Source organism: Rhamphochromis sp. 'chilingali' (genome assembly GCF_963969265.1).
Source record: "Rhamphochromis sp. 'chilingali' genome assembly, chromosome: 14".
Classification (NCBI taxonomy): domain Eukaryota; kingdom Metazoa; phylum Chordata; class Actinopteri; order Cichliformes; family Cichlidae; genus Rhamphochromis; species Rhamphochromis sp. 'chilingali'.
In genome coordinates, this window is record NC_137941.1 from 22,028,115 (window position 1) to 22,309,989 (window position 281,875).

The window sequence follows — 281,875 nt, forward strand, 5'->3', positions numbered from 1 at the left end:
ACCGTCCCGCTAACACACATTTAGAACTCATAGAATAATTGAAAACTGCAAACGAACCATAACCAAATATTTACCTCTTTTCTAAAATAACCCCGGTCCTGAGAACTACCTGCATTTTGTACAGAATGTTTATGATATTGTAAATGAAGGGTAAATAGCATATTCATCTCGGCTTTTTTTGGAATAGCCACCAGTGGAATTATATAACAAATATGATGCTGAGATATTGGTTATTGTGCTATCATTTATTTATTTTTTTTGTCCTTTATTTCACAGTCTTAGCTGAGGGTTACGCCAGGTTTTCACATTGGGGAGATTTGCTTCAATTGTCTCATCATTTTTGGGGGTCGGGATTGGGGAGGGGGGAGTTTATTGTAAGTTATTTGAAAATGAGATAAGTGTCATAATCATAAGAAAGTGCTTTAAAAGATATGGGAAAATCAGCTTCTTTAAACATTTGTGTTCATTTGCAGAAGCCTGTGTCATAATTCTTGAAAATCATCTCTTTTTATTGTAACACTCTAATTCTTGTAAATTGTGAATAATTTTAATATTTGAAAGGATGACGGGCAACCGCTGTTGTAATTTAAGTGCTTTTCCGCGAGCGAAAAGCTCTGATATTGCAATGAAGAATAATTGAATAAATTTCACAAGATGTTGCTTTGATTCTTAAGAGAACGTCTTAGATTGATTATTTTTCACAGTGGTCTTACAGAAGTGTTTTGTTTTGTTTTAGGTAACAAGAATCAGAAGTCTTCACGAAAAACAAAAAACAAAATCTTCTATTTAAATTTTGACGCTGGTGGACAGATCCCTCGAGCTTTTAAATGGTCCAATTGTTTGTGCGTAATTACGCGTAAAAGCTACAGCCTGTAGGGCTGTGAGGGAACCATTTCACTAACAGGATGCTGTTTTAGAAGCTGAAGTTTCATGTTTAGAAACGTGTCCATAAATTGTTTTTAAAAAGTTTGCTTTTCTCTATTTCAATAGCACGCAGGCTCCAATACTATGAAAACATTTTTTTAAATATTCAATGCAGGCCCAGATTGTGGCCCGCGTTCTCCTTTAATATAAATATAAAAGGACAAGCTTGATTTTGAATATTTTGAAAACTTATGATGACATAACGCACAAGAAGAACATTTAGCATGACAGCCACCTGTTAGTGTTATGAACGAAGCCTTCTCGTTTATGAATAGAAATTTGATTATATTTGTAATAAGCACATGTCATTTTCCCCTTTCAAAATCGTATGAGATGTGAATCCTTTAATCCTTTATTAGCAAGAGCAGCTTAAATCTTTTTAATATATATATATATATTTCTAAATGAAACTAGTTCATTATCTATTCTACTATTATATTAATCAGTGTGTCTAATTGCAATTTTTTTTACGGAAACTTGCGCCAGAATTTCATTTCTTTTCCGATGAAAGCAGATTTTTTTTTTAGTATAAACTGCTCTTAAAAACTGAACAACTTCTCCACTGTGTATTTCATTTTTTTAAAGGAAAATATTAAGCTATTTCTTTTTTTATTTAATCACTTTTAACATGTGTTTGATCTCCTGAGATGCATTTTTTTAAAATTCCAATTTTACAGCTTCTGTTCTGAACACACTATAAAAAAAGAATAAGGCAGGGATAGCAAAGAACAGCTATCTAAAAATTTCTTAAAGAAAGAAAAAGATTTTAAAGATAAAATTATTTGTTTCTTTATATAAGGGGATAAAAATCGAAGTCTGGGTTGTCAGTAATCTTTCACCCGAACTGCACCATCAGTTCATCTTGCATTCACTTCTCTTATTAGCTTTATTTTTATGGTGATGTCAGATAATATATGTGAATTATTAGATTATATATATTGATTTCTACGTTATAAGCTAGAATGCGACAGAGGGTAAAAAGAAAAAAAGGGTGGGATTCACAAGAATCCTAATTTCTTTAGCTGCATTTTCATCAGCTTGCTAATCAAAGAACCGGCACTTAAAGAGGCTTGATCACTCGTCTAACAAATAAATGCAATCTATGTTACTTGGCTTTTATTCTAATTATTTACTCCCATAATGTGAGAAGCAGCAAGGTGGTGGGGGACTTGTTTGCTCCTTTTACTCTCGAGCAAAATAGCAGGAAAGTGAAAGGGGGTGTGGGCAAAGTGCGTGAGGCACAAACTGGGATTCGAACAATAATTTCATGTTCGATAAAAACCACTGAAACTTGAGAGTGAACCAACGACCCGTGATTGTAATTAAAGGAGAAAAATCTCTGTTTAGATGAAAAACAGACGCACAAACCTGACAGTGTCCAAACTGTTGCTCGGACTGAATTTTGACTTCCACTCGTCACAGCTCTACAGACAAGTAGCTTGTTGAGTTGGTGATGACTCATCAGAATTTCACAGATGTAGTGTTTTGATTTTGGACCGGTTTTGGTACCTTTGACAAAAACACCTGCATTTTGAATAAGATGCCCGAGTCATTTTTATAATTATCATTAATCTAAAAGAAATATATGTATATATTAGGCTGAAGACAGGCCACAGATGTTTTTGAGATTTTCCGTTTTTATCGCCTGTAGGCCTCATATGATACCCTAATAGTCATACACATGCAAATGAGGGGAATTTATGCCTGCTTAGGCATAAAAAAAAATCAATTAATCTCAAATACATAGTTAAAGGGCCTATTTCACACTGATGAAGACTTGCATGGTATGTCAATTAAACCTGTTAGGCCTCATAGTAAAGCATGTAACGTCTGGCTGCGCATTAATCTTTTAGGGGGCAAAAAATCAGAGGAACAATGTCTGGAAATTAGTTGAAATTCCAAAACCCGAAAGCAATTGCATCTATGGAGACATCTCCGCAATACAGCGTGCACCGTATGGCAGGGGATGGCCTCCTCGTGTGTTTTTGCATCTGTTTCTATCTTATCTGTTGATGTGAAGAGATGCGGATTAACACTGAAAGCCCGGAGAGGCGGAGCGCGTCACGGCGCATCGCCAGGCTAAAAAGAGGAGCGTTCTGGCAAATTTAACCCGAATAAATTACACCTTGAGGTGGAAGAGGGGGTAAGTGTAGGGTGCAAAGTATACAGGCTATGTGGCGCTTGCTGCTGCTACTGCTGCGTGCGCTCGCGCGCGCGCGTGTGGGAGAAAGAGTATATGTGTGTTTGTGTGAGTGCGCGCACGTACAGCTGGCTGGCCAATAAATCTCTCCACCGTGCGATACCCTTATCTTGTAGCCACCGATATATTCCGTGCTAGGAGGCCATCAGCTCCAGCGCACACTCGGTTGTTCGTAAAGCCCCGATCCCTTGCACTCCCTGTCCTAAATGGGGATAATTAGCGTCACTTTATCACGCCTCTGCATATTTTCTCTGCGTCTCCCCCCTTCCCTAAAAAAAATTACCAAGCAGCCTGCTCTCGTCGCCCGCTCTGTCACAGAAGATTATGGAGACAGATTGCACAGAGCGAATGTGCCGGGCGAGATTAGCGCGGAATAGAGAAAGCAACTGGGCCAATGAATTCCTCGGAAGGGCCTTATCGTGCAATTACACGTTGACATGTTTAACAATCTTGCTGCCTCTTAATCCTGCAGTGCTGCTCTATCTACCCACAGCTACCACGCTATATGCCGGCACACAAACCTAATGCACCGAAACGCGGCACAAATGTACTAAAAGTTATGAGAAATTGCTTTATTTTGAAACTTTGTTCACAACATCCACCAAACGCATTTTTTTTATTTGCTTTTTTTTTCCAGATTTCACCGTTGCTGGAATAGCATCTGCACTGGAACTTTTTTTTTAAGAGGTGAGATATTAAAATACATCTTCTTCATTTATTGTTACCCCAAATCATTGCTTTACTGTAACAGCTTCACAAAGTGACAATAATGATGATGATGATAATAATAATAATAATAATTACAATAACAATAACAAAAAAAAAAAGGGGGGGGGGGGGGCGCCATGTGCATCCGGAGTGGCGACGCAGAAAGTGTCCGTCTTGTCTGGAGCTAAATGTAGACTTTTCCATGTGTCTATCCAACACACACAATCACCACCACCACATCCCGACCCCTCCCCGTCCCTCCTGCCTGGCGGTATATCGGGGCCTGTGTGGGAGTGATTGTGGAGCGCCACTGTAGGAATTTGGCAGGGTCCGCGGTTTGGAGAGCCGCCCCACGCTGTGTCCCATTCAGCGGCCAGCGCGCTGTGAGGTTGGGAAGTTTCAGTCAGCCGTACAACTCAATGGCCCCCACAAAGGCGATTACAAGCCCCAGCGCATTCCTGTAGGGACCTGGGAGCGGCGCAGGTGCGAGGGGGACCGGGGTAACCCGTCAGAGGACAGATAAAAACGGGACAGTGCTGGGGACCACACAAAACCTGCCACTCCACAGGAACCGGGGATTTTGGGGGGGAGGAAGGAGGAGAAAGGGAAGAATAAGTCTGTAGAAGATGCAAGTTAAGGGGGTGGGGTGCAGCATACTGAGTGGTCTCACTGTCCATCACTGAATGAAAGTGTTTAAGGATTCCTAGTCAAGATGGTAGCCTGGATTTTTACAAAAGTCACAAGTCTGCAGTCTCCCTTTACCAATCTGGACTTATCCCTTCTCTTTTAATAAAAATAGTCTAACACGGAGTGACATTTATGAAACTACTGCAAATTTTAAGTTAAAATCTTTAAAGCTTATTCGACCCTCCCATCTGGGCTACACCGTTACCTCTTCTGCGTATTCTTTTTTTTTTTTTTTTTTTAATTTTACATCTTCACCAATGCCATCTGAAAAAAGTTTCATGAATCCAACTTTGAAAGAATGTTACAAAATGTTACAAAAGACACAATCTCAGCCTCCTCCAGCCTTGCCTGTGGAAAAAAAACTCTTGAAATGTCTTGTGTTAAAAATTTCTTTAATCACACCAATACATTTGATCACTTTCTACAAAAAATAATGTCTTAATGACTTACATTTTTGTCAACAGTTTCTGTCACCACGACAGCAGCAGACCAAACTGTCAACCAGTGAATTTCATTTTCCTATTGTTCACCATATCAACATTTCAATATTGATATTGTGTTTCCATCATGTTCCACTGTGGCCACAGTATAGGTGGCTAGCATGATTTAGTCAAGACTGGCAAAGATTCATAGCAATGGGTAAAAGATACCAACATATACAATTAGTAGGAGATGTGTAATTAACAACAGTTTCCCATAATAGAGTTAAATGATTTATAGATTCTGTGTGTCAAAGGCTTTTATATTAAAGACCAAACCAGCCACCCCATCATCCTACCTGAGACTTATCTGCCATGTAGAAATTTGATACTTCGCGCACTGGAAAAAAAATCCTAATGGCAGAAATTCAGGAGCAAACTGTATTAAAGTTGTTAGGAATAAGTTTAAATCCAAGGACACAGGCAGTTGCTGTATTTAATTTAGGTTGCACAGGTACTGGCACTTTATTTTAGCAGCAGAACTAACATAACACCTGCTTTTTCCATCTGTTTCTGTTAAATTCAGAGTTGGTACATGGCATGCAGGTGGGAGACTTGCAAACAAGTGGGCATTACATCTAAATGAAGCGAAGCTATTCACTGATATTTTTGGTAGAAACCGGGTTTCTCAGCAGGTTCTTTAAACAGGGGCAAGCAAAATAGGAAGTCCAAAATAAGAAATGCAAGACACATAAAAAAACATTCCTACTGTGTAAAATTTAAATATGCATTGCAGAAGTACGGTAGAGCAGTCAGTACTTGTGAAAAACCACCTTGGGTTACTTAAATAATATAATAAACGACCTGTCCTGTTGCCCTCTGATGGCAGCAGGGAATTATCATCAATGATAAACATACAGCTTCTGGTTTGAGAACTGTCATCATTCACAATGATCTACTGTGTTTACCTTTAATTAAACAAACTTGGAAATGAGACCAGACTGAAGCTTCAAACACATCATACTGTTGGATTAATATTCAGTAACCTGCCAGTTTGTGAAGGGGGACTCAGAGATCATTAATCCTGTGCATCATAACCCTTTTTTCAACTTTTCTGGCAAAAGCAGTGTTTCATGCTTTATTATTAAATACAATTTTAATCACGCTAAAATATGATGCAGAATTATTTCTAGAAATATTGGATTGATGTCATGTTACTAATACCTGCAACAAATTCAAAACTACATACAGTATACTGACTGTTCTGTATATTTTTGGATTACTGTGTTGCAAAGAATAAGTGTCAACATACTTAAATAACATGACATGACTGAGCTTTCACCTTTTCCACAAACACTTTGACTGTAGATTTGTTGTGCCATGCTTTCTGGGCTCGAAGTTCTCCACTGTGCACACAGCACTTAAAAGGAATCTTTTAATGTGGCGAGCCACTCTGACTGGCACAACTTTTTTAGTGGTAGGAGTGAAGTAATGTGATTGGTTTAGAGTTTAAAAATTAATTATCCTATCTTTTATGTTAGATTTCAGCGTTGGGGTAAAGGCCTAGTTCACAAGCACCTGTGCATGCAGTGCTCTGATAATTAATCAAATAACTGCCGAACGATCATAAAGTGGCACAAAAGTCAGGCCCAAACAAAATCTGCCAGACAACAGACAACTTCTAAGTAAACCCCCTAGGTTGAAGCTATATTAGGACAAAAATAAAGACCAAAGAAAAACTTGTATAACCTTTACAGGCATTCATCAGATTGTCCTTTCAGGAGGCATTTTATTCTTTCGACTTTGCTTAAAAAGTCAGATACAGTCAATAAATTCCCATCTTCTTGAAGAATATAGTGTTCATATAATTTTTTTTAACTCTTTTAAAGAAGTGTCAATTCAACTGTATGGTCATTTTTAATCATTCACACTGTGTCTCTGTTTAATTAAATTGCATTATACAGAGCGATATTTCTTTAATTTTTTCTCACCTCACAGATGTGACTTTGTGACTTTTACCACAACTAAAATGGATAAAAGTAAGAGCTGGCTTGCTCTACAGTCTCCCTGACTGTTTGACTCTTGCCCTGTCAGAGTTGTTTAGTGATTACAGCAGCATAAGGAGATGTAAGCAATTACTTTGGCGAGCACAGTGACAGGTCCTCCAGCTTAACCCCTTTGAACACAACCCATTAGAGCGCAATATGGTTCATCTGTTTTCTGCCTATGTTTGCAAAGGCCGAGACACGAAACAACTTAGTTAGGATTATGGTAATGCAGAGGACCTTGTTCATCAAGCTTATTATATTAAACATGTTAAGATTAAGGAACATAGTTAAAAAAACAAGAGCATTTTGAAATAAAAAAGTGTTTTGTTGACCCATCCACTAACCCTGACCTCCACCCTATGTGGACTTTGCAGTTCAATAACAACAATATCTTTTTTCCTCATTAGTTCGTGTTTTCTAGCACTTCGGTTAGGTTTAGATAATAAAACAACTTGTTTGGGTTTAAGAAAATATCATTTGTATTAAAGTACAGCCCTTTAAGAATTTAAGCCCAACTTTACCCATTTGCCATATTGGTCCTGTCATACTTACTATGACCGTGCAAGGAAATTATTTCTCTTGGAGACTTCCTTGTTACCTGACATAAATCCATAATCCATCAATGGGTGAACAGATGTAGAGGGAAGTTTTTAAGGCTCTGAAATGAAGAAATTGTTCCTTAACATGAATAAAATCAGCTATTTGCTGCTAAAAATAAATAATCTTGTTCTTTAAATGAAAAAACCCCCAGATATTTTAAAAGTTAATCTCATTTTCTCAGGCAAAAGCATTGTGTTGCTTTGCTCAAATAAGAAAATACCTCAGTACCTATTTGTTCCAAACACAACAACAAGGAAAGGCCACATGATAAGTTTTAAGTGTCCTCTGAAATACTCCTGTTTGCGCTCTTGAAGGAAGAATCGTTTACTGTTAGATTTTTTTTTCCCCTCTCTCAGCAGAAGTGCTTCCACAAAGAGTTTCTTTCATGGACTCTTCAAGACAAGCAAACTTAGTGTTGTTTGGCAGCAACAGTCAGACTATTACATGTGCTCCAGAGAGAAAAGGGGATTTTAGAATGAATGTTAATAAAAGCACGGTAAGTGGCTTCCTGTCCCTCACTAAATATATGCAATAACCTTGAGTCTTTTTGGGGGGTGGGGGAATAAACTAAGAGAGCATTTGGAAACTATAAAACTCTCGAAAGCATTTTGACTCTAATAAGTTCTTTTTAATACAAAAGTAATGGTACTTTTGAGTACAATAATATTGTTTTCTTTCTAGCCTACTTATTATCTTGTTTTTTCTTCTCTCCCATTTGAACACCTTTTTTCTTTTTAAACAGAACCTTATAATTTCAGGAGGTTGATTGAAGTCTTATTTAAAAATAAAAGCATGTACATGCAGAAGCACTGCTTCTTCTTTCCCAGCTGGTCCCCACAAAGCAATGAGACAAACTTTGAAGCTTTGGACACACATAGAGATGCTCTATGCTCAATGCTCTTTACATAGTAGACGATGTCAGGTGGTGTTCAGACACCGTCTAACAAAAGCAGTGAGGTGAAATTTTGAGAAAAAATTCATGTTCTCCGTAGTCTTTTTGTTGCTTTCTGCTGACTTTTCCTCTAGTGCACCAGCAGGTCAGAGACTTTAGCTGTCCAATAACATATTTTCATCTGCAAAACAAAATGCCATGATGCATGGTTCTCAGACAATGTATGCTATATAGACAAAAGTATTGTGCCACATCTCTGTTCCGGTGTTTTTAGTTCCATTGCCATAGGAATATAAAATCGAGCCCCTTGCCATGCAGTCAACCTTTACAAACATTTGTGGAAAAAATGGGTCATTTTAAAGTGCTCACTGAATTCAAGCTTGGTGCTGTAAATGAATGCCGCCATTGCGACAAGTCAGTTTGTGAAATTTCTTCCCTCCTAGATACTCCACAATCAACTGTAAGTGGTATTATGGCAAAGTGGAAGCATTTAGAAACCACAGCAACTCAGCCATGAAGTGGCAGACCACAGAGCGGAGTTGCTGAGTGCTAAGGCGTATAGTGCATAAAAATCACCAGTGCTCTACTGACTCGATAACTGCAGCGCTCCAACCCTCCTCTGACATTAACATCAGCACAAAAACTGTGCACAGGGAGCTTTGTGACATGGGTTTCCATGGCTTAGTAGTTGCTGTAGGTATAATCTGTAGGTTGCCCATGTAGTCCAGTGTATCTTGAGGACTTTGTTGATGTACTGAGTTTTCCTTCAGTGAGGCTGATAAGTCATGTGGCTCATATGCAATATTTCCCATCAAATAAATCAAATAATCCCCTCCCTTTTCATCATGTGCCATTAACAGACCAAATTATGTATTTAACGCTAAATAACGGCATTCCCATCAGCCTCAGCTGAAACTGTGATTCTGAAGTCAGTGAGTATTACCACCGCTTACATTATGCCACATTCATGCGTTGTCACTAAAAGTTTCTGGGTGCCTGTGAATATCCAGGCTTGAATTATAACAGGGAAAGTTCCGCTGTTTAACTTTAATATGATCCTTTAAATCATGCAAATAAGGTTGCCGCACATCAAAACTTTGTCATATTTCTTCACTTCACAGTATTTTATTATTCGCACAGCTTTCTTGAAGATGTCAAAACTCACAAGTTGGTATTAAGGAAATCTTTTTTTTTTCCCTTCCCACATGACCTCAGTGCAGCATAGATATGTTAGCGCCGCGAGCATCTTACAATGCTATTGTTTCCATTTCGGTAAAACCCTTGCGTTGCCAAAGTGAAGCTAAAGATGCTTGCTCTTATAAATGTTACAACTAGCTCGGTGTTTCACAAACTCTCAGTGACTCTCACCGCCTCGACAAATGTGCAGCAGGCGATAATTCTCAAAGCAGTAGAGAGAGGTTAATGAGGGGTCAAAGAGTTCAGATAAGAAACAGCAGTTTTATGATGCTCACTGCAACCTGCAGCGCACTGATAGCCGTTTGAACCGGCTGCCCTTTGAACTCTGCTGGGTCAAGTGATCAAAACACTGGGTCGTTTAGATAGGTCAGATTGGAACAAGTGAAGGATGTGTATGTCACCGGAAAATGTCAGAGAGGTACAGATAAATTGCTCCTAATGGTTATAACCCTATTCAATTTGTTTCTGCAGCCATTAGATTGTTGTCACCCATCAGACTGTTTAAGGTGTGGGATAAATTTGATTAATTTCTCTGCAAATATATATTCTATGCATTTAACCATTCCTCAGATTAGACAATGTACATGTACTCTATGTGTTTCTGTCTGCTTATAATATATATATATATATATATATATATATATATATATATATATATATATATATATATATATATATATATATATATATATATATACATACACATACTTATGTGTTTTTGCTAATAACTTTACTTTTACTGACTTTTGATATCCTCTACAAATTAGTAACATATATCTGTTGTTTTTGTGCTTCTATCTGTCTTCCAGGACAATGGCCATCAAGTCTATGACCAGCTGAACTGGATCACTGTGGGGAGACTGTGATTTACAGATAGCTTCTCATCCCTTTTACTGGCAGGCCATCTTTACCATGAGCACTGGGAGATAGGTGGTGCGGGCGAAAAGACCTCTCAGAAAATGTCAGCAACTGTCAGAACCCCAAATTTCTTCCATTAACTCGTTCTTTCCTCTGTGATGCTACCTTCTTGAAACCCCTTAATTACATAACCCCTTTCTCCTGTCACCCAATGTTTTGTATCCAAGTAAAGTGTATGACTTCAGATCGTGTGGCTTTTTTTTAGCTTAAAATTGTGGATAACAAAACAATCCTAGCCCCATATTTTTGCCCATCTGAGCAAAAACAAACACACACATGCACACTCACACACACAAAAGGAAACTGCATTGACTGCAGCAGCTCTCCTTCCCTCGTGGTTTTCACTGGAGCCAGTTTCACTGTCTTAATACTCTTAGTCCCTCAGCTGGCATGTTGTCCAAGAACCCGCTGCATTTTCAGATTTGTAAAATCCGTCAAAATGCCTGTAATGAATCTTTCTACAGCCTCAAGTGTATTTAACGTGCTGTTTGACCAGCCCAAAAGAAACCTTGTAAAGATCTGCCACTGTAGGAACAGAGGATCAGATGAAACAGGTCATTTTCATTTGAACACAATCCCCTATAATAAACATGTATTGTTTGGATATGCTGTTAATTTCTTATTAACATCTTTCTTGTGCATGAGTGTATACGCCATGTAATATACATATTTTTTGCTTTAGAAAAGTAACTACTGTTATTATTATTATCAGGTTTTTCCGTGTGTTTTGTTTTGTCTTTTGATGGATTAAAAGTCATCTTATGAGATAGACGTGTGCTATGCACTTGCATTTTGCAGTTTGTTTTTTCTGTTAGCTTACACAGCCACCCATGGCTGGGGAGGGGGGGGGGGGGAATAAAGAGTACATACCAAATAAACTCTTGCATCTTATTACAGCCTGAGAATAAAAAAAATACTGTGCTTTCCGTCATTTATTTTCATATTCAATTTGAGAGGTAAATTAATACTTTAAAGTGAGGAGTTACAGAAAAGTTTTAACATTTAAACTATGTATTAATTTCAAGGCCTAAATGCGCCCTCAATTATTTTACCATTGCCCCTAAGTAATTGATTTTGGGTAGAGAAAGCGAAAGGTGCTGGGGTGATCTGTGTTGATGTGTGAAAATCACAAAGCCAATAAATGAAAAATAACTGACGTCGTAATTGCTGTGAGTGTTGTAACCTTGCTTTATTGATTTTTTTTCATCAATGCATTTTGCTAGCATCAAAGTTGGGCCCATAATAACATAAATTGTTCACTGCAGTCTGTAATAATTTATATATTTCTTTCACTCGTTTTCAGCCTCTCATTGACTTGTTCAGGTGTGTGCAGCCCGCCACACAAAGACAAACGCTCATCCAGCAGCGTGCAGCTTGTGCCGTGGTACAGACAAAGAGGGAACATGTAAAGAGACTAGATAATAAGTATCTCAGGTGACTACATGCTGTGATTACCAGGTTGCTGGTTGTTATATAGGAACTATATTACATAGACACGCAGTCCCACTCTGTGCACACGTTCAGACCCACACGTTCTGCACTTGCACACACACAAACACACACTCTTGAGAGATCCTTGGTTATCACACCCATCCAGATTGTTCTGAACTACTTATGGAAAACACACACACATCTCAAGATGTGGCCACTCTTGCCAATATGAGCCCAGTGTTAAGAACAGTTGTTGTCGTTGTCGTCGTGTGGTTTTTTTTTAGCATCTCTAAATTCCTAGCGTTGCTAAGGTGCTTTGGGAGGGGATTAACAGAGGCTGGCGCCGATGAGCAAGCCTTCCAGATTTCCAACCAGTAGTGAAAAGACAAAGAAAGAGGGGGGAGAGAAAAAAAAGAGGAAAAACAGCAGAGGGTTAGACAACGGGGAAATGGCAGTAACAGCTTGTGTAAACATGATGACTTGAGAGAGGTAAAGAGGTAGAAACAAATGAGGGATAAGTAACAGAAAGTGAGACTAAATAATAAGTGTCCTAAAGAGCAGGCCTCAATTTTCACACAGGAAAGTGGGGAAGTGCTCTCCCTTTGCTTTTCTTCCCTGTCCTCTTTGCCTATTTTTCTCCAACGAATTTCCTTCTCCTCACTCTGTGTTCCCTCCTCTCTGTTTCTTCCCATCTCTTTATTCCCCCAAGGCCTACAGTTAGATCCAGACGCTTTTGTCTCTCGTTCTCTCTGTCACAACTTCAAACAGTGCCGGTGTTCAGGTCATACTGATTTGCCCGGAGCATCAGTGACTGAGCTGTCTCAGGTGAACGTCTCCCAGTGTGTCCTTGATGACACTCTCTCCCTTTCTCCCATCTCGCCGCTTCTAATTAGTGTGGTGAGCTGCGGAGGCAGTGCAGGCAGCTGAGCCACATTTACCAATCCTCAGTCTTGCTCGTACGTACAGTAACGCAGCTATTATAATGTTTGTGCAGCACTTACACATGTGAACTGGCCTTTGTTTTCACTAAATCCCTGGTTTTACACTCAGAAGAAATCAGAATGTAGTTCTTCGCCAAAGAAAGTACACCAAAGAGAGGGAGGTCCACAAGCTTTTCTTTGAATCCTCTCCTCAGGCTCAGCTTCTCAGGTAAAGTGTAACTGGATGCGGCCTGTTTGTGGAATACAAGGCACTTGACCAAGGGCCAGCACTACTCCTCCCTCACCTCCCGTCCCCTCCCTCCCTATCCTTCCCCTACCTGGGTCGGGTTACCCGTCAGCCCCCCTCCTCCCTTCCTTTCCTTGAATGGTGGCAGGTAGTCTGTTTTGCAGCCCCATCGGTGTCTGTGGATGTTGAAAAGCATGTGTCTGTATGTTTGTAGTCTACCCCATACAGGTGTTTGTGACTCTGTTTGGGCTCGTTGGCCGGGCTCCTGTAACTGTGCCCGACGCTGCTGCGCTGGCTAGTGTGACTGGGTTGGCCGAGGTACGGAGGCGGCTGTCTTTCAACCACTGATCCCTCAGAACTACTCATCTGATCAGGCTGGATCTGCGCTTCACGGCTGCCGGGGTCACACAACCCAACCCCGGGGTCAACCAACTAATTACAGACCCCTGTGTCCTCCGTCTCTGTCACCACCGGGGATATGGGGAAGGTGGGCAGGAGAGGGAAGAAGCCTGAGAGTGGTGGTGAAAAAAAAAAGACACAATATTGACTTAGACATCAAAAGGTCAACAGTGAGGATAACCAAGCAGTATATTGTTTTTTTTCCTCTTGAAAAGAGAAGAGTGTGAGGATCTGGTTTGCAGCATCTTGGTCACACCCATCATAGCCCTCAGGCAGACACAGAAGCTTAAGACCAGAGTTGCATCATTGTATGCGGATTTATGTATCAGCCTCCCACTAACTTTTCATCTAGCTGTATGCTAGGCTCTCTATATCTTTCCCCTTGTCTTTTTAAAACTGATTTATTGTAGCACCCTGGCATATTACCCTTATCACAGCTCCAAGTGAGACAGACTCTTCTGTTAAGAAAATTTCAGGTTTTGTGCATGATTTCTTCCACCCCGACCTTTCGCTTGCCACTATTGACTGAACTGGGATACCACACACAGGAACCAGTGAGAGCACACATGCATATGCACATACAAAAAAAATAAAAAATAAGCCACTATTACATTATATTAGGCTGCAGGTTCATTAATCACAAATGCGAGGGCTTCTCAGCCAACGTAGGAAATTAATCAAAAAAGGGGACATTAATCACATGCATGAACAGCAGTAGTTACACCTGTGACAATGCCATCTGATTTAAACGCGTTGCTCCAGCCTGTGTTAATGATGCCACCCAGGGCCAAGCAAAGCAACCTCTCTGTCATCACTGAAACAATAATGCACTAACTATGAAGCAATTTTCTTACATGTTGTGAAGGGTTATGCTGATGCACATTACACAGGGGTCAGTGGGTGTTGCAGCAATTACCAGGTGCAGCTTTTTCCTCACAGCTTGACCACTGGGTTTTTCACTCTGACTGTTGAAATGTCTGTTCAAATTACATTAGTCATACTTCATTTTCTCTCTCTCGCTCTCTCTCTCTCTCTCTCTCTCTCTCTCTCTCTCTCTCTCTCTCTCTCCCCACGTTGTGCCCCTGACAAATAGGCTATTAAACTGAAACAAAAAAAAACCAAGTTGCTGTTGGAAAGGTTTTATTTGCAAAGATGCAAACGTTTATATAAAATACTACATGTACAGGTGTATTCTAAAGCTTTAATATTGTTTATATGAGAGATGCGGAAATAGGGGCAAGCGTCAAGGAAGCCCTGCATGTGTGGTTACACTGCCCTCTTTTGAATGCACTGCAGTGTACCCTCGTAATCTGCAGCAGGAGGGAAAGATAAAGAAATACAGATGTATAATTAATAGTTCAACAACAGCACATGTGGCACAGCCTGATACAAGGTGACTAAATCGGTAAGTAATATATCATTATTTGTTTTGTTAAACTTCTCACCTACAGCACAATCTCATGTCAAGTCAAAAGTAATGGATTACCTGTTTCTTTTTCTAATACGTTAACAAACCCATAACAAATGTAACATAATGAATCTCATGAATTAAAACATATCTCATTAATTTTAATGTTTTTTTTCTTATGCACATCTTTATTTAATAAAACAGCAAAAACTCTTGTGTAATAATATCAGTGATTATACTGATGTCAACTCAGTCCACTTTTAATATATTAGGACTATGGATGATTAAATGTTTGCATTACTCAAATAATAAGTGCTTAAAAATGTACTATCACATTAAGAAAGAAGAAAATGGTTAAGAAGATCTTGTGTTTTGAGTTCAGTGAGAGAGGCCAACCTCTCAAGTATCTATTTATAAAAGTCTTTCTAAAACTGTCAAATTAAACCTACTAATTACTAACCAAAGGAGAAAGAAAGTGAAGCTGAAGTGCTAATCAGCCTTTCATCTTTGTCTTATCTTGCTTAAATACCAGCAAAAGACATATCAAGACTTTAATCACTGTTTGTTGCAAATCATACGCCAAATTTAATAGTAAGTGTTGCAAAAAAAAATCATAGTTTTTTTATAGGATGTATGAGAATCAGCTAAGAGGAAAAACAGCTCTTAGCTTTTGAAAACTGGTGCTCGAGCTCAAAAAGTGCTCAAAACACCTCTATGTACACCTGTGTTTTTATTTACACACATTAATGAAGCATGAGATGACCTGTAGGTTTATTTAGTTAAGTTTGGTCTAGTGCTTATAGTTCAGTGTTATATCAGTGATAATAAGGAAACAGTTACATACAGGCAGTAGCTGCGATATCATTTAGAAGTCCCATCATGATTTTTTTGTCTTCTGCTGAGGCCTTTAGCGGGATCTCTGAGCTTGAAAACAAAATGCATCAGATAGGATCTCTTTTAGTTCTGATCCGTTAGCTTCTTTTCTCTGTCTCATGGCTGAGCTAGTGCCACGGCTCAAGCTGCAGTCTGGTCCAACAACACCGTTCTCTGACCCCTGCAGCCTGACAGGCAGCTCTGATAAACTCATATCACCCATGGCAGGGAAACCGAAGACCTGGCCTAATTAGCAGGCAGGACGAGTAGGATGGAGAGAGGAGAGGGAGAGAAAGGAGGGAGTAAAAGGTTGAAAATCAAAATGAGGAAGAGTTTATTAACCGAGCTGGTGGCCCTTGGTTATTTATTCATAGGATTACTAAAGTGGACTTTGGAACAAAGTGCTCTGCAGAGTTCTTAGCAACCCTCTTTTGTGGATGTTTACTGCTTTGTTCCTGATGGGTTGCTAAGCATTACAAACTAACATAAAAACACATAGATGCACTTGACACCTTCATCAGTTGACTTACCTGTCCAGGTATTCCAGTAATCCAGGCCAAGCCTTGTCAGGTGGAAGAAAGTCTATCCTGGGGCGTAGACAGCGGGAGGATAGGAGGAGGTGGGGGAGTTGCAGTAAGCCTAGCCGGTGATGGGGTGGAGGAGGGAGGGAGAGGACCAGAGACAAGGGGCAGGTAAAGGGGATCGTATTCAGGCTCCTGGGGACAGGAGGCTTGGCGTGGCACCGCACTGCCCACCCAACATCAACACTCTCAGGTTCCCTTGCTCAGATGGGCCAGATAATCACCCTCTCTCCACAGGGACCATCTGGAGGCAGGGAGGGAGGTGTGGGCCATATTTTATTTCCATAAAACATAAATTCACTCATCTTCTAGCGAGATGAAAAAAAAAAGAAAAAAAAACACTAACTCCTCTTTTCCCCACTTCCCTTTACCTGACAGCTGATTCACACAAAACATTCACACATGTGATCAAACATGTAACACCCAGCTCAGAGAGCACATTGCGCACGTGTTCACGCTCACAGCAGTGGTACCTCTCATCTCTGAGTGTTTCCAGTTTGATTGACACTCCTATCCCCGTCGAGATCAGAGGACAGCCACTGTGATTATCATCTCACCCCGGTAACCGAGACACCCCTAATCCCATAATAATCCTCCTCAGTCAGTCAGCGCAGGAGTATACTGACCTCCTGCAAGGAGAGCACAGGCACACACATCCAGCAACACTTACAGATTTTAATGAAAACAATAGACCTACATGAACTCCTGGCGACATTATTTTGTAATATTTGCAGTTTCACTGATGAACTCCATCTGCCACAAGCCGCAGATACAACACCTCACTGCTCTTTTTTTCTCATAGCGTTTTTGGCTAAAATCCCATGTGGGCACTAATACGAGCACTATACGTTAGGCTAGGCTATGACCCATCTTTGAAACAGACATTCACCTGCTGCGTCCCATTGTGAAATACAGAATCTATTATTTGTATTTGCTGTGAGGTTTGAAAAGAAGTCAGATACACTGCTGCACAGTTTACGTAGAACATAGCTACAGCCTGGTAATAGCTGCACATTTTCACAGATTAAAACAAACTTTTGTTTTCAGTATCAAAAGCAGAACCAGAGTTATTCCTTATCAAAATCTGGCAGCTTACATTACACGCTATCAAACTTAACAGCTGACCGTTTGGTAAGTGATTCTAGTGTATCACTAGCTTTTCTATTCTTACAGGCAACTCAAAGTGCTTAAAAAACCAAGTTTACTAGCTTATGGCCATACCACCCTGAGCACTTCTCAAAATAGTCTGGTCCTTGAAGCTAAGTAAGGTTGGCCTTAGGTAGTACTTGCTGCAAGCTTCTTGGGGTGGGTGTAGCTCAGGAGGTAGAGCTGGTCATGTACTAATCAGAAGGTTAGTGGTTCAATCCCTGGCTTCTGTTTGCATGCTGAAGTATCCTGGGGCAAGATGCTGAACCCCAAGTTGATTCATTCATCTGAGCTTTAGATAGAAAGTACTTAGGTGTAAGGAAAAAAGTGCTTGTATGAATGAGCCATGTTGTGTGAAGCACTTTGAGCGCTCAAGTAGACTAGAAAAGTGCTACATAAGAACCAGTCCACTTACCAAGTCAGATTTTAACAATATATTCATATAGTGTTGTATTCTACACACTTCAAGCACTTTATCTACCTCATACCCGTTACAAATTTAAAGTCACCACATCTTTGGAGCAGAAAGCACAATACCCAGAGGGAACTAACACATGCACAGGGAGAAACTCCATAGAGAAAGGTCTCAGTTTTCTTTTGCACAGATAGCTATGCCGGTCAAAGTTATTTGTAAGTCATTTTGCATATATTTACAATGCATCCATAACTCATAACTGCTAATGTGTGGACCAGCAGAACCTGACCGCAACAGCATCAGATGATACGGGAAAGTACTGACATCCCAAAACATGTGAGATCCTGCCTGTAACCAGTCCACTGAGCTCACTTAGCTCTTTCTTTTATCTATTCTGTTTTTTAGATTAAGTCATTTCCTATGTGTCCGTTCAAGATTTCACGCACTGCCCTCTTAAACTCCCCTTTAAAACTGATCTGTGTAATTTCAACATATATGTAAATTAAACGACTAACTACAGAAGGCCTATCAGCCTTGTGTGATCCTGGCACACTTGGGGTAATGAACTGGTAAAATAAAGGCTTAAAAAGGCAGGAATAGGCTACCTTTGAACTTTCTGTGTGCTTCGATGTTTTAAATTGTGTGACAAACATTAATTATCATAATAACTGGTATAGCTTCGTGTGTTTTCTTGTTGAGATCACCTAGCTGTTATGGCGCATAAGGCTGCCACCAAAGCGACAAATACAGTGGGGCAAAAAAGTATTTAGTCAGCCACCGATTGTGCAAGTTCCCCCACCGAAAATGATGACAGAGGTCAGTAATTTGCACCAGAGGTACACTTCAACTGTGAGAGACAGAAGGTGAAAAAAAAAATCCATGAATCCACATGGTAGGATTTGTAAAGAATTTATTCGTAAATTAGGGTGGAAAATAAGTATTTGGTCAATAACAAAAATACAACTCAATACATTGTAACATAACCTTTGTTGGCAATAACAGAGGTCAAATGTTTACTATAGGTCTTTACCAGGTTTGCACACACAGTAGCTGGTATTTTGGCCCATTCCTCCATGCAGATCTTCTCGAGAGCAGTGATGTTTTGGGGCTGTCGCCGAGCAACACGGACTTTCAACTCCCGCCACAGATTTTCTATGGGGTTGAGGTCTGGAGACTGGCTAGGCCACTCCAGGACTTTCAAATGCTTCTTACGGAGCCACTCCTTTGTTGCCCGGGCGGTGTGTTGTGGATCATTGTCATGTTGGAAGACCCAGCCTCGTTTCATCTTCAAAGTTCTCACTGATGGAAGGAGGTTTTGGCTCAAAATCTCACGATACATGGCCCCATTCATTCTGTCCTTAACACGGATCAGTCGTCCTGTCCCCTTGGCAGAAAAACAGCCCCATAGCATGATGTTTCCACCCCCATGCTTCACAGTAGGTATGGTGTTCTTGGGATGCAACTCAGTATTCGTCTTCCTCCAAACACGACGAGTTGAGTTTATACCAAAAAGTTCTACTTTGGTTTCATCTGACCACATGACATTCTCCCAATCCTCTGCTGTATCATCCATGTGCTCTCTGGCAAACTTCAGACGGGCCTGGACATGCACTGGCTTCAGCAGCGGAACACGTCTGGCACTGCGGGATTTGATTCCCTGCCGTTGTAGTGTGTTACTGATGGTGACCTTTGTTACTTTGGTCCCAGCTCTCTGCAGGTCATTCACCAGGTCCCCCCGTGTGGTTCTGGGATCTTTGCTCACCGTTCTCATGATCATTTTGACCCCACGGGATGAGATCTTGCGTGGAGCCCCAGATCGAGGGAGATTATCAGTGGTCTTGTATGTCTTCCATTTTCTGATGATTGCTCCCACAGTTGATTTTTTCACACCAAGCTGCTTGCCTATTGTAGGTTCACTCTTCCCAGTCTGGTGCAGGTCTACAATACTTTTCCTGGTGTCCTTCGAAAGCTCTTTGGTCTTGGCCATGGCGGAGTTTGGAGTCTGACTGTTTGAGGCTGTGGACAGGTGTCTTTTATACAGATGATGAGTTCAAACAGGTGCCATTCATACAGGTAACGAGTGGGGGACAGAAAAGCTTCTTACAGAAGACGTTACAGGTCTGTGAGAGCCAGAGATTTTCCTTGTTTGAGGTGACCAAATACTTATTTTCCACCCTGATTTACGAATAAATTCTTTACAAATCCTACCATGTGGATTCATGGATTTTTTTTTCACATTCTGTCTCTCACAGTTGAAGTGTACCTCTGGTGCAAATTACTGACCCCTGTCATCATTTTAAGTGGGGGAACTTGCGCAATCGGTGGCTGACTAAATACTTTTTTTATTTTTGTGCTGCATTTTTTTGTGACGCAAAGGATGAAAAGATGATGTTTTAAACCAAAGAAACATTTTTTCAGAGCTGACACGAAATATTAAAATTTGAATACATGAAGGATCAGCTCTGAAATTTTTCATTGCCTCGTCTCCGTCCTACCTCCCTATCTCTCCTGTTCTTCTTTTTGCATTTTTGGCAGGTTTCCTGTGTTTTTCTGTATATTCCCTCTGTATAGTCACAGAGTACATGCATGTTCTGTGAGGTTGCTCAAGTCAGTCACTGTGAAGTAACCACAGCCTTGAAGAAGTGGAGTGATGGCTTATTCGTGTTCTTGAAGCCCTGACTGCAGTGAGATGTGCACAGCAGGGCGTCTGGAAGTCAATGCATGTCACTGTTTAACAAGCTGTTACAGCACTGTCCTATAGACAGGAAAAACTGAAGACAGGACAAAGAAAGTCTCTGCAAGTCAGCGTATGTGTGTGCGGTTATGGTAATAACACATACAGACTTGTGTGTCCCCTTTAATTTGCTAACATAGCAAGTTGAATGGGCACACACCCTATGCACACACAGCAGGGGGTCCAAATGGGTCATTATTTCACATCCTTAGAAGAAATTGGTTGTTCTGCTTTAAATTTCTCCTTTTTGATGGCAAGGTGTACCTCGGTGACTCACTGGACATCCAGATATAGAAAATATCCTACAATTACATTTGACAATATGGATTTCTAGTGAATTTTAAATTCTTTTATTGCTGACAACCATGTGGGCATGATTTCCATAAGTTTTTAAAATTAATTTAACAGCTTCTTGTAAGTACAAGGTTTCTTTTAAGGTTTCAACAAGTTATTACACAAACAGATTCGGCAGTAAAGCTGATTGATGGCAGAAATATGCAAAATATGTCCTACAATGGTGTGAGTCCTTACTGTTTTTCTCCTTGTACTTTTTCTCCTCATTTAGTTCATGACAATCAAACAAATGTCTCCCGATTCAAAAGCGGAATTAGTGATTAGTTTAGAGTCAGCTCTGCTTCTCAATAATCCACCAGATCATAATTTCTGAACAAATATTACTCAAAGAACTCACATTTAATTATATCCAGAAGGGTTGCCATCACTGTCTGAAACAGATTTTTTTTTCCTTTGCCAGTTTTCACCGCAGGTCTCATCTCAAAACATTGACTATTAACCGAAGTGATCAACATGTATTCTATTTTTTTTATGTTATTTGAAGAACTGATTTAAAAACGAGTCATGATTATGATTGTATATAATGCCAAAGCCCTCATTTATTTATTTATTACATTTTTTTTTTTACAAATCATGTAACTGAGCAACAGATGGCACCAATAATGCCAAAGTGGCAAGAAAGCTTTTGGCCTAAATAACACTTGGTAATAATGATTTGAAGGAGGCACTGATGAACAAGGACAACAATCCAGCCAAGCATATGTCACCAGTAAAAAAAACATAAACACACAGATTACATGTTTCATGTAATCATATAGCCTTACCAGATGTTACAGCTCATTTTACTGATCAAACTGTTGCCATGTCACGCAGGCTTTGGGGAGCTTTTACCACAGAAAATGACTCTTAATTACACCTATTATGCTTTTAGCCATTCTCTGTCATGTATATGTTACTGTTAGTGAGCTAGAAATGACACTTAAAGGTCCCCTTTAAGTTTCACCTGGCTAGAAATAAGGTTTTGGCACATGCTCTTGCAACTAAATTGTGATTAAGGTGATTTTGATATATAGTTAATAAATTTAAGTTGGATTTTTGAATGCTAAACTATAGCAGAAATACATTTGCAAAACTGCAGTCTTCTCCCCTCTTACTGTCATTTCGTGAAACACCTTCAAGAGAAAAGATTGTTGCAATTTTTTAATGCATTTTTGTTGTTTATATTCAAGGCAAAATTAGATCTGAAGAGATGTTATTTGGCCACTCTGATTGATTTAAGATGATACTACCATTTCTCAGCTTCAAGAAAGGCTTTTATTGTTGACAAAGTTTCATAGTTTATGCTCAGTGAATGGCCTGTAAGGTATTCAGCTGCTTCTTTTTCAATCACATTGTCTCTAAAATGCTGAAATTTCCAAACAGCCTTTTTGGGTTATTGCCTGTTTCATTAAATACCAGCTCAGTTTAAGGTTGATCATTTTCACTGGCTGGTATTCTTCTTCTTGTCACCTCAATCATCTGGAACCCGTAGCTGCTGTTCAACTGACACTTTGCACATTAAATGTTACTTATTGTTCAGTAAATGCTGTTTGTTTGCTGGTTGAAGCCCCCTGTGCCAGCATACTGAGACATATTTTGGCACCGTGCGTAGAGTAGCCCCTTTTTTGCTGCATAAAGCAGCATGTTTTCAGCCACAGTTCATATAACTTGTGACATATTTAAGATATTTGAAAAATACACCTGTCAATGTCTTTAAATTAACATACTACAAGTTGCGCGCTCCCCTTCTCCTCTTTCTATCTTTGCGTGGCGGGTAAAAGCACAAACAGACGCACTTTGGGAAAAAGTGTGCACCGGCTCTCTAACGCCACAGGATATCGCATTTTTATGACTGGTCTCAGTGGTGTAACTACAGAACACATCCGTCTCTTCGGCATTAGCGTGATAGATGTATTTTTCATGCTGCCATTAGGGTTGAAGCAGTATGCTGTGCAAGGCTTGTGTATGCTAATGTGCCCTCTCACACCTGCAGTTTCCAATTACCCCTGAGGAATGGAGCCAAGACTCGGTTTGCAGCCACCAGCAATAATATGAGTAATGGCAAAATTGCACAAGTCCTTTTGTAGAAAATTGGAGGTGTGGGGGGAAGAATGAGAGAGAAATCATGGGGGGGGGGGCAAGAAGTAAGAAAAGGAAAGACAGGTGGAAGCAGAAAGAGAATAAGAAAGTGTGACGAAGACAGGGGTTTAACTTTTTTTGCCTCCAGTTTTCTTTCACTCTTTACTGATGTCCCCACTTTGAACAACATCCGTCTGTCTTAGACTGCGAGGCTTATCGAGTTCAGCTGCTTTCCTCAGATCAGATCTGATCACGCCGAGTGAGATAAATAAACGTGTGAGATGAAGTAGAAATGTGACTCCACACATCCTCAGTCGTCTGTGCTCAGGTTCCTAACTGATTTTTTTCTCTCTCTCTCTGTCTCGTACGCTGTCAAGACTGGAGACACTCTGAGCAAACTATGTTTTCTCTTTCTTCTGCTCTCTTTGCTCGATGCACGCAGAGCCAATTATGCTGATTAGATATTTGTTATGACCACGTGAGCGGGAGCGAGCGAGAGACTTGATAGACCTATTTTCAGTGCATTGAGGCTGCTCATAGCTTGTGTGTATTAGGATCCTTGTGGCTGCTGGCCTTGATAACACGGGGTGGGAAATCAATCACAGTATTTGACAGCCAAGTGGGGAGCCCCACCCCCTTATGTTGCTATCCCTCCCTCCCATTTTTCTCCGTGTCTTGTCAGCCTCTTATAGGGAATAGTCTACGCACACACCTATGCCATATGCCTCTGCGGACATTTACACCCACGAATAAGCAAACAGGAAGCACCTGGCAACACCGTGGCAGGATTAGAGAGTTGTAAGAGTTGGTTACGATGAGGAACACATGTTGAGGTCAATGTCTCACTGACTGTATGATATTGCTCCAAACGCTGTTCGTCTTCTTAAACTCTCTATTTTCTTCTCTTTCCATTCACAACCCCCTCTTTCTGCTCTTCATATATCCACGTGTGTGTGTGTGTGTGTGTGTGTGTGTGTGTGTGTGTGCGCGCGCGCGCGCGCGCAAACTAAATGTGTTTAAGGGGTGAGGAGGGGGGCACCAATTCCGTAGAGAGGACTTGGCAGTGGCTTTTCTCCCTCTCGCTTCATTGCTTCGGTCCTTCCCAAATCCTATTTCACGGTGCCAAGCATCCGTTCCCTGGGATCTCACAGCTCCCATCTCCAGACGCAGGTTTAAGCCCCTCTCTTGGCACCCAGACCGGGCATGGAGAGAAGGCATGTGACGCGCATCAGCACCGCCAGAGACACAAACACACCTATTATTTTGTTTTGCTCAGAGGGGCACTGGCGTCCTGCGGCGCGCACCGTGCGCACTGACACGATCTCAGTGTCGCAAGCCGCATTAACCACATTCATTAACCTCTGACACGAGTCGAGAGGTCACACAGAAACCCGAAAGCTGATTCACTTCTTCATTTACCGACTCACCCGAGCAATCACTCGCACACCAAACACACTCTAAAACTCATTCAGTCAAGTCAATGCACATCAGCCTGATGTTGCTGACACCGTGGAAGCTTCATGAATGAACGAACGGCTGACAAAAGACTATAGACCTAATTGTTACCTTCTGTTAATTTGCTCTCCCATGATACAGGGTTAACTCGTGCTTCAACGGCCCTCCAATTACAGCTAATCAAAGCAATTAATTAGCTACCAAATTACCTGAATCTGCACCAGCAGCGCCGTGGGGCAGATATAAGCGTGTTGCACGTTGAGGCATCTAATGTGCTTTTGCACGGTGACCCCTAGATGGCACCATATACCAGCGTTTCCTGAGTGCTCATGCTGAAGCTCTCCAGCTAACCTTCACCAGCCATCTATTAAGCGTTTGATTTTCCCAAATAACCATAGTGGATCTGTGGTAAACATTCACTGTCAAAGCTCATAATGCACCGACATAAACTGATCTTAATCCAGTCTTCATTCCCTTATGAATGTCATATTTTGTGTTGAAAACAAATTAGATACTTACAACTGAAGCTTTACAAACACTTTTTATATTTATTTAAACGAATCACAGAATTGCAATCAACATTATAAGTTTAAGGCCTGCATACCTAAAATAATGTATTATTGTTGTTCTAATTAAAATACTTATCCTTGCATCGCTTTTGAGAAGAGACTTATGTCTCAGACAAGATCCAGCCATTTCTCACAGATTGTTTAATGTCCAGTGTCAGCAAACCAATAGAACAAATTCACATCTACAGCATAATAGTATCCAGTGCTGACAACAGTGCATTGTCAGCTGCTTGTAATGTAACAAGAGCACCAATGATCAAACAACACACATAAAAAAGTTATGTAAAAATGTTTTCTATAAATATTTTAGTAGTTTGGCTACCCTACTGCATGTCAGCATATGGAAACTCGATGACTTACAGTATTTTTTGAATATTTAGCCAGCTATCTTCAGTTAGAAGCACTTATGAAACACCTTTAAACCACAAAGCCTTTAATCACACCCATCTTAGTGTTTTCATAGCATTTATCAACTTTGTAAACGATGCACTACGTGTACAAAAGTACTGGGCCACATTTCTTTATCTTTGAATTCAGGTGTTTGCACTCCCAATGCCACGTGTGTAAAATCAAGCACCTAGTCATGCATTTAACATTTACAAATATTTGTGAAAAAATCGGTTGCACTAAAGAGCTCACCAAATTTTGGCTTGATTTAGACTTCTTACTATAATACGATAAAATGTTTTCCTTCTTACATACTACACGATCAACTGGAAGCAGTTTTCATGCAAGGTGAATGTAAGGAAACCACAGCAACTCAGTCACAAAGTGGTAGATCACACAAAGTGTGTAAAAGTCGCCTCAATAACTCCAGCACTCCAAAACCTCCTATTGCATTAACATCAGCACACAAACAGTGTACTGGGAGCTTCTGGCATGGTTTCAGTGGCTGAGCAGCTCATAGGTGTATAATGTAGGCTGCCAGTAATTTTGTCCATATGGTCTATATGTCAATACATAATAACTTTGTTATTATGGCGATTAAAAACACGAAAGTACACACTGAAACTTTGTAATGAGATCAGACAACAAGAATTCGACCAGAGCTCGTGTACTGGAATAATTAGATCCTCTGTAATTTGAAAACAGTAAACAGTTATCACTTCATGAACTACTGATACTGATACTAGAACCTTCTGCTAGAAGGACTCACAAGATTAGCTGCTATTACAAGACCAACAAATATTTTTACTTTAGCAGAAAAAGATTCCTGGCAAACCTGCTGTAATTCAAATGAATCAATCAATGTGACTATGGATCATATCATCATACTTCATGATTAATTAGTATTAGAACATGATAAAAAGATACTGATATGGCAACTACTGAATGTACTATAGTGTAAAGATTGCTATATGATACAAGCATGCCTTATACTGAGCAATCTGAGCTCTTGAGCCTGTAGGGAAAGTTAATTGTTAAAGAGTTTCTGCCCACAACAGCCTGATGGCAACAGAGAAGTAACCCACTGCCCCATATGCTGCTGTCTTTCACCCACACAGAAGACAGAAGGAAGAAATGAACAATGACCTAGTTCTTCCTCTCAGATGGAACAGTTACAGCCAGTGAACTATGTGATGATATCAGCAACAACAGCAGAAATATTATCATATGCTGCTAATTTTGGTACATTTTTTGGCCCATTTACTTTAGAAATTAAGGCCAGTTACAAACAAAAACAGCAGATCCAGCCAGATGTGCTATTCGGAGAATGATTTTTGGTTTTCATTCATTCCTCCTGTTATAACAAGGGTATAGTGTGTGAACATGAAAACATTGTTTTATCAGTCAGGAATCCCTCTGTTAGCCTTATAGCACACATTACAGTGCATACACTACAGTATTTTATACCTCCCGTGGGGACATTCATAAGCTAGCTTAAACCCTTGTTATCAATGAGGTTTTTGTGGGAAAACAAAGGTGAAAAGAGGCAAGAAGGAATACTTCAATCACATAACAATGGCGTTACACATGCATATAATTGTCACAGCCGATAAAGACAGAAGACTGTGTAATTTGCATGCCGAGGTGGGCTCGTCATCAGCCATTAAGTGCCCTGAGGGACATAAACAGCCACATTAAACATTAGCAGGTCAGACATGAAAGTGCTGGATCCCTGCATTATTAATAGCGTCAGTGCTAATTGAAAGTCATAATTCCACAAATAAAAGCATCTGGGGAAGACATCATGTGTTTCTGCCCTGCTGCCAGATTTATGCCCTCAGCTGGATGTGGAGTTAATTTTAGATTTTAGGTTTCTACTTCATCATATTATTTCTGCATACACCTGTAGGTTTGTGTGCTTTAGAGCTGGCTGATTTCTGCTGGGTTGTCTGCAGACTTTGTATTTGTGTGTGTTCTAGTGTACTTCTGATTTATTTGTTATTGAGCTATTAAAAACATGAAGTATGAACACTGTTCCCTCTGGCACATTTGAGCAATTATTTCTGGAAAGTTAGGTCAGGGTTGCTGACATCCTTTTAGATCACAGGCCACGTGTGGCTCAGACCACCGGCTCGACCAGTAAAACCATTGCATAAACATAACAAGGTTGTTCTCCCATCGAGTCGTTTCCTGATTTATTTTGTTATCGCTGGTCTTTGGGCATTCCTGTGAGTTTTATTTGCTGTTTTTGTTCATTTTCCTTGTGTGATTGTTCAGATCACCCTTGTTAGTGTCGCTTGTGTTTTGTCTGCCACAGCAGTCATCAGCCTCGTCTGTATACCTGCAGTTTTCTTACCTGCTTTCCAGGGTTCCTCTCGTTTGTTCTTGTGTGTGGCCTCTGGACTGATTTGTGGACTTGTTTTGTGTTGTTTGCCTACTCCTCAATTAGATTGTTTGCCCCACTGAATGGTATCCTTCTGGAGGAAAGATTTGGATTCTGGACAACATTTGGGTCTTCTTCCTTCATGACTCATTTTTCTGAAGATTTTCTGTCCATACATATAAACACATCCTCTTGTGAACAGATAAAAAAGTAAGTGGTCACAACTCCACTTACAACTCATCCATCTTACCTTTGTGTGGAATGGCTGGTCAATGAGCAATGTCTTACTGTTGTCAATAAGAGGATGGTAAAAGTGACGATACTGGATGAAATTGAGCTTGTATGACATGATCCATTCGCAAAGAAAAACAGTGAAAAAAAATGCTTCTCTGAAACGTTTAATTTCTGTATCCAGTGTTCAGGACTGGATAATTTCGCAGACCTGGCTTTGCTGTATGTTTGGCACATCTGAATTAAATGGTCTTTTTCTGAACTTAAGCTTAATTGCTGTACTTGAAATAGCTGTAAATCTGAGATAATTGCAGATTCAAATTTTAAAAGCAATAGTCAGCCAACTTTTTCTATGGGCATTGGCTGCTTTTTCATTCATTTTCTGTCTAGTCCTTGTACCTGAGCATTTTCAGATGAATGCTCTACACATAACAGACAACCTAGCAAAGAACCAATTTTAAATGGTATGTTTACGAACTTTGTTACCAGCAGCCTATTGCAAAAACACATAATTGTTCCCATTTTTTGATGAATCTAAAGTTAACATAGTTTGAGAGGCATAAAATACTGCAGCAACAAGGTGATTCCCAAAAAGCTATCATCTGACAACCTGGCATATCTATCGTTAAAAAAAGCTGTGGAATGGAGATATGCTGACAGTGGCAACAGGTCTTATGGAGTGATGTATCCAATTTTTTAATTCAAATCATTGTAAATATGTGCAGAGGAGGTCTGGAGAGGTACAGCTGTGACCATCTACACCCATCTGTAGAACACAGTGGAGGCTCTGTCCTGGTTTGGAGAGGCGTTGCAGCCATTAGTGTTGGGTATCTTGTCAAGCCTGATGGAAAAGTACCACCAGATTTTGATCCACTGTGATATAACATCTGGAAAGTGTATGCTGCCAGAGCAGTAAAAGCATACCCAGACAGACAAATCATACAATGCAACACTATCAGTCACTGATTATGCTCCCCAGAGCCTGCACTTTAACAGTATTGAAGAATTTTGTTCTGTTCTCTGTCAAGAGAACAGAACAAAAGGCAGTGTCCAAAGAAGGGCTTTGAATGTCGTTCATGTCAACTATTCCAGAAGACTACTTTGAGAAATTACAAGAAAGCCTGTCTAAGATTTCAGGCTGTGTTAAAGAATTACGATGGTGATACAAAATACTGACCTTCAAGCTCATTACATTTGTACAAAATCTGTTATTGCCTTATATACTACATTTCCATTAATGTTTGCACATTTGTGCATGTCAAAAAGTTTGCACAGCACTCTGTAATAAGCACTTGAAATATGCCATAAGTAAATTCCATTTTCCTGCATAACAGTCTACTAATGGAGAGGAGCAGCTGCTTATTTTATATGTACATTTTTACGTGATTGCAGTTTGAATGTATGAATTTTAGTAGAATATTTTCTAATTTTGATTATGCCTATTTACTTATTTATTTAAGTAAGCATTTCTTTCCACCTGAATGGTCCATCTTTAAAACAGACTGACCTAAAGTTGTCCAGGTCTAACAGGCTTAATCGTGCTGTGATCTCAGGACGTGGGGTTTATGATGTTGGACCTGTGCTCGTTTTCTTCCCTCTCGTGCTTCTGCATGTGGATATCGCTCGTTCGGTGCAGCATTCAATATAACATCCCGGGAGACGCCAGACATGCCATTGCGCACGCGCAGCGTAGTCATCTGACAGATGAGCGCTTAGGACGTTTCGCAGCACCGCTACATCGAGGGCCACCGCTGGGAACACAGAGCAGGACACAGACTCCACGAGGGACCGTCTCCTGCAAGAATAAAAGAACTCGTCACACGGAGAGCACCCTGCAAGAACACCCGCGGGTTTGGAGGTTTGCAAGCGCTGAAGATTCAGTGTAAAATGTAGCCAGCAGCGCTGGTGAGGGGTCGTTGTAATTTCTCGGGGGCTGCATGGCTCTTCCCAGGGATGCCATGAAAATCAGAGCAGCCGAGTGACTGAGAGACCGCTGCTCCTCGTTATCGCAGACACCCGGCGGCGACGGTGGAGGAGGTGAGCGATGGATCCTCGTGGAAAGATCTACACGAGGTAGCGCTTACGAAGATCCATCCAGGGAGAGCTGAACGTCTCTGTCGCGCAGTGTAGCCGTGTAAAGGATGGATTTCAGCCTGCTCCGGAATATCATCAGCAGATACGTAAGGCCCCCAGTGTGTCTGTCAACACTGTCACACAAGTGTAGCTCGGTGACTGGAAGTGCTCTGATACACGTTTTTGCACCTAAAACCGTGTTGCTTGTACATTTGCTCAGAGGGTTTGTGTGAGAGTGATAAATAACTTCCTGCAATAATACACATTTGACACTAGCTGTTTTATTTTGTTTTGTTTTTTTGGCACAGGCCGGTGGCTGTGGGCTTTGCGATGTTTTTGTGGAGCTGAATGGAGAATGTTCCAGTAGCTACAGATGCAGTGATGACTGGTGAATGTGTAGAATTAAAGAAAAAAAATGCATGCATGCATACTAAACTTCCTCGTGGCTGGGACTCAAAAGAAGTGAGAGGCCGTGCCTTACACCTCTAGCTTGATAGAAGTTGCTCAGGTTAAGTTAATGAGGTTCTAAGAAAGGCGAGGCCATCAAAGCTTCAACATTTATCTCTAATGAGCAATCAGGTCTGCTTGTGAGCAGGAAATATCCACACAGTAATGATTGCAAGCTGTAATAATATTACTGGTTAGCCTGGTCTCAGTCTCTGTCATCAACAGCCACTGATTATCTATCCGGACATGAGGCAGCTGGTCGGTGGGAGCCTGAATTAGAGGAGAAAAAAAAATGACTATTAGGAACCTGCTTTGACAGGCCCAGTGATGCTCATCAGACTGTGTACGTATAGAGCATTGGTAAATCTGCTACCGTCTGTGGCCCTTTCCCGTGACCTTAAATCTGGCTCAGGTGCAGTGACGTGTATCGAGTTATCTTTCTCATCATTCAAACCTGTTTCGTACCCCTTGGTGTCTATGTGTGTGCACATGTGCGCGAAGCAGGCCAGCGACAGTGTGCGTGGAGCTTGACTGATGTTTCAGCAGGGCTAATATCAGGGGAAATCAGATCTGGGAGGGAGGTCATCATCATTACGATCCCTCGCTCTTTTTTCCAATTGCATCCTGCAATATTAAATAGACACGCAATTAATCACAAATTAAATCCTCTGCATATTGATTTGCAACTGGAGGGATGGATGATGACTGCCTTGGCACCTATTAGTTGTGTATCACCTTCTATTAACCCTGCCGTATTATAACAGATGCTCGGGTAATGAGGGTGCGTAGTAGAACAAACCTTACATCCTTACATGAGATGAGGACAGGGTCCAAACCTTTTTTATTTAGTCCAGATGGAGCCAAGTACACCCAAGTTGAGGTTGCTGCCCAAATGTAGCCGGCCCTCTAATTATTTATCAGTGTTGTTTAAAGAAAGACTGTGCATGTTCTTTGGCCGTTAGAGGATGCAAATTTGATTTAGCCCACTTTAATCCACAGGGCAGGTTTTTGAGCCATTGCTTTTGCAACTAGTTTCCTTATTTTTACTGTCATCAATTCAGGATTTCTTGCTTGAAGCATTTCTGCTACTCTGCTCTTTGAGCTTCCTGGTTTTTCTGGACAGCATTGCAATGCCATATATGTGTAACCTAGTTTTGTTAGAGATTAAAAATAAATAAATACAAATTTTCATTGTTGTTTCAGGTGTCTTTGTTTCAACAGAGATTCATTAAAAACTATAAAATCACTGAAACATGTTGGCAGTTGGTCAGTGACGCTACAAAGTATTGTAGATGCCTCAAAACAATATTGCTCATTGCTTTAATAGTTCAGATCTGTTGCATACGCCTTTATAATTAGATGAAAACTCGGAATGCACTGCATTCAGCCATGCTCGTTCACCTCTTCCCTGGCTGAAAAATTGCGGATGAATTGAGCCTGTGCACCATGGCAAACAATATCGGGAAAGAAAACTGTGGTGTCATGAGATTTTGTGGTGCGTGACGTTTAAATGGGACATTTTTGTTGCGTAACAACTTAAGTCTGTTAAACTTTTTTTTTTTTTTTTGCATAAAAGAATGGCTGAGTCCTCATGCATTGAGATATAGAGGCTGATAGGTGCATGAGTGTGCACACAGACTTCTTCTGGTATGTTAGCAGTCGTTGCAGGAAGAGATTTTATTATAATTAAATTTATCTGTAAAAGGACCACCTGTGCTCTGAGTGTGTGTGTTATGTGTGTTCTCGATCTCCGCTCCCCTTCCTCTTCAGCGCCCTTTTCTCATCTGGTAATAATAGAGATGGAGTGATGCCTTAGACTGTTGCAAACTGTGAGAACTGCATGAGGTCATAATCTGTATAAGATAGTGCTTGTGTGTATGGGGCTGGACTTATTAGAAATAGCTGATGCCATGTAATAGCATAATTATGTCCTCATGCTTTTAACTTCCACAACAATCTATCAGGGTCTCAATATTTGAAACCGTATCTGCTTTATTGCCACTGTGCTGTATATAGCTGTAATTTACCCTTGCCCCCCTGCTATCCTAACCCTCTTCTATCTTATCTCTAAATGTAAACTGTTATTCATGCTGAGACCTCTCACAAAATCAGCAGATAAAAAGAGAAAGGCCAGCGATGTTTCCCTTTTGATTAAAAAGGTGCCAGCAGCACCGTGCGCGCTGAAGGGCTTAAGAAGGGTTTCAAGCAACTTTACAGCCCTTTGAGTCCTGACTGGTGTTGAAAGGCAGAACACAGCCTGCTAGATTACTGTTTGCCACATCACTGCTACAAACAGTTAAGGGCAGTCTATTCCTGTCTGCTGCACCCTTTGGAGACGGGGCACTGGTGGAGCAATGGCAGCTGTAGGTGACAAAAACACACAGGATTTGTGTTTGGGGTTGAGCGTTGCCCGCTGATCTGTGTGCATATCAGAGGAAGCAGTCACACATCTTTTGTGCTGGCAAATAAGACTGATTTTTTTAAAAAAAAATTTTGATTCTCGCAGCATGACCCGAAGACAACGTTTTCTTTATGACACACCATTTCCAGCCTGTATTATCGTCTCAGTGTTAAACGCAGACAAAATGAGAGGGTTTTTTTTTTTTTTTTTTTTTTTGGGATGCAGATTAGGGTGGCAGGAGGAAAAGGAGAGAGGAGAGGGAGAGGAGAAGTAGCACAGCTGGATTAAAGACTTATGTAACTGTTGGATCACAGCGAGCTGAAGTGGGAGAGGAAGCTGGGACAACAGCGGAATACAAATGTTGTCATGTTAAAGTAATCAGCTCATATTTATCCTTTGATAATGTTGCCGGTGTTTGTGTTATGAGGTATCCGGTGGCTCTTTAATGCTTTTGAAATGCTGTGCGCGGGCTGAAGGGTCACCATTCCCTTTTTTGCTTGTTTGTTTGCGCCTGTATAATTATTTGTCCCAAACACAATTTTTAATGAATGATTAGAATCCCTAAATGCCCATATTGTCCTTAGGAGCCATGTTCTCTCCCTATTTTACCACTTCCTTTTTCATTTCACTTTATACCCCCCAAAAATAAATTTGATAAACAACAGAGTCTAATAAGTCTCATTAAACCAAATAAAAAAACACCAAGAGGATACTGTGGATATTTTCTGGGACACTAATCCAGTCTCATAATCACTTGACTAATGTTGTATCAGAGCATTAAATTGAGGAAAAAATCTTACATGTTCGATCAGCAGCCATTATAATGAAGCCTCTGTGATCTGTCTCTTTGCCTAATGAACCTGCAGACATGCTGTAGAAGTCTCTGCGTACTGTATTGCTGTGGCGATCAGTGACTAATGAGTGTCTTTTTTTTTTTTTTGATCAAGATCCTCAGGCTCCTTTTTCTTATCCGTGTTCAGTGCGACAACAGACTTCAAAGCCTCTGTTAATAGGTTATTGCATTTGTTTTAGTGTTACCACCCCAAATTTACACAGAATTACTTGCTTTGCTCATTAGAGTGCAACAGAGTCCATTAGATGGCTAATATCGATGGGTTACAGCAGCAGTAAAATTAAAAGTTGAATCGTGCCAATTAAACTAAAGAAATGCACCAGGTGATGAGAGACAGTTATGCATGGAGTCACTGTAGCATCCACATAATACTCAAAGATAACATTTCTGAGGCTCTGTAGCAATATATATTTTAAAACGAGCTAAAATTGCTTAATAATATGGTCGCTAGCTTCTGTTTTGAATAAAGCTAAACAGCATCACGTCCTGCTCTGGAGTTGTGTACGTTGTCCATTCTATGTTAGCATGAGGAGTTCATTAAGGTAAGGCTCGCTCAGAGGAATTTGATCTGTCGGTTAATGAAGGATCACTGCTAAACATGCTGCGTGCAGCACAGCATGACTCGGCAGTGGAGGAAGTATGAGACATGACCATATAATCAAGCCAGTTAATGGCGTATGTCTTTTATTGCCCCTCTCTAGTAGAAAGGCACCGCATCACAGAGGTGGCATAGATGGCACTGCTGGGGTCGAGTTGGCGTTTTCGTAATGAAAATGTATGCATTCATGGTGCCATTAAGTGCTTATGGAGCAAAGCCTGTGTGAATGGTAGGCACATTATTACACAATGCTAGATCTGGAAATACTCTCATGGCTTTCTAAAGCAGCATTTCGAATTATAAACAAATGGCAAAGCACCTACCTAATAGGAGTGCTTCACACAGTGCAGAAACATAAAAGGGAAAGTTGTAGTGGTGGTTTCTTTAATTTAATTTTTTATTCTTTGCTGTAATAAAGTATATCCTGTCATTGTTGATGATTGATGGTGATGTAAGACCCGTCGCTCTGCTGGTTGGGGTTGTTAATAAAGACAAAGCCTCCATGTCCTGCTACCAGCCACCAAGCCACTTTGTCTGTTGGAGCAGCAGAGTGAAGAGGGAGCTGTGGGACACGGGTTGATACGGATCAGTGAGGATTAATGATCAGATAACTGCACACCACAATGCAATCTCTCTGCGTCTTCCTCCATCCCTCTCCCACAGTCACGCTGTCATAATGTGACACTCGCTGCCAGGAGATGATAGGAACAAAGGGAGAAAACACTGCAGATAGAAATATGGGGGAGATGGATGGTGAATTCAGAGAGCTGTGGATTTGAAGAATGGTTGAACTAATGTAGAAATAGACAGAAGTAAATATTTAGAATGTTTAAGATGTAAGCGAGCAATTTCATTGAAATAGCAATGACCATTTTCCACATTTGTCCTGATTACAGTGCAAAACTTTAACCTGAACTCCCACTAATGCATAACGAATCTGAGGCTAGATTATTGTAATTCCTTATAGTCGGGTTTTCCTGATAGCTTTATGGAAAGTCTCCAGTTGAACCAAAATGCTGCTGCAAGAGCACTAACAGGAAGACAGATCACATTTCTCTCTTACTGACTTCTCTTCGCTGGTTCTTTGTTAAATCCAGAATTGAATTTAAAGTCCTTCTCCTCACATTTAAAGGCCTGAGCGATCAGGGTCAGTCACGTCGTAAAGATTTCATATCACCATATTATCCACAACTGAGCACTTTGTGAGTTACCAAAAGTAGAAGGGGAGCCAGAACCTTCAACTATCAGCCTCCTCTCATGTGTGTTATCAGCTCTCAGTTTAGATTTGGAAGATAACCACCCTCATACATGATTAGACTTCCTTTTCGATCAAACCTATAGTTGGGGCTGGATCAGGTGACCCAGGCTCAGACTTTTATCTACTCCTGTAGTTTATGTTTTGTCCTGCTTGGTGTCTTTATTGCTGTCAATTAAGGTGAAAAATACATATGGTTTATGCATTTACTTGGCCACTGAAAGGTCACTGGTTCAAAAAGCCAAACTCTGTCAAATCAAATATGTGGAACTACCCCATGTGACAAGGGACCAGCTGAAAGTAGCTTCCTCTTGTCAAATAAAGTGAACCTCCCACCAAAGGCCCTTTCTATAGCAGGAAAAACCTGCAATGCCAAATTAGAAGTATTTGGAATTTGCCCTTTTAGTTGACAGTGCTTTCTATTCTCCAGCCTCCCATTTAGATCCCCGGTTTGTCCTTTGAATGGATCACATCCTTAGCTTGATTTGATGCAAGCACTATAACAAATTGTACAAAGCCGTCCTTGGTCCAATACACTGCTCTTAATATTAAACCATCAAATGTACTGTATGGTCAGAGAGTTTGATTGTAACCAAGTTTTTTTTTTTTTTGTTGTTGTTGTTGTTGTTGTTGTTTTGGTATTAACATGAACATGAAATTCCTTTGCACATCGTGGTTATGTCGGGTATATATAAGACGTTTAAAGTAAACAACTAAGGCTCAAGGTTAGGTGGCTTAATATTACCAGGACAGCTGTTTGATTTGGTCAGTTCCCTTTACAAAAAATAAATAAATGAAAGATTACTCGCACATGCTGCATCATGTCAGTGACAACTGCTTCTATTTTTGCCCTCAGCCCCACCTTCTCTCCCCGTTACTCTCCCTATACATCCTTTTCTTTGTCCTTGTTACCCTTTTTCTTCTGTAGAAATCTGTTGTTGCTGATTTCTTCCTGTTCTCTGCTTTTGCTGCTTTCGGTTTCTGCCTTACTTTGAGTTTCTTTCGGTTTCTTTCCATTTTCAGTGTTTGTCTGGGTCATGCTGCTCCCCCACCCCGTAATAGTTTGGAGGGGTCTCCAGTCGGCTGACACTGTTGGATCTGTGTCTATTTTTATCTCACTGCCAAGCGTCTGATGCCAGGATCTGGGTCTCTTTGCTTTTAAGTTTTGCAGTTAGCTATTTGGGTGTCTCATCTTGCGTTGAATTCACTGTGATGCTGCATTAACCTTCATTTGATCTTAAACTTGTTAAAACTTGTGGATTAAGTTGACAGGAAACACATTTGGGACATGTACGTGCTGTGGACTGAGCACAAATGTATTAGAAGTTGGGGGGTTTTTTTTTCTCACTGACAATAATGAGCTACGTCTCTGCCAAAATGTTGAGGACGTTTGAAGCAGTGAAGCGCTACTTCCTCTAAAGTGCTTGTTCCAGAACTTTTCTGCTAATGGTCAACACTTCTGCTTTGAGCTGTGTCAGGTCGGCCGCTTTGCCAAAGTCTACACTAACGGTGCCCACTCAGGCCAAAACATTAGGACTCGTGTAGACACAAACAGCCAAATCCTGGTCTCGTGATTCTTGTTTTGTCTCGGAGAGCTCTGTTACTGCAGTAGCTTTTAATGTGGGACATCTCTGAGAAAAAATGTGCTGCGGTGAAGTCCCACAGTGCATTCTGTTAAGCCCTGGGGATGGTTTGCATGCACGGGAACTGATGTGTATTTAATTTTTTAAAGTCAAGCCACTGAATCAGTTGAAAATTGTAAGAGCAACAACATAGCTGTGTTTTGGACCTGTGCAGATGGAAGAGAGCAGAGGGCTGACTGCAGAATATCCTGACTGTTCTGCAGGAAGAAAAAGATAAATGACAAATCCACTCTACCGTGACTCAGAGCCGAACCCACCTACACGCATCACAAACATTAACACATCCTTCAATTTGGCTTGTCTTGTCTGTAAAGTTGTTTGTTAAAAGAAGTCACAGAAGTCGTGTAACACAGTCTTGTGTAACATTCTGTTGCAGTTTTTCATCTAGGACTCTGTTTTTCTTGATTCTAATCAAAAAAATGTATAAATACTGTTTGCAAGTATTTTTTGATTAGTTGTATATTATCTACAATAATGTATACTGGCTGCTCATATACCGGTAAACTATGCTTCCACGCTGTGAAGTCATGTTTTAAGGAGGTGCTGATAAAATGTTGGTGTTATTCAGCTGCATCGTTTCAATTGATGTAAGCCAGATAATAGCAAGGAGGTCATTAATTGTAATCGGACACTTTGTGATATAACCCAGTAGGGCTGTTCGATATAACGATATATATCGGATGAAGATATAAAAGCATCTATTGTTTCATTTTACGCTATCGTTTGCTTCGTGGTGTTGCAAAATAAACTGTTTACGGCAATATTTTTTTCATTATTTTGATGGTCACTGTAGTGGCTATATTAATTTCTTAAAGTTCTCACTTTCTCTTATATTTAATAGAACCACACTACAGACAGACAAGCGTTTGTTTTTATGTGTTGTCCTTAGCAACAACGATGGTAAAACCACCGCGTGTCCGCTTGTTCCACATAAACCTTTCACAATAAAGCTCAAGAGCCTGTTGAGACTTTTCAAAATAAACTGAATCACGTGAAAGAGCAGATTATTTACGGATGAGAAGTAAAAAAAAGAGCCGCCAGGTGCTAAAAACAAACAAACTTTAGACTCAAACGTTAGAATAGGCTTTTCCCCGCAGCACGCCGTGTAATAAATACTTACAAAGAAAACGGCGCCGTTACAACTTATGTCTAAAAATGTATAGTTTCATGCATCAGTTAAAACACTCAACTCCAGGTACACGACGCCCAGCTGGAAACACTTCACGCAAGTCGAACTGCCCGAGATTTACAGAATTTATAGAAAATGTTAAATTTTTGTGATTTATATCGTTATCGGACATAGATGTCTTAATATCGGGATATGAGATTTTGGTCATATCGCACAGCCCTATAACCCAGTTTCTTGTCCCTACCTTCTATTGCTATTTATATCTGCATGTTATTTCTTTCTTCTGCAGTGTGTCGGGGAGGAGATCTGGGTGGACAGTCGGACGGTGTATATCGGGCATAAAGAACCCCCTCCAGGAGCTGAGGCGTACATCCCTCAGCGTTATCCCGACAACCGCATTGTGTCCTCCAAGGTGAGCGGTCCTCAGCCCACAAGTCACTGCTGTAACACTTTTTATCATCACGCAATGTTAGTTTTATACTCAGGCAACCAAGTAATCCTGTTTTGTAGCTGTGTTTCTTTTATTTTTAAAGGATGCTTTACTTTTTTTGTCTTTATCATTGTTTTTTGGCACAGGAACTGTTATGATGTTTGCTTTTCTTTTCTTCTAAATGCCTTTCTTCTAAATGTTTGCTGTTACTCTCTTCCACAGTACACCTTCTGGAACTTCATTCCCAAGAACCTGTTTGAGCAGTTCAGAAGAATCGCTAACTTTTACTTTTTGGTCATATTTTTGGTTCAGGTGAGATTTCGGCTTTATTAATGACAATTATTTTTCTCTTTAATCTGCCTACTGTGCGAGCACTGCAGGCACTGCATGTTTGTGCACTCTCTGTAGAAGATACTGTATGTTTATGCCAGATTTCTGTCCTTGTAGAATTAGCAAATCATTTTTTTCCAATTTTTATTTTTTTTTTGGAGGGGGGGTTGGTTTCTTTTTTTTTTTAAACACAGCTTCACAAGTTCTTTGGAAACAGTAATAGTGTTCTGTGTCACTCTTTGATTTCCACCCTTAATATGGATCTCTGGTTGTTTTAGAATCTGCTGATTTTACATTTGTCTGGAATTGATTCATAATTGCCAGAAGTCACAGTGGTGCTGTCTCATTATGTGGCTGTGTGCACTGTTTAATCATATGAGTGCTGAAAGCTGTTTAGACACTCCCTTATCGTTCACATATTTCAAAATAAGAGCACTCACTCATCTGAGGCTAATGCAAATTTGCAAAGTCAACATTCTCGAATGGATTGTTGTAGTGCTCTCTCTGTACCTCAGAAGCTTTTCTTCTTCTTCTGAACTGCCACATTGTATCAAATATAGTGGCTGAATAACAATGCAAGGATGGACTAGTGATAATAGTCAGATAGTTAATAGTTCCGGTCTATTAAGGCAATTTCTCTTCCAGCAGTTGCCTTGATAGAGGAGTTTGAAACATGGCCACAGACTGGGTGCATGCATTTATTGATGATGGGGCGTGCTGAGGATGTGTTTGTAATTTATAACATTTTTTAAACTGAAATAATGACATTGCTTGCTGCATTTAATGTGTCTCTGAAACTGTAGGGGTGTATATGCTATCCCAGGAGGTTAATCCTAAAGGAAAAGATCAAATTTGATCCCAAGCTTGAAGTTTTAAAAGCTCTTCACTGATGCACATTGAACAGTGCTGTTTACTTGACATCCTATCTTCTATTTGTGGCCACTTCTTCACCCCCCCCCCCCCCCCCCCCCCCACTCTACGTCTTCCTCCTCCTGTTTCTTTCCCTTGCAGCTCATCATCGACACCCCCACCAGCCCAGTCACTAGTGGCCTGCCCCTCTTCTTTGTTATCACGGTCACCGCCATCAAACAGGTAGGATGCACACAAATATGCTTATGTCCAAGAAAAATTGCCCGTGATTATCCTCTATACGCATCAACTGCTGGCCTCAAATACCCACGCACTCTCCGTTCTCCGTTGCTCTATTATCTGTATATACACATTCCACTCCCAGCAAAGGGGCATGCCATTGAATCTGTCTGCTGATGTGAGAAATATGATCATGAATGGTCTCCTCTGTTAATCACTCGAGCTGAGGATCCCGTGACTCTGGGCGATGCATCCTCTCCGTTCCGTCCCAGTACTGAGGGATGGGGTACTATCAGTGATAGAGCTATTCTCGCTCAGGAAGCCAGAGCTTTACTAGGACATAAATCTAAAACATGACACATTGGCTACAAATCCAGGAAACGGGTCACCAAGCTCAGAAAGTGCGATGCTAATTAATTACTATGTATGACTTTGACCTCGTGCTCTCCTCTCTCTTGATCTGGTGCTGGCCCCGATTCTGCTTGTACAACAGTCTATATTCTTTGTTTCCCCACTGCCAACACACACACACACACACACACACACACACACACACACACACACACACACACACACACACACACACACACACACACACACACATATTTATTTCCTCCTTTTTTTTTTTCCACCTCCCCTTACAATCTCGTTTTCTATCCCTTGCTGCAACCCACTTGCTGCATCTCTCTCAGGGCTACGAGGATTGGCTCAGACACAAAGCTGACTGCTCTATAAACGAGTGTCCGGTGGACGTGGTGCAGCAGGGGAAGGTGGTGAGGACACAGAGTCACAAGCTACGGGTAAGAATGGCCTCATTAGAGCAGCATAGCACCTGAGGCCACAAAGCAACACTGCTGTTCTGCTGCATAGCTCACTTTTTTTTCCCTGTAACTGTCGCTCTCACCAGCCCACCCCTTTCTCTTCCTCTCTGCAGTCCTCTCGAACTTTCTTTACTGCTGCTTTTGCTCTCTCTTCACTTTCCCACCAATTAATTTCCCCGAAGCTGTGATAGATTGTCCCCCGGTGTAGCACGCGAGTCCCTCGGAGGACGAAGACGACTGATGTATTTCACGATTTAGGATATTCCTGTCATCATCCTCTGATGTTCTCTTCTGTCATTCTGATGCAACAGTAAATCTCTGTTTGGTGGTGTAATTCAGTTTGCCATGATTGCAAATGATTTTCATAATTTCACATCCCATCTTTGATCGAACTGGTAGTTTTTTTTTTCCATCTTTTCCATCTCAGCTCACGTAGGATTTCACGTTATTCCAGTATTATCTTCTCAGCCCACTATCCGATTCTGTTCACTTTAATGCACAAGTGAACTCTTCTTCTTTTTATAGAGCCATTACACCTCTTTCTGTATGAAAACACACTGGAAATAAGGCTCATTAATTTGCATTTATTAGTGTGGCTTTATTTACAGCAGTGCTGCTCGTGGTACCAAATGCAGGGGCGAATGCCAATATTTCTGTGAAAAATATAAACTAGTGTCACTCAGCTGGCATGCTGCTCTGCAGTAATCTGGCCTGTATCATCCAAGTATGAATGAAAACATCAGACTGCTTAATACTAGCCCATCACCTAAAATGTAGATGCATAGAATAGAGCCTGACCGATATTATGTGTGTGCTAATATCAGTCTGCTGATGAATCTGCATTGGCAGTTATAGCAGCCGATAAATTTTTAATTTATCTGCTAGAAAAACAGGAAAGAAGAGAGCAGAGAAACACGCTTCAACCGTGTAATGGGTGTTACAACTCTAAAACGTACCTGTTGGCGACACAGGAGTGCCTGTAGGTCACGAGGTAGACAGGCTGCTCCAGTCTCCATCAGTGAGATGCTGAACCACCAGTTGCTCTCTAAAGCGTTCATCAGAATATAGAAAACACTTAGAAGAAGCATAAAAACAGTGTTTGTATGAATGGGTGAATGTGGCATGTTGTATAAAGTGCTTTGCCTGCTCAAGTAGAAAATCCCTGTATAAGAACCAGTCCTTTTTCCATTACTGTTTATGTGTTTGGACCGCCACATACACAGCAACCAGCTGATCTGAGTAGGGTAGAACATAAATGAGCAATCGACAACTTGTTGAGACAATAAAATGAGATCATTTTTAAACTGCATTGCGAATTTATTATGGACTCATAAATAACGACACATTCATTCTCGTTTTGAAGCATTGTTTTTTCATAATATGTACTTGGTGCTGGTTACATGTCGTGTCTGCTGCTCTTAAAGTAGAGTTAATGCAGACTATGTGGGAACCTCAGTATATAGTTTGCACAAATCTACCAAGTGAAAGCCCAAATGCACAAATATACTTTTTTTTTTTCTTTTCTTTTTTTTATGTTTCCTGCCTGGCTTTATCTGTCACTGTCTCTTTCCTGTCTTTCTGCCTCTCTCTAGCTGTCTGTGTCTGTCTTCTGGGGATTGTTTTTTCTTTAGTGCTAAGGTTTCTTCCTTCCATAGATCAGAGAGGATTAAAGTGTGAATTGGGAGCAGGAATAATGATGAATACATTAATCATGCAAAATCAGAGAGCGTGTGTCATGTGTATGGTCACCGTGGAGATGGGATTTATCAGAGTTTAAGCTGCTCTGCTCGCATAATCCGTTATGCAATTTCTGATTTTATTTTTTTAATTTTTTTAAAGAGAGATGGTAAAGGATTTCTAACAGGTTTGTCAGTCCCTGTCACTAATTCTGTGTTTATGTATTTATTATTAATGATATCGAAACCACTTTTTGTCCTCTTCCAGGTGGGGGACATCGTTGTGGTGAAGGAAGATGAGACGTTCCCCTGTGACCTCATTCTTCTCTCCTCTAGTCGCTCTGATGGGACCTGCTACGTCACCACCACCAGCTTGGACGGGGAGTCTAGTCACAAGGTGCCACAACTAGTGAAACTGTTTGAATCAGTCTGTTCTCAACTTGTCTTTATAGCCATCCATCCATCTTCATCCGCTTTATCTGGGGCCGGGTCGCGGGGGCAGCAGCTTAAGCAGAGAAGCCCAGACCTCCCTCTTCCCAGCCACCTCCTCCAGTTTATTCGGGGGAACACCAAGGCGTTCCCAGGCCAGCCGAGAGATATAATCTCTCCAGCGTGTCCTGGGTCTGCCCCGGGGCCTCCTCCCGGTGGGACGTGCCCGGAACACCAACCCCAGGAGGCGCCAAGGAGGCGCCCAGGAGGCGCCCAGGAGGCATCCTTGTCAGATGCCCGAACCACCTCAGCTGGCTCCTTTCAATGTGAAGGAGCAGCGGCTCTACTCTGAGCCCCTCCCTGATGGCCGAATTTCTCACCCTATCTCTAAGGGAGAGGCCAGCCACCCTTCGGAGGAAGCTCATTTCTGCTGCTTGTATCCGCAATCACGTTCTTTCAGTCACTACCCACAGCTCGGGGCCATAGGTGAGGGTAGGGACGTAGATCGACCGGTAAATTGAGAGCTTCACTTTTACACTCAGCTCTCTCTTCACCACGACGGACCAGTGCAGCGTCCGCATCACTGCAGCCACCGCACCAATCCGTCTGTCGATCTCCCTTCTCCCATCACTCGCGAACAAGACCCCGAGATACTTGAACTCCTCCACTTGGGGCAGGAGCTCATCCCCGACCCGGAGTGGGCACTCCACCCTTTTCCGGCTGATTGTCTTTATATTTCCTGTCAAAAAAGAAGTTTACATAGGTCCTTAAATTAATCAGAGTTAAGGCCTTCTGAAGCACCAAATCACCACAAATATAAGTCTTTTATGAAATCAAACAATGCCTGTCTGCTCACAAAGAACAACAGTTGTTATGTAACAGTGTAGTACTATCCAATGCTATTATTCTCTCCCTAAACTGTTTTAGTCTCCCTAACAAAAAATGAAAGCATCATTGTTTCCAGGCATACGGAGAAAAGATTATTGTATGTTTAATGAAAAAAAAAATCTCACATCCATGAGTTTGCATTGTCAGGACTATTGATTATTATAATATTGATTAAGAAAAAATGCAGGAAGCTAACGCAACCATGTTCATCATTCTAGTAAATATGTAATCTCAACACTATTCTGCAGTGTTTTACTGTAAATCTATAAACCTTATGGTTTATAATTTGGGAGTTTTTAATTACCTGGAGTATGAAAAGTCTTATGTGTTACAGATTTTAAATTGTGTGAATATTGCCTGTAATTATTACTAGTTATCTGCTGCAGTGCACTATTTAAGCTGCTTGACCCTGCTCACAGTTGCTGGGCTCGTGCAAGCTGCTTTACAACCCTGCTTTTCGGCTGTTTGACTAAAGGTTAATTTATTACATATTTATTACGCTATTTTCCAGCTCCCTGACTCTGCCAGTATTTAAAAGATTCATTTATTTTAAACTGTGCCAATCATTTGGCTCCCTTCTCTTAACTTAGGGGGAGTTAAACTTTTAACTTTCCTCTGACCCCACAAATAGAAGATTTGAACAACAGGTGGGCGGGCCTGCTATGCTCACAGGCAGAGCTGTGTGGCCGAGAGGAACATATTAAGGATATCTTCTCTTTTTGACATCATGAAGATCTAAACGTTTAAAAAAGAAAAGGTTGAAGTGTTTGGAGCAGTCCCAAGTCTGAGGTTTTGGCTCACAGGGATAAAATTATGCCCGTGTTTATTATGAACGCCAGTGTAAACGAAGGAAAAACAGAAATGCCATAATGACCTTTCATTGGATGACACTGCCACTGGAACACAGCAGCGAACATTCAGATGAATGAAGTATGATTGTATTAATGATTTATTGTCATTTCATACATTCTGCAAGTAGCGACCATGTAACGATGAATTTAATTGATTCACGTGCCACTTTAGGGTAAAAATCCAGTTGTCTAATGTACATATTTGTTGCTAATAATAGCAACGAATAATAATAGGACAAATATCTTTTTGGTTGGTCTGAAAAACGGAGCAGTTTAAGAAGGCACCCTTAAGGTTTAACGGGAGTGTGAGGTTTCCATTTATTCTACTTTCTCATGTTTTCTGTCAGTGATTATTCACAAAAGATAATCAGCAGATTTACTCAATAATCAGAACATTAACTGGCTGCAGCCCTGCACTTTTCAGGCAGCATGCACCTACTCATGAATTCATAATGATCGAGGTGACACACTGGCCCACCTGCATAGGTGATCACTGGTGTCACTCACATGATCTTATGCATGGATGATCATATGCATACACAAACACACACACACACGTATTACCCACAGTATAGAACAGACTACTGAACTCATCTTCCTCATACATGCCCTCGGGGCAGCCCTCTGATGTGTTCACCATCCCAGCATGCTGTCCCCTGGTGACCCCAAGAGCGCCCGACTCATCTTGCTGCCTTTTTTTTTTTCCCCCTCAGTCATTTAGTGAACCGGCTGAGGCTCTTCTCATTAGCGACTGTGGGTGACATTTTCCTCTTGCTGTCTTCTTCATCCCCCTCTCCGGCACCTTTTCTGTCTCAGACCTATTATGCTATACCAGATACCATGGCCTTTAGAACAGAGCAGGAGGTGGATTCGCTACATGCCACTATTGAATGTGAACAACCGCAGCCTGACCTCTACAAGTGAGTGGGAAGCATGCTCACTGATGTATCTTTATATGGAAAAACTTTTACAAGATACGTCCTCGTCACTGTGTGGGTCTTGTTTTGACATCGCACTGACTTCTTTACAGATTTGTGGGACGTATCAATATTTACAAGGACAAAGAAGAGCCTGTGGCGAGGTTTGTGTTCACTGTGTGAGTGTGTTTCAAGGGTTTAATGCCAACGGCCTTCAATTGTTTTCTCTGTAATAACACCAGCATCTTAATTGTATTGTTTCAGACCACTTGGAGCTGAGAATTTGCTCCTTAGAGGAGCCACGCTGAAGAACACACAGCATATTTACGGTATTGATGTGGATTCACTTTGCTTAATGACTCCTGAATGTTTTACAACAGTTGAAGAAATGCTGGTATCATTTCTGCATTTGTAACTCACTGTTGTCTGTACCTTCAGCTGTTGCAGTCTACACTGGCATGGAGACCAAGATGGCACTTAATTACCAGTCTAAATCTCAGAAGCGCTCTGCTGTGGAAAAGTATGATGAATCTCCCAGCTCATTTCACTGCATGATTGAAAGTCGTTCTTTGAACTGGTTAATTGAAATGCACCCTTCTTTATGCATACTCTCTCTCCTTCTCCTTCTGCAGGTCGATGAATGCCTTCCTCATAGTGTACTTGTGCATCTTGATCAGTAAAGCGGTGATCAACACTGTTCTGAAGTACGCTTGGCAGTGGTCGCCCGATCGGGATGAGCCCTGGTACAACCACAGGACTGAGCACGAGCGTCAGCGCCATGTGGTCCGTTCATAAGTCCTCTACGTTTTTAAAAGTAACCACTTAAACCAAGCGTCTGGTGTCACTTAAAACTTCATAGCTGTTTGTCTCCCTCCCCCAACTCAGGTGATCCGAGCCTTCACAGACTTCCTGGCCTTCATGGTTTTGTTTAATTACATCATCCCCGTGTCCATGTATGTAACGGTGGAGATGCAGAAATTTCTTGGCTCCTATTTCATCAGCTGGGACGAGGAGATGTTTGACGAGGAGCTGGGAGAAGGCGCTCAGGTGAACACCTCGGACCTGAATGAAGAGCTGGGACAGGTACACGCGCACGCCCAGATGCGGACTGTCGGATGCAATCTAAACTCTGTTGAGGCATGCCTCTACTGTACCCTTCTCCTTTCTCCCTCCTAGGTGGAATATGTGTTTACTGATAAGACGGGCACTCTAACTGAGAACAACATGGAGTTTATCGAATGCTGCGTTGATGGGAACGTCTATATCCCACACGCGATCTGCAACGGCCAAATCCTCAGCGCTGCGTCAAGTATAGACATGATTGATTCCTCACCTGGTGGCTACAGGAGAGTAAGTGTGTTTTGCTAAACAAACAAGGGGAAGCTAACCTCAGTTATAAGGCTGGAGGATTTTGATATATCCTATACCCAATACATATAAATTTTAACACTTTCGTTGTATAGTGTATACTTTGTCTTATATTGGGGGTGGAAAAAAAAGTCCTCTGGTACACGGAAAAGTGATGAGCATTGCACTTATGGTAGTGGCAACAAAGATTAGTTTAGATTTAATAAAAGAAAACTTGTGTAGTCAGCATGAGCAGCAGTAGCTGCCACAGATGACTAGAGCGCGCGAGAGAGAGGACGAAGGGTGCTCACTGCCAAAAAGTGCTGAAAAGATTTCCTGCTTTATTGCTGGGGGAGGGGGGGGGGGGGGTTGTTTTTTTGATATATAGCACAGAAATGTCACGCTATCGACTAAACAGAATCGATTGTGTAAAAAACAAAAAGAGGATTCGTTCTTCACTCTTGTTGTAATTATGCACCTTCTAACTCGGCCTGTTGCCTCCATAAGAAATGATTACGATATGTAGCTGTGCCTTTTGTCTGTCGCTGCAGGAATACGAGGATTTGTTTTTTCGGGCGCTGTGTCTGTGCCACACGGTGCAGGTGAAGGAGGAGGAGACGGTGGATGGCATCAAGAGGGGCATCCACCAGGGCAGGCCCACCTCCTTCTACATCTCTTCCTCACCAGATGAGGTAGCTTTGGTCGAGGGAATGAAAAGGTAAATGCGCTAAAACCACACAAAGTCCCCTAAAATCTTTATAGGTTCAAGTTACATTAAACTTTATTAGTGCGTATTTTATATTTTGGTTGAAAATGTATTTCGGTCAATTACCGTCCAGAACTTTTACTTTTGCCTTCAGGCTGCTCTTCCAACACGGACTCAGCCAGTAAACAGGAATCTGCTGTTTATTTCACAACGGATTAGGGGTTTGGCCGATTCATCAGTTTTATCTAGAAAGGCTTCAGTAAGGGAAACCTGACCTGGAAGTGTCTGTGTGGTAGCCATAACAGGAGCTGGTTCAATTCTCTAAATATTAAGGGAAAGTGCTTCCTTGGTTCCTTTGTTACCTCCTGTAGCAGAGGATACACAGGATAAAATAAGATATTACAGTTTGTTTTATTTTATAGGCTGTTTGTATTATTTAAAATCTCAACCTTTTAATGAATATGTTGCACCAGTATTTTATTTTTATTTAATCTGGCCTGTATGAAACGACATGGTGAGAACACATTGGTGCATTTTGGAATCCATCCTCTGGATTTTGTAGTTTCAGTATGGCAGACAGTTACTAGTCTAATGTAAGTATAATCAGTCTTTGGAAATTCTCCTTCACACCTTTTTAGTCATCTTTTCTTTCATTACTGTGTTTCACTGAAGTAAAGTAAAGGAGATCAATGTTCTTTTTTTTAAATATTTGACCTTCTTTGTACCGCAAGTACCAAAAACTGCAGTTCCACAAATGACCACTTGAGGCTGTCTCCCTGTTAGAGCCCAAATAAACAGTTTAGGTTTTCATGGTGAATTGCCTCCTTCATGATGATTTAATTTGTATTATAATTTAAAGTAATGTGTGACACGTAGGTGCTGATACAGTCTGCTCGCTGTCCCTTCTGTTAAGTTATGACTCTGAGCTCCTCTAGATTATGTTTGTGGCAGCTTTTGGGACATTTTAATAAAATTGTCTGAAAAATATTATAACTGTGATAACTTCCTGTACAGTTGATTGTAGTAACAGCTTGTTTTCAAAGACATATCCTCCTTACCACTTGCAGTGAGTCCACTATGTTGGCAGAGGGAGGGTGCAGGGTCACCCCCTCCAACAAAATGGTCTTGGCTCAATTTTTCCTGAAGTACTATCTGGCAGTGCAAATTGTTGGTCGGTCAAGAACAATTTAAAGCCTTGATGGCACAGAGGATGATGCAGACAGGCTGCTGTGAAGTTTTCAGACTTGTATTATCCTTGATTAACTTGTGCTGTGTTTTACTGTCTGATTACTGTTGAATTACTCAAACTGGACCCCAAGAAGCACCAAGTCCACGCCAACACAGAGAACCTTTTCATTTTTTGTGTGTGTGCTATTTTAATAGTATAGTGTAGGACACGTCAACCATGCACCATCAGGGAATGCTGCTGTCTTATATAGCTTTCACAGATGTGCTCTGTCTTCGGCGTATGTGTGAGCTCAGGTTACGCAGAATGCATCAGAGCACCTTTAGCCTTTCCAAGTGGGGCATAAGCGAGTATTGGTGTACATGGTTGCTTTTTGTTGGGCTTTAATGCATCTTTTTCCTTTCACTCTTGTTGCTAGGCTCGGTTACACATATCTAAGACTGAAGGACAACTACATGGAGATCCTCAACAAAGATGACGAGATTGAAAGGTCGGTGTGCTAAGAGACTGGTGCGGTTACTCCACAGGAGATAAAATGAGATTAATTCACTTGATGGAGTTGTGGTCACACATAAGCCGTCATACAACAGCCCTCAGCTTGTGTCTCATGTTCACCCGAGGTTACAAAAAAACTACAACCACCAAAGAGCAGGCAGAGGGTTGCTTTTTACGGAACTACTCAATCGAATCAAAACGTTCCAGCTGATCAGAAAAAACAGAAGCCGAACGAGTTTCCATTAGAGAGTGGTTTTGTGGCAAGTGTTTAGTGTTTTGATCCGTGGGATGTGTTTGTGTAACCACTTTCCCTCGCTATCACTCTCTGCAGTGGCCTGTCAATAGTGAGCTATTTTAAGGAAGCAGGGGAGCTCAGGAAGGGAGGGTGGTGCAGTGGGCAGCGGTGAAGACTTTAGCGGCAATGTGAAAGCAAAAGGTTTTACAGCTTTCTTGCATTTTGTGCTTTTACCCTTTTTAAGGGATCCAAGACCACTCGAGCCAAAAATAGAATTAATTTAAGCCTCGGCCATCAATCTGCATTGTGGTCTGTTTTACAGCTTGCTAATCAGGAAGTTAAAGGATGTAATGAAACTGTAAGAGGGGATAATGTGAGTTGTTTATCTTACAAATTATTGGAAACTAAATTGAATGGAGGAAAAAAATGCAAAAATGAGTGTGTGCACTTATCAGAACTGTTGAGTGTTGGACAATTTGTAGATAATATGCAGCACTCTGGGGAAAAAAAAAGCCACAAACAAATATCTTTGCAAATAAGAAAATTAACAAAACAATAACTGCGTCTTTGCCAATGCCGTCTCTCCATCAGGTTTGAATTGCTCCATGTGCTGAACTTTGACTCTGTCAGGAGGCGAATGAGCGTTATAGTCAAGTCGAGCTCAGGTAAGATATCGTCTAACACGGGGCTGTTTATCGGATGCAGTTCTTGCAGTTGGCTTTACGGATATTTGTTTTGCGTGCTCCCAGGAGACTACCTGCTGTTCTGTAAGGGTGCTGACTCATCCATTTTTCCACGAGTGGTCTCGGGAAAGGTGGAACAAGTTAAAGCCCGGGTGGAACAAAATGCAGTGGTAAGTGGACAGTTTAACCAGCACTGGTTATATAAGGGGATTGATGATACACTGCATCAGGTCAGTTTTAGATATCATTCAGAAATCTTTCATAGCTTCATGCTATAAACTTAAATTTTAGTGTTACATTTGAACAAGAGGTTTAAAGAAAATTAATATTTCCTTTAAAAACATGAAAAGAGTACCTCTGTGTGGCATTTTTATTTTTTCATCTTTTAGCATACTAGTTTTTTGTGTGTGTGTTTTTTGTTGTTGTTGTTGTTGTTGTTTTTTTACTGCCCTTCTTTGACGCCTTGCACCTTAATGAGTCTTACTTTTAGCTAAAGCAGTCCACTGTTCCAGCCAACAAAAAAATCTCTAAATGGTACCGATCCAGCACTCAAATTATTAGAAGACAAAGTTAGCAACTACTTAGACAGGATAGTTGAGCGTGTAGCAGTTAAAGAGCCATATATTTCCCTCAGGGGGGGTTTTTGGAGCCCAGCTAAAAAGTGAAGATTGCACCTACCTTGAAATGACAGATACAAATGTAACTACAAATAAATGCTAGTGCACTTATAACTCTGCTAGATGTGAATGAAAACACATTTTATTCTAAAGCACGTATGGCTCTAATGTGGATGAGATTGGAACACTTGCGATCAGCATTTGAATTTGTTCATTTTTCTCCATCGCTCACTTCGCTGTAACACCAGGAAGGGCTGCGAACTCTGTGCGTCGCCTATCGAAGGCTCTCACAGTCTGAATACCAGGAGGCGTGTCATCACCTGATGGAAGCCAAACTTGCCCTGCAGGACAGGGAGCAGAGGCTGGCTCAGGCCTATGACATCATCGAGAGAGACTTTGTTCTTCTGGGTGCCACAGCAGTGGAGGACAGGTTGGTCAGAAAGAGGGGAACGGAGAGATTTAAAAACAGTGCAGCAGCGGGGGGGCAGAAGGACAGAAGGGAAGATTAATGAATCATTAAGCCGCCCTTAAAGGATTGTCTTCAGAGCGTTCTCATGACTCATGAGTGCAAGAAGAATATTGTGTCAGAGCTCTGATAGGTGACTTACTATTAATACTGCTGTTTCTTTTCCACTGAGAGAATAAATATGCAAGATGTTTTTACGCTCGGAAATAGCAGACCACAGCATTGACCCCAACTTGATTGATCGCAAGCATGACAGTTTAATTTCCTAACAGATAAGCTGCTGATGGGCAGGGACAGGGGTGGCCATGCATTGATAAGTTATCACCAGTCTGTAATGGATTGATTGAAGCTTTGATGAATGCTTTAGTTCTGCATAGCTGAGTGGAGGCTGCATCACTTATTGACTTATCGATGCGCAGGCTCCAGGAGAAAGCAGCAGACACTATTGAGTCACTGCACAAGGCTGGGATGAAAGTTTGGGTCCTGACCGGGGACAAGATGGAGACGGCGGCGGCTACTTGCTACGCCAGCAAGCTGTTCCGTCGCACCACCCAAATCCTGGAGCTCACCAAGAAACGCACGGAAGAGCAGAGCCTTCACGATGTGTTGTTTGAACTCAACAGGACTGTTCTCAGACAGCGCTCCATCTCTGGGTATATGCTCATGTGGGCAATCTGCGTTATGTGTGCAACTGCCTCTTGGTCAAATCAGTAGATCTTTTAGTCCTTCTGATGTGTACATGGATTTCCCTGTTGATTAGTCTGTGACGCATTGGTTTTTTTTTTTTTTCTCAGCTTGTCCGTAGACTGCCTCGACTTTGGCCTCATTATCGACGGGGCCACTCTTTCTGCAGTATTGAAGCCCAACCAGGAGGGTGCAGGCCACGGCAACTACAGAGAGATCTTTCTAGAGATCTGTCGTAACTGTAGCGCCGTACTCTGCTGTCGCATGGCACCTCTGCAAAAAGCACAGGTAAAGGAAGTATGCGTGAAGTAAATATGCCACCTCCAAAGTGGCACATTCACAGTGGTACTGATTGGAATGGGATGGGCTTTTCGCAGATTGTGAAGCTGATTAAAGCCTCCAAGGAGCACCCCATAACCCTCGCTATTGGCGATGGAGCCAACGATGTCAGCATGATCTTGGAAGCACATGTGGGAATTGGTGAGTGCATTTAAGCACCATAATTATCAGCTAATTTGCTAAATCATCCATTTAATATTTAACCCAATGCTGATCATGATATTTGATAGCAGAGCTTTAGGTTAACCTAAAGTAAACCTTTGTTTTTGACAATAATCTATCAATTTAGGTGATCACATGTGGCATAATTGTAGTAATTGCAGGATATTTGCAAGTAAAATGCTAAAGGCAGTAACTGCAGCAATAAACATGCGATTAGACTCGTGATCAGGCTGCATTCAACCCTCTTTTCATTTCTTTAGGCATCATGGGTAAAGAAGGTAGACAAGCAGCAAGAAATAGTGACTACGCCATCCCGAAGTTCAAACACCTGAAGAAGATGCTTCTGGTCCATGGCCATTACTACTACATCCGAATTGCTGAGCTCGTTCAGTACTTCTTCTACAAGGTACTAGACGGGCGCCTCATGCGCTCAAGTGGCTCATACGTTTTAATCACTTTATCGTAATTCCCAGTGAAACACAGCCACAATGAACCAGATTTTGCAGCTACTCTGACAGATTACTGGATTCATGAATCCGTGGTGCAACCTATTCCCGGATTCATGCCCATGATGATCAGTGTGGGCGGCTTCCACAGCAAACAGTGCCCTGCCAACTGATTCATTTTTTTTCCCTTTTTGGCAGGCCAGCTGCTTACGGCCCACTCAGTGAGCTTATATCACACAATTTCTGCATAAACAGAAATGTGTAGATAGTAGCATTTTTAGAGTCTTTAATTTTTTTCATTCGTACTTGTCACAAGCTTATCACTTTCTTTGCTTGTTGTGTTGTTTTTTTTCTTCTCCCCCCCCCCCCCCCCCTTAAATCTTTCCAGAATGTATGCTTCATCTTCCCTCAGTTCCTCTATCAATTCTTCTGTGGATTCTCCCAGCAGGTAAGTACTTTATACGGTGTCAGAGTTATCATTGAGAAGCACGCAGTCATATTTGCATTGGTCACATATTCTCACAGGAGCTTCAAATGGTAACTATTTCTGTATCTATCACTGATGATGAGAGAGGTTTTGCTCAAGCCGTGTGCTGGCATGTCATCCTTCTTCCCTCACTTGTATCTCTTCTTTGATTCTTAACTCCTCCCACTGATGTAGGAGAGAGGGGCAAGAGAGGAGACATGACCTAATCCTTATCCAAAAGGTTCTCTTGAGGTGTCTTGAAGTGAATTTAAGTGATTATAAGAACTTCAGCAATGCTGGACAAGGAATAATTTATAGATGGAGGGGAGAGGAAGTGATAGTTCACAAGTTATTATAATGAAAAGCACCCATAGACGCCACATTTTCTCTCAGTGCTGTGTTCTCTCCAGCTCTGGGGATCTATCAACCATAGTAACAGAAAACAACATTACATGCACAACAGTATTTATATGGCAGATGAAGTCACTAATCGTCTGGCAAACTTAGCGAAGCATATAGCAGTTGAGACCACTTTAAAACCGATAGAATAAATTAGACATACACTCACAGGCCAGTTCATTAGGTACACATGTTTAACAGCTTGTTAATGCAGTTAACATGGCAGCAGCCCAGTTCGTTGAGGCATGTAGGCGTATTCAAGATGACTTGTAAGAACTCAAACTGAGCATCAGAGTGAGGAGGGAAGGGGTTGTTTCATGTCGCTTCATCAAAAGCCATCACACATTAGCCATTGTGCTTGTTTTGTTGGTGTAAAAGTTGTTTGTGCACCTAAAGTGTTTCAACGGACACCGTTAAGAGAACCACAGTAACGTTCCTAGCTCTAATAAGTCAAATATGTCAGTATGTAAATGGTTTCAGATCACTGATGCCGTCTGTTTCCTCTGCAGCCTCTGTACGACACGGCGTATTTGACGCTTTACAACATCAGCTTCACCTCCCTCCCCATTCTGCTGTACAGCCTGGTTGAGCAGCACGTCAGCATGGACACATTGAAGAGAGAGCCCTCCTTGTACAGGTGAGCTCAGAAGAAATCCGATCCCCAAATATTCTCTTTGTGCATGTAATAGCTGTTGTTCCTAATGTACGTTGTCACTCTGTGTTTTTCTCAGGGACATTGCGAAGAACTCCCTCCTCCGCTGGCCTGTCTTTCTCTACTGGACATGCCTGGGTGTGTTTGATGCTGTTGTCTTCTTCTTCGGTGCCTACTTCCTGTTTGACAACACCACCTTCACCAGCAACGGCCAGGTAAGCCTCTGTCTCCCTGTCGGCAAAAGGCGGTGATAACGGCCAGTACGCGAACAGAGCGGAAACTGAAGACTTAAGGGGTGTTTGTGGTGTTTGAGGCATCTTTTAGGGGATTAGAGGGAATAAATGGATGTAAAGTAAGTGCTCTCATTATAAACGCTCACTCGATGGGGTCTCGTTAAAGAGGAGCTTAGGTGTAGCGGTTTGACTTTGCGGTCCTGGCATTGTGGATCTGTAGTAGTAACGTGTCTGTCCTGGGTCCCCATAGGTCAGCTACATTGGATCTCCATTCATATTGACAATAGCATCTTTCTCTGTATTGTTAATTTGTATCATGTCAACTGTTTTTGATCGGTCCTGTTTTTTAAGTTGAGACATCCTGAAATTCATTTTGCCCTTTGTCCTGATTCTTTTCTCTTTTCTCCCCTCCCCCTCCTTCTCCCTGCTTCCTCTCTCTTTATTTTGCTCCTCTTTCTTCTTCTTCTTCTTCTTCTCCCTCTCCTCCTTCAGCTTATGACCACCAACACACAGATGGTAAGCCTGTCTCCCTCCCTGTCAGCTCTCTCTGTCTCTCATACCCTTTTTCGTTCCTGTCGTATTGTTTACGCCTTCAGTTTGACCGTCTCATACCGCTCCATCCTTTCTCACGTCACCGCCATCCATGCACTTCCGTTTGAATGTGTAGTTTTCTAGCGCTCCATTATTCCCCTAATCTATGTAAAGCCCTGAATCCTTGCACAGTATCCTGATCTTAACTGACATGGTAGAAATCTTAGATGCTTCCTCACATTATCCTTGTGTTTCCTTCTGGTAGTAAACAAATGAATACTAGTATCGCTGTGGTTCGAGATCCAACATCTGTTTGTTTTGTTTGTTTTCTGTCGACCTTGTTTGTGCATTTGTGTGTATTTGTACGTCCATGTAATTTCACTGATGTGGGAAGTTTATAAAGGGGGGGGGGGGGGACCGTACTATTTCTGCAGTTTATAAAGGAAAGAAGTAATGGACACTGGTATCAACAGACAGCTGGTTTCTTTGCCTTGATCTTCCTATCCTGTCACGATCCTCCCTCTTTCATCTTCTCATCCCATCTGTTCACCCCCGATGTCTCCTTAAACCTTTCTAGGATTTCATCAGGTAGAAATATTTGCACACTGAGATATGAAGTGAAAAAGCCTCCAGTTCAGTGCCCACAATATCCCTTTCTCTCACCTTTTATCACAGCAGATATGATGTAAGAGTGTCTGTTCCCTCCTCGGTTTACTTGCTGGAGGGGCGGGCGGGTATCGTAGGGTGTTAAGTAATCCGTGGATGCAGGGAGAACAGCTTGTGCGATTGATGTTGCCTCTAACTCTCTTCTTCCTCTCTTATCCCTGCAGATGTTTGGGAACTGGACGTTTGGGACTCTCATCTTTACTGTTCTGGTGTTCACTGTAACACTAAAGGTGTGTTTGGAAATCCACTGAGGGGAAAATATTTAAGTAAAGCTAATATCAACTACCTTTACATAAATGATATCTTAGTTTGTACCCAGCTAGCTCCTTTTCACTATGTCTATGTTCTGTTTGTTTCAGCTTGCCTTGGACACGCACCACTGGACCTGGATTAATCACTTTGTCATTTGGGGGTCGCTACTTTTCTATGTTATCTTCTCTCTTCTCTGGGGTGGGATCATTTGGTAAGATGTGCTATGATTTTACTTGAATCAGTAAAGTTTATGCTGATCAGTGTATTTCAGGAAAGTCATTGATTTTTTTTTTTCTTTCTGCCTTTTATTTCGCTGCTCAGGCCCTTCCTGAACTACCAGAGGATGTACTACGTGTTCATGCAGATGCTGTCCAGCGGTCCGGCCTGGCTCAGCATCATCCTCCTCATTACAGTCAGCTTGCTGCCAGATGTCATCAAGAAGGTCCTCTGCAGGGCCATGTGTCCCACAGCCACTGAACGCGCACAGGTACAATGTTGGCACCACCTCCACATGAAGCTGGAGGTTTGAATTGTCTCGTGTCTGAAATTAGGCTGTAGATATTTTTTCACTGTAGTGATTTCTGATAGTGTTCACTAAATGCTAACCAGTGACTAATTAACGCTTTCCCCCTTTTCACTACTCAAAATCTGAGCTCATACTACACATCTCAGTACCCTAGTGGTGTGCCATAAATCTGTTGACTGTATTATGAAAGGAGGCCATTCAGATCCTTAGTTTATTTGAATATCAGCTGGATTTACTGACTTCCCGTTCCCTGTGGCTTAGCCTTACGTTGCCGTGAAACAAGCTTCACCGTGAGTGGAAAAGCGAGTGAAAGGTCTGACAGATTTCTTCCTCTTGTGCTTTTTTCCCCCTCCTCTTCTCTTCTTTCTCACTGCACCCTAATGGATCACCGTAATCAAAATCCACACCACCTCTCATTGAGCCTTTCTCTCCTTTCCTTTCTTTTTGCCTTGTTATGCCTTATCTTCACTACTTCCATCCTCCTCTTTATTCTTTTTTTCTTCCTCCCTCCTCATTAATGTCTCCTCTCTCGCCCTCCTTTGTTTTGTCCCCCCACTCACTCACGCGCTCTTTCATGGTAACTACAGTCCACCCGCCCGTGCCTTACTGTGGAACCGTCCACCATCTTCATGCTTTCACAGTCCTCCAGCAGAATGAGTTTCTGATTGGGCCAGAGAGACGAGAGAGGAGCGGGAAGAGGAGGTGACCCTCTCTTTTAAGCCCTCATCTCTGTTTGCATGGTGGCATGCCCCTGTATAAACCACAAAGCACCATCTCTACTAATGTGAAACTAACTACTAGCTGCTAATGACGACACAGCACCCGGTTTGTAAGGTTGCATTTGTAGTATCCTTTTGCTGCCATTTTCATTACATATTTCATTGCGTTTAGTTTCCCTTGGTATGTTTGACATGTATTTTGTTGTCACTGTTCCAGCCAGTCTCATCTATATGTTGTTAAAATGATGATGTGTCGTTGTTGGTAGGACTTTTGTCATATTAGGTTTTACCTGAAACAGTTGAATTTTACAGAAATTTGCACACTGTTTCCTCTAGAAAATACCAGTTTAGCTTTCCTTATTTATTTGTAGCTGGTTTATTAGTCAAAAAGTGAATCAATTATTAGCTGTTCGGTTTAAAAATTCAAAACGACCTTTGGTTCTAGCTGCTCCAGTATGAGTAACTTTCATGTCACTTTAAGCAAGTATTCTTGGGTTTTTTTTAATTGTTTTTGATCCATTTTTAGATGTTTGTTGCCTTGGCCAACAATTCTAAAATTGAATTTAATGACAAATAGTGTAGCAGTTTATACATTTGCCTAACAAGCTAAAAATCCCCAGGTCAATCCCAGGAGGAGACACAAATCCGTTTGGGGGGGGGTCTGGAAGGGCATGCAGTGTAAAAATCTGCATATCAAATATGCAAAGCCATCCACTGTGGTTCACCCCTTGTGAATAAGGGAGCAGCCAAGAGTAGCTGTATATTTAATGACAAATAGTCCTGGAGTTTTTCAAACATCACCAAACCATAGCAGCCTTACATGATAGCACAAATCTGATTTATGGAAAATATTTGCAATCCCAGACCACGTCTGGGAATTGGACAGCTGTTAAAGGGACCGTTCACCCCAAAATTAAATATCCATATTTCTTTTAAATCAGCTTAAAGTATTGAAGCATTACTAGACAAAAGACGAAAGGTTGAGCAGATTCCTTCATCAACCCCTGTCCTTTAACATCATCCACAGAGGGTAAGTTCTGTGCAGGTTCTGGAGGACAGCGTAGCTCCTGGCTCTGCTGGTGGAGGTGGAGGCCGTGAAAGGGACCCACTCCACCCTGAGAGGACCTGTGAAGGAGACAGTGGAAAAAAAGCTGCTAGAAGCTCTGACTCCTTGGTACCACATAGTCACAGCACCCTACTCAGCAAACCCTAGAGTACCCACAACAAGGGGGCTAGGGTCACCATGGTAACGGCACACAAAGGGCGTGGATAGTGGGGTGTTGGGCTCTTAATGCTGATGCCATGATGCTTCCTGCTGCTTTGCACTGCATGCGGCATGCAATTGTGCTGTGGCTCAGAGTGACGGGGGTGCAGTGCTGCTTCATGAAGAATTTCCTTCTGCCAAAGCTACTTTCAGGAATCACAATCCCCAATTAAGTCAGCAGCGCTAGTTTCACCCAGAGAGGCTACAGGTTTAATACAGATTTGATAAGTGCAGTCTGTAACTAAGGCTATATTTTATTAGGAAAGGCCCCAAGTAGGTTACTTCCAGCACTCATGTTTACAAATTAAACTCAGGGGTGACATTTAGTTTGTCTCTGGCAATTTGGCAAACCAGGTTGTGCATCAGTGTCTGTAATAAGTGTACACTGGCGCCATCTGGTGCTGAAACATAGAATTGCAAGTGAGTTTTGTCTTCATTACACAAGCATGCTTAATCGAACATGATTGCTAATCATGATGGGTTGTTTTCAGAAGGTTTATTGTTATTGAGTATGTTCTTTTCAGCATTTAAAGTAGAGTCAAGGTTACTTTTCACATTTAAAAAATAAATAAATAAATATGCAGACCACCAAATAACTATGTTAAACCTTCTGAAAATAATTCTGCCTTTCGTGTGCATGTGTCAGATTTTCTCGCAAATTCTATAATTTCACCTGCATGTTTCTTTTCCTCCAGTTTCCTCTTCTATCGCTTGAAATGTCTTATGACGGTGGATTCTCTGTTTTTGTGCAGGATCATCAGAAGCTGTTGCCGGGTAGCGTGGCGGCCGTGACTCCACTGTCCTTCTGTCGATCCTGCAAAGGCACGAGCGCGGACTCCTCTCACCTCCACCTTGGCACCGCAGAGTCACTGTCGCTCTGCAGGTCTGACCCTCTACCCCAGAAACTCCTGGCCCATTTGGCAGAGAGCCGAGGGACAGAATTGTGTCCTCTCAGCCCTTACATGCTCCGTCTCTCTGGGGCAGGGTTCGCCTACTACGCTCCTGGGCCGGAAACCTCAGTGTGAACACAGATGCAGACTCTGAAGCTTCTGCATCTCAGAGATCCGTGAATTACACAACGCAGACATGTTCAAACACATCTGAAGCATGGACACTCCATGCTAAGTTCACCATGTGCATTTTTGGGCTACACCTGAGTGAAAAACCCTTTAGATAGTATTGCCCTTACTCCTAATTCACATACTTGTCTCATTTTTTTTTCTTTTTTTTTTTTGGTTTGATTCAGCAAATTCCCTGCTCAGACTCTTACTTGAAAAAGTTTATGAGCAAAAGGAGAACCATGTGCGAAAATGCTTCTCGCACTGTGGAGCTGTGCCGTTTGAACTGTTGAACCTTTTTGTATTTCCTCGTCTCATTTTCAGTCTGACACTCTTGCCTGGTCCTCCACTTTTGCGTCCCCTTTTTTCGCTTCTTTGTAAATGTTTGTCGGAAACATTTATGTACATTTTGTGGTCTGGCCAAGTAAGGGGGATAGCCTTCAAGCTCAGCCCTTTAGGTGTGCGTGCGTGTGCATGAGCGTGAGTACGCATGAATTTTGCCTGTTTATTGTATGTTTGTATGTGACACACCTTTGCCTTACAGGTAACAACACAGCAGCAGGCTAGGAGCCAAAGGAGAAAGGTGTTTAGATTTAGAAAAACTGGAAAAAAAGAAGCATAAGTGATGTTTTTACAAAGCCTTACACACAACCATCAGCTGAAGGAGAGAGGCGGGGGAAATCTGAAGAGGGATGTGCAGTATTTTAGCCACCCTGCCTTAATTCATAGATGCCCTTTTTTTCCCTTTTAAACTGATTATATGTGGTCACTTTAAACACATTTGTGAGAGTACAAGGAGGTTCAAAGAGCATAGATATAAATATATACAGTACAATGAGTCTATTATTCCTCCTACTTTCTTTTACCCTCACAATTGTGTCGAGCTTTGTTTCCCTTATCTGTCAGCGTAGCATGTCAGATCTCTCTCTGCATGCTGATTTATTCTTCTCTCAGTTGTTCCACATCCCTCTTTGTCCCAGACATCATTCATCACCAAACCTTTCATGGCACTTGTGTTTTTTTTTTTCCTTTTCCCTGAACAGTTAGCAAAACTGCACCCTCTCCTGCCACCACGTGGTTGTGCAGGGTAACAGCAGCAGCCTGGGACTTGTTTGCGTGTTTGTTTGTGGATGTCCTAAATGACTTGCTACTCCTCCCTGTTGCATTGTGCTCGTGTGTTTGCTGCTGTGCTCCGTGTTATGCAAAAGTTAACGTAAGAATGCTAATGTTGTCACGTTATAAGGGGCTGTCTCTGTGTCACATAATTCCATGAGGCTTTTTTTTTTTTTTTTTTTTTTTGTACTGTTCGAAAATTATTGATGTCAGTCACTATTGATGTGTGGATGTAAATTTAAAAAAAACAATATTGATCTATATTGTGGTGAGAAGGGGTGTTGGATAGATTTCATTTCTTGTAAGAAGGTGGGAGACTTGAATCGGCGATGTCACAATCAAATCAATGAGAATGTTGAAGTGATTTGTCCATCACGTCCTCCAGCTGAAGATTGTAGCTCATTTTCGGTGAACCTCTTTTTCTGCATTTCTAAAAATCTGAATTTTGTTGGGTTACATAGCAAGTTACTGACTCTGGAAGTCATGAATGTGAGATTTTCTTCTTCTTTTTTTTTTTTTTTATACATTTATACAGTTTCATACACATCACCATTTGCCAATATGTATAAAATCATTAATCTGGACTCTTCCTTTCAGTTTTCACTCCACAAGCCTCCACAGGTGTGGAGGGGCTCAACATCCCGACCTCAGCGATAAAAGGAACGTACTTGGTGCTTGTAACACAGTGTCCCACCTCACTGTGCCGTTGCCATACCGTATCGAGACATAGTCTAAATGTCATATTCTACAATAATAATGTAACTTTTGTGATATGACGGGGAAGCATTTGTTGTAATTCAGACATGTTTAGTAGCAAATTCCTCCACATTTCAAATTTTCACCACTTAGTCAATTTTTGTGTTGTCCATTGTGTATATTTTTTTTTGCTACTTTTGTATCTCAGAGAGAAGACTATATTTTAACTCTATGCTAGAGTATGTGGTCGAGTTTGTAACCAAAACGAGAGGAAAAAACTAAGATTCATTAGATTTACCAATAGTTATACACAGTGCACTTTGTTTTACAACAGATCTGTTTGACCATTCAAAACCAGGTCTTGTCTTGTCAGCTGGGGTTTATGGTTCACTCTTCCTCACAAGTTATTTTTCTAACAAGATTGTATTGGGTGAGAAGGGGAGGGGAAAAAAAAGAAGTGACCAAATAACTTGACTAGGAATGAACTGTCTGTATGTGTCAGCTCTGTCGCAATGGATTTATCACACCAGCCTTCTACTGCTGATCAGAATGTCAAACTGCTTTTTTCTATGTCCATCAGCACAACAGCAGGTGCTCATCTTGTCACTCCTGAGCTTGGCAAAGGTCTGATATGTCGACTTCTGTGCTCTGAGCAGCACACTTCATATCATACCTTTTTAGTACGGCACTGTTTGTATTACTAAACAGGTTTTGAGAAATTACTTTTTTTCCGTTTTGGATAAAAGATTTTAAAAGTTCACCTGTTGACTTTTTGCCAGCCTGTCTGTAGCAAATGAGGGCAAAGCACTGTATTGTCATTCTGCTTGTAATAAAGAGTGAAAACACTTGTCCTGCCATGGTTTGTGTTATAAACTATATCGCCAAAAGTATTTGCTCATCTGCCATCACACGTAGATGCAACTGAGTAACATTTCATTCTTGATCGATAGGATTGAACATGTCGGCCCAACCTTTGTAGCTACAACAGCGTCAACTCATCTGGGAAGGCTTTCTGCAAGAGCCGAGCCCGACTCCTGAAAAACAGCCCTGTAGCATAATTCCCCCTCCACCTAACTTTTGGGGGGGAGGAGTTGTCCCAACTTACACTTGGTACAATGCAGTCACACAAGCACTGTTCTGGGAATTGCCGGACAGAGAAGTGTGATTCATCACTCCAAAGGACATGTTTCCGCTCCTCTAGAGTCCAGTAGTGGTGTGCTTTACACCACTGCATTCAGTGCGTTGCACTTGCTGATGTAATGCTTGGATGGCAGCTGCTTTGTAGAGGAAGCAAAAGTACAGAAATTTTATGAAAGTTAAAGTATTGATTCAACTTCATTACTCAAGTAAAAGTGAAAAAGTACGGGCTCTGAAACGTACTCAAAGTAGCTCTTTTGAAGATGTTTCTACCAGCTATTTCTGTGGAAAGCTAGTTGAACCTTATGTTATATTCATGTAATTAAAATCACATTAACATAGTGTGGGAATACAAATGGGAATGCAAACTTTATTTCAGTCTAATGAGTCCTTATGAATCTACACTGCTTGAATCAGTTATGGAAAAAAGGGGAGTGTTAAAGTGAAACTTGGCAGGTGGGGGAACCCTAAAATTGGTCGTAGTAGCACAGCATTGGGTAAAGAATCACAGCTGAAAATTTTTATTGTGAGCTCCAGTGGGGTTTCTTAGTGTATAGGCTGTGATCAGCCGATCTGGCCTACTGCTGCTACTATTAGGTTTACTGCTCTGTGTGGATTTGCACGACTGAATTCAACTAGATGTAAGCAGATGTTTCATGAATGGTCTTGGCTGATTTCCATCTTATACACTGACAATATTTTGTTTATACTAGATGGTATAAAGTAGCTATGAAGGTTAATTTCAGTGAATGCCACTCAGCTAAATTCATTTTTATCTCTGCTATCCTTTATGTAACCCAGCTCCACCCAGCACACTGTCCATCACACTTCAGCAAACTAACTAACTAGTAAGAATTCTGAATTTAATCTCAGAATTCTTTTTTTTCCCCCAGTGGCCCTATCGTATCTCAGAATCCAGTATTCTGAGAATAAAGTCGGAATCCTGAGAAAAATGTCAGAATTCTGACTTTTTTCTCAGGATTCTGGGATTAAAGTCAGCATTCTGACTCAGAATTCTGAGATTAAAGTTATAATTCTAACTCAGAATTCCGAGATTAAAGTTAGAATTCTGAGATTATAGCCAGAATTGAGAAAAAAGTTATAATTCTAACTCAGAATTCCGAGATTAAAGTTAGAATTCTGAGATTATAGCCAGAATTGAGAAAAAAGTCAGAATTCTGACTCAAAATTCCGAGATTAACGTTAGAATTCAGACTCAGTATTCTCAGATTAAAGTTATAATTCTGAAGAAAAAAAAAGTCAGAATTCTGACTCAGAATTCTGAGATTAAAATTAGAATTCTGAGATTATAGTCAGATTTCTGAGAAAAAAGTCAGAATTCTCACTCAGAATTCTGAGATTAAAGTTAGATTTCTCACTCAGACTTCTGACTCAGAATTCTGAGATTAAGGTCTGAATTCCGACTCAGAATTCTAAAAAAAAAAAAACAAGTCAGAATCCAGAGTCAGAATTCTGAGACTAAAGTCAGAATTCTCACGTTTTTCTCAGAGTTCTGAGATTATAGTAAGAATTCTGACATTTTTCTCAGAATCCTGAGTTAGATTTCTCACTCAGAATTCTGAAATTACACTCAGACTTCTGACTCAGAATTCTGAGATTAAAGTTAGAATTCTCACTCAGGATTCTGATATTAAGGCCAGAATTCCAACTCAGAATTCTAAAAAAAAAAAAAAAAAGAAGTCAGAATCCAGAGTCAGAATTCTGAGATTAAAGTCAGAATGCTCACGTTTTTCTCAGAATTCTGAGATTATAGTAAGAATTCTGACATTTTTCTCAGAATCCTGAGATTAAAGTCAGCATTCTGACTCAGATTTCTGAGATTAAAGTTATAATTCTAACTCAGAATTCCGAGATTAAAGTTAGAATTCTGAGATTATAGCCAGAATTCTGAGAAAAAGTCAGAATTCTGACTCAAAATTCCGAGATTAAAGTTAGAATTCTGAAGAAAAAAAAAGTCAGAATTCTGACTCAGAATTCTGAGATTAAAATTAGAATTCACACTCAGAATTCTGAGATTAAAATAAGCATTCTGACTTTTTTCTCAGAAATTAAAGTTAGAATTCTGATTCAGAATTCTGAGATTAAAATAAGCATTCTGACATTTTCTCAGAATTCCGACTCAGAATTCTGAGATTAAAGTTAGAATTATGATTCAGAATTCTGAGAAAAAAGTCAGAATTCTGAGAAAGAGAATTCTGAAAATTTTTTTAGAAATCTGACTCAGAATTCTGAGAAAATGTCAGAATGCTTATTTTAATCTCAGAATTTTGACTTTTCTCTCAGAATTCTAACTAGTCAGAATTCTAACTAGTTAGAATTCTGACTAGTTAGAATTCTGACATCAATCTCAGAATCCTTTTTCCCCCCCCAGTGGCCCTAATCCCCTCCCGTAGAGTTAGCACACTGTAGTTTGTTTTACAGGATGTCTCTCAATTTAGAATAACATAAATTCACATCAAATACATATCCAAAATCTGATTTAACAATTGAGAACTTGCATATATTTCCAGTTTATTAAATACCACTGAGCAGTCCTTACCTTTAACTAGGTATTCCTGTCCTGACCTGTCTTTCTTTCTCCATCTCTGAGTGAAGTTAGCTGGACATTAGCTAGCTAGCAGACAAGTTGCACACATAGCCATGGAAGTGATTGAATTCAATGACTTGACTTCAGTGGGTGAGTGAATATTTTCAGCAATATAGTATGTCACAGTTCATCAAAACTTCACTAAAATGCTCCACCCACAAGTTGGCGCTAGCTCTACGCAGTCACTGGGCTGCATCTCCATCCTGCCTGTAGAACTTTGTATTTGGCCACACACATAGCAACTCAAGAACAGATGAGAAACAAAGTCATCTACCAGTCTGGAAATGGTTAAAAACCATTTCCCAGGCTTTGGGACTCCAGTGAATCACAGTGAGAGCCATTATTCACTAATAGAGACAATTTGGAACAGTGGTGAACCTTCCCAAGAGTGGCCAGCTTGCCAAAATCACTCCAGAAGTACACTCACAAGTCATCCAGGAGGCCACAAAAGAAACCAGAAAAACATCAAAAGAACTGCAGGCCTCACTTATTTCAGTTAAAAGTCGGAGTTCATGATTCAACAATAAGAAAGCAACTGGGCAAAAATGGCATCCATTGGAAACTTGGCAAAAACCACTCCTGACCAAAAAAAACACACAGAGTCTTTTAGGTAAAAATTCTGTGGACTACAAGACTAAAGTTGGACTTTTTGGAAAGTTTAAGTTCTGTTACATTTTACATAAAACTAACACAGCATTTCATAGAAAGAGCATTAAAGCAACAATCAAACATGTTGGTGATAGTGTGATGGTCAGAGGCTGCTTTGCCACTTCAGGACCTGGACAATTTGCCGTAATTGATGAATGTTCTGTTTTCTACCAGAAAATCCTAAAAGAGGATTTCCACCAGTTTGTGTCCTAAAGCTCAAGCTCACTTGGTTTATGCAGTGGGACAATGATCCGAAACATACAGGCAAGTCCATCTCTGAATGGCTCACAAAACAAACGGTAGGTTTTGGAGTGAAAAAAGTCTGAACTGAGTCCAATTGACATGTTTTGGCATGAAGTTAAACAAGCCATTTATGCTTGAAAACTGCAATGCAATTTGCAAATTCTGTAAAGAAGAGTGGGGCAAAATTCTTCCACAACAATTTGAAAGACTCGCCAGACTTGCCAGTTATCATAAATGTTTGCAGTTCTGGGTTAGGGCAGTTAGGGTTAGTCCTCATGATATAAACGAGAAGAAAGTTCATCATGCAATGTCACAGATTTCTCTCTAGACTAACTGACAATACCACTTCTATCTTGAGGTGTCAACCAGTCAAGCCAGAATGTGCCCATCTTATTGTCAATAAGTAAGGCTGGAGTTATTCGACTGACATCGCGTCACCCTCGTCAACGAACACCTCAGTGGCTTCAGCCTCTACAGATGGCAAGAACATCCCTGCCGTACAACTATGGCAGTGTAAGAAAATGAGTGAACATCTGACATAACTGGAGTAGAGCAATGACAGATAAATCAAATCAAATCAAATCAAATCACTTTTATTGTCACATCACATGTGCAGGCACACTGGCACAGCACATGCGAGTGAAATTCTTGTGTGCGAGCCCCACAAGCAACAGAGATGTGCAAACACAACAACACAAACGAGCAAAATACAAGAATGGCCAACCTGAAACTAATAAATATATGTACAATATATAATAGTGTATGCATTTCTGGATGTGTATACTAAATATTTTCCTACGTGTGTGTGTGTGTGTGTGTGTGTGTGTGTGTGTGTGTGTGTGTGTGTGTGTGTGTGTGTATACACATTTTTACAAATTAAATAGTAAAAAAAAATAATAATAATAATAATAATAATAAAATATATAAAATATACAGAGTTGAATATGTGCAAAACAAGTGGCATTTATATACAGTGTGGAGTGCATAATGTTGAAGTTCCAGTAGTGAAGCTGAGGTGTCTATGACGTGTTCAGCAGTCTGATGGCCTGATGGAAAAAGCTGTCTCTCAGTCTGCTGGTACGGGACCGGATGCTGCAGAACCTCCTTCCTGATGGAAGCAGTCTGAACAGTTTATGGCTGGGGTGACTGGAGTCCTTGATGATCCTCCCCGCTTTCCTCAGGCAGCGCTTCCTGTAGATGTCTTGGAGGGAGGGAAGCTCACCTCCAATTATCCGTTCAGAGCACCGCACTACTCGCTGGAGAGCTTTGCAGTTGTAGGCGGTGCTGTTGCCATACCAGGTGGTGATGCATCCAGTGAGGATGCTCTCAATGGCACAGTGATAGAAGGTCCTGAGGATGCGGGGGCTCATGCCGAATCTTTTCAGTCTCCTGAGAAAGAAGAGGCGCTGCTGCGCCTTCTTCACTGTTTTGTTTGTGTGTACTGACCACGTAAGATCCTCAGCCAGATGTACACCAAGGAACCGGAAGCTGCTCACTCTCTCCACAGCAGCGCCGTTGATGGTGATGGGGGTGTGTACTTCTCTGCACCTCCGGAAGTCCACTATCAACTCCTTTGTCTTTGCGACGTTGAGGGTGAGATGGTTGTCTTGACACCAGTGGGTCAGGGCGCTGACCTCCTCCCTGTAAGCCGTCTCATCACCGTTGGTGATAAGACCCACCACTGTAGTGTCGTCCGCAAACTTCACAATGATGTTGGAGCTGTTAGTGGCTGTGCAGTCGTAGGTGTAGAGTGAGTACAGGAGAGGGCTCAGTACACACCCCTGTGGAGCACCAGTGTTCAGTGTGATGGGGGATGAGGTGATGCTGCCCAGTCTGACCACCTGGCGTCTGTCAGACAGGAAGCTAAGGATCCAGCTGCAGAGGGAGCTGCTCAGTCCTAGATCCTGCAGTTTCCTGTCCAGCTTCGAGGGAACGATGGTATTGAATGCTGAGCTGTAATCTACAAACAGCATCCTCACATACGTGTCTCTCTTCTCCAGGTGTGACAGGGCAGTGTGTAGTGTCAGGGCTATGGCATCATCAGTGGACCTGTTGTGGCGGTATGCAAACTGTAGAGGGTCCAGTGAGTCGGGTAGTGCAGAGCAGATGAAGTCCCTGACCAGCTTCTCGAAGCATTTGCTTACGATGGGGGTCAGGGCTACAGGTCGCCAGTCGTTCAATGAGGAGATGGTGGAGGATTTGGGTACAGGGATGATGGTGGCCATTTTGAAGCAGGCTGGGACTACAGACAGAGAGAGGGAAAGGTTGAAGATGTGCGTGAACACTCCAGCCAGCTGAGCCGCGCATGACCTGAGGACGCGGCCGGGAATCCCGTCCGGACCAGTAGCTTTGCGTGCGTTCACCTTCCTGAAGCACTTCCGCACATCCTCCTCAGACACAGTGTGCGTGTAAACAACAATAAACCTCTTGTTCTACATTAGTGCTAAAAAATATAAGGTCACTGGGGTCAGAGTCCCCAGAAGAGACCTAGTGTCACCTGAATGGAAAAGTACACAATAATGATGGTCCTCACTTAAGAGGTCTGTCTGCTAACTTATGGATTAAATGCTGTATTGCTATTGTCTGAGTGACATTTTCTTTGAATTTCCCTGGATTATCTTGTATTTTCAGCTTTTGAGTCTACACAAGACATCGCTAAAACATTAGAAACTAGATAAGCAGCAACCAGCACCCACAATGAATACAGATTTATGAAATTCATCCCTCATTTTATTGAGCGTCTTACCTAGCTGTGTCAAGGATGCATGTAATTAAAGCTCTTATATATGCAGTCTGTGAAGTTTGTTTACACATGGAATTTGCAAAGAGGGTTACCGAAGATGATCCTACTGTATTTTGTCATAACCATGTGCCGTCACATGGTGGCAATGCAGCATAATCAATGATGCATGGCCGGCATTGGTACCATTGCCGTCTCTGTTTCTGCAGATAAGAATGTTTCATGACAAAGCTGTTGTCCCTTTCCTTTACGCTGGATGTCACTATTGGATCAGCTGTTTGTGCAAAACTGTTATGCTGACCTTCACATCCCCTCCCCCAATCTGCCTGCCAGGTCTGCACCATCATGTGTGCTGAGGCAGAAGCATGCATGTGTGAATGAGGCTGTCTGCTGCTCCACCTCCTCCCCGTCTCCCTCCTTCACCATCCTTTGCGCTGCATTTTCCTGCAGGAGACTCGTCACTGTGGCTGAGGCTGTCACAGCCATAACAGCTTCAGCATCAGCATCATTTCCTCATCTGTCTCAGCAGCATCCACTCCATCCTGGAGAGCATTCATTTTTCACAAGCGCACACCCCCTTTTACCTCTCTTTCCTCTAGATTTTTAACTCACATCCTAGGTTTGTTTACCCTGTCGCATCTCCCTCTTCCCTTCTGCTCAACTCAACAGTCTCCCTCACCACCATCCACTCTTCCATAGCACCGCTCAGCAAAAAGCAGGCAAGCTGTCTCTTCTTCCTACAAAAGCGTCTCTTAGCTGGACAGCTGGTCTTCCACTGTCCCTCTGGAGGATGATCCTGTGGATGAAGACAGAGGAGATGGCCCTCGGTGAGCTGCTAGTGAGACTGAGGACCGTCACCCAAAGCATAGGTGGGTGGCAACGACACAATCGGAAGCAGCTCTTGTCTCTGGTCATTGTATTTTTTGCTTGCTGAGGATGTTGCATGTTGATCTTAAACATAGACATAGGTGAAAATACTATTACTAAAATGCAGACACAGTAAGAGACATATTATTCCTTTGCCTTGATGGAATCAAGTCCAAATGGACATCAAAACAAAAGCAGTTTACAAAGCCAATGCAGGATCACAATGTCGAAGCGTGTTGTACAGGAAACCACACAAGCTTGAATGTGCTGCTGTTCATGATCATTCTGCCTCAAGACATGCAGGTGCTTAGTCGGAATACGATTTTATCCTCTGAAATAAAATCTGGTTCATGCTGACATTAAAGAGATATTAAAGTATTTACAATGCGGATAAACAGAAATACTATTGCATGAAAAGCTGTCTCATTTTTTTACAGAAACGCAGGCTGTACACAGGGTGGTTTGTGTTGTGATACACTACCTCACTAACCCCAATTGTAGTACTCCACCCTAGAAAACTATAGTGTGTGGAATATGTCTGATTAGCAAAAGTGTTTTTAAAAAATGAGACACAATGACCTTACTCTGTAACCGTAGAATGATTATTTAACATAACCTTTTCATTTCCGAATATTCGCACGGTTTCTTTTACTGATTTTGCTGTTAGGTCTGCCTTCCTGAGCTCCCCTCATGGTGTTTTTGTGGTTAGACGGCTTTTTTTCTACTCTATATATGACGTTCTCCTGCTTTTGCAGCTTCTTGATTTATCGCCACCAAATCAAGGACAGACGTTTCTCCTGTGCTAAATTAATGCCACTGATGTGATTTGTGATCTTTGCTTCTGGTCCCTTTTGATCCATTTATAGAGATCTCCCCTAATCCAATCACTGCCAGCACGCAACCACTCTAATAAGCATGAACGCACACATGCACAGCCTGCACAGCCTGCACAGACAACCTGCCAAACACTTGGGTGTGTTAATATTTTATTTAATGTTTGTAAAACCTTACTTAGAAAAGCCTACCCTAAAGAGTTATAGCTTTCAGACCCTCATTTCATTTTGCACCTGTACATGTCAAGCTAAAGTGAGAGGAAATAATGTTTTACTAAGTGCATTTACTGGTTTCCCCTTTGCATGGTTTCATTTTTAAGATGATGAAAGCATGGCAGTAGTGAGTGGGTGGACTTGACTAAGGAGGGGGGACTTGGCTATGCCCAGGCTAGAGGAATGAAAATGCAAAGACTCTAAAGGCAAATCAAGAATTGCATCACTCTACTTAGCTAAAATCAAAATGAAAATAAGGTCATATTGTTCCTGGGGTTTTTTAAGTTTGCAATACTATCCTAAAACTGTACATTAATCCAGTCCCTGGTAGCTGTTTATAAAGAAGTGTGACAGGAATTCGCTGTGGCAGGAGAATGAGAGCAGCAATCGGCTCAGAGAGGAGAGTAACGCTGATCACAGAAGACAGCAGAGAGGAAGGGAGAGTGAGGAAAAGGGAGATTCGGGGAATTGAGTCAGCTAAGGATGCATAGGATTTAGCATCATCTAACTTGAAGAACTGTTTTTTTCTTCTTGTTTTTCTCTGATCCATTCTCTGATGGATGTTGCATTGTACACTGTAGAAAGCTGAAGTATTAATTGCTTTTTTTTTGTCCCTTGGGGAATACTGCACTCCTGTCTGTTTCAACTTCTGGCTGCTGGCTGTCTTTGCAGCGCCATTAGCATGAGTGCAACACAACGTGATATAAACCAAAAACATCTATTTGGATCATAACCTGTAGCTGAGTGCATTTTCCTTTTTTGGTAAAGATGATGGGTGATCCAGTTCATTCGTCAATGTAGTAAGCTGTGGGTGGACAAGAGTCGTTTTTTACAGCTTATTCAAGGGAGAGAGAAAATAAAATATTGGGTAAATGGTAGCTTTTCCTAAATGCAATTAAATAAAGCTAACGGATTTTGATCAGATTGTTGCGAATTACACTTATACAGGTAATAAACCAAAATATTAGACACATCAAAACTTTGACCTGATGATGGTGCTAGAATACAGGTTAAAGGATCACCACGGTAATCATTCTAAGGGACGTGTGCGTGGGTCTTTGTGTAGGTGTGTGAGCCTTTATGGCAGTTTATTAAATACTTAGATGTTCACTCACAAAATCACAATTAAAGACACCTGTTGTTTTCGTACAGGAAGTCATGGGATCACTAGCGTCATGTGTAAACCATGAAATTTCATGGCAGTCCTTTTAACAATTGTGGAGGTTTTCTAGTACAATAACACTGATGAACCAATCCACAGCACCATGCTCAGTAATTTAATTGGCAGAACCATTAGTCAGTTAACTGAAAGGAAAACAGTAGGTTAACTACGAATATAATACTTAGAGCCATAATCACTGGAAACCTCTTTCTGACTTTCTAACTGGGCATTTGACCTACTTCCAGCTGATTTAAAAGGACACATCTAGTTCACTGAGTCACAGGTGTCGGCTTTTCCAGCAGGAATGTGTTCTTCTGCAGCTGGTGAAGCTTAGGGGGGCTGTTTCTTTATTTTTTATTTATCGTGCAGCACACGCATGCAAGCCAAGTGGAAGAGGCTTATTATATATTGCGTGGGGGAGTTTATGGCTTGGAAGGAGCTGACTCTCATGAACCTTTGCTTGAAAGCAGTCCATCTATCCCATGAGTATGGTTACATTTTGATAATGGTCATTTGTAACTGAGCAGATTTTTCACTGTTTCATTGATGGAACATTAACTCAACAAGGAGGTGTATAAATCAAATACTATATTGTGTCAGGTTCCTTTTTAAGCTAAAGGTCAATGGTTCATTCTGCCCTAAGTGGGCTATGCTGTTCATCCTTAAAGGCAGAGCAGGTGTATAACCAGATGGATCCAGCAGGCAACTATCAGCTTCCAGCTAGCCAGCCATGCTCAGAGAGATATAGTACCTAGGGATAGCAAGAGTGGTAGTAAAAGCATTCTAAATTTGTCTTTTGCTAGTTACAATTACTGTTTCATGTAAAACAAAATCTAATGTATCACTATATATATCCACCACTTTTATTACATTAGTCTTGATACAGCCTCTGCCACCACATCAGATCAATTGCTCTGGGCTCCTTTGATCAGCTCCATCACCTAGTGGGGGTGGGGGGTCATAGTTTGGTCCCGCCTTCACTGTTGTGATTGGTGTGGGGGTAGGGACAGGCTTAGGGCGTCGTGGGGTTCCCCGGAGGCATCTTCCTTGGGGGGCTCAACCCGGGGTAGCGGTCATGTCCGGTTAGGGGCTCTGTTGGCTCTCAGGTGACTGTTTCCTCGCGGCTGCGTGCAGCGGGGCTAGGGGAGGGTCTGTGCTGACGGACGTGGGTTACTGACCTGGTAGCCTGGCTGCCCCTGGGTGGGTCCGGGATGGGCGTGAGGTTCTGGGGGCGCTCCGTCTCTGGGCTGGGACCCGGACCGGGCCTCGGGGGCTTGGGTCCTGGTTGGTGTGTTGCCGGGGTTGTGGGCGGGTGGGTGCATGGGGGCCCAGCCCTGGAGCAGGGTGCCGCCGGTGCATCGAGCCACCTGGGGGGCTCTTCAACTGGTGGGGGAGATTGTCACATCTTGCAGGAGCTTTCCTCTCCTCAGGAGCTCCCTCTGCAGGAGGGGGAGATACAGGAGAGGTGGAGGAAGATCTCAGCCTGGGTGTTTATTGTCTTATGTAGTCTGGAAGATGAGTGGATGGTGGGGTGGGTGCAGTTTTCTCTGTGGTGGGGTTGGGTGGACTGTCCCGGGCTCTGTGGGGCCGGGCGGCGCTGCTGCACTGGGCCCCGGTCTGGATGGGCCTGGGCCCCCTTTCCCTGGCGGGTCGCGGAGTGTGGGGGTGCCTACTGGGGTCAGCGGGGGAGCTGGCCCCAGGGAGGGGTCACTTGCCCCTCCCTTCCTTCCCTCCCCATCTCCAGCTGCCTCCCTCTTCCCGCTCCACCACAACCACCCACACATGCAGGGCCTTGGAGTAGGGGTATGTCACCAGGGTGCAGAGGAGGCTACCCCCCCCTCTGTCCCCTTCTGGCTGCCTCTGCCTCAATTTTATCCCACAACTTAGACATTCACATTACTCACACTCTCATTACACATACATATAGGATCTTGGGGGTGGGCACGATACACGGAGTCCAAAGTACCATCAGGGTGTACACCCCACCCCTGGCATCGTTGCCCACCTCTCAATTTTAAATACACGTAGACATTGAGGGCTAGCAGGAGGGACCATGCGCTTACCTGCTGCTCTCTGGCAGGTAGCTCCAAGCCCTCCTGGGTTTTAAATGCACCTTAAAACACACATGCATCAACACTACAATGAGCGGCTGGAGGGAGGTTTGGAGTCTTCTCTCACCCCCATTCTCTGCGACCTGCTGGAGCAGGGGGGCTAGGAGGAGGAGTTGGCCGTCCGACTGCGGTCTGGAGTGTGGAGCCTTCCTGCTGCTGCGGAGTCGGGGCGGTCTGCCTCCCCCCACCGCAGGGAAAAGGGAAACACCACCTGGGTCTGGGTGCAGTTCCCCCCTCCAGAGGCGGGGGCACCTAGACCCGGTTTGTAGAGTACGCTTGGGGAGTGTGATCGCGTGTACAACGTCTCTTTATGTCTGTCTCCACGTTGGTTGAGTGTGGAGTAAGTGCATATGAGAGCATGAGGGTGGGAATGGATGTTTGTATCTGTGTGTGCCTGTATGTCTGTGTCTATATGTCAGGTTGGGTGTCAGGCGCCACCTCTCTGGGGACATCTCAGGACCTCCAAGGTTTGGAGGCCTATCTCCCCCTACCACCACTTCCCCTGCCAGTGGCGGACCCCCTCAGACATCGGTGCGTTGGTGGTTCTTTGTGTCCGGGGGTGGGCGTCCAGGTACACACCGGCTCACTCCTTGGCGGCCGCTTATCGGGGCCTGGAGCCTGGGGCTCGCTCGGGCCACTTCGGAGGTGGGGTGCCCCCGGCCTCTCGGCCTGGGGCTCGGTCACTCAGGCGCAGCTGGCTGCCGGCGGAGCTCACGGGCGCGTCACTGCAACTCCCCCTGGCTTCTGCTCCGCGGCTGCTGAGTGACCCCTCATCTGGGACTCTCCTCAGCTCTTTCCGGGACAGTGGCGCAGCTGCCCCTCTGTTGGTCTTCCTTGGTCTCTTGTGTTCTGGGGGCCTCTGGATGTCTGGAGTTTTGATCTCCTCCACACCTGCTTCATGCCCTGGAGGACGGGGCTGTGGCCCCCCCACACCCTCTAGCAGATCATTACATGAAGGAACCTTTTAAAAAACAAAAAACAAGCGCGTCCATGCTCACAGGTGTACACACGGGTGATCACACCCACAAACTACACCCTTTTTGGCTCCTACCTCAAAGCACACTGTGTTCTGTTGATCTTATGTGCTGCACAATAATGTTTAACATTTAGTATTTACTGTCATATTCCCATATATCATTGTGATGTTGTTTATTCTATTACTCTTGTTCTCTTCTGCTTGCTTTCTTTTTTCTTTCTCAGCAGGTGACCCAGGTGATTGATATATGCATTTTTTTTCCTCTGCCCGTTCTCTTGGTTTTTGTCTTTTGTCCTTCTCCCCCGTCCCTCTTCTCAGCTGTTTCTCTTTCCCTCTTTCTTTCTCCCCTTCTTTCCCTCAGTCAAGTCTGTCCCGTATTCAGTAAGTGAAAATAAAATAAACAATAAAAGGTGAATCAAATGGACCATTACGGCAAGGCTGGGATGGTCAGTTTGGTAAAGTAAATCCGTTGGGCATCTTTCTTTGCCTTTAGACAACAATTCTGAGGGCAAAAGAGCCAAACGGGACAGGCCAAAAAAAAAATTATATATATATATATATATATATATATATATATATATATATATATATATATATATATATATATATATATCCACCACTTTGGGATACACTGAAACATTTACTAAATGAGACCATTTTGAACAAAAGTTTCAGTCTGGACGACTGTAGTGTAGAGAAGATTTCAATCTGCAGTGGTTTATATTTAGCAGTGTGGCTGTGTCCTGTGACCTTCCTCTAATGTACATGAAACCCCAGAGGCAGGGACAGAAGCAGTAAGACCTTGACAAAGAATAGAGCATCAGTATAACTTTGATTAAATAGAGAAGAAATCATGAAAGGTGGACCTGAGGTGAAGATGGTGATATGCTGCAACTGCAGTCAGACTTAAAAAGTAGGCCCTATATAGGATTTGTCATTTGTGTAGAAGGGTATCAGCTAAGCCATCAGCTGATCAGCTTGGACTGCAGCTGAGCTTGACTTTGAGAAAATGCAATGCTCGATTTGAGGTCCCCAGACGATGAATCCTAATGGCTTTGGTGATCCCCGGTCAAAGTGTGTGGAGCACAGAAGAAAGCACCATTATTAATAAGTGTGCATTTGTGGTTTTTAGTTAAATGCCCTGACAACTTTTGGAGTTTTTTTCATGACTGTAGACTCTTTACTTATTTGTGCTCTTTGCAGGTTTTACCACATTGGGTTATTGCTTTGGTCTGTATGAAGGAGAGGAAATTTAAGTTGTCAGTTCATCAGTTCATTCCCTGAAGCTCAAGCACACTTGGGTTATCTTTGTCTGATATTAAAATGTATTTAATCTAAAATATGTTAACTGCACTGAAAGAAGTGATATTGTCTCCTTTTAAATAGGGCTGAACGATTATGGAAAATAATCTAATTGCGATTTTTTGCCCCAATATTGCGATGCGATATGCGATTATTTTTTAAGGTCTTTGTCTTCTGTATTATTAAACAAAGACAAGCAATACATCATATAGTATGGCCAATACTATATTACATTAATTTTAAACTGTTCTTTCCTGGAAGACAGACCTCTGTTATGATGACATGAGGTGATGCATGAATTGATGACTGACATTTTTATTTAACTTCTTCAATCACAACAGTATATTTGAACATACACAATAGTTTATTTTTAGCTTACAAACATCTGAGCATAAAGTGCTGACAAGGAACCCTGGTGTAAACATTAAAATGAAAGTCAGTACAATGTGCAGATTGCAGAAATATACATAAAAAAAAATCAGTGGCTTTACCACACTCAGTTTTTCGACATCTGTGAACTACTAGACAGTCATTCAATTAAAAAATAATATTAAATAAATAAAACTAATAAATAAAAAATACACACATCTTACTGATCTCTGCAGTCAGTAACATTACACATAAAGTGCAAACATAATAGCAATTGTATAAACACACACACAAACACGCCTTTAAAGTTTAAAGGCGTGAAATTGGACGGTCTAGCCTTCTGATTAGCTAATCAGAAGGCTAGTTCTGATTAGCGTCACCGCTGTCTCGGTGGAGTTTAATAAACTCGGCCGTCTGCTTCTTGCTATCTAAAATATAACCAGACACTGGTGTAAATTCTCGACTGTCTCATACTTCTGTTTAATAAGTTTTCTGTTTGACGTTTAGTCAGCTGTGTGAAAACCAAGGAGGAACCCACCCGGGGGATTAATAAAGTTTTATTTTATCTAATCTAATAACTTTAATCTCAGCCAAACCGATTTACTCACGAACAAACAAAACACTGAAAAAAGCCCAACAATAACATTTTTAGGTTGTCTAAGTGACTTATATATTACGTTTAACCCGAGCAGCGAAACTCCGCGGTGATCTGAAAATGATGTGCCGGGAGTTGTGCCGTTCTCGGCCGCATCAGTAATCCTCGAGCTCCCGGCTAGCTGTCGAGCTGGTGGGTAGCAGACGCCTCTGAAAACGTCGAAGCACTTTTGTAAATATGGGATATCTTGATAAACCGAGCAGATATTTGATGTTTACACAACTACTTTCTCGCCTGAAAATATGTTAAAAGTTTATTTTGTGACCCAGAAAGATTAGTATGAGTAATTTTAAAACTTAGTAGCGGCCGCCATTGCTGGAAACTGGAGTTTGGCTGGGCCGCGCTATGAATTCTGGGATATGGTAGTAATTTGGACAGCCTTATAATCGCAGTATAATCGCAGCCTTTGCGGTTAGAAAATTGCACTTGATCATGTCGCGATATTATCGCAAATGCGATATATCGTTCAGCCCTACTTTTAAATATAGCATATTATATTTTGGTATATCTTTTCAATTCAAATGAGTAATTCCTGTCTACATATATAATTCGAGTAACTCCAGAATACATTCCCTGCGTTTTAATCCAATTAATTTTAGTTAATTAAATGTAGCTCAAAATGCTTAAGTATGTTTTTCATAGCCTCCTGCTGGGCCATTTTGCGCATGCGTTAGGACAGGCCACCATTTTGCACGCGGACTGAAGAAGCGGACTCTTTGTGTGCTGCAAGCGGGCTCAAGTTAATCGCACAACTTCATATAAAGGTGGTCTAGCTTCGGTAAGTAAACCTTTTACGGTCGTTTTTGTTTTATTTTTTTACCTCAGTCAAAGCATGTTGACTCTTTAAGACGTGTGCACATGGAGAAAGAAGTCTAAGTAGTTGTACACCTCTGAACTTTGTCATGAATTTGACTTAAGCTAGCTATGTGCTCTATTAGCTACTGCTCTATTAAAAGAGTAATTGTATTGATGCGTTAAAATGTCATATGTTTTTAGCTTAGTTCTTGTGGCACACTTTGTACTAACAAATTATGGAACGAGGCAATTTCTCTGTAGTTAGCTGTAAAGTTCACTGTACAGTCGCCTGCAGTTTTAAGTTGAGAAATCGTCCCTCCCGCCACAACATTGGCATTAAGGAATAGTCGGGCGGGGGAGGGGGCTTCTGAACGCACCTGCACAGTCAGGGGTGCAGTAGGAAATAAGTAGGATTGGCATTGCACAACGTCTTTTGTGCAGAAAAAAATAATGGTTGTAAACTGTGGAGGAGAATAACTCAGTGGTTGCCAAAAATGTGAGATCAAAAGGCACTGAGAGTGATGTTTGTCAGAACTGAAATTAACTCAGAAAAGAAGTTGCTTCACTTGATAGAGCTGTTGAGTGCAAGACCTGTCAGCGGTCTGGTTTAGCATTTGAAGCCTCGCTACGTGCTTCCAAACCGCTGCATTTAATCTCAGAGAAAACTAACACAGAGAAGTAAAGCAAGTGTGTAAGTTCATCTCTTTATGTTTGCATAGTATTTTCATGTTGAGCTTAACAACCGATGTATGGAGCCACAGCTGGACTGGCTGTCGGAGTTTTGTATTGAGGGGGAAAGGAAGCGATTTGTTTTATACTTCAGCTTAGAGCAGGGCGATATGGCCAAAAATATTTATCACGATATATATTTGAAAATTTGCGATAACGATATAACTGACGATATAATTGATGCGAGACAAAATACAACTCCACAACATTACTAGCGCAAAAAGACAACCTATCATTTATTTTCACTTAAAAATTAAACAAGAAGCTGGTTTTTATGTACATTAAAGCTTGTGCAAGTGCAAATGCAAATTCCTTGCTGAAAGTTTAACCAAAAGGCATTTCCAGTAGAAATGGGCTGACATATCCTGAGCATAACCATGTATAATATCCACTGAAGTTAAAAAGAGGTGCTTTGCAACATTAAACTGCAGTGTGCAGTACGTATTTTTCGGACCATAAGGTGCACGGGATTATAAGGCACATTAAGCGAAACAAAGCAGTCAGATAAATCAAACTTTATTAAACTCATTCTTCTTGCTTCCTCCACTTCTGTACCATTGATTCATTAATGTTGAATTCTCTGGCAGCTGCTCTATTCCCATGTTGTTGCAGTATATTAATGACTAACCTCGTATTGTGGATGGATTATCTCAGTTGTTCTCCTGACTGAAGTTTGGTCCTTTTACAGCATCCTGCCATGCGATTGCATTTGTCTCTAACCATGAGGAACCTTAACGTTAACTTTTATAAGTGGAAAAGTGTTAGTGTTTGTCCTCCAGCTTCACTGTGTATGTTATGCTAACATAGCTGTGTTGCTAGCGATCACGTAGCACATAATTATATACCAGCTAGCCCAACTTCAGTAACCCTACAAACGTCACTGCTGTTTAGTTTCCTGTCTTCATTTATGTTGGAAGTGATAGCAGAGCTGTACGTTTGATTTTTTTCAGAAATCTCTCAGTCAGAACATGCAATATCATGTTTAGGTAACTAGCGAAACTAGCGAGCTAACTTCCGCTAGCTTCCTGCTAACTTCTAACTCCGTTAAATGTAATAACTTTTGTTTTCATGGATGCCTGGAAGTTAAACTTTATAGTTACACCTGGTAAAGCAGCAATGCTGATCATTTTATTAAAGATGAAAGAATTTAGACAGTTTTTAACTCTTAGTGATGCTGCAGTGTTCGTTTGACCTGAAGAATACGGAGTTTAGGACCCAGATTACTCCCAGATTTAAGAGCATCTTAGTCCGACAAATACGACAATAACAACGGCCGCTTGCATGTTCTGCAAAAAAATGTGCTTTGTCGTGTATCTGACGGACAAACACCAAACCAGTTCCACATCACTGAAGTTGCACCATTTTTACAAACCAATTCTGGTTCATCTGTTTCACTCAACAATCGGCCATGTGCGTATGAAAACAAAGGCACTGCGCATGCGCGTTTTACTCATATTCTATCGCGATATTTCATTTTCCTATCGTTGCCTAACATTATACCGGTATTACCGTGAACGGTATAATATGGCCCAGCCCTACTTCAGCTAGAATGAAAAAAGACACAAAGCTGGAGTTATTCGGTGTCTTCATGCTGAACAGCTAAAACTTCTTCCCTCATTCTCCCCCCTCCCTCTCCTGTTGCTACTTCAATCATGAAACTGATCGATTATCAGGTGATCGGCTTTTCTGTCGCTAGTCTCTCTCATTTGTTAGTCACCCAGTTTGCGCTAGAAAGAGGAAAACGGCAGATAAACAACAGCAGCACGTTTAAGCTTGATAAGCTGTTGCTAGAATTTTTTTAATATTACTTCTAGTATCCGCTGATGTTTTCTGGAGCCACAGCCGTAATAGCTGCTGGTCATGATAGTTTGGATATGTGGTGAGAAGGAAACATGAAGGTGAAACCAGGAGAAGTTTTTACTGAATCATTAGAGCTGAACAGGTAATGAAGAAACAGGTTTACATTTTAGGTCACATGAATGAGTTGAAGGGAAGTTATGAACTGTTTCTGAGAGACAAATAACACCAGGATCCTTTTCTATGTAGCTGACATCTGGTAACTGTGCAGGGGCGGATCTAGCAAAGTTTTGCCAGGGGGCCAGGTAGGGCATTAACAGGGAAAGGGAGACACAAAGACATAATTTCTTTCTTATTCTCATTTAAAATGTCTAGCTTTTAATAAATAATTATTCTAAATCTTACTACCAAAGTGGTGATCTGGTTAAATGTATAGAGATCCATTATTGTATGTAGTAAATATTAAGTCTAATATATGCCCTAGTAATAGTAGTACATATAGCACTTTTTCCTTTGGGAAGGTACGCTGTCTGCGCTGTCTGCAACTGTATTGAAGAAAAATGTTGAATCAAATTATTATAGAAAAATAATTGATTTCTGTGCATTAAAGTAGATTACGTCAATTAAGCATTATCAGGCGAAGGGTGCGGGGTGGTTTCCTAATATTTTTGCTGGGAGTTGGCAGTCCTATTAGTTAGTTTAATATTTCTATGTACTGTTTAGAATACCTGAATAAGGAGGATGGTGTAAGTTTTTTAGGTTGATCAGTATTGCTGAAGTATAAAATATTTTGGGTGCAGTGTATTTTTTGCATACAGGTATAACAGAATAGCTTTAATGTTTTGTTTTTAAAACTGAGTATGAACTTATACAAAATGCAGCAAAATATTTATAAAAACAGTTTTATTTATTATAAAATACACTATATCGGATTCATATCGGCATCGGCAGATAATCAAATTTATGATATCGGTATCGGACATAAAAAAGTGGTATCGTGCCATCTGTAGTTTGCACAGAGGCACAAGTAAGATTTGTTTTGTTACAAGGGAGTATCATGAAGTAATGCACTAATGGCTTGGAAACGGTAATTGTTTGTCTTTCTAAAGTTTATTTTTTTTATTTGTCTTCCTTTTCTGGCAGATTTTCTTCCCCTTATGTGTTACTGTTTATTCAAGAAGATGGTGTTATTTTGGTAAGTACATGCAAATTCCTTACATATTTATCACAACAGTATTTGTCACAGTATTGCAGGGACAAGTTTATCTATCTCATCTTAAGGGTTCTTGTGATTATTAATATTGATATTAATTAATATCAATTAATATATATGATTAAATTTCTTTTATCCAGGACAAAAGAAAAAAAAAACTTGCGAAAGTGAAATGAAAAACAGGAATTTAGTTCTTGTGAGTTAAGAGGATGCAGAGCATAGGGTTAGATGGAGGTGGATCATTCACTGTGGTGATCCCTGAAGGAAACAGCCAAGAGAAAAAGGATCAGATTGCAAAAAAAAAATGTGGTTTGTTTGCATACATGAGTCTTTACGGTACCCACAGGACTCCTGAAGTATAAGTACTCTGAAGTTTGCAGAGCAATTTCAGAGATGTTTGGGGCTTACATGGCAAGCATGTTTTTAGTTGCACATCTAAATTTTCTCTGCTCTCTGTTGCTGATGGCAGAGTTCTGCCCCGCTGACCTCACAGGTGAGACACTCCCACCAGTGGACAAAGAGCACAGGAAAATGTGTTGCCAACCACCTGAAACAGACAAATATCTGCTTTTTAAAACCCTTTAAACCCGTTAAATGGACTGATGCCATTCATTTCTTCTTTGATTAACAGTAGTAACATCCTTCATGCACTGTATACTAACCCATATGATAATCATGCTTTATGAAGTGATGGCAATTGCATTGTAGCATTTAATGAAGAAATAACAAAATAATCATACCAATGATTAAGCACCAGTCTTCTTTTTTTGTGTGTGTGTGTGTGTGTGTGTGTGTGTGTGTGTGTGTGTGTGTGTGTGTGTGTGTGTGTGTGTGATACAGGTAAATGCTGAATTCCAGTGTATTACAACACTTCAACTGGAGATGACCTTCGCAGCACAGTTAGACAGAATTACACCTCAGTTGATGACAGTTTTCCAGAAGAAGGGCGGTGTTTCTGGGCAGAAACTTGCCCACCACTTGCAGATCATGCAAGAGGTAAATCTGAATATTGCAAATTCTATTTGGATTTCTTTTGTCTTAAGTGGCAGGTCACTGGTGAGTCCAATAAGCCGTTTTAGGTGACCAGCCAAGCAATCTAAATTTTGAAATTTCATATATAAATTTTATTTACTATGTTTGAACTGACATATGATAAAATTTACTTATTGCGAATGTCAGACATTGTTCTTTTTTCCAAATTGGTTTAATCAGCAACTCTCTTTAAACAGGCTGAAAGTGATGTTAAAGTGAAAAGGGAAGCAGTTCTCAGGGCACTTTGCCTCTACCTTGGTGAAGAGGACGGAAGCCTTATTCGGGAGTTCTTTGTAAGTCATTTAAGTCATTGTAAGCAAGTCATCTATACACACACTTTTTAGATAGATATCTGTGTGTGTGTGTGTATTACACACACACACACACACACACACACACAAACGACTAGATTGGAATTTAATTGTAGAGTTAATTGTTTTTTCTTTTACCTTTTTATTAAATGTTTAGGACATTGAAGGAGATGATATCCAGAGAGACCTGAAGAAGCACACCATGGGCATTTATGTCATCAACAGGGAGGATGGACAAAATGGACATTATGATGACATTGGAATATTTGTTGAAGGGGAGATAGTCATGGACAACATTGGATCTCTGGCCCAAGCTTGTGCATTGATGCTTGGAGTAATCTATGCACTAAACCTAGCCTTCCCCAAGGAATTGAAGGACTATTATGAATTCATTTAGAAAGTGTTGATGGGATTCGATGGTGAAAAGCTCTCCCCCAAAGTCTTTGGGCTGAAGAACAAAATTGCTACTGGATAGGAAGATTTCTAAAATAACACATCAAGAGAATGCTGTTATGTAAATTACCAATGACTGGTGCTCTTGTGAATAGGAGTGAAACTCTTGTACAACCATCATTTGTTCTGTGTTATGTTTCGATTGAACATTTTAACTTTCAATAATGAATGTTTCACGTGTGGTACATTTGAGTAGCTTGAAGAGCAACTTTGTAATTATTCAGTTATAGCTGCTGCCCTGCGTATAATCAGTGTTAACTCAACCGGATAAAAAAAACAAAAAAAAACCATTCATGATTACCACACTGCAGCACACTGGTAACACTTTAAAGACTTAATTGTTTTGAAGCGAGTATGTTAGGTCAGAAAATATGTAAAACATTCAGAATCTTCAAGGAAGGACTAGAATGGAAAGACAGTGGTCAATAAGCAGTAAGGAAAACACAAGTTTAATTTTAAGTCTAATTACCTTATTAAAATGCAATTTCTAAATATGGATCGCAGAACAGCAAGTCTGAAACTGGTTAGTTTGTGGATGCATCAGTTTCTAATTGTGATACATTATACTGCTGGTAGTGTTTTATTCTTTTATGTAAGGAGTTTGTTTGTTTTTTTCTTTTTTAGAGGAAGAGAAACATTGGTTAACATTTCTCTTGTCTGTTGTTTCTGTTTTGTTTGAATACAGCTTTTTAAAGCTACTAGTTCATAGGCAAAAGTTTTGTAATTTGTATTATACAAATTGCAGCAATTTCCCTTAGAGATGTGGATTCTTATTCTGTTTGCAACAAATTTTGCATTAATAAATGATGTGAAAGAATGTTGTAGTTTTCATTATTGACGTTTTTAAAAACTACAAATCAGGGTAAGCAATATTTTTTAAGTAAACTTAACTTAATTGAAATAGAGAGAAATTAACAATTTGATTGATTTGAATATAAGTTTGGGACATAAGTGTAAAGGAAACAAATTATTCTGGTACATTTAACACGACCTTAGTTGGACTTACTAATAATATTTGACTAAGACGTATCCACAACAGTTAAGTTAAAGTAGCTTAAAAATATATGTTGGTTTTACTCACTTAAATTAAATTCAGTGTACTTAAAAAATATTTCTGGATTCAAACAAATTTATTTCGTGCAACCACTTGTCATAAAAAAATTGAGTAAATTGAACAAAACATTTTTTTCAGTGTGTGAGAAATAAAAAAATAAAAAATAAAAAAACAGGAAGAGAGAGAGAAAATAAGTTTTCACAGCACTGTATGTAAGTATGTGCCCAAACACCAAAAGGGTAATAGAAAGTTAAGTATAGGAGGTGGAATATGTCATAAATGGGGGATAAGACATGATTAATAAGAAGACAGGGATGGAGGGATGAGGTGGAGATTAGGGCTGAATGTCTGTGATGGCCAAACCCTTGTCCACACTCTGAAGTCAGTAACTCTTGTATTTTCATTTCTTCATTTGAACATAGTAACACACTTTAGTTTCCAATAACTTTATTGATTGGTTTGGATACATCTGTTCTATTTGTGAGCGCGCACATTTAGTTTACTTATGTATTCATATCACTTCATTACTTTGATTTTTGACTAACCTTTTTCTTTTTATTTCTTACCTGCCATCATCCCTGGGAGTTCCTGGACAAAAGATGGTAGCCAGGGTTTGAAACCACTAAATGCAAAAAGGGATAATTGGACCACACCGCCACTTCCTACTGAAGGGGAGAATGTGTGTTTTCTTTCATTTAAAAACAAAGTATTTGTATTAAATTAAATATTTGAGTTTAGGGTTTAATGGTTTTGATTTTCTTCTTTAGTGTTTAGTTTATTAACAAACTAGATTGTACTGCATTGTGTTGTGATTTATGATTGTGTTTGTTTGTTACCCCCTCAGTCATTTGGTTTGTTGTTTGCAGTCGTTGCCTGAGTTCAGTTTTGTTTCTTTGACCTCTTTTATGAGCTCAACATTTATTACTTTTGTAAATATAATTTTGGGGGGTTAAATAAATGAAAACCATATTTTTTTAATAATTCCTGGGACGACTCCTGTTTTTCAACTCGGTCCATCACAATGTCACTGAATAGCAAGCTGAAGTTGTGTGTCCCATCCGCTGTAGGTGCCTCATTGGTATGTGAGAGAGTGCATCTCCCCTCTCATCTCTATTCTAAGCCTATAAAGTGCAAGCTGCCTTTTTGCTTGCCAGCCAAACACTCACACAAAACCCACAAATAAACCCAAGCCTGCCAATAAGCAACCTCCTCTCCACTGGGTTTGCTCCTCCTCGGTTTCAGGCAACATAGTAACAAGAAACTTTTTAACTGTTGCCATAAAGTTTATGGGGTTTTTTCTTGGTTTTTTTGCTGGGTTTTTTGTTTTTTAAGTCTTACAGGTGATTGGCTTTAGCGCAGTAGTTTTTTGCACTGTGAATTTAATGCATGGAGGAATCCTGTGAGATAGAGGGAAAGAAAGGGTAGATTAGTTCAGGAGCAGAGGAGTATAATTAGCCTAAACAGCAGAAGGGGATTTATGCTCTGCCGGCTGCCCTCTGCTTCTGCTGCCTTCCACCCTCCTCCCCTCTTGTCCTTCCTTGGAAAGCATTGCTTCTCTCAGTTGTCAATAGTTCCACTGACGATGTGTGTGTGTACTAGGGGTCTGTGTGCGAATGTGTGTGAAGGGACCTGGGCTTGTTCTCACCTCTAGTGTGAGCAGTGTTTGTTTCAGAGTTTATGCAGACAGTGACTCAGCTGTTTGTGATTCTGCAAGCTTTGCACTGTGCGCTTGCCTTGAGTCCTCAATGTGGCTCTGCAGAGGACAGTAGGCTTATCTTATATGTAGCCACTGCAAACATCTACGCACAGGAACACGTGTGAGAGCATCTCTTTGTAATCCTGAGTAACCTGGCACATTAAAAGAAGGATCCTTCCCATGTCAGCATTTGGGAATTATGCTTTGGAGTCTGTCAAAGCTTTAAAAAGTGCAGCGAGGGATCTCTCTCTCTGGATGACAAAGTTTGTTTTAGAGGGGTGAGACCAGCAGCCAGCTCTAATGTCTCTCCATGAGTTTCTTCGGGAGGGCGGTGAGGCATCGTTCCGGATCATGAACCGCCTCAGTCATCTTATGCAGAACTTGGAATTCTCTGGACTGGGCTCGGCTTTCCCTTTCAGCCCTGCCAGCCGCAAGAACTCCTGGAGAGCCTGGGATGGTAGGACTGAGAAAAAAAGAGTGTATTCTGTGTGAGAGTGAGTGTGCATGTGTGCACGTATACTCGCAACTTTTTGTGCCTGTGTGTGTATTTGCGCATAATATATTTTTCATTGAAGCTCTGGCTAGAGTATGTAGGGCATCGCGCCCAGAGACTCACATACAGTGTTTCCTGTGGGCTTCCCTTGCCCCCACCCCCTCTGCTGGGCTGTTTCTGTGTCTTGATGTGTATAACATTTTGTGTGTGAGTGCATGACTGCGCAGCTTAATCAGCTGCTTCAGTATCCAACATGCACATCTCGGCAGCTGCACTGACATTTTTCCATAGAAGCAGTGAAAAATTCTTCAGCAGATGCAGAAACTGCAGCACAGAGCAGCAGAAGAGCTGGTGCAAAGGAATGCTGATTAAAGCTGCTGAGCTAACAGTTTGGTGTCGTCTCAGCCAGATTGTTGCCACTTTTACTAACACACAGCAAGAAAAGAAATGGTGAAGAAAACCAAGAAGAGTGTTTCTCAGTGGGATAGTGGGATGCCAATGGTCCCGCTTAAGCCATGTGAGTCAGGGGTCTTTTTTCAGCGTTTTTCTTTATCTGGGACATATAGAAAGCAGCTGTTTTCAGCGATTCTCCTGCTGACTGTCTATATAAATATTTTAAAACCTTTTGTAGTCTTCATATTCTTGTTTCTCATGTTTCTCTTTGTGATTTTGTTAGATATTCATGCAGTGCTTGCTGTAGGTTTTAGTTCTACATATACAATTTGTGCATATACTTTATGCACAATGTGCATGATCTGAACACACAGTATGTGCATTTTTGTCTGTACCTGAAGCTATGAGATTTCGGAGGAAGGTTTTCATTTCCTGTCCTCCCAGCTCTGTTTAAGTCATTAGCCATGAGGAGAATTTGAGAGAGGGATTTCTGTTTTTTAGATGTTATGTTTTGTAGACTGAGACTATTAACTCTGACACCATGGAAAATTCTCAGGAGAAAAGATTAGCAAATATTTTTGGTGTAGTAGTTTTGTGTGATTTCTTGCATTTGCAAGTAACTCAGTCTTCCAGTTCTTCGCTCTTCTTGTTGATCAAAGTGATTTTTGCACAGTTGTCGCAGCCTTTATAATAACATTTGTAGACAGTGAAACTGTATAAAGAAGTATGCTAATCGGCCACTTTATAAGAACTGCTCATTGATGCAAATATTTAATCTATGTGCCTACATGTGCAGAGTTGGCAGCATTTAGACATGTAGACTTGGTCAAGATGACCTGCTAAAATTCAAACTGAGCATTAGAATACATACACCAGTTAGTTTACATCAGAATGAAATTTCAATGCATTTACTCGCCATCACATTGCACAATCTCAATAATAAATTAATCTAAAGGTATAAAATATAAAAATATAATCTAGGATATGTGCACATAATAATATAAGAGAAATGAGTCCATATACATTATTATTGGTAAAACTTTACAGAATATTAACAATGGAGCAGAAAACCAGAGTAAATCATTATTCCAGGCTGTCATGATCCAAGCAGCCAGGAACACACAGGCACAAATATAATCTTCAAAAAATGGGTTTATTATACCCCCAAAAAGGACAAGATGATTACAAAAATTCAAAATAACAAAAAATAAAGTTTTTAAGAACCAAGTGGGCCCATAAAAGAGGTTAACTTAACAGACTGCTACTCAAAAATCACTTAACAAAAACATAACTCAACAAACTGACCTGCCCAAATGAGAAACAGCTCCAGTTATATAGCAAATGAATAAACCATTATATACACCAAAGGTGAAAACTAAAGAGATAACAGATAACCATCATTCAAGAAGAACCCCATTCCCCCTGCATGATCACAATAGATGGTCCAGTCCACTTTATTGGCTTCTGCATTTAAACCAGCTCCACCCTCAGCCTCCTCTTTCAGCCAAACCAGGAAGGACTGGAGCGGAGGTCAGGTAACTCAGAAAGAGTAGAAATATAATCAATATAACATACCTATATAAAATAACAAACAATGCAAAGCAAAGTCTATGCCAACATTTAGGCTATAGCTTAGTGCTGTCATGCATTACAGGTAAACTCAAAATATCAAATTAGTTAACTTATGATCACAGAAACTTTAGAGCATAACGTAAACATAAGACAAAAGACCAAATGAATATTACCTAAGTATCTCAGTTGTGTGGTTGCATGCATCCATCACACAGGCATTAAATTGCCCTGTTCTAAATATACAGATGTGAAACGTTTAAAGAAATTTGCCTTGTGCAAAAAATAAGGAAGAAAGTAGCCAAAAAGGCTGGTCCAAGTGTTTCAGAAACTACTGATTTACTGGGATTCTTCCATAAAATCATCTCTAGGGAATGATCCAAAAGAAAGGAAATATGCAGAGAGCAGCAGTTCTCTGTGTGAAAATGCTGTGTTGATCTCAGAAGAGCATCTCTGAACATGTCAAACCTTAATGCAGATGGACTACAACAGAAGACCACGCTAGGGGCTATTCCTCTCAGCTAAGAACAGGAAGCCGAGGTTACAGTCTGCATGGGCTCACAAAAAGTTGAGCCTTTTTCGAGCAGAAAGGAGGGGAGAGAGAGCAAGGAAGGACATGCAAAGGGCCACATCTTCTGATGGCTGCTCCCAGAAGGTTAACCTACTATCTCACAAATCATCTCAAACTGCTTCCTTGAACATGACAGTGAGTTCAGTTTACTCAAGGGGTATCCACAGTCACCAGATCTCAGCCCAGTAGAACACCTGTGTGATGTGGTGGAAACAAAGATTTACCCAAAATGGGGGTTGTGTGTGTGTGTGTGTGTGTGTGTTAACAGTTTTATGCAGCGTGTTTTCATTTATTCGACTGACTCTGTAAGCTGATTTGATGGACTGTGCCTTGTTTGACTATCTTGCTCACTTTAAGCTGCATAGTTTTCCAGTCTAGTGGCTTTAGCTTTGAACTTATAAAGTTTATGGCACTGATAACCTGCATGCCCTTGGTCATAAAGCAAATGCCCACGTTAAACACACAAACACACCGATGCAGAGGCAAGCTGCACACACTTTACACAGGTATATGTTCCCCAAGCCATTTAGCACCACTGCATCTTCGTTTAATAGATATTGGCTGAATTAGGAGACAAAGAATCAAGTCTATTAGCCTTTTTTTTTAACTGAAATGTATCTTTTGAACAACTCACTGTAATGGAATCTAAATTGCCACTTTGTATTAAGAGACAGCGTCTTTCTTTGAGAGGTCTCCTTAGAATTAAGTCTTTCAGTAAGTTTGTAAGAATGGGGTCTTTTGAGCGGAGTAAACAAGAATAGAGGCTTTGAATGGATCGAGTCAGTGAATGGTTAAATGGGGATGTCTTTGAATGGGTTGGTCAGAATGGAGGCTTTGTATTTTCAGTCCACATTTCCTGAGATAAGGCAGACGCGGATCGCGAGTTTTGTTGCCATAGGTAAATGAGCAGTGGAAGCTGCAGTACCTTTAATAACCAAAGTGACGCACAGCAGCTTAATGTAGAACCTATTTCCCTATTCTTGATTAGTCATGAAGAGGCATGACTACTTCCTTTTTATTGGTCAGACTGTCAGCTATGTAAAGTTGGAGGCTTTTTAGCTAGTTAGATAACTGTCCTCTTGGGGGAGGTATAAAGGTAGTTGGACCAGGAGAGAGGGTGGGGTCTAGCAGTACACTGTAGCTTTTGTATACAGGGAAGGTAACCTGAGGTTGCAATAGGAAGTCCTCTCAGTTACTGCGTCTGTGGGCTGTAGAGCACCTGCAGCCTGACCAAGAGGTTAAATGTAGTGTCTGGCAAAAGGTAGAGTCAGGATGAGAGGGAAATTGTTGTTGTGATATTGTTTGTGAAGCTACATGGAAGAAATGCTGGAGAAAAGAAGTGAAGGAGACATAGACTGGGACAGGAAGATGGGAAGAGAGGAGATAGCAGATTTGGGCTCCTTGATGGATGCAGACATCGAGGTTGAGCTAGATCCTGGGTTTTGCTTGGAAATGGACTCAGAGGTGACTCTAGCTGGACAGGTGAGTCCAGGCTCACAGGAGTGCTCTGACAGTGAGGAAGTGGACTGGTGTGTAATTAAAGGACACACAGATTCTCTGGTTGTGGTTGAAGACATGAAAGAGGGAAGGGCAGCTGAGATTGAGGCGTATTACACGTCAAAGGAGATTGGAGAGACTGATGAAAATGCAAACATAGATATGGAAGATCAGAGGAGCAAAGAGGAAATGGTAGAGGAAGTATTGGATGCATTTTGGGGGCCAAGGGAGGAAATTGGGGTTCATGTCCGGCTCACTATTGAGGAGGTGGAAAGTTACTACAGATTTTCTTGCCGTTGCAACTGGTTATGTGGTAAGTTATACCTATTCATTCTTCATCCTCTTTCTTTTTTATTGTTGTATTACATTAACAGCAGTTTAAGTAATAGCTCTCATATCTTCAAGGGGGTATCTTGTAATCATTAAGACATGATATTTTCATTCTTGAACTTTCAAATAATTCTTATTTTTCTTATACTGTGTGTTTGTGCAGGCCTCAGTTCATCCATGGTCTGAGAAAGTAGTTCCTCTCCCTTCTTTTTCTTCTGGAGTGTCACCTTTGATAAGAAAAGAAAGGCTAATATTTAGTTCTCTCTAAAAAAAAAAATACCAGAGGTTCAGAGAGCATGACAGCACTGAATTTGGACAAGGGCCAGAAATGACTGACATCACAATGTAAACCCAGTAAATCATTTGACCAAAGAAATCGCGATTAGGTGCTGAGCCACCACAAGCAGCAACAGTGCAAGCTGACAGAGATATTTGAAGATTCTGTAAATCTTCTGAAGGGATTGAACCATACTACTATTCAATTTTCTATGCATCCAGCTTTCTGCCATTTATGTCCAGACACCACTTCAAACTAACCAGTTTGCATATGCCCACAAAAAAAGTCACTTTGGAGTAAACGGGAGCCCAAATCACATCACCTGGCTGCTTTTGAAGTGGAGGAACGACAGCTTTTCATCCTTTTTCTAAGACCTTCAGCTGAAGCTCTGTTGCTACTATCATTTTCTTTTGTTCACTACCTACATAGCCAAGGGCGAGGGTAGGAACATAGATCGACCAGTAGATTGACAGCGTAGCTTTCACATTCAGGTCTCTCTTCTCCACATCAGACCGGTGCAGCGTCTGCATCACTGCAGACGCTGCACCAATCCATCTGTCAGTCTCCTGTTCCACTCTTTCCTTGCTTATGAACAAAATCCGATATACTCAAAGAGCAATTTATTTGCTTTTTTATACTAATAAACTTAGTGACCTCTTGTATCTTATTAATGGGAATGCTGTATAGGAACCCAAACCCAGTAGGATGGAAATGCTTCATTCTAACATGAAGTCTCAGTTTGCAGTGAATTGCAGCAAACATTTCTCCAGTGGGGACAAGTGAGCCTATATCAGCAAAACTATAACAGCAAAATGTTCCAAAAAACCATCAAGTCCCTTCACTGTAAGTCACAATGAGATAAGATAGGGTTTTTTTGTTTTGTTCTTTTTCCAGGGGTAAATATCACCCCTTGCATTCCTCCAACCATTTGCTTTATCTCTGCTACTCCTCCTCCTTCATGACCCCTTAAGCACCTTATTCCCTCTTGTTGCCCACCCAGACCCCCACTGCTCCGCTTCCTGCCCCTTCCTGATCCCAACTGTTAATTATTTAAATGTTATATTTTTTGAGTACATTACTATAAGATCACATTGAGGGAGTGGGTCAAGTAAACAGCTCTGGTGAATGAAGCAATTTCTTAACCATATAAATTAACAAGAAAATAGGCAGTTTGTTTTGTTGCATGTGCGTGTGTGTGTCAGTCACGTGGGCCTGTCAATCCAGGATTTCTTTCCTCTCGTCTACTCCTGCTTAATCTGTGTCAGTAGTGGCAGGCAGTCCAGGTGTGTCACTGTGACCCACTAAAGTTTGACCAGTTGCCCACAAACGTGTACGTGAGTGGTCGCTAATCCCAGTCGTTAAGCTTTCTAAAGAACATTAGCGCCTCACCCAGCAGGTGGTATGTGATTGTGTGTCTGTATGTGAGTATACAGGGAATGTTGAAATTGCTTGAAAATTATTTAGAGGGAATATTTTTTGTAACAGACATAGTTACTGTATCACTAAAGATCAGAATGCTCTAATAATAGCATCTCGGTCATCTTAATGTAAAGAGTGCTCTTTTACACGTACATCTTTGTCTCGCTTTAGGTTGTTTTGACACCACAGATACTCTGAGGAGAGAAAATACAAAGAAAGACAGACTGGAAAAAAAAAAACGTCATAGTTTCAGTGTCTTGTAGTATCTGATACTGTTTCAATTCACAGCCAGAGGGGCTTTTAGCATTGTGCATGTGGCAATAGTTTATGCAAGCATGTGAGAAAATTACGATTTGTAGAGTAAGGGCTATAGGAGATACAATTGGTGTGAAGACTCTAATAAAAATAATGTGTAATAATAATAATGCATAATAGAAAGTAACCATGCATAAGGTTATGTTAACAAATCAAAACAAAAAAGCTGTTAAAAAGGAGCCAGATCGGATATTCAGGGGGAGACTTTTCGGTAACCGAATAGCCCCTTTCTCTAAACAGTGCAGCTATTGCTGGCCTGGGTCGGGGCCGGCGTTTGATTTGATCTGCGTGGGAGATTCTGGGTGCAAGGTGTGGTTGGGCAGGTCAGAAAGTGGAAACTCTTGGAGGTTTCTGTGTGAACTTGAGCACATTAGAAGCTTGCGAGCACCTGTGAGAGCTTTCCAGATGGCTAGCCTCATGCAGCTTTGTGTCCAATGACCTCAGGCACTGCTGGCCATTATCGACGTAACAACACTGCTTTACCAAGTTACGAACATCAGATATGGTCATTTATCTGAGCCTATATCCACTTGCTTGGTTTCTTTTATTAAAAAGCCATTTGTGGGCGACACCCTTGCTTGAGGTTAATTTGAGAGAAAAGAGGAAAAGAGTTTTTGTTCCGATTAACATCTGTAGGGGTCAGTCAGTAGAGAACCTTTATTATCGCTTGGCCTTAAAAGCGTTGAAGGGACAAAACTAAGTCAGTTCAAAGAAAAGAGGATTTTTACTAAAACAAACTGAGGTTCAATCAGTCAGTATGTGATCAGTATGGTCTGCACACCTACATTTAGGAGGGTAATGTACAATAAATTTGTCCAAGCTTAGTGCTACAGAAACATGTAGTGAAGGAGATTATGAGTCCGATTATTTGACTGATGATGGGGACTGGGTCAGGTTTTTGCTTTTGAAATGTACACTTTACTGAACTTCGGACACATGCGTCAGTCTGGATGTGGCAGATTAGTGTAATCTTGGAGTCCACCTCAGAGGTCTCCAGCTGTCATGCAAGATTTAAAACCACCTGCTACAGTAAACAGAGGCTGTACAGGACCACGTGTGATAGGCTTCACAGAGGTCATGCCATTGAGGTGCACTCCCTTTATTGCTAATTTGGTTTCTTACACATAAGGTGGCTATAAAAACAATGCTGAAAGCCTATTTTCTTGGCCGCTTTGTTACTGATTGATTTCTTAAATGACTTTTTTTCGAGTTTGTTTAATGCTGCTTTCTCCTAACTCCTCTTAACAGCTTGGAAGAAGGCCAGTGTGTATCAAAAATCTTAACATCTGAAAATTACTGACGGCATTGATATGTTTACTTTTTGCTAGATCACAGTTATAGTCAAACACAATATGATTAAGCCAATATCACTCTACGCAATCATTCATAGTACAAAACATTTTGAAAATCTGGTGAAGAGCAGTTCTTGGTGTTTGAAATGTCACATTATCTTTCATTGTTGGGCTGTTTTAAACTGACCACGTGTTCTTTTCTTGGCTTGCATGTGCCTTGCATTTTTAGTTTATACACAGAACTTTAAAAAGATGCATGCACTGTGACCCTTTAGTGGGTCACAGTGACACATCAGTTCTATCCCTGTGTTAAAAATTTACATCAACAGCCCATTATAACATAGGTGTTCGTAACTAGAACCCAGGATTTTAATGTACTGTTGTGGCTGTGTCTGTGACCCAGAATTTTGTGTTTATTTTTGCATTTGTGATTTATTATGTTATATTGAAAGGATGTTAAGATCTAGGATTATCATGTGTTTGCCTTGAGTTTCGTTTCGTTTATGTTTCTCCTAAGTCTTCTGTGTTACTCTCATGAATTTCTTGTCTGTGTGCTTCATGTTGTCTAGCCGGTGTTATGTCACATGTTTCACGTTTTGTTTTTTCCTGTTTGTCTTGTGTTTCTTTGTTCAGTGTGTTTAATTTTACTCCTCCCTGTAACGTCACTATGTTCATTTGTGTCAGCTGTTTCCCCATGTGTTTCCACTTCCCCTGATCACCTCCTGGATGTATTTAAGTCCACTGTCTTTCTTTGTTCAGCGTCAAGTCGTCGGTGTTAATTCCTTCTGCGTCACGTCAGGTTAAGAGTTTTTCATGATTCTGCTCAGTTCATGTTTTTTCATCATAGTTATTTGCATGTTCCTGCTCAGAGTCATGTTCCTGTCTGTAGTCATAGTTATTATAGTTTAATCATAATAACCACAGTGTAGTTTCCCGAGTTTAGGTTTTAGTTCAGTTTTTGCCCTTTATTTGCCTTTTGTATTCAGGTTTAATCAGCCTGAATAAACGGCTCGCTTTTTGTTTGAAATGCAGTTTCGTCTCTTTTTCACGCTACACGCCGTCGGCTCCCCCTGGCTGTGACAATCTATTGGGGGCAATTGTAACAGTTTATTGTTATTATTGTTTTCTTTAAAAGGACATATTCCACTACACTATGAAAAAGCATATTTTGTGTAAAATAGTGGGGGGGGGGGGGTTAATGTGTTAAAACAATATTAGCTTACATATGGACAGGAGAAAAAGAAAGCAACAGTTTGCAGGTATATTCATGACATATACAGGTGAAGCATGTGAGAAATAAATAAATACATGTCATCCATTTATTTCGGGTGCTTTTAAACTAATATATCAACATGTTTACATGATCTTATTATGTTATTTTATCAAGATCTGTTATGCCATCTGCCATATCTGTTGTCAATACTAACATGAAATACGTTAGAAACTTGTTTCATCAAAGCATTATCATACATTTAAGTCACCTGTACTTGTATTTAGTATGTTGACTTAAAATCGAATTACCACTAGAATAGCTTCCAGGTTTTTCAAGTCTTTGTAGGCTTTGGCACATCCTGCAGTACCCAACATTTAAACAAATTTTAAAGTATTTAAGCTATATCATTAGATACAATTGCAGCAATGTGATTACCTGAAAGATTGCTTCTTTTTGAGATATAGTGGCATGATGACTTTTTATATAATAATAATGGATTGCATTTATATAGCGCTTTACAATTCCACTATTCATTCACACACTGGTGGAGGCAAGCTACAGCTGCCCTGGGGCAGACTGACAGAAGCAAGGTTGCCAGTATAACAGTCTGACTTCCTGGATTAAAAAGAATATTGCAGTCTTGTCCTTATTAGTAAAAAAGGAAACACCTATTGTACTGCTAGTTAGTGTACATATATATGTTCCTTTTCTCAATAAATGTTACAATAGTCCTCGGGCTTCCCTGCCAACAGCTGGGAGCAAAACGGATTCAAAGGACAGACGAAGACTGCACATTTAAATGAGTCTTATCACTAAACAGTGTATATGTGTGTGTTGCTTTGTTTGAAAAGGGAAGAGAGTGACATGTTTTTGTTTCCCACTACACTAACTCTCTGATAATGATGGTGGTAATACCCAAAGGCCAAGTAACCTGATATGACCTGTTGTCAAACAAAGAGTGACACTAAGACTTTGGTTTGTTTAAGCTACACTAAGACAAGTGTTTGCATAAAGGGAGGGTGTTAGTCACCTAAAATGCACAGCAAAGAAGGGAACACTATGGTTAACAATGAGGATTACTGTATGATGGACTGAAAGCACCAGGTCATATCTTGTCTATGCTTTGTTCTGGCGAATATCATGGACACAGGTATGGTTCTGGGGACAGACTCTATTCATCTGACTTTTCTGTATATTTCTCTATACATTGGGTTTCTTCTGAATGTTTCGTGTGTGCATGTAGAGTCTAGAGTCTAATGTTTGTCAGCTTACCAAGTCTTGAGTTTGCTAGGATGAGCTTAACAAACCATTTAATTTACCGTTATGTTGTCTCTCTTAAGTTCTAATAATTTCCATGCGTATATTTTTTAGGCACCCCCTTCCTTATGTATGTTTATGGATGGACTCTTGCTATAGATATCAAAAGAAGCATAACAGCTTGCAGTATAGCCACAACATTAAAACCAATGATCGATTGCAGATATAGCGCATCAGACCAGTGGCAGTCTCCAGTCAGGACACTGCCACATCACAAAATAAAGAAGAGCCTGGGCTTGCAGACTTTACAGATCCCAACGCAGTCAAGCAACCAGGAGGTGTGCCAGAGCAAGCCCGATCCACAGAGGCCCCACTAATGTCCTTTTCAAAGAAAAGATCATAATGATGAGGGAATAAAATAATACTTTTGATACAGTGAAACAATAACATGTGAATCCAGTGTGAATTATGTGCTTTAGGAAAATGAAGCAAACAAAGTCAGACTGATACCAAAAGTCAATATTGCTCTTCAGTCTTATCTTAAGCAGTATGTCTGTGTTCACATCCATATTTACAGGAAACTCCCCTCCTAGAAACTTGATGGCACAAATAAATGTTCTTTCTCTCTTTTGGCTCAATATAATACAGATTTCTGTTCCTGGATAGCTTAGTGAACATGAATGTTTCTGTAGGAACTAAATAGAGTGGTGCTTCAGATTTGCCCATGTTCTGTTTTTAAATTAAATTATTAGGTCTCATTATGGACCTTAAATCCATGGCTCAAAAGAACCTGATGTAAAAGATGCCAGAACGCTGCTGCAAGAGAAAGAAAACCCAGAAACAACCACACATCTGATTCAAGCTTCTTCCCCAAATTAATCGAACCACAACTGAAAAAAGGATTGCCACTAACTTTCTACTGTTAAGGTTCAAAATATTGGGGATGGACACCAGAGGAAAAACCCACAATAACAACACTGGTCCGGTCGGGTTGAGTCAAACGATGATTTAATGATCACACACGTGGGAGATGGACACTGTATGCAGACAGTCTCAGATCTCATCTCAAAAAACACATCACCATAGTTTTATGAAATCAGGGTATTAGAATGCCCCCTCATGCGTAGTGACAGGTGTAATACAATCAATGTTGACAAGTTTATTTAACACAAAGAATAACATTGTCTCCTTCCCGAGGGCAGACGCTGACTGCCCCCATCTCCTGGAACCGTCTGTACCCTGCTAAGACACAACATGGCAGCTACAAGGACTCTTTCATTTGTTAAGACCATCAGTGTGTATTGCTCTAAATCAAGTATATAATATTAAATGAATATTGCTGGATCAGCTACTTCTACTTAAAACATATTAAAACATGACTAAGCACAAAATCACCAAGAATAACATCTTATAAGTGCTGTGTAAGCGCGTGCGGCCTTCCAAGCTCAAAGCCTTTGCCCTCCATAGATCAGCCAGACTCGCGCTGGCTGTAGCTTTTAACCTTTAATTACCTTGAGCACAACTCTAGAATAAGCAACAAACTGCAATGTGTATGGAATGATCATGGTTACATCTGCAATGGAAAGTCATGTTATTATTCTGGTACCTGTAAGAAAAGATCAAACTAAAGTTATCACCATCACTGTAATGCAAAGAATAATGTAAGGTCAAAAACTTCAATTTATGCTTAATGCAAAGCTGGTTATATACTTCTAATGAACTAATAATGCCATATTAAATGATAATGAGAAAAACATCCCCTCCTTATTCTACAATTCCCTCTGTTGACCTCTGGAGAATCCAGAGGTCACAAACAGTTGTGTCCCTCCTTGGCCTACACATTCAGTTCCACATGCATCATTGGCATCATGGACATTGGAGTAATGACTCCAGGGTCCACTGCCCTCACAGACATACTTTTGAACATTCTTCTGGCACAAGGGATGAGACAACAACAAATAACCATAATACCCACCACAACAGACAAAGAAAACATGACCGAAGCGATAACCCCCTTCCACCGTCCGAACACTGAGGTCAGCCAGCCTTCTAACGGATTACCAACACCGGAGTGATCATGCATAGTTTCAGAAACTTAAACTTAACTTAAAGCACGTATAATTATCTTTCCGGGGCATAAACGGCCCTACTTGCGTGAGCTTGCCAATAGGGGGAAATAGACTGGACAACACAGTGCAGTTCCCCGTATTCACAGCTCCTCTAGTCATCCGCAGCATACAATCATAGCCCCACTGATCCTCTGGATGCAGAGGTGCAGGCTCTATAAATAAACGCGGCCTTGCAGAAGCGCAAGCTACACAATTAGCCACTTTTTGTTCTCTAGCATTTTGGGCTATCCAGTCCAGCCAGATGTTACTGTCACTGAACCCGGTAGCGCGTTCAATCAAATCCTGAGGTTTCAGGGTGGTGTAGTCCACCGACACTACTCGCCTCTCCCTTGGTTCGTGCTCCTCTGGTGTAGCTTCCGACGACCCGCTCCCCTCCTGCCCTGTAAAAGATGCAACAGAGCTGGTGGGAGTAGAAATCACACGAGTTGTCATTTCTTCTCTACCTGACGGTACGCGATTAGTTTTTTCTAGGAAATTAACTTTAATTAACCCTTTTGGATCAACCCCCGCTGTTTCCACCCCCAAAATTAAATACATAGATTGTTTGCGATGCCAATTCCCCAATGATAAAGTTAACGCGTTTCCAGAGGGGCTAAAATCCCTCTGTAGTTTAAGCCCGTTTTCTGATCCTGATTCTAACGGTTCCAAATTTTGCCCAGTGTAACCCCTTACCTGGTCCCAATTACGGCACCAGCTGTCATAAGGACGATTTCCCCTCTCGCAGTGCGTACTCACTGAATAATCCCAACAGACCCACACATTGTATCCCCTCCAAGCACTGCCGACGTCCCTGCAATTAACAACATCACACAGATCAAACGTAAAGGAAGTTGTGGAGCCAATAACATAATCTAATTCTAAACCACCATATGTGCTGAGACACTCATCCTTTTTACCAGAGACCTCGCGCTTCACTCTTGCCCGCAGCTTTAAATCACTATAGATCACGCGTGATGTAATTGGTGTACCAAACAACGCCGGACTGGCATGGCCTCCGTGCTCAGACTGGTTTCCCGGGTCGGTCTGCAACAAACAAATCAAAAAACAAATAGCCATGATTAGCAACATAGTTAACATCAAACTCATAATAATTTTGAACATTGTGATGGCTTTTGAAACTCTTCTTTCATCACCAGTGTCTAATTGTTGTGATGGCATGGTGGTATGTGAATGTTATGGTGTAGTAAAAAGTTCAAAGCCCTTTATCAGAGCCTCTCTCTTGTTTTAGGTGTTCAGTGTGGTACCGCTCCTTTTCGTTGGCGCGGCGATCTCCTCCTTGACTGCTCTTCTTTCTTCGACCTTCCGGGTAGACCACCGGTCGGCCCGTTGCACAGGTGTGAGGGTTTATTCTGCCGCTCAATTTCACCTGTGTTGGGTGGAGATTGATCCTTCCCCACCAAGCCCTCGTGCGCGGCCGCGCACTGCGTCCAGTGATACCAGGTGTCGCCTTTCCCCTTCAGTTGGACCGCTGTCGCCGTCCGAGCCGATACCTCATATGGACCAGTCCAGCGGGGCTCCTTCCACTTTCGTTTGATGACTCTCAGCCACACTGTTTTCGCGTCCGGGACCTCTCCTTCTCCTGTGGGCCCTTTACAAGCCGCCTGTTTCGTGAAACTGGACACTAGCGCCTTTAGCTCGTTCCAGTAGTCTGCGTGGGACCGGTTCCCCTTTTTGTCCCGTTCAACCGAGCCCACCGTCCAAGGTGCCGGAAACTGTCTCCCGGTTTGCAGCTCGTATGGTGTAAAACCTGTGGATTGATTAACAGAACATCTTATGGTCATCAACGCAACCGGCAGGGCTGCGACCCAATTTAGCCCTGTTTGCGCGCAGATTTTTGCCAATTTGTTTTTCAAATTTAGGTTCATTCTTTCTACTTTCCCCTGAGACTGAGGATGATAGACCGTTCCAAATTTATGCTGGACGCCCAACATTTTTTCTACTTTTTCCAAATCTTGATTTTTAAAATGGGTTCCATTATCTGATCTAATTCTTTTCGGGAACCCATGACGGGGAATGTAATGATTGATTAAACACTTAACGACAGTCTTAGCATCCTCCTTTTTTGTAGCCCAGGCCTCTGGCCAGCCGGTCAGAGCGTCAACACACACTAACAAATATCTTACACCGCCAGGCCCGGAATCAATCATATCAGTGAAATCAATAACAATCTCCTCTCCCGGCCTCTCAGGGGGCCGAAACTTACCCACTTCCGGTTTTACTGCTGGCTTAGGATTGTGTGCCCCACAGATTAAGCACATCCTGGCCTTCTCCCTTATCATTCCTCGCAGCTCAGGATGCCACCAATGACACAAATTTCTTTCCATCTGGGCTCTCCCCACGTGGGCAAGTCCGTGGGCCTCATCCACCTTCTGTTCTGCCATTTTGGCTGTCAGCACGGGGCGCCCGTCTGGCCCCCTCCACAAATGTCCATCCTGCCAGGCTCCTTTGTTTTTCCACACCCCCTTTTCCTCTGGGGATGCCTCCTCCTGGGCCTGTTTGACTTCCTCAATCAGGTCAACAGATATCTCCTCTTCTGGAGTTACCTGTATCATTTGTCTCCGTCCTTTGTAGCCTGCGGCCTCCTTTGCGGCTTCGTCTGCTCTCTGGTTTCCTTTTTCCACCATGCTGGTTCCTTGGGAGTGAGCTTTGCATTTTATAATGCTCACCTCCTCTGGGTCAGCCAAGGCCTTTTCCAGTTCCTCCATTTCATGTTTGTGGGAAATAGGTGCATTGGTTGCTGTTCTGAATCCTGCTCTTTTCCACTGAGGCAGCTCCACATGCGCTGCTCCAAACGCATATGCCGAATCGGTGTAGATGTTCACTCTCCTGTTCTTGGCTAGTCTCAAAGCTCGAGCTAAGGCTATCACTTCAGCTCTCTGGGCCGACTGCTTTCCCTCAATCCTTCCTGACTCTCTGACCTGATAATCTCCTTCTACTCTGCAAACCACCGCATACCCTGCTTTCAGTCCTCCTTCGTCTCGGTGGCAACATCCATCGGTGAACCAGTCCTCAGCTCCCGGTATGGGTTCAGCCTTCAGGTCCTCTCTAATCTTTTCCTCAATCTGTGCTCTTTTGGCGCAGTCATGTGGTTCCCCTACACCCATTAAATCTGCCATGTTAATTCCTTCATGTGTGAATGTCAAATTTGGGGCCTCTAAGACTTTGCTCAGTCTCTGTTGTGCCCGTGGTGACATACAAAATGCTTGTGAATTCACGTATGCCACTATGCTATGTGTAGTGAGTATTTTTAGTGGGTGTTCTCTCACTACATGTGCTGTTTTTTGGATAATTCTAGCGACCCCTGCTGCATGTTGTGTGCATGTAGGATGCTTTGCTTCTGTTGGATGTAGTTTTACACTAACATACATGAGCACATCTCTACCCCCCCCCCCCCCCCCCCTTTTTTCTGAAACAACACTCCATTTACAACTGAGTTTGTTTCAGAAACATCCAAATAAAATGGCTCATCATAATTGGGTGTGGCTAAATCTGAGGCCCTTGACAAATCCTGTTTCACCCTAAAGCCTTACTCAGCCTTCACTCAGCCTTAAAGTTTCGAACGCCAACTTGCTTCATTAGGCCCCTTAAAGGGGCAGTTTTGCCTGCATAATCCGGAATGAACTGCCTGCTGTAACCTGTTAAACCAAGAAAAGAAAGCATTTCTCTCACAGTTCGCGGTTTTGGGTGTGTCAAAATTTGGTCTCTGTGTGTGTTCATCAAACCCACTGATTTGTGTGCGATTACCCGGCCCAAAAAGGTCACTTCAGGGCAAACTAACTGCAGCTTGTCTTTACTTACTTTAAAGCCACATTCCGCCAACCTATTCAACACAACGAACGATGCCGCTGTACAATCCGCTGCTGACGGGGCTGCAATGAGAAGATCATCAACATATTGTATTAATGTACAATCATTAGGCAAATTACATGACGACAGGGCTTCTTTAAGCACCTGATTGAAAATACCTGGAGAAAGTGCAAAGCCTTGTGGCAAACGTGTGTATCTGAGTTGTTGGCCTCTGTATGTGAATGAAAAAATGTCTCTGAGTGACTCATGCAGAGGAAGACAAAAGAATGCATTTGCCAGGTCAATACACGTGAACCACTTTTGGTCACATGTGATAGCTGATAAAGCTGTGTACGGATTTGGTACCGGTGCAGTGCTAGAGAGTAATATTTCATTAATGGCTCTCAAGTCATGTGCCATGCGGTATTTTCCTGTTCCATGTTTCTCCACTGGTAGAATTGGTGTGTTCCACAGTGAGTGAGAGGGCCCTAACACCCCGGCCCTTAACAGGCCTTCTATTGTTTCTGTAATTCCTGCCTCTGCTTCAGGTTTGTGTTTATACTGTGGTCTATTGATTGGTGTGTGTGACTTGAGCTGGAACAAGACAGGAGGACACTTAGCTAGGCCAACATCCGTGGGCCCTTTTGACCATAGACTGTCGGGCAGATTTGACAGTCCAGCAACTGCGTGAGGATGATCTACACACTCCTCACCATGTGTTTTTGAAATTTCTTTATGTTCCAAAATCACTGTATCCTCACAGGCACAAGTTATGCGATAGGTTTTACAATTTGGAGTATAAGATAAGTTAGGAATTTGGGTTCTTTGCCACCCTGTGTCGTCCAGTGCTCGCCTGACCATTGGACCTAGATCACCTGCACCATGACCTTGGTGGACCGCCAATGTAATGTGAGGGGTTGAATTTTCTTCCACATTGTACCAAGGCAGTTGTTCATCAGTTAATTTCACAGCCGCGGCTACACCTTCTGGTCCAATGTAGATGTCATGTGTTTGCACATTCCACGTCTGACCCTCAAGATCAGATTGAAATAATTCACGATAAGTGTCGTCATTCTCTTTATCATAAAACAGGGTAACGTGGTAAGGGTCGCGCGGAGGGGAGTAAACTGCCAAGCTCATTATCCAGGGTCTCCACAGCTGAAATTGCCTCAGAACATCCTCTTTCACTAGTCTCCCCCAGTAGATATCGGCTTTTGCTCTTTCACAGTCTTGAAGCAGATATTGAGCCTTTGAATTTGTTCCCAGGCACGGAAAATGCTGGCCCCCTGGCAGAGTCACAGATAATCCATCTGCTGAACATGTGATTGTGGCGCCCAACTTCACGAGCAGGTCCCTGCCCATGAGATTTACTGGCGCTTGCGATGACACCACATAGTTGTGTTTCAAAGTCTGCTTGCCCAGCTTTGTCAAAGCTGGGTCAGTCACTGGCAGAGTTGTCGGGATCCCGGAAAAACCCACCACGTTCACTGTGTGGCAGGACAACGTTGCACTGTCTGGTGCTGCTCTCAAGGTTGAATATGTTGCTCCAGTGTCTACTAAGAAGGGCAATTCTGTCCCTTCTACAGTCATTGACAGCATGGGATCTGCCATCCCCATGCTGTTTGGTCCCTCCGGGTCCCTTCAGTACTGGTCCTCCCTCCAGTCAGCCACTGGATACTGCGCGGCTGGTGCTGCACTCGGGTTTGGGGCCTGATATGCTCCCCTATAGCCATCTCTTGCTCTCGGAGCTCCACGTGCCTGGGATTGGTAGCCTCTTCTTTGATTGTTCTGACGACGTTCTGGGCAATATTTGCTCCAATGACCCTCTGCTCCACACCTCCAACAGACATTCCAAGGCACACTGCTGAGATTCCCCGTGTTACGAGCTCTTTGTACTCCCCCCGCTGAGCCACCACGCCCTCTGTACGATCCACCGGTTCCCCAATTCCCTGTGGGTTGGTTCTGCCTTGGTGCATTGGCGGGCCATCCGTCATTAGTGCAGGGACCCGGGCCACTATCTGGCCATTCAGGCCCAGGACCAGGCTGGGTCGCAACTACCATCATTTTTTCTGTTTTTTCTTTTTCCTCTTTTTTCTTTTCGCAGGCTTTGTTTCTGGCCTCCACCAACTGTAGTTTGAGCAGAGACGCTTGTGCCTCCTCCAACTCTTTTTTCTGCTTGTTCGCCCTGTCCTGCTCCAGCTGCAAACGATGCGAGACATGTCTTTCCCACTGCACCGAATCTGCTACGGCAAAATCTGGGTTTTTCTGTAGATCTTCTGTGACCTGGTTTGGCAGCCCTGCCAGCACCGCTGAGCGAAACCACGCCCGATGCTCACCTTCTCTACCCGGATGGGTACCTGTTTCTAACAACCACTGATCTCTGGCTTTTTCTAAAAACTCTCTAGGTGTGTTTTGGGGGTCCCAAATTATTTTAGGTATGGCTCCTGTGTTAGGGGTTGGGTACTTTTCACGGACTGCGTCAGACAAAGCACATTGCACTTCATGATAAGGCAAATCATTTGCATAGCGAGTTGTGCGAGCTATGGCCTCTACATCTGCTAGCCCACCACCGAGCATACACCGCGCAGAAATGGCGCGAAAATCACCAATCGCAAGCTCCTCTCCTTCTGTTAGTCTGCCTAATTCACGCAACCACCTTGCTCCTCCTCCAGTTATAGGTGGAAGCTGTTTAACAAATGCCTCCAAATCTCTTACTTTGTATGCGCGGTACACTGGTTCGTTTTTTGCACCAGCCACTAAAGGCAAATTATAATAAGTGCCCGCAGCTTTTTCTGCTTTGGTCACAGTTTTACACTGTCCCAATTTTCCCTTGCCTTTTGAACTCTTAAAAATAGGCCTCCTCTGTCCCTGCTCTTTTTTCACCTGTCTTGACCTAAGATTCCTGGCTATACTTGGTTCTGACGCGACTCCTCCTCTGTCGTTATCTTCGTCATCATCTTCCTCCTCTGAGGTAGATGAATCATTGTCGCTCTCCTCTTCTGCCATGCTTTTGGTCATTTTGTCCTTTACGGTCTTCAGCGTATTTAATACTTCCAATAGCCCTTGCGGGGCTTCAAGCATTCGTCCGAATACTTCTCCTGCCCATGTGTCTGACTTGGCCATTGCTTTGGAATGTTTTGACCTGGTTTGGGCCTGCTCTTCTCTTGCTGGTGTTGGCAGCCCGATGAAAGCCGGTTGTGCCATCCTTTCCACCGGTGAAATCATTTCCTCGTTTGTTGGGGTCCAATCCGCTTCTCCAGTCTGGTCTGGCAGGCTCTCTCTTGATGCTTCGGCTTCTGGCCTGTCTCCTCTCTCATGTGAACAAGAAGGCGAAGGCAAGCCTTCCTCTGCGGCTGATGTTATCACTTTCCCTTCCCCACTCAGGGACTGACATTTAACTGTCATAGGCCCTTCATTATGAAACACCAGTGGTGCTCTGGTGTATTCAACATCAGCTACTCCTCCTACAACCGCTGCCGTCTGTCCATCTGGGCCCTGAACTTGTCCTCCTCTGAGGGTCATTACAGGCATGACATGTTGTCGTCCTACGGCATTAGATGTTAATGTGGCCCAAGGAAGAATCTCTGCTGTGTGATACTTGTTAGCATCTCCTGGTTTTGGAATCCAGTTCTTCATTTGGTCTTCCAGCTTCTTATTTTGCTCTTTCAGTTGTTTCAAAGCCTCCATTATGCTTTCCATATCTTCTGTTTCAGCTGTGTCATCCTCCTCCATCCAGGAAGATGCTCCGTTCCACAAGAACATCCACATGCAACACTTTGCATGAGTTTGCTGTAGTTTCTTGATTTGTTGGTTAATTCTCCAGTTAATTGAACGTTTCTCTGCCTCGGTTTGCAGTTGTTCCAATTGCTGCTCACATCTCTCTCCTTCTATTTTGAGCACAAGACTTAGGGCTATTTTGTCATCCAGCCCTCTCTGTTGGGAAGCAATAAGCTTGCTTAGCTCAGCTTCCATTGCTTTGCATTCCTTCTCAGCTAACTTTGATGATCCAGGAGAAGCTAAACGAATGGCTCTTTTTAACTGTTCCTGCTGCTCCTTCAGAGGCTTATAGCCTCTGTGCCCAGTAGGTGTCATGCTCGGGCCGTCAGCCATTATCCTAGAACACAGGCTTACCTCCCTTTTTGTGACGTTATACGGCTCCTCCTTCTGGATCACTCCGCAATGTCTGCCTGTTAGCTTTCAGAATTACTTTCACTCCTCCAAGGGTCACTGTCTCCTTGTGATCTGCTTGGTAGGACACACAGCCAACGCAGTGTGTCAAGACTTAACCAAGCCTCTTTCAATATTCACTTTTAATGACTACTTTTTACTCTGTAACATAAATGTTATAAACTCATACACACTGCATGTTAACTTTGGGGCACAAAACAATAACACAGCTCGAATTCATTCACACAGCCTTAAATTTTTTCACAGAAAATTGCCCCAAAGCAATATCATGTTTGCTCACAAAGTGACAAATTCACCGTGTTCTACCGTAGCATAGGCAAAATGAGCCGCGTCTGTAGGCACCCAATTTGGATCATTTTCATTCTCAGTTATCTCCTTTAAGCCTCGAAATAGGAGAAGACAACGTTGCACATAGGCATTTAATTCATGCATCTCAATCTCAGACCACACTGTCATCTCATAAGGTGAAACACCTTCCTCAGTCACTATGTGACATTTACAGGTCACCTCCAGCCGACCCTCTTCCTCTGCAATTTGTATGTTACAGGTTGCAAAATAGAGCACAGGCATGTTTGCTTGTATTCTATTTAACAACAATTTAACAGTATTAGATGGGACTGTTTAGTGCATGGGACACAATATAATCATTTATTGTTGAAGGGACAAATGTCAAAGGGGTTCTAACAGGTCCACTTTATTGCGTGCTCATAAATTATTGTTATCTGGGTCACTCACCCAATGTGCTTTATTGTTTGAAATTATTAATTATGTCACGCTTATTAGTGGCTCATATTTATTTACGGCCTATGTTTGAACTTGACAACAAAGGCAGAGCATCATTTCATCCTTTCAGGGTGAAACACTCCACTTTCTCTGTGTCATGGCAGCTCAGAAAACTTCATGAACTTTACTTATTTAAAGGTATGACTTAAAATCAGTTGTGTTATCAGTATAAAATATTTAAGATTTAATTAAATTGTTTTCAATTGACTTACAGCAGCTTACTCTGATCTAGGAACGCTCTCTTATCCTCCTCAAAAACTGAAGTTACTCTGTCTTAAATGCTTTTTACATTACATAAATCAACTGTGATTAACTAATAACCTTCTAGTGATTCACACTTGGTTTAAAACATTCAAAAGCCTTCTAGGGACCTATTCTGATCATAACCTATGTGTGTGTAAGCTTGTTTGCATTTAACCCTCTGCACTCAAGGCATTTACTACACTTTATCAATCCGGACAGTCACGCCGAATGAAGCTTCTGACCTTCAAAGGCCGAGTGCCAACTCATTATAAGCACAGTTGCAAGGTATGTCTGAAAATTATTAAAACCACTCTTTTTCAATTAGAAGCCATTTATATTGTTATAACATCAAAACCAGCAGCATATTTACAAACTTTCAGCAATAAAAAGCCTTCTGCTTATAAGGCTCACACACACTCTGGGCAGGAAGTGAAAAGCTCCGTTCTCCTCCCTTGCAAATGCAGCTCATTTGCATGTTCACACAGTCTAAAAATAGCTCGCAGCGCAGCAGCTGCGCGTCACACAGAGTCTCACACAAAGCTCAGACAAAACTCTATTTTATATTACAAAGACGTCTTATATTTACAACCACTGACAGGCCTGACAGATTCAGCACCTAACAAATTTCGACAAATTTAAAATAACGGGTCTCACCGAAGAAAGTCTCACTTTTTTGTAATCAATTAACCAGTATCTGTTTCCTCCAGAACAGCCTATGGCCTGATTTCTAAAATCCCTAACTCAATTTAACTGTGTCCAAAAAAGCACATCACACCATTTAAAACGGTGAGGAGATTCTAACTCCTAGCTTATTTCAGGATGCCCTGTACCCCACAGTTAAGCCAAACTGAACTAACCCTGTTCGCCGACAGGTCAAGACCGCGCGTCCACGGCCAGGAGGGAGCGTAACCTCCGGGCTATGTGCTTCTTAGCATCTTCCAGTGCCGTCCTATAACAATTTTCACCTAAACAATTTTGACAAATTTTAACATATCAATTAAACAGTATCTGTTACCTCCAGAACAGTTTCTGACCTAATTTGTAAAACTATTAACCAGTCTCTGTTTCCTCCAGAACAGTTTCTGTCCTAATTTCCCTACCAAACTACCTGAGCCTTCAGCTCAATATCCAGGGACTCAAACCCAACATTATTACTTTCATATTTCTTCAACTTCATTAAATACTCTTAAACAACTTTAACTGCATAACACACGGTGATTCTCATCAAAATCAAAACAGACACTCACCAGCAACGTCAGTGAGTAGGCTTTTAATTTAATGCAGCCCAATTTGGCACAGTTTGGGAAACAACTCAACAGGCAGTGCCTTACCTTTAGATGCACCCGCGGAGCCACTCACATCAGATCCCTGGTCCGTGCCTGTCCGCTCGACAACCTCAGACCGTCCACACCTCACACTTCCACCCCAATACCACAGGACGAGCCCCCAAAATGTTAAGGTTCAAAATATTGGGGATGGACACCAGAGGAAAAACCCACAATAACAACACTGGTCCGGTCGGGTTGAGTCAAACGATGATTTAATGATCACACACGTGGGAGATGGACACTGTATGCAGACAGTCTCAGATCTCATCTCAAAAAACACATCACCATAGTTTTATGAAATCAGGGTATTAGAACGCCCCCTCATGCGTAGTGACAGGTGTAATACAATCAATGTTGACAAGTTTATTTAACACAAAGAATAACATTGTCTCCTTCCCGAGGGCAGACGCTGACTGCCCCCGTCTCCTGGAACAGTCTGTACCCTGCTAAGACACAACATGGCAGCTACAAGGACTCTTTCATTTGTTAAGACCATCAGTGTGTATTGCTCTAAATCAAGTATATAATATTAAATGAATATTGCTGGATCAGCTACTTCTACTTAAAACATATTAAAACATGACTAAGCACAAAATCACCAAGAATAACATCTTATAAGTGCTGTGTAAGCGCGTGCGGCCTTCCAAGCTCAAAGCCTTTGCCCTCCATAGATCAGCCAGACTCGCGCTGGCTGTAGCTTTTAACCTTTAATTACCTTGAGCACAACTCTAGAATAAGCAACAAACTGCAATGTGTATGGAATGATCATGGTTACATCTGCAATGGAAAATCATGTTATTATTCTGGTACCTGTAAGAAAAGATCAAACTAAAGTTATCACCATCACTGTAATGCAAAGAATAATGTAAGGTCAAAAACTTCAATTTATGCTTAATGCAAAGCTGGTTATATACTTCTAATGAACTAATAATGCCATATTAAAATATTAAATGATAATGAGAAAAACATCCCCTCCTTATTCTACACTACTCAACTCATAATTAATAAATAATAAACACAACTGCAAAAGTAACACAGGAATAATGCCTGTGCTGATGGAGGTGAGGGAGCAGAAGCTCCAGCTTCTTGGGTTTTATATGAGCGAAGGTGAAACTTCTGCAGCCAATCAGCACTAGGAATAAATCTGAAGCTTAAATGTAACTGTAGAAAGTTAATGACAGGATGACAGATGTACTGGTACACTGGGGCAAGTGTAACACTTATATTATTGAGCTCGTCACATAAAACACATCTCAGCATAAATAATTAAATACCAAACTGTAATAGCAAATGGCACAGAGTTCATTACAGCAGTGCCACATTTTCTCTGCTTGTTTTCCCTGCTCAAAACCAATAAAAAACTTTTTTAAATAAAACACAACAAAGCTCAGAGCTTGTTTAGATCTTTGATATAGAAACATGTGAATGATATGTATGGATTACAGTAGAGTACTGCTTTTTTATGGATGCTGTGGAGGTGGCTTAGTTTACATGTCTTAACAGTGGGAGTGAGTGATGTTCATTTTTTTTATTGTATGTATATAATGTATGACTATCAGTTTCAAGTTGAGCTCTGGGCAGTTGTTATTGTATAGTTTCCATTGCATATAAAATACCAGGCAGTCATGACCCCTACAGCGTTCACCGCAGTCCAAATCAGCTGTGAGTGTTGCTAGAGTTTTGCCCTCTTCATCACAGCAGCCTGTGCCAACATCAGTAAGCGACCCTGCCACTTCAGCCAGAGTCTTAATTCATGATTGCCCAGTCCTAACTGGTGCACCAAAGTAAGTTTCCCTGTTGAGCCCCTTCTGCTTCAAATCATTGAGAAGTGTTGAAAAGAACACCGAAACTCTTATGTGATGCAACCAGAATAGTTCAGCAGAAAGTAACATGTTAATTTAAGAGTTGATTACTCAAACTGTAGTGAGAGGCCAACCGAGGACATAAAGTATGTTTTTAGTCCCTTTTAATACATATTCATGAGGGTTAAAAGCTCAGAAACTGGAATCTGTAAAGCTTTTTCAATATGTATTTAATCTGTTTCTCTGTGCTTTGTGGTGAAGATTATTTTGGAAAGTTGTCTGTTGCGTGATTAAAATCTCCTTCCACTTCTGCATATTATGTTACAGCTTGTCTAGCCTACAAGGCTCCCTAACCTCTAGTTTGATCCCCAGTATAATTACAATCTCTATCTCCAACTGGGGGAATGACCTTTAATCTGATTAATTTAATCTGTATGAGGCGAGCACATTGTCAACAGTTCTTGATCTGCCCAAGCCTGTTAACATATCAGTACTGTTTGTTTACAGCAAAAGTAACCTGCGTTTTGGTGAAATGAAGTATATATGAAAATGCACCACAATATACTGTTTTATTAATGAATTATGTGTAGAGATGGTAGACATATTTTTAGAACCATGACAGTCTAAACAATCCTCAAATTAATCTGTCAGACTTTGCTAAACTTTGTGTATTCGGTTCAGATGTATTGCTACTTATAATTTTGTAACTTTTTTTTCTCCAGATGAGATCATGCAGCTGGACAGCTGTCCTCTCCGCGCTGCTGACATCACTCCTGACCTGCAAAAGAAGTTTGCCTTCCTTTCAGGTCAAATTGCCATGTCTTTTTTTTTGTCTTCCTTTTTGTTTTGTCTGTCTGCTTCACCGGATCTGGGTTCTTTGTCATTTTGTTTGCTATTTTTCAATGATCAGCACTCCTCTTAAATTTTTCATAATTCAGCTGAACAGGACAGCTTTAATTTGCCATTCAAATTTCCCCTCTATCGGTTTCCTCTTCACGGTTTATCACGTTACGGCCCATGCTTCATTGATACTGTTACCTGGAATTTTTGGACTTACCGCCTCTGCATGTTAGATGTTTTCACCTCCAAAAAAGTGTATTTTTAGCATCATTTTAAAGACATTTCAAGCTACAGCAAGTCCTACAGTGACAAAAATCCTGTCCAAGAGGCGACCTTGTGGCTGTGGCAGAATTGAGAAAACATTTTGCAGACAAAGATCTAAGCAGACGTTGAAACCATGACCATGCACTTGCTGTTGCTATAGTGATGAGGGAAGGAAAAGGCAGAGATTTATATTCTAGTCATGAGTGCTGACAGAGCAGCTGTTTCACACAGGGACAGGCATGCGCGTGCGTGCGTGCGCGTGGTGAGACTGTTGTTGTCAACGTTATTCACTGTGTGCAAACACTGAAGCATCCCTCTGTCTCATATCATTTTATTATTTTACTATCCTTCCATCTTTAATTGTTATATAATCTTTTGTCATCATCTTATTGAGAGTGAGAACACTCAAATATTTCTTTTTTGTCATTATTTCATGTAAATGATCTCTGAGTCTCAAAGTCTCAAACCTGAGGCAACATTTAAATCATGTGCTGGAGATCAGTATTGGAGAAAACATGTATTTACATGAAACCAGTGGCTTTTTGCCGATTGTCTGTTGAAGAGAACGAGAGCCTACAAGACTATATTTTTTATGTGAATATATAGTATTTTTTTCTGTCCAGTCTCCAGTATCACAATCTAGTCTTCACATCAGTGCCCCCTTGTGACTGCATTTTTCGTTCTATTCTTATGTCCTATTAAACATAAAGCATTCTTACAGAACCCCCTATTTTATCTGGAAAGTTTCAGTGTATCTTGTTTTCCTTTTCTTAGGAGGAAGAGGAGATAATGGCAGCCCCATCATTGTGTTCCCAGAATTCCCTGCATTTGGGGAGATCACAGACAAGGAGTTTCACAACGTGTTGACCTACCTGACAAGCGTCCCAAGGTAAAGTCTGAACTTTTTCACCTCTAATTAAAGTCTCATCTCGCTCACCCTGTGTCACCTTTCCCTTGGTTTCTCTACGGTCATTGCAACAAAGTACTGCTGATGAACATATCCAGGTTTATGGATAAACCATGTGGCCCAGACAGTATCAAATATTATGTAATAAAATAGAAAGGCTTTGAAAGTGGCTCAAACTAGGGAAGTTTTCATGCTGATCACCTGAACTGAAACTAGAGGAAGGATAGTGATGTACTGGAAGGAGTGTATGAAGTCTGCCAGTAGATGGCAGTAGTTAACTTATTACAGCCTCACTCTAGAATTGCTCAAAGAGGAAGACTCAATTACCTCATAGCTTTGTATAAAAGAAGAGGGCCAGTTGGGATTCCTGCGGACACTTTATTTTATAAGTGTTCTTCAGTTCAGTCTTTGTCCACATGGGCAGAGCAGATGTCGAGAGAAGAGGAAAAAATTTGCAGGAGCAACCGTTTCTCCAAATTTCTTTTATAATCAATACCTGGCTCTTTAAATCATGATATTTTTTTTTATGTTTTTTGATTTAGCTTATCATCTTGTATGTCCTGCTTTCCCTTCATTCTGCCTGAAATTTCTCATTGTGTATAAATAGAAACCAGCAGTGATTCTAGCGGGTTGAACCTGAATAATGCATACAGCTAACCAGAGGGGGGGGGGGGGTGTGTGTGTGTGTGTGTGTGTGTGTGACATGGCCACTTGCTCACTGAGGCATGTCTCTGTATCCATGTGTCTGCAATGGCCTTTAGTCACAGCACAGCTTTTCTTCCGTTAACAGTGGAGCTTTAATCACTTGAAGTAAATACAGAGTTAGTTGGCCAATGTTTGGCTAACTTTATTTCAGTATGGGCTTAATTTTCCTAACTGGATACAATTTAGGTAATGCACTTACTTGTTGGTCACTCTGTCAAGTGAGTGAGGGTCAGCCACAGGGTGAGATGGTGCTGAGCCAGCCTCAAGCTGTTCTGAATGCACAGACAGATGGCTGGAGATACCTGAGGGACTGACACCACGAATGAGGCACACAGAATCCAGGGACAAATGTCTGTTCTGACCTTGGACAGCTGCTGCTTGTTTGAAATTAATACCACAGGATCGATATTAATTGTAGACATAATTTCTTATGTTGATACTCTCATACATACGTACGTGTGCATGCTTGACTGGCTGGTTGCTGGGATGTGTTGACTACTAAACTAATTTGGGTCTTGTCTTGTGAATGAAGGAATCTAATTAATTGACTCTATTCTTTGCATCCACCAACACTCAGTAAATGAACCCGTAAATGGTTTGTGTATCTTGGGGAATACAGTCAGCAGACAGACTGTGGGGGGAGGGGCATTAAGCTGGTGCACTCTTAAAGTGGACATGAAACACTACGTATGAAGGTTAAGACCATGGAGCTCTACTCTTAAAAGAATTGTGATAGATTTAACAGTCTGTGACTGAAGTGTTTAAAGCTACAGGCTTTAGCAAATGCATTGCAACATCTTGTGCCAGTACAGAATGTGATGTCACAGGGTTGGTGGGTTGGTTGCTGCTAATAGACTTAGATTAGTTTATGTAAAATAACTAGTGAAAGAAGCGATAACTCAGTGGAAAGCAAGGAAGCTAAAACTAAAAAGCAGTTTATGGTGGCTACTTTATTTTTACTGTCTTTTTCACTTTCTGTGTCTTTTTCACTAACTGATTCTTTATCGTTGGCTAGCTGCACCGAAACAGGAGAATCCACTTGTTAGCCGTAATGTTAGGGTTTGCAGAGTACTTTATAAATAACGACTGCATGGAGGAAATCCAGTTTACAGCATATAACATTTACTACATGCACATCACAACACAAGCATAACTACGTTTTTTTACCAAAGCACAACTGGGAATGCCAATCTCCATCAGAAGGTCCGCAGCAAGGTCCAGATATAAATGAGGTCACTTACATTTGGACCTTGTTTTTCCTCACTACTTGTATGAATTTCTAATATGGCACATCCAGTGTCTGCAGTGGTTCCACTACTCTAGGGGACCTACCAATGCTTGCCAAAATGAAAAAAATGCCTATATAACAGCAAATATGATCTTGGATTTAAGCTCATTTTGGGTTTAAACCCAGTAAATAAACACCATGTCCAGCTTTCACTGAAATCTGCTAATATTTCTAAGTAGAACAGCAGTTCTTGTGCCTTATAGAGGGATGGATGAACAGATACGTTGCCATCACATAACTTCATCAGTCCTTCAGCCAGATCTCGTTACACTATGTTGACACAGACAATTTGAATACAAGTTATTGTTTTGCATCGTGTTAAATAAACCAGTATAAAGCATCAAATAATTATAGTTTGTAATTCTTCAAAAACCATGCAAGGACCTTGAGAACTGGCCTGAGGAAATTGAACTCTCACCTTTAGAATGAGATAATCAGTGAACAGAACATTCTACATTCGTTATATTACTATAGTAAGTACGGAAGTAATTATATATGACTTTTAATATCTTCCTCATATCACACTTTGCAGACTGATGCCGAAAATAAAATGAAACCTCAGTACTTCCACAGACAGTTTCACTCTAATGTGACCATTCAAATAGTTAAATGTCTAACGTCACATGTGAGAATGTTCAATACTTCAATTTTCTTGAAACAGGAGCTTTACTGACCTCTTGAAATTCCTCATAAAATGTTGTTCACTGTTTTAAATGTCAATTACCACTCATGTGTTCAGCTGCTAGTGAGGGGAGGGGCTCTGTGCCTGCTCTATCCACAACTGGTGGACCCAAAGATCGCACTGTTGGTTTTGGTAATATTTTGATTGAGTATCTAATTTTGTAGTCATTTTTAGTAGCGATTAGCATCCGGATATCAATTTTTGTGACAATACTGATGGAATGCTCCCTCAGACACATTAGCCAGGTGCCTATAAGCAGGTCAGCTATGTTTTGGCAGTAGGTCTCAAAATTGGTGTGATTGGTTTTGTCTGAACATACACAGATTGTGTGATATTTCAACAAAGACACAACTACAATTGTTAGTGTGTACAATCAAATTGTAAGCTTTTTGTTGATAACGAAAGACCAAAGAAAGAAAGAGAGGCCCAAATGACTTCTCTGAAATCATACCATCTCTGATCTAAGTCTATATTAATTTGGTCTTTGCTAGAGAAAATCATTTCAACTTCATAATACATTAAATTAACATGGATACAATCACTGCGAGAAAATCCCCCTTAGAAGTCAGGCGAATGGTTTTGTTTTCATAAGCATAATCCAAATTAAAGTTTATTTTAATTTATTTTGTTTCTTATAGATTCACAAATTAACAATTGGTTTGCTTCTTATTTATTATATAACACAGATGCACATTTCTTTGCCCTGTTAAAAGACAAGAGGAGGCCGGGGCTGTACCATGCGTGTTATGTGTTGCATATCCACTAAACCAGGAGACTCATCCCATCACTGCAGTGGCTTTGGGCAAAAGCTTTTTCACAGCTCGACTCACAGCTCGAGGTGCTTCTGTACCCTTTGACATTAGAAATCCAATTATTAGAAGGACACTCATGGATGCGCAGCCCCCAAAGCACCAGAAAATATCTATGAATATTTAAATGAGTAGTTTTTGCAGTAGTTGGGAAATTGTGTGTTTGCAAAAAAAATTTATAGCTACACAAAAAACTGTACATCCACTTATTCACATTTACCTTCAAATTTCTGCTAATACTTTACTTTAAAGTTGTGCTACTACTTGATAGGCCAAATGATTAAATTTCCCATCCCCTGGCAGTGGATGTTCAGCATAAACCACCCTCTTATTTTAGGAGTCATAAATGTCTGAAAGGATGAAAAGCTCTTGTCTCACTTTACCTCTGCACATGAGTTGTAAAGCAATGACTGTGTGAAACTGCAGGGGTGAAAAGTGAGGATGATAGAGGAGGAGAAAAAGGAAAAGATGAAAGGGGAAGGAAGTGTCATGAGTAATTTAATGTAAATGATACAGTAAGTAACAGCATTAACTAGAGAGGCAGACATGAATAGATTTACTAATACTGCAAGCTTTGGGTGCACACTGTAAATGCTCTTCAGAACCTCACTCACATCTGTTTTGATCCGTTGATTGGCTAATAAAGCTGCCCATTGCTATGCACCCTTGGTTTGGTTGGCTCTTATTCCAGCAGCTCTCAGCTCTCATTGGTTAGCGCACAGATGCAGTGAAGGGGGTGCAGAGTCTGGATCCTGGAATGGTCTTAAACATTTGGCTGCCTCTGCTTCAAACAGCACAACACACTGGGATCTGCATCTACTGTGTTTTCATTTTGCCTTCATTGTTACACGGACCGCTCTTTTTTTTTTTAACTGCTGCCACCTTGTCTACGCAGTCAATAGTTGCAGAATGAAAGATGTGAAAACAAATACTTGAAGCTTACTGGAATATTTCTGCTTGAAAGGTAATGACGGTGCTTTACCTCTACCTGAAACAGGATGCACATGTTTCAGGTAGTGTAGATAGGATTCTGCTGGTAAACTGCACGTGCGGCCGTCAGTAGTTGTTGTCAGTGTTTACCCATCCCCTCCCCATTTCTACTGGGACCACAAAGGAGAGCAGGGGAATGGGGGAAGTGAGGGCTGGGGGCTGGTGGCCAAGAAATCTGGAGGCGCTTCACAGTATCTCCTTTTATTGATGGCGCCAGCTGTCTAAGAAGATAAAGAGCAGCACAACAAAACTGAAATCTGTGAACAGGCACTTGGCTTCACTTCTGTGCCATAGAGGATTTTTTCCCACCTCTTAAAGCTCTTGTGTTTAAAGAATTCCCTACTTGTCTGTCGTTTGGTTGTAGTACAGGCTGTTTCCATGTAAAACAAACAAACAAACTGATATGACATCCTCCACATTCACTGTGCTGCTAACTTTCTCACCCTTGAACCATCAAGCTGGTCACAACAGATCTGTTTAGTTTGTGCTGAAAATGTTTCCTCCTTGTGTGTTCCAGCTTGTCGTCAACAGGCGTGGGGTTCATCCTGGTGATTGATCGCCGGCAAGACCGATGGGCAGCTGTAAAGGGGACCCTGCTTCGTATTGCAGTAAGTTTGTCTTTGCCTCTGCAGATCTGAGCATGCACTTGCCTTCTGCATGAGTCTCACTGGGACAGAAACAGATATTTCATCAGCTGTGAGAGTGAGGGGACCGAGGTTTGACAGGAACTGTCCGTACACCATCACCCATGGGAGGATGAAGCTTATTAGGCCTCAGAGAGATGTTGTAACTTCCTCTACTTAACAGCTCCACCACTAATATATGAGAAAGCACAGCCATAAGCTCTCGACCATTACCATCACAGCCAGTGTTTTCACAGCTATGGGGAAAAATAAGCTGAAAATACAGCAGAATGTGTTTGTTTTGTTCACACATTCGTTTAAATCTTTCACTCATCATCTTGGCTTTACATTGATTGATATTTGGGCCTCTATTATAAACAATTGAGTAAATTAGTATAAATGAGTCACTTAAATGCTGCTCACAGTGGCTTAAAGGACTCCTGCACAACCTACTAAGCAAAGTAGCCTTTTGTATGTTTTTCAGCTACTGCATGATACATCAGGATAGAGGGAACTTCTGATATAATCTCTTCCATTGCTCATTAATCCTGCTTCTTTTTAGATGGAAAACTGACACTAACAGAATAAGGAGAATGTTATTTTGGAGCATGTTTCATTTGTCCCAGGCTTTACTTGTGTACAGTGAGCCAGAGTGTCTATATGATCATCCATGTTTCAGGCTTTCTGTAGGGAGTTGATGAAGCACTGGCAGCGCTCCATAGTGTATATAGATGGGGGTGGGAATCACCCTCTTACACAATCTCTCAGTATTGTTTAACTGGAGCTAAACCAATGGACTGCTGACAAGCACCATGATTCATATACTAATGAAAGAAGGCCACTTTTCTTTGGCTTAGTAGCTTCTTTATGTAACAAAAATGAGCTACTGTGTTGATCTCCAGTATCATAGAATTGCTCCACTGGAATCAAAAGAATCTCAGGATTTTTCAGACACGGCAGATGACAAAGATGGTGTGTAGGACAGTTTTCCTTAAGGAAATCTACATAGAACAGCATTTTTTGTGTGAAGCAGATCCTCACGTGTCTATTGAAAACACTGAAGGAGGCAGATGTATAAAAAGATGAAATGCCTGAGTGGGAGAGCAAACGATGGCTATTACCACCCACTGTCTCCAGAGATATGGGAGACCCACTCAGTCATTTCAAATTAAATCAAGCTTTATTAATCCCACAAGGCAGACTTTTACAGGTTGACAGGCTGGTAATAAGGGGCCATTCAGTCAGCCCTGTACTAATACTCTGCTTGAAGTGATTCCACCAGGCTGTTAAATACGTGGTGATGAAAAGTGGCGCTATCTGTAGAGTGGAGGTTCTTCCGTCTGTGTGTTGGTCTGTGTCTGTGAGAAAATAAGGCGGCTGAGGAGTGATGCTCTTTGTCTTTTGCTGTGCATGTGCATGTCTATGTAGATGTGTGTACTCGTGCATATGTGGGCTTGTGGGCCTGAATGTGGGTCAGTGTGTTTTTGAGGACAGCTGAGCTGAGTCTTATGAGAGAAAGTGTTTGTAGACTGGTCTTAATTAAGTCTGTCACTACCTAAAGCTTGTCATTTATCAGGCTCCTCCTGAGGCGTGTGTGTGTCAGCCATTGTCAAAGAGCAAGTAGTGCATGACTGCCAGAGACAACAGATCCAAGCAACATGGATGAATGCTTGGAAGCTAAGACTGGATATATATAATAGTGTCAGCTCCCAAAACTGTCTGTAGCCTTTAGCCTATGAGAACTTTAATTTAAAGAAGATAACCTGCTGCACATGAATATATAGTTATATTTCTAAAAATATATATTTTTAATTCCTGCGACTGTTTTAGAAAACACACTGTGTTAGTTGGACTATATTTAGCTAGTGCACTAGGACTCACAGCAGTGCCTTTGTTCAATGTATTCTCTGAAGGTTTAACAAGACATTACATTAAAGTTCCTAACAGCTATTCTGGATTCTTACCAGGAATCGGATATATCAGGCTTTGCTACACACAGGCTCAGATATTAATTTGCATATATATTTCTTAGGATTTTGGTTTTTTGATGGTGATAAAATATAGAATCTTACCAGATTTACCATTTACTCGTTTCAGATTTGTTTCTGCACAAGACTGCCAGATCCATTAATCATAAAATGATTAATAACAGGCCTGTTTTGTGATAACACCTACCACTAACAAACAGAGCCATATGTTCTGCAGATTGCATGATTCATCTCTGCAGATGGTGAATGACCATTTTAACCAGTTATCTTCCTTCTTCCAGCGGGTCAGTAAGGACAAACAATGGATTGATTTATTAATCCCATTAATAATGCTGCTCCCAAGAGGATTTCTTTTATGAACAATGTATTCGCTCTCACTTCTGCTTGGACCAGCATTCCCCAACTCACTCGAGGAGGATGGCCAATCAGACAAACCATCCATTTAGGTCATTAGCTAATTAAAGCTGCATTATCTATTGTATTGCCTGAAGAAGGGAGATCAGCTTGTGCCCTCCATGCTGTCAGTGGGTGTCAATCATGACATTTTAATTAGCTTTTATTGGGTCTGTTGGCTGAGAGTGTGTGGTAGATGGACAGAAAGATACATATGAAAAGGATTTATGTGGATGTTCTGAACACATGAAGCAAAACTGTTTTGCTTAGTGAAATCTGTTTTTGTGCTGAGTATGTTGTTTGAAGCAACTGTCTTTGTTTTCTTTTTGCAAAGAAATAATCAAGTTAATTATAGACGTGTCCCCTAGTGTTTATACTGTGCAGCCAAGCTGTGAAAAGGGCTAAAAAAATACTCCTCAGATACAGGGATAAGATGTGAAATAGATGTGTCTAAAAAGGAGATAAATTGATAACTTCCTTGTCACCAAACAACTCAAAACTATGCCAGTTCAGCTTGACAATGTCAACTGAGTAAGGGGAAACCCTGATTGAATGTGCCTCCACACATGTGTGAATACGCCGTCTGCCTCATTATTCATGCAGAAGCATCTCAGAGACATGAAGATTAATGTCCCTGGCATGCGATGGCGCCCTGCACCCTCCACATTTTCTTCATTCTCTGGTAGTCTACTAGCTTCTTCACATCGGTGTTATCACGTGGGAGATGGAAGGAGAGACAAAGGGGGAGAGTAATATATGAGAAGTCCATGCTGTCAGCAGGAAAACAAAAGAAGAAAAAAACAGAACATGTACAACTGAAGTGTGATGACTTGCTTGCCTTACTACATACTCGGTCTCCTTTCCTATGTCAGGGCTCCTTCCCAGGGAACCTCCAGCTGGTTCTGGTTCTGAGGCCCACTACCCTTCTGCAACGCACACTCTCCGACATCCTCTTCAAGTTCAACAAGGATGAGTTCAAGATGAAGGTGCCGGTGCGTGCGCTTTGGGTCTCCTGTGCAAAAACACACTTGTGTCTATTCCATGAGTGACTTGTGTTCTCCTCTCAAATAGGAAAAAAAATGAAGAAGAAATATAGTTGCTCAAAGATGTTGATGTTTGTCTCTCTCAGGTGATTATGTTGAGCTCTATAACTGAGCTGCACTCTTATATTGATCGCACCCAACTGACCCAGGAGCTCGGGGGAACACAGGAGTACTGCCATGAGAAGTGGATCTCTCACCGCACAGTATGTACTGTTCAGTACTATCCATTGATTATAAGACAATTAAAAAAAAAAACTTTTTCTGCATGCCTGTAAGCAAGGGTTAAAGTGGGTTTTGGTAGAAGGGAGAACTCTAGTATTCAATGCAGCTGTAAGGATTAGGGGCGGGATCATTTAAAAATAATACTTTAAGATCTAATTTAAACTGAAATGTGCTACCCTTGACATAACCACTTATAATGAACACCACAACCTGCACTGCTTAGTCTGTGTGCCACAGTGCTGTAAACTAACCACTACAGCCTGCACTAAAATCCCCAGCATTTTCATCCAGCACATATATACAGTATGTACCATGTACAGGTCCAACATCTGATGACCAAAGAATAAGCATGGTTACATAAGCTTTAAATTTCCAGTTTATCAGATGCCTTTGAAAATAATTTCTCATCTTCCTCTCCTGTCCTCTTTGTCTTATACCTTTCTCCATCTCTTTGAGGGAACTTGCTATACCACACACAATTGGCTCGCAGCCACACTGTGGTCCAAACGGTACAGAAATAGTTTGTATTTGCTGATATTTGCTAAACTTTTTGAAGCATTTGAAATTACCTGAAGGTTATAAGTGTTACTCTGTTTATCCATGAACACCTTACTTGTGTTTAACGTGGAAGCTGGCTTGTAAGTTGGCTGCAGCACATGAAAAATAAATTTTTCGGTTCTATTAGATATTAAACTGCTGATAAGATTTGATCACTTATTAGCTAAAAGTGCCAGAACTGGATCCATCCAGTCTACTTTAACCTCCGCCTATACAGTAAGATCAAAATGTAAAGTGATATTTGCAAATTGAGTACTGACGATATTGTCATAAAGTATTCTACTTACAGACTGCAATTCGGAACTAGCCAATCCCCTCAAAAGTGCACTTTATGATTTGTTTTATATGTTACAAGAACCCAGTGCATTTTATCAGCATCACCTGAGAATGAAAATTTGGCATTTTCTCGATGAAAATCTCTGTTGTGTCTCCCGTGACTCAGGCTATTGAAGGCTTTGCACTGATGGTAAAGAAAACGGCACAGACTCTGCAGTCATTTGGGACTGAGCTGGCAGAAACTGAACTCCCAAATGAAATACAGGCCACAACCATCCTTCTGAGCACACACACCAGCAAGAAAGAAAGAATGAAGGTAATACCTTCAAATATAAAAATGCATTCTTTGAAATTACAAGAGTAATATGATATGCATTAATTGCTTCATTGGTCTGTTCAGATAATGCATGCTTGCCCCATCTGTCTCTGTATTTCTAGGAGGATTTACTGGTGGCTCTGGGTCAGGGCAGCAGGCTGTTGGAGAGCATCAATGAGCCTGTAGTGCGAGACCCCGACCACAACATGAACCAGGATGAACTGGAGAATCTGGCTACAGTTCAAAGGTTGGAACCAGTTACGCCAGTGGCACAGCTGCGGGACGGTGACTGAAAACTAAAAAACTTCCAGTCATGGCACATTAGGAGATATTAGAGGAGCACTTTTTTCTTTGCTGATTGAGACAGAACTTTTAACTTTTTGTGGGATGAATATTTGTTTGAAATTCATAAATAATGATTCCCTAGATTTTTTTCGGACATGCTTTGAACTAAGTTAAAATTAAGAGCTAAGCATATCAGGCCAGCACTGAATTATAAAGGCATTTCACATCCTGATGTATTTACGTAACAAAAATTAAAGCCTTTTTTAAAATGCAAGATATTTTTTCCTGGCCTGTTTCATCTCTTTTCGCTATTTTAGGAATATTGTTTCAAGTCAGTATGCTTTGAGGTCACACGGTATTTTAAGGCACATTGAGAGAACCGATCTCCACAATAATCATAATAGTTATTGCCACTAAATAGCATAAAAACATGCAAACACAATAAACCAAGAGGATCTGAAAACCTCAGTCAGCATTCTCTGCTTCATTAATTTTCCCCCTACGGCTTTAGCTCGATTTAACGCTGGCTCTTTCCTCTCCGTCTTTCTCGCCTTGCCTGGCAGATTGCTGTCTCAGCTGGACGAGACAGAACGAGCTTTTGATGAGTTCTGGGTGAGACATCAAACCAAACTAGAGCAGTGTCTTCAACTGCGCCACTTTGAGCATAACTACCGAGAGGTGAGCAGGACTTTTTTTATATATTGAAATCCCGCATACTGGATCTCTTCAAAACTTGTGTTTCTGGTGCAGGTGAGGGCTCTGCTGGATCAGGTGTCTGAGAAACTTGCAACCTTCTCTGAGGTTGGGATCAGTCCAGCCCATGCTGACCACATCTTCATTGAGCTCACGACCTACGAGGAGAAAGTCTGTGTAAGTCACACCTGAATCATCACAATTAAAGCTTTGTGTAATCATGACCCAAACAGCTGAATAAGATGCTTTATAATATGGATGGGGGTGGAGGGGAGGTGTTCTGCTTTCTTTTTTGTCATTTCGAAATTACATTACACTCCAAAAACAAATCACCGGCTGTGTTTTAGCAGATGATTGAAATTAAATGATATTTAAATAAACTTTCATGTAAGAAAATTAAAAAAACGGAGATGTGCTTCATTTTGTTCAAAATGACTAATTTGTTTGCGATTTTATGTAGTAAGGTTGATAGAACAGATAATAGTGATCATCATCATCATGAAATGTGATTAAACATCTTTATATTTCATATTCATGTGTAAAATGTCTAAAGTGCAGCAATTTTCTCAAGTTTTCTTATTTCATAATGTGCGTTTATCTAATAAAGTACTGCACAGAGGACGCAGGGATCACTAAAAAAGTCCAACTTAAGGACATCAAACTAGATGAGTTTCTCCCAAACTGTGAGAATAATTAAAGTCCATAAAGATAATAAGGAAAACCAAAGCTTAAGGAAGGTTAGCAAGGAGCAAGGGAACTCAGATGACATCAAGGGTGGAAAAAGAACAAGGTTGTGTCTAAAAATACAACAATCTACACAAAAAATTAAACAAATTTAAAGTAAAAGCGTAAGTAATTCAAATTGAAACATGCTATGCACTGACCAACAGAACCACATACTAAGCAAGAAAGACCTAAATAAAAAAGTAGTGCAATCAGCTTTAAATCAAGAACCAAAACTACATCAGCAGCTTCATCTGGACAAAATCCCATTACACTCTGCAGGAACTCTTAAATATGAGCTTTTAGGCTTATATTTCCTAAAATTCGTGTCACAGCTGCACAGTGCATTCAAAGCACAATACCTGTGTGCACAACAACCCCATATATTTTTGACTCACTCAGTGTCTATAACCCAACTGGACCTCTCAGGTCATCTCAGTGTGCTTTCAATAACTGTGGTCCTGTTCTTTGGAACAAACTGTCCGCTGAGCTGAGGTCAGAACTGAACTGTTGCACTACACTGGTCCTCAGGAGGTTCTGGTCAGAACTGCAGCCTTGTCCCAGGAGGGTGATGAACTGATCCAGAAGTCCCACTACGCTGAGGACTCCATTCAGCCCAAATGCAGTGAGCTTAGAACAATCAGTGAAACTGTGAACAACAATCTGAGAGCCAAGAAGGACCATCTCCTCAAAGCCAGGGAGCTACACCACCGGCTGGAGCGGGTGAGAAGACAACTGCATACATGCCCCCATTAGTCCCTTTGTCTTGTGTTGTTTCTGGTTTTTCCACTTTCATCCTCCTCTGCTCTCCTCTGCAGGCATCAAAGTGGGTTGATGATGGCATATACCTGCTGGCTTCTCAGCCGGTTGATAAATGTCAGTCACATGAGGGCGCAGAGTTGGCCCTGCAGGAGCTGGAACGTTACCTGGATAATGCAGGCGAGAATCAGCTGACAGACCTCAGCACCATCTGGAAAGACTACGAGGCCGTGCTGAACCAGCAGTTTAGGGTAAGAGGACTGACATGAGAGGAGAACACACGTGTTGCATTCAAACGTCACATCGCTGAGGTTTTCGCCAACAAAAATGACCACATTAGTGCTAATGTCTAACATTGCATAATATCTCATCTCAGATTATTGTGTTACGACTTTACTGATGTTGGCATACATCAATAACACATTTAATGGTGACACTTTTCCGGTGGCTTCCTGTGCATCAGGACCAAGTGGAGAAAGTTTTCCAGAAGCAGGCGTCCATGCAGGAGATGTTTGACAAGAGGAGAGTCAGCCTCAAGAAGCTAGCAGCTAAACAAACCAGGCCTGTGCAGCCAGTAGCCCCGAGACCCGAAGCCTTCATCAAATCCCCTCTCAGCTCACCTGGTCAGTCTTCACACGGCCGTACATTACACTCGTCATGCAGTGCGGAGCCTTTTCAGACTTTCTCAGGTTTTTGTGCTCTTCAGTCTTAGCATTACTTGAAGCCTGTTGATGCTGTCTCTAGCTCTTATGTGTGCAATACCTGAGACCATGCATTAACAGTCCATTTTCCACTGTTCAAACACAATAAGGATACATAACTTATTGCAGAACAACCTTGTAGAAGGAAATAAAAAAAAATCTTATATTTTTAGCTTGAAATCACTATTTTCACGACAAAAAAAATGTATACATTTTCTTTATTTATCCTGCATCCTACACATTTACATACAAGGGCCTTTACACACTCTCCAGTTAATTTATAGTTTTTCACAGCTATTCTATTAGTCAGTATATTGAAGCATTGACAGTAATAGAAACCACATAACCTCTTTGTATTAATTGTACAAAATTGCCACACAATGTATAATATACATGTTGCAAAAAGGATGTTTCAAGCTGCAAGCATTACTGAGCTGAAACCAGCTTCTTACAATAATAAAGTATTTGGAAACCTTGAATGCAGCTTTTCTAATATCATGCCACATTCCTCATGACCAGCTAAAACGATCAAAGTTATTAATAGTTATTACATAGTTTAATAAGTTGAAAATCATCCCTGTATTTTCACATCCCCAGCACGCAGAGCAAAGCTGGAGAAGAAATGCTCAGAGACAGACTCCGGCAACTGTGAAAAAGTGAGACTCAAGATTCTGTTTGTAAACTGTTGTACAAGTGTTTTCTGAAGACTTTGGAGTCTGTTCCATATCCAATGTTCCCCCCTTTTTTTTTAGGGAAATGGCCAACTGAAGAACGAATACAGTAGCAGCAGACATACCTCTCTGTCAGAGGAGGAGGAGAACCTGGCAGTGCTCAGGCGGTGAGGGATCAACACTAACTCTTTCATCTGTAATCAAATTACACAGCAGATGGGCTGTGTGAAAAGGGTTATCTGGGGATCTAAAGCTCCGTGCAGCTATCTGAGTACACCAAACCCCTTACTTGATCTCTCTGCCTTTGCCTTTCTGCAGACATGTTATGAACGAGCTGCTGGAAACTGAGAGGGCTTACGTGGAGGAGCTGCTCTGTGTCTTACAGGTGTAGAATCACTCCACAGAAGGTTTTCTGCGCTCTCTGTTTTTCCTGCTCTGGGTATTTCATATTGTGCTTTTGTTGGTTTGTTTCAGGGATACGCCTCTGAGATGGATAATCCAGCAATGTCTCACCTTATCCCTGCGCCTTTGCAGAACAAAAAGGAGGTTTTGTTTGGCAACATGCCGGAAATTTACCACTTTCACAAAAGGTAACGGAGCGCCATCTGGTGGTCACTGATCATATCTGTCCTGTGTTGGACATAAAGGCCAATAAACACATTCAAAATCTTTTTTATTTTTTTTTTTTGTTTTACCAGAACTTTTCTGAGGGAGTTGGAGCAGTACACAGACTGCCCAGAGTTGGTTGGTAGATGCTTCTTAGAGAGGGTGAGTAAAGGGTGAGATAGCCGAGAGGCACACAACAAATTTTACTGAAGGAAGGGACTGTGCTGTACAAATCTTTTTCATTGCTTTCCCCTCAGATGACAGACCTGCAGATCTATGAGAAGTACTGTCACAACAAACCTCGCTCTGAGAGCCTGTGGAGGCAGTGCTCAGACTGCGCCTTCTTCCAGGTGAACAAATCAGCCGTCAGCACATTTGTGTTAGCCTAACCCATTTAACATTTCATTGCTTGGGGAAATAACAACCTCCCAAAAAATATTTTTAAAAACTCATTTGTATAAATACTTAAATTCAGTTGCCTAGTTACCAAAAATTGCAAACTGATTTTTCCAGCATCCAGTGGGAAATTAAAAGCTATAATATTTGAAAAACACAGCATTATATAACAACTCAAATGTGTTTAACTTGGTAACTTTTCAGTGAGATACAGTAGCTCAAAAGAGATTTACGCTCAGGTGGGCAGAGTAAAAAGGTGTTAATGTTTTATTTGACATCATTTTCTTTTTATTACATCAGGAATGCCAGAAAAAGCTGGAGCATAAACTGGGTTTAGATTCATATCTCCTGAAGCCGGTTCAGAGGATTACCAAGTACCAGCTGCTACTGAAGGTGTGAATCTATCTGTTGGCCACAAATCAAACAGACTCTACAACTGTTTTTTTCTGTTTTCGTGTGGTTGCTATGAGCTGTTTCTTCGGTTTTTTCTAACTTCAGGAAATGCTGAAGTACAGTAAGGGCTGTGAAGGGGCTGATGACCTGCAGGATGCGCTGACCTCCATCGTGGGGATCCTCAAGGCTGTCAATGACTCCATGCACCTTATCGCCATTACAGGATTTGAGGTGAGACATTAAACAGGCGCAGAGTTTATCAGTCACCTAACAGATGCTTGGCATCCACTACATGGACTCTCAGAGCCACCATAACCTACAGTTTATAGTTAAATATCTAGAAGGGAAGAAATTTCACAAACTGGCCTGCTGCAAAGGTGCCCAAATATCTGTGAAGGTAGACTGAGACTGCATGGCTAGGTGCTTGATTTTATAGGCTACACCTGTGGCAATGGGACTGTTAACACCTGAATTCAAGGAATAACAGTTGCCAGCCAATACTTTAGTGTATGTCACTGACATGTCATGGACGTCAGATAGGTTCTGAGGTGAAATTGTTCTTTTAAATGATATAATAGAGCTTTTTACAATCCATGAAGCAAAACTGAAAGCTCTTTTTTTTTAAATCAAAATGTAAAATCAGTTCAAACAAAGACTCGAGTAAGAAAGTCTACATATTTTGTGATATTTAAAACATTAAAGAACTGCACTGCAACAACATATCTGTGGCCCAGATATGCAAATCTGTAACACTCAAAAATAATGTGCAAACTGTGAAAACTGTTGGGAGAAAAGAGCTGACATGATCCTTCGACTTCCTTGATGTCAAAGGATCAAATGTTAACAGATCATTTGAGATATAAAGGTCCAGAAAGGTGAAACTCCTTTTGAATTCCACTGTTACTTTCATCTAGCAGATGGAAACATGATGATAAGTGACGTGAGAGCTTTGAAATTAGGATAAATTAGACAAGTGTTCTGCTCTTGCGCCTGTTAAAACTTGGCAGCCACTTACAAGTGTATATATAAATTATTTAGAAAGATATATTTGTCATAATCGTGACACTTCAGATAACTCTGGCATACAGCACAAAAGAGAGCTACATTTGGCATAAAGACTGAGGTGTGTGAAAGTCAAACTTGGGCATCTGTAAACTATTTTAGAGCATATCCAGCGTGTTTTTGTTTTTAAATTAAAGTATCTCTTCCCTTCAACCCATTCATTTCTCAGGGTAATCTGAGTGAGCTGGGTAAACTGCTTATGCAAGGGTCATTCAGTGTGTGGACCGAGCACAAGAAAGGCCATGCCAAGGTTAAGGATCTGGCCCGTTTCAAGCCCATGCAGAGACACCTCTTCCTCCACGAGAAGGCCCTGCTCTTCTGCAAGAGGAGAGAGGAGAACGGGGAAGGTTATGAGAAAGCTCCTTCATACAGCTTCAAGCAGTCCTTGAATGTGAGCCCATCTAAGGTTGCAAATTGCATTTGATTCTTTTTTTTACTGATGTGGTAACAAAGATGCATATTTCTCTTCACTGTTTATTGAACAGATGAGAGCCGTGGGCATCACTGAGAATGCAAAAGGAGACAACAAAAAGTTTGAAATTTGGTGCAACTCCAGAGAAGAAGTCTATATTGTTCAGGTAAATAAACAAAGACTAATAAAGAACAACTACTGAGCAAATACTCTGATAATGGTTAGATTTTGAGGGGTGTACATCCTTTTTGTCTCAGGCACCAACGGCTGAAGTCAAAACCACTTGGGTAAATGAGATCAGGAAGGTCCTGACGACCCAGCTGGAGGAATGCAGAGGTACATTCATGTATTATGAAAGCCATTATGAAAGTTTTTCTATAACTTGTGCCTTAGCTGAAGTGATGTTCCAGCATCGCTGTTTTTCTCTCATTTGTGTCATTCAGAAGCAAGCCAGCAGAGGGCACCAGATCAGGCCACCCATGCTCCACCTGTTCCCACTGGAACCGTAAGTCTCAGGTAAGTCCGAACTCCCCACCTCATTTACTTTCTCTCACTGGTGTTACGAACATTTTCCATGTGATTGCCCTTTGTAAACTTTTAATAATCTGGGCCAGTTCTTTCAGAAATTGTTGAAGCTTCTCATGTTGCTCTCTTCTCCACTTGCAGCCCATTCAAGACAGGCCAGAAGAGCATTAAAAAGGGAGAAGAGAAGAAAGCTGAGTCCTGCAGTCCTGATGTCAATTCCTCCTCTTCTGTAAAGGCTGCAGGGAAAGGTGAGTGAAGAGCGCACGAGGGATACCCGCCTTGTTTCTTGTTAAATTTTAACTGTAACATTTGCAATGCATGTGTTGCGTCAACTGTTTTACCCTACCTCTGTGCTTTCCCACTTCTTATGATTGGTTCGTGTCTTAACTTCTCATTTCCCAATGAATCAAGTTCCATTTTCCCTCCGTATTGATTCCCTCTTAACCCAACTTACCTTCTTCCTTAATTCTTTTTGTCCGTCTGTCTTGTCTCCTTGCTTTCCGTCTGAGTCAGATGAGGGTGTGACAAGCCCGACCTCAGACAGAGCTGCTGTGGCTAAAAAGCGCTTTACTTTACAGGGCTTCAGTAACCTCAAAGCTCAGAAAGGTAACTGCAAGCCAGAGATTTTCCATTATCCACCTGATATGTCATCTTCTGCATCTGTGAAACAAAAAAAGGATTTTTCCATTTAGTGTGACGCAATACATTTTTGTTTAATCATCTTAAGACACTAATATTACATCAGTTAGAAGCTGGATCACTCTCATGTCTTTAGGACAAGAAATAATCAGGCTCAAGTGAGTTTGCAGGAAGTTATTGCTATAAATCATCATAGATCATATACAATTATGTTTTTAACCTATTTCCTGACTTTGTCACAACTTCTGGGTAAAGCTAACTTCTGACAGCACTCTTTTCACTTTTACCACAAAGACATGAGTGTGTGACTGTTGCTCAGTCTGGAGAAAGTATCTGGGGGATTTTATTAAAGCCTTTTAGTCAGAAATGCTGCATGCTTCCCTCCACAGAGCCCTCAAGTACTGATGACAAAAGTTTTACATTGCCCATGACAGTCTTCCCATCATCAGGTATCGCACAGCTCTAGACCCCAGTTTTATTTCATCCAATGTAATGGCATTTGCACAGTTGACATTTTGACTTTGTTAAGAAAAGCATGTGAATCTGAGCAGGTGTTGAAAGTTATGTCAGGGTAAACAGAATAAATCAGCATGCAGAATATCAGAACCACAGAAGTGCAAAAACCTTACACCTGCATACTGTAACATGTCAAAATGTCTCCCGTGAGCGGCCTCTGTGTTGCTGAAGCACTTTTTCTATGGCAGCAGCTTCTATTCTGAAATCTTGCAGAGTTCAGCTACTTTTTGCAGGTGCTGTTTTAGTTAGAGTTACTTTTCTACCTCTGTATTAGTTGACTTTTGTTTGTTTTATTAGTCTGAGCTGAGAAAGTGCTGTTTTCTATGCCTCCTTTATACCTTTCCTTCATTCCTTTCATGAAAATAGGCCTGTTGAATATTACTTTTTGATAATTATGTCTTTCTTGATTTAACTTTCAACCTCATCTCTTCTTTTTACTTTTTTTCCCCAGGATCTCCCACCAGCCCAGATCACAAGACGAAACGCCAGAGTGATCCCACACCATTTGGCTTTAAAGGTAATGTTCAGCCACTGCATAGCCTCCTTGCTGGGTTAGTTGTTTTCCATAATGCTTGAATACATCCAAGGTCTTACACAGGTTTGGTTGGCTGCAGCTACAGCAGGAAAAGTGACTAGCTGTGTTTCCATTGCCTCCTGTCCCTCAGATGCAGGTCCTCCAGCCCTCCACCTGACCAGAGCCAGGTGGTTCAGCACCTCTAGTCTCTTACAGACAAAGTGGAGAGGTATATTGGCACTAACCTGCCACAGCTGGCTGTGTCAGGGTGTTTCACTGCTATGAACCTTTTAAAGGCAGCGCGTTTGTCTTTTCCACATCCCCTTCAAGTGCAGAGAAAATCATAGAATACCCTCTGACACAGAGGCATGTTTGCCTGCCCACTTTATACCTCTGTTTGAAGAAAGTTTAAAATATGAAGTTGCATGCCAGTCTCCACCATCTTGGAGTTTTTCTGTAGTGCATAGTTGTGGATCTGATTGTGTAATCTGGGATTCCTGATTTTAGCCACTTTTGTTCTAACAATGGGGACCTTATCGTGGTTCTTCCATACTCATCACTCTCCCTTCAGGTCACGTACATGTTTGACAGTAGCTGAGGCTGAATGTTGCTGCAAACTAAGCACCTGTTTTGTTTTGTTTTTTGCCTCTTCTGTTCAGGCTGGAATAAAGCCTCCCTGTCACTCGATGCCTCAGGGGAACATGACGGCTACTCCAGCGCTGAAGATCCTCTTAACTCTGACCCAGAAGATGAAAATGGCAAGAAGCTGGTGAGTCACTGTGTATGACTAACAGATAGCAGGCTTGTAATCACAGTGTTGGTGCTATGGTATCCAGTATTTATATCTAAGGTTACATTCAAAGTTTTCAGACATTTGATATCATTGTTGGTACCATAACACTGCCAGCAGAAATAGAATACACTTTTATGTCAGTGTTGCTCATAGCTTCAGACAACAGTGATGGAACGATTCCCAGTATTCGTGCTATATAGGGAGTGCAGAATTATTAGGCAAGTTGTATTTTTGAGGAATAATTTTATTATTGAACAACAACCATGTTCTCAATGAACCCAAAAAACTCATTAATATCAAAGCTGAATGTTTTTGGAAGTAGTTTTTAGTTTGTTTTTAGTTTTAGCTATTTTAGGGGGATATCTGTGTGTTCAGGTGACTATTACTGTGCATAATTATTAGGCAACTTAACAAAAAACAAATATATACCCATTTCAATTATTTATTTTTACCAGTGACACCAATATAACATCTCCACATTCACAAATATACATTTCTGACATTCAAAAACAAAACAAAAACAAAACAGCGACCAATATAGCCACCTTTCTTTGCAAGGACACTCAAAAGCCTGCCATCCATGGATTCTGTCAGTGTTTTGATCTGTTCACCATCAACATTGCGTGCAGCAGCAACCACAGCCTCCCAGACACTGTTCAGAGAGGTGTACTGTTTTCCCTCCTTGTAAATCTCACATTTGATGATGGACCACAGGTTCTCAATGGGGTTCAGATCAGGTGAACAAGGTGGCCATGTCATTAGTTTTTCTTCTTTTATACCCTTTCTTGCCAGCCACGCTGTGGAGTACTTGGACGCGTGTGATGGAGCATTGTCCTGCATGAAAATCATGTTTTTCTTGAAGGATGCAGACTTCTTCCTGTACCACTGCTTGAAGAAGGTGTCTTCCAGAAACTGGCAGTAGGACTGGGAGTTGAGCTTGACTCCATCCTCAACCCGAAAAGGCCCCACAAGCTCATCTTTGATGATACCAGCCCAAACCAGTACTCCACCTCCACCTCGCTGGCGTCTGAGTCGGACTGGAGCTCTCTGCCCTTTACCAATCCAGCCACGGGCCCATCCATCTGGCCCATCAAGACTCACTCTCATTTCATCAGTCCATAAAACCTTAGAAAAATCCGTCTTGAGATATTTCTTGGCCCAGTCTTGACGTTTCAGCTTGTGTGTCTTGTTCAGTGGTGGTCGTCTTTCAGCCTTTCTTACCTTGGCCATGTCTCTGAGTATTGCACACCTTGTGCTTTTGGGCACTCCAGTGATGTTGCAGCTCTGAAATATGGCCAAACTGGTGGCAAGTGGCATCTTGGCAGCTGCACGCTTGACTTTTCTCAGTTCATGGGCAGTTATTTTGCGCCTTGGTTTTTCCACACGCTTCTTGCGACCCTGTTGACTATTTGAATGAAACGCTTGATTGTTCGATGATCACGCTTCAGAAGCTTTGCAATTTTGAGACTGCTGCATCCCTCTGCAAGATATCTCACTATTTTTGACTTTTCTGAGCCTGTCAAGTCCTTCTTTTGACCCATTTTGCCAAAGGAAAGGACGTTGCCTAATGATTATGCACAGCTGATATAGGGTGTTGATGTCATTAGACCACACCCCTTCTCATTACAGAGATGCACATCACCTAATATGCTTCATTGGTAGTAGGCTTTCGAGCCTATACAGCTTGGAGTAAGACAACATGCATGAAGAGGATGATGTGGACAAAATACTCATTTGCCTAATAATTCTGCACTCCCTGTATTATATAGGCCTTGTAATCAGAAGGTTGCCGGTTCGAGCCCCGGCTTGGACAGTCTCGGTCGTTGTGTCCTTGGGCAAGACACTTCACCCGTTGCCTACTGGTGGTGGTCAGAGGGCCCGGTGGCGCCAGTGTCCGGTAGCCTCGCCTCTGTCAGTGCGCCCAGGGTGGCTGTGGCTACAATGTAGCTTGCCATCACCAGTGTGTGAATGTGTGTGTGAATGGGTGGATGACTGCATATGTAGAGCGCTTTGGGGTCCTTAGGGACTATTAAAAGCGCTATATAAATACAGGCCATTTACCATATAATGTGTGCAAGTCTTTCTGCCATTGTAGAAAAGTATTGCTGTACACTTTAGTTAATAGTAACAGTTTAAAACTGTAACTTTATAAGTACTTGATAAAGTTGCCACTGTTGTGCTCGTAGGAGGATGCTGCTGCTTTCCAATACTGATAAATTCAGAAGAAAGACTTCCACAAACAGCTGAAAGCTTAAAGCTGATTTCAACTCTTGCTAACCTTTTGTCAAAACTCTGATATCAATTACTGCTGAGTCTTATTAATCTGAGCTGTCACAGAATGACTTCAGAACTGTCATAAAGCCATTACTTTCTAATAGATCTAAAACTGTAGTGTAAAGTGAAGAAGAGACAATTCAACACGCATGAAACATGATTTTGGAGGTTTGGAAGAGCCTATGGTAACTGAAGGCATGCAATTGTTTTTTGTATTGTGTGACATTAATGGAAATCCATTTATGGAATTATCTTAACGTGTTACTCATGATCTGGAAAGATTGCTGAATTTCTCTTGAATCCGTCTCTTATCTTGACTATGAACAGTGTGCTGGAAAATACACCGTCACGGCTGAGTATGAGATCGGTGGCGCTCAAGAGCTCTCTGTGAAGAGCGGAGATGTAGTGCAGCTGGTCAAGGAGGGGGACGATGGACAGTGGTGAGGTTACAACCTTATATTATCTATGTGAACTAATAAAAAAATCTATAATTTAGAAGCATTGGTTTAACTATACTTTTGTGTCTAGGCTTGTGCGTAACTTAAACACATCTAAGGAGGGTTGGATTCCTGCTGCTAATCTTATCAACCTCATTGGAAAATCAAAGTCTTGTCAGTCTCTCACCAGCTCAGGTATTCTAAGAAACAGTCCCAAATAAATCATGTCAAAATCCAACATGCATTTGTTACACATGCATTAACTCCTCAATGTGGCTGTGTTTCAAACAGAAGGCAGTGGCTCTGGGAACCTCAGCACATCATCTAGCTGCAGTGAGACCTACACAAGCTTCTCTGATATCAAACCCTGAAAATACTCTGCACTTTCTTCATCATCAAACTGCCATCATTCCTACATCATGTGGCTATCTGTACCGTTTTGCCAGCATATGTAATCATGAATTTTGTCAATTTTCCACAGAAAACAGAAGTTACAAAGGTAACTATAGTTTTATGAATTCTAGGATCACTGCCGGTGGCAGTAAACAAAATGTCTCCTCATAGTCTGCACGTGTTGAAATCTTATATAAACAAAATCATATGCATGATGTGTAGGCTACCTGTGCATATGCACTATAAATAACTTGGTAGGCTACATATGAGCTCTATGAAACTTCTCATGCTGAAATTTTCCAAGTGACCAGCATGACTGGCAATCATCTTGGGTTTCACAGAACCACAGTCATCCAACTTCTGTACTGTTTTACTTCTTCCTTACTGCCAGTGGCAGTAAACAAAGTGGATGACTTAAAGCAGCATCAAGAGGAACAGACAACTTCTAGTCAACCAGTGGCTGGTAACGTGAATCCACAGGCTGACAGAACCTCACAAATGTACAGGGTGTTCCCCAAGATGCCGCTGCACAGATTACACAGATGGGACACCCCACATTGCTCTCCAGGAGGTGGCCGCACCCCTGGTTGAGTGACAGACGACACCTGAAGAATGCAGGCACATCTGCTATTCCATATGCCTGTTTCATCATGTTTACAGCTCAGTGGGAATGCCCCAGTATGAACACATCTTTTCTCTTGTTCTTTTCATTATAAGAAATCAAAGACAGGTCCCATGTTGCAGTGCCCCCAATGTTCAAGGTCCTAGCACACCTGCCATAATAGGAAAAGACCAGCAGAGCTTCAGCTCTTCCAAAAAGCTCTTCTTCTGAGTTGCCAATAGCAAATACAAACCAGCCACACCTTTAAGAGGGCAAAGACTGCACTCTGACAATGACAGTCTGAATGACAACCTCCTACCCCTTACTCCAAGGGATGCTTACCTCCTGAACATAGATTATAGATCATTAATTATCAACCTAAAGAACAATTAACCAAGAAAAAACACCGGGCTGACAGCATGAAAATCAACGGGGCTGGGCTACCAGGGGGTATTTCCATCACATTTTAGCATATAGGATCTCACCCTGTGTGGCATATGAGGAGACATATTTGCTGTGTTTTCCTGCCATTGGCAGTCATGAGTTAATGAAACAAAACTGCATTTTTATTTAATTTTTCTAACCTCTCACATACACTGCACATTCAGAATGTTATACATTTACTGTGAAGGAACAAAACACATGCATATGGTAATTTCACTGTATAGATCTGTCATGGAGACAGAAGATCCACGTGCTGATAATGTAATAGATGTATGAATGGGCCAGCAGGACTGATCTCAGCAAATGCATCTATTTATGCTCACACTAAAAGCGGGGAGAGGTTAGTGGACAACAGCTGTCTTTGTGTTCACATGCACTAATTTCTTCAGGAGTTCATATTTTAACTCTGAATGAGAAAGAGGGCAATGTCCACTTTCTTTAGCTTGAATGAATTTTTCCTGAGAGCCAACTCTCTGTCCACTTTAAAAAAAAAAAAAAAAGTTTATTTATTTGTATGAAGCACCCACAGATATTCATCCACTCTTTAATTTTATTGTTGTCTGTAAACTCTCCTCCTGTCTGCTGTCAGTCTGTCATTAGAAACCTGTTCTGTCACCAGCTCTCCAGAGTTTGTGTGTGTGAGCTTTTGTCCTTTTGCTTTTGTCTCTGATAGCCTGGTCAAACTCTTTGTGCATTTTCATATATGCTACAGTTTTACAAATGTATCCATGTGAATAATGGGAGATCACTGTATAGGCTAACTTATTCCCAGCAGAGGGAAAATGTTTGGAATGTAGATATTGTTTATTAATGTGTCTGTCATGTTTGTTAAAGGAGATGCTATATTGTACATTAAGTATGGTGATGTCACTGCTTTGTGACTTGTCCAGTTTTGTTTTGTTTTTTACATAAATGACTTGTGACAATTCACTTACTGTCTCTCTCTCTCTCTCGGTGCTGAGATGTAATCTGAAGCCTTCTGCTTTTGATTTCTGAGTCATCCTGAAACATTTCTGTAACCAGCTGTTTCTCAAAGAGCTGTGGTCGTAGGCTAACAACAAAAAGCGAGAAACGAAACTGAAACAAATTAACGGGTTGCCAGGTCTATTCATAGCTTTCCCCCCAATAAATAAATAAATCAAACAAACAAACAAACAAAACATACCCCTTATTTGAGAGACACACACACACACACACACTCTCTCTCACTCTCTCTCTCTCACTCTCTCACTCTCTCACTCTCTCTCTCTCTCTCTCTCTCTCTCTCTCTCTCTCTCTCTCTCTCTCTCTCTCGGAACCCCATAAGAATGTAGGTTGCTTTTGCCTCCAATTTTTTTTCCCCAGCCAGAGAACATTTTTATTACTAATTTTTTTTTTTAAACTTTAAAAAATACAAAATATTGTATTATTATCGATTAATATCATAGCTCTATATTCACCGGAAATAATAAGCCGACAATGAATCTTATTTGGTGAGCAGCCAAAGGTTAGTTAGTTTTTTTTTTTTCTTGTCGGGTATTAAAGTGAAGGTAACCTAAAAATAGTTATCCAAAGAAGATGGATATTAGTCGCAATTTCGCATCAGTTTCTCTCTCCGTCGATTGAAATGCGTTTCCATGCGGTGGTGACTGAAAGGAGGATGTTTCTGATAGAACCTGGCAACCCCAAAGAAATGGGCGGCGAAGTAGATAAGAAATCGTTTTTGAACAGCAGCGCTGATTCAACATGGACGCATGCGAGCAAGCCTGATAGAAAAAGTGGAAGCGGTGTGTTTGTCGGTAAAAAATGAGCAATAGCAGAGTGGCCTGCATACTTTGTCAGCGATCCAAAGAGACGAAGATTACCGGAACCTTGTCGACTAAAGATGAAGTCACGGCTCACCAGAACTGCCTGGTAAATACAAGCACGCTTCTTTTGTTCTTCGTCTTTATTTCGTGTGTAACGACGAGGACTTGATTCACCGCTCAGTGCAGCGGTTAAGTCCACAACGTAACTGTGGACAAGACGTGTGGAAAAGTTATAAAAATAACGCACACGAGTAATTTTTCCTGACGCCTTTAATTTCCTTATAGGCTACCACCTTTGATAAACGTACAAATTGATTCATGCATATAAACTTTCCAGCAGTTTAAAGATGAGTTCTGTTGCAATTGCTGTAACATTAAAATGCGACGATTAACACTAATCGGCACAGTTTGTGCCGTATATGCTTCTAATGGCATCACAGTGGATACAGATGAAGGTGGTACGTTCTTAAAAAGCAGGAAAACACTGCCATAACTGATTTCCAAGGGTTCCATGTAGTTCTGCTGTCCTCCTGGATCCTCTTAAAGCTATTTTTGTCAGTGTCACTGAGACTTTTTATGTGGACAAATAAAAGATATAGAAAAGTCATTTTGCCAAAAACTGATTGCAGCTTCTACCTTGTGGCTCAAGATGACTTTATATTATTCATGAGGGATACATTTTTTTTTTTTTTGGCAAATACTGGAAATCTGTTTTTGGTAGGCAATCGCTTTTTGGCCCAGCAGCATCAAAAGGCCTGAAAGACCACAGAAGACAACTAAAGTGTGTGATCACACAAATTCTTTCTTTGGTTGAGAGAAAAAAAACAACTTGATAACATGTAAACAAGTAAGTTGGCGTAGTATTGTCTAGAGACTCCTTCATGAATGGAGATGCAGACGGTTTACGAGGTGCACACCGCGGTTTACACTCAAGAACATGAAGGTCAGATTAGACTTTGCCAGAAAAAAGTCAGCAAAAGAGCCTTCACATCGTGAGCTGAAGCATACTACATTATCTATGTTTTGTTGTGAGCATGGCCAGCACTAGTGTTTACTGATGATGGGATTGCCGATAGACGCAGCAGGATAAACGGTGAAGAGTACAGAGCTACAGTCTCAGCTCAGATTCAGCCAAATGCTGCCAAAGTGATTGTACAGCCCTTCTCAGAGTGAATGAATAATGACCCAAAGTGTTCTGCCAAAGCAGTATACTTAGTGTCAAGTCAGTCACCTGATCTCAGCCTAATGCTTTTTTATTTACTGAAGACACAGCCACGCAGAAGGTGTCTGCACTCAAGGCTTAGCAGAGGATCTTAACCGAGGAAACATGACATTTGGTGGCTAGTTTATGAATTTTAAGTATTGGCTTACTTAGTCTAATAAACCAAATCTATTATTTTAACTGATTATATCTAAGTGTACAGCCATGTTTTTATTACTTTTTAAAAAAAAAAAAAAAAAAACACTTCAAGAGGGGACACGTGCACAAGCACATGCATTTACACATACTTACCTGGATTACCTTAACCTCTTTTGAGTTGCTTTAGGACAAATGCCATATTTATGAACTCACAAGTTTAGGGTAGATGTAGCTCAGGAGGTAGAGCAGGCCATCTACTAATCTGAAGGTTGGTGGTTCAATCCCTGGGTTCAATCGCGGTTCCTCCAGTCCAAGTCCAGGGCCCAATTGCTTCAATGTGTCCCCTGAAGTGTCAATGTTGGATAGAAAGTACTTAAGCATAGAAGAAAAGTGCTTGGGCGAATGAGTCATGCTGCATAAAGTGCTTTGAGTGGTAAGGTGGAGTAGAAAAGCCCTCTATAAGAACCAGTCCATTTACCGTTTTTCTACTTCATGCTCATTTATGTCCTTCACGTGAATTTCGTGTTGTTTGTTATTTCCAGTTATTTTCTGCTGGCATCTTTTGCCGGGATTCACCACAGTTCGATGACCTGTTTGGCTTCTCGGTGGGGGATGTGCTGAATGAGGTGAAACGAGGAAGCAAGCTGGTAAATATATATTAGAAATTGTGTGATTTAAAGTATAGCGCGCACTGGGAGCAATGTTTAAATGTCTTACTCCTTTGTTTGCTTTAGACCTGTAACCACTGTAAGAAAAGGGGAGCCACTGCTGGGTGTGAAGTCAAACGCTGCAAAAAGTCCTACCATTACCCGTGTGCTCTTAAAGAGGGAGCGACGACTATTGAAGATGATGACCATGGGCGCTATGTGTCAGTTTAACAGATCTGCTTAATTGCCTGTCGAAAAAGATATTCAGTTATCCTAAAAATAAAAACTCCTGCTGTGCACTGCTTGGGACAATTGTAGTTGTCTAAAAATGTGTTTTATGTGTTTTTCTAACAGGATATACTGCTCATCTCACTCTGAGCAGCAAACACGTAAGTTTTGAATTTTTATCCTTTATTTATTCAGTGTATGACAGACTTTGATTTTCATTTTTATTTCTCATGACCAGAAAAAAGCGCTTCCACAAATGAGTTTGCCTCTTCCACCAAAAAGCCCAGAACCTCCAAAAAACTCAAAAACTCCCCAAACCCCAACGCACCCGGACCATCTAAGGTTAGATTTATGGATTTACTAAAACAGACTTTTGGGGGGGAGAGGCCCCCCATCTCTCTCTAGCAGCTTGATCCTGCAGTTTTGGGTTTGTTGTTGTTTTTGTGTGTGTGGTTTTTTTTTTTTTTTTTAGTAATTTCAACAAAAGGCCAAATTTTGCTATGTGAAGCAATGTAGCATGGATCGCAAGAATGCACAGATGGTAGTTGATTGACTAAGATTTGCTAACAATGCACTAACTGATAAACACAGACTCGAACAGTTAATTTCTGTAGTTAACCAAATGGGTCAAAATTAGTAGATCCCATGAGGAATTAAGCAAAATAACAGTGTAAGCGCAGACTTTACACATGCATGTCTGTGCGATTTCCTACATCAGCAGTTGGGGTGCTGAACATACTCGAGTCAGACTCAGTCAAAGACATGACCACAAGTCTGATGATACCATTACAAAATCAATCATCAATTCAGCCTTATTTGTGTATCACCAAAGGACAACAACGTTCACTTTAGAGTATTTTATATTGTAAGGTAAAAGTGTGTACAGTAACACATAAGCAAGCATTTGGTGACGGTGAGAAGGAAAAACTCCCTTTTAACAGGAAGAAACCTCCACCAGTGGAATGGAGCCAGAGATTATCATCATTAACCTGCGAGCTATGTGGTGCATTTGTGTGTGCGTTCTCCTCTGTTATAAATAACCAATCCGTTTTGTTTTCATGAGGTATGTTGCCTAACCTGTGAGAAGAGAGAAGGTAATATCAGCTTGGAAAGTTTGTCTAATAGCATTGTTATGTGAGTATTTACAAACATCTTTTTCCCCCCTTTTTTGACTTATTTGTCTGTGGTTTAATTTTTCTGTTTTTTTATTTTTATGTATCACATTGTAATTAGCAGATGTGTGTTTTTAGGTCATATTGTGACAAACATGCTCCTGCGTCACTTAAGAAGAACACCGACGGTAAGTGTTGCTCAGAGAGATTGACATTTACTATGAAGTCGTTATTTTTTCCATTGTGCCAAATACTAAATTGCTTTGTAATTGGCAGGAGAAGGTACTGCAGCTGGATCCTCTGTACACAGCTATGACTCCAGCTCATCTAACAGTACAATGTGTAGTTCTTCCAAGGTGTTGTTCACAGTCACTTAAAGTTTTTTAGTTCTATTTTCAAGTTTGCTTGTTATTTTTACAGTTTTTTGTCTTTGCTTTTTAAACAGAGACAGTTGAGTGACTGTGACAAGTAAGTATGGGATGCTCGCTATGTCTTGAACAATAATTTTACGTTCAGAATTTTGGCTAGAATATCACCCTTATATCTAATATGGTAGCTTAAATGCTCATTTTAAAAGTCTGTACAGTTCGATCCATCGTTCGTTCTTACTTTAAACAACTTCACACTTAAAACCCCAGTTGTTGTTTTTTTTCACCCACAAAACAAGTCAGGAACTCAAGTGGGTCTATATAGTCTTAAGTCATTGCTCATTTCTTTATATTTTGCTAGGAAATGGGAAATAGGCCCATTTTAGACCCGCAATATTGGATAAGGAAAAGAGAATGAATAGCTGGAAATGTCAATGTATTCTACAGGAATAATTCTCCAGGCTTCTTGCCAATCAGAAACCTTCCAGGTGGTAATGTATGGTGGATGAAAATCTGCCTTTTCTAGATTTATGTTCCATCGTTTTTGGCAAAATCCCCAACGCCACTGGCTGAAATGCAGCCACAAATTATGACCGACCTACACCAGATCAGTGTAGACTGCCCCTCTCTCCTGACCTCCTCCAAACATACTGGACAACATTTTACCAATTTGAATTCATTACTCCATAAGACCTGTTAATTTCCTTCCTGTTTCGCATCATTAATAATGGCTTTTTGATAGCCACACTGAAACCATTTCTGATGACGCTTTAGTGAACAATAGATGGATCATCTGGACCAGATGCATCTCTCAGGTCTTGATGTGACGTGAGATGTTTGCAACAGGCAGCTAGTAACAAAGTGCCTGAAAATACAATTTCAAATGGGTTCACTGGTTTATCCCTTAAGGTAAGTGCACTTTTTAAGCTTGAATGATTCATAGATCAGTGTTAAGGGGTTTAACAAACAAAAGAAATATTCATCTGAAAATGCCCAGGTTTAAGGACTGGACTGGAAACGAGCGATAAAGCAACCAAAACTTTGAAAGACTTCAGAAAGCCTGGAGAGCTATTGCTCAAGATCACTTTAAAAAAAATAACAACAAACAACAAAATAACATTTCTGCTTGACAATATAAAGAAATGAGAAGAGCAAATTGTGTCCTGTTGGTTACAATAAAAATGGTGCAAACCTTGCAAACAGCTGTGATGATTCCTTACCTTTGTTACAGGCGGGAGGAGACCCTCTTGAAACCTAAGCTTCGCCGGAAGAGGAGACTCTCCGATTCTTCAAATTCAGGTCAACCCCGTTGCAAGGGAAGAAAATGTAACCTCTGTGGGCTTATCACTCTAGCTAACAAACCCCTTTCTTTTATCTTATATATATAGTTGACAATGACAATAACACTCCAATGGATATATACGCCCCATTAGAGTCTGATATAGATGAAAATGCAAACTCCGTCCCAGAGCTCGAAGTACGCCTAATCATTCATCAATTCTTCAATAACATCACTGTATGCTGAATATGTCTAATAATTTGAAGTCTCATCTTTGTCCTGTCACGTGTTGATTTCTCTTCTCGTGATGGCAGACTGTGCCTGAGGTTATCAGGTAGGTTTTGCTAGTTTTGTAGGGGTTTCTGCAGGGGGGGGGGGGGTCTCACTAATATTTGTAATTCTAAATTATATGTATATAAAATTATGAAAAGTTGTCCAGCGTTAACCAGTAAAGCTAATTACCTGCAAGTTTCAGTAAACTGCAGCCTATCAAAGCACCACCAAAAGGCACAAACATGTGTTATGAATGCAATTATCCCCTATGAAAGCTTAGTTTTTCCCCAAAGGGCTTTTGCATACATACTTTTTCTTTTCTTGGTCTGTAAAAAAATGTCAGCAGAGGGTCGTTTTTTGAAATTATATTCTCCACTTTACAGAAGAGACACCAAGAGTCCTGCTGTGTCTTTATCAGGTAAGCAGTTGTTGATTCAGTGTGTATAGTTTGCTAAATATTTTTTTAAAGATATAAATATTTATTTTTTCAAACTCCTCTTGTCTGGTTCTTTTAGGAAATCGCATTGAGGATGAATTTAATGATGAAGACGACACAATCATAGAATCAGTGAGTTCTCTGATATTGTGTTAATCGTTGTCTTTAGCAGCTATAAATGGTCTTTTTTTTGTTATACATTTAATGTTTGGTAATTTAGAACTATGAAGATTTGGTCTTCTATATATATCTCTATATCTCTCTCTCTCTTTATTTATCTCTCTCTCTATCTATGGATAGATATAGATATAGAGAAATATATATATAGATTTTGTCACTAAAGGAAATCCCTCTTTTTGCATGGGATTCATATGAGGTGTGATGAGATGTGTTTTCTTTGTCTTCTGAGGATGCTGAGTCAGAGAGTCTGCTGCTTCCCGTAAAGATCTGCATACAGACCCAGTCACTTACAATGTCAGCTGGTGAACTCTCACCTCAGACTGAATCTGCTCCACCTGAAGATGTTCTGGTTAATGCAGATGTAGAGCCGGTCGTAGATGAACACGAGGGTAAGGTTTCTCCTCCTGGGACTGATCAAATGTTTTATAAGAACAAAGAGCTTTGATAATGATTACACAGCAGTTAGGCAAAACTTTTATCTGACTATAAAGACACCTGCATAGTACGGAAGAGGATTAGGGCCACTGGGGGGGGGGGGGGGGGGGGAATGGGCACGTCTTTTTTTTTCTTTTTTCTTCTTTTCCTGAATTCTGAGAAAAAAGTCTGAATTCTGACTTTTTTCTCAGAATTCTGAAAAAAAACATCATTTTGATGAAAAAGTCTGACTTTTTTCTCAGATTTTTTTTTCCCCAGATTTTTTTTTTCCAGTGTCCCTAATCCTCTTCCGTAGTATAGTCTGGGTGGGCTACTATAGGGAACAAGAATTGCCTCTGAAAGTTGATGCATTTGAATTTGAAAAATGGGACGTTTAAGGACTTGATGGCTATGAATTGCAGTTACAACAGCCATAGGCTATATATAAAAGAAGGAAGTAGCTTTGTGGTGTAAAAAGGACTATCCTGATTGCAAAAAAAGAGGAATATAAAATTTGTTTTCTAGAACTTTAAGCACTTCTTGGTGAGTTTATGATCTCAGCAAGTAGTTTAACACAATTGCACATCTATGGGATCTGCTGACAAAATGAGACCCATCCATGAGGCCCTGCCTTGCAGCTTAAACGAGCTGCTACTGTCATATTAGTTCTTGATACCTCAGGAAACCTGCTGAGGGCTTGTGGAATCCCTGCCTTGACAGCTCAAAGGTGTTACTGTGGCACAAAGCAGATCTAATATTAAGGCAGGTGATTTTAATCTTGTGGCTGATTAATCTTTATGATTTTTATGAATGAGAAAGAAGTCGCGCTACGAGAGTATTTCACATTTATAAAACGCAAAGTGAAGGTTATGTGCAAGCTTTGTTTGAAAAAGCACACAATGAAATTATTAAGACACATTCACTGAAAAACGTAGAAAGAAGAAATGTGCCATGTCAAACACTTATCTAGAAAGCTTAGGAAGTTGCTGTTGCATGAAATGTGTAGATTTTTTAAGAATCAGACAGGAGTAAGGGTTTTGAAATGATAAAAAGCTGGGATTACTTATAGAACTAACTCTCTTCTTAGGGTCCAGTCCCAAGCAGAACGCTGTCCAAACCCCGGGTCAACTCACCGGTGGATCCTCTGTCTCACCCCCTCCCTTTCCTGGCCAGTCCAAATCTCCCCCTCCATACTTCACCTCCCTGAAGTCTCATACTTCACCTCCCTGCACTAGCTCGGCCACAGCCCTGGCTCCGCCTGAATGCGCCAGTGTATCCATTAACTCCTCCTCTTCCTCTCCTGTGGCACTTCCCTCAAGTCCAGAGCCCAAAATTGACTCCAGCAGCTTCTGGAAAAGCTGTAATGCAGCAGGATGTACAGAGGCCATCTTCACTGACTTCCTTGATGGGATGAAAAATATCTCCAGCAAAATCCAGTCAGATCAGGCCAGCCAGGAGGGTAAGGGTGCATGACACTTATGAGACTCTGTCTGACCTTTTTTAATGTTTTAAACTGGGGATTGTGAAAATTTTATTTTTTTCTCCACAGAATATGATCTTGCACTGTCGGTGATGGCAGCTTCTGGAAAATTGTCAGAATTTGTGGCTAAGCAGCAAGAAGGTAAAGTACACAGTACTGCTCTAGGGGTGTGGTATTAGTTGGCCGATTAACAGAAGTTAATGTCTGCTTCATTGATAGCATTTCAAGAGGTTTCAACAGATGACCTATAGATACTCATAGCATTTACAATACCATGGAAACTGTGTGTATTGATATATTCTGTAATTCAATGAGAAAAAAATGAAACAGCAGTGGTCAGTGGAAACCAAAATCTACAACCATATAAGGGCATAATTCAAATATCAAGTTAATAAAGTTAAAAATTGCAATGACAGGCTGATCCAACTTCTGTCCTAATGTGGCTGATTAGACACCATCTGACATCTGGGCACGATTATTAGACACTGGGGTTTGTGTCACTGAGCTCCTGGACACTTTGCAGAGATATATGGCAGGACCAGATGCACCTCTCAAGTCCTTTGCCAGGTCTTTGATTGGGTTTTTTTTCTTAATGATGTGACTTTCAGATACTGTTCATCTTCTGCAGGTTGTTTTTTTCCCCTTAAAGCCTGCAACAGTTTTTGTCCTCCACTAGTCACGTTTCTGCAAATCTATTAAGGACACAGTGCACAGCATTACTGAAATGCCAATTTTCCAGCTAAAAGCTCTTTGGGAACTATTTCAGAAGTTTGGGGGAAAAAACATACTGTAGAAATAATTGCTATTAAGTCGTTTTACTTTTTGTTGTTTTATTTTTAAAAGATGTTTCTCCTTTTTTATTGTAATCACTAAATGACAGTTCACTGTGGTTACAGAGCTACAGAAAAAACAAATGGAACTGCAGAAGGCAGCGGCAGCGATGAAAGATGTCGTCTCAGCACTGAGAAAATGAGCTGATGAGCAGCTACTGAGTGTTAGCTATTAAAGCTAGGTTCTTTTGTCTGTGATTACATTTTATAAAAAAAATTTATACTTTTATATGGAGTAGGCCTTAATATGAATGATATTTTAGCTGAGTGATTAACTGAAATGATTCAAGTTTTTTTTTGTTTGTTTTGCTGTATTTGAGTTACTAAAAATGTTTGTTTTTTTGTAATTCAAGACTGTTCTTTTTTTTCTATATTATTGTACAATACAAAGATTTATATCAAACTATATCCCACAAGATTCTTAAACTGTAAAAAAAAAAAAACACTGAAAAAGGTTTACCATATGTTTAAGGAATTTCTATGTTCATAGTGTCTGTTTTTTCTTATGTTATTTATCAAAGAGGAGTTTTAAAAAGTAAAATGTTTTAAGACGGTAATGACAGTATGCCAGAGATGTGTTGGATTAATCACTTGAAGTTAAGTTACTTGAGCAGTTTTATATTTTTTTTCCCATACTCTGATCATTTTATATTTTTCATTTTTGCAGAAAGTGTTAACATGTTCTAGTTTACTGGCACCCCAAAGAAAAACCTGATGTGCTGTTTTTCTGACTTTACTATGATTTAAAAAAACAAAAAAAAACAAAACAGTTTTCTTTCTCCATTTTGTCTCATTGAGAAGTTTACAGATAAGATGATCAAGGTGTTTTTTTATTTATTTGCATAGGTTAGATAATTTAACTGGCACTTTATAACCCTCAGTTTCAAATATCTTTCAAAAATATTCACAGCAGTAGTGCGGAAGTTACAAAAACCACTTTATAAATGCTTATACTGTAAAATTCTCTTTTCAACATACAGACTGAAATCTAAGAAAGGTCACATGCCTTAAACCGGATTCATACGTTTCTGGTTTGTGTGAACTGACAACCAGGCATGTTTAACTGCCTGTAAATATAAATTATGGTGCTTTAGCTGCTTATAATAATTCAATCTAACATATGGAATCTGATAATCAAGAATGAAATGCAAAAAATTGTAAAGATTAAACCCAAGTTCCCATCTTACAATCTAAACAGAAAACTGGAAGCCTTGAAGTTGACCTACACAGATCTAATCAAGCCTTTAAGGCTTAAGGCTCAGTGTCCTGTCTTTAAATACTGTAAGGATTAAAAAAAAAAAAGTTTAGATTCTCATACTTCAAACCATTCAATCTAAATGACATCCAAACTATGATGACCTCTTATAGTAAAGAGAAGTAAACTCATCCTGAAAGTACACATGCAAAATCTACAAGTAACTTGGTCACTTAAACAGAATACTAGAAATAGTAAAGCCGTCACAGGCAACTGGCAAGAATAGTTTTAGTTCAAAACAAATAAGTTCAAGCATTGTCATGTCTCTCCATTAATCTGAGCTCCTACTTTACACAATGTGTAAGTTAAAAGTCAGGCACTGTTGGAAACAGCTACTGTAACAGCATTATGGAACAATGCTGCAACCTTACAGCTCTGATTTTAGTAATTTAAGTAATCTGGAAGAAGATGAACCACAAATCTAACAGTGATGGTAAATCTAAGGATTTCTACTGAAATTATGTGCAAATCTCCATCTGATGGTAACGATGTATTAGGCAAAATCCTTCCTGGAGTCCAGCCGTGTGTTTTGCATCAGCCCAAATCTGTACCTTGAGACGTGGTCAATTTTTGAAGGCTCCGCAGCGACTGGCTCGACAAATGAAATCTTTGAGCAGATTACCGTCAATTTGCCAGAAAGCAGCAGTCTGAGTCACCTCAGTCAGGTGATTTACGCAGAATTTGAAGCAGAATTCTTCAAGGTCCTGAGTGACAGAAGAGAACAAATAAATAAACTGTTCTTCAACTTGGTCAAACGCTCCAACAACAGACAGTCTGAGTGTCTCGTAGTGCTGACCCAGCTTCCTGCATCCTGGTGATCCTCCCAGTTCCACTGTTCTAAGCCCCAGTTGCTCACACATGGTTTGCTTTTTTCTCATGTAGCACACAGCTGCCAACAGTCTGCATCAGATGTGTTTTATTCACTACATGTAACTTAGTGTTGTTAGGTGAGGGAGACGGAGTGGATGCATGAAGGGTGCAGGAGGAAGGAGGCAGCACACATGATGCCCACTCTGTAGTGGTGGATGCATCAGACTATTAGTAGCCCTGCTGACATGTCGGTACAATATGACATCAAATAGTCTTTGTATTGCTGAGCTGGTGGGTTAAAAGCAGATTAATGTTGAGTCTGACTGTGTCATGCATTCTCACTTCTGTTGGATAAAAGATCAACGCAGGGCTGCAGTGCATGTGTGAAAATGGCTAAGGAGGCAGCTGCGGATCAGCAGGTGGAGCTGGTCATCCACCAATCAGGACTGGTGGGTGTTTTCATTAGCTGTTTTTTTTTTTTTGAAGGTCAATGTTTTAACAAAGTTACTTTATCTTTTCTCTGCTGCCTCAAACAGATTTGTTCTGAAAAAACAAACAAAAAAACAAAAACAAAAAGTTTTTCACCCCAGCAAGAGCAAAATCTACTTTAAAGGGCTTCAAGAATGAAAGATTTCAATCATTCATGCATGCAGTTATGAAGTCCTTCATAAGAACATGAAGAACTGAGGTATGAAATTAAAAATTCTTCATTTTAATATTGCAGCTTAGTATTTTTGCAAAAACACAAAAGCACAATTGACTCTCTAGGCTCAACAAACGCTTGCTGAAAAAAAAAAATGAATCAAAATTTTAGTGGATTTTATTTGAAATTAAAAAAATTTATTTAACCACAAATACTTAAAAGACAGGACAAATGATTAAGGGGATAGCAATTTAGGTTTTTACTGGAAACAAAGGAACAGTAAGTACACTGTACTTTTCAGGGTGAGGGTCATATTACTGAGTGGCCTAACTTTGTCTAACTTCCAGGTATTTTATTTTCCTCTACACTTCTCTTGAAAGTTTGAACAGTGATTTATAAAAATAATAAGTTAGACTCGGCTGCATTGTTATAAGGTTACACAGGCCTGAAAATTTTGATACATATTTTTTCTGTAAGTTGGTAAGGAAGAACAGTCTTTATGACATTTATATTGGTAAAATAAAACGACAGTTGAATAGCAGAATAGTATAAACTATGAAAAGTGTATAGTAAAATTATACCAAACATGCACTACAAGCAGAGGCAGTTTCACTGTGACTGGCAGTACAGAAAGATTAAACTTTTGGGATGAGCACTAAAGCACAATAAAAGGCTCTGGAGACTCGTTTTTCAACTTTTTGAAAAACTTTGGTTGTAATAGTTTAATAGTTTAACTATACTTAAGAATAATTCATCATTAATCATTACTAACACTGCATTTAACGATGCAGCGTTATTAATTTGTTACATCGATGGATTAAACACAACTTTGAGACAATTTTCTTTTCTTTTTTGGATTTGGTTTTTTTTTTGTGTTGAAGAATTTTGTTTTTAAAACAACAACAACAACAACAACAAAACACATTATTGGGGGAAGAAAAAGTGGGTAGTTCAATTCCCACTGACTTTTCCTTGGACAACATACTGCAAATTGCAACAAAGCAATGTATATAAAGAATTAGCTTGATAACAATGTGTGTGTGAATGGTTAATAATGTGGCTTGTAGTATAAAATTCTTTTGAGAGGTCAGTAAGCCTAAGAAAGTGCTTTAAATACCAGCCCAAATACATTCATTGTCTATATTTATCCACCACTTTTTCCCCCTACTGTTTAAGCTTGCTAGCATCACTACCTAATGTGAATCACTGCCTGATTTGAGTCATTTTCCTGCACATAAGGTTCACCTGCCTGTGGTGTCTGTCAGGTTCACATATGTGTGACTCACAGTGACGGTGACAGCTACTGTTGGAAAACCAGATGCTTTAGCATTTATGTTCTGTCTAATTTGTAGCCTAACTGATTAAAGAAGTGTGGGAGCATTTTCAGGATTTCATATTAATGCTAATGTAAATGTAATTAACAGCACACAAGTCATAATAAAATGAATTTCAGACTTTATTGGTAGGTCCTATTAAAAGTTCCAGACGGCCATGTCTGGCTTTGAAATTGAAACCTATGCTAACAAATACGTTCTATTACCTCTGTGCAGACAGGCTAATAGTTTCCCTCTTGTTTGCATTATTTATGCAAAACAGGCTGCTGGCTGTAGCATCATACTGGCTGTACAGACCTGTGAGTGAAATCAACCTTCTTACTGCATTCTCAGTAGGAGTGAATAAGCTTATTTAGAAAACAAAGATTTTCACAAAACAGAACTAAGGGAGCCAGCATTCTATGATTTAATCTAAAATATCAATTTTACATGTGTTAAGTAAAAAGAGCTTTCAAGGACATTTGCATATTATCACACATGCAGCTGATAGTTGGTAGACTAACCTCTGCATCATAGCGCACAGCGGCAGACAGCAGAGAAAAAGCATTTTCGACGATGATTCCCCTCTTGATAATGTGCTGACACAGGCGTTTTAGGCGGTTCTCACAGTAGGAGGTGGCCAGATCCAGGAGCCCTGAGCGCACACAGAACCACACAGGACTGGAATTATGATTATATTCAAGAACTTTTAGTTGAAGTCCCTTTCACAGAAATAAATAAAAATACAAAAAAGTAATAAACTCATGACAAATAGATATCGTTGTTACTAATATCACTGATACTAGGTCAATGGGTAGTACTGAAATCACTCAGAGATCATGTGGTGAAGTGTATGTGAGACTGACCAATAGCATCCTCGGGAGGCAACTCCACACTGTCTGTGTAGAGGAACTCCAGAAACGAGCGGTACACAGGGTACGAGAACTGGTCTATTTCAATCACCTCCTTCATGTCTTCGTTCCAGTGAGACTGGAACATTGATCTGAAATGTTCACACCTGCACAGCAAACGATACAGACACAGGTGTTACAAGAACCATTTCTTCCCCCAATAATGTGTTTTCTTTTTAAACGGTTTATAACTCCCATAACCCGATAAACCAGCTTGGCTGTTAAATTCAAACCTGATCTTGAGAACTGCTTTGTGGACATAGATGTATTTTCCATCAACACAGAACTTGAGATCCGCTGTCTCTGGGTTGTCAAACTCCTTTTTCAGAGACTGAGCCACAGTCAAGAAGTCATCGTGTTCTGGAGGGGGAAAAAACAGCACACATACAGGTCCCACAACACTCAAGCTCTGGCAACAGAAAGATAACAACTATAGCAATGAGACCAATCCCACTTCCAAAAAGGTGGGAAGCTGTGTAGAAAACACTGAAAGATTTTCAGAACCTTTAAACCCTATATTTGGTAGACAAAGACAAGACAAAGACAGCATTACACATGTTGAAACTGAAACTTTTATTACTTTTTGATAAATATATGCTCATTTTTAATTCGAGGCCAGCATTACACTTTTAAAAAATGGACAAGGACAACAAAAAACGTTGTAAGGTGTTCTCTAGTTAAATAAAATAAAAAAATTTTTTAACAGCGATTTGGATTTGGTCTTATCCAGCTAACCTCAGGGTTAACTCTGGGTTCTCCGTATTATGTAAGGCAGTTTACTTCTTTCCAGGATACATTGCCAGCTTACACTGTAGAGATAACCTGCTACACAGTAAGTTTTCCTGTTTCACTTTAGAAAGCTAAAAATGTTTACTTTAGTTTTTATTAGTTTGAGTGTTAGTTTTAGTCTTTCTTTAAAAATTTAGTTTTCAAAGTTCACAACATCATTTCATTTTTTCCAAAAGTCTATATTTTATTTGTATTTTTTGTTAACTAAAATGTTTTTACATTACATCTTTACCTAGTTGTGAACCACCTTTGTGTGACCGCTTAGCCTGATTCCAAGTGTTGGGATAAGGAAAGCCAGATAATGGAATGAAAGCCTGGGTGAGCTGAACTTGTTTCGTAATACAAGCCAGAGATGCGTTGACTTCAAGATTGGACTTTCCAAATGAAAACTGCTCTTTGGTCTCCACGTTATAGCCAAAGAACCAACTTTCACTTTTCAGTGAAGGTCAGTTTGACACAAGTTGGCATGTAAGACTTCCAAGGAGAGGTGCACAAGAAGATGACATTGAAGAGAACAGTGGACAAATAAGGGAAGGTTTTTATCTTTTATGGACGGAGTCAATACATTTTATAATTGCACATCAAATAAAAAGAGCTTCATAAAACAAACAGTGATCAATAGCCATACATTTGTGGTTAATGGAATGAAATCCAAAAATTAGTAATACTACATAATTAGTGCTATCCTTGGACTCTTTCAGATCATTCTCTTACCCACTGAAAGAAGCCTCCACATTACTGAGGGGGTGGCAAAGCAGGCAAAGACATCATCGGTGCAGGGAAAGTGTGTCAGGTGAGGGAGCACTATGGACTGGCCCCTGCACTGGCCCCACATGTACACCTGACCGCTCTGGGTTTTAGCAGCTGACGTGTGTGTGGAGTGACAGGAAGCAATCTCTACAATTCTGTTAAAGGAGCAGAGAAGTCAGTGGATGGTGGTGCAGGGACAGGATGAGTTAGATGTGTGATGCTTTACCTCACCTCTCTTTCTCAGTCAGAATCTGAACTGGGCTCAGCTGGTTGCTCTTGTTGCCAGTGCCCAGTTGTCCATATGTGTTGGCACCCCAAGCGTAAAGCAACCCTTCATCCGTTAGTGCCATGGAGTGTGCATATCCTGACACGATCTAGAGAGGGGAAAAAAAAAATCAAACAATTTTCAATATAACGTAGTATTTGAAACTCTTGTCTACAATAAATAAAATAATTCCAAATTATTAGCAACATTTTTTATACATTCTATACTACAGATGTGCTTATTACAGCCTCTTAATTGTGGTTTCAATTCAATTTTATTTATACAGCACCAAATCAAAACAATAGTTGCCTCGAGGCGCTTTATATTGTAAGGTAGACCCTATAATAATACAAAGATTCCTGTGTAAAATATTGTATTTTGGGAACTTCACTCCTTTTTGGACAACATACAGCATCACACTCAAATTCTGGTGTTTTATAATTACTCTGGCAGTAGTTTTACAGGAGTGCTAAGATTTTAAATCATTACTGTAAAGAATGCTCATTTAAGGGAAAAAAAAACAAAACATAAAAACAAGTGAATATAAACCCAACTACAATTTAAATAAATAAAGTCACAGGCCCTGCATAAATGTCCATATCTAACATAGAGCTACTTATGCCATTTATTCTGCACAAAAGAATATATATAATATAAAAGCACATATAAACTGTAATCCAAAATGTACAGTCTTTCATACATGTGCAACAAACAGTCGTTCGTACAGAACTCATGCATGACGAGTTCTTCACTGTGAGTGAGGAAGACACAACGGTGGAAGACCAATAAAACGAAGCTAAAGCTAAAACTATCCAGAGCTCCAAGCCTGCTATAATCCAGCAGCCTCGGTATGAACAGTCAAAGGACTGAAACAGTTACAAGGACAATTTTGGAGACAAGCGAAATAACAGAAACAGGTCAATATCCTGCTTTCTGTTGAAGTTTAGTTAAGTATATACAGTGGGGCAAAAAAGTATTTAGTCAGCCACCGATTGTGCAAGTTCCCCCACTTAAAATGATGACTGAGGTCAGTAATTTGCACCAGAGGTACACTTCAACTGTGAGAGACAGAATGTGAAAAAAAAAATCCATGAATCCACATGGTAGGATTTGTAAAGAATTTATTCGTAAATTATGATGGAAAATAAGTATTTGGTCACCTCAAACAAGGAAAATCTCTGGCTCTCACAGACCTGTAACGTCTTCTGTAAGAAGCTCTTCTGTCCCCCACTCGTTACCTGTATGAATGGCACCTGTTTGAACTCATCATCTGTATAAAAGACACCTGTCCACAGCCTCAAACAGTCAGACTCCAAACTCCGCCATGGCCAAGACCAAAGAGCTTTCGAAGGACACCAGGAAAAGTATTGTAGACCTGCACCAGACTGGGAAGAGTGAACCTACAATAGGCAAGCAGCTTGGTGTGAAAAAATCAACTGTGGGAGCAATCATCAGAAAATGGAAGACATACAAGACCACTGATAATCTCCCTCGATCTGGGGCTCCACGCAAGATCTCATCCCGTGGGGTCAAAATGATCATGAGAACGGTGAGCAAAGATCCCAGAACCACACGGGGGGACCTGGTGAATGACCTGCAGAGAGCTGGGACCAAAGTAACAAAGGTCACCATCAGTAACACACTACAACGGCAGGGAATCAAATCCCGCAGTGCCAGACGTGTTCCGCTGCTGAAGCCAGTGCATGTCCAGGCCCGTCTGAAGTTTGCCAGAGAGCACATGGATGATACAGCAGAGGATTGGGAGAATGTCATGTGGTCAGATGAAACCAAAGTAGAACTTTTTGGTATAAACTCAACTCGTCGTGTTTGGAGGAAGAAGAATACTGAGTTGCATCCCAAGAACACCATACCTACTGTGAAGCATGGGGGTGGAAACATCATGCTATGGGGCTGTTTTTCTGCCAAGGGGACAGGACGACTGATCCGTGTTAAGGACAGAATGAATGGGGCCATGTATCGTGAGATTTTGAGCCAAAACCTCCTTCCATCAGTGAGAACTTTGAAGATGAAACGAGGCTGGGTCTTCCAACATGACAATGATCCAAAACACACCGCCCGGGCAACAAAGGAGTGGCTCCGTAAGAAGCATTTGAAAGTCCTGGAGTGGCCTAGCCAGTCTCCAGACCTCAACCCCATAGAAAATCTGTGGCGGGAGTTGAAAGTCCGTGTTGCTCGGCGACAGCCCCAAAACATCGCTGCTCTCGAGAAGATCTGCATGGAGGAATGGGCCAAAATACCAGCTACTGTGTGTGCAAACCTGGTAAAGACCTATAGTAAACGTTTGACCTCTGTTATTGCCAACAAAGGTTATGTTACAAAGTATTGAGTTGTATTTTTGTTGTTGACCAAATACTTATTTTCCACCCTGATTTACGAATAAATTCTTTACAAATCCTACCATGTGGATTCATGGATTTTTTTTTCACATTCTGTCTCTCACAGTTGAAGTGTACCTCTGGTGCAAATTACTGACCTCTGTCATCATTTTAGGTGGGGGAACTTGCACAATCGGTGGCTGACTAAATACTTTTTTGCCCCACTGTATTTGAAGAAATATATTAGTAAATGATGTAAGTTCCTGACATTTGGTTTGTTATAGAATTTTGTAGTAACTGCTTTTGTACACCACGATAATATGACAGCAATTCATTTTCATTTGTTTCAGCGAAAGAAACAACTCACTGCAGTTTGGGAGGAATAGTAAAATTTACTAATTTATTTATGAAAGTACTTTTCTGCATTTAAAAAAACAATAAGAAAAGGTCTAATCTTTGATATTTTGGATAGAGATGTTATTATATATCATTTTAGATACTGGTATGTGTGGATTTTTGTTTTCTATGATTAGCATACGGATTATTGAGTTTCTGACACAAACAAGTCTAGTGATTATAATCAGTTCATTCCTGAGTCCTTGTTTTTGCCAAATTCCCTCAAGGCATTCCTAAGAGTTGCCCAACCCAAAAACATCAGGATCTAGCTGTAGTTGAGGCATATAAAAACATTAGAATATATGTCTTTTTTTTTTTTAAAAACTTCATACAAATTGTTTCACAGTAACCTGACGTGTGTAATCTCACACCTGTTGCACACATAAACCCTGCAGACCAACAAGTCGACAGGGGGTCAGCTGGTTCCCATTGTTTCCAAGTCCAAGTTGTCCGTTGCCGTTATAGCCCCAACCGTACACCTAGAGAGACAAAAAGAGAACATGAGTGCTGCTTCAGTGAGAGTAAGCCAATACTGTTTCATAAAGCTCCAGGATAAGTTAAAAAAAAAATCACCTCTCCATTGTCCACTACTGCCAGGGATGAGGTCTGACCACAGACGATACTCACAGCCACCTTGTTCTGCAGGCAGCTGGACACCCTGCGGGGTGTGGGCTGGTTCGCTGTGGAGCCTGAGCCCACTTGACCACAGTTATTGTAACCCCATGCATACACCTGCCGGGCAAAAAGATAAAGTTAAGAATAAGAACAGGATGAAATTCTCTATGAAAGCCAGATACTTTAAAAATAATTTGAAAAGGTTATTACCCCCTCTCACTTCTCCTTCGAGTCAACAGATTTATCTTAAGGTCAAAGTGACAATGTAATATAAAGCTACTTAAAATGATAGTTCTTACTGCTTACATTGTTTGTACTGACAACATAAAGGCACACAAGGAATGATATATGGGAATTATAAATATCACATTATGGTTTGCATCCAAATATCATGTCACATTTGACCTCTGACCTCACTTTTATATTTCACATCTTTTTTTAAGCCGACCCCATAATGTGTTACATCTTTAAAGAAAGTACTGTAGAGAGAAAGAATGAGCTGCATGGTTACTGTCAGAGATGAGGTATACTATTATATATGTGTGGAAATATGTGTGTGTATGTATGTACGGATGCATACATGTATATATACATATATGTATGTATGTGCATGTATGTATAACTTGTACATATCTTTCTTGTGTAAATGTAAATTTGTCTGTTATTGTGTAAATACTTACGCTAATGTGTACTTCACACACATGGAGAAATGCCAAACTGCCTTTCATTGTTCTTGTAACAGTGACAATAAAAAGCTATTCTATTAAGCTCAAGTTATTCGCGTTATTTAAGTCATTTACAAATCAATACCTATAATCTTTTACCTACTCCTCCATAATGTTTGAAATCAAAGCAAACATGTCATGCTACCCTTATCTCATTTTTAGTGTACTACAAACGTATGCATTTATATTTTATTTTTAATAACATCATTTATGAAAGTATGTGTAAAACAAAATGACATGTAAATATATTACACTAAATAATATAAAAATATCCCCTTAAATGTAAATACTGTACAAAGAGTGAGCTGACTTGGCTCATGTTTTATGGTTATTACTGTTTTTTTGTTTGTTTAATTTTTTTGTAAGATTTGCAAGAACATGTCAGCCATGTTCACAGCAGTGAATGATGGATTTATTAAGATCCAAATGTGATTATTGTATCAGCTGTATAACAAGAAAAATACACAGACTCTCTAGCTACCAGGATAGCTGCATCCCTCATATTAAAAACAGGGGAAAAAAAAGTTTGACCAGCCAGGCCAGGATCTAACGGAGCTCACTAACTGTGTGAAGCAACTCGAAGCACAATACATTCCTTGTGGCTGGGCTTATTTTTCTAGGTTCTTAACTCAGGGGGCTCAAATGTAGCTGTGACTGGAATACGGGTAAGTGTTAGGGTCCATTAACTAGGTAACAGCTTTAGTCAGAGCAGAGTCACCTGTGTAACTAGAAAAGTTTCAAACAGGCGTCTGTATTTCCCTCTCTGTAAATCTGCTGTAAAAGTGAATTATTTTTGTCTCTCTTCTTTAACTCCTACAAACTCACTTCTCCTGTATCAGTTAGAGCCATTGAGTGGTGAGAGCCACAGGCCACCTCTGTGACCTTCTTATTGAGCAGGTTGGCAGACACGAGCACTGGAGCTACTCCTTGGTTGGTTGTCCCATTTCCCAGTTGGCTGTAGCCATTATGGCCCCAGGCAAATAGCTCTCCATCTGAAATACAAAGAGTTTAGTCATTCTCCTGCACTTTTTAATCCAACTGTAAAGAGGAGGATTACATCTTTTGTTAAGCTACCCTCTGTGGTCAGCAGGATGTGGGGTCCACTACCGTAAGTCAGGCTAACCACCTTTCTGCCACTCAGGAAGTCCAGTTTTTTGGGTACAATTGTGCTCAGGCTGTCCCCTGTTCCCAGGCAGTTACTGCAGTTCAGCCCAAACACAAACACCTGAGTGTGGAGGTCGGGGGAGAGGAAAAAAGAAAAAAAGAATTCAGTGTTGATTGGTGATAAGGAGTGCTAAACAGACAGCGCCAGTCAGCTGAGTAGGGAACGGGTCAGAGTACAAACACAGAAACATCAACACCAGCAGGCAACACTGAGAGGAAGATGTGTGTTAATTGTGCAATAACACAAATATAAAAGATCATTTTAAAAGAAAGTTGCATTTTCTTTCCTGACTTAAATTCATTACAATGGTATGAAAAATCTTTTTACACTTGACAAAGTTCCCATTCACAAACCTCTAAAAAGTGTTTTTCTTATCACAGTGGTACCACGATTTAGCCACTTAGCATGTGTTAAAGCAGAGGTGCTCACATTTCTAGGAGCCAGGGAAAGGACCCCCCTTTCTCCTAAAATCTTAACATTGATTTAGCTGGCTTGGGTTTCGCATCACCTGATAATGTAGACTGACTCAAATATTTGTTAACCCTTGTGTGGTGTTCGTATTTTTGTTACACAGCCAGTGTTCATGGGTCTGGTGGACCCGCTAGAGTTTTGGCTTTCCAAATTAACACTATCAAACAATTTTATGTTAAATTACTCAACAGATGTTTACTTCATCCCAATTACAAGACATATGAACAGCAAACATGGTTAATTTTTTCCCTTTACCTTTGTTAGATCACATTTATGAATTAATGTGCTTCTCGTTTTTCTTTTATATAAAATGTTATAAATAAATCAGTTATAATCAAGTGGAGTGAGTGGAAAGACACAACACATTTACACGTGAAAAAATAATTAATTGTTTAATTTTTCTTTTGAAAAAAACTGAACACGGGTCTCACAGACCCGAACACCATACAAGGGTTAATGCTTATGAGCTAGATAATGTGCCAAGATACAAACCAAAAGGAGTGATTTTTTGCAGCCTAACATAGAATTTCTTCTGGCCAAACAATAACATTTTTTCTTATTCATTTATTTATTTAGTTGGTTAGTTAGCTAACCTTTATTTAACCAGGAGAATATGACTCACAACCACATCCTTGCCAAGAAAGACAGCAATACAAACAACAGAGGTGTGTGTGTTATGCAACTACGTTTTATGCAACACAGACAAATACACACAGAACCCCCCCCACACACACACACACACACACACACACAAATTAACTACACTAAAATACAGCTTATTAAAAAAACGAAACTAACCAAAATGTAAAACTACAACTTCAGCATCAATAAAGCCTGAAACCTCAACAGTCTTTATAATAAGTCAGTGTCAGTAACGAGGGTAATAATATTCAGGCAAAACATTTTCAGGCTGAAGGAACTGCAGTCTCTTTAAGTTCATTTAGTGAGACCAGTTCCTTAAATGTAGTTCATTTTGCATCTGATTCTAGGAGTAAGGAGCTGCAAAGTTTAATGCTCTTTCTCTAAGTTCAGTGGAAATCTTTAGAGCACACAGAAGATACGAGTCTTGGGACCTAAGGCAACAAGTTAACAAACTTTCTGATCAATGTAAGTCAGTAAGATGGGAACAGACCAAGATATTATCAATAAGACTATATCGGTGGTTGAGTCTTCAAAATGACAAAGCAGATCACCCGACCTAAGCAGGCAATGTACAGCATGTGACTCTTAAAAGCTTTAAGGTTTGTAATAAATCTCAGTGCTCCATGATAGACAGAATCCAGCATATGTAAGCACAGTGAAGATCCCCTTGCATCACCATAATCGAACACTTTCACAAGAGTGGAATCAACATCTTAAGAGGTAACGACACACAACACGGTATAAACTGTGTATATAAATTTTATTTTAAAAAATTTAAAACCCCTTAGCTGGGTTGCAGAATCCTGGAGAACCACTGAGCTAAAACACCAACAACATCAAAGTAATTCAAATCATCTAGGTAGCTACTGCAAGTTTTAGTACTAATTAAAAAAGGATGAAAGGACCAGAGATCCATCCTTTTAAACAACTGTCTTGAACCCTTTAAGCTTATTTTGTAATTTTGGCTGTAAAATTACAAGATAATTCTCATCTTTCAGGAGCATCTTTTCAGTGTTCAGACAGCAGAACTTGGGAATGCTTTGTGAACCGTGATACACTGAATATCCCTGTAAAGCCTGCCTTCTTTTCTTTCCGAAACTTTTTTTTTTTTTTTTTAAACAAAGCCTTTGCTAAAAGGGGTCATCTGATTGTTGGGGGTTTCTTTGTTTTCTCTGAGTTATTGTAGGGTCTTTATTACCTTACAATATAAGGTGAAGCGCCTTGAGGCACCTGTTGCTGTTCTGTGTTACATCATGTGAATAAATACTTTTCAGCAAGTCTTAACAGTTTTGAGCTTTTTTAAAATGGCAAATAACTGATTTTCAACACTAGCATTCAACTGCAATCTTTACACATCAGGCTGTTACAATACAACATTTAAAATTGTTATTATTGTTATTTATTCTTTAACTTTTGGTTCTCTTTATGGTCTCCAGAAGAAAAATCTGGTTCTTTCCCTGGAGCTATTGTCAGAAATATTGAGTACTACAGCTTAAAACACACAGCTACTGAGAGGCAGTCTCTGTTTATCATGCTACAATAACACTGACATAAAAAAATGCAATGCAGTGTAAGCATGCTCTGTGGTGGATTACCTACTGTAAGCATGTTTTCTTCTACCACTGATTAAAGTTGAATGCGCTATAAACTGAACCCAACAGCTGTTTTCAAGGTAGGACACTCAAACAATCCACACTAGGCTGAATGAAATTATAATAATGTAAACATGAAATGTAGCTTAAAGGCTAAAAACGTGGAAAAACAACAGGTCATCTGACTATCAATTATGCAACATGAAGCAAGCTTCAAAGCTTTCAGTCATCTTGCTCTTGATTAACACACAACCACAACCCCGTTTTCCCTCTGACCCCTCACCTCATCATCATTGGTAATGTAGATGGCCTCATTAGCAGATGATCCAAACACGCATGCTTTCCGTATGGAAGCGAGCTCCTGAGGCCCCATCAGGCTGAAAATGGGCCACTTGGTTACATCCACCATGGTGTCCTCACAGTATGTGGCAAGGGCGGCAGGCTAGAAGGATGAACTTCAATCCACAGGTGGGACACGGGACAGGGAGAGGGGGAAGGTCTGAAGAGGCAAGGCTGCCAGCGCTGCAGTCACTGGACACAAACACAAGCAAAATTGTAATGTCTTCCAGATAATCATCTTTTCACAATATATTTTTAGTTCAGTGTAGCTTTAATTCAAAGGGCTTCAGGTTTAAGTCAAGGGTTTTTGGCTTGTTTAAAAAAAAAAAAAAAAGAGTCAATGGCTGTTTTGGAAGTACAGCCATTTTCATACATATTCAGAAGTTTTATGGCCAGATAAAGGCTATTCACTTGTTATTTCATGACAAAGTGTTTAATTTACATTTTATTGCTTTTTATTGTAATTTTAAATATGAGGTCCAAAGAGACATCAGTGCAAGTGGAGGAGGTCATCATTAGGTGGAAAAAACAAAATAAAACATATCAGAGATTTAAAAGAAAAAAAAACTTTAGGTGGAGTCTAATCAACAATCTGCTACATTCTTTAAAAGAATCAGTGCACCAGGAACCTCAGCAAGACCAAAAGGCCTGCATCTGATTCTAGGAGTAAGGAGCTGCAAAGTTTAATGCTCTTTCTCTAAGTTCAGTGGAAATCTTTAGAGCATACGAGTCTTGGGACCTAAGGCAACAAGTTAACAAACTTTCTGATCAATGTAAGTGGCGTGGCTACGTCTACAGCCTGTCCGCAGCTCGGACACAAGCATTTCACTACATGTTGTGCTCTGTATAATTGCTTTGTTTGTTTAAGTTTATATGGATGCCAGTGGAGCTAGGCCACTACCGTTCATTGGTGATGTGACTGCTCACAGAAGCAGCAAGGTGAATTATGACGTGTACAGCCTTTACTTCTTGCTCAGATTCAAGCAAGTGCTACAAAAATTATCATTTTGCTCTTCACAACCGATATCAGATGACACTGCGAGCTGGGCAAATGTAACGTTGCATCCTTACTTTTATTTTCCCCGTAGCTTACTCTAACTCAGTTTTAAAAAGTATAATTCTGCTTTGGAGAATCTTCTACTTTATATTCATCACAGACATCACACACACACATGCTGTTTTGACTCTCACTTATATGGTTATGGGTAAACACAGCTTATGATCCTCAAGGTCTTAAGGTTTTCTGATAAAATGGGTGTTAAAAGCGTAGTAAGCCAGGTCACAGAGGTTCTTTGTTTGGTAACAACACGGTTAAATCAGTGTTGTGCTAAACACTAACTAAAACTTTAAGTGTAATATCTTTGCTTATTTTGGTAGACTGTAATCAACAGGATTTATAAAGGGGTCATATATAAAATAAAGAAATGACCTTTGTTGCAATAATCTTTATGACTCTGTGTTATGCACCCACATTACAATTGCTCCGCACCTTTAAGGTGACTTTAAATATCCCAAAAGAACTGTGATGTTCTATTTTTTTTTTGCTGCCCTCTTGGCTAGCTTTTTCTTGAAAAAGCTATTTTAAATGTCAGTTAGACTTTCTCCCTGGATAAGTAAAGGATATATAAGAGCCTTTTTCCCCTGTTAAAAGCGTCTACCTTATGACATGAATGTTCTTTCTGACTAAAACTAACTTGGTATCATTCAGAAGAGATACGCTTGACAAGTAATTTACAACACTTTAAAGACGGACTATTTATTTGTTTATTTTTGACAAATGCCGGAAATCCCTTTTTGACACAACACAGGCGTCATCCCGTAAATACCCACCCCCTCCCACCTGCATCATGTGTAATGATTAAAACCACTCGTAGTTACTGTTACATGACCACAGCTTGCTGTTTAATGTTTGCTATTGTTAACAAAGGGATTACTCAGCACAGTGAGTCCAGCTGACGCATCATAACACACCGTGAATGCAGCTAGTACTTGACGCACCCGCCGGGAAAATCGGTACTAACTTATCTTTTAATTGGCTACAGCTAGCGTTTAAGATTTTTTTAAAAAACAAACAAACCACATTTCAGTTCGATTGTTTGTTTGTTTTTTAAAGCTACAACATTAATACGTTCTCGTTGACTCACCCGTTAGGCAGGTCCGCTTCTACGGCCGTTGGCGCTTGCTCCTGGCCGCCTCACCATGGCACATAACGGCTGACAGTCCGTTTTCACTTTCTGCCGTGGCCGCCGTGCTCAAGTGCGTTTATTTGCGGAAGTGAGGAGAAAAATAATGTCACGTGATTCTAAGACCAGCACAGTCGATTGCAGATTTCACCAATATTTCCCTTTCGCCTCTATCCCCACCTCGCATTTTCCTACCAAATCTAGCTGTGGTTTTCAGCTAGATTAGTATGCAGTTAACCGCCAAGTAGTACACTAGATTTCACATTCATTCGCCGAAGAGGAATATAGAGGAATATTTGGTCAGGTTTAAGAAAAATAAGACTTTTGTTAGATAGTTATTCTTTTATGCCGTATCCAAAATGCAACATGGATATAACCAGAACTTAATAAACACCTAGGATTTGAAGTTGGAGACATCTGGTCTTTTGAAGCCCAAATTTCAGAATTAATATTTTTATACTCAGGGAGTTTTTTTTTTTTTTTTTGATGCGGTGGGGAGACTAGTAGTGCGTTTGTGTCTGTTATTTGGAAGTGTAAAGAACAATCCTGACGCACAGTTTAAAGTACTGTATTCTTTAATGTCTTAAACATCAGTTATGTACATTGCTTATGTCAGACTACATAAATAAAAATCAGATTTTACCCAGAGGTACCAGAATCAGCAGGAAAAACATCTTCTGAAAATAAAGTTTGCCTTACCTCTCTATAATAAAAGGTCGTTGTTTCTCTGATTGCATTTTCTCATCATTGAAATATACTTTTGAGTGTCTCTCCCTCTTTTTTGTCAGGTTTTTTTTAAAGTTTCAAGACAACTGAGTGCCCGGATCTGCAAAGGAAGCTTTTGTAATGCAACCAAAACCTTCAGATCTAAGTGGACATTTTAGTCGCCTGCTCTTCCAAAGGTCAAGAAAGAAGTTAGCATCCTCACTCAAGAGATGATCCATTCTCAGATTTGCTGTGTGCCTCTTTAGAGTTATTGATTACATATTCTTCCAAAATGCACCATGTTATGTAAAATACTTGTACTTTACTAAAAAAACAAAACAATTCCCCACGCGGTTAACTTGGTGCATTTGGATCTGGGTCAAGCAGGATTAACGTTCCATTTGGAGGCCTCTTATCTTATTTTGCTTCTTTTTGTACTCCACAGGAAATCCAGATTCAGTGTTTGCTGTCCAAGTTAATCATTGAGTGAGCCAGTGTGTTCATCAACACTCACATAAGGATTCGGCTAACGGAAACATTCACAGCACAAATGAGGCATTTATTCCTCTAATCTAGTTTTCAGTTGTGAATATGTACAGCAGAGCCAAAAGTCTGGTATAGTCTACATTAGGGTGGCAGAGTAAAGTCTAAAAATTACTTGAAAGACAGCCATGAACCACAAATAAATATCATCCAATTAGCTGCTGAAATGTCTGACCTATAAAAAGGACAAGCCAAAGAAAGGAGAAAGAGTACTTTACATTTGCTTTTTCATAACAAGGTGGTCAGCCAGCTAAAGTCACATAAAGGAAGCGATGCTCATCTTTAAAATATATTCAGAGCACGTAAAAACTGAGCTCAAAGGGAGTTCAATCTTCCTCACAAACACTTAGATCAAATGAATCCCTGCAGAAAGCAACTCGCACCCATACAACTTAAAACAGCTACCATATGTGTGAGTCACAAAAGCACGAAAGATCCAACGGCTAAACAGCAAGTTTATTTTGGTTAGGATCAGAAACACAGATCATGTCCTGAGGGTCAAAGATGAAGAGGAGATATCAGAATCCCCCCCAACTGAAAAATGGCAATGATGGCTTGTGGTTTTTCCAAGAGAAGGGGGGGGGGGTAAATGGTCGGGATGCATGGTGTCATACAATGTTCAGTGAATGACATTAGAAGGGAAGCAAGTTACTCTCCAACAGCAGGGAGCAGCATTGACCATTTCTACTGGCAAACTCCAACAACAAGGAGACTACGCGTTACTAAAGCCACGTCCCCTATTTAGAGATTCTCCAGTCACTCAGTCTCGTTTCTATTCGATAAAACCTAGCTGTAGTTGAAATGAAAAACAAAAGGCACAATGATTTTCAACTCATTCTCGTCTTTAATATGCACAAGAGTTGAAAGCATCAGTGAGCCACCTTAAAGAGAAGAATTCAATCTAAAATTTATAAAAAGATACAAACAATCAGAGGCCAAAACGCTGTCTGTTGCTTTTCTCCTATTATTTTATTTAAAACAACTTTTCATTAGCAAGTAAAAATCTTGCAACAAACATAAGCTTGTATCCAATGCGGATACAAGGCAACGAAATTGTAAATCTTTAAAGTGGCTCGGTCTAGTCTGCTAGTTCATGACTGTACACCCTCTCTATAGTTTTGTTCAGTAATAAACAGCTAGTCCCAAAAAAACCAAAAACAAACAAACAAAAAGCCTGGGCTGCTCATAACAAGCCCACTCAGTATTTAAAGCCCCAGTGTGACCCCCAGCCCCACCCCCCCAATCCCCACCCCAAACCCCAGCTCTGAACCCCTCTAAATAGTTAGCAGCCAACCGGGGGGGTGGGATCATTAAGTCTTCCAGACCAGGGCTATGATTGGGATTAAAGTTTGACACATTTACCCCAAGCCTGCACATTAACCAGGACACGGGATGGTACATTTTAAACAGCCCGTCACCACTACAGAGAGGAGGAAAAAACAAAACAAAACCAGCCTGTTCCAATTTATCAGCATGTCATCACAATACATATGCAAGTCGAAAGTAAAAACAATAAAAGAAATATTGCTTCAAAAAGGAGAAAAAAAAAAAAATAGAGACCCTCCCCAGCCATCTTTGACAGTTATCGTCCATCCAATGACTGTCAGCTGCAGCAGCTTTGTACAGGCTTTATGTAAATATATATTCATTAGACGGCAAGGAGAGATACACATCATGTTTTTGTACAGTTATTCAAATTGAGTGATGACATGTGACCTCTTTATCGAAAGTAGTTAAGTAATGTAAAGATCAGGACCTGCACTCGTTGTACAAGTCTAGTCTTCAGTGAGTGTAGGTCCTTTTTGTCGTTTCTGCAGTCAGACATCGTTATGCCTCTCAGACGTGTGCATAAGACTGAAGAAAACCTAAAAAATAAAATAGTAATACAAAGGAAGCTCCACAGACCCAACCAGTAGAAGCGGAAACATGAAACCAATTTGTCTGTAGCGAAATTTAAAAAAAAAAAAAAAAAAAGGTCATATTGCAATTAGGATGATTTTAGCTTTAAGTTGTTTTCTTTCTTTTCGTTAAACCCCCTCCCTCCATTCAGAGTTTCACATTACAGGGGAATCCCGAGCAAATAGTTTACTGAATCCCAGGACGTGGCTGAGCTCAGAAGGAGGATGTCCTGTGGGTGGCGGGGGGAGATAAACGCTACAGCTGACGTGTTCCTCTTAAGTCTCTGTGCCTTCACTCAAAGGTGATTCCTCCCGTGACAGGTATTCACATCCGTTAAAATAAAACTTTTGCCGCTTTGCTTAATCAGTAGCAGGCAATTAGCAGGTCTTAACAGTTGTATTGGGGGAAAAAAAAAAAAAAAAAAAAAAAAAAAGAATTATGGCATTTTCTTCACATTTTTGATGATTTTTTTTAAAACGAACAGTAAGTTTGATAATTCAACAGAGGTCACATTAAAAAAAGTGACGCCATTGAGTCAGAAGTCCCGTCAGTCAGTTTGCCACGGAGTCCTCTTGTTGCCTTAGAGCCCTTTCGCCCCTCCACCTGCCCAAGGACTCTCCTGGGAGGGCAGTGGGAGTCCGTGGTTAATCATGGCTTAGCTCTGGGATTAACTCTTTAAACTGGGCGAGAGAGAGGATATTGGTGTGCCCTGGCTATCAGGAATCAGTGTCACGAAATGTATTAATGTATGTACTTGTAGTATGTCAGTGTGCATGGGTGAAGTAACACTAGAGGACAATCCAGGGAAGGGGAAAGCACAAAATAAAGCACAAACAAACAGCAGTATTTCTTCCCCATGAGTGATATGATGGCTTCTAACTGAAGTATGCACACAAATTCTTCTAAGTGTCAAAAAAAAAAAGTGCGTGTATATGCATGCGTGTTCATGTGTCTGAAAATGTGCTTATATTTTTCCGTCTTTGTGAGAACTTGACATTTGGTAATTGAATCTTTCCGTGAAGGCTTTTCCTTCCTTCTGGTTTCCTTTCTGTGTGACATTTTAGAAGCACTGGCAGAAAATACTGACAATCTTCCTGATGCAGGTTGCCAGATGGTGAATATGCCTGTTGGATAACAAGGACTCCTATGAAGGGTTGCAGTGTTCTGTGAACGATGACCATTTAAAAGAAGAAAAAAAAAAAAACACCCCATAGTGCAGAGATGGGGGTGGGTAAACCCTTCAGTGGTGAGTTTCCATGTTGACGTGATGCTAAGTATATCCTTCTGTACCAGGTTGCCAGATTGGAGGAGAGATGGATGAATGTCTGGGGTGATTACAGAGTACCCGTGCAACTGGTTGAACCAAACATCCTGGTTTTTAGAAATTAAACTCCTTTGTTTGCATGTTGGAAGCTGGATCAAAATTGAAGGTTCCTCCTTGAGTAGTTTCAGGAATCAAGCTAGGATCTTCATCAATCTGAAAAAAAAAAGAACAAACATTGTAAGATCGAATGCTAGAGTAAGACATTGCCCAAAAAGGAAAACAAATCCAAAATAACAGAAAGTGAGACGCATGGTGGCGGTTAACTCACATCGTCTCCTGAAAAGTACTGATCAATAATCTCAAAGGCTAGTTTGTAGATATCCTCATTCTCATGCTGCTGCAAATTTTCTATCTTCTCCAAACCTGAAAAAGACAAAACAACAGTTTTAGAAACAAACATTATAAAAAACTTCAGTAAGATAAACAATCCAATTACACCAAGTTTCTAAGAGGGTACAAGGAAACCATCAAACACAGACCTCCACACTCCTCTATGATCTCAGCAATAGTACTGGCTTCATCTCCTGCCATGATGAGAATATTTTTCAGGCCATCCAGGACGACTTGCACCACCTGGGAGTCCTTCACAGACAGCAGGTTACAGAACGGAGGGATGACATTCTGCTCCACTAAGAACTCCACCTACACAAACCCACACATACACCACATCCATACTTGATTACAACATAGGTACATGGTTACAAGTGTGGAAAGTGCACTCACAGTGACCTTCATAACTTAAGTCAATGTTGTGTAGCTTCAGCCTACAATTATTATTTTTCTGCTTCTTGAAAGAAACAATGAGGCAAACATTTCCTACTGCAGTGAAGAAATGCAGTTTGTTTTTTTCATTAAAACAACATATACCCATTTCACTGTAGCAAATCTTTTTAAACCAAGTACAAAAAAAAAAAAATCTTGTCTGGTCCACAAGCCAAGCTCACCTGGTCTTTCCTCCCACTGATGGTGAGGTTGCTGATGGCCCATGCTGCCTCCTTCTGAGTGCCAAAATCACCCTGTAGAGAGCCAGGCTGTCACCAAAATGTACTACACAGCAAATTGCCAAAATACACACAATATGTAGGCCAAATATGCATTCAGTCTCCATGTCTTCTATCAGAAACTGTTCTGCTTTCTGGCTAGAAAATATAAAAAGGTTTCAGTGCAACTAAATGCCAAGATGAATTTACACATCGTGTGTCTGGTACCATGCGGGGACAGAACTGAACAGAAACTAGAGAAAATCTTGAGCTCCCCCCCCCCTTCCTCCAATTTCTAACCACACACAAACCTTAGCCAGTTGGTGAATGATCATAGGAATCAGACCAGCATCAATCACAGCTTGGACTTGCTGCTGGTTCCCAGCTGTAATGTTGGACAGGAACCAGACTGCTTCCTGCAAACAGACCAATCACAAATGGTCAAAAAAAGACTGCATTCAGTGTATTATATAGAATGAATCTGCTTCAATAAAAAAATATTTTAACATTTCACCTAAATAATGGATTTTAAGTACAGATTAGTACCAGTTTAACTTACAACTCTCAAGCTTTGAGTGTAATTAAATAAAATAACTACATACAACAAAAAACTTGCTCCCGTTACATTATCTGTACAATAAATACTACTTTACTCTCCATTTACTTTAATGTAAAGCTATAAGAAACTAGAAGAAAAAGCATAATGAGCTTAAAGGCTGAGGATCTCATACCTTATTAATTTTTTCTTTAGGATGTGTGAGCAGGTTGGGGAAGTGTGACAGAACATCACAGTTGAGAACCACCTGTGTCTGCTCATCTGTCCCCGTCACAATGTTTCCCACTGCCCTCAGAGCTGCCGTCTGTAGTTTGTGAACAAAAGAGGAATACAACTTCAAATAAAAATTGGCTTCAGAGTGTGGACCGGGTGGGAGGACTGAATTAGTCTTACCTGAACTTTCACCTCCTGATGGCTGAGGAGAGGCACAAGAAATGGAACAACTCCAGAATCAATGACCATCTGAATCTGCTCGTTGCCTCCGTCCGTCAGATAGGACAAAGCCCACACTGTGTCTACTAGGATCTATACACAGAGTCAGAACACGTAAGAATTGAGACAGTTACTATACTGCTAGAACTGAAAAAACTAAGCACTAAATTTTGTCTTTATAATTTATGTACATTAGTAAACCGATAACTTGAGTAATCACAGCACAGCCTGATACTTACATTTATGTCGGTGTGATATATTAGCACACAGAGGGCAGGCAATATCTGTGGGGAAAGAAGTAGGTTGTGAGTGGGTTGGAAGTAGGCAAAGGAATAGATGAAGGTAAAAACAGGAGAAAAAAAACATCACAAGAGGAACAGCTGTCAAAACCAGACTTCAATTGTCAGCAAAAGCTTTCTAGTCAGAAGTTCCCCGGGGTGAAGAGGCTGATTTGGCTACTGAAAATGTGCTGTAAAAGCTCAGCGTGACTCAGCCTGCTGTGACAGAGTCAAATGCAAAGAAACTCAACCATCTGTATGGCACATGAGAGCTGGTACACACACGCACGCACGCGCACACATACACATGCAGTCACACCCACCTCTTGCACAGTCTCCATGGGTGGTGGTGGATCCTTGTTGCGGCAGAGGTTAACAATGACCCAGGTAACATTACGGAGGAAGGTGATGGGGATTGATGGATTGATGAAAGAAAGCAGGGGCTTGACCACACCCAGAGAGATGACATAATCCCTGCACTGTGGCCCATCACCTGATTGTGCAAGGGGGCAGAGGTCAACAGAACTCTGGATGGTTGCTTCCAAGCAGTATTAAAATAAATAAAAACAAAATAAAAAACAAGCACATCTATCATAGAGGGACACTCACCTATAATGTTTCCTAAAGCCCACACAGCCTGTTCACATACGTTCTGGTGAGGAGATTGTAGCAGTCGCAAGAACAAGGGCACTGCATCTGCAAGCACAAAGATTAAACTATCAGATGTGCCCAGGGTGATGGACTGTTTATTTTGCCACCTTAAATGATCAGAATCTAGCAAGGGGGATAAAACCAAACAAACAAAACATGAGTCCAAATGTCCACCACTTGTCTTGCAGAATGAGCCAACAGACTTTTGCCTTACGCACAGTAATGTGTTGAACTATCATTACATCTGCTCCAACCATGCTGGACCACAATGGGTTAAGACACTTGTATTTCTATAGAGACTAACAGAGATGAAACTGACACAGACACCTGATTTGTTTAGGACTAACAGTTATTATGGAGGGGTGAGATGAATGGTCATTTTTCACATACACCCCTCATACAAGCAGGTCCTCTCCACTTTAGAGATGGTTCTGTATTATGAAGAAAGCTTTCAGCTATACTCCAAGTACTACATCTTCTAGACAATAGGCTTCTATGCTAATCGATACAGCTTTCTACAGGGGCACCGTAATGGCTCAGGTGTTAAATGACTATAAAAATAAAAAAATAAAAATAGCTGTAACACATGGTGTAATGTGTTATGGCTATTAATGAAATGGTTTGGTTACTGGCTCTACGCACTCACTCTCAAAATGCTGAGGACCTACACTCACTTCTGTTTCTTTATGGTCACAATCACAACTTGGTGATGTGAAATCCAGACATTTGATTCAACTTACTACGGGAACATAAACATGCATGTGTTACAATCATTACAGTATGATGCTATGACACACTACATTGTGTCAAACGTATTTCCTCATCTGCCTTCACATGCATATGAACACGAGTGACATATCATTCCTGATACATAGGGTTTAAAATGATGTTAGCCCAGCCTTTGCAGCAATAACAGCTTCAACTCTTCTGGGAAGGCTTTTCACAAGGTTTAGGAGTGTGTTTATGGAATTTTTTTTTATCATTCTTCCAGAAACACATTTGTGAGGTCAGACACCGATGCTAGATGAGAAGGCCTGGCTCAGTCTCCACTGCGATTCAACCGAAAGGTGTTGTGTCAGGCTGAGATCAAGACACTGTGCAGCTCTTCCATGACAAACTTGCTCATCCATGTCTTTATGGACCGTTCTTTGTGCACTCATGCGCAGTCGTTTCGGAACAGGAAGAGGCTGCTCCCAAACTGTTCCCACAGAGTTGGAAGCATGAAATTGTCCAAATTGTCTTGGAATGCTGACGCATTAAAAGTGCCTTTCGCTATAACAAATCCTAAAACACAGCCCCACACAATAATCCACTAACCCACTACACTTTACCATTGACACAGTGCAGTCACACAAGTACGGTTCTCCTGGCAACTGGCAAACCCAGACTCATCTATCGGATACCAAATGGAGAACAGTGATTTATTGCTCCAGAGAACACGTCTCCACTGTTCTAGAGTCAAGGGTGGTGTGCTTTACACCACTGCATCCAAATCTTTGCTTTGCAATTGGTGATGTAAGGCTTGGATGCAACTGGTAGGCCAGGGAAACACATTCCATGAAGCTCTTTCTACACACTGTTCTTGAGCTAAAGGTGATGTAAAGTTTAGAGGTCTGTAGTAACTGACTGCAGAAAGTTGGCGACCTCTGTGCAGACCATCATGTGTCTACCACTTTTTGGCCGAGTTGCTGTTGTTTCTGTCATTCCCAGTAGCTTCCACTTTGTTATAATGCCACTAACAGTCAACTGTGGAATATTTAATAGCAAGAAAATTTCACAAGTGGACTTGCTGCACTGGGTACATCCTATTATGGTACCAAACTGGAATTTACTGAGCTCTTGAGAGCAACCCATTCTTTCACAAATGTTTGTAGAAGCAGCCTGCATGCCTAGGTGCTTGATTTTATACACATTAACATTGATGCAATTGGCACACCTGAATTGAATGACTGAGTGAATACTTCTGGCAATAGTGTACATTATATTGTGTGACACACTATTCCAATCCAACACTCCATTTGGTGCTTAACTGAACTCTCAAATGTACAAAAAAAAAAAAAAAAAAAAAAAAAAAAAAAAAAAAAAAAAAAAGATGATTGTGGGATCTGTATAAAATGTGTGTCATATAGATGTTGGCACTCAAAATGCCTTGGCAGTGTTTATGCAAATTTTGTCAAGATTGGCCCACTCATATAGAGAAAATGGAAGTGCAATGCAAATATATACATACGCTACAACCATTATAGTTTGATTCATTCGATGCACTGGCTGGACCATAAAGAAACCTTTTGTCTAAACCAATTTGTTCATGGTCTTCAAAATTTACAAATTTATCATTAAAATATGTTAGACCGATAGCAAGTGAGCACAAAGCTTTCCCAGCAACAGAAAGGGATGCTGTGTCTTTTTTTTTTTTTTTTTTAAATGCCAACATGATTAAATGTGCCATGTAGACGTCTAAGCATAAATTACCCCTCATTATAACTCTCAGCAAACATGCATGTGTTTAATATGGGGCTTTCCATAATTTCAAACTAAGTTGTTCCACATCTCTAACAGCCATCTTATCTTTTGAATATTAAACATGGTTTTAGCTATAGAGTCATGTTAGTTTTATTAGATAACCATGTTTTACTTTGAGGCAGAAAAAAAAAAGCATTATCCCAAGAACTAACTAAGCCTTACTGGGTGAAAAAATAAATAAATATGCTTGCTTGGCAAATTGCAGACAGAATATAAACACAGACTGAAGGGGTAACACAGGGGAACATGAACCGTGGGGTCAGCTTACTGGATTTAACCACAGCCTGGGTCTGTGCTGACGTCCCAGAGGCAATGTTGGTCAGAGCCCAAGCTGCCTCAAACTGAAGCGACGGGCTGTAAGACAGAGGGAAAACAAAACCAGTTAGAAAACAAAGTAAGCTAATTTATTCTGCAGTAGACGAGACAGAATGGAAGGAGCAGGGATTAATAATATCCATGTGCAACCCCCCCCCACTTGCCATTTCAAATTCTTAACATATCTGTTTTGGGCCTTCTTGAACTAATTAGAGCAAAACATGCTTTAACCAAACTGTGGTGCTCATTTAGAGAACAGAGTTTTCAACGGCTGGCTTTTCAAGAAAAAGATAACTACAACAGCAGAATTAATACAGGTAGTCCAAGATCTTGTGACAGATAACAAATCTGACACCAGAAAGGTCTAGAAACTGTGTCATTCAGTTTAACTGCACTCAAAATGGAGAACCATCATTAAAATGAGTTTAGGAAAACTGATGCAACACAAAATAAAAATCACACACATAAAAGTGATTCTCACGCCACCCACCAGCCAAATGCTAGCTAATTGTAACAAAGGATGGTAATTCCGTCTTCCCAAAGAAATGTTTCATCAGACAACCTGCCATGATCTGAAGTTTCTAAGTTTCACCTTCTGGGATTTAAAAGAATAAAACAGCTTCTTTTTGGGAGGTATCCAGTTGTGAAGAGACCCGCTTTATTTCCTGCCCTGCCAGGCATTCACAGATAATTTATAGACCTCCAAAGGATAGGTTGTCCATTTTTAATTGGCAGAGGTTTTCATGCTGTAAATTCTATTGTGAGGCTTTACATCAAGCTGAGCTGGCTTGGGTTTCTGCCACAGCGCTATGGCAACATATTAAGGGCTGCCCTGAATACGATTTTTGGGTTCAGGAGCTTCAATAGTAATCAGCAGTGAATATTTTAAGGGTACTGCTGCTAGTGCCACTCACTGAAAACAACATACACAAAGCAGTGCTGTGTCTGCCATCCGAGAGCAAAAGCTTGTCATTGTAGTGCAGCACTATTGAGCGTTTATTCCCTAATTACTTGTTTGGCACTTTTGGGGAAGAGGGGGAAAAAAAAAAGGAAAAAGAAAAAAAGGGGTGTTTAAAGCTGCTAAATATAGCCACAGCATTGGCAACAATTAGGTGAAGTGAAGTGTGATGATCGCTGGCGTGGGGAGGAGTGGAGAGGGGTAAAAAACCCAAAGCCCCCCTATCAACTAGTTTAATAGTCCAGTCCTGATGTACAAATATCTAATAATGTCAACATGATGCTATCAGCTGTTAGTTGTCATGGTAAAATCTTTACAATTACTTCCTTACAAGCTCTTTCACTCGAGTTTTTCATTCCTGCCCCCCCCTCAGTGAACACAAGGTCCTGGGAATTGGGGAACTCCGAGAGACAGGAATGTTGATATATTTGGCTTGGTTTGTACTGAGAGGATGAGCCAGCTGCCCTGCATGCCTCCACACACTCTAACGTGTGGACACAGTGGGAAACACTCTCATGCACACAATGATTCTACTGCAGCAGAGAAATGATGCAGCAGGATCAGTAATAAAAGTTATTACATTAACAAAAAGCTAAACAAAATAATAATTTTAAAAAACTTTAATAAAAAAGTACTACTTAGGAAGCACACTTACTTGTCATCCCTTTCCAGGCATTTGACTAAAATAGGCAGGATCCCAGATTTTATCAAATCATCAATGGGAGGATTTCGGTCACTTGAGAGCAGTTTTCTAAAAAAATCGAATGCAAAAAAGTTAACACCAGAAAACACAAGGAAGAACTGGTATTTATACAAAAGTGTTTCATCAGCTACTCACCTGGCTGCCTGTACAGCACTGAGCTGTACAACCGCATTATCGCTGGTAGCGTTCTGCAGTGAACAAGAGCCATAACTGACATCAGCATAACTAGCCAAAAGTTAAGGTAGCACTGCTGGTACATTTGGGAAAGGATTCAATATTTGTTAAAAGGCGTGAACGAGATAAACGTACCTGTAGAATGGCATCGAGCGTAACATTTTGCTAAGCAAAGAGAAAATGAAGAATATTAGCAATGTCGTAATTTGCTAAGAACATGCAATCAATAGCAAGTGAAGAGCTAACGCTACACATTGTCACTATGGTGCATTTTATTCGTTATTCGGGGTTAATATAACAAACTAACTAACTTCATTAAATTTACTAGACTGGACAGGAAATCCAAAGTGTGGGATCATTTTGAGAGGAAAGACTCCAAAAAGATGAAGAACATTGCAGACCAACTGCAAAGATGGCTCATCATGTGAAGACAAAACTTAGCCATTTGCATTAACGCTGCATAGCCTACTTGCTGTTTTGTTGTGACACATTCAGAATCACTACAGATTTTGCTCGTATTGTTAAACAGTTGGCTTGGTTGTAAGATTTACATTTTACAAAGTAGTGCATTACAATTTTGTATTTCTTGTTACTGCAACACATTCTTTCTCTGCCTCACAAGTCAAATAATAAACTGGTATTGTAAATATGCACCTGCTAGTTCATTAGGGAGCACCTCTAGTGCACATATGTGAAATTCCTGGTTGCTTTCAGATAATACTGATGAAAACAAAACAAAAAAAAAAGCAGAAAGCTGCACATTCGACCTTTATATCAGACTACCTTTGTTTCTGACAATCCAAAGGGGTAAACGGTTCTTCTGGGCTTTGGTATGGGGTGAATGAAATGTTTTATACCCAACTACAAGACTCTAAACAATGTTGCAAAATTCTTGCAATTACAGTGAGTCAAAGTCTGTACTGAGATTTTATAAGACTGGGATCTTCTATGGCATTAGTCACTGTTAAGTCTTAACAGTGTGATGAACCCTCCCTGCTTTTGACACCTAGTGTTCAGGCTTCTGGCAAGATATTACACAATGTCATGCTTTTTATTTTTCATCCTCCCCTGGTTGTATGAGAACTATGCAGGCTGAATAATAATAATTAAAAAAAAAAAATTAAGTGGGGGTTCCTCTCAGTATCACCTGGCATACTAATTAACAACCTCGTCATCTAAAAAGATGAGAGATTAAAGTGATTTTTTTTTTTTTTTAACTGGAATCCTATTGACACATCCCATACGCGGTACATTGCCCACCTTTTTAACCCTTCTGACCTGATATCCATATAGTCCGGTTTCGCTACATCTCGCTCACTCAAATCAAACCCACCACACACCCACACTTACCCCTTTGAAGTCTGAGTCGACATCAGAGTCCTCCAGACTCTCCTCCTGCGGGACATTTCTCTTCTTCAGTAAATGTTCGTCTCGTTTGTTCTGACAAGAGGAAAAAGACAAGAAGACCAATGAGAGGAGGAGATGAAAGCATTCATTAATGCATTCATGAATTCTTAAACCAACAGTGAGTCTAGGCAGAGCGTTTTTCTCTTTGCCAAACTTTTTCATTTTCTGCAGGATATCCAGCATGCCAGATGAAAAGAATCTCGTATCATAGGGGTTAATCCAGAAAAGAATGCCTGCAGGAGAACCCACAAAGCAAACAGACGCTGAACCTTTACCCTTTAACCCTCAACACACTCGGCGTCCCCATCAAACGTTTTCATTTGGTATCAATCTACAGGACATGCGAGTCAGTGATAGGAGGAGATTCCCTTGCCCTACATTCCAGCTCAGAGTGCCGATGTGCGTCACTGATGACTAATCAGCTAGTGCAGTGCTTCTTGTTCCTCTGATCCAAATGGAATGTACCAGACTTGAGACCACCTCAGCAGTAATATTTTATGTTTCAACATCCCCAGCTACTGAAGGCTGTGCTGCTTTATGCATTGGTTTACCAACATTCTCCGACTCTCCCTGAAAGCACAATGCCACAGTTTACCACGTGTTAATTTGAATTTCAAGTTTAGGTCTTATACATCTTATACGCTTCTTTTTCTAAGTGTGGTGATTATATATGGCAACTGTCTTAATAGTGTTCAGTTGTTCAATGCTGTGTTGCTAAGAACAGATTTTTATAGAAATGTTACTTGGAAACAGTCAATATAAATTTCTCTCACTTTACACTAAATTAGAGTAGAGTCACTTTCACCTTCCACTAACCAGATACCCCTCCAATATGGGGAGACTGGGAACTACAAAAACACAGGGACAGTGTGTCAATTTCACACACGTGGTTAAAATGAACATGACATGAACATGAACAAAAACATGCTTCTGGATTTCTTGCAGGTTCTACAGAACCCCATTTGCCCTAACCAACTGGCCTAGGGTCAGTTTAAAAATAAATAAGCAGTCAATATTTTCACATTAAAATACCAATAAAGGTCCTCTATCAAACCACATATGCAAAGTTTAAATGTGAAGAAAATGTTTCTAGCTCCACCCACCCACTTCTGGTTTGTTTTACACAACGACAAACACAGCTAAACTAAATAAAGAAAAAAATAAAATAAAGTTATCTCTATTTGCAGACATTAATTTGGAGCTTTAAATATGGCAGACTTCCTGTACACTTTGCTCAAGCTGAGAGCAGCCAGCCTCCCTCTTGCAACATGCAGGTGATTCTAAAGAGCGGCACAGCATTTACTCCACTACATTTATCTTAAAGCTTTAGTTTTTTGTTTTGCTTTTTTAACATGAAATATACAGTCCTGCACAAGAGTCTTGAGCTTTACAAAAGGAAAGAAAGCAGCCAGGCCATCTTCTATAGCATCTGAAAGTCATGTCCTTAAGAAGTATCGTCAGGGGGGGGGATCCTCCCACAGAACTGAGAGATGCATCTGACCCTTCAATTGATCATCAACTAGACTGAAAGTTAGTGCTCAGTTAGAGAAATTAATCCAAATTTGAAATTTATAGTTCAAATGACTGTCAATTTAAGGCATTTGAAAACCACGGTGCAGCCACCATCATGGTTTGGGGCTCCATCTTAGCCAGTGGTGTTGGAGGTGTTTGCAAAATTGGTGGAATTATGAACAGAGAAAAGTACCATAAAATTTTAATCCACCATGTAAAACCATCTGGAGAGAGTCTGCATGACAAACCCAAACACGCTGCAAAAAGCACACCTGGGTGGAGGGTGGGGAAACAAACATACACATAAAAACAACAACAAAAATACAAAAATGACTCTTTCAAAGCAACAGTATTGAAACTGTGTGGGATCATTTAAATAAATAAATAAATAAATAAAAGCAGGCAACATCCAACGAGCTTTAAATGGTGGTCATACAAAATATTGACTTCCAAGGTCATTAGAATTTCACTCATATTCTGTATGTTTCCATGCATATTTGCACAAGTTTCAATAAATTACTCCACCTACTTCCCATTTTCCTAGCAAGTCGACCATTAAAACCTGCTATATTCCTCACCAAGCTAGCAGTGGCAATAAATTGAAATCAGCTTCCAACTACATAAAAGTGAGAACAGGCTCTGACACATCAGTAAGCTTAAAAGAAAGTTTCTAAGAAGTGGTTTCACTTGGGATTTGGTTTCCCTGCTGTAAAGACTGAACTGTTGGTAAACAGCTCAAATCTTTAAGAGCCACAATTTCAATTAAAGACAAATTTCAAAGTCTCAATGCAGATCATACAGATCTTGTTTCTGATCTAAAGCTTCTTGAGGACCGGCTTCCAGTCATTTAAAATCATAAAATATCTACAAATGACTTTGTCCTCATGGTGTTAATTCTGTAAGGAATATCTATCTGGCACTTTAAAGTGTCCACAAAGGCTACATTTGTAGAAATCTACATAAGACTAACAACTTGTGCAACAAAAACAATGATTCTTCTCAAACATGTTAAAAAGTTTAAAAAATTAAAAAAATTAAAAAAAATCAGATGCAAACTTGGGATTACTTAATAACTCAAATTAACAGATTAGGAGCCCACTGTCGGAATGGCTTCAACAACATAACCTAAATGGATTCTAGTTCTTGTATATAGAACAGCCAGGGAGTTGTCTAAAGATCCCCCCCCCCCCCCCCAAAACAAAACAACAACACACAAAACAAAACAATAGAAAACACCCATACTAGAGCAATGCCAATAGAATCACATACAGAAAAATATGATACAAGCTGCAGCACATCACTTGTGATCGGGTAGAAAAGGTATTGTTGAGACACGCAGACTTTTCAGTGAACTCATTTATATGTGTTCACTGATGAAGCCACAACAGAGAGCAGAATGAATGCAATACTTCTTTTCAGTTAAGATCAGTTAACTGAATCACATCTCTTAATGACTCCACACCCTAAAGAAGCAGCACAATTAGTTGAAAATATTACCCAGCAAATGAAAAGTGATGCTATACCTAGAGGTTAACGATTGGGCCAATCCTTGAAATACCCCCAAAAATATGGATTCAAAGCTAAACATACTAGCAATGAATAAACTGATTCGGTAAAGTGGATTTAAAAAAAAAAAAAAAAAAAAAGATCAGTTTGCATTTTAATAACATCATACTGATTTCCTTTTGTGGTGCAGGACAAAATAAATACCCAAATGACACCTTATGAACGGAGGTAGAGGGGGATCTACCTCCCCTTCATATGTTAAGCTAACACTCAATGCAGACAGGAAAGGAAGAAAAAACAATTAAGGTTATTTTTGCCCTTTCAATGTAATCTCCGTATTTAAGTTGATCAAATAAACTTTAATCCAGAACCATTTGTTGTTGCCGTTTTACATAATTTAGCAACACAAAGTAGAAATTGAATATATTCTGAAGCCTCTGGTACTTTTGTTGCACTGGCGCACACTGCATTCAATTAAGATCCAATTTTACTGCAAAAATACATTTGCCGATGGCATAACAATTATCAGAAGTAATCCCAGTCCTTTTTGAGTATGCAAATCTCTTGGCAGAACCACCTGAAGCAGACCTACAGTGCAGATCATCTTCTATTAACAGCATCAGGATGTTCACTGTGCTCTACAAAATATAAATATAGAAGTTTCATAAGCTACATTTATTAATACAGCTATTCAGCTCTGTTTTTCAGTTGCCCGTCTCACATCTCTGACAGAACACACAGAATCCTATTTTAATCAATCCAGCTGCGTTAATTAACGGCATAATGGCTTGTAATTTACTCAGTCTACACACCCGGATGTGCATCTAACCACAGTGATTGTGTACTGGACAAGGGCAAGCATGCTATAGCTCAATCATGTGCCTGAATGCTTCTTAGGCAGACAGATGGCGCAGAGAATCTGCTGCTACTTTTTGGTTAAAGCACTGCTAAAGCTAAACCCTCAGTCTATGCAATTTCAGGTTGCAAAGGCAGATTTCTTCCCAAATGTCCCAAGCGTTTGTAGAAACTCTTAATGTGAAACATCCATATGAAGCATGTTAAAGCCCAATACGCCCAAATCCATTGGTTGAAAAACAGAAATAGGTTTGCAATACTTGTGTGTGTAGATGAATGGGGCATTGTTTCTCACCTTTCTCAACTCAACTGTCACTTCATTTCGATGTCTTCTCATAGTCTGCAATGAAAACAAACACAACAGGAAATGAGAAATTTCCCCCCCACTTTTTTTGAGAAATCATGTCATTTATTGTGGTTAGAAAATAGAAACTGTAGCCTTTTACGCCAAGTGATTTAATGGATATATATTTAATAAAAAAAAAACAAAAAAAAAACAACAACACTAGTCAAAAACAGGTGACACAAAATTGATGAAAAACCAAGATTCTGTATCTCACAAAAGGCAACCATCACCAATCCAACTGAAAGTCATAATAAAACAACTCAGAAAGAGAGTAACTAATTGCTGTATTTGTGCGTCTGCTGGGTTTCCAATTCATCCAGAACAGTTTGAGATGGTCTCAGATCTTGTGACTATTTGAAGAGGTTCATGTTGCTTTCCTAAATAGCCTCTTACGTAATTTGGGAAAGTCATAACTTGGGAGGCTGCAGAGCAGAGGTGTCTCCCAACCGTGGCAAAACAACAATAACGACGCGTACGCTGAAAAATGTTTTCCTTTGCCGAGATGAAAAGTAGCCGCCCAGCCTGACTATCAAGAGAAATTAAACTAGACCAAAACATTTAAACTGATTCATTGCTGAAATTCTGATTGTTTGATGGACCTAAAAGATTTAAAAGTTCCTACAATACTGGTACAACAATTATGTTTAAATAAAATTAAAATTGATGAGGGCACACAGGTGCTACCAGACACACCAAAAGAGGAGGAAAAAAACAACTCTTTTCAGATTTGTTACTGGGAGTCAAAAAAACAAAACAAAAAACAACCTGTCCAATAGCCACACTGTGTATGATGTGCAGTAAAACAAAAGGAGGGTTTTATGGCCTGTAGCAGCGAGACTTTACTGCTTTGCAATTCATTGCTGTTCCAAATGGTGTCAGACATGAAGAGCAATCTGTTATGCCTGACCTAAATAAATAAAACCCCAAACTGGCTTCCCCCCCCTCCCTCTGCTGTAGTCTGAGTCATCCGTTTACAAAAACTCAAATTCACGCCGAGACTCTTAAGAGGACCCAGGTCAAACAATTTGTCAAAAATAGCATCCGGAATTCACTTGGCACAAATCTGCCTGTCATAGTAGCCATGTGCTTGTCAAAGTGACTCTGAGTTTCAAAACAACCACCCAAAGGTCTTCAATCTGTGTTTTTAGAAACTGGAGTTTTTCTGGAAACTGGTGGCTTTTGAAAGGCCATTTCCAGACATACCTTTGTTTGAGGATTATCATAGGATTACCAATAGATCAGAACAACCCAGCACAAGTGTGTCTTTGTTGGTGAATGCCATGGCTGAGCGTTGTTTTCTGATGAAACCCAAAAAAATAACATATGTAATCTTTAAAAAAAAAAAAAGAAGAAAAAAAAAAAAAAGCTAGATATCTGGTACTTCATTACAGCCTTTGGTCCCAGCTTCCTTTATCTTGACTTCTCTGAACCCAGCCTTTACCCAAATGGTTTGGTAATCATGTCAATGAGCATTGCAGTCAAATGCTGTCAGAGAAATTTATAATTAGACTCGTTAGATGAATGATGCTGCAAAATGCCCAGCGTAGATTTGCCAGCTGTGCACACAGACTACTGATGGCGCTTTCTAGAATGAGTCTTAGCAGCGAATCTGATATGAATGTCCTCACCATTTATTCTGTAACAGCACTGTTTATTAGGAAATATATCTAAGATTAACTTAAGAAATTTCATAAAAAACCGCAGTGTCAGAAAAAGTTATTATTAACAGCAATGCAAGCTTAATGTTGTGCCTAAAGTGACTCTCCTCACTTCATCGTGGTGTTGTAGCAATTTCAGTGTAGTTTGCTTTTCTGATTGAAAATGTACCGTAAAGCTAAGGTCACCGCATCACTACCTTTCAGCTAACCATTTAGTGGCTTAGTTAGCAGCCCTCTTCAGCCGCCTCACCTGGCATCGCATGCTAGTCATTTGCTTGACATTAGCAAGCTAACAAGGAGGGGCAATATTTGGTTAGGGTGGATATGGAACAGACATTTAATTACACACGCACTTTCTTTTTGCTTAATATGGCAATTGTGTGAGACAGCCGCGAGTTAAAACGGGTGTCATTTGAGTTCAGCTGGCTGTAAAACAGAGCGAACATCAGGATTACGGAGCCGGGAGGGCCCAGCCTTGCCGGTGTCTCTGCAAGTAGCTAGTCAACGCTAGCTGGCACTGACAGCTACATCGTCTGCCTTTAATTCCCCCAGTTCCAACGATTCAAATAGAACACAGTTTGTCGTTCACAAACATTACAATATTTGCAAGCCACTGGTATGCACTTGATAGCTATCACCACCTTTGGTTCATTACGAGGAATTTTACCGGTAGCAAGATAGCACCTTTGATGGCGAACTCCTCACGATAGCTCGCATTAGCCAGCTAGCTTGCTAACTAGCAGGCTGGCTGGCTGGCAGGGAGCTTTGCCGGGGCCAGGCTCCCCACGGAGGCCCAAAGACTGTCGTTTTCTACATAAATCTAATTCGAGTCGTGTTACGAAGACTAGCGTTTATATGTCAGCTCACCTCGACATCACGCCCCTTGTTTTTAAAGCTCTTGATGCGGTGGTTTTCTAAGCCGGCGTTTTCTGCCATGGCTGTATGGGGTTTAGCTGTTACTCCGGCTTTCGGGATCTCCTCCGTGAAAGACGAGGCACGGCAGCTCCTGCGCCGCTGCTGGCTCCGAAGAGAGGGAGGAGTACGTAACAGATCGCAGAGCGAGGGGAGGAGTTATTGCATACCTCCTGTCTGGGCTGCCCTGGTTTCCACGGCTTTCCTCGATGCAGTGACAATAAATTCACCTGCGATTTACTGCGCACGACGACGACTTTCGGACGTAAAAAAGCTGCGAAACCGCTACGTTAACAGCGAGGCAAATGAAAAACACTCAGCTTCATGATCTACAATCTCAAGACATGACAGTGGTCCAGAATGATGCCGCCAGACACAAAACTTTAATGAATCAACAATATTTGGTTTCATACAATAACATCATTAGTGCAAACAAGGACAAGCATTTGAAATATTTATTCGTCACACTTCAGCAGCGGATATGCGATATCTGTACATAACGACAACTCCACGTTTCTGATGTATCTCTAATCAGAGACGACCAACACCAGCTCTGGAAATATTCAGATACTTAGAATACACACAATCTATATTTTTTAGGGTGAAAAAAAGGCTGCTCAAAGAAGTGATTTATATATATTAGTGTTTCCAATTTCAGAAATATGTCAGTCTCCAGCACCATCACCTCCTGGAATGTGCACCGATTTATTGTTTGTATTAATCTCCCTATCAACTCTAAATAATGCAGTGACATTAATCATAAAAGTGTTGCGGTACTTCCATGTTTTCATTGCGTGATAATTCAAAAAGGCAGCGCAATAGTTAATGTATTAGAATTATAGCTGACCCTTCATTGGGTCACTAACTTCTGCTGGCCAAAACAAAATACATATTATATCAAAAAAATAAGATGCCAAACTTTGATCTGGAAACCAAATAAATACAAATAAATACAGGGTGTATGCTGAGATGTTAGTATGATATTTTGGATGATATATATATATATATATATATATATATATATATATATATATATATATATATATATATATATATATATATATATATATATATATATATATATATATATATATATAAAGCAATGTCAATAACACATGGCTTCTCATCCTCAAAAACAGTGAACATACCATTACATCCATTGTCTGTTATCTACACACATGTATTGTGGATTAAAGCAGCAACTGAAAGGTTTTCAATTAATACAGATCGATTATTATTTACATAAGTTTGTGATTTTACAGCTTTCCATCATCATGGACTGTGACAGCCGATTGTAGTCGAACAAGGAAGAGAAATCCCCACTTCTTCATGGGTACTCTAAAGTCAATCCAGAGCAGCAGTAGAGAGAGAGTAAACAGGGGGAACGAAACAAGATGCCTCCAAGCCACGCATAATGATACTACCAGTTAAGGTCAAACTGTAGTGATACAGAGGTTGCTAAGAGATATAGAGGAGGGCGACAACATATAGAGGGGCTGAGGCCGAAGTGCTCCTTTAGAAGATTTGTTGTTCAAAGAGGATCTTCTCAAATCCTTGTGGAGGAGTGTGATAGAAGTCATTAAACTGGCAGTCTAAGATGGCACTGTCATCCACTAGAACAGAAGATAAAGACACGATCAATCATAAGTTCAGACACTGTATTCTTGTTCACGTCTTAACTTTTCTATAGTTGAATTTCACCTTTAAAGACCCTGAAAGTATATACTCTGTGAAAACAGCTTTAGGTTTTCTTCTGTTTATAAGATAAACTCTCAAAACCTCAACCTGAGCCTGTGTACGTGTGTTGTCTGAGAATGTTACCAAACACAGGGATGAAAACAGCACATTATACATGTGTTTGCGTATGCAGAATTACAGTGGTTGGGATTGGGGGCATAAATGAAACGGATTTCATCAACTTTTACCTACAACTCTCAGACACTCGGGAAATGCTAGCGAATTAATTCTGATTTGGCTGTTTATGCCACAATATTACACCAAGATCTGATTTACAAGTACACATGGAATCAGTCCAAATTAAAGGTGATGTGATCAGGTTCCAGGTGATGACACCCCCCCGGATGTTAAATGCAATTTGGGACACTTGCGATTGCATTCTGATCACGGCTTTAGTTAGAGAGTTCAGGTCAAGAGCAAACATCTTACATGTGTGCTGTCCAACATAAAACCGCCAGCTGATTATCTGGACAAGCTCCACACATCAGATGGAGAACTGAATCAAGTCACTGAAATCATTGCAGTAACTTTTTACTGGACGAAATTATGCATGTCTTGATTCTCCGTGGCAAGGCCACTGCCTTCCGATGAAAGCTGTGTTTGATCAGTTCAAATAGAACACTCTTTCCTGTGTGTGGCGAAATATTCACATTAAAAACTCTATTAAACTCAATTCAACTAAAACTGTCAGCCTGTCTGTAGAACAGCTGTGCAAAGATGTGCAATACAGCCCTCTAGTGGAATCAAGTTGTAACTGCTGTAACGAATACAAAAAGATCCATACATTTTTTTTTTTTGTTATATTCAAGTAAGGCAACAATGATCATATAGTTAGCAATCATTGGTAACTAGTGAACATATGAAATCAACTTACCATAAACAACAGGGTATACAGTGCCTCGGATCCCTGAGGCAGGACAATGCATGTTCTTTCCGTTCAGATATAAATTCAGCTCCACGTGGTCATATGTGATTCCCTGAGGAACACAAATACACAAGCTGAGAAAAGCATGAAACTCTTGTTGAAGTATCTTATCTCGGGAGGTCACAGCTTACATCTGTGCCATGTTTAAAATCTTTCCTATATTTTAAAAGAAGCAGGAAAAGTTGTTTTTTTCTCTTTTAAACAGAACTTTTATCAAATAAACAAAGACAAGAAGACAATACAAGACACTAAGGTTCCCATCTCACAGACTTCTTTGCTTTCTCCTCTTATGGCAAATGAAAATGGGACTGACAAAGTTGGATTTAAAAAACATGCCAAAGCATTTTTTGATGAAGACATGCTAAATCTCTGCCACCAACACAGTGTTAGTGTCTAATACAAAACCGGTTCTACGCATTTAAAGCAAAAACAAACAAACCCACCAACACTGTAGCACAAAACTGCTGCTCCCAAAGCTGAAACCACTGACATCAATGGGAGGGGCTACCCCCAAAAAAGATGATTTATAGCCCGCATACTGAATGTGTTCATGACATTCTTCCCACAGAAATCACCCCAACTTCTTCCACACACAGCTGGTTTTCAAACCTGTCAAAATGTGGGCTTGTACTCAAAAGGCGCCGAGCGAGAACTGACTCAAAACTGCACTGCATCAGCGGAAAAGAGGCAATAATCATCAGCACTTAGCCGATTGAACCCGTAAATTAAATTTTAGCCTTTGTAATCAAAGGCTTAAGAGTTTAGAAGTATGCCTAAGTAGCCTGAATCACTCAAGAAACACTAGTGAGGGCCAATGTCAGTTTGTTTAGCTGCCTAGTGTTCCAGTAAGAAGTGATAAAGAGAACAGATGATAACGTACATGTGTGCTCCACCACAACCTTATAAGCTAGTTAGTTACAAGCTGTGTAAAGTTCAACTTACTTACATAGAAACAACTGTCGAAAAGCATCGACTGCTAATGAGCTGTCCGGTTACTGTCCCTGAGAGAGGCCGTGCACTTATATTCTTTTTAACTTTGTGACTGCATCTGTCTTTATGATTATTTGATATAAATAAAGGATATTAAATGTGCAGACTCATCGCACATGGGCTGCAGAATACCATCATATAGGATAGAACAAACACCACAGATCAAATGCTGGATCTGATAAATCCTATTGCTTTTTGAAAAATATAAGCTCATCTTGAATTGTGTGTATGGTGAGCACGTTCACAGTCACACACGTCAAACAATCTCAGTATAGCAACTCAGCGATCAATCACAACTTTCATACAAGTTGGTTTCTCTAGCAAAAATATTTGCAGAGATGGATCGCTCCGTGTGTGTCAGACAAGATTCAAACAGCTAAATCTGAAACACAGTGCAGAGTGAGTGACTGATCTGAATTTGATGAAAATTAAAATACTTTGTGTCATAATAAAATTAATGATAATCACTTATAGATTTACTCTTTACCCCTTTAAAGCCTACTAAAAGTCTACTGGGATCTGAGTGGTTTCTGTCAAAGTTTAGGCCTGCTTATAAAACCAAATAACTGGGTTCACATCAGAAATTACGAGGGTGGTCTCAGCCTATGCAGCTATCCTTGGAAAAATACGGAAACTACTCTAATGGTCATCAAACCGTGTCTTTATGGGGAAAAGAATCAAAAGGAGTGTCTGAGGTGTCAAAAATCGCCATTAAAGGGTACAGGGGAGGTCATCAAATGTCTTTATGGGGGAAAGAGTTCATAATTCTCTTTGCACAAGTTTCTTCCTTTGCATTTACGTAGTTCCAGTATGTCAAGTTAATCTGTAGAAATAGCTTCTTGCTTTCTTTTAAGGCAGGTGACTTTGGTGCACTCGTACTACTATTAAGAAGGGGTCAGCACAGAGACTACAAGCCCATTATCATCAATGGAGTGGAGAGGGTGCAGTCCTTCAAGTATCTTGGTGTCCACATCTCCTCAGACCTGACATGGGCTGCCCACATTCAGGTCCAGACCAAAAACTCTGTATCACCTACGACAACTGAGGAAGTTCAGGGTCTCTCCAAAGATCCTCAGGATTTTCTATACAGGCGCTGTGGAGAGCATCCTCACACAGAACATGACATCGTGGTTCGGGAACAGCTGTGTGAAGGACTAAAAAGCTCTCCAGAGAGTGGTCCGTACAGCAGAACGCTGCTGCAGGATTGCTCTCCCCCCGCTCCAGGACACCTACACCAGGAGATGCCGGACTAGAGCAGCGCAGATACTGAAGGACCCGTCCCATCCAGGCAACAAACTGTTCCAACTTCTGCAATCTGGTAGAAGGTTCTGCATCATCCAGGCAAGGACAGAGAGACTCAAGAGGAGCTTCTATCCCCAAGCCATCCGGGCCCTAAACACACACATCTCACATCATCTAAACTCACATAATCTATAATTGACTGAGACAGGACTCTCTTCCAGACACTCTAAACCCAGACACATTTCAAATTCCTTTAATTTTAAATATGTTTATATTGTCTATTCTGTAAAATAAATCTGACTGATTTATTTTACATTCTTATTAATGTACAGAATTCACCTGCCTCCTGCTACTACTGCACATTCACCCAATGTGTATGTGTATGTATATATATATATATATATATATATATATATTTATTGTTCTTCCTCTATCTCCCCCCCCCCCCTTTTTGCACATGTCGAGAGCGTGTCAGGTTACATTTCACTGTGTGTTATACTTGTATAACTATGCATGTGACATATAAAGAACCTTGAACCTTTAATTACTAACAGACTTGAAGGGTTTCCACGGTGACCAAAGTTTAAATTATGGTAAAACTGTCTAGTAGTGGCAGAACCAAACATTGCCCTATAAAGAGCATGGTTGGAATTTCTACACCATCAATCTGCTTTTAAAAAATCAATTTGTTCCAACCTCAAGTCTGAACTCATTAAACTTGTATCTTTTTAAAACTTATTTCAGAGTCCTGACAGTTTTGTGAACAATTCCAATAATATGTAATAAAAAAGGGATGATCAGCAGCTGTGTAGAGTATGTTCTCTGCAATGAATCGTTTCGGTACTTACAACAGAAGATATTTTTATCTCTGGAACAGCCTTTAGGATAAAAGTTAATGTTTTTAGTTCCCACCCCAGTTCTAATTGATTCCACGAGATTCCGAGAAAACCCTCTCCCCAAAAAACAGTTCTCCATTTTTAGCTTCACAGCCCAACTAATAACACTTAAACATTTCAAAGATCAGGGCATCAAAATTAAATACGTAATTAAGCCCAATTATTTTTGTGACTTACCACAATATCCCCCTCCTGAGGAATGCTGTTAGCGGGTAGACGATTCTTCTCTTCATTATTGTGGTAAATGGAGCCATCGTGCCTCAGGACTAGGCTGTTTGTGTCTCTGCCCATAGGCACTTGGTTGAGATTCACTTTCTGGGTTGCCACACCTACCCCCCACACACCTACACACAAAGCACACCACTCAAGTACGAAGATGTGAAGGGCACACACACCAATAACATGTTCATTTTAAAACGTGTATTCCAAACTATCCTGATATTTGATGACCTCCAATCTATGTTACAAACTTTACTACAATGTTTTTCTGGACTGAGATCCGATTGTTTGTTTTAAAACTGTTGAGAATGTCATCTCAATCACTCTTTTACCACAAACTACATGTACAAAAATATAATGTGTGCTTTCAAATATGGTCATTGCAAGAAGAAGTAAGCATGAACCAGTGAGCATGCAGTCACAAGACCAGTGTGCATCTAAAAATAGTGTGTCAATAACTCCCAGCAGGAACGCAGAAAATTGCAATCATGAAGGAAAAGAAGACGATAACTAAAAGGCTTAAAAACCAAGTGCTCACCAGTGGACTGGATCTTAAACTCAAAATAACTTTTGTTCTGGTGCAAAGGAGCGTTGGCCAGGCAGCCTCCGGTTCCACATATCCTTCGGCCGCTCTTTACAATGACAACATCTGTGCCTGCAAGACAAAGCAAGGCTCGATTTTACTTTCAACTTATAATATGCACTTTCTAGATCACATGATACCCGTGAAACAGCTGAAAAGACTTTTACATTATTAATATTGTAATCATTCTGATCCAGACCATCACCACTTTAATAAAAATAGCCTTTAAGTTGTAATCCTATGATGAATACAGGCGAGGCCATGCATGTAATTTTACGGTAACAACTACCATTTAAAAAATATCATAACTTTTAAATTATGATTGTATCTTCTAAAAATTACTAGTTCTCTTCCATCTTAATGTGCAGAGGCTGAGACAGGTGAACATGGTTTTTTTTTCCCCTCAAATACAAAAGCACACGTATCGTGATTTCTACTGTCACAGCCGGTTGTGAAGTCTACTTAAGTAGATCTTCAGGAAGCAGTAAGTCATACTTTACAATGTTGTGGGAAACATGTTGTGGCCAAGATAAAAATGGACAAATGTGTATATTTCTCCATTTATCAGTGAACATTGAAACGAGCTGATTAATCCGTTCTGTCCAAAGATACAAAGTAAATACAGCTTTCTGCTTAAAATCACAGTAATTTAGTGTGTCTTAAATTCTCTTTGGGGCGCAAAGAGGGGGATTCTGACAGCTTCCATCCATGAACAGTTGTAAAAGAGCTCAGGTTCAATTTTCTGTCCGGTCAGTTGTTGCTGTCTTTGTCTTGTGTCATGTCAAGCTGCGGTTAGCAACAACTGAAAGCCCTGTTGAAAGTTTACCAAATGAACGTTTTAGGGCAGCTCACTGCAACACACAGAAACACTTAGCCTAGCAGCGCAGAAAAATTTACTAGCAGCTATCGGCTAGCGAGCTAGAAGTAGCAGCGGAAGTAGCAAACCACCTTGCCACACACATACACGGAGAGAGGCAGCTGGGCGTGTGTAGACATAAACTGCTCCTATATGAGCAGCAAGAATTACACGCAAACTTCACTTACCCATGTGATGAGTATCTAACTGAACTGTGGGCATTTCTTTGAGGGGAATATGCCCCGATCCGCCATCTCCGCAGCAGCCTAGACAACACGTAAACATCGCAGCCATTATTATTTTTTCCACGACACCAGCCGAACATCCGGAAACAAACTTAGACCAGAAACCAAAGAGCGCTGGACGTCAAAGCGTCAAGAGGTCCCGCTGCGCAACGGCGACACCCAGCGGCAGAGGGCGGTGCAGCATAAGCCCCTGCTACCCCTGCTGTATCCAATCACAGCGCCTAAGATAGGCAGTTGCTCCTGATGGCATGGAAACAAGGGAAGAAAATCAAGGTCAACATTTCTACACGTGACTAAGTAACTATTGGATATCGATGTTACATAACCCGAAACGAAGAGAGAGTGAATTTTGGAGGGAAAACATCAAAGGTTTAATGGTGGATACATAGCCTACTAATGTGCTGATTTCGCCCAGCACAGTGCACCTGATGTACTTTAAGTTAATATTTTTTCAGTTTAGGTTCAAACTTGAGGCTCCATAATAACAAAGCATTTAAATGTAGTTTGTAATATATATATACACACACACACACACACACACACACACATATATAAGCTAATACAGATGGGGTCCACACGTGCGCCTCTTAGCGTGTAAATCGTTTGCAGGTATATATTGACAAGTGCCAACACGAGGGACAGAAGTAGTCCACTGCAGGAAAAAAAAACGTGCAACGGCAAAGCTGCTACTAAAACCTAGTTGACAGTTTTTCACGCTGGAATGTTTTGCATAGCAACAGCCCCTCCCCCAACAGACAAGCAGGGATCCTCTGCAAATTACCCGCAGGGCTAAAAACGTAAACATCCCGATCTTCAAGGAGAAACCTGTCAAATCGCTTTAAAACGCCAATAGTTTTCATTTCGGTATGGATTTATGTGCAGTTTGAATTATAAGTGCGCTGTTATAGAGGAGTTTTTATGCTGCAGAAAATATTTGGCACGCCACTGAAATGGTTAACTCCAAACCCGGAAAAGGGCGAAGTCTGCACAGCAACAAGCGCCATGATTGCGTTGCACTGTGCGTCTCAGCAGTCAGCAGCTGGTGAGTGAATCTTTTGGTCCAGTAGTTGCATGTTACTATGCGCTTGCAAAATCTGTCACAGCCCTCCTTCAGTACCTTGCCAACAGGATCGACTCTAACGCAAGCGCTGTTTGTCGATAATTTGTCGCACTGGATTGGTTAGACGACGGGGATTTTAGGGGCTCAGCTCAGCTCAGCTAACCACCGTCCTATTTTGCAATACACAGCTAGGAGATAATGATTTACTGTTAACTATAAAGTTACTGATTATTCTGATTCGCATCCAACCTGCAGAGATCTCTCTCTCTCTTTTTAAAAGTTTCTTACAACGCCAACTGGCAACTGAGATACATCAAAAATCAGGATGTTGCATGACCCAAATTGCTCAAACGGAGCTTTTGGCAGAGCTCAATCCAAGCTTTTACGCGCGTACAGGGATCCGAGTCGGTTTCACTTTCGGGATGGGGATATTCCACACACATTTGGAACGTGACAGCCAAATCTGTATCCTTTGCGATGCTGCATCATTGTTTTTCGTGTTCAAATATTGCATCTTCTGCCTTATGGGGAGGCATCCCTTAGTGGGTGCGTATTGTGTAGTGCGTTTTATCGTGTCCTTTTTTTGCTGTTGGGTTTTTGTTTTGTTGTTGGTTTGTTTTTTCATTTGTTTTCTAAATTGAGTATCGATTTGACGCCTGGATGATGTGTTTGCAGGGTGCAATGGAGCAGCTAGAAGAGGAACTTACATGCCCAATCTGCTGCGGTCTGTTCGAGGACCCGCGGGTCTTGCTGTGCTCACACAGCTTTTGCAAGAAATGCTTGGAGGGACTCTTGGAGGGGAATCGAGGTACAGCTTTTAGGACACCTTTCAAATGCCCCACCTGCCGCAAAGAGACCCCCCACAACGGCGCAAACAGCCTGCAGATCAACTACTCTCTGCGCGGGATAGTTGAGAAGTTCAGCAAAATAAAGGTTATACCCAAAATGTCTGCATGTAAACAACACTCCGGTCAGCCTCTTAACATATTTTGCGCCACCGACTTGAAATTAATATGTGGATTTTGCGCAGCGACGAATGACCACGAAGGGCACAAGTTCTGCTCCTTGGAGGATGCGTATGAACGGGAAAAGAAGGCGTTTGATGAGCTGCTTTGCGGGGTGAAGAACTGGCGTAGCGCAGATTACCTGTCCTGCCTGGATACACTACAAGCCAGTAAGAAAAGGGCGCTTCTGTCGGTCAGTAAGGACGCAGAGAAGGTAAAAAACTATTTCGAGAAACTCATCAGTGCCCTTGAATGCAAAAAGAATGAGATCCTGTCCGACTTCGAAACACTAAAGCTGGTGGTGATGCAAGCATACGACCCGGAGATCAGCAAGCTGAGCGCAGCGCTGGAGGAGCAGAAACGCGCGCTCAGCATCGCTGGGTCTTTCGGGAGCGTTTCCGACACCCTGTGCTTTCTGCAGCAGATGCAAGAGTTCCGGGACAAGTTAAAGCTGCTTAACAATACTCCACTGCCGTCTCGGAAAGACATGGACGTCGGTCCCCTTGTGCGTAATTTCGACGTTAAAAACTGGGATTCATTGAGGCTCAGGGAAGTGGACAGGATGTCGGTCCCCCACGAGAGTGGCTCCTACCGAATAGGGAACAAACGCATGGCAGTGCCCAGATGGATCAGCATTCTTATCCTCACACTTATCAGCTCGGTGGTGCTGTCTCTGCTGCTGCCGCACACCTTCACAGCGTATGTGACCAGGGAGGCTGAATCACTTCTCGCTGCACTTTTCTCTCTCTTTGCACATACCGGTGCGTGCCTCCAGGAAATCAAGGACATTTACATAGATGTGGTTGATGCAGGTCAGAAATATATCATGCAGTTAATCGACTCTACTGCCCGCTTTATTGACAGTTATAAATTACCCACTAACTAGATAGCGTTAACTCACAGCTGTCAGATAATTTACACATGACAAGTGAGATGTAAAACTCTAGCGAGTACTTTAAAACATCTAATTGTTTACATTAGTTGTTTTTGTTTGTTTGTTTTTTGCCTTATTGAACAAGCTGCAACCTCGATGAAGCCATAGAATCAAACGAATCAACCCTTAATCCTCTGAGGTTATAGTCTTTTCATCAAGTAAACACCAATTCACTTTTTTTCCCATGTGCAATCGATTCCTTTTTTTTTTTCCTAAAAAAGAAAAAAAATCATTTCATATTTGTTCAACGTGATTTTCACAAATAAATCTGAGAATTTTGAGTCAACTCTGTTTTTATTTAATGCGACAGCTCAGAACGGGCTGCTTTTTCCAAATGTATACATGTAAATGCAATTCGATGAAGTAAGCAAGTGCGTAATGAAAGAATGCAGTGTGATCCACGGCCTCTCTCCCACAGAGGCTTCTGCGCCATAGTGATGCTGCAGCCTCTTCAAGGTTATAAGCGTTACATAACAGGGCCCGTGTGAAAAATTCAGCAGGCTGCAGACACCGCAGCTCCCGGTGATCACAGCGCTCGTTGACGTGTGTGGATGAAACCTTACATCCTTATAGGTCTCTGTCAGAGCATAGATCTGCAGGCAGTCGTGCATACTATTTTTTGTTGTTGTTATGCGACTCATTCATTGCATGACTGTGTCCAGACAGTGAAGTCAATCCTGCAGAGTGGGTAATTAATAGAAGTGTGTATATTCTCTGGTTTTCTGCTGTGCGTCTGAATAGAAATGAAAGTAACTTTGAGGCCTAAAACTCAAAACACGTGGTTAAATTGAATTAATCTGGGTTAACTCAAATCAGATACTTGGCTTTTTTTCTTTTTTTTTAATGGATCAGAGTAAAAGGACAGTGGATTGTGACTAAAGATCAGTTATCCTGTTGTTTATGTATTCCCTATATGCATTTTGGAGAGGGAGACTCCATAAGATCACGCCACAAAGCGAATCAGTGATGTCAGCACTGACCATAATTCAGGATCTACGTCATGGCACGCATGTACATATATATAGCTTTCTGTTGCCAGGCAAATAAAGCATGGGTATAAAAGTAGGAGTCTCTATTAATATTTAATTTTAATCTCACGCAAATATAAACACAGCCTGTTAAATGTTAACTAGATAAAAATGAAACAAAACTACTGGGCGGCTGTATAACTGACTTTTTAACACGGCCATAAAGACAGCGCACGGTCAGCCGCTTTATACCAAAAGTGAGAATAAAAAACTCCAAGCTCTCATCTGGACAATCGGCGGTCACTAAATACTCAAATAATTTGTGAATAATCTTTTCAGTGTAGCAAATATCACATTTCTGGAGCATTTCCAGCACTCTGGGACGTTTTTAAACCCCATTGTAATTTTTTTTAAATTGCTGTTTATTGAATAATGAGTTTTCCCATTATTTTTCTCATTAGCGGGTACAAATTTTACCCAGGAACCAATTTCTCTTGGTGTGGGGGTGGATATGGGAACTAATGTACAGCCGTATATTAATGTAGGCAAAGGTAATAAAATGCGTCGAAAGGTATAAGCAGGTAAATATGCATTTTTTAAAAATACCAGCAGTGATAAAAATGCATATATAAACAATTCTAAGTCACTATAGGGAATTTCAGACTGCACATCGATTATCGCTGCTTCCACATTTTGATGTGTGCGGAGTCTGTTGCTTTTCCAATGCGCAAAATAATGGAATTTAAATGCAACACTGAGCATTTAAATCATAGCATTTAGAAAGACAAGATATAAATATTTCCAAAATTATAAGTAACATTTTTCCCCTTTCCCACCTACCCTGTCAATACACACACACACACACACACACACACAGCTGTTTTATGTCCACCGTATAGTCTTGGCAATATTAAAGATTAAGATATTATAGATAATTTAGTAAATCCGTATGAATGGTATAAAATATGCTTAATGTGTATATACAAGTAGGAGGGTTATATTGTTTGTATAATTTCGTAAAACTCAAAAGTTCTTGCAAAGAAATAAATCAGGGATAATAAAACCCCTGAAACTTTTATTAAAAATTCATAAATATCACCCTTGTTAAATGCACCAATTCAATTTTTCTCTTAGTTTCATAAATACGTGATTTTCTGAACTTTTAATAATAATAATAATAACAACAAAAGGCGCATAAGGCCAAATGGAAGGAAACTGCTGCAGCTGCGTTTCGTCAGTAAAAGGGGAAATATTGGACTAGACAGAATTCACTGTTCCCAAGGAAAAAAGAAAGAAAATGCAAGCACTTAGTTTGTGTTTCATACAAACTTTAAAAAAAACGGAAAGGTCCGGTATGTATAACTTTACAGAGGAGTGTAACAACGCACTCAACTTCTCTATTAATCTTTTCTAATTTATACATTCACATAAAGCCTACGTGATGTTTTGAAAGAATACAGATATTAACCAGCTTAAACGATCCTATACCAAAGGCCTGTAAATCGAAGTTAAACGCTTTTTATTTATGAGAGTCTGAATCTGGATCATCGTCAGCATCATCCTGGCAGGACTTAAAATGGAGGGCTTAGCCCGCCGCCCGAGCACAACTGCAGATTTAGTGCACAAAATATATCGCTATAGATTAAAAATATAAAGGCAGTTATAATGCAAAAGAATATAAGGTAAATTCTGACCGCTATAAGCAAGTTATTAAAAAAAAAACAAAAAAAAACTATCGAATAAACTGAGCCCAAATTGTATTAAAACCGTATTTTCTTTTTCTTTTTGTTTATTTAATTTTTTAAACACACTACAGACAGTGAATTCATCTTGATTTTTCAGAAGCACTCCTGGTGTTTGGGCGACAATCCAAGCATGATTGTAACGATTTGAATCCGAAGCAAATCTGTCACTGCGCTTTGCTGAATAGGCCCAAATATCCCAGCAGCGCTGCAGAAAGGCCACGCAGGCCATTGTGAGCATTTCTTCTCCAAGGACGGCGGCGCTTCTTAAAGCCTCGTTAATAGTTTCCGCTATCAGGAACACAAACGCCTTTCCTGTCCCTTAAACTAAAGACTACTAAACACACCACACCGACAAAAGTTTAGCATAACAACTTGAAAACACACTGCAGAGACAAAACAGAATTAAAACGTTTTTATTCTCAAAAGGTTTACACATAATAGTGAAGTGTAATAAAATGTAGTATACATATTTTACATGTCAATACAATATGGAATAGACATTAAGTAAGAATCAGTGAGTCAACCTGTACCTGTAAACATTTCTAAAGGCCAGCCTCTGTTTGCCACCACCTGAGTGGTCTGAGTACACTCAGTGGTGGTTAGTTGCTGTGATTGTGAGTGGCCCGCTTTGCTTCAGCAGTACGATCAATACTGGAGACTTCAGCTAGAGTGTTAACTCCAATATTTACGTGCTGCTACAGTAAGGCGACCAGAAAATGAGAATGGGGAAGCCCAAACAACTTTCTCATCACAGCTGGGGGGAGGGAGAAGAAAGGCTATGAGAAATTAATTCAAGTCAGTAAAGACTACTGTTTTATGCAAAAGTGACAGTACGTTACCTGTTACCTCAAGCTTTCACTGCAACAGTATGTTTGGTGGAGAGACTGTGAGATAATAGCTATGTAGTATATTCAGGCTTTAGTGCGGCAGCACAGTATGGCCTGCATCTCAGTATAACCCACAAACCATTCCGTGCTGCTACAACATCACCAGAACTGCTGCTGCGGTCCTTCCATTCAAAACAGTCTCTGCTTCTGTGTTATTTGCGCTGTCTTCATCTTCTGGCCTTCTAATCCTTAGCACATGTTTACGGATGGATACAGAGCCATTACCTATTATTTAAACCACCTAAAGACATTCAGGTGATCACCAGAATCAGATTGAAGTTTCCAGTCTTCTCCTAAAGTGGCCATGGAGACTCGGCATCTGAAACACACAAAACAAAAAGAAAAAGAGAGAGAAAAGGTTTAATATAATACAGAAGTCATTCTCAAAATATTAACATTAAGTATTAAAGTGTTCTTTGTGCTGAAAAGTATGTGGACAGGAGAGCTTCACACTCTTGCGTTTGTTGAAAGCCTCATCTCAAAAATGTATGGGCATTACTAAGCTGCTGCACTCTTCCAGGAAATCACTTATCACAATTTCAAAGCCTGGCTGCCAAGATTTGCACCAGTTAACCACAATGTAAGGTCGGACAATGATGCTGGATGATAAGGCCTGGACCCTTGGCTAGCTGTCGGCCTCCAGTTCATCCACAAGCTGTTCAAAGGGATTGAGGTCAGAGCTGTGTGTAGGCCAGTGGAGTTCTTCCACACAAAACTTGGAAATATATTTCTTTATAGATATTGCTCAATGCATGAAGCACTGTTGAAACTAGAAGACGTATTCCCCAAACTGTTGCCACATTTAAAATACAGAAATATTATTGTATGCTCTACAATTAGGATTCCCCTCAACTTTGAGCCAAGCAGCTTATAGGAGCACCAATGTCCACAGACTTCGTAATGTACTTATAGTGTTACATCTGAAGTTTAAAGATTTTGCAATCTACTTTTATTAAAAAACACAAGTAGGAGTCAAAATTAAATGACTATTTATTTACACCCTTGCAAATAAGGCATGGACTGATTTATGTCAGCAGTGTAAAACTATTTGACAAGGCACTTTTCTAAAAGTCAGAAATCATTTCTCCCTAATGTAAACTTGCAAACTATTGTTGCATTTTCATTCCACTCCCATTAGTGCTACTGGCAGATGTTCAAACATCCAAGTGTAAAGCTAGCATATAGTGCAGTTCACTGTTCATGCTCCATAGAAACTACTGAAAATAACTTAGGTTTAAAATTCATCTTAAAATTGGGAAAAATCAAAAGAATAAGAATAATAGCTTACTTTAAAAAATTAAAATTCAAACAAAGAAAAGGGGTCATATGGAGAGACCACAAATATAAAATTCACATGAATACTAACAGATATTTTGCCTTTTCAGGAGCCAGCACACAATAGGTCATCTGAAATGTAGATGAAAGCAAATGCAAATGAAAATGAAAATGCAAAAAAAAAAAAAAAAAAAAGCAGCAATTTGCCCACAACAGCTCAGCAAATAAAATATCTTCCAGTTATTTCAACTGAAGAATGTGCCACCCTTGATGTAAAAAGTTTTAGGCTGCTGTAGTAAATGTCAACAAAACATTTAAATCTTAAAACATGTAGAAGGTGTTAAAACAAACATTATCCCGATAATAATCCCATGGGAGATTTAGGCCAACAATTGTTACCACTAGAGGTCTCAATGGACCTGTAATTATGACCTTAGTCTGAAATGGACATGATAGCCTGAATCTGATAGTCTCTTGCATACTTCCTCTCCAAAAAGACACTGATAAGTTCGGCAGTTGTTTTCTTTCTCACACAAACTCCAGTCTAGTTCACATGAAAGACTAAAAAGAAAAGAAAAGCCACAAACATTTTTCTTCATGTGATAATGAAGGTGTGAGTAGGGATAACAACAATAGTGGCACAAAGGCACTGCTTTCATCTGTTATACTGTAACAGACAAAAGTCTTTAATTTGAATTTGACTTTAAAAATCCCCAAACATGTTGTATTTCTCAATAAAGTGTTAAACAGATGCAACTTGAACTATGATGACTGGCAAACTAAAACTTGTTATACCAGCCTGCAAAGAAATGTTGATTTTACCTCCTGTGCCATTACCGCAAAGTTTCTGATATCTAAAGGATATCGCGTGATTCTGACTTCAGGCAAATTAAACACCTTTATTAATGAGAGGCATTCATGATTACAGCCCAATTGCATAACCCAATGTAGTCAACACAGGTGCAACAGCACAACTCAGCCAGACCTACCTGAGAGTGGCAGGTGGGTGGAAAAACAGTGAAGACCACTTAGTGTGGTGTATTTTTTTTTGCCCCCTTTCCACTTTCCTCTTCTACTTACCCAGTTTATAAGTAGAAGTCTAGCCTGTAATTCACAGATAATGTCCCTTATTGCCTAACATTAAAAAAAACACATGGGAAAAAAAACAAAAACAAAAAAAAAAAAAACAAAAAAAAAAAACATAGTACAAGCCAAGTCAGTATGAAATTAAACACTTCCTCAATTCTAATTTTACAGTTGATATCATGCATACCTAAAAAAAATTTTGCACCTAAATGACAAAAAAAAAAAAAAAAGAATAAAAATAAGATTGTTACCAAGAAAACAGAGTTTTAAGACATTTGAAGCTGCTGTTAATTTAAAACTACAAACCAGGACTGTGCAATTGCCAGATTTGTGGGGCAAATTCTTGTTTTAGTCCTAGGCTAATAAAGTCCACACTGCCTGTTAGGAGTGCAACAAAAATTAGACACTAGTCTTCAAACAGAAATGCTACACACACTTACTTCCCGATCACAGGGATTTGCCGTTTTTAAGCTTTGTAAACGGAATAACTTGCAATAGCCATTCAAATAAAATAAAATAAAAAAAATTGACAGAAGACATGAGTGTGCTCTGCAAAGCTGCAGGTGAGAAATGACATCAGACATTGTTTTTAAAATCATAAAAAATAAATAAATTTGTGAGAAAAATAAATTCACTGATTTACAAAAAGGTTTTGCTAGTTATAAAAACAATGACAGCCCACTATTGTTACAGTGGATCTACTTTCCTGCAGAATAATCATGTATAATTTTCTCATCTCATATTTAGTTTGTACACACCATTTTTTTTGCAGAACAGCCTGATCTACACTGAAGTTGCAATCAAACAAACCTAAAATACTTAACAAAAAGCACACAAAGAAACAAACCAGGTAAGTTGTGCAATTTCCTTATAAGCTGATCATTTCTTTCCAAGTCCAGGTGGAACTGTTCACATCACTGACTCCAACCTCTCCCTATTTTTCTCTCTCTCCTTTAAAGGAAGCATGCCCGGACATGTCATCTTCTCTGCTCAGCCTTTTTAACCCATTCCTACAGACACTTGCTACCCATACAATGACCTTAAAGAGTCACCTGACCCCAAGGTTGAAAGGTCAAGTAACCTCCTACACCCAGTAGGGCAAAAGGGACATGGACATGACAACCCATCACCTCCCCAGATCAAGTGGTCTGGGTTAGCCTCTTCTGGTCTGTTTTACAGAGTATTCTGCAAGTATAAGCACAAAGTAAAGGGAGATCCGCATTGAAATCATCAACTGCGAAAAAACAGGGAACAGCAATCACATCCATCCATCTTTGCAAAAATATCACTGATTAAAACTATTTGGCCATCCCAGAGTTACAGTGCATGGAACCACACTAAGACATTTTCTTCTCCATTTTACAAGCAAGCTATATCCTTACCCAATTACAAATCCGTTTCATGTAGCATGTAAGCCAGATAAACATCAGGGATTAGCCTAGCCAAATCATTGTTGTTCTGCATATGGCAAGACAACTGCACAGGGTAAAAATATACTGTGTTCACTGTGCCACAGCTTTACAATTAATGATGAAATGTTTCACCAACTACTGGGCAATATTTACACAGCATGAGATCTTTTCATCATCTCCACACAAAATAGATCAGTCCACAAAATAACAAAGGTATCAACTGTCATGGGGGGAAGAAAAAAAAAATAATTTAAAAAAAAAGAAAAAAAAAAGAAAAAAAAAAAAGAGGCAGATTACCTTTAAGAGCTGTTTAAGAGCAACTCAGAAGGTGATGAATAGTTTTACTGTTCACAGTAGTCCAAGGATGCGACCAATAAAGAACTGCTTTGTTCCTTTCTAGAAAAAAAAAAAAAAAAAAAAAAAAAAAAAAGCACTGTAATGACAGTATGTGTTAATTCAAGAAAAGCCAGTTACATTTGCATGGCCACTCACACATGTAAAGCAGTGACTGGGATTCCCTAGAAGCTCCAGCAATATTTTTTCAAACAAACTAATTTGGTGCAAACAACAATCAACTAATATGCAAAGCTTAATTTGACTCATTGTTCCATTCATTTATTTTTTTAAGTGTTTTTTTTTATAGTTAAAGCCATTTTTAACCACTTCCAGAGAAAGTACGGACCACACTGTAAGACTCCCCCATGCCAAACAGCAGTGTCTGTCATCTAAATATACAAGTACGTCCACAATGTGTGGTGAAATATTTAATCCAAACAACTGCTGTACCTGAACTACAATATAAACAGTAATTCAACTGAGTACCACTAAGTACTACCCAAATACATTTCTGGTCTCTCCAGTTTTTTACTCCTATACTTGAACTCTCTCAAGTTTGCTCCTCCTGTCGCAAAAGACAGAGCAGCCATAAACAGGATGCAGACAATGCTGTAAACTGTGATGCAATATCAAAAGTTCGACCTGAGAACCCGATTTATAGTTGACCAACAGCATGAGGTTAGTTAAGAAAACCTTGGGCTCCAACTACCCTGAAAAAAAATAATACTAAAAAAATGAAAGAAAAATCCCAACTACCACAACCTTTAAAATGGCTGCTTGAAGTTTTTTCATTACACTCAAGCAGTACTTACAGATCGATGAGTAAGACTGAAATTAGGATCTAAGTAAGCATGTATGTTGAATGTGCATGCTTACATATGCAAGAGGGGCAAAAAGAGGAAGGAAAGGCAAAGTGAGAGAGAGTTGAATCACACACCCATACACTCATGCAGCAATTACACAAACAGACTATACTTGTTTTTGTTGTTTTACTTATTAAAGCACAAATGTCTAGGTGAAATTTAGTAACTTGTCCTAGTTCAGTGTTTAAAAAAAATAAAAAGTTAAGCACACAACACAAGCAAAAGTCTTATCTGCCAAAAATAAGGCTTTTAAAAAATGTAAAGTTTTGCTACAGTTGGCTGACTTTAAACAACACAAATAAAAAAAATAAATACACAAACAGTGTATTATGATTATTGTGTGTTTTAAGTCTGTTAAAAAAACAAAAACAAAAAACCCCAAAACATTACAAGAATGATTGTCGTTTTCACCAGGTTCCTTATTAGGCTCGACTTATCTGCTTACAGCTAGAGTGACAGTTACACACCAGTGAATCGACACAAGATAAAGCAGTAAACCCAAAATTACATGGGTTTATATTACTGTTGGAAATAAACCAAAATAGTTTTAAAACTTAACATTAACTAAATAAGACACTGTTTGTCACACTGTATGAAAATATCTGGTCTATGTGAACACAAACACATCCCCTTACTGGGGGTAGTGGGTGAGGTGTAATTTGTGTTAGAGCAATAAAATAAAAATAATAACATAAAAATGCCTTGAATATTTTTGGATAATTAAATCTTTTCAATCTGACGGCATACTAGTTAATACCGTGAGATACTCTATAACCCTTGTGTGGGGAAAAAAAAAACAGAAAAAAAAAACAGAAAAAAAAAAGTTTGTGCCACAGAAAAACACCAATGAAAACACCATGTGTCTAACCAGGAGGTAGACTCTTGCCATGTTTAATCTTACTGGTGGTGCTGCAGCAGGTTATCATATTACTTACCTAAAATCTAAAATGTAATCATCAAGTAGATTATTCCCTAGCATTGTAACAGCTGATACCTTTCTAAACGTGCTGTCTGAGGCACAACTTCACTTAAAATAAATAAATGTATATATATATATATATATATTTTAAAGATACATGTTTTAGAGAGCTGTACCGGACCATTTAAAATGACTAATATTCTGAACACAGACCAGCCTAATCACTTCAGTGTTCGAGACACATGACCGTACTTTAGGATGACCTCAAAAGTGCACTTCCCCACTGAACAGATTTACAAAAAAAATGTGATGAAACGATAACAATTATACATAAAACTGACAATTTTTAAAAAAAAGTCAGATTAATTAATCCTTACACTGCTTAACCTTACAACTTTTTAGTTAAAGAAATGTAAGGCTATATGCACTATAGCACTTAGTGTACGCAAAAATACATTTTTAGAAAATAATAATAAAGCCAATAGAAGGGCAGTATTTAAAGATGTGGCAAGGCAATTAGCAGCTGTAACTAGTACCATCAGCCTTAAACTATATGCTTTGGAGGATGGAAGAGAGAGAGAGAGAGAGAGCGAGAGAGAAAGAGAAAAATCATCATGCAAATCAGCACACATTCTCAAAAGATCACATCTAAGCTTGAGGCTTAACTAGAATGACCAGTGCTTAAAACTGTTCCAGAAAAGTGACTGACCATTTGACAGCTTCTATTTAATGGTGCAGAGCTGAAGCCAAGGCCAACTCCTCGAGTAAGTGTTTAAAAAAAAAAAAAAAAAAAAAAAAAAAAAAAAAAAAAGAGAGAAAGAAAGAAAAAAAGAAAGATCGAAAGCTGTCCCTATCACAGCAAATTTGAATACTATCAACTTTGCACTGCAAGAAAGAAAAAAAAAAAAAAAAAAAAAAAGAGAGAGAGAAGGGTGGGGGTTCTCTGCAGTCTGGCTACAGCACATGTGAGCAAGTACAAGTAGAGAGTCACAGTTTATCAGGAAATGGGGGGTGGGAGCCTATTTTGCCAGAGGGGTCTGAAGAATGATGAGTCACAGAATGTCTGAAACAGCACATCGGTGCTCTGCAAAGAGTGTGAAAAGGCAAATACCACAGAACGGAGGAAACATAAACCTGTAGCTTTTAATAGAGATCAACTGAAGGCACTGCATTAATATTTTTTTAAGGGATTGTGAGGGGTGGTAGAATAATGCTGCATTGTAACTCTAAAATGAAAAAGAATGAGGTAAATATTTACACCCACTTTACCTATATGAGCACATTAGAAACATTTTAAAACCTAGTTACCAGCAAGCAAGAGTCCAAATATTACTTTGATACTATATTTTGATCATAAAATTTCACTTTGACAAGGTGCTGCCTGCTCTCTTCTAGACATTAGAGGTGCAATTTCTCACTTTCCCCCTTCAATACTAATATCACAAATAACTACTCATGCTGCAGCTAATATAGTAACATTAAAGCCCACTTCAACTAAACTAGACAAAATTAGATATTGTAAACACTTCATAATAATCTACACTGAAACAAAGTGTCATTTATAATCACTATCACTTTTCGATTTTTGAAACAAAACATTTTCAGTGTGACTTTGTTTTATAATTACACTTTAACAACCAAGTACTCAGCAATACCCTCATCCACCTAAAGTATTACAAACATTTGACTAAATAGCTTAAAAACTTACTGCCTCTCTGGCTAAACTGACACCACGACAGGCTGACAGTTTTAACTTTTAGTACGAAATAAGCAGATAGACAAATGTTAAGAATCCCATTAAATATTTACAATTAGGTGTCTAAATGCCTACATTGTCCAAGCTCTACTTTACACCCATTCTTTAATTCTGCTCAAGTGTAGTGACCCAATTAGCCTTTTTGACACTGTAGGAGTAACATATGGTTTAATTATCAATGAAACATTTTTAAAACCTGTAATTTCAAACTGGCAGTTACAGTAGAATGAAATGGGAACTTGGTTTAAATATAGAGTTCCAGTTTTTCGTACACTACCTGGTACTGCATTATTCCCAACACGGGTGATCACATGCCTGTCACATTTTAAGTCGTACTATTCAAAGAGTTTCATAATCCCACAAATTCTACTATTCTTGTAAGCCTGACACACCAGATGATGCTGTACAGTAATTTTCTCCTCCTTCACTTCTTTGCTCTGATGTCTCTTTGAAAGGGCTTTCCCTCATTTCCACAACCCAATTACCCTTAAAAATATACAAAATCTTGGTTTAGAAGTTTCACTATAAAAATAAATAAATTAATAATCATTTAAAAATGCTGCCCCACTTCTACAATAATTATCATACTATGGGTGTAATATGCAATTCCACAGAAGACAACTTTGTTGTTTCCAACCATTTAGTTACATTTTCATTCAAAGTCATGCAAACCTAAAACAATTCTTTACTTACTGCTGCAGAATATGTGTGACAAAATAAAAATCCAGGGAAAATGCTATTAGTAAGACATGGCCCTAGAAAAAAATATGCATTTCAAGAAAAATGGAAAGGGGTGCCTACACTCTGTAGATCCCTCATCTGAAAGAGTTTTTTTTTCCAAATAAACTTAAGCAAGATCACCGGTTTACTAATGTGAATACGTAGTTGTATGAATAAAGGCTACACTGCAAAAGATACGAAGGCCTCACATTATGTAACATATTAAACCGATCTCGACTTGGAAGGAAGTAGAAGGGCGGGTTCAGACGCGCAATTATATGGAGCCTCTCTTTTCCTTCAATATGCTTTATTTCTCGAGTAGTCCTGTTCGTTTTTAAAAACTAAATAAATATAATACTGAAAAAAGGTCACAAAATAGCCCCTACCCGTCATGATTGGGCCCATTTTTTCGGTCACTCGTTAGAGGTTAGACCACGCAGTTTCCCCTCCCCGGTTCACTCTATTTGAATTAAATCAGGGTCCATGGCACACAGAAACTGCTGCGACGCTAGTAAGAGCAGAAAGGAAGGGGCAAAGGGAGGCAGCGAGCAGTGGCTCCAAGTCTTTTACATCAAACTACAATGAACCGAATACCCTAACATTACAGCATGCCACGGGAATCACCACAACTACCAATTCCTCGTTTTTATTTTGTAAATCTAACCTTACCTCAACTTTATTGCTTCGTTAGTGGCTGTGACAGCCATTCGTCAAACCTTTAACACAGCTATTAAAGTAGAAACATCATGTCGCGAGTTATGATTGTTGTCCCTTGGCTAAGAGCCACACGGATCATCTTACATTAATCTAAGGCATTAGAATATATTGACAGGCACAAATTTAAAGCAAGTACTCAACTCTAGATAAGATAAAGTCATATTTTTAGTCATCGGAGTTGCATTATAACACAACCTGTCACTAGTAACGGCCAGAAACAAACAAACAGAAAAAAAACTCTAGTAGCCACTTCATGACAGAGATAGGGAAATAAAACAAAACTCCGTCATTATTATTGCGGGCATTACAGGGATATAGGTCATACAGGGATATAATAATAAACTTACCAGGTGTTTTTTGTCTAACGATCCACAAAACACTTCCAACATCACACATGCAGTTTAGCAGCTCGGAAAAAACGCCTGTCTTAACTTAAAAAGCTTGGTCAAATTAAGTTCCTACAAAAAGCACTGTGTCTGTTCCGGTCTCCTTTCGGGTTTTTTTTCCCTCCTAAGCCAGCGTAGGTGCCGTGTGCATTTGTTGACACTGCCGAATGCAGTTCGCCTCTGTTCCAGCTTGGCAGCTTTTACACCTCCCGCTCAAAACTGAGCTCCAGTGCAAAATAAATAGTCCATTATAGTTTCACTTTGATTAATAACAATCGATTGAAGCGCGTCTTCAGTGTGGTATAATTTCCCATCAAGTCTTTTTTCACCCAAATAATTCCTCCTCATCTCCTGACTAAAACGACCCGCTCTCGTTTTTTTTTCACCGTTACAGTGCAGCAAAGTCAGATATCCCTCTCTACGTGCTAGCACGCTAAGCTAGTAGGCTAGCTGCTAAAGAAGTACAAGCTGACAAAGCTGGCCAAATGGCTAACGTCTCCCCTCCGCGGTCTTTTTTCCACGTACTCCTCGCCTTAAGTCCGTTCGTGCACTCCAGTTAAATCAATTTAAATATTTTGAGGCTACAATTACCTGTGTTTCCGTTGAAATAACACGACTCCTTCTCTAAAAGCGCAGTTTTTGAGCGCTTGGTTTCTCTCCCCCCCCGTCTCGGAACAGCTTTCTACATTCGCAGCATCCTCTACCCGCAGCTGTCGAGGCAATCGCTGTTCACTCGAAAATGGCGCCGAAAGACTTGTCTCATTCAAATTCGATAGAGCCTTCCATTCGCCCTATTGGCTAAATACGGTGTCGAGTCTGCCTGCTGATTGGCTGCTGAAAATGCACTCTCGAATGATCTCGCAGCCCACCGCAGCGATCAACAAATTAACTCTTCAAGGCCTCGCAGTGTCTTTTACGGCAGCAACTAACGGGAAACCCTTTTCGTTCAAACTAGTTCATACGAGGATTTCTGATATGACACGAATACTCTTAGTAGAGACTGCGCACTATTTACAAAACATTGCAGTCTGTCTAAATACATAGTAAAAGTGGGAATAAAAGACTGTGTGTAAAAAAAAATCAACAGAATACAAGCTGGCCTATATTCATAGAATAAAATCTATATCGTTAGAAATACACGCATAATGTGTCCTACCAGGCACGATTGTACAGGAATAAACATTTACTGAGAGCTACAGTTATTTACACCTGCAACTATATCCATTTGTACTGGCTACACTGAGCAAATTCAGTCCATAGTGACCCACAACAAAATAGCAAGGATGTTGCACTTATGCTTGGGGTTACAATAGTTTGCTCTTTTCCAACTCACTGATTATTTCTTCTTAAGGCTTTTGCCAGTGTATAAGCAATCTTTCTAATTATACTTGCCATAGAATATTGTATATAGGAGGATCGATCCCATGCAAAGCATGTAAAAGCATCTTCCTACGGATGCATAAGAATTTGAAATACTTCTCTACTTCTCTTCTCCCATGCTTCTCTTACCATCTTTCATATAAGCACTATGAATGTCTATTCAAATTCGGTTAGTCATTTATAGGATGGTGTGGTTATCTGCCGTTAGCACTAAAATGCTTGCCTTGGAGTGACAGACCTATCAAAGACAAGAATAGCCAAATTAAGCATACTGTAGACAGAAGTCTAACATCTGTGTTATAGGTCAACAAGTAACAGTCCCGAGGCTATGGAGATGCAAACCAAATAATGTTAATGTAACAATGAGCAAAAAAGAAAAGCACTGACTGAGTAAGGTAACACAGGCTCAGACAGCAGTTAAAGTCCTCCTTCCTAACTCTTTTCAATCACACTCTGAGGTTGGCTTTGTTTTATTTTCCACAGTTCAAACATTGCTTTCTTATCTTAAATTGCTGTGACATCATATTGCTGTGCCTAATTTTAATTAACTTTCCTTTTTAGCGAGGCTACACTTTTTTCTTTTGAACTTTTCACTGATTTATTTCTACGCCTTTTAAAGTGGGCTTGGACATTTCTGTTAAAATAACACCTTCTATAAGTAAGTAATGGGATTACCGTTTTCTCTCAATTTAGGATTAGATTGGCAACACTCTATAACTTCACGTACCATTGTAGTATACATGCGGTAGCCAAAGCACGTACGGGTTGGGCTCTACTACAATAACCCCACTGTTATCACATCTACTGTAGCATAGTGTACCTCAGGCAAGATAAACAGAGACAGCCATTTCATCCCAATGCACACATAATAACAACACATAGCATTCACCTGCTATGTGAGCAGTTGGTTCCACTGGAAAAAAGAATTAGCGGCAACGGCTATTAGTTTTTAACTGTGCCTTAAGTCATTTTGACTCGTGCTAATGACCTTTAAATACTTAATATGTCTTTAGAGCATTTCAGGAAGCACATAATTTCTTTACATTGCAGTATATTGTAGTAAAAACATAATGCCTTTTACTTTTTGAGTACAAAAGCAGACCAGGAGAGAGAGGGCGCCCATTGTGTATGCATTCTGGTGTAGTGTGGACAATAGGGTGGAGAGGAAAAAAACACACTTGTTTACAGATAAACTGGTTTGGACAGGAAGCCAGTAAGGAGGAGCTCTGTGTTGTTAAACAGGCATGTGGAGAGGCAGGGATGAGCCAGCAAAAACACCACTATGACCATGGGAAGAATAGGATGCAGTACTCATAGACATTACAAACACACACACACAAACATACACACGAGTGCATGCATGCATTTCTGCAGTGCTTCCAGCTTTGATCCTTAGTGTACAAACAAACAAAAAAGCGTAATCATCATCGCCCAAACCCTAAAGTGACCGACACTGTGGTTTGTTTGGTTTCACTAGGATAAAAATTAACAAGACCCTCATGGGTCTCTATTAGCAGTGCCAAAACAGTAGCCAAGCTGAGCTCTGGTGAACACTATACAGTTCATCCTGCATTGTGTCACCGTCACATGAGCACACACTGCCTTCCATTAGGCAGGAGATCCTTATGACTCACGAAAACACAAGTCACATGTCACTACACAAATGAGCCATGCTACTCAGACTGCTCCGTTATCTACGGCAGCTTTTTTTTTCTTTTTTTTCTTTCCCCCTTTTTTTTGCAGGCCTAAATGAAATCCACATCATAATGCATCTCTTCATTTGAGGGTTGAGACAGAGTGGAGCTCTCCCTTGTCCTCTGGTAGACGCGCCGAACAAGAGCCACAGTGTCACGTATCATGGTGTTTGACTACTGCAGGCAAACCTGGCTGCAAAGTTGCTACGCTGGGGTAATTTTAGTTCAGCATAATTTGATTTCAGTTTAGATGACTCGTGTGCATGGTTGGCTTTTACACTCAACCGCTACCCACTCAGTGAGGGGTTTTTACACATTATTTTGGTTCTTTCACTTGATTCATGTGCTTCAAAAACAGGCCCACCCCCAAAACCACCACCACCAGACTTGGGGCTGCGTGATATGAAAAGGTGGGGAAATAGGCAGTAGTAACAGACTGAATATATCGTTCTTTATTTTAAAAAAAAAAAAACCCAAAAGACAAAAAAAGCACATTAATAGCACCCAAAAGGGGTGAGTGAGGGTCAAGGGTGGTATTAAATCAGGAATAAACACCTATGTAGCACAGAAAACACAAAGTTTGCAGCATTTCTGTCAACTTTGGGCAACTGCAGGCGATTTAACGTCGCTCAGGAGCATTAGGTGTTTGCAGATCGGAGAGTGTACGCACATTGTCAGCTCTCTGTGGCACATTGCTGCCTGCTGGATTAAATCAACCAACACAACAGAGCAGGTTGTGAAATTAATTCTTCTTTTTTTCCCTTCTCCCACTGTATCGGTGTAATTTGGATAATCGTAATTTTTAATTACAGTCTGATCCATTCACACTGTAAAATCAAAGAAATATCACCTCATCCTAGACTCGAGACTAAACAGTACTTTTAAGGAGAGAAACCGCTTATTCTGCCACTCTTCTTGGTAAATATCAAGCTGTGTAACATTTAGGAACATTTGGCAGCATGGATCAACGTAGAGTGCCTTTTGAAAGCAGCATATGCACGAGGCAGCCCTATGACCAACGCAGCCTGAAACGAAGCTGAAGATACCATAGGCATACTATATTAACATGGCCCTCGTCTTGGTCTTTAGAGAACACAATGAGCCCCACAGAAAACTCCATACTAGAGACTCTCCATTGATGTCTCCTTGGTTCCCCTCCCCCTCTAGACATCTGTAGCAGCTGCCCCCTTGTGCTCCTGTCAGCAGGGCAGAGCGTGTGTGTATGCACTAGTTGAGGTGGGGTTGGCTCGGAGGTTAGCGTGGGGCGTGTTACGACACTTCCCCCTTTGGAGGGGTCCGGCCCGCACACTTGTGGGACATCACATTTGTCAATGGCTAATAGTCACTAGCAGGTCATCCTGAAAACACAACAGAGACCTCTGACCTTTTTTTTTTTAGCACAAAGGCTGAAAGGTGGTCACATTAGCCCTTGGGTGCTTTAAAATTTGGCACACACACACGTGCACTCCACACATGCATGCGACTCGTTTGCATGTAAATAATGTTTCTTGTTTTGCTTTATGACAAACTTTCGCTCAATAAAGTTACTTGACAGATAACTTGCTCAGGTGAACGCAAAATTCACTTTAAAAAAAGAGAAAAAGATGAACTCTAACAGCCAGAATTCTTCTAAACACTATCACATGCTTGGCCAGCAAGTTCAGATGTTACAGCACAAGAAGCCCTTTTCACTTGTTCACTCCATAAGCTTACACACATTCTCACAGCAATCAAATTAAGTGGGCACAATTCATTGGACAGGCTAAAGCGACATCACTAACAGAGGACAATTATGGGGACAAACTATACTTGTCCTGGTGGTAATGCAGATAGAGTAGAAAAAGGGATTTCACAGAAGGCTAGGCTAAAGCAGAGAAATTCTCTATATTAGCCAAAGGATAAGCAAAGACTTCCATGCAGTCTGCAAACAACGAGCATCAGTCACAAAGCCAGCACAAGTCGCCTAATTTTCATCCTAAAATTGTGTTCTTGGACACTTTTTCTGTTGATACCAGTTGATGATGAGTACACTGTGTTTTCCAGACTAAATGTGAAGTCATGTGCCAAAAGGCCAAATGATCCCATGCCTGATGGATGAAAAATAAAAAAAATAGAGCATAACCGCATTGACATGTGTTATTGCATCCTGAGTCAAAGTGGCCTCGTTGGTGTGTAACATAATGAGAGCCGTTTTCCATTCAAGGTAGGTTTAAATATAAATCTGACAACAAAACATTATTCATGCTGCTTCCTGAACTTGTAGTTTGTTTTTAAAAAAATCTCAACTAAACTGTCCACACCCCACACCACCTATTTTTATTTATTTATTTATTTTCAAGGCAGATTTGTGAGAGGGATAACAGAGAAGTCTAAACAGAAGCAAGAGTTAATCTTAGGGCAGTAGAGTTACCTTGGGTGTTACGAGCACTTTGTCTAGGTGTGTTTTCTTCTTTTTTTTTGGGTCATTGCCTCAAGCTGATGACTGCCGATATATTTGGGCTTATGTTCTTTATCATTAAATTTGAGGATGACAAAAAAGATAAAGCCAAGTACTGTTTGAACAGCAGGATCAACACAGGTCTTCTAAGACCCAAACTATACAAAAACAATGTAAACAAATCATTTTTATATGCATATTTGCATGCCCCTTAATCAAATTAGCACATTAAAATTAAAATCCTGTAACAGTTAGAGTCACTAGAACAAGAAATACACCAAAAAGTCTCTGCGAAAGCTTCACAAAGCCAAGCAGACGGTTTTAAAATGACTATAGAGTGTCTAATATCATTTATGAACTCTAGTGGCATTCAAAAGACTAAAGGAGACTCACATAATAAAAACATCCCTCTGGCCAGTCCTTCTTTTATTGACAGTCTATTGCGAGCTCTCTGCTAGATGCTATCTATGACATTTAACTGTGTTTAGGTAATGGCATGTATCTAAAAACCACTACTGCCTCTGACAGATTTCATAAACTGTATTTACTGGCACTGAGCAATATTCCTACGCTCACACTGTATAAGTCACGGCGTTGAGATTATGTTGCTTTTATGTCTGTCTCACTTTTTTACCTGTGTCCAGAAAGATTTCAATTAAGCCTATTTATACGAAAATTTTTAACTTTTGATGCATGCAAGACCACATTTGAAAAAAGCTGTTATTTTACATGATGTATATTTGTGAAACAAGTAAATACTGGAATGACAGTAATATATTGAAAATGATATACACACAGTGGTGGAACATTCTGTTTTTTAATGTGCTTTATTTATTTATTACTTAATCTTCAAGTACCCAATGTGCTCGGAACATTACCAAATACTGTTCTTGCTTTCCATACCCGAGAAAATGAGAATTTACACTACTCACATACTGTACTATACTTTGATGCCAAAACACAGGCCTGTAGGTTTATGGGAAACACACTGAAGTCACGGCAGTCCTTAGGTAGCATAATGCTTTCTAGCTCTGAAAATAAGTCAGTTTAGTTAGATTAGTGCAGATTTTAATAATTTTTTTTTGTTTTCTTAACTGCTGTAAGCTGATGAAAGGGCAATATTCATTAAACATGATGCCATTGTTTACATTAAAGGGACATACAATCACATCTAATTCAAGTTACTAATAAATGACTTTGTGCTATTATAAAAACAAAGTGTCTAGATTTGAGTAACTCAATTAAATGTTGGTTTCAGGTTGACTGAATGATATCAGAGAACGTATCACTGGTACTAATGATGCCTGAAATAAAGAAAATACTCATCTAACATTACATTTGAATACATTAAATACTCAAAGGTTACCACTGTGTACAACAGTATAGCAAGTGGAAACCAGTGATGCTGCTTGCCACAAAGCAGATTGTGTGTTATTGCAACAAAGTTGCTCTATGCAGCCGATTTGGAGTCCACAGCTTTCTGAGTACTGTGTAGCATGTAGTAGGCTTACCGATGCTGATCTGTATATAAAATCTGACAAAATTTGAACAAATTTCTTTCATTTCACCTCAGGCACTTTAGCTATGGATGAGGAGACTGAGGACAGGCAGCAGTTAATCTGCTTATTGACGTCTGGTGGTCACTTTGCTGCTGTGTGAGAGGAGCAATCCTTATATTCAAGTTGACTTAAAAAGAGGTGCAGGTATCATAGCAATACTACTACTACTACTACTACTACTACTACTACTAGGGAACCGTTACTTACTATGTTGGGGGAGTAAACATTACTAAGTAGGCTGGAAAATATTATTCACCAATGCAAAGTCAACTTCGGCCTCGCAAGCCTTCCCCAAACCCCCAATTTTAGCAGATACACTGGAAGAATGCCGATCGGAGATAGTCTCCTTACATTTTCCATTGAGATGTTATGATTCAATTATATGTTACCTGAACCTACTGGTATTGTAGTACCACAGTCATAAAGAGTGTCTAAGGCACTTCTCACACCATCTTAGAAATATGAGAGTGTGAGCAGATTATGGAAATCCAAAGAAGGTCTGAAATAATTTGATTTCACCCTGCAAAGACACAACTGATGTAGGCCTATTCATTGTCTTGCTTCTGGACTACAAATCGAGAATTCCTGCGGAAGTCCCTCCCCCCACGGGCCACTGTTGTATCCCGATGATGTAACCGCTTTCCAAATATAGCGTGTTGCTGATGGCTACGCGAACTCCGCACTGGCCGAGGCTGCTGTCAGTCTGCGTGACGTCACCGCTATCGTGTTATTATTGTAAACAGCCCGCCTGCTCTCCACCGACGCTCTGTGCCGAGCCGACTACTCCATCCAGTCCTTTGTTCATGCAGTAAAAAACAGCGACGCGACAAAGCGGAGTGATCGTCCGCCCCAAACTGCGGACCGAAGCTTTAAAAGCAAAGTTAGACACATCATCTGAAACGGTGACAGCAAATCGAATCAATAAAAACACTCGCATTGCTGCTCCGTTGTGGACATGTTTGAAGATCACCGGGATCTTCGTGCAACCGGCGACAGCTCAAGGCTGCTGCATGAATAACAATAATAAACTGGTAGCCCGTGTTCAAGACTTGCTAGTGCACAACCTATTTCTAATAGTGCCCCCGTCACATTTGCCTCAAACAAACTGATGTCTCGTTCACATTTGACGGATCTTTTTTATTTATTTATTTATTTATTTATTGACAGCAGTGTAGTTAAAGCCTTGTTGTCACTGGCTCCTAAGAGCCGGATTGTTGAAAAGGAGAAGGCTATAAACTTGTCATTCGTGCACAACGACGTCTGCCACAATATATAACTTATACTCTACCTCGTCAGGTCGCCAACATTACCTCAGAGAGACTTTACTTTGTGTCCGGCGTCGCGGAGAATCGACCAAAACGACTCTTTATTTTTGCGTTGACTGACAGCGTACAGCAAACTCAACTAGTCGAGAGGTCACACAGCAAAAGTTGAAATTACTCTACTGAATGTTTAATAGCACTTACTGGATAAGCCTGGGCGCGTTTCAGAGGAATCGACTGCATCTCTCTCGTTGCCAGCCGGCCACTGGTGACACCCTCACATCGACATTTTCATCCAGGCAAGTTGACAACAACCTTCTATTCACCGACTAAGTGCAGTTTCAGCAAAGCTTCAAGGAAGTTGTTTCTTTTGTTCCAGTATTTTTGGTTGCGTCAATGTTGCGAAAAGGGGGGAGGAGGCGGAGCGGTGGATACACAGAGCGACCGAGGGAGAGAAAGAAAAAAACACACACACACACACACACACACATACATACGCACACATCTGAGCGCACTATAGCCTAGTTCGCACGCCTGGCCATTAACGCACAGAGAAAAAAAAACCCCTCATCCAAATCCGCCACAAAGTCTTCTCAACAGCTCAGCTCACGTGTCCGGGACGACCAGCATCTCTTCAAAGTGAAGCAGACAAGGCTACAAGGCACACGGTGCCCGGGTCCGATAGGCTGTCCAAGATCAGGCTACTACAGGTCGGTGCGCCCGTGCGCGTGTAGAGGAACGGGTGCATTTGCATACAGTGCGTCTCGGTAAATTGAGTTCCTGCACAGAGCCGCACAGCAGAGACGGGCTTTCTCTTTGTTACTTCGCCGAGCCACGGTCTTCAAAAGCAGAACGCGTGCAGCCTACACGCCTTTTCAACTTCAAACTAGTTTCCGGACAGTGCAGGGCGGTAACGCGTTGCTCAGTAACGCGTTACCCCCCACAGCAAGGAGTAGGAGTCCTCCAGTTTTCTACCACTCAAAGAAAGAAAGAAAAAAACAACAACCCTGTGCTGTCAAACGAATTCAGCTTTCCTTCAGCGTAAAAGCTGGACTGCATTTGAGCAATAATCCCATCCACCATTTGCTCTCCCTCGATGTGTTATTTTCTGTCATAGATTTGTAGAAAAGTTCACTTTCTCCGCGCCAACAGAAAAGATTGAAGAATAATTTTGGGGCACACTTGAAACCCAGGTAATCCGATTTCCCGTTGTCCAACAACAAAGGGGATCGCAAAGCTGTGCAACAAGTACGGCGTAACGGATGGCACTTTCTATGATGTGAAAAATATAAACATATTCTTTGGTGCAACGAGCCCGCCGCTGTTCCTGGAACGGAGAGGAGAAAAGCAGCTGAGACGGCTTACTATGCAGAAATAGGATCATGTTGGTTCATCGGATGAAAAGGTGAGCTGTTTTCCCCGCTGCTGTTACAGTAGCGTTGCGTCAGGAAGTTGTTGGTGTCAGTGAAGTCACCATCAAGACGCCCTTCTCTTCCTCCAGCTTGACGACCATACCAGCATATGCTTGAGACAGTCCGCTTGGTTCATTTTTGCGTCAAACCCCAAATCAACTTCTGCCTTCAAATCCTCAATGTCCTTGAAAATACGTTAACCTGACAACGTGAGAGGCTCTGATAAAGTGGATAACACGATATAAGTAAAACGCTGCAGAGTTCGGCGAAGAGGAAGTAAATTTCAAAGGTTGCGGATGATTTCTTTTTTTCTTTTTCTTTTCTTCTTCTTCTTCTCTCTTTTTCTTAAAAAAAGAACAACAACCCTGAATCACAAAACGCATCTCTGATGAGTGCGACAAAGTTCTCACAACAAAACAACATTATTAAACAGGTAAAGATATTCCTAGTGCAAAACAGGCCTGTAGTGTGAGGCCTGCTCTTATGGTTTCACAAAACTCCCTTGAAACTGAATTTTCGCTGGTAAACAAGTATAGCATCAAAATGCAGGCCCGTGACAGATGATTTGCCAAAGCAACACAACAATAAACGCATGACCTCACAGACTGTGAAGACTGCATGAGTGGGTTAACTTGGATCAGAAGCACTAGTCCAAAAGACAAACAACACGACTGGAAAGATTTGATGTGGGTAAAATGCTCATGATGATGATACGAGAACTGAAGTTTGAAAGAAATCCTATTTGTGGGATAAGATGTTACTTTCATTGCGTGGAAAGAGATGTGTTGGAAAGCCAACATCCACTTTGTTAGAGCAGCAGAAGCAAGAGTAAATAAGAAGTATGCATTCGAAAAGTTGTCCAGTTGCATAGCAGAGGAACTAATTCAATTCAATTAACACTGGGCCAAGCATCCAGAATGAAAAGGTGAGCTTAACACGTTTAAAACAATGCAATGCAATGCAAGAAGAACGTTTGATTTTGCTTGTTTAATGCGTCATCCCTATTGTCTGTCTGACAGGTGGACGTCTCGCACGCCCCGCAAGGCATCTTGTACTGCCTAAGAAATGGGCTGTAAGTTCATAGTGTTATTAGAAAACAATATTAAAAACCTACAGCAAAAGGAAAAAAATGTGTAGATTAAGGTTTATTTGCTTGCTTTACACCCACAACATGTTGTTTCTCTCTTTCTGCCTTTGGACTTAATGAGCATTTGCGCAGCTCTTGTACAGTATTTACTGTGCTGGGATAACTATGAACATTTATGTAGTGAGTTTAACCAAATGAAATACCCGAATAGTTTCGTATGGTTGTGAATACTTAAAACAGGCGATGACTCGTTTTTCTTCTAGCAAAAGGAAAATTAAATTGAACATTCATCAATTACATTACCACGTTTCGATAAATTGCAAATATTCAGATGAATAAGAAGTCAGGAGAATCTCATAAAGATGCTATACAGACTCTATTTACTGATCTTGACGGTGCCAGTATATTCTTTTAAAAGGCGAACTGCCTTGCAGACAAAAAAACAGAATGATGAGTGCTCAGTACACAAAAAATGAAACAATTGATACTTGCTTCCATTATAATTTACACAGACTGACAGTGTAGAACTTTAGATTCCGGCTTTCTGTGCGCAAATTGAAGTGATTAGCTGATAGTGAAGAATTGTTAAAACGCTTTCTCTGCGTCCGTGTGTGTTTGGGAGTGTCACGCTCACAGTTATACAGCAGTATTTGAATATTTGCCCGATGTGTGGGCTGATGCAGAGTCAGAATGCAAAGAAGAAACCGTAATCATGCACAATTATCTGACAGGCTGCGGTTCCTCTTAAAGGTCATCGATGAAGTAAAAGGCTGCAAAGAGAGCGCCAAAATATTTGTGATATTTGTGGAGAGATTTATTTATTTACACACTTTTTACTTTTGAATCAACGAACAACTGGTTCTTCTGAACAAACGCACGTGTTGCTCGAGACAGTTTGTGTGGGTTTGTGATCTCTCTTTCTTTTTTCTTTCCTCTTTAACACTCGATCGCGGACCCACTGAAAATAAAGCTTAGAAAGGTGCGCGTAAAAGGCGCGTTTGATGCGTTGTGATCAACTCCAAGCCGATCAAAACCCGTTAGGACTCACAACTCCCTCCTCAGTGCCTGGCAAAGAGAGGTGTAACATACCTGCTTTTAAGATTTAAATTCTGGATTTTAAAAATAGAAACAAAGGGAGCATAAACGCTACTTAACTCACTGAAAACCGGAAAATGGTTATAAAAAGAAGTGGAAAAGCAAACAAAGCTAAACCCACTGCGTCCAAGTTTTCCCTCGTTTTGCACTTTGTAACACTTGTTTTCAAAATGTCCCCGTTTTCACTTTGCAATCTATTATTTATCTGAAGCATTTTTTTTTAACAGGAAAACATGACCAAGCGCATTAGAGGAGCGCGCTCAATTGCGCAAGAGCATGGCAGTTAAAGCACACCTTTTGTTTGACTCAGTTTAGATATTTAGAATATGAGCTGCAACAGAAAGGTCATATTGTGTGGGAGGAATCTATATGACTCAAAACGAAAAAACACACGAGCCTTTTTCTGTGTTTGGGTGTTTGTTTGTGTGGTGTGCGTCTGGGAGCGAGATCAGCGTCTCAGCGCTTCTGCAGCTTTTCAGACTGTGAAGACGTCTTTAGATAGTTGCTTATGCAGCCAGTGGACATTTCAAAGCTCTCTTAAACACTCTGTTTACACATGTAAACAAACCAGGAGATCAATATTAGCCTCAACTCAAATTTAGACATCAGTTTAGTCACAGTGCTGGTATGATGGCTTCAGAATAACTGGGGTTTTCTTAAAAAATATAAATAGACACCAAAGAACCTGTCAACACTTTAAATGCCCTCCACTCATTTCATATAAACTGAAAATGCACTGCCAGCATGCAAACACTACTGTCACTCTGTCAATGGTATCCTTGTCAGCTGGGGACACATCCATCAATGATGTTCACTCAATTAACCTGATGGATAAAATGTCAGAGAGGTTATGGATGGGAGTGCATATAGCATCTCTCTCTCACTATGTTTATGTACCAGGCTGTGTGTGTGTGTCTACGGCCCACAGTGGAGACAGAGGGTGAGGCCTGGCCCTTCTACAGCACCCTGTGTCCAGAGCAGAACTAGGTCAACAGAGACCGCTGGTTGGTGAGTTGGAACGATGCTGTGCTCTCACACACAGGAAAGAAAAGGAGGGAAAAAAGGAGAAAATCCTTGCCTTCCATTGAGGGATAATTAGAGAGTGTTTGACCTATTTGTCCCCTTAAATAAACCGTTGGCCATTTAGTCGAGAGCATGCCCTCCACTGGACCCCTCCAATTATGTTTTTTTTTTTTTTTTTAAATATTGGCAAATTGCCGAAGTTTGAAGGTTTCTCCATCTTTTTGTCTCCAATGAAACTTACATCCAGAGATGTCCTGTATGCAGTAACTGTCAGTTGGTCGGAATCTGAATATTTAAGCATCCCGCTCATTAATGATTCGACTGGATTTAGGTTTTTCTACAGCTGTATCCATAACTAAATGAGCATTATATGAAATAAATTGATGTAGTAAATAGAATAAACTCACAATGAAATGAAATCCAAGGATTCGATAAAACAAAGTGCTATGTAGTATAATAAACTGTGATTTTAAAAGATTACTAACTAATTTTAAAAGATTGTTCTGTAAAAATGTATCCTTTTGCAGAAGTCTTGCATAATATAGAGGCAAGTTACAGTGATTGCACTGTTTCCAGCTGCTTTAAGAGGAGTTTTTACAAACCCATCTTACAATAGTTACATGCACATCTGGCCCTGTAACCAACTCCCCCTCCTCCAACTGAAGTCAATGCACTTTAAAAGCCACCAATAAAATCTTAATATCAGAACTTATATGCAGTCCCTGAAGAATTGCTAAAACAAAAGGTCATGAAGCTGAGTTTATTTGTAGCTCACGCTTTAACTGAAACAACTTCATCATAGCTGTGAGAAGGAAATTGAATTCAAGGACAGATGAAGTGTAATTCAATACTGTTACATACTGCGAAGGGTTGAGCTGGCACAAGGAGCACAGCGTAGTAGTTAAAACAAACTGGTTTTATTTGACCCAAAAATGCTGAGAGTCAAATCACAGTTCTGGGCCTTTAAAAGAGGACAAACTAACCTTATACTGGTGTTACAATGTGACACCAGCATAAGGTATCAGAGTAACATGACTAACTGCTCACCAACTCATCAACTGACTGACTAAGGGGAACTTAAATACTGGCTGGCCACACCTACAAACCAGACACACAGATAACACACAGTAGCAGATCATCTAATTACAAACAAACAAAGCTTAGTTTCAATGTTACTTTAACGTAACTGCAATCGAATCCACAACAACTTTTGGATTAAACGAGACAAACAAAACTTGGTATGACCCAGTCAGCACTTCCTGTATTTAGTAATGCTGTTTAATTCAGAAGCGCAGCTGTGCGGGGCTCTCCCACACAGGTACACACTCCATCACAGGAGCAAGAACTTCATGCAAAAGAAGATGAATTTAAGAAAGGAAAGTTAAAAGTTAATGTATGAGCTACAGAAACAAATGCCAAATAAACATGTGTGTGATATACAATATAAAGGACCATGTGTCATCATTTATGTGTACACATGTGTACCGAAAACAAAGACTTCAATATGCTGTGTATGGTATTGGTGCATGGGATTACCCACTTTATAGCTGTGCGAGTGTGAGTGCAACTATCACGCGTACATTGCAAAATTTCCAGCATTTCCTTATTACGTATGTGTTTTATATTTCAAAGGGGGTTATGTAATAGAAAAACGCATAATGTGACACAAGCTGACAGGAAGTGGAACACATGTAGACCCTCAATGTGTCCCATATTCAGAGTACGGGGTTAGTGAGGGTTGGTGCGGGGTGTTGAGTTCCATGTCCTATTCTCTCTTCAGTCCGTCAAAACATTCTGAATCAACAGATAACTTAGACCCCAGAGAAACATAAAAATGTGTTACTGCAGGATTGTATGCGAACCCAATATTACACAGATGCATGCAAAAGTAACTTACCCTCTGAGCTGGCTCAAATTGCCCTAGACCGAATCGTGTTTCCTCTTTATTCTCACTCGGGAGCAGGACTCAGGCGCCATTTGCATTTGTACAGTAGTGCTTGTGTGCGCAAGATTGATAAAGGCACAGAGGGAAACTATACGGAAGTGACCAAACATATCAACTGTTGGAGGACTTCAGCTGGTGCCTCATGAGTGAGGCCTATGACTAAGATCGGAAAAGAGTAGGAGTGTGTCTTTGCCAATGTTGCCATACCAATACTGCGGAGAAAAGAAAGAAGGTAGGAAAGAGTGGATGGCGATTGGACCGGGTAAGGGCACGCCGAACAGGATCAAAAATAGGCTGTGTGTGTGGAGTGGGATGGCAGTGGAAAACATGCCTATTGAAGTAAACATTTACGTTTTCATAAAGTCATTGACACCCAAAAGTAGAATTATATTTAAGTGCTGTTCATACATTAAGTACAGTATAATACCTAGCATGCAAGCAGTCATTCCACAGACCACACAACAACTTAAAGGGGAAGTAATCACTAAATTTGCCGGCTTCCTCTTCTCTGTTCCAAGTGTATCTTAATAAGTTAGTTAAAGCTGAAGTTGAAAAAAAAGAGCACAAGACCATCCATTCTGTGTAGCCCATTGCCCTTGAATGCATTTGCTGGTCTTTATTGATACATGGCTGTGAGTAATAACCTTGCCAAGAATAGATGCTCTTCATGGGGAAAAGAGAATTTTACAATTTCATCTTTGCCAGTTATTTTGTTTGATAATCCCTGACCAAATTTTCTCTGCCATTGTGTGGACTCACACCCTCACATCACGATGAGCCCTCCCTCCTATCTCTCATCCCTGCTCTTCTCTGTTCCACATTACGTGCCTCTCTATTTATACTGTTGAGTCAGTTTCCCTCTGACAGGACTGAGTGATAAGGAAGACTGAATCATCATGTCTTAGAAACTCAAGCTTTCATCTTTTGATACTCCCTAAAAAGTAAACACAGCATGGTTCATTAAAACCTCCAAAAGAACTGACCAGAAACAAAGTTCTGATAATGACAACTTTGCTAACAAACAGCAAGTCATAGATTAGAAAAGCATCAGTGTGTGCCCAGTGGAACATCCCTGGCATCGGTGGTGGCTCCAGAGATGGAGAGTTGTATCACTCCAGCAGGATGCTGGTCCATAGGTGTCTGGTTTCAGATGGCGGACATGCTGGGAGCACAGTGTGGAGCACAGCACAGCCAAGTGGACGACAATGGGAACACGCAGAGACACAGGTGTCCCTACCAAGAAACACAATGTGTGAAAAGACTGTGTTTATTTGTGAGCCTGAGTATGTGTGTACACATGTGAGCATACTGTCATGCATGTAACACGTGTTGATTTACTGTAAATGCACTTCTGCAATGCACGGGCTTGTGTGTGTGTTATGTATTTACGTGTGTTTGTGTTAGCGCTCTGGTATTGATTCACTTGCACTCAAGCTGCACTTTAGCAGCGCTCATGCATACTTCCCTCAGGACGATAACACCTGCAAATGGAAATGAAGAAAATATTCCTAAAAGAGAGACGCGTGGCTCTATGAAGACTGAACAATAACAAGAAGCAGTCTTGTTGCAGACAAAGAATGGAAATTCACCTCACTGTGACAATGTGTATTGCAGCGCCCATTACTGTTTTTCTTTTTCTTTATTTACAAGTCTGTGTGTGTGTGTGTTTGTGCGTGTGTGTTTCTTTCTAGCTCTCTCCCTGTAACTCACTGGAGGATGCTAACCCATCAGGTCCCTTGGCTCCCTTCCATGGGATGATGTCATTTTAGATGACATCACCATGCAGTGTATGTGTGTGTGTTTGTGCTATGTGTATGAGTGTGTGTGCAGCCCCCTTCACTACACCCCCCCCCCCCACACACACACACACACACCACCTCCCTGCAGCCCTCCCTTTGCTTCTTTTCTCAGAGGGAAGGTGCTGTTTGACACACACCCGCTATACCATCGTCCAAACTGCCGTGCTAGCACAAGTGCTCGCAGAAGGCAGAGCAAGGAGAATAAGAGAGACAGACTGCCAGGAAGCCAGAAACACACACACACACACAAAAGAAGGAGGCGAGGTAGTCTTTAAAGTAGTAGTGGTGTGATCTGAGGGCAGAGAAAGTGGTGTGGAGAGAGGGGATGGGCTCTGAGGGGCAAGTCAGTTTAATTACACAATATTGGTCCTACTATAACACCACAAAGCCCATGCACAAACTGTCATTAGTATAAAAAAACCCGTGGACTGGGGAGTGCCACAGTCTGTGTGAATTGGTTTTTGGCTCTATTGTCTATTGTTAACATGGTTATATATAAGACTCAACAGTCTGGTCCAAAAAATTCCAGTAAACAAATGAGTTAAAAAGGAATAATTCAACGTTTTGGAAAATTTGAGCCTTTGCTTCCTGCTAAGAGTTAATCTGTAACCGAACATTAAATAATGGGTTGCAGCCAACAGCTTAGTGTAGTTCCCTTTCTTCCAGGATTGGAAGCAAGAGGAAACAGCTAGGGTAACAAAATCCACATTCCGAAACCTAGAATGCAAACAAAAGGACATACTTGATCTTCTTTATTTAGTATGATACATATAAAAAAAAACCAAAATGTTAAAATGTGGTGTAATAGTAATAGCTTGAAACATTTCTGCACACCACGAGTTCTCATTTTTGACTTTTGCTTGTATTTCACTAATGATAAACCTTTTGTCTTCTGTGTTAATCATATGTTTTGCTGACCCATCCATATACCTCAGCTTCCTTTTGAAGCTTAATATTAATGCAGTATGTTGGAATATCCAGATTTACAACAGAAAACCCCCCAAAATCTTTGCAGCATGTTACAAAACCCTTGATTTGGTCTCTTCAGCTAGTCAAAGGAGCTTCACAGACATATCTCTTCAGCTAATTTACCCCTTCATGGCAGCAGTATGTTTTTTTTTTAAACTCGCCTTTTTATTTTGCATTCAGGCTTAAAATCATTAGAAGCGTGGCTGCTTTGGGTGTCAGCTGGATGCCTTGCTAACTGTCTGCTAGGCTTCACCTCAGCTATTTCAAACTGATCTCTTGCCTTTGTCGTCTTGGTGCCTTGTTGTGTAGTTAATTCTACTTACAGCCTGTCCAAGAAGTCTGTGCACCAGTTTTGCTCAGTGAAATCTGACTCTTTTGTCTTTAGTGTGTCTGTGGGATGCACCAGTAAAGCTGGGTGCTAACCAAGCACGATAGTGTTAGCGGATAACTTACCCATTAACACGAGCTTCAAAATTTTCACAAAGCATTCATTAGCCAATAGATGATGTCAGTGGATAAGTTCATCTTCTATATACAGTCTACAACTGCCTATCGCTGTGAAAAGCCTGTTATTTGAAAATATAAACTATATTGGTTTCAGATTTGACTGATGATTAAAGTTTTCACAGAAGAACTACGTGAGCTACTGTTATCTTTAACACCCACAAATTATGAATGCATACATTACAAACAGCATATCAACATTGCGAGCTGTTTTACAATAAATACTATCGCCATGCAGCAGTTGACCTTTTCTAATTTAATTTTACAATTACAGGGTGACAAGAACGCTCTCAAATTTTTGCCTCGACTAATTTAGTACAAAGATCTTCTCACTCACGTCTTTCATATGAGTCTCAGAGCAGCAGAGGCACTCCCACACTGAAACACGCCTGCTCTTTATTGAGCACAGTTGGCACTCTGAGCCAATGATGTCATCCTGGCGAATAGGGCAGCAATATGGGGATCAGCAAGTTTCTGAAATAAGACACAATGGGGATAGACATCATGTTTAGTAGTAGATATTCAAACTATCGGGACAGAAAGGTGAAGTCGCTGCTTCTTTTGTGTTTTCCTGTCTTCTATAGAGGACAATAAGGAACTTTGTAGACTTTCTGTCCACAATGGCTGGTCTCAAATTACATATTGCAAGTCTCAAAATATTGAGGCATGGTTAGAGGTTTTCATGTGGTGGTGCGGAAGAGTTTTGATAAGTGGTTTTACAGTCTGGCAGTGAAATCTGTTGTTTTCAGCTGGGGATTGTTACATAGCGTGGCACAGATTGTAACCATCAGTTTGAAGCAATAACAGTCTCATTTTTAGAGGTTTGTATATGTGCTGAGGTGGGGGATTTCATTATCAGCCCCATAACCTATAACTAGGTTGTGAGGTCCGGGGATTTGGTCATGGCGTTCACCCGTCTGTCCTGTGAGAATAGGCCAAGGCCCCCGTCACCTCCACCTGCTCCATCCTCCAGAGGGGACCAAGGCTAAATTTAGTCCAACAAGGAAGCTCGTTTGTGGACGCGAGGCAGGAAAGAGATCCTCCAGATTGTTGGAAAACTAGGGCCTTCATTTTTGTGCCAAACATAGAGGGAGGGTATTTACTGCAAAAAATATTCCTCTTCAAGACCTGCAGTGTCAAAAGCAATATTTTTTAATATTAATGTGACATGACTTTAATCACAGACTGTATAGAAAAGATGTAACCACTTTGATGTCATGGCCTCACTCACATGAAGCCATTAATTTTGAGGATTTTGGCTAACTTGGTGTTTTGACCAGTTAAGGGGTGTCTCTGACTGAGAACCCACACATCCTAGCACCTTGTTAATCACAAAGCCCGGTTTTCTTTATTGGACCAGTATTTGCAACATGAATGTTGTCCCGTATTAAATTTGCCTTGAAACAACTGAAACCGTAAAATCATCAGAAAAAGTGTGGTCACAGAACAAATAAGAAATAGGCAGGTTTTCCTCAAAACTGCTGGCTATTAGAAATAATGTCAGATTAACCCTTTAAAGCCGGTTGGAGCAGGCTCTGTTTTGTAACTATTTTTAAATCCCGGTAAAACTGCAACCATGTAAGCTAGCGCAATAATGTTTTTGCATATGAAACCGGAGGAGTTGTACTTACATCTTATGCCATCAGCTTGTCCTAGGTCACGGTTTCCTTCCACGTATAGCTTTGCAAAAACTGCATAAAAAGCACTTGCAGCAACAAAAACATAATATTCCAGAAACACGCTTTGCCAATCCGATCAGCTGCTCATAACACCTCCTACGTTGGAATAGACGTCAGCGCGAACTATCGCATGTCCGCCATTACCTGCCTGAAACCGGAAGTGATGTTGTTTTCGAGGAAATGTAGTTTTTTGTTTTTTTTTACCTTCAGGTCCTTATAAGCCTATACTGGTGTTTTTAAAAGTTATGTTTGACTTTATGACTTTCTGTGTCGTTTCTGGGATGCTTATTTTCGTTTTTCCTGCAGTATATAAAAATTGGTGTATTTCAAAAATAAAACTATGAAGACACTCGAAATAAATTTCCTGTGGTGGGAAACTATTTTGTGTAACTTTTTTGTATTTACAGTTTTGCGGGATAAGCCTCTTAAATTTCTCTAACTAGAAATATATGTTAAAAAAACCAAAACGATTTTAAATTTTTTTGTAGTTTATTGCACGTTTTTGCAATTTATGTAATTACTATGCTATGCACTTAATGCATATTATTAAAATTTGGGCTATAATGGTTGTATTGATGTATAGCAACTTGAAATGCTCCAAAAAATGGTACTACAGCATGTAAAAATATAATATAAGCTCTGGTGGACTTGGTTCTATGGTAGGTCTTAAAGCATGTCTGCACTGGCTTCACTTTTTCTTTTTTTAATAGAAAGCGTGACTAAAGCCTAACTTGGTTGTCACTTCTGTGACCCTTAATACAGATTATAAAAACTCGGATTAGATATCTTATTATTTAGCATTGCCATGGTAAATAACTTCTCTATACATGGACAGCCAAATTCAGCAGTAAGTCAGTAAGGACCTTACAATAATATACAGAGAAAACTCCAAAATTCAGACGAACCCCTATGAGCATTCACTTTGGCGACAGTGGGATGGAAAAACTCCCTTTTAACAGGAAGAAACCTCCAGCCGAACCAGGCTCAGGGAGGGCCGGCCTGGTTGGGGACAAGGAGACAACTGGGCACAAAAGGCATTTTGAAAGAGAGTCAGTGATAAATAATAACTCATAATTAAATAATCAGAGATGCTAGCATTACTGTGGTCTAATTATCAGAGCAACTTTAAAATATTTAATAATAAAATCTTGTGTGTTTTAAATTTTTATTTATTTATTGTTTATCTACTTTTTATTACTCATTTTGCACGCTTCTACAGTCTCTCATGCAACAAACAATGAAGCATGTGAAGTCTGCAAAAATTGGTAGCGCATAATGCCCTATAAATGCAGTGCCAACAAGCAATGCTGTTTTGTGTTTCTGTCATTTATATTATATGAAAGCTCATTAATGTGAAAAAGAGCGTACCATGGCAGCATCCTTGAAACCTTTACTTCCTGTCTTGAAAAACAAGCAAACAATGTGCTGACCTGTTTTGGTAAATACTGACACTTCTGCCCCCCACACCCATTTTTTTTTGCACATTTTACGAAGGGAATTCATTTATTGGTGAGAAAGGATTGTGAGAAGAAGACTAAACAGGGTGGACATTTTTTTCAGTGTTGAGGAGGCTGGGCACGGAGTCCACCCAGAGTGAGATGTGTGTCCGAGCCAAAAGCTCACACTCTCTCTGTTTCGCTGCACTTCTCAAAATAAAGAGTTGTAGTGTGAACACGTGCACAGGCACGCACACGTCCATGCAGACACACATGCACATGCTCATGCGCACTCCTGCCTTGAATGCACCTGTTGTCCTATATGGCTCATGCAGCTCTCCCTTGAACAGGAGGTGGAGCACTGAGAATTTCCACCTGTGCGTGGGAGGTTGAGTACGATTGCTTCTGACTATGTGTGTGTGTGCATTAAAATAAGTGACAGATAAAGAGGGAGACAATAAAAGAGGTTGGATGACGGGATAACTTGAGTCAATTTTCCCCTTTTAAACACACCCTCTTTAACACAGTCCTCAGCCACTCTTTGTCCACCCTTCAAAACCCCCACCCACCAGCCTTCACCCTCTGGGCCTTAATGTCACCCTATCATTGACATGTTTTGGGTCATTTCATCTGATGGGATCTCCTGGGAGAAATTAGCATGTGCAAAAGAAAAGTCCACAGTTTTAAAAGCTCAGTGTTTCCAATTTGCCGCCACATGCTTCAAATTAGCCACGTATTTACTAAGGTCAGGCACTGGGCGCAGAGCCCATTGGGGAGCATGTGTGGAGGTTTGAGAGGGAAAAAGAGAGAAAGTGGGAGCCAGAACCAAGTTAGTTTGACTGACATGCCCCACCGTGGTCTTATTTACTTATTTAGCACAAACAAATGCACAGAAGCATAACTGTATCAACAAATTGTTCTCTTGTGAGTGCAGAGGTTCAACACAGGTCCAGAAAATGAAATCATTTTATTATTCAGATCCCACAGCCACATCCACACATCCTGCTAAGTGAAGACACCAGGCTCTGATGAAAGCATCTTCCTGAATGCACATGGCTCGTGCTCTTGACGCTGAAAGGAAACATCTTGCTTTTCCGGTTAATTACAACAAGTATTTTTTTGTACTTACCAAGAAAAAGAAATATACATAAGCCACAAAAGATTAACACAATGGCTTGAAATTGTATTTAGAGTTATTTTAAAGTGGGTTTTAAAGTTTTTTGTTATTTGGGGGTTTTTTTGTGTGTGTGTGGCACAAATGAATATGAGATTCTGCGGCATGGCTTTTGTCAGAAACCTGAAGGCTTGCAAGCTTATTATTAGGCATTTTTAGTCCTGGAGACTTGTTTTATTAGTTCTGCGGCCAAATGACATCCTTATCGCATCTGTTGTGTGTTTGTCTTGTTTGTATCACGACTCAGTCTTGGGTGAGGCTCCTCAAATGGTTTTATATGTGCACATGCCAGTTTGTGTGTGTGTGTGTGTGTGTGTATGTGTGTGTGTGTGTGTGTGCAAAAGCATGTGCACAAGCACACGCCTCATTGTGTGCGTGTGTATACGTGAGTGTGTGTGTGTGATGTGTGTGTGTAGCCAAGCCTAAAAGCATTTAAGCAGGAATGGGAGAGGGTCTGGAATCCTGGGATGACATCATTATCCATGATGTCATTTCTGCAGGGTGACTTTGGCACATGTGATTGCCTGGGTGAGGTCACACTTTCTCGTCTAACTCTCTGTAATTGACAATGAAACAGCGGGTCACTTCTGCAGATTGAGCCATGTCAATTAGGTAGTCAGAAGTTAAAGTTTTAAAAGGTGCTATCAAGCTTTTTGTTTAATTTGCCGTTACAGACATTTCTGTCATTTTCCTTTAATTGACCAGCACATGGAAAAATTTTGGATCGAGATCTGGATTTAATATTTACTCAGTTTTGATTTCGACATAAATGTTGTGTTAATATGAGAATTTATGATGTGTGTTTTTGTGCTTTGTGCAGCCTGCTGCTTGTGCGCAGTTACTGTATGACAGTGGGCGGTTTCTCCACGTGCTTTCTGACACCAGCCAATTATTACTATGGGTTTATTAGAATGGTAACAATCTTTGAGCTGAAAGAATTTGTAATTTACATACTGTATGTGCAGTAAAAGAAGAAGAAGCGAAACTAAAAGGGGAAAATGTGCAGATAGCCAGTTAGGCCTTTGTCTGTATGCGATGGTCTAATTTTTTGGTCCAATGTTCATTTTAACTTCTTTAACTTGTGCATTTCTACAGACTAAAAAAACAAAACAAACATGTATACTTTTTTTTGATTGACACGTTTTCCACTGTAAAGTTGTTCGTAAAAAAAAAGAGTTAGATCAGTTTTATTCACATCACCCCGATTCTTCTGATCGGGGTGAGTAAAACTAACCTGTCTCACGACGGTCTAAACCCAGCTCAAGTTCCCTATTAGTGGGTGAACAATCCAACGCTTGGTGACTTCGCAGAAGGCAATTTTTGGCATATCGCCTTCTGCTCTTAGATCAGCAACGTCTTTAAGAGGAGAAAGATATAGGAATGAACCCTCTAGCAGGATAGACATACATGCATTAGATGTTGCATGTACTGAATATAGAGAGAGACACATTTCACGCATGAAACAGGAAGTTTCCCCACAGATCGAGTGCAACCATATATGGTGAACAAAATGCTGACCGTGCTTATAGCCAAACCCTTCACATCTACATTTAATTCTTATACCTCATTCTCAAATTGAGAATGCAAAGATTTCAAAACTAGGAGATCCTTTGATTTTACCAACTAACTACCAGAAGTCAGAACAGCAAATACACTAACGCTTAACCATTAACTTTACGAGACTATTGTGGCAGTGTGTAAGAGGCTGCGGTGATTGTTCAGGCCATAAAGCTTAAATTTGGAAACGGACTCAGCCGTTGCTCATTCAAACTGACTTAGTTCACAGCGATACTCATCTGGTGAATAGTTTTGTGTTCTCTTAAACAAAATGTGTCAACGGAAGATGAATCAGAGTCGTCTAAACCTCGAAGACATAGAAACTCACACACAGGGCTTCCCGGTGTGTCTTTCTCTTGTATGTATTGTTCTTCTAGATCATTTGCATCCCCCTTTTCTTCAACACATCAATTTATCATAGCATGAACTCCTCACACACACAGAAACACACAGAAACACACAGACGCACACACACACATACACACACGGATAGCTCGAGGCAGACCATCCATTCTCATTAGTGCCCTGTTGCAGTCGGCTGACGGTAAACTGAGCGTGTGCCAAAGTCATAAACCTACACCTACACCCTCCTGCCATTACCTCATAATTATGATATCACACAAGTGTCTCAGAGTGATGACATCACGCCACCACATTCACGGTCTTGCCTTTTTCGATTACATTACATTTGGCTAGTTCATGCCCAGACCCCTACTCCTGAAAAGCCAAGGACAAAATGCAGACTATGCGACTGAGTCCAGTCTGGAGAATAATGACCATTTTTACTATTGAGGTGAAAGCATCTGGTTAAGCCATTGTTGTCCTGTGACAGAAGCTTAATGGTGGGATTAAATTTTCTTGTTCACGCTCTAAGATAACGATGTTGGTTAATAAAGCAGTCATTACCTATAGTGTGGAAATTTGCCAGAATTTGTGCGTCACATGAGTAATGTTTTGGTCTTTCTGGTCATAAACGATGACACACACAAACTGTCTGTCCATGCGTGTCCCAATATAAATATTTGCTGAAGCAGACAATTTCATGCATTACTTAAAACTGATGCCAATGTGTTTATTGATGGTGTGGGTTTCAAAAATCTTGCTTCGCTTCAATGTAAAGTCCTTTAGAGAATATGAAATCATGACAACTTGTTTTAGTTTTGTGGAAAATGGCAGTTCTGACATAAAAGCATAGATCCATCATGAGAACAATTTCACTAAAAGACTGGCTGGTTATTTTATGAAGCAGCAGGGTCAATCTGTCTTCTGAGGTAAGTTAAAGGGTCGGGCTTTCAGCCATCAAGTACCTGTCACTGCTGCAAAGTCTCTCTGCCTGCTACAAGACCTTCACATGCCCTGTTTGAGTAAAGTAAAGTAAAGTAAAGTAAAGTAAAGTAAAGTAAAGTAAAGTCACCCTAAATATGTTCACGCCTCATACACATATACTGATTTCACATAGTTAAAGACACATTAAAAAACCCCATGGCTGCATTCTGTAATGTGTTCGTTGAGTATGCACACAGACACATAGTGTACTACACGGGTCTGACATCTTTCACTTTGCAGATTTATATGGAATGAATACAATGACTTTGCTCTCAAATTATCCCAGTATGCCTGTGAAAAATCCAGATAATCTTTTAATGGCCTGAGTTTTCAACTGCCTCATTGGGCAGTTCATAAATCTGGGAGTGGAGAAAGCGCCCCTCGGCAGCTCCGGGTCCCCTTGCCCAGACTGTGTCTGAAACTGGATCCCTTCAAAGTATAATGGAATAAGAACTGCTAAGATGGAAGAATTACACTGCTGGTGGACCGGTCATCAGGAGAAATAGCATATGTTAAGTTTCTGAAGAGAGTCCCAAAAATGTTCACATGCCATTCTACCCCTGCGCAGTTCATCAGCCATATAAAAAAAAGAAAGTTTTCAAAGACTAAGTGCCCCCCCCCCCCTCCCCCACCCAACCCCTGTTGCTGTTTTAATAGTTTCAACAATCCATAAAACCTGTTGAAACTGGATCATCCAACAGGACAATGATCCCATGGTTGGTGCTGTAACAATGTTGTAAGAAGAGTGGGCCCCAATTCCACCACAACAATGTGAGAGATTAATAAAGTCATACAGAAAACCATTACTTCAAGTTATTTCTGCTAAAGCTGACTCTACAAACTACTCAGTCCTGGGGTGTACTTAGCATTTCACAGGACTGCACAGAGTACAGCCTCTGGGTTCAAGGGCTAGCTAAGATTTAAGCTCAGAATCATTACTCTTTGCAGTAAAAAAGGGTTAAACTAAACAGCACAGCAGTTTTTCTTTTCTTTTGGTTTATTTTGATTTCATTGAGAAAATTAAAAGCACTTTTCAGATCTCATAAGAACAATATGAAAGTATGAAAGCGAGACACACGCTGAAACGGTGAGTGCCATTCTCTGGTGCTGCAGAAAATGAACTACGATTACAGTTTTCTTCTCGCAACTCCTCAACAGGGGTTCTGGTGCACATGCGCCTGACATGACATAACCTTCGAGAGCAGAAGTGCAGGGCCCTGGAATTTTGGGGTCTCATAAATAAACAAATAAACACATTTCATTCGTAGAGTACTTATTCTAATTACAGCCCTGGACTTGTGCTGAGCAGTCTCTAATTTTTTCTCTGAGCACAGAGACTTGCGGAGCCGTCTGCGGCAGACCAGCAGTCGGCAGATGTAATTACCACATCATCTCTGGTCCCTTGTACGCTGAGAGAGAGAAAGAGCGAGAGGGAGATGAGGGACGGATAGGGAGAAAGAGATTGATCTTGGTAAACAATAATTAGGGTTGGGGATGGTGTATTGTGGGACGTCTACTAGGCGGGACAGAGTAAAGAGGTAAAGAAATGGGAGCGAGTAGACAGGATCAGTCTCTGGGACAGATGGGAAAAGACAGATAGTTCAAATTATTATCAAACCCCGCAGAACACTATTTCACGTATTTCTTTTCAGTATTAAATCATCCACTATCCAAATTATCAAGTAAATATTTCTTTTTTTTTTTTTTTTTTTTTTTTTGGCCTGTCCCGTTTGGCTCTTTTGCCCTCAGAATTGTTGTCTAAAGGCAAAGAAAGATGCCCAACGGATTTACTTTACCAAACTGACCATCCCAGCCTTGCCGTAATGGTCCATTTGATTCACCTTTTATTGTTTATTTTATTTTCACTTACTGAATACGGGACAGACTTGACTGGGGGAAAGAAGGGGAGAAAGAAAGAGGGAAAGAGAAACAGCTGAGAAGAGGGACGGGGGAGAAGGGCAAAAGACAAAAACCAACAGAACGGGCAGAGAAAAAAAAATGCATATATCAATCACCTGGATCACCTGCTGAGAAAGAAAAAAGAAAGCAAGCAGAAGAGAACAAGAGTAATAGAATAAACAATATCACAATGATATATGGGAATATGACAGTAAATACTAAATGTTAAACATTATTGTGCAGCACATAAGATCAACAGAACACAGTGTGCTTTGAGGTAGGAGCCAAAAAGGGTGTAGTTTGTGGGTGTGATCACCCGTGTGTACACCTGTGAGCATGGACGCGCTTGTTTTTTGTTTTTTTAAAAGGTTCCTTCATGTAATAATCTGCTAGAGGGTGTGGGGGGGCCACAGCCCCGTCCTCCAGGGCTTGAAGCAGGTGTGGAGGAGATCAAAACTCCAGACATCCAGAGGCCCCCAGAACACAAGAGACCAAGGAAGACCAACAGAGGGGCAGCTGCGCCACTGTCCCGGAAAGAGCTGAGGAGAGTCCCAGATGAGGGCTCACTCAGCAGCCGCGGAGCAGAAGCCAGGGGGAGTTGCAGTGACGCGCCCGTGAGCTCCGCCGGCAGCCAGCTGCGCCTGAGTGACCGAGCCCCAGGCCGAGAGGCCGGGGGCACCCCACCTCCGAAGTGGCCCGAGCGAGCCCCAGGCTCCAGGCCCCGATAAGCGGCCGCCAAGGAGTGAGCCGGTGTGTACCTGGACGCCCATCCCCGGACACAAAGAACCACCAACGCACCGATGTCTGAGGGGGTCCGCCACTGGCAGGGGAAGTGGTGGTAGGGGGAGATAGGCCTCCAAACCTTGGAGAGCCTGAGATGTCCCCAGAGAGGTGGCGCCTGACACCCAACCTGACATATAGACACAGACATACAGGCACACACATATACAAACATCCATTCCCACCTTCATGCTCTCATATGCACTTACTCCACACTCAACCAACGTGGAGACAGACATAAAGAGACGTTGTACACACGTTGTACAGACGTTGTAAATATTTCTTGATGAAAGTCACTTAATCTGGATAACCAGTTATCCAAAAACCCAGTGTATACATTTACTGTGCTTTAAATGATCATGCCTATGTCCACATTTGCCAGCTTGCAGTCGTCTTCTTCCCTGCAATTTACTGGCTCAGTCCTACTTTTCTTGGCGTATTGTCATCACCCGCAATCAGCAGACTAGTGTGAAACCATTGGCAGGAACGTGTATCGTGCGATTCCTTGTCCTCGGTGAAGTGCAAGAGACACAAACAGAAAACACTCCTCAAACCGGGGCTTCACAGTGCTGCATTCATTCACACATTTGATTCTCAAACATCAGCGCTACGCAAAAGTAAATAGAGTAATCACTTATCTAGTTCATTTTTCATGACGGCCTGATTTTATTGCACAATCTTTACTGCTCCCACCTCAGTTCTTGAAACTAGCTTTCGTGATTCAATGTTTCCTGGAACTTTTTGGTTGAAGAGAGCTAGTGATTCAAAAAAATTCAACTTTGTGGGCTAATGATTCAAAGCTGTTTGGCTAACTTTTCTCAAATGCCTAGGGGCCAGAGACTTTAGTAGCCCTGGTTTACATTGTTTGAATTATTTGTGATGAGGCCTGATTCATCAGATTACAATCAAAGTGTGAATTTTGTTGAAATACTCACTCTGGATACTGTGATTGGCCTCAGAACTACCTTAATTCTTTATGGCATGGATTGAATAAGATGTTGGAAACATTCCTGAGATTTTAGTTCATACAGACATGATAGCATCCCACAGTTGGTGCAGATTTATCAGTGGCACATCCATGATGTGAATGTCCTGTTCCAGTACATCCCTAAGGTGCTCTTTGAACTGAATGTGGAGGCCATTTGAGTACAGGAAACTCATTGTCATGTTCAAGAAACCAGTTTGAGAATATTTGATCTTTGTGACATGGAGCCTCATCTTGCTGAAAACACCAATCAATATGACAGGCATGCTGTGGTCACAGAGGGATGGACAACGTCAGCAATAATATTCAGGTAGACCTTTGTGTTCAAATGATGCTCAGTTAGTATTGAGGCTCACAAAGTGTGCCAAGAAGATATTCATGCACCATTACAGCACCAGCAGCTTGGACTGTTGATACAAGGCTGGATGAACGCATGCTGTTATACTGTCTGTGCCAAATTAAGAAATTAAGCAGAGCCCGTGCAAATTACAGCCTCAGTTTCCTGATCTTAGCTGATAGGAGTGAAACTCAATATGGTTCTTCTGCTGGTCTAGCCCATCTACTTCAAGGTTTGATCATTTGACTTACTGTTGCCTCCCTATGAGCTTGAAGCAATTCTGACCTCTGGAATCAATAATACATTTTCTCAGAGAGAACTGCTGCTATTTTTTGCCTTTTCAAACCATTCTCCCTAAACCCTAGAGATAGTTGTGTTGGAAAATCCCAGTAGATCATCCATTTCGGAAAGACTAAGAAGAACCCATCTGGCACCAAAAGCCATTCTAACGTCACTTCAATCACCTTTCTTCCTCATCTTGATGCTCAGTTTTAACTTCAACAGGTTGTCTTGGACATGTCTACATGCCTAAACGTCATTTGCTTATTAGATATTTAACAAGCAATTGAACAGGTATACCTAATGAAGTAGACAGTGAGTTTATTTAGCCAAACACATGCTCAAATATTTGATCCTCACCGATGCAATAAACACCACAATGAAAAATAAGCTTTTTATAACAAGTTATTACGCCCATTAAGCCCATTTTAAATCATTGCCATATCATTTCAAAAATAACTGCTATTATTATTATTATTATTATTATATTTGTTTTAATTTCTACGGTAAATTCTTGTCTCGCTAAGTCAGACTTCAGTCTCACTGGAGTCTGCCTATAACCAGTCTGAGCAAAATCATGTCACATCAAGTCTTACTACCTAATTTAGCTCTCCATCAACTTAAGAAATTACAGCGTAGGTGTAAAATATTGCAGCAACCAGAGAAGGAACGTGAGGCAAGATGCCCAGTCCCGGAGGCAGTAAAGCAACCCCAAACCATAACATTACCACCATGCACGAATAGCTGTCCCACACATGTCTACTGTTACTCTGGCTACATAGCTCTATCTTTGATTTGTCCATACAGACCATGCTTTTCCAAAGTGCCTGGTCTGTTCCTGTTTCGGCACTCCTTCCATGCAGGTCAAATTGATACAGGCTCTTGCCGACTGTAGACTCGTTTACTTTGACTTTACTCAGTTGCAGATCCCTTGGTGAAATGTTGGGCTTCTTGAAGACATCTTTTGAGCATCAAAAAAAACTACTCCTTGGCTGATTGTGCTGTTATCACTTAAAAAAAAAAACCCCTGCTCATTTGTTCTTGTCAGAATGTCAGACGTTTTGATAAGAGCTGGTCCACATGTCACTCTCAATGGATGTTCCTGCACTTAATCAGAATTTCTGAAAATCTGAATTTCACAGATTTGAAGGTGCAGTATATGTAGGAGTGTGATTTATCCAGGTGCCTAATTTCTTTATTTAAATCATGAAAACAATCTTTGATTCATTCTAATTTAGTGCCTTTTCCCCCAGTTTTTCTCAGTTTCAGAGACAACCAAATGTTCAAAAGCTGCATGCCAAATGAATGACATAGGATGTGATTATTATTTGAGTGTCTTTCCAGATCACACAGCACTCAGCAGTCAATGTTCAAGCACTTTGTTCTCACACAGGGAGAAGGAAAAACCCACTTTCATCCAGAGGCCTCACACAGAGCAAATGATGCTGGGAATAAGGAGTCACATCTTGTGAAACAAGTAGGGGGAAGAGGAATAAGACTTTACGGGAAAGAACGTCTCTCCGGAGAGTGGACTGGCCAACAACATTATGGGAGTGTGTGTGTGTTTGTGTGGGAGTAAAAACGAGACATGTCCACTACAAGTCAGGTTTTACCAAGATGTAGCAGAGAATAGCATTTCGGTGATTCTTACATTCCCGACATTCCTTCCGGTGAATTTCCAGGCAGCGTGAGGCTCACTGTTCCACAGCTCTGACATCACGAGGGGGTTCCACTGCCTTCCACATTCTTCCTCGCGCTCTCTCACAATCCCACCCATATTTGGAAGTGAGAGGAAGGGAATCCCAGATGATGACTCAAAGGCTTGTGCTGCAGAGGGAATTCTCCCCACATCTGTTTCCATGTGTGTGCATGGCATGTCTGTTAAAAATGTGTCAATGTGCACATTACATCTCTGAGCTGAAAATTGAGTGTTGATCAGCAGGATCGAGGGGTGGGGGATTCAAAGTGGTTACAGCTGCATGAAATAACGGCACAGCCTACGTACAGAAAAAGTGACACCCTAAGTGACGCTCCTTTGCTATTTATAACTTACCTCACTTGGCAGCCATGACAGACAAAAATGCACTGTAGTGAATATGTACATTCTTAAAATGGGCTCTTTTCTCTCTATAACTGCTTCAGACAGATGATGAAAAGAGTAAAAAAAAGAAAAGAAAAAAAAGCTCTCTGTGATGTGCAGCACATGGCGACATGGCGCTGAGATGAAAGCTGGAGGGTGAGTCGATGTAAGCTGTAACCAGCCGCCATGCATTGGACCACCAAATGAGGCCACGGCGATAGCTAGGACCATGGGCTGTTCAATGTGCTCAGCAGAGTGTGACCAACTATCTACAGCCTGCTAGCTCCAATAAACTCCTACCTCTACTGCAAAGTTTATTGGAATCATATTATTTTTAAAGACATAGCAAGCTTGAAAGTGAATTACACAGAGGAGGAGGAAGTAGAGCTTGAGGTGGGGAGACATAAAGAACAGACACGGCTTTTGGTGTGTTGAAATTCTCTTTGTTGGATGCATGATTGATAAGGATTGTGGAGCTGGGTTTGGGAGAGGATAGTGGGGTCTCGTACTTTGGGTCTAAAGCCATATAGAGGCCTAAATTTAGACCCCGCTTTGTTCTCGTCTGCATGCTGGTGACAGAGGACTCGGCTCTCTGGGGTCGTCTATGGTCCAGAGTATCAGAAAGGCCGCTGTTGTTCTGCCTGGCTGTCAGAAACACAGACATTCCCTCAAGCAGCCCAAAATGAAAGAAAGCTTTCATGGAATATTCTGTTTAGCTGCACAGACTGTTGTGTATGATACTCCCGAGGCCCATAAAACAAGTAATTCACAGACAATATCTCACCCACGCTCTCTTTGCCACAGACTACAGCAACATAAATCTCACTGATTTCAAGGAGGAGCTGAGACTGGGTTTTAGAGCATGTGTTGCTTAAATCTGGGCAAATGGGCCTGTGAGGCAACATTATTTTTAAATGGACCAAAAAAGGAAAACGACACAAAAGAGCAGAGAATGCCCAAAGAGGTGGCACGAAAATGCACAAGCAGGGAAAAACATAAACCCATAGGTTACCATGTGGAGACTCAAGTTTTCCCCTACATCATGCTGCTCCCACAGGGACGCTGAGCGGTGATGTTTTAAAAGCTCAGTCACCCAGCACACAAATCCCTCCCTTCCTCATTACCAAAACAAGCTAATTAAAAACCTGTTAATGGGCTGTGCTGTGGGTGTCTTTAGAAGACAGGGAAATCAACAGCTAAAAAAAACCCCTACATAAACATATCACAGGGACCCCTGAACAGTTAAACAAATCGATGACGCAGCTATTGTTATCTAATAAGAGGGTTGAAAACACACACTAGCATCCTACACATCCCCATCTGAGGATGCTCGCAAATAGTGTAAAAAAACAGAGAATCAAAACAAAACAAGTGACTCACTGAAAACCAACTGGGACACACACTGTCATATCCTGAGAGAGCGTGAGAGATGCCTTCCTCTTATTGAAGGACAGATGGATCGCCCAATCTGTTACGTGCCAGTGTGCCAAAGGACAAACCGGCCACCAAACATCTTGCACCTGAGAGCAGAGGCTCAAAACTGGAGAATTTCAGAAACAGCCCATCAGGTAAGGATCTGGTAGGTAAACTGTGGAAGACAAATATCATCTTATTACAGGAATTCTAATAAAAGTTGTTGGGCGACCTCTAGCGGCTCTACCGCGAATTTACACGCTGGTTGACGTCACCGCGGAACGTACCACTACTACAACAGCAAGTGTGTAAAAGGTTAAAGTTAAAAGTCTACGTTTCACTGTTTTGAGCTCTTGACACCCCGGCATCCATTTATTTTTTTTAACGACCAGACTTTCCCTCCAAAAGGGACAGAAAATAAGCCAACTGCGGATAAACAATGCAATGTTTTGTCCCGTGTGACACAAACCGGAAGTGAACGCAGAGAGGCGCCTTTTCTGAGCTTTCTGAGCACGCTCTTGAGTAGGCCAGCACTGTTTTTAAGTAAAAAAAAAAGTAAACTTACGCGCTTAACACAACTATACGACATGGCTACTAAAAAGAAGCGAACGTCAAACGTAGATAATGACAGCTGGGTTGTCATCGCTCCAGGTGGGTTAGAGAGTGTAGTATGAGCTAACTGAGCTAGCTTGCTGCGCACTTTGCAAGCAGTTATTAAGCGTTGATAGGTGTAATAACTGATGTAACTGCTGGTGGTGTTGTGAGCTTTTATGGAGGCTGCCATGCTCTTGTCTTAAACTACATGCTATAATAATAAATTAAAGCTTGGCATATTTGTTATAAGAAGAATAAGAAGGAGAAATAGTGGTGAATTATCATGTGGTGTCTGTTTTGATGTCTGCAGACTCTGCCATCGACACACACAAGCACGACGGTGATCCAGTTTTTGTGAGACTAAGGAATCCATCAACAGGTCTGATTGTGTCTTTATATACTTTGGTCTAGCTCTGAAACTTGGTGTTCATGTCATTATCATTAAGTGAGTAAACCTTTAGATGAAATTAAACTTCTATCATATAAAATGCAATGGAAATAAGAGAAACTGGCACACCGAGAAACTATGTGCCATTAGTCTAGGCACCCTGGACTGTATGCTTTATCAAGTTTTGAGCCTGATCTTAGAAGTAGAGAGGGTGTCTGTCTCCTAAATCCAAACTGGAAGCTAGTTCCACAGAAGAGGGACCAGAATGCTGAAGGCTCTGCTTCCCATTCTACTTTTAAATATCCTAGGAACCACAAGTAAATCATCAGTCTGAAAGTGATGTGCTCAATTTGGTTTATATAGTACTACGTGGCCTTTAGGATAAGATGGGACCTGATTATTTAAGACCCTGTATGAGAGGAAAAGGATTTAAAGTTTGATTCTTAATTAAACAAGGAGCCAATAAAGAGAAGCCAATGTGGGAGAGATAAAAGTCTCTCTTTTTAGTCCCTGTCAATACTCTTGCTTTGGATCAAATGAAGGCTTTTCAGGGAGCTATGAGATAAACCTGATAATGAATTACAGGAGTCTAGGCTAGAACCAGTAAATGCATAAATAAATCTTTCAGCATCACTCTGAGACAGGATGTTTTAAATTGTCAAGATACTGTGCAAATGCTAAGAAGAAGAAGAAGGCTGTAACTTATCGATAACAGCAGATTACGGGCTTTACAAGCCTGTGTTTCTAAAGTAATGCTGATCACTGAACGTATATCAGTAGATTAAAGTTTTGTGTGGGTGGCTCTGGGTTGACATCCTGCTATGTTTGGTTTAGTTTAAACTCTTTCTGTTCTTACTGTGTGTTACCATCACAGAACATAGTGTGCAACCATAACGTCCAGCCTCACTGCATGCTCTTTCCCGACTTCTGAGATCAACACGTAGCTGCTGCAAGAGATTTGAGAGCAGTTAAACTAACAAAGGAGAAAACTTTAACATCAGCTCTGAGCAGCTTTGTAAAAGAAAATCTGACCACTGTTTGCTTCTTTTGATTTAAGAGAGTCATAGTTACTCCCGCCGTTTACCCGCGCTTCATTGAATTTCTTCACTTTGACATTCAGAGAACTGGGCAGAAATCACATCGCGTCAACACCCACCGTGGGCCTTCGCGATGCTTTGTTTTAATTAAATATTAACTTAAAATTCAACAAGATGTCACTAAATCATAACCTGTGCCAACCCAGAACACTTAGCAGGGTAATGTCTATATTCACACACTTGTTTTGTTACTTGTTGGTTTGGACTTATGGATTATGCCTTTTTGTTTTCTAATGTGTGATTTATTTATTTTTTTAATTCAGTTGCAGTTCATTGATTTTTAATTGATAATCAAAATTGCTGAGGCTGGACACACACACACACACACACACACACACACACACACACACACACACACACACACACACACGCACTCCTTCATACACCAAGTGAATTTTTGCACAATACTGAGTCTTTTGCAGATTTCTATTGCACTGTTGTGTCTGTGTCGTTCTGTTCTCTCTGGTGTTGCACTGTCTTTGTTTTTGTTGCAATCTTTGTACATTGCACTTCATGCAGTCCTGTGTTGATTGTCTGTTATATGTCATATGTAGCACCATGGTCTTGGAGGAATGATGTCTTGTTTCACTGTGTACTGTACCACTACACATGGTTCGAATGACAATAAAGCCACTTGATCTTGATTAGCATGTAGTGTCATGTCTCAATATACTGTGAAATTAAAAACAAGTATATATCTTATAAAAAGAATGATAGAAAATTAAATTACAAAATTTTCACTAATTCTCCAAGCAAACACACAATAATGTTTGAATTTTTGTTTCAGTGCTTCTGCAGGTGTGTTGCACTTGCTAATTTGTGTTGCTTTTGTCCAGATGAACCCAAAGCAGGTCAGTCAGGCTGAAATCTTGAATCTGGGCCAGTTTTTCTGCTTTGAAACTCATCATTCTGTCTTCTAATCTTTTGGGTCATTAGCTAGCTATAGACTGAACTCCAGACCAAGCAGGATTCTGGTAGCAATAATGTATTCCAGCAGTACCTCTTGGAATACAGTATTGTCCAAATAGTGGACAAAATAGTTACTGTCCCTTCAACAGGCAGAAGGGTTGGAAGTTAGGTGGTGTACATGTAGGGATTGATTGTATTAACTTTTTTAAGAATTAAAAACAGTGGTGTAGAAAAACTGCTTTCTGTACAATTAACATTTTTTTTTTCAATTTTTGGTCATCTAAAACTTTTCTAATCCTTGAGATGTTTCCCACTTTCCTTTGTGTTATTAAGGGCTAATCAGTGGAGTGGGAAATTGGGGTGTAAAACTGTCTCACATATGGAAACCCATTTCCACCACTAAAAAAAAAGTATCCATAACTTGAAATTTCGAGTTATCTTTTGAGTTAGTGCTGCCAATCAGTTATCTACGTGAATGACGTCATTTCCTTGTTATCCGGAAGCTGAAGCCCTCAGCTCCAAATGCTACAGTTAAGCTACCAGTATTATAGCCAGTCATGAATGCACAAATTGCTGATTATTTTCAGTGTGGCTTCACAAATTATGAAATCCTGGTGTTATTAGCTGAATCACATGCGTTACTATCAGCAAACGTACTCTTGAAAGCGCCAATTTGTTGCAATCCAGTTTTGAGTGCGTAGATTACTGATTGGCAGAGCTAACTCGAAATTTCGAGTTACTACTGTCGAAATTATGAGAAAATAAGTCGAAATTTCGAGTTATGAATACTTTTTTTTAAAATGGCGGACACAAGCATCCATACTCACATTTAAAACTCACATTGATTTATTTTTATCTTCTTTTTCAATTATATATTTATTTTGTTTATTGATTTCATTGTATGCTTAATATATGGTTTTTAACTGTTATCTCTGTTTTATTATTGGAAAGCACTTTGGTCAACTTTGTTGTTTTTAAAAGTGCTATATAAATAAAGTTGGATTGGATTAAAACAGAACCTCAAAAATAGATTTTTTTTTCACGTTTCCCATCAGGTGTTAAACTGGGCTAATTCTGTGTTTTGTAAACTGCAGAAACAGAACTGAAATAACACATTTCCTCCTTTTTTCATTTTTTTTTAAAAATCCTGCAGATGCAGCATCTCTGTACATGTTGGGTTGTGGGGATGTGATGCTGTATGAGGTCAAAGCATTTGAGGATGATTTCCACTCTTGGTTTGTTGGCCAGGCTGTGCAGAGAGGTGGGTCTCATTCCAGAGTAAACTGAATCAGTCTGATCATAATTACACACACAGCTATGATGTCGGTTCATTTTATCTTGAATCTGCATCAGCTATATTTGTCTGATGGGAAGAGTTTTGCAATCAGGGCTTATTCCAGCTTGGTTGAAGTCCATAGAAGCCAAATGATCTATTCAGAAGCTCCTTTTACATTGGACATAAATACTGACAAATGGATTCAACATACAGCTTACCTATAACATGACATCATACACCAAGCTGACAGCTCAGGTCTGTGATTCACAGGTTTGCATACTGCGATGCAGTTTAACTGTATTTGTAATAGTTTTCTTTTTATTTAATCAACAATTTATTGATTAAGTCATAGAAAAATTTATGAATTTTCAGCTGATGTCTCGCAGTTATTTAGTTTGCTGTCCTATAGCAAAATTTAATCAGATGCTAATTACGTGTCTTTGCTTTACCAGTTGTCTTTCTCTCTTTTTTTAATCAGATGGGAGACTGATCTTTGTAACACCTTTGGATCCTCTCTTTCTAATTTTGCCATATTTGATCAAATCTGGCAAAGAGGTAAGAAGAGGCTTACATACAATTAAGTGAAACATTTTTCAATTTCAGCATAGCATTACAGAGACATTAGATATTGTTTCATAAGGCACAGAACAGTAGAGGAAGTTCAGAAAAACTTGCATGGATTTAACTATATTGAATACATTATAAGTTTTTGTGTACAGAGGCAAAATTACAAAAATTATGTCATTGTCAAAAAAACGTGTGGACCTGACTGTTTCATCCCTTAATGTGTTGCTCAGGAAAAGTTCCAGCGTGTGGATCAAGTTGTTAAAGATGAAGAATTCCCAGCTTGCTCGAGGCTGCTTAGCTGCGCTCGTACCCTGGCCTCCTTGCACCACATCGCTGAGGAAAAAGGTGAATTTTACTTTTAAAGATACTATGATTCATGAAGCTACAAGGTCAAGCTGGATGCTTTGTCCAAATGTTGTGTTCCAGAGGTGGAAAGCCAGATGTATCATCGATACAGTCAAGAGAAAACCATGAACTGGTTAAAGAAAAAGGTATTTATTGAAAATCTATTTTTGCTCAATGCAATACAACACTGAAAATGCATGCTTATTTTTTGCACATGCTGCACATTTTCTTTATGTATGTATTTTTAATAGGTGGAGAGGACAGTTATTGCCTTAAAGAAAAAAAATGTCTCTGTGGGAGAAGGAGTGAAGTCCTCAACATATGTCAGAGTAAAGTCAGAGACAGACAACCAAGAGGGTAACTTAAGACCACTTAACGCTTTTAAGATGATTCCCATTTCTCAACCATCTGAATTTTCTGCCTCATTCTTAACCCGAGAAGACATATTTGGGCTTAAATAGTTTCTTCCTAGGAAGACTGTTGACCAGCAGATGGCAGTAGCGCTGCAAAGTTTTTGTTTATAGATTATGTTGACTCACAGATCACTTAAACAATTCCCTGACCTTAAGTTTTTAAATCTCTCGGTCATAAAGAAATACAGAAATAATCAAACAGGGCGATTTTGGTTATTTGTATCTCTTATTTAACGATACAGAGGACTTCATACGGTATTCCCACGGCCTGATATCAGAGTATATCACTGAAGACCTGAGCAAAGCCCTCCTCACACACTTGGGGTAAGTTGATGAATGATGAACATCTTAATGAGTAATGGTATTAACGCCACTGCAGATCAAGCACATCTCTTATTGTGCTTCATAGGTTACCAGAGCTCACAAGCCCAAAGGAGACCGAGCCTCCTTCTAAGGTATGAGCTCTTCCCACTTAGGTGCAAATATATGTGGTGTTGCATGTTTTCAGTTCTGCTTGCTGTCGTAGATGCCGTGCACTCTTCATGCACTCATCCACCTTACTGTAAAGTGTTGCATGTTTCACAGGGGAAATCCTCTGCCTGCGCTTGTGTGGGGTTAACTTTGCTTATAGTGTGAGGACATTAGAGCTTGTAGTGGTGGTTCTGTGGAAAAATAGCTTGGTGGTTTTAGTCATGAAAAGCCTGTCTTACTTCCTCGTTTGGCAGAAGCGGAAACTTTCAGACAAGCCGGTGGAGGCTGGAGAAGACTACACCAAATTCAACAGTGCAGATTTTGCGCGCAAAGTGAGTGTATGTCTGCTGGAATAGACTAAAGCATGTGGAGCGTCTGGTGGTTTTATCTTCGTTGTAATTACATGATAATGACCAAAGCTTGCTGTTATTTTAGCTTTTTCTATTTCTTTTTCTTTCTTTGTGTTTTTTTTTTAAGACGCTGATTGTTCGTGCAGTTTTTGTTTGGCGATCGCTTTCTTCAAGCCTGGTGTACATCGTGTATTCACAAGGCTGTGGCCCTTACCTTGTAGATTTAATTGAAGTTGATGTTATGTAATTAATTTCCTGCTGTCTCCACACAAGGGTGTTGTGTTATATTGATTTTTCTTTTTTGCATTTCAGCCGCCCAAGAAGATGACGGCAGCTCAGAAAAGTCTAGCTAAGGTGGACAAGACAGGCATGAAGCCCATGTCGTCCTTTTTCAGCCCCAAGGTCAAAGCAGAAAAGAAATGAATGCTGTTTGTGTTTGATTTGTGACATTTCTAATAAAGAAAAAAAAGTATTTGAAAGTACTTTCTTTTTAAATACTTTGAAGGTAAAGGGATCGTGGCACGTAATTTAGCATTCCTTTTAAACGGATAAATATATAATATTTAAAAAAACATTTCAGATGATATGGGTTCATTTAAGTTTCTGCATACTTCTTTTGCAACAACCACAAACTACACAAAGACTTTCTTTAATCCTACTTTAGTACCTAAACATTCATTCAGATCCTCTGTATCCTGAAATTGAGTGACAGGTATTTGTAACCCTGGGAAAATAAAACCAATAATGCAACACTCGCTGTATACCATAAAAGTTAGGTCAGGTAGATTGTGTTTTATTGACTTTTCATGTTTACAACTATTTTAACTTTAGCAATGATAAATACAATAACTTTGGCTGGTTTTGAGCTATTCACACAGCCCAGTCCTTGGACTTGCTGAACTTCTCTCTCACATGAAGCGCTCTGACTTTGAAAGGAGCCATTGTTACATTTTTCAGTTGGTTTTGATACCTCAGAGGACTCCAACCTTTCCTTGGGTCTTACCTGTACACTACTGTACAAAATTCTGTATCAAACACAATACTTAACCCTCACTTTGTTCAGTTTAAAATAGACATTAAAAGATAGGTTTAAAAAAAAATTCTTCACGATATCAAAAGAATTTCCTGATCTTTTATTTTAGAGTATACAAAAATGATCCAAGTTGGATCTTTAGTGTCATCAAGTGTCATCAAATTGATATGTATCTGAAATCAGTACTCACTTGGACACTATTACATGCATTTTGCTGGTACTAGATCGAAGCCCATTTTGCCCTCCGAAGTTCCTAAATTCTCAGTGGCATCAATTCAACAAGGTGCTGAAAAGATTCCTCAGAGATTTTGGTCCGTGTTGATGTGATTTTGTCACACAGTTGCTGCAGATTTGCTTGCTGAATATCTGTTATTTGAATTTCTCGTTCCACCACATCCCAAAGGTGCTCGAAAGGACTGGGATGTGGTGACTGTAGGCCGTCTGGTACCTTCATTTTTAGTCTTTTTAACATAATTGCTTTCAGAGGATGGGTAACTGAGGTCACAAAGTGATGGTCAATAGCAATAGTCCTGTTAAATTGTGGTGTTTAAAGCAGCAGGAAAAAATATCCCCCACACAATTACACTACCAGCAGCTGTTAATACAAGGCAAGATAGATCCATGCTTTCAGATTGTTTGCACAAAATTCTGACCCAAAAATTTAGATGTGGTAGTGGAAATCAAGACCAGGCAACATCTTTCTAAACATGTTTTGATGAGCCTGTGTGAACTGCTGCCTCAGTTTCCTGTTCTTAACTGACCGGAGTGACACCTGTTGTGGTCTTCTGCTGCTTTAGCACATCCAATGTTGAAATATAAATATGTAATGGCCCTGGTGTCATGATTGCTGTGTTTTTCAATATGAAGTTATTTGGGGTTGACACTGTAATGCAGAGGTGCACCAAAAGGACACTTTAACAGAGTGAAATCCTTATTAATATGAAATATTATCACTTGTGCATTTCTTACTGTGACATGTTCAAGTCTCTGCCAAGGAAAAGCGAAATTTTAGAACACAAGGGTTAAAATATATTTCAACAGCTGGCTGCTTTTGCTTTAATAAAATTATTTTCTTTATTAAAAACTAAGTAATTGTCTGCACAGCTTTATTTATTTATTTTACTGGTGTCAAATGATCAGTGTGGCAGTGCTACTGATTTCAATGTCCACTAAGCTTCATTGCTTCTTTAATTTGGGCTTGAAGCGCAGTGTCTGGAATGCGCTCTCCACCACTTTGGGCAGGTGGATCGGGTTTCTCTGAAGTCGCAGCCTGCTGCTCGTAGACCCGCTCTGTTTCTTCTTCGTGGGGATCCTTTCGTTGGCACAGTCAGGAACTGCTGTCTGGTCCGAAGCATCTGAGACTCGAGGAACTCGCAAGACCCAGTTAGAGTGGAGGTCATGTTCGGCCGAGCTGGAGGCCACTGTGGGAGGAAATGACAAGAACCCGAGGAAGCATTTAGTATATGTGCAAGTGGCAGCCATAATTAAAGCTAGTTGAAAGAAAAGCTTTGCTGTTAGCATCGATGCGCTGTCTGAAAGGAGCTTTCAAAGCCTAACGTAAAATAATCATTATTTTCATTATTTCATACTTTCCCTGTGAGGTTGAGTTGGCAATGGGGTGAGCTCAAGCTGGAATTCTCAGTGTTTCAACTACTTTGTTTTACTGTTTTCTTGACTTGTACTCATGGCTTTTATTAATGAGAATATTTTCACTGGGTTGTAGGTGTTTAAAGAGCTGCTTTTAGCTGCTCCCTTCACAAGGACCTGCCACAATAGGTAGCTCTGCATATTTGATTTGGCAGATCTGTACTCCAGGTGCCATTCATGACACAACCACACAGGGGTGTGTCCTCCTGGGAATGAGCTGGGGATTTTTCCCTTGTTAAATAAATGTGTAAACCAATACACTGTGGAGCTACTGGGTCACCCATGTTTACCGGGTTTAAACAGCCTCCGTGAAAGGATTCACGAAAGCCTGATATTTGATATATTTGTTTTGTAAACCTCTCCAGGATGAATGAATCTAATCCTTAGCAGCAGCTGAACTGAAATTATGGATCTGGCCTCAAACAGCTCAGTCAGTGTATATTTATATCTCCCAAATTATGTCTACCGGTCTAATTAACATAGTTTAATAACAATTGCTGCATTTAATTCAGTGTGGCACCACTGCTCTTGTGTTTAAACTCATCAGATAAAGATAAACAAAGATAAATCTTTAGAAGCATTTTTCTTTACTGCTACAAGCAATAAGCTTAATACTGATACCAATACACACCTTTTCTGATTACATTGTTTTTACATGTCTGGAGTGGGCAGAGATGGGCCTTTTTTTAGTGCCATCAGTCGTTCAGCAACATAATGCGGAAAAAAAAGAAAAAAAGTGATCATGGGTAAAGGCAGACCGCATTTAAAATTGGATCCGTATCATTTAATTTGAAAATAAGAGATTGGTGAGGCCTTGGTGGAGGAGTGAACCTAATAGTTTATCATGTTTTGTATCTAAATCTGCAAAATACACGACGTCGACTGTTGAATTAACCTTGTGTAGTTGAGGAGGGATAGTGGATGTTGAACATGGAGCTGCCAGGCAGGAAGAAACCAGGAAAAACCCAGAGAGATTCATGGATGTAGTGAAGGAAGACATGCAGAGGGTTGGTGTGACAGAGGAGGATGTTAGGGAAATAGGGAAGATGGAGGCAGATGATCTGCTGTGGTGAAGCCACAACAAGAAGACGTTAGGGTAGCCTACTTAAAGATCAAGCACCTTTGACCATGTGGTGCGTGCATTCAAAAATGGCATAAAAGCCCTTTTTACATGTTTAACTTAGTCAGCTGCATCAGTGGCTTATGAATGCATGAATGTAAGCAGGGCAGTTTGCTGTGAAACAGAAAGCCTATATCACGTTTAGCAAATCACAGTAAATATTCTGATTTTGACCGAACCAATTTAATCATTGCTTTTGCAGTTTAAGTCTCACATCACATCCAAAACAGAATATCCAAACAAGCTGTTGGTGGCTTTATCACGTAGGTGACTTCACTGCTCATAGGTTTCCAGGTTGTCTTAAGGTTCAATGATCCTCTCTCACTTCCAGCATTACTCAAATTAAATGCTGGAATTTCAAACTCACCAATAAAATCCACGTCTGCGTGCCCATCATCCTTGTATGGCTTGCGCAGAGGTTCGCTGTCACAGCTGGCAATGACCGCATCAAAGAACTGCAAAGTGTCGTCCTCAGTTGGAACTGGGGGTGCTGAGGGTTTGGCTCTTGATATCTGTGGTGTAAAATGATAGAAGAAAAAAGAAAACATTTTTGATATTTCCTTCCATGTGATATTGGCTGCTTGGTTTAAGCTTACCGGTCCCTCCTTTTTAGGCGGCGAGGGCGCAGGCTTCTTCTTGGAAGAAACTGTGGCCTTTGCGTCTGTACCCTTCAAGTCGCTCACACTCTTCATGTACTGCCTCCTCAGAGCCACAAGCGCTTCCAGGTATTCAAGGCAGTTCTGATTCTGTGAGTACAGCCATATCCTGTCCTCTTGTCTCTGATAATAGTACAAGGTCGACTCGATGCTCACTGTGCTTTTGCTCCGTTTTAAAGTCGAGCCCGCAGCTGCCTGAGTTTTCTCTCCTACAACGAGCATGGAGGTGCTGCGCACCAGCCTGACAGTGCAAGCGTTGTGGTAGTCCTGCTCTTCCCGACACCCACTACCACCACCACCATCCCGACCTCTCTGTCCATGATGGTTGGGACGGAACACATTATTGATCTTTCTGAACATTCCTCTAAGGACAGTATGTCATGTTGACAGACCTGCTCTCCAGTTCCCCTTTGCACACCATTTATCCATATACAAAAAAAGTACAAACCAACAAAAAACAGTTGTTGTCCTTTATGGGAGTCCTTATCACATCTTTGCTGGAGCTGTTCAACGGGACCAGAAGCTGTCCAGGGTGCTGAAATTGCCAAACTGCTACCTTGTTGTGCTACAAGAGCAGACGTGAGACAGGTGTCTAACCTGATCTCAGCATGTCCTTAATGTTATCGGATGTTGCTCAGCAACATTGCTGTAGCAACGGGTTGGTAACTCTACACTTTGCGCTCCCATTACTGAGCAGCAGACCTGTGTCAGATATCTTAACCCACAGGAGATTAAGTGGACAAAATAACTACAGCCACCAATGAAACTCTGGACCTTTTAGTTTTAGCGACTATAGCTGTGAAGCCACCTGTTTACACACCTGATACTAGAGAAAACGAAAGATAATCAGAAGCAGAAAGCTGCAGTTACACATGGGTTTACTCGTTTAGACTTTGGTGGTATTTTGTGCTTTCGAGACTTATAATTCAGCTGCAGGAACAACCTAACAGCCTCATGAGTTTACGCTGTTATATATTAGGTTTCCTTTCCTCATTAATAAGAAATAACTTTCTCTCATGTTTCATGCACTGCTATTGTTGGAGTTCCCTATCACAAGCAGAGGAAGTCTGGACAGAAAGGAGTCCTTCAAGCCGACAAGGGGCTTTCATCTCGAAAAAATCCAGGCCATAAATAACACCTGAAACCTCTCAACACTTTCACCACATATCTGATTTAGACTTCAGTGTATAGCTGCACTACAGCAAAGCTTGAGTCAAGTGAGGAAAAAGAAACTATTTCACGACCACCAAAGCCTCTGGGCTCAAGTGACTTTGACAGTTCAGTGCCTGAAGAATAGGCAAAGCATCAAGGAGGAAATGATTATTTGTGGTCACATAACTGAGTGTGAAGTTACCAATTCTGCTTTGCTGTGAACTCAGAGGATGGGAAAAAACTGTTTAAGCTAAAAACAATCAACAATTAATAAAGAAACGCTGTGAAATTTTTGAGGTACTTCAAACATTTGTGGTGTGATCTGCCATAAAACGAAAACAGGAATCAGTTATCTGGAACTTTCTGTTTCCTTGTATTTTTATCATATTAAACACGACTTTCTTTTCTGCTTTTATGCAAAGCTCAGTTGCACACCTGCTTTGTGAGGAAATGAAACATCAATGGTTTCTTTTTACAGCGCACATCTCGCCTTGCTGTCATCCAGCATCTACCATTTTACCTCATAGTGCAAGAAGGAAATCTGATGTGGAGGTAGGCACGTCTTATTTAGGTTTGCCAGGTATAAAGGGTTTAAATAATCAGGGAAAATACCAGCTAAATCCAGTGAAAACAACATATTAGTTGTAAAGATTACAAGCTGAAATGCATTAATGATGAGAGCAGAAGTTTGCAGACTTGGGATCAAGGTGAAAAGGGATAGTCCCACTTCCTTTTTGGGTTGTATAAAACAACAGCCAGGTTCAGACTCCAAAACAGACTTTTGAGAGAACCGCTTTAGGACGTTTAGTGCCAAAATACAGGTTTTAAGCTTTTCTGTGACTCAGATCTGAGGTAGGAAGATCATTCTTTTTAATAGATGAACAGTCTTTGGAAGTGTTAAACCAACATATTCTTCTGTTACATGTAACTTCTTAAACTCCAATTAAATTTTGAAATAGTTTGCAAAGACTTTTCAACAGGGATCAATTGTGCAGCAGAAATAGTTTGATGCTTCTTATAATGCTTATGCAAAATGTTCTCTCAGTGTTGCTTATGTCCCGTTTTGGTGCCTTTATTCAAACGCATACTGTTTGTATGCACTTAAATAAAAGCCTGTAGGAATATATATATATATATATATATATATATATATATATATATATATATATATATATATATATATATATATATATATATATATATATATTTGCAGCACACATCCCTACAGGGATGTGTATATATATATATATATATATATATATATATATATATATATATATATAGATCCGTATCACATGTTAAATTCCCTTTACTCTCACTGCATACATCTTCTGAATATGTGCTCTTTCTTGCAGCCATGCTTTGTGAAGGCAGATTGCTGATCATGACCTACTGTGAATTTGAAGAGCTGGACTCCCTTCCTTCTAAGCCAGCTTTCCAGAATTATTATGGGTCACAGAAAGCAGCTGCTGCCCTCATACCAGGTTCCACCAGACATGCTCCGCTTGTTCATCACAATTCCCCGGAGCAGATAACTACAGACAACCGAAGGGCTTCAGCTGAGTTGTACATTTCTCCTTTGCAGTCCTTAAATCTTCAGAGAGCTCATCTAGGCAGGCAGATCTCTCGAGAGATAGAGATCCCGGCCCAAGCTCACTCAGGTGGCGATACCCCTTTCTTGGTTCCCTCGTTCTGTCAGAGCTTTTGCAAAAACTACAGTGACCTTCATATTGCAGGTGACCAAGTGCTGCCTCTCTCAGCTAATAATTGCGAGCTGAGGGTGTGTGCCAATGTACCGGATGTCGGTCCCTTTATCCAGTCTTGTGATGTGCCCCCAGCTGTGGAAGATTCCCTCCAAGGACACGAAGCTCGGGATGGGATGCTGTTTCCACTGAGGGGAGGTTCGAATCGGTGGAGACTGGGGAGCGGCCGTGATCGGAGCTTTTTGCTCCAGGAGCATGAAGGTCCATTTTCCAACTCCCTTCTGAATCACTACCTGGAGCAAAAACTCCTGGATCTGTATCAGCAATACATGATGGAGAATATGGCAAGAGAAGGAGCCCCTGGTTCAGACTCTGACGCAAGTGCCATTTGCCCTTTACTGGGCTCAGAGCTGGTCCTCACCAGCCTGGACCAAATCACTTTGCAGCTCAGCCGGGAGGGCAACATGGAGGCCGGCTTGGCCAAGGACATGGTCCTGAGCTGCTTCCTGCGAGTCGCTGGTGATATGCAGTCAAGTGAGATCAGTACTCCCTTTCTGCAGATTTCTAATGAGGCATCCAGGGAGCAACTCACAGAGAGTAATGAGTGACCCCACTGTCAAGGAACTCCTTCATTCAATACTGCCTTTCATTTCAGTACAACACTGAAAAAACCCAGGATTGGACTGAAAACCACATTTTTATTTTATTAGCTCTTGAGAAGATGTTAAATGAGAGTTCTACGTGGGATTATGCAGTAATTACCTGGAAAATGTGCCGTATTTATGCATCCTAAATTGAATTTGCAGTGATGACACTGGGATCTGTGTTTACCTGTCTTTAGTGCAGCTTTAACTTTCTAAAGAAAATAAAAACAGGAACTGAAAACTGAAACCGCTGCTTCCCGTTTTTCAAAAGAACATCGATGGTCTAGCAGAACAACATGAAATCAAAAACAGCATGCTGCCTCATTATGTATTATGTGCAGCCACATCTAAGATCATTTTGCATGCTTAATGATCACTGATTAATTAGATTTGACTCTTTTTTTTTCACGAAGGAAACAAGGCTGTTTATGATGAAACTAGGAGGGAAGACACTGAATTTGCAACAAATATCCAAAAGTGCAGCCTTGAAATGCCCTTCGATCAACACGCTGTCATTCTAGGCTTCACACAGCAACTTCATCGGCTCTGTTACCTAAAAATGTAGCTGTAACCAAGTGCTGCATGAGTCGTTTGTTACCCCAGTCTCCCCATCAGGACTGCAGATGTAAAGAATTTGATTTCATGATGTCTGAGCAGCACATGAAAAGAGAATACATGCTTTAACGAAACAGATTTTCTATTAATTCAAAAGTCATCATCCAGGAGTGTAATTGCTCCTTAAGAATGAAAAGAAAACTCCACGAGCTGACTATTTCCCCCTCCTCCACTCTTCCTTGAACTCAGCTGTATGATGAGGACAAAGATGAATCAAGACTGCTGAAAATCATTGAAAGAAAACAAAGGCACTTTTGTACATCTCATGTCATTTATTCTCTTGTCTTGCAGATCACCTTTCCCCTTACTGACTCATCCACAGATTAATATCCCACCCTTGATGAAATTACTTATATTATAATGTGACTTATGAATGCTCCCTCTATCTCTATGTGTCATTTTATGTGTTATGTAGCCAATTAGAGACATTTAATAACCCCTAAGGACTCTAATTAGTTTATATAATTGTCCTTTTGATCGTCTGACTCTCTGATGTTAGCATGAAATACTATAGATCATGGTTTTGGAGGCTACTCTGAAATCCATTTAAATGATGACTTTAGGGGGGGTCGGATTCTTGCCTCCTTAAGTAATTAGAGAGAGGATCCCTCTAAAAATCAGTCACCTGAAGCACGATTCGGAGTTCCTCTGTGAGCTGTAGAAAAAGGCTCTGACCGTCTAACTGCCCGCTGTTCTGACCTACTCCCACAAACCTTTCTGATCTTCTGCAAACCCATTCACAGCCAGACCCAGCGCTTCATCCTCCATCCCCGCCGCACTGCCGTTTACTGATAACCTGTTGTTTAACCTCGGACTTCTCTTCACCTGCTCAAATAGATGTTATCCAGTATCCTCGGTTACTGGCTTCTTTCAGGAAAAAGTTGTTTACATCTCTGAGAAATCATACTTGGATTTTTTTTATAGCTCAGTCCTTTAGGTCATTCCTCTTTTATCATGTTTCCACGCCTCAGTGTCTTTCGCTTATTATGTTTTATTTTAAATGAGCTGTTATTGTAGCTGAATGTAGTTATAGTTTCTCATCTTGTTGCGTGCTCATCACTCCTTGCCAGTGCACGGTGGAATCATAAGTAATCGTCCGCTGAGAGCCTACAGGTGGGAGCTGGGGTGTTAACAGTAGGTTTGATTTGTTGGAGGGAGAGATTGGAAAATGGGAGAGTTTGTCTGGAATATGATGTGAGGAGAGTGACACATGTTGCCGTATGTATGCAGTTCAGCTCGAGCTGACTTGAATTAACTCACGGGTTTGGCTCCATTTGTGCTGTTTTTGAGTTACTGCTACTCTTTTGTTCACTTCTCAGTCTTTGAGTTGAATAGTTTGCTGTCTTATTAATGGATAACTTTTCCCTAAACTTACTTCTGAAACTCTCCTTGAGAGAAAATCTGAGAAGAACGGGAGTCATAAAGCGCTGATAATCTTATCTAACTGTCTGGCTGAATCAATGGTAGAGCAAGGTTATTCCTTTAACTTTCACACTTTGCTGGGTGAAAGTCAGTAAGCGATCAAAAATTGATATCTGGTGTAAGAAATTGTTGCCCTTAAAAAGCAACAGTTCTTTGAGGTGGACATTGAAAGAACTGGATAATTGGCAGGTAGGTTGTTCTCTTCACCTTGGGGTACTTGTACACAGTTTTTGTCGATATCTGTCCTCATGTAATCCCAGACTAAGTGATGATCACGACGCTATGAGGGGCATATTCTTCTGTCAGGGGCACATCCTTCTTTTCTTTTTCTTTTTTTTTTTTTTTTTTAAATGACATCAGAAACAGCAGTATGCGACATTACGTGATGGCAGAGCTTCAGTTCATCCTTTGTCATTTTTTTTTTTTTTTTTTTTTTTTTAAATAAATAGGACAGGGGGAATGAATGAGAGAAAGAGGGGGAGAGAAAGAAAGAAAACCAAAGGGGAGAAGAGACGGTGAGAAGGGGGGGGAAGAGAGAGAAAAAAAAAAAAAGAACTCCTGGGTCACCTGTACGGAGAAAAAAAAACAAACAAACAAAAAAAACAAACAGAGGAGACAGCAAACAACAAAGAGCAACATAATAATAGAGAAAACAAAGCACCATCACAATAAACTAGCTAGTCATAGATATCAATATTTACTAAATAATAAACGATATTGTGCAGCACGCAAGATAGACAGCGCACAGTGTGCTTTGAGGCAGCAGCCAAGAAAGCTTTAGTCCGCGTCTGTGAATACCCATGTGTGCATACCTGTGTGGATCAGCATGCTTGCATTCCAAAGGTTTCTCCATGTAATGATCTGCTAGGGAGTGTGGGGGGGCCACAGTCCCGTCCTCCAGGGTGTGAAGCGGGTATGGAGGAGATCAAAACTCCAGACATCCAGAGGCCCCCAGAACACAAGAGACCATGGAAGACCAACAGAGGGGCAGCCGCGCCACTGTTCCAGTAAGAGCTGAGGAGAGTCCCAGATGAGGGCTCGCCCAGCAGCCGCGGAGCAGAAGCCAGGGGGAGTTGCAGTGACGCGCCCGTGAGCTCCGCCGGCCCCCAGCTGTGCCTGAGTGACCGAGCCCCAGGCCGAGAGGCCGGGGCACCCCACCTCCAAAGGGGCCCGAGCGAGCCCCAGGCCCCAGGCCCCGACAAGCGGCCGCCAAGGAGTGAGCCGGTGTGTACCCGGACGCCCACCCCCAGACACAAAGAACCACCAACACACCGACATCTGAGGGAGTCCGCCACCGGCAGGGGAAGTGGTGGTGGGTGGAGATAGGCCTCCAAACCTTGGAGGGCCTGAGGTGTCCCCAGAGAGGTGGCGTCTGATACCCAACCTGACATATAGACACAGACATACAGGCACACACAGACACAAACATCCATTCCCACCTTCATGCTCTCATATGCACTCACTCCACACTCAACCAACGTGGAGACAGACATAAAGAGACGCTGTACACACGATCACACTCCCCAAGCGTACTCTACAAACCGGGTCTAGGTACCCTTGCCCCTGGAGGGGGGAATTGCACCCAGACCCAGGTGGTGTTACCCTTTTCCCTGCGGTGGGGGGAGGCAGACCACCCCGACTCCGCAGCAGCAGGGAGGCCCCACACCCCAGACCGCAGTCGGACGGCCAACTCCTCCTACTAGCCCTCCCGCTCCAGCAGGCCGCAGAGAATGGGGGTGGGAGAAGACTCCAAACCTCCCTCCACCCGCTCATTGTAGTGTTGATGCATATGTGTTCTAAGGAAAAAGTTGTTTACATCTCTGAGAAATCATACTTGGATTTTTTTTATAGCTCAGTCCTTTAGGTCATTCCTCTTTTATCATGTTTCCACGCCTCAGTGTCTTTCGCTTATTATGTTTTATTTTAAATGAGCTGTTATTGTAGCTGAATGTAGTTATAGTTTCTCATCTTGTTGCATGCTCATCACTCCTTGCCAGTGCACGGTGGAATCATAAGTAATCGTCCGCTGAGAGCCTACAGGTGGGAGCTGGGGTGTTAACAGTAGGTTTGATTTGTTGGAGGGAGAGATTGGAAAATGGGAGAGTTTGTCTGGAATATGATGTGAGGAGAGTGACACATGTTGCCGTATGTATGCAGTTCAGCTCGAGCTGACTTGAATTAACTCACGGGTTTGGCTCCATTTGTGCTGTTTTTGAGTTACTGCTACTCTTTTGTTCACTTCTCAGTCTTTGAGTTGAATAGTTTGCTGTCTTATTAATGGATAACTTTTCCCTAAACTTACTTCTGAAACTCTCCTTGAGAGAAAATCTGAGAAGAACGGGAGTCATAAAGCGCTGATAATCTTATCTAACTGTCTGGCTGAATCAATGGTAGAGCAAGGTTATTCCTTTAACTTTCACACTTTGCTGGGTGAAAGTCAGTAAGCGATCAAAAATTGATATCTGGTGTAAGAAATTGTTGCCCTTAAAAAGCAACAGTTCTTTGAGGTGGACATTGAAAGAACTGGATAATTGGCAGGTAGGTTGTTCTCTTCACCTTGGGGTACTTGTACACAGTTTTTGTCGATATCTGTCCTCATGTAATCCCAGACTAAGTGATGATCACGACGCTATGAGGGGCATATTCTTCTGTCAGGGGCACATCCTTCTTTGGAGGGGTACTCGAGCCTGTGAGGGTTTAGCTGAGGGTTGTTGTTTTTTTTATATGGCTGTAACTGTATTTTTTTTTGGAGTTGTTGTCATGTTGCAGAAAGAACTTGAAGGCTTTTTGGACATTTATCTGTTTGCTCAACTTAAAATGATGTTTGAAACCACACATGGGAATGCTTATGATCACATTTAGTTTGAAAACCAAATGTTATCAAGTATTAATTTCTTGTGCACTATTCATATAATGTGAATTTCTGCATGTTTGGAGTATTGAGTGTTTCCCATGCATCTAAGCAGTATATTTCAAAGCCCAGGACAATTGTTTAAATTCTGAAATTAAACAAATTGGGTTTCATGATATAGCTCCAGGCATTCAAATCTTTATTTATTCTCTTACAAAAAAAGAGCTTCACTGATTTTCTTGTAAGTCTTGCAGTTTGATAATCAGTCACAAGGGGGAAGCATTGCCACCTAACTTAATCCTCATGGCTTTGCCCCTCTATACCTTTTATTCCCCCTTTTCACCTCCTCCTTACAGTCAGTGTCTATCCAGCCAGTTAATGTCCTCTATCTTGTGCACCCTTTTACTCTGACTCTATGATGTCATCAGGACTGGGGTGTAAATCTGTTCAGATAAGGATAAGCATATCTACACCACAAGATTTATTTTTGGAAAATATTGCACATGTATAATTTTTAGCAGGGCTGGACAATGTTTTTGCACATTCTTTTCACCCTTTTTTTCTCCACTTTCAAAGACCAGCGGCTCCAGTGTAGCCATGGCCTTCTGATCCAGTGTTTGATCAACTTCCTTGTTTCCTTTCCAAACAGAAAGCCACAGGAGGAAAATGTGTTTACCGAGCTGAGTGCCGCAGTCGGAGCCCTGTGAAGTCTCAAGGCCAGAGAGACACATGTTTGGTATTTCTGCTTCTATCTGGACTGAACATTCCAGGTACATGTTAAAGGAACAAAGTTCTTACAGACCTAAACACAAATGCTCACATATAAATATGATTCACCCAATGCCAAGCCCGGCAGCGTGAGCACATTCAAATAAACTAATTTCCACAGACCTTGGAGGAAAAAAAAGAAGAAAAACAGACCTGTTGTTCCAGCAGAGGTTATAAGAATTGTTTGAAGGGCTGAAGGTAACACCACATAAAGCAGTATCTCACAGTCTGTTTACCTAGAGACCCTCAAATTCCCCGTTCACACAAATTATGCACGCTATTTACATTTTCTTCTCAGCAGATTTATAATTTACAGATTTTATTTTACTCGTTTGGTTTCAAATGCTTTACAAGTAGAAGGACAAAGAGTTAAAAAAAAATGCTATGGGGAGTTTTTTTTTTTCTTTAAGGGAAGGAATGGTTTTTGGAGAAAACATGAATAAAGAAGACAGACGGAGAGTGGTGAAAACACATGCACGCACATGCACTTCTCTCATGGCCTAGCAATGAAACTAACGGGGAGGTTGAAGTGTTGGAGTGTCTTTCAGAGGTTCATAAAGTAATTTCCTTGTCACAAAGAGCTTTTAACATGGAGGGCAGTGGAGGCAAGGCCATGGGATTTTATATCAAAACCAAGGTCCCGGATACACTCTCACTATTGTGGCTTTAATGCCTTTCGCACTCTGTGGCTTCCCTTTATTTAAAAAGCTTTTACTATGCGGCCTTGTTAATTGGAACAGCCACGTATGTTTACATTTCTTTTTGTGACTTTTCATAATTTGTTAGCGCCTACTAAAAGTCAAGATCTTTTGGGTTCTTCAAAGATTTACACACAGACTCACACGCATGCAGGAAAACACGTAAACGCACACACAAGTGGAAGCATTTCAGACTACAGCTGGTGTATTGAAGCACTTAATTCGATTAACATTTGTTCAGAAGCTCAACTTCGCTTGAGCGATTGCCTTTTTGTTTTCTTAGATTATATTCAGTGGATTGACCTAATGAACAAGAGGCAGCATGCAGGAACATTAAATGGCAGCCCTGCTCTGTAACTGTCTGATTGACACTGGGAGATATACGTGGTGGAACGGGAGAACACACATTTCCTGGTCGGTTAGCTGCTCAAGGCTGCAGAGAGCCCGCAGTGAAGCGGGTGACCTTGGTTAAGCTGGAGCAGACAGAGAGCGACCTTGAGAGACAGCGGTGCAGCAGGATCTGGCTCTCAAAGAGCTGGAAAACATAATGCGTTCATGTTTGAGTATATATCACAGAACTCAGAATGTGGACAGCATGTGGCTCTGAAAACAGATTTTCCCCCACACGCTGTCCTTTACTGGATAGCTTATTATGTATTTCTGATTTCCGAGACATAACATTCATTTGTGGACCCGATCCTTGTTTTTCATCTTTAGATTCCTCAATTTCACAGATAGAGTAGCTTCAAAGTGTTTTTGGAGGTTCTTTTTTTCTTCTCCACTCGTCAAAGCACTACTGTGTTCTCATGTGTTTGTCTTTGATTACGACTTTGATCACTGTCAGTGACAGCACGCGCACACACTGACCTGTCCATCTGGAGATTTTGATGAACATTTTCTTTCACCCCTTCTTATATCATCTCTGTTGTTATCAGTTTGTGCATCCTTTGTGTACTTGTTTGTCAGATGGTTTAGCTTACAGAGCAAAAAATCAACAGTGTCTTTTTATTATCTATCCTTCCACACAAGTCCAGTAACATTTGACTTTAATGACATGGGGAAAAAAGTATACATAATTTCACTTTTTGGTTTGTAAAGAGGCTACAAACAATAGGTTCTCAAACTGGCATGTAAAATAATGCATAAGACACACGGAAAGAAATACAAAGTGCATTTTTTATTTGAAACTTGTACATTTTTCATGGACGGTATTCTTTGATTGATTAATGTAAAAAGTAACGGAAGCAAAACACAACCAAAAGTTTGACCATTGTGCTGAATATTTACTTTCTGAGGGCAAACCCCATCAGGCTACATCATGTGCAAATAAATACTGAAATTCGCACATAAACAAACCATACAAATCTCATGCCCTATCATGTGTGTAACGGCTGCTATACACACACCTGTGTCTTACTATGCTAATGCACATGTTGGCAGACAATACACAATATACAAGCAATATACAGATAATAATGAATAAGATAATGAATACAGAGTGCAGCTGTGTGTGGCGGCTCACATAGCAAACACTACACAACTTGTCAGACACTTTTTTTAGGCACATGTTGCTACTACTTCAGAACAACCTTAATTCTTTATAATAATAATGGATTGGATTTATATAGCACTTTTCAAGGCACCCAAAGCGCTTTACAATGCCACCATTCATTCACACACTGGTGGAGGCAAGCTACAGTTGTAGCCACAGCTGCCCTGGGGTAAACTGACAGAAGCGAGGCTGCCATATCGTGCCATCGCCCCCTCTGGCCAACACCAGTAGGCGGGAGGGTAAAGTGTCTTACCCAAGGACACAGCGACCAGGACAGAGAGCCCGGGGATCGAACCGGCGACCTTCCAGTTACAGCTGCTCATTTATCAGTTTCACAACATCCATGATGTGAAACTGTCACATCTCTCCACCTCATCTCAAGATCTGGTGACCGTGTAGGCCATTTAAGTACAGTGAACTCATTCACATGTGGAAGAAACCAGTTTGACATGGTTGGAGCTTTGAGACATGCAGCCATCAGAAGATGGGTACCACCGTGACCATAAAGGAATGCACATGGTCAGCAATTATACTATATACAGTGACCATATAGTGTACGTCATGAATGAAAGTGAGCCTTCAATGTATAAATCTTGATACTGGTCAGTTATGTATGAGCGTGATAGTTTAAGGATAGAAGCTGCTGTATCTGGTAGTTTTGGTGTAAACAGCTCTTCAACCTTGGCTGGAGGGAAGGTGAAAAAATCCCATACAAGATGTTGGATATCTGTAACGATGCAGTTTTTTTGTTCTTACATAATACCTTAATCACAGGTGATCGAATGTAGCCCCCCTCGTCCTTGCTGCTCTGTTTGCTCTCCACTGTTTGCTGTAGTCAGTTTCTGCACTGCTTTCTGGCTGCGCCACATCAGAGTATGATGGATGTGCACAAGATCCTGATTGCAGTTTAGAGCTGGCTCAGCAGCTCCTGTGGTAAATCATACTATGCAGTCCAAGTTCATGTGAATACAATCTGATTTTCAAAACAGTCCATGAAATGTGTGAAAGCTGTTCTGGGAAATGTTATTCAGTGACTGCTGTTCTGGAAACTGTCTCATAAACGATGGAATGAGCGCTCTGTGGTCAGTATCTGGTTGACGATAAAGACATAGTGCTTCAAGTTTAATTCTGCATGGCAAGTGTTGGTACTAAGTTGTGTGATGAGAGTTTAAAAAACACAGATGTTTCCATGCTTGCTTTGACTGGCTGATGACACAGTGTCCTCCAAATCTTCTTGTCTCTGCTCAGCCATATTTCTTATTATTTTTTACATTTTATTTTTTGAAGTTGTAAGCATCCTTTGTGTCAGCTGACATTGTGCTTTCATCTGCTTGAATCTGCTTTGCTACCAGCGGTATACTGGCAGGTATCACCACAGTCGTCTTCATTCACTGCTGCTTTCAGGTTGCGCCGATGCACTTGTGTTTCATAAAAATCTTTTCTTTTGTACTTTTCCTTTGATCAGGCACAAGTATTTTCATGGTTACATGAAAGCTGGAGGCAATGATGCAATATTCTGCGCATGCACAAATTCATAAATTGGAAGCTTTCTCTTTACCAGATAGACAACTTTTCAGTTTTTCTAGTGACAACCAAGCGTGTCTGTAGTGCACCAGGGCGTGATGTTTCTAATTAGGATGTGGTTGCCTTTCCTCTTTTCCCAGAATGCCTTACTTTGTTGTCATAACTCTTTTTTCCTCTCTCTCTGCAGACGTCTCTAGCACTATATTGGCTTTTTGCTTTCAGTTTCCCCCCCTTTTTTCATGTATGGGGTTCTACTTTCTTGTTATTCAGAATCAGAGGTTGTAGGTCCCTCCGGAATAGGCAGTAAAAACTCACTGGCTCACATTTTCTGAAGTTGCATTTCACAGGCTGGCTTATTAAGCAACACACAGGTTTCCACAATCTCTGGGAGAATGTTCACCATCAGCAGGGGAGCCTTTGACCAATCTCCCTCTGGGTGATATGGTGTTCTTCTTGAGCCTACAATGTTCCAGCTGGATGAACAGCTGATTTTCTAACTCAAAACTTAGGGTATAGTCATCAAATATCTTGATGTCTTCTATCTTGTCTGATTTTGATGTTTTATAGATTCGTACAAATCATGTGAAATGGGATATTATCAATATATTTTCAACACAACATTGTTTTTTTTTCTCCTGGACAGATCATCCAGACACTCTGAGTGCCGAGTAGTGACACTACTGCTAGGGGATGTTTCATTGTGTCTGCTGGGCCTTTAAGGAGCTGAGGATGACTTGCTAAAAGCTTTTTAATCACCGTGATATGGAAAACAGATCGTGTCTCTCAAAGGTCAAAGGTATATTCAAAACACTATTCCGATCCTCTCCTGTGGGTCCCAAGTCATAACAAAGGCTGTCAGATGTATTCTCTCAACTAAGAAGCAGTAATGACAGGCCTTACTTGATCCAAGAGAGAAAACAGAGAGTTGCTTCCCAAACCATCCATGATGGAATAAACAGGCTTCTTTCTCCTGTTACGATGGGAGTCTGTTTGTTCTTGGATCCAGCCTCAAGTACAGGAACAGCTGGTTTCAGCGCTGCCAAGCTTCATTTTTTAACGCTGAAGGTTGCTACTTTGTTGCGTGAAGTCAGTGACGCTCTGTTGTGAGTGTGTGAAAGACAAGGTTGGCAGTAATCAAGCTACTGAAATCTGCGACAGGTAGACAAGCCCATAGTTGAGTATAAATGGTAAGTGGCCTGGTACTTATATAGCGCTTTTCTACTACAAGCTTCGTCACCCAATCACACACACACACATACATTCATACAAGAAATCCCAAAAATCCCAGTCTCAGCTGACTGCAGGTTTCCCCAAACTTATAAACAGTAGATTTACATGATGACTGAAACTAGCACCACTGATGAACAATGGTTTGTGAGGTCTCTTGGTCATTAATATGCAAATTGTTATGACCATTGATCAACAACCACTGATCAAACAAACAAGAACATCATATCAAGAAGGCCCTGAGTAAATATCATTATCCTAGCTGGACATTTGTCAAAGCTGGGAAGGCACCTGAAGAAAGCGCCAGATGATCCAGCAGAGAAGAAGGACAACTGCTGCCTAAGTAAGAAAATCCTGAGTGACGCCTTATGTGTTGGAAGTATTGGAACAGCTAAGATGCATTTTGTCTAAACACTACATCTCTTTGGCTTTCAAACCCCAAAACACGCTGCGCCAAAAAAAAAGATCAGATTCCCCGACACAAACAGAGTAATGTAGCGTATGCTGGTAAGTGTCAGGAGGATTGCTGTGATTTATACATCGGGGAAACCAAACAACCTCTGTTTAAGTGGATGCCATAACATAGAAGAGCCACCTTGTCAGGCTAGGTCTCTACATTTACACCTAGAGGCCAGTGGACACTCTTTCAATGATGAGGATGTACACAGGAACGCTGGTTTGAGCGGGGAGTCAAGAAGGCCATTTACGTGGAGAAAGAAAGGTCTGAATCAGGGAGGGTGCCTAAGGGTACACCTTTCACCATCTTAAAATGCTGTGATTGCAGATATTCAGATATGTTATAATACAAATAAACAAATTCTTTACTTGAACAAGGAAAGACACAAGTTGCAGCGATTATTCAGCTTCACATTGCAGGAATAGTATAGATGAACTGTAAGATGAAGAAAACTTTATTTTACAGTTGGCAGTATGAAAAACATGCTAAAGGGGTATGCTTAAAAGGTATCCCTGTGTGTCAGAAAACAATGCTGTTGTCTCTTGCATTTATATATAACATCTTGACATAGTATGCACCAAGCTGGGAGTGAGAATGAGCTGTCTTTTCTAACCCATAACATACAGAGTCAAAAGCTAAAATAAGATATGGTGTTTACTACATATAACATGTAGCGACCAATGTAAGAGATGCCAAGGTAGCCTGGCAAAGATTGCCTCATATAAACAGGAAGTTCATCAAGTTCAGCAGGCATTTAGAGGAGGCCTTGGCCTTGGCAAAAGAAAACATGTATAGAAAGCAACACCCTGAAGAGCGAGGAAAAAAATTACTGATACAAATAAAGTGTGGAGAGGAGGCAGAATGATGTGCCAAGCAAGGCCAATAGATGAACTTGAAAAGGCAGAAAAGAATAAAGGGTAATTGGAAAGAACTTCTAGATATAAAATTATATTAATACAGGCGGAATGTGGCTTGCTTTAAAACTATAGCCAGCTGTCGTAATTGAAGAACCAAGAATGTTTGTTTACATGCATGTTGTCATGCTATCAGATGGGGTTAATACAAACGGATATAGCCTTGAATAAACCTTTGTGAATCAGGGGCCCTAAAGTGGCTACAAGACAACCCCTGCAAGGGGAATGGTTTTGCAGGTGGTGGCCACGGATCATTGCTCTCTGCTTATCCTTCCTGACTGATTTCTTGCTAGTTTTACTTTTTACTTGAGTCCTTGTGATTGTTGGTAGCACGGGGCAGTACTTCCAGCCCATTCGTGTTCCACCAATAGTCCAACTCACCCATAAGTGACATCATAAGAAGGTCTGCTGTGTCTCCCATGACTTTCAAGTGCGTAGAAGAGATGCCAGGAGATGAGGTGTTACATGAGAAGACGTGGAGAGGGCCACAGAAGACCATTAACCTGGCAGCACAATATGAGGAGCATTGCCAGAACCCTACAAAATGACCGGGCTGCTCATGTGTATGTTTGTGACCAAACTGAAATAATCAGATGAAGGTGGGAGGTCCTCCGGTGGAGCCAGTTCTCCCAGCCCCGCGCTCTTTAGCTCGACTGAAATTAACTAGAGAACACCAGAACTGGCAGGTTGCCCACTGGTACCCTGTTCACTTCATAGATAATGTTGCAGGCATCACATCATTCATCAGACTCTTAAGTCTGAACCTGCTCTTACCTGTAAAGAGAACGGGGCGCCAAGTTTGGCAGGTAGCAATCACCTGCCAAACTCGGCACCCACCCCCATATAACTTAATCAAAGACAGTCCCTAAAAGTTAAGAAATCACAATAAGCAATAGAGCTTAGGATCTCATGCAGGGTAGAGAAAAGTATTTAAAAAACAAAAGACAAGAAAATTCTACAGCTAAGGTGTCAGCTGCTTGAAGTCAGGTCACTTTCCAAGTACAGATACACTTTTTTTCTTATATATTTTATTGAAATTTAACCCATTTACTCAGTGAAGCGGGCAGCCATTGGGCGCCCGGGGAGCCGTGTGTAGGGACGGTACTTTGCTCAGGTGTACCTCATGGTAGCCGTTTAGTGGATTTGAACGCCCAACCTTCCGATCACGGGGCCACCACCCTACCTACTGAGCTATCCCTGCACCTTTTCCTTGTTTAATTAACAGCAACACTAAGTCTTTATCTGCCAAATGTAACTACAGCCGTTGATAAAAGAAAGAGAAGGAGGGTGATTAATTTTGATGCACTTCAAAAAAGAAAGTTTAATGCTTTGAGTTTGGAATATTGAAAGATTGAAAATGTTGCATTTTCAAGGCCTTGCAGATCTTTAACTGCACAATTATCAAGGAAGCAAAGCAAAGTCAGACAGCATGACTCACTGCCTGCCGGCGACTCACTTACAGAAATTTGAAAACGTCTTTGTTGTTCAAGGTGAGTAAGTTGAAGAAAAGAATGCCTCGCTGCCAAATTTAATGAGAATTTTTAGGGATGTGAATAAAAAATAATGTGTTTTATCTCTCAAACAGGAAACCAATTTCTTTCTAAATTTATTTCACCTATCAGCTACATTTTACTTGCCTTGATCCGTCCAACATCTCAGCCCCTCTACCCTCACCCACTCCTACGTCTCTTTGTGGCACGCCGGCATTGTTATTGGTGTCATAATTTACCTCTTTATGCAAACATGACCCTGTCCCCGATATGCCGGCAAAATATTCATACTGTAGTCACCGTGAGACCAATAAAGAATGAGATAGGAGGGACATAAATTATTTCTTCTTTGCTACGGTATTTCATATTTCACTCAGCTGCATTTCCTAGTATTGCAATATGCACATGCATTTATGCATGCATGCCTTACCTGCGTTTTCTTTATAGGCTCTACATGTGAGACAAAGGAGTGTGACATTGTTATGAAATAAATAGATCAAAGGACAGACAGAGATGAAAAGCAAGGACAGGTGTGCGGTGCAGGCATGAAGGCGAGTAAATGGGATACACAGGAGTCATGTGAGGCATTTATGCATTTGTATCGCTGGTAATTTAAGATGCTACCTTTTAGACCAACTACAGGAGTGCAGGCAGAGATAACTAGAATGAAGGCGTGTATTGCTGAAGTGAAGATGGTCTTAAGTAATGAAGAGACTGAATCGAATGAACCCCTCAGAGTGGCACAGAGGGACCATTGTGCTGTATGGATTTGGTAGCACTCATGGGTTTGACCTTGGCTGCCTCTCCCTCTTCTCCTCCCTCCTCCCTACACGTTAACCCACCCCCAGGGTCCCACTCAACCTTGGCTAATTAGCTCACATCCCAGTGGCACATGTTCAACACGCAATTTATCCACAGCAAGGACATAACAACTGCAGCGTCCCGCCTCTGTGCTGTTTCTCGTTTATTTTCTCATGTTACCGGCGCTACACTGTAGCTTGCTTATCTGTTTTTATTTAAGTATTATAACACAGTGCTGTAAAAAAAACAGTACAGCTTTCTCCCCAGTTTTTTTTTTTTTTTGCATATTTGTCACTCGTTTCAGGTCATCAAAAAAATGTTGTTATTAGACAGAGATAACCTGAGTAAATGCGAACGGCAGTTTTTAAAGGATATTTAATTTATTTAAACCTATGTGGCCCTGTGTGAAAAGGGCCACATGTGGGTTACTGTGTGAAAAAGTAACCCAAACCTTATAACTGAGTGTACAGTGAGTCTTTCACATGGCTGTGGAGGAATTTTGTCCTACTCTGCAGATTTTTTTTTTTTTAATTTCAGACACATTTTTAAGCACGCTTCCTTGTCTCGTCAGTTCTGATTTGCCCCAGCTGTGTTTCCCTCCTGTTGTCCATTCCCCGATTGCTCCCTCTATGTATTTAAGCCCTGTGTTTCAGTTTGTCATGGTCGCGATCTTCCCCCCTGGTTGTAAATAGTTTGGTGTTTTGATGTAAATAAATGTCTTATTTTGCTCTCTCTCATCGTTTGCCTTCGCTGGAGGGTCCGAGGGAGGGGCCGCTCCAGCCTTCCGTCTGTCTTCACTGGTGGGTCCGAGGGACCGCTTCAGCCTTCCGTCTGTCTTTGCTGGAGGGTCAGAGGGAGGGACCGCTTCAGCCTTCCGTCTGTCTTCGCTGGAGGGTCCGAGGGACCGCTCCAGCTTTCATCCGCCTTCGCTGGGGGGTCCGAGGGACCGCTCCAGCCTTCGTCGTCTTCGCTGGGGGGTCCGAGGGACCGCTCCAGCCTTCCGTTTCCACTGGAGGATCCAAGGGGCCTGTCCAGCCATCAGCGTCGCCTGCAGAACAGCAGCCGGTGCCGTATGCGCTGGGCATGAATCAAACATTTTCTTTGGGGTTACATGTTTTAAATGTTTGATTTTTGGGTGGGGGGAACTGTTACGATTCGGTGTTGTCAGTGTTTTGTTTTAGGCGTGACTGTTATGTTGCCTGTTTTACTTTGAAGGTCTGTATCTCAGTGTGTTCAGTTTATGCTTCCTTGTCTCGTCAGTTCTGATTTGCCCCAGCTGTGTTTCCCTCCTGTGGTCCATTCCCTGATTGCTCCCTCTATGTATTTAAGCCCTGTGTTTCAGTTTGTCATGGTCGTGATCTTCCCCCCCGGTTGTAAATAGTTTGGTGTTTTGATGTAAATAGCTGTCGATACTTTCGTTTTGGTATATCTTTGTGGAAAACCGTAGTAGTTATTTATCTATTTATTTCCCCTCTGCGAATTGCTGCCTTATTGTGGTAGAAGGGTTTGTATATCCCAGGGATCCCAGGGGCAAACTGGTCCTGGGTGAGGGACCAGACAAAGAATGATTCAGAAGACTGGGGCCCTGCCCTGGAGCCAGGCATAGGTAGGGTGCCTGAGGCCTTATTCCATGGGGCCTGGATGGGCGCAGCATGAAAAGGGACATGAGCCCATCCTCCTGCAGGCCCACCACCTACAGGAGGTGCCATAGTGTTTGGGTGTCTTGTGTGCACCGATGGATGGATGTTTATTTATTTATTTTTTTAGCCATTAAAAGTTGGACTTGCTGGTGTGTTTTGGATCATCTTCCTGCTGCATGACTCCAGTGAGCTTGACTTTTAGAGCACAAAATGATGGTCAGACATTCTCCTTTACGATTTCCTGGCGGAGAGGAGAGTTAGTGGTTCTAATAATTACAGCAAGTCATCCTGAAGCAGACCCAGACCATCACACTACCTCCACCTGTTGTTAAGGTTATCTTTATATGAAATGCTGTATTAGACTCAAACCTCCCAAAAAGTTCAGCTTTTGTTTCGTCAGTCCACAGAATATTTTACTTTTAGTCTTTTTTTTGGAAGATGTGAAACAAACCTTTGGGGCTTTTTTGGTCAGTAGTGGTTTGGTCAGCTCTCCTGAACTCTGGCCTTAAACGAGGCAAGTGAGGTCTGCATTTCTTTGATGTTGTTCTGGGTTCTTCTGTGACATCCTGGATGAGTCATTGATGAACTATTAGAGTACTCCACTCCTCAGCAGGTTCACTACTGTTTCAAGATTTCTGTAATTGTGGGTAATGGCTCTCACTGTGGGTCACTCTATACCATAGGTGTCAAACTCTGGCCCGTGGGCCAAATTTGGCCCACAGCCTAATTACATTTGGCCCGCGAAGCCATACCAAATTATTATTAGAGCTGGCCTACTGGTATTATACAGCTAATATATATATATTGTTTAGTATTAAGCTTTGCTTGTTCCATATTCAGTTTTTCAGCAAAACTTGTTTGAGTCCATAAGAAAAGAATCATTCTTATATCTGGAGGAAGATTTTTATTTCAGTAAATATTAATGTTAGCCCGCGACTTTGTTCCAGTTTTGAATTTTGGCCCACTGTGTATTTGAGTTTGACACCCCTGCTCTATACCAAAGCCTTAGAAATGGCTTTTTAACATTTTCGATATCCAGGCCTGGCCATATATAGTGAAAGAGTGATTTAATCAGAATTAGTTACTTTTCCACATAGAGTCGTATGTGTAGATATTTATTTAACATGAACATTGAATGTTAGTTTCGTATAGTCAGCATTTTATACATTTGTTTTCCATAACAAAGTTGATAAGTGGACTGCATAGCACTATTATATCAGTAAAGAGCCAATTTTAGGAGATAGGTGCTGGTGTCGAACAAGATTACGCTAATAGTGCAGAGCATTATGCTATCAGCTGTTTTTGAATTTTTTAAAAAAATGTTAAAGATGCTTAATCCATAGCAAGCAATTTTTCCATCACGCAGTGGAAAGACTTGCATAAATTAGGGTTTTTCTAATAAGTTTAATGGAAGAAAAATAACCTTTGTCATTCTTAGGGGCGGGAAAAGACTGCAGTGATTAAACACAGTTTTTCAGGCTTTTTCTCTCCTTTAATTTGATCTTAGCCAATACAGAAAAGAAGACCTTGCACAAATATGAAGCTCATTTTAACTGTACTGCTGCTGCCTTTCAATTACAAGTCCATCCACCAATTTTCTCCACCACTTATTCAACTTCAATTGAAGGGAAGTTGAAAGCTTAAAAAGGCAGGGTACCCCTCGGTCAGTTTGCTCGTCAATCACAGGGCTGAGACAGATAAGCGCACACACTCACATCAGCACCAATTTAGAATGACATTTGACTACACAGTGTCAAATAACACAAACACGCTAGTAGGCAGTCCTCAGAGGAGAAACTTTATTTGCATGCTTGAACCAACTTACGGGCTTTTCTCCATTTAATTATTTAATTACTGCTCCATGAGCATGTATGACCATGCATGCTCATAATTAATGCACAAGCGGTTGGGAAAAGGGCTTTAGATTTTAGAGGTCATGTCTCTCCTCACAAAAAGCCAATAGCAACGACAAAGTGACTTACATGGTCACAAGAACGTTCGGCTTCGGTCAGAAGCTTACATTACACTCATTTTGAATTTCATGTTAATTTTGGGCTTTTAGTGATTTCTGTGAACTGTTCTTTTTTCAGAATGAAGTGATTGAACAGCATAAAACTTTAATGACTTAAAAAACAACAATTAGTTGAACAAGTTTGAAATTTGGTTTTATTTGCTCCCAAGTTTCACCATGACCAGATGTTTTTGATAGTCGTCAACAACCTTCTGGCTGGATATTTGATCACTCTTCGAGGAAGAATTGGTAGTGTTTATTTAAATTGGCTACTTTTCTGGCATGGACCTGACTTTTAACTATAGTCCACAAATTTTCCATAAGGTTGAGGTTGGGGCTTTGAGAAGAATATTCCAGAATCTTAATGCTATTTTATCCATTCCAAAACCAGTTTTGATGCATGTTTGGGATCATTGTCCTGTTGGAACATCCAGTTGTGTCCCAGTTTCAACTGTCTAACTGTTGATGTGAGGTGAAACTGAAAAAATAGTTATTCTACTTTGTGCATTGTACCACAACCACTGGCAGTAAAATGGCCCCAGAGCTGAGCGCTGTTAAACAAATTATTTTTATGCTGGCAAAGAGAAACAAGCAGATGCAGTCAGTGATGATCACTAATGAGAAGTTAATGGGCCTTGGCTTTGTCATGATAAAAGACACACAACTTCAGTACAACTTACTAAAGAATGTAAATAAGTCTATATATTTACAAGTGTTTGTAGACTTTTGACCCTGTGTGCATTAGAGAAAATCCAAATTAAATCAAACTTATGCACCACAATTCTTGTTTCGTTAAGTCATTAAAGATGTAGACTGTACAATCGGTCCACCCTGGAAAAAGAAGAGTTCAAAGAAATCATTAAAAGCCCAAAATTACTATGCCATTTATGCCCAACATCCACATATATAAACTTCTGAGTACAACCCAATGTCCTTATGACCTTAATTATAATGTGTCTCTGATGATGAACACAGACGAGCTTAGTGGAAGGAATGGGTGCTGAATAAATTTGTATAAAACATTTTAATTGAAAGACCTGTGAAATGTCAGGAGTGGCTTAGGGGACTTTCAACACGAAGTGAATTATTGTTTTGTGTCTGTGTGGAGGTGTGTTTGTGCAGTTTGCAGAGACTGCTTGGAAACTTGAAGCACTCAGCAACGCTGACAAATATAAAAGTCCTTCAAACTTATTTTTTCTTTGAGTGTTTCAATCATAAGCAGCCAGCCTTACTGTGTCAGCGTTTAAATGAATGCCACAATCAATCCATGTGGGACATGCCCAGAACTCCTCACCCAGGAATCATCCTTGTCAGATCCTGAACCACCTCAACTGGCTCCTTTTGATGGAGTAGCAGCTCTGGTCTAAACCCCTCCTAGATGGCCGAACTCCTCCGCCTATCTCTTTGAGGGGCCAGCCACCCTTTGGAGAACGCTCATCTCTGCCACTTATAAGACAATAAGTGGCATCCTGATATTGGTGGGAAGGCTGTTCCACAGTTTGGGAGCCCTAACAACAAAGGCCTGCTGACCTTTGTTTACTAGGTGAGACCTTGGACAAACCAGCCCCATTCAACAATAAAAATAGCCATCCAGGCATATAGAGGCCAAACAATTCTTTCATATGATTTGGAGCATTGTAATTTAATGCAAGTCATTAGTAAGCTTTTAGAATAGACATGAAATTTAACAGCCAACCAGTGTAAACTTCCTAATACTGGAGTAATATACTGACATATCCTGGTGCCAGTTAAAATCCAGCCACATTCTGAATTATCTGGAGTCAGTGTAGTGGGCATTTTTTTTTCAACTTGAGCATTGAAACACAGCTCAGTGTTGAAAATCACTGGTTATGAGTAGATTGCTTGACATTTTTGGACAAAAGGCTTAGCGTACTGTGGGTCAGGGTAGTGGATTTAATAACTAAAACATCAAAGTTATCATCATTAAGCTTTGAAAGGTTTTGAGACAGCCAGCAATTGATATTGTCAAGGCTTTGAAGTACAGTGAGAACACATGGGTCACTTTTCCTGGCATCTGTTTGTCAAGTGGTCTGGGTAAACTCAAGGCTCCCCTGCTTGGCTGCAGTGGCTTAAACAAGCATTTTGTAGTTGAAAGTTCATGTTTCTCTTTTTAAATATTCTTTTCCAGCTTTTTTTTTAAAGCATCAGAAAATGTAATCTGATGTTGCAGACAGTGAAGGTTTATTTATAAACTGTGTTATCTGGACTTGTGATGTCATTATAAGGTTGCAGACAATGTCACGACCTGAGTGAGGCCGTTGCGATGTTGCCTAACAACAGCGAGAAATTACTTGTGTCCCCAACCTGCCAAGTTTTAAGAAAAGTGGGGTTAAGGTGAAGTACAGACAGAGACGCAGAATGCCAGAATCCTCGATTAACAGCAAGAACATTCTAAAAGTTTCTTTAAATGAAAGAATCTGAAAAATGTAAAATTTAAATGTCAACATCTGACACGTTTACCCCAAGCGAGGGGGGCGCAGAGAAGAGACTACAAGCTCGAATATCTGCTGCTTTGTTTGTTGTAATCAGGATGGCCTTGTGTTTATACACCGACCTTGAACACTGTTACTAAAGGAGAGACAAACAGACTATGAACCATCCTATCGCAAGCGTGTTACGCTGCTCGTGTTTGCAGTTTACCCACATTCAGTGAGAGGTTCGCAGCTGAGGTAAACAATGAGCAAAGCTGTGTTTGTTCAGAGAGAGGCTTTGTGTATCACTGAGCTGTTTTTAAAAACTGCCGGGGTTACGACGCACAACTTACTGTAAAACTGTAGATCTAAGGAACTGTACGAGCAGCTGGTAGGAGACGGGGCTGCTCTGTGAATGCCAAGCAAATTTATTTCTTGTGGAGGACCGTAGGTGTGTGCGTGTAGGCTATTAGCCTACAATCACATATTTGTCTCAGGGAATAATACATGATACAATCAGGCTGATGCAGAATCATTATAGTTTTGAATTTTCTTATTAATTCATATTTTTTATTTCATTTTTTGTTTTTATTTCACTTCAGTTTCAGTTTAGTTTTCCTTGTTTTAAAACGTTTTGTTTTAATTGAGTTTTTATTAGTTCAGTTGTTTTAATTAATATTGTATGCAGGAAATATCCAAGATTTAGGAAAACCAGTCCGTGTATTACAGTACAAACACAGACATTTTGGAAAGAATTTGCCTCACAGACTTGTAAACATCCAAAGCATCAATAAACACAAAGCGTCTTCGAGCAAGGTGTGATAGCAAATTTTGCCAAACTAAGGTGTCTTAAAAGTTCACAAAATAATTTTCAGTTAGTTTTAATTTTTCTCAAAGCTCAATTCTTTTTTTTTTTTTAAATCTATTTTTACTTTGGATAATTAAAATCTCAAATTAACACCTTTTGCTCAAAATCAAACAAAGCAAACAAAAAAAGGTTCAAAGTTCAAAAATTTAGACGTATTGCTGTGAAGCTTTTAGCTTCATACATCAAACACTTCACCATATATTTTTTGGGTTTGTAGAACACGGCTAAAATGGAAAATCTGCACATATTTAAAAACATGAATTATTATCTTCACAGTTATAATTAGAGTACAATCCATTCAGATTATACCATCTATTAATACTTTTGTTTTTGTGCTACAACTTGTGATATGTGCCCAGTCCAGCATAAAGATTCATGAAAATAACATTTTCTTCAGAGAATTCTGTGTTAAAAAGTTTTCTACATTCTTTATTTTTGCAATATTGTGAAATACAGAAGTCACTGTTTGTCTTTTGCATTGTGGAGTTTTTGAGTAGTTTGCGCTCAAATATGAGACTTTACAGATCAGCCTGATTTTTTTTCTGTTTTGATGCTAAAAAAAAAAAAAAGACCAGTGAAAATGTCAGGCTTTTATCTTTAATATTTCTTGAAATATTCATGTTCAAACACTGCCTCAGATTTCAATGAGCAAAAGGAAACAAAACTCATTACATATGTTAAATTATTTATGTAAATTAGAGTTTTGGAGAGCAGAAAATGTTCTAAAGATTGGCAGATTTGAGATTCAGTGAACCGTGAGAACATGGATCTGATGGAGCTTCAGTTTTAAGTTAAGTTGTTTACAGGCCTGGACTGTTGTGTCACACACAGACAGTCCATTTCAGACTTATGTTTGGCTTGGGTGAAAGTGCTGTCTGTACAGAATTCACAGAACACGGTGGTGTTAAGGCACAGTTGAAACCACGCTGACTTTTTATTAGAGAGCCGGCAGGTTAAAGAGGTTCTAATCTCATCTAAAAGAAACTGACATTTGCATTTTCACACCTCTGTTGGGCGAAGTCTAGAAATGTTCAGGGCTTCAGTGCATGCATTAAAACCAACTTAAAAATATGGTGAAATGTCTCAGGACCCACTTTCTTTGCTCTTTTTAAAATAATGACTTAGGAAGAAGCAGTGTGCTTGTACATTAAAAACATTTAAAAAAAAAGAACAAAATCGTGCTTAGAACATTTCCACAGACCTCTAAAATAATCACCGTTCCATTATATATCCTTTCATTCCTCAGTGTGAGCAGTGATTGAGCATTTCACATCACCAGACAAGGCGGGCCATACTTCAGCGACAGGAGCGTGAGTCGTGTCTAACAGTTTTGGTTTGAACTGTCCTCTTAACTCAATTGTTCTGATTTTGGTGTACACAGTCTTGACCTCGTGCTCTCAGATCTAGACCCTTTTCTTTTTAATTTTTAATTTTTATCCCTGATTAGTCCTTTTAATCTGCCTTGCACTTCGTTGCATCTTTCCACATTCATCTTAGTGCTTGTATTGTTAGTCCTTTCTTTTCTGATTCATAAAAAAGACCAAGTTAGAAAAAAAATGTACATTTTATTTTCCATTTGTGCAACAAATCTAAAGTCAGCTTGTCTTCTTTCATGCTCTGAGACACACACATGCACACACAGATGCACATGCACACTCATACACTCACTTTGCTGTAAGTTGGTGACACGAGTCCTTGGAAAGTGCAGTATTCAATTTGTAACTATTATGGAGACAAGGACGAGGTCCTTTATGTGAGCAGCCACAGAGAGAAAATTGAAACAGTCACTATAGCAACCGCCAGAAGAGTGCCCAACAAATCAACAAACAATGCGGTACAAGACTTTTCCAGGGGAGCCATTTAATGAGAAGCCTTGAATCATACAAAGTTGTCCTCTTAAGTTTCTGAAACCTGTCTTGGAGTGTCTGTGGGTATCTAAGCCCCAAGTACTTGGTAAAAACCTTGTGTTTTTCTCCGCACTTGTGCTTCAAGGCCAACTTGGCTGAATGTGCCAAAGAACTGTCTTCTTGGGTCATGGCAACCTCAGGATTTCATCTGTGTGATCAGCCTTCAGGAAGTGCTTACTGCCACTAAAGAACAAAACAATACTTACTTATTAAAAGCATTTTGTGTTTTGAAGTAATCTGGACCCGCTAACAAAGCTCAAATTTAGTATTTTGTGATGGACGCAGAACTTCTTTGTTTGTGAGTGCGATGCATCCAAGGCTGACGTTTAAGACAAACTGCAATTGTCTTTTTAGGGAAATTGTCTACCGGACTCAGCAGTGTGGGTGGTATTGTTTTCAGTGAAATAATTCACTGTTTTGAGCTCTATGGCAGGTGTTATATGATTTTGTCAGTGTGATAGCATCTCTGTGCATGAAATGATGAAATGTCATAGCTGTGCAGTATCATGGTCCTGGGCCATGTTGGCCCAGTATTCTTAGTTTTTGTGTGTTTTTGTATTTTGTTCCCTATTTATGCCTTGGTTCCTAGGTTATTTAGTTAAGATGTTCCTTATTTGGTTACCTCCTGTGTGCCCCTGTGTATCTGTGAGCCCTCGTCTCTCCTTGTGTTTTATTCCATGTTTTCCCCAGCCCGTTATGACTGTGTTCTCCCCGTGCTCTCTCTCCTCCTGTCTGAACCTCTGTGTACTTCCTGTTTTACTTTGACAGTCTCTCGTCAGTATGCGTCATGTTGTGTTCACTCCTGCCCTGTCTCGTTATGATTATCTGTGTCAGCTGTGTTCCCCGTGTGCTCCCACTTCCCTCGTTAACCCTCTGTGTATTTATGTGCGTGTCTCCCTCAGGTCAGTGTTGCGTCGTCAATGTCTTCTCCCCGAACCTGTGTGTCTTTCTGTGTTCCCTCGGTCTTCTGTTAGTATTCCCAGTTTAGTTCTGTTTCGTTTTAAAGGCCTGCAATAAAGCAGTGATTTTGAGTTCAGTTCCTGTCTCCGTGAGTTTTGCGTTTGGGTCCTCATCTGCCTCCACACAGCCAGTTCATGACATGCAGTCGAGAACAAAATTTAAAGTGGGTGTGGTTCGACCTACAAGTACAAATCATCAGTGCTGCGAGTACGCCTAAAGGGTTCCAGGCCTCTTTGCTTTATGCCTCTGCACTGCATTCTTCTTAGTTTTTAATATATTACTTCCCATATTAAGTATCTTTATCTGATGTACGAACGTGCAATATTATTGAAGATGGATGTGGTGCATGAGCTCAGTGGAGTCGAGCTGGTATGATCCCATCGGGAGATTTATGAAAGTTAGCCACTTAGTTTAATGGCACTTCCTTTTGTCCTCCCTCCCTCTGTAATTCCTGCAAGTGGATTTCACTTTCCCATGGCCCCTGTTTGAGTAAATATCTTCTGTGGTTCTGACCTCGCTCTAAATTTCACCACCAGAAACAAAACTGTGCCGTGGCTGAAGCTGCCTGACTCGAGCTGTCCGCGTGTCACAGCGGCGAGTTTCCAAAAGTGCAGATCAACTGCGCGTTTTGTATGCACATGCACACACAAACTACTGATCTGCTTTTATTTGAGAGCGGCCCATTCGCTGGCAGAAGCGACTCAGAGAAGAGAACGGTGGTGTTTTCTTTGCCGAGGTGCGAAAAGACACTCTTGCAGTTTTTGATAAATGTTACTTGAACTCAGAGGAGTCTTGACTTAAAGACACAAACAACGCAACCCCCTCTCACAAAACAGAATGCATGTTTTGTAAGAAGTCCCATCCTTTAAGTAGTGTGATGCGACCGTGAGAGGGCCTCCCCATGCTGAGCTAAGTCAGACTGGGCTGGGAACCAGCAGGCACCGTGCCAGAGAACAAGTCTGCCTCATATCAAAAAGAAAAACTAACAACTTTCAGCCTGGGAAACCAAAAGTCTCTGCACATTTCATTAATGCATTATCAACGCGTTACCCTTGAGTTTCCTCCTAAAGTTAAGAACCTGAAAGTTTTCATTAAACTGAACTATTGCCTTTTCCCCCCCTACCCTTTCAGCAACAGCCATTTAA

At 40.7% G+C, this 281,875-nt stretch overlaps 12 protein-coding genes and 1 long non-coding RNA gene across 24 annotated transcripts in view; 8 read left to right on the forward strand and 5 right to left on the reverse strand.

Moving 5' to 3' along the window:
* The window catches only part of sox1a (SRY-box transcription factor 1a), a 12,914-nt gene extending 1,499 nt beyond the window's left edge, over positions 1-11,415 (forward strand). The window contains exons 2-3 of the mRNA XM_080902697.1: positions 3,762-3,811; positions 10,485-11,415. Of these exons, the coding sequence (XP_080758823.1) occupies positions 3,762-3,782 (21 nt within the window). The 3' untranslated portion in view covers positions 3,783-3,811; positions 10,485-11,415. The remainder of the gene's footprint in view (positions 1-3,761; positions 3,812-10,484) is intronic.
* Positions 11,416-29,902: 18,487 nt separating this feature from the next.
* LOC308410544 (phospholipid-transporting ATPase IH-like) lies at positions 29,903-62,801 on the forward strand. Of its 6 annotated transcripts, none has more exons than XM_080903939.1 (31): positions 29,903-30,364; positions 38,873-38,995; positions 39,236-39,325; positions 40,355-40,435; positions 41,125-41,232; positions 43,198-43,326; positions 45,914-46,017; positions 46,128-46,178; positions 46,279-46,343; positions 46,453-46,534; positions 46,647-46,797; positions 46,900-47,097; positions 47,191-47,364; positions 47,913-48,079; positions 49,672-49,743; positions 50,575-50,648; positions 50,733-50,836; positions 51,532-51,713; positions 52,169-52,402; positions 52,544-52,721; positions 52,811-52,913; positions 53,195-53,340; positions 53,769-53,828; positions 54,755-54,882; positions 54,977-55,112; positions 55,623-55,646; positions 56,492-56,557; positions 56,687-56,790; positions 56,901-57,066; positions 58,852-59,070; positions 59,841-59,978. In XM_080903939.1, exons 1-30 carry the CDS (start codon positions 30,326-30,328, stop codon positions 59,035-59,037), a joined length of 3,525 nt encoding a protein of 1,174 aa, XP_080760065.1. In that variant the 5' UTR covers positions 29,903-30,325; the 3' UTR covers positions 59,038-59,070; positions 59,841-59,978. The 6 variants fall into 6 exon arrangements, with proteins under 6 accessions (XP_080760065.1, XP_080760066.1, XP_080760062.1 ...); XM_080903940.1 differs by lacking the exon at positions 58,852-59,070 and adding an exon at positions 57,693-57,807 and having other exon boundaries at positions 59,841-59,972; XM_080903937.1 differs by lacking the exon at positions 58,852-59,070 and having other exon boundaries at positions 29,916-30,042; positions 30,136-30,364; positions 59,841-62,801.
* A 15,630-nt stretch (positions 62,802-78,431) lies between these two features.
* Positions 78,432-85,146, forward strand: LOC308409419 (uncharacterized protein). Its single transcript, XM_080902162.1, has 5 exons — positions 78,432-78,597; positions 82,284-82,335; positions 83,194-83,349; positions 83,583-83,678; positions 83,854-85,146. Exons 3-5 carry the CDS (start codon positions 83,236-83,238, stop codon positions 84,091-84,093), a joined length of 450 nt encoding a protein of 149 aa, XP_080758288.1. The 5' UTR covers positions 78,432-78,597; positions 82,284-82,335; positions 83,194-83,235; the 3' UTR covers positions 84,094-85,146.
* A 1,686-nt stretch (positions 85,147-86,832) lies between these two features.
* On the forward strand, positions 86,833-138,455 carry mcf2lb (mcf.2 cell line derived transforming sequence-like b). Of its 4 annotated transcripts, none has more exons than XM_080902788.1 (32): positions 86,833-87,356; positions 112,507-112,590; positions 113,663-113,777; positions 118,787-118,877; positions 122,146-122,265; positions 122,403-122,519; positions 123,539-123,688; positions 123,811-123,935; positions 124,537-124,651; positions 124,724-124,843; positions 125,921-126,112; positions 126,208-126,399; positions 126,612-126,771; positions 127,447-127,505; positions 127,602-127,687; positions 127,839-127,905; positions 127,995-128,110; positions 128,219-128,288; positions 128,384-128,476; positions 128,823-128,915; positions 129,021-129,146; positions 130,147-130,368; positions 130,463-130,555; positions 130,647-130,725; positions 130,833-130,905; positions 131,056-131,162; positions 132,521-132,586; positions 132,735-132,812; positions 133,243-133,352; positions 135,978-136,090; positions 136,179-136,282; positions 136,379-138,455. In XM_080902788.1, the coding sequence occupies exons 1-32, from the start codon at positions 87,200-87,202 to the stop codon at positions 136,456-136,458; spliced, it is 3,573 nt and encodes a 1,190-aa protein (XP_080758914.1). In that variant the 5' UTR covers positions 86,833-87,199; the 3' UTR covers positions 136,459-138,455. The 4 variants fall into 4 exon arrangements, with proteins under 4 accessions (XP_080758914.1, XP_080758915.1, XP_080758912.1 ...); XM_080902789.1 differs by lacking the exon at positions 86,833-87,356 and adding an exon at positions 87,621-87,909; XM_080902786.1 differs by lacking the exon at positions 86,833-87,356 and adding an exon at positions 91,119-91,735.
* A 729-nt stretch (positions 138,456-139,184) lies between these two features.
* Positions 139,185-148,688, forward strand: phf11 (PHD finger protein 11). Its single transcript, XM_080903644.1, has 18 exons — positions 139,185-139,418; positions 141,215-141,319; positions 141,407-141,540; positions 141,674-141,708; positions 141,786-141,889; positions 142,611-142,681; positions 142,798-142,847; positions 142,936-143,015; positions 143,105-143,127; positions 144,259-144,326; positions 144,416-144,504; positions 144,621-144,640; positions 144,963-144,997; positions 145,095-145,147; positions 145,425-145,584; positions 146,697-147,068; positions 147,159-147,230; positions 147,986-148,688. Exons 1-18 carry the CDS (start codon positions 139,311-139,313, stop codon positions 148,060-148,062), a joined length of 1,656 nt encoding a protein of 551 aa, XP_080759770.1. The 5' UTR covers positions 139,185-139,310; the 3' UTR covers positions 148,063-148,688.
* LOC308410360 (RCC1 and BTB domain-containing protein 1-like) lies at positions 148,190-165,207 on the reverse strand. Of its 2 annotated transcripts, none has more exons than XM_080903645.1 (12): positions 165,081-165,207; positions 162,881-163,128; positions 159,802-159,952; positions 159,553-159,719; positions 157,961-158,119; positions 157,759-157,866; positions 154,622-154,764; positions 154,355-154,545; positions 153,085-153,211; positions 152,807-152,958; positions 152,465-152,595; positions 148,190-149,878 (listed from the first exon to the last, which is right to left on the reverse strand). In XM_080903645.1, the coding sequence occupies exons 2-12, from the start codon at positions 163,004-163,006 to the stop codon at positions 149,738-149,740; spliced, it is 1,596 nt and encodes a 531-aa protein (XP_080759771.1). In that variant the 5' UTR covers positions 163,007-163,128; positions 165,081-165,207; the 3' UTR covers positions 148,190-149,737. The 2 variants fall into 2 exon arrangements, with proteins under 2 accessions (XP_080759771.1, XP_080759772.1); XM_080903646.1 differs by lacking the exon at positions 148,190-149,878 and adding an exon at positions 152,158-152,258.
* A 3,469-nt stretch (positions 165,208-168,676) lies between these two features.
* Positions 168,677-185,481, reverse strand: kpna3 (karyopherin alpha 3 (importin alpha 4)). Its single transcript, XM_080902370.1, has 17 exons — positions 185,312-185,481; positions 182,736-182,780; positions 178,511-178,600; positions 177,296-177,325; positions 177,122-177,174; positions 176,939-177,034; positions 175,279-175,364; positions 172,446-172,532; positions 172,160-172,329; positions 171,798-171,842; positions 171,520-171,651; positions 171,302-171,430; positions 170,882-170,986; positions 170,535-170,606; positions 170,070-170,232; positions 169,859-169,953; positions 168,677-169,743 (listed from the first exon to the last, which is right to left on the reverse strand). The coding sequence occupies exons 1-17, from the start codon at positions 185,378-185,380 to the stop codon at positions 169,645-169,647; spliced, it is 1,566 nt and encodes a 521-aa protein (XP_080758496.1). The 5' UTR covers positions 185,381-185,481; the 3' UTR covers positions 168,677-169,644.
* A 940-nt stretch (positions 185,482-186,421) lies between these two features.
* On the reverse strand, positions 186,422-193,150 carry spryd7b (SPRY domain containing 7b). Its single transcript, XM_080902596.1, has 5 exons — positions 192,993-193,150; positions 191,904-192,020; positions 191,324-191,490; positions 187,968-188,070; positions 186,422-186,969 (listed from the first exon to the last, which is right to left on the reverse strand). The coding sequence occupies exons 1-5, from the start codon at positions 193,096-193,098 to the stop codon at positions 186,872-186,874; spliced, it is 591 nt and encodes a 196-aa protein (XP_080758722.1). The 5' UTR covers positions 193,099-193,150; the 3' UTR covers positions 186,422-186,871.
* A 145-nt stretch (positions 193,151-193,295) lies between these two features.
* On the forward strand, positions 193,296-197,772 carry trim13 (tripartite motif containing 13). Of its 2 annotated transcripts, none has more exons than XM_080902594.1 (2): positions 193,296-194,091; positions 194,785-197,772. In XM_080902594.1, exon 2 carries the CDS (start codon positions 194,791-194,793, stop codon positions 195,997-195,999), a length of 1,209 nt encoding a protein of 402 aa, XP_080758720.1. In that variant the 5' UTR covers positions 193,296-194,091; positions 194,785-194,790; the 3' UTR covers positions 196,000-197,772. The 2 variants fall into 2 exon arrangements, with proteins under 2 accessions (XP_080758720.1, XP_080758721.1); XM_080902595.1 differs by lacking the exon at positions 193,296-194,091 and adding an exon at positions 194,114-194,655.
* Positions 197,773-199,157: 1,385 nt separating this feature from the next.
* Positions 199,158-209,844, reverse strand: LOC308409677. Its single transcript, XR_013974051.1, has 2 exons — positions 209,709-209,844; positions 199,158-199,966 (listed from the first exon to the last, which is right to left on the reverse strand). It is a non-coding gene; the product is annotated as an uncharacterized lncRNA (long non-coding RNA).
* A 32,843-nt stretch (positions 209,845-242,687) lies between these two features.
* rnaseh2b (ribonuclease H2, subunit B) lies at positions 242,688-249,110 on the forward strand. The gene is made up of 11 exons (XM_080902791.1): positions 242,688-242,879; positions 243,133-243,201; positions 246,370-246,477; positions 246,971-247,047; positions 247,290-247,404; positions 247,486-247,550; positions 247,656-247,761; positions 248,060-248,141; positions 248,227-248,272; positions 248,543-248,620; positions 248,951-249,110. Exons 1-11 carry the CDS (start codon positions 242,816-242,818, stop codon positions 249,059-249,061), a joined length of 921 nt encoding a protein of 306 aa, XP_080758917.1. The 5' UTR covers positions 242,688-242,815; the 3' UTR covers positions 249,062-249,110.
* A 142-nt stretch (positions 249,111-249,252) lies between these two features.
* c9h13orf42 (chromosome 9 C13orf42 homolog) lies at positions 249,253-253,468 on the reverse strand. 2 transcript variants are annotated; one of them, XM_080902793.1, is made up of 3 exons: positions 253,035-253,468; positions 252,806-252,950; positions 249,253-251,092 (listed from the first exon to the last, which is right to left on the reverse strand). In XM_080902793.1, the coding sequence occupies exons 1-3, from the start codon at positions 253,452-253,454 to the stop codon at positions 250,848-250,850; spliced, it is 810 nt and encodes a 269-aa protein (XP_080758919.1). In that variant the 5' UTR covers positions 253,455-253,468; the 3' UTR covers positions 249,253-250,847. The 2 variants fall into 2 exon arrangements, with proteins under 2 accessions (XP_080758919.1, XP_080758918.1); XM_080902792.1 differs by having other exon boundaries at positions 252,806-253,468.
* A 1,256-nt stretch (positions 253,469-254,724) lies between these two features.
* On the forward strand, positions 254,725-256,814 carry LOC308409798 (TLR adapter interacting with SLC15A4 on the lysosome). The gene is made up of 2 exons (XM_080902790.1): positions 254,725-254,798; positions 255,602-256,814. The coding sequence occupies exon 2, from the start codon at positions 255,604-255,606 to the stop codon at positions 256,555-256,557; it is 954 nt and encodes a 317-aa protein (XP_080758916.1). The 5' UTR covers positions 254,725-254,798; positions 255,602-255,603; the 3' UTR covers positions 256,558-256,814.
* Positions 256,815-281,875: the final 25,061 nt, after the last annotated feature.

Bases quoted from the DNA above. Each gene is read 5' to 3' on its own strand.
- rnaseh2b (XM_080902791.1), top strand. From the start codon at position 242,816: ATGGCTACTAAAAAGAAGCGAACGTCAAACGTAGATAATGACAGCTGG. The intron at 247,405-247,485 runs GTGAATTTTACT...GTTGTGTTCCAG, and splicing joins CCACATCGCTGAGGAAAAAG to AGGTGGAAAGCCAGATGTAT. The intron at 248,621-248,950 runs GTGAGTGTATGT...TTTGCATTTCAG, and splicing joins GTGCAGATTTTGCGCGCAAA to CCGCCCAAGAAGATGACGGC.
- c9h13orf42 (XM_080902792.1), bottom strand. From the start codon at position 253,454: ATGTTCAGAAAGATCAATAATGTGTTCCGTCCCAACCATCATGGACAG. The intron at 251,093-252,805 runs GTGAGTTTGAAA...TTCCTCCCACAG, and splicing joins CGCAGACGTGGATTTTATTG to TGGCCTCCAGCTCGGCCGAA.
- LOC308410544 (XM_080903936.1), top strand. From the start codon at position 30,326: ATGGATTTCAGCCTGCTCCGGAATATCATCAGCAGATAC. The intron at 54,883-54,976 runs GTGAGCTCAGAA...TGTTTTTCTCAG, and splicing joins AGAGAGCCCTCCTTGTACAG to GGACATTGCGAAGAACTCCC. The intron at 56,791-56,900 runs GTAAGATGTGCT...TTCGCTGCTCAG, and splicing joins CTCTGGGGTGGGATCATTTG to GCCCTTCCTGAACTACCAGA.
- trim13 (XM_080902594.1), top strand. From the start codon at position 194,791: ATGGAGCAGCTAGAAGAGGAACTTACATGCCCAATCTGCTGCGGTCTG.
- kpna3 (XM_080902370.1), bottom strand. From the start codon at position 185,380: ATGGCAGAAAACGCCGGCTTAGAAAACCACCGCATCAAGAGCTTTAAA. The intron at 177,175-177,295 runs GTACGTTTATCT...TGTTCACTGCAG, and splicing joins CGCTCGATGCCATTCTACAG to AACGCTACCAGCGATAATGC. The intron at 170,607-170,881 runs GTTTGTGTGTGG...GGCTCTCTACAG, and splicing joins TCATTCACCAACTGGCTAAG to GGTGATTTTGGCACTCAGAA.
- phf11 (XM_080903644.1), top strand. From the start codon at position 139,311: ATGAGCAATAGCAGAGTGGCCTGCATACTTTGTCAGCGATCCAAAGAG. The intron at 144,998-145,094 runs GTAAGCAGTTGT...TGGTTCTTTTAG, and splicing joins TCCTGCTGTGTCTTTATCAG to GAAATCGCATTGAGGATGAA. The intron at 147,069-147,158 runs GTAAGGGTGCAT...TTTTCTCCACAG, and splicing joins AGATCAGGCCAGCCAGGAGG to AATATGATCTTGCACTGTCG.
- LOC308410360 (XM_080903645.1), bottom strand. From the start codon at position 163,006: ATGGTGGATGTAACCAAGTGGCCCATTTTCAGCCTGATGGGGCCTCAG. The intron at 154,546-154,621 runs GTGAGGTAAAGC...CTCCTTTAACAG, and splicing joins ATTCTGACTGAGAAAGAGAG to AATTGTAGAGATTGCTTCCT. The intron at 153,212-154,354 runs GTAAGAGAATGA...TTCCCCCTCCAG, and splicing joins GTGGAGGCTTCTTTCAGTGG to AACACGATGACTTCTTGACT.
- spryd7b (XM_080902596.1), bottom strand. From the start codon at position 193,098: ATGGCTGCGATGTTTACGTGTTGTCTAGGCTGCTGCGGAGATGGCGGA. The intron at 188,071-191,323 runs GTAAGTCACAAA...TGTGTTCCTCAG, and splicing joins CTCAGGAGGGGGATATTGTG to GGAATCACATATGACCACGT. The intron at 186,970-187,967 runs GTAAGTTGATTT...CTTCTGTTCTAG, and splicing joins TGTATACCCTGTTGTTTATG to TGGATGACAGTGCCATCTTA.
- LOC308409798 (XM_080902790.1), top strand. From the start codon at position 255,604: ATGCTTTGTGAAGGCAGATTGCTGATCATGACCTACTGTGAATTTGAA.
- LOC308409419 (XM_080902162.1), top strand. From the start codon at position 83,236: ATGACCTTCGCAGCACAGTTAGACAGAATTACACCTCAGTTGATGACA. The intron at 83,350-83,582 runs GTAAATCTGAAT...CTCTTTAAACAG, and splicing joins ACTTGCAGATCATGCAAGAG to GCTGAAAGTGATGTTAAAGT. The intron at 83,679-83,853 runs GTAAGTCATTTA...TTAAATGTTTAG, and splicing joins GCCTTATTCGGGAGTTCTTT to GACATTGAAGGAGATGATAT.
- mcf2lb (XM_080902786.1), top strand. From the start codon at position 91,240: ATGGAAGAAATGCTGGAGAAAAGAAGTGAAGGAGACATAGACTGGGAC. The intron at 122,266-122,402 runs GTGCGTGCGCTT...TGTCTCTCTCAG, and splicing joins AGTTCAAGATGAAGGTGCCG to GTGATTATGTTGAGCTCTAT. The intron at 136,091-136,178 runs GTGAGGTTACAA...TTTTGTGTCTAG, and splicing joins GAGGGGGACGATGGACAGTG to GCTTGTGCGTAACTTAAACA.